The sequence below is a fragment of the Atractosteus spatula genome, chromosome 5 (genome assembly GCF_055471065.1).
Source record: "Atractosteus spatula isolate fAtrSpa1 chromosome 5, fAtrSpa1.hap1, whole genome shotgun sequence".
Classification (NCBI taxonomy): Eukaryota; Metazoa; Chordata; class Actinopteri; order Semionotiformes; family Lepisosteidae; genus Atractosteus; species Atractosteus spatula.
This window is the reverse complement of record NC_142710.1, coordinates 51,283,144-51,524,534: the sequence shown is the minus strand read 5'-3', so window position 1 is coordinate 51,524,534 and position 241,391 is coordinate 51,283,144. Positions and strand designations below refer to the sequence as shown.

Genomic DNA, 241,391 nt, shown 5'->3' with positions numbered 1-241,391 from the left:
GCTGCACCTGCAGGTCTTTACTTATAGGCCTGAAAAAGTGCTCCTCAAATGAAGCTCACTTTCCAATGTCTGTCTAGGGATTAAAGATGATAGATGAATCCAAACTACTCTGACCTTCCTCCTGCCAGCATGTGTAATGTTCACTTAAGAACCAAAACGTAGGGAATATTACGGAATAACATTTGGTCCTCTTCAAACAACAAAAGCTTGCCACACTATTTTATCCCATCTAGCAGGGTTACCTTCATTTTTCAGGATTAAGGTGCATGTTCCATAGGCTCCGAACTGGATGAGAGCTCCTAATATTTTGTCCAAGTAGTGTAGCTCCAAAGATCTAAGTGATGGAAAGAGAATTTCACGGAAAGGTGTCTATGCCATTCTAAAGTGTATATACTAGCTGTAGTGATGTTGAACTAAATAAAAAATAAAAAAATGAATTTTCTATTTGTCATCTAATTTACTATCTTAAGGTATGATGTTTTTGGAGTTTTAGATTTTCATTAGTTTTATTAATTGTTTAGACCTGATTATTAATAAGGAATTATTAAAAGTATGTGTAACTATATTATTATTTAAAGGAATTAAATCTCAACAGTGATTATCTTCAGCAAACCATTATGTGTCTGTTTTAAGAGTATATCAAGTGCAATCTCAGTAGTAACTTTGGGGCTTATTGAATTTGTTGAAAAGTGCTAGGTACAGTAAGTTCATCATACAGATATACGGTAAATACCTACTGTAATGTGTAGTGTATAAACATAGAGAAAAAACTGTGATTTTTTAAACTGTAAACAATATTATTCAGTTAAGTCTAGATACATTAAAAACTATTGGTCAATAAGAATTCTCCAGTGGAATTATGCTCTTTAAGAGCACAGTATACATTCTCCATATAGTTACCATAGCAACCTAACCACTCCGGTAATGCTAATACACATTACTTCCATGACAGTGGCCCCCTCTGCATCCCTGGAAGCAGATGTAATGTTTGCTTAAAGTAACTAAGCAAGAAAAAAAAATCATCTGCCTGTGCTCATCTGAACATTTGCATTAACAAGTCTGGAGACCAAGTAATTGTACACACATTGTGACTGATCAGCCCTCCAGGAACTCAGATGTGAATTTTAAGGTCTGTGTGCACAGCATGAATGTATCTATTGTCCATCAAGCAGATTTCCAAGTGCAGCAGAGACTGAAACTTTAAATCAACTGCCAGCATAGAGTTGTAAAATCCAAACCCAATCCACTCACTCTAAGATTAGTGTTTTGTCCGGACTCAATTCATTTAGTATTTATATTATTTATAAGGATGCATTTAGTCTTATTATAATGCTCGACTGCCTAAGAATGTTAATTTGGAATGGCTGGAACAAAAGAAATGATGCAAAAGCAACATTAACAAAGCCAAGCTAAATATATAGAAAATCAAGAAAGGTCATTGGGTTGGCATTGTTCTTTTGCAGGAACATTTCTAAGGCAAAAATATCATATTGTCCTAGGCAGATATGAACCGTGAAACCATTACAAACATTAAAACTAAACACCTTGACAAGAAATCCCAGAATCACTGTTCATGTTCAGAAGAATCCTGGGTGCCTTTATTTATTGTTGTTTCTGGCAGTGATGCTAGCCATAACATGACCATGTCAACAAGGAACATGTCTGAGCAAATGTAGTTAGAAAAACTAAAGGGGGAAAAAAGGATATCCTTGCTGATAGATACACTTTACAGATTTATGATAGCTACAATTATTTACAGATAGTGTTGGGCAAGATACATACAGTATAAAGCATTACAATTAGAAGTTACTTGAGGGAGGCATTGCTTTATCATGCAAATTAATACATACATTTTAAAACAAATTTCCCTGAACATATCCCTGAATGTCTTATTAATTTAAACCGATCATCATCTATACATGTGACTTGTAATTGTCTACTTTTCCCAATACTGTTTATAGGTAAAAAAACAATTAAAAAAATTGTCAGTGCATATTAAAGATAAGTACCCTCCCCTTCTAAAAGGAACATACCTGTATTGACAAAGGTGGAAAACTCTTGCAGTGAATTGATAATGCTCTTAATGCTATCTCCTCATTCTGTATATAGGGCCCAAATTCAACATTGTAGAGAAAATGCACTCTATGTGTCCAGTGTAGTGTTTGAAGTTATAAAAAGATGTTTTTTTAGATTTTCTTAAATCTGGAGAGTTATCCTCTAAAACCTGTAAATATAAATGTTAGTTTTCAGAAATTCAAATGTTCTCCTGCCTTAAGAAATGAGCAAGCCATCCTTATATCTGTGATATACAGTACACAGTGAGTTATCTACTGAAAAATGTACCACACCCTTCGAGTTATTTTTACTAATGCATTTTCATTTACACATGCTTTTTGTAATAATACTAATGAGTACAATTCTTTAATCATGTTGGTGGTGTGAAACTCAATTGCTCAGTGAAGGCTTGTTCTTGTTTAGGACAGCTCTGTCTAGGAAAATTAACGCCAAACAGAATGATAAATACAATGTGAAATTGTGCAAAGTGGTGTAATGTGAAATTTACTGCAACAGGATGATTGTCTGAGGCCTGTGTTAAATTCACATTAAGGTGGTTCTTAACCCTTTAAGAAGAGTTTTGAAAAAAATCTAAAACAAATAATATTCAAGCTGTAAGTCCAAATCAGATTCATGGATTCTCTTTATGTTGTAGACTATAGTACATGCAAATACCAGGCATTGCAGGAGGAAAAATGAAAGAATGTTTGTTTCAAAAAGAATAAAGGAAGTACTGTAAAAGCAAAATATTCAATTACAATGTTATGGGAGCTATACAGGTACTCCATGTTTCATGTTGGTTTTTCTTTTGTCAGTTGAGGAATAGAAGGAGATGAGTTTAATCACTGAAACATATTGAAGAATTTTTTCAATCTGTGTTTGCTCTCAATTTCTTTCAACTCCACCCTCTACAGAAGGCTAACAGGAATGAAAAGAGGAAGAGTTATCCATCAGTTGGGTTATATCAGTGACCCAATGACATGACTAACGTAATTCTTTTGTGATTTAGGAAAGGTGTGTATTCACTCCCAAAACCACATCATTTACTAGATAAAAGAAAAAGGGTGCGTCACGTGTTATATTTTATCATAGTTTGATTAATAGATGTAAAAACAGATGTAAATTAAGACTAGGAAATCAGTTCAAATAAATGCGCTTCTTTTTTCTGTTTCAGTCTTTGACATACAGTACTGTAATTGCATAGCCTTGAATTCTGTTTTACTGTTATTCTGCATTCATTGCTTTTCATGTGATGAAAATGAACTAATGATGGGTAACTTTAATGCATTAAATTACAATGCCCATAGCCTCTCTGGCTTGGAGCCATTCTTTTGAACAATTACTTCAGACCTTTCTTAAGTAAAACTATGTTTTGAGTATGCATGGTACATAGACTGAAATTAAAGAATGAATCAAATTTTAATGAAAGTGGTGCTATAAGTGATGTACTGTACATTGGATTCTAAACCTTGATTCTTTAATATTTTTTCACATTAATCTGAAGTGCCTTTCTTCATGCTTTCTAGTTTCCCAGAGATACTGAATAACACTGAATATAAAAATAGGCTTAACAGCTCCTTTAGAACACAATGCTGTCTCAAGATATTTTATGGATGATGAACTTCTGCCTGAGGAGAGGAAATGATGGAATTGAGGAAAGGACACCCTCCAGAAATCATACTGACTCTTGGCACTGTCTGAACTACTTAGTTTTGTCATCTTTGCCAATTTACATGTGTCATTGAGTCATTTACACTCATTTCAAAGGTAACACTTTCTATCCTTTTTTGGAGATTGCATTTAAAGCAAAGAGAATGGATTTGTTTAAAGTCATGTAATAAATAAATGTTTAATATGAAAGAGAGGGAATTAAGATTAGGTTTAAATGAGTTATTTTATTAATCATCTTTAATTTAACCTAAAAATGTCTTACACTGAGTCAGAAATTATATCCAAAATACCTTATTGTAAGTTCTCATTCTAATTTACGTCTTCTTTTATCTGTCCCACACTTTCTTATTCTTACCCCTTCACAGCAAAGTTTCTGGATTTAAAAAATCCAACCAATATAGTTTAAGAAACGAAGGAATTGGAGGGTGATTCTCAATATGCTTTACTCATAAACATCAAGTAACATAGTTATGAGACCTTGATTGTTTTCTTTAATGTTTGTTTTCTTTTGTTTTCTTTAATTTTAGATCGAAGAAAGTAAAAGCTTGTTTAGAGTGAGGGACATCTGACTGTGTCAATAATCTTCTCAGAAAAGTTGAAAGGGCACCAGAACACTATTGACAAAGGACAGGCTTTCCTCAAGCAATAACTCTTAAAGCTCACTCATTCAGATCCTGGGTCAGTGAATGAGCTGTAATCCTATTGATTTCATCTACACATCGAATAGGAATGTTGCTGCCTCACATAAAATGAAGGGTAATATTACACAGCATTAACCAGACTCATATTTTGGCAGTCCAGTATACTGTATTACTCAAAATAAACAGGTGCTACTTGCAAACTTTACCAACCAATTATTACCTCCCAACATTTTTTCTAATTAAATTAATATTACTGGATGTGGTTATGTCTGTTCAGGAAAGATGTGCAATTTTAGTCCAGACACTGAAAGAGAATTTGTATAATAAAAGGACAAAACCCCTGGTAACACATTGTAGCTGTCTTGTCTGAAAAAAGATTTTGAGCTTACTGAATTCTGGAAGCATTTGTCTTTCCATGTGCATGTAAAGTAAGTCTGTCTTCAGCATTATGTCATCTGGAACATTCACATAACTCTAAAGTCTTGTGTAACCTTACATTTAGTTTGTGCTTAATAACATGTGGTATTATCACCCTAAATTCACCTGTGACAAAATCTAGCTGTAGTGAACTCTAAAAGCTCAATGGAGGCCTCACGATGCCCTTTGAGACACTCGGAAAGGTTTTTCTCTTTTGTTTGCAACAAAACGTCAGTGAAGTCCACCTCCTTCTCCCTTCATTGCTAGGCGTCTCAGGGAAAAAAGCCTGGGAAACTATGACTTCACTGTTTTTGAGGTACAAAGCCCTATTGTCCAGATTTCTCAGTAATTCATTCTTAAGGCCTCAGTGTGAGGCACTACTAACTTCCACCAAATTGATACTCAGGGAAAACAATGTCAGACCTAGGGCTTCAGCCTGGCAACCAAAACAGAAGAATAATGATATTTTATTCGTGCAAAAAAGGTTTAGTGAAAGGAGATTTATTTTTTCTTAAAAGTTCCTTTAAATAAAATTAAATATGCTGGATTATAATGGTAAAATATTTTAATTGACTCTATTTATCATTTGTATAAGCACACAGATAACTTTGTTCAGAGGTATCTGAACAAAATCTGATACTTTGTATGTCTGTATGTACTAATAAAGTATTCCTGTCGGGTTTTATAACAAAGTATGTCTGTTGAGTTTTGTCAAAATACTTCAGGAAAATATGTTAGCACAAAGTCAACATACTGTAAGTGAGAACAAACAAGCAAAAAATATTTTTTGCATTGTATTATATACTACAGTATTTGCACATGATGAAAATCTTGAACAATTGTTGCAAACAACATCCACACTGTACAACAGTTTAACAAGCAGAAGCGTAAAATCACATTTATATAAATCTTTGTTTTTGCTTAGAGGATAGTTTTATTCTATTTTTAATTCCACTAAGTTGTAATGGCATTATCTTTATCTTTGATCAACAACAGTATTCAGGTTATGAAGTGTGTACTTTACTTTTATAACCCAAGACTCTATAATAAATGCACAGCCCCAAACTTCTTGCAGCTTCATTGTGAAAACAGAAAATGCAAGGGAAACTTTCAACACAGCAGAGCTAGGAGCCACAGGGGCAAGAGAGTTTGAAAACACAGCTTGACCTCTGATCCATACTCTGACCCATGACAAACAATGTGGCTTATATGTGCTTCTAATCCAATCAACAATACCATTGCCATGTAGTTCTTTTTATAGTTTTTTGGGCATAGTTCTAGATTTTTTATATCACACAAGTTACAATGTTAATATCCCTTCATTTTTGAAAGACGTTACCTACAGTATATGTACTAGATAGCTTCAGGCAATTGAATCTAGGGAAATAAATATTTGTGGGTTATTTAGTCATAATATATATAATTTTCCTGTGATTTTTTTCTCTACATTGTCAGTATTAATTAAATTAATGACATGCTGTTACCAACCATATATTCACAAGAGTGTGGATACTGTCTTTCTGAGTAGTACACCTTGATTTCATACCATTGTTTTGTGTTTGACAGTGTCTACTTTAAAATCTTTAAAGACTGAAGATAACACATTAGAAGCCTTTTTGTGACACTTCAAAATGTGTCTTAGCATCACTTATCAACTTTATTACTCATGTTCATCACTTTTATTCTAACATAGCTTTGGCTGTAGTTTGCTCTTCCATTGTGCAGTTGTTTCAATCAGAAGATCATTTGTATGAGATAGCATGCATCAACAATAATGGCAATCCATAATCAATGGTAAGTAATGGCAACAAAAACTTTAATTTCTAAGTATATTAAATAAACATAATAAAGTTTGTGAAATAAATGTTTCACACGTATTTTAAAGACTTTAAGTTTTCCCAGTGCAAAACCTTTCATGCACCCACACTACATTGTCAGCATTAATGTCAGAGTATATTATTGTATATGGCACCAACACAATCTCTCCCATTGCTTTCTGCAGTATACAGTTTATTTGTTACAGCAGGCTTTAGTTTTCTGTGCACTGTAGCCCGACTATGGTATCCCACTTTGTGGAGTTCCAGGTTGAAATTTGCAGTCAATTGATCTGCAGTTTTGCCCTACACTTTGACAAATATACACATAGCATAATCCTGGAGTTTGCGGTTTTACCCACATTTGCCCTGTGCTGATAATGCTGATGATGTCTTTTTGTCCAGTACCTGTATGCTATGTTTGAAAGTATATTTTCAGTATAGACTGGTTTGTAAAAAAAAAAATTTAGGCAAGCAGACTACTATGAAGAAATTATACTGTATTTAAGGGAAGTTGAATACAATAAGATGAATATGAAATCATTACAGAATGAATGGCAACAGTTCAAACATATTTTGCTTGAAACACTACACATATATACTATGAGTAACAAAATCAAAGTAAGAAAATTAGTGATATAGTACCAGGAAATACTCTAGCATTAGAAAGACTATAGATGGTGAAAAACAAATAAAAGTGTCTTAAGAGTTAGAAAATGTAATGGAAAAAGGTTAAGTACTAAAATAAATAATTTAGTTAAATATTTTATTCATACAGTATGTTTACTAAGAAGAATTGATTAAGTTCTAAATTAAATGGTTTGTCGTGGAAAAGACAGAAATATTACAGCTAATACAAGCTTATAGATAAGAATCTATATGGTATTCTCTCAACTTTCATGGAAATGAGTAGTATTAAGTTATGGACCATGACATAAATTCTGGTATAGCCAGTAAAGCAGTCAAGTTCATCGATGATACCAAGATAGGAGGAATAGCAGACACTGTTAATGCTGCAAAGTAAATTAAAAAATATTAATAAAATTGTTTAATAAAAAATCTTAAACAGAATTAAAGACCGGGCAAACACCAGGCAGCATAGCAAAATAGAGAGCAAAAATAGGCTTCAAATATAAAAAGGGAAATACAAAGCTCTTTTTGAGTTTCTGAGGGAAAAGTCTTAGATTTATGCCGACACTTCATTTTTCAATACAAAATGAAAACAATAATAGGATGTCGAGTTAAACGTATGAAATGTATATCAATGGATTTTATGTTAAAATTTTCCAGTGTTCTAAGAAGACCTCATTCAGAATACTGTACAGAATTGTGGTCACCACATTATAAAAAAATGGAATCCAGAGAAGATCTACGTAAACTAAACTGAAGTCATGCCTTGCATAGAGAAAACTGAGGAGCTTAACTGGTTTGGTCTTGAGCAGAGGACATGGTGGGGTTCTGATTGTAGCGTTCAAATTAAATGCACTGATGGAGTTAACCCACTGGAACCTATGAGGAAGTGCATTTATAACTGTGAAGAGGAAGTACCTTTTTTACAAAGGGTTGTAGGAATCTGAAACAAGCTACTCAGCCATGTGGCTGTGCTGAATTAGTTACTTACAAACAAACTAGAAGGATGGAATGGCCTTCTTTCCTTTGTGATCCTGTGTTATATGTGGGATACAAAAACCCCAGGGTTGGGAGATTTATATAATGACTACTTACTAAAAAGGATAGCTTCTTCAGGGAAATAAAGGACCCCAGGACATGTCTTTTGAGTGTTACCTTGCAAACGTCTGCCAGCATAAGAGCACACACATCACAATTACAACACCCAACCCGGGGGGCATAAATAGAAATGCCTTTCACAGCACTGGGGCGTCTATGAGATAACCGTCTGTAGTGCTTGCTGTCTCTGTAACCTGCCTGTTCATGTTCCTGTTCAACCAGTTTCTTTTTTTATCTGTTCAATAAAGAGTGCAACTCTGCATTTAGAGAGTAGCACCTGCTGTATTTGTCTGATATTCTCAGAACCCAAGCCTCAGCATGGTGAGCTATGAAAAAAATTATAAGTACAAAAGAAATATATTCAGTTTGTTTGCACAGATATTACAGTATGTAAATTGCCAGGAGTCTGTTAAATTACTAGAGAGATAACTAATAGAGTCCTATTATTATCTACGAATGACAACCATCAAAAAAGACAACTCATAAATCATAAATGTGCATACTTGACTCCATCATAGAACAAGCATCTTTCACACTGAATCGATGCAGAGTGACCTCAGCAGCCTATAGAAGATCAGGGAAGAAAATGTCTTGAAAGATCAAAATGAAGCGTAAGCACACTAAAAATGTCATGACACGACAACTTGTTTTTTGAAAGTGGAGGCTAGGCATCATGGAGTACACCGTAGATACCAAACAACTGGCTTCCCAAACAGAAAGAAAAGCAAATAGTTTCTCGTGACATGAGTTCACAACATCTGACCTGAAGAAAGCTCTCATGCAATATGCAACCGGGGAAAGTGTTGAATCAGCTTGTCAGCCTTCCACATTTCTGGTTAAAGAAATTAATGTCGCCTCATGAGAAATTAGCCAGAAAAATGCAGAGAATATTTATGATGCCCTCCCAGATGCTTAAATGACTCACAGTTTATACATATTTATATAGTATCACCATAGAATCCTGGTATAAGTTACTGTACATTAGAATTCTGTAACTTACCTTAGAATTGCATCACCTGTCTGCCACCCACCAAAGAAATGCTGACCTCAAATTATAACAGCACACATCCAATGACTCATCTCTGACAACAACATCAAATCTGAAAGGTGGAAAGCTTATCTGAAAAGAATCATATAGCTGCAAGGAACAACTCTTGCAAAATTTCATGATCGTGGATGATTTTAGAAAGAAGAACCTGTCTGGCAGGTCTTAGTCCTAGGCTATGGTTTGGAATTCTGTATATTGTCATCCACACAAGTCCAAGCCATCAATCAAGTGACTGCAAAGCTCCTTAGCATGTGACAAGGACACCACTCAAAAGCCACTGTTGCATTAATCCACCTTCCTACTGTATATGCTGTTCAGATTTAATTTTTTAAACATTATGTTAAATCACCAGGTTCATCATGAAGAAACTGGGACAACTATTTTCTCTCCTTAGAGTGCATGATAACCCCAAAAAGTCACATCACATCCACAAAGATGCAGCCTGCTTCCAAAACGCATTCCGTTTTGGCTGCAATCGAGGCATGTCAGAAATTAAAAGAAACAGATGTAAGATAAAGACAAGCATATTGGAAAGAAAAAAAGCTTTACAGCCAGTAACCAATAGTCTTAAACAATCAAATCCCACGCCATCCACAACAACAGGATGTCAATTATAGAGCTCGTCAATAAATTAATCTTACCAATTCATGAGTTATTATAAAAATAACCTTTCAAGCTACAGTATACTGTATAATTTGAGAAACAACATAGATACCCTAAAAACACTATTTCAAAGCTTAAATGTTTGTGCCATGTGTACAAGTTTTATAAAAGTACATTGCTTAGCTCTGAAAAACAAGTTCCCAATCTGCAATAAATGTCAAGAAAAGTCATTTCTTTTTTTTACATTTTTTAAGTTAGTGCTTAGCTCTGGAAACTCAGCATTTGACAGTTTCCTTAATGCAAGAACAGATGTTTATCCCAGGCTGTGCTGACATTTTAAAAATGCCACCCTGTTAGATGAGTTATGGGGTACATTCCAGCTCCACCTATACGATCTCAAATTTGAGATGATGAGAAACAGATTGTGAAATATCTAAAGTAAAACTCCAGGGATCATTATTTAGTAAAATAGCAAAGAGTGACAAATGATGATGACACAGACCTGCTTGTTATTTTTGGGCAACAGTTTGAGTGGCAAAAGAATTATGTAGTAAAAAGACTTGGTCATATACTGGTATGCATAACATAGAAATAGCACTTTTTGTAAGGGTAGTGATACTAACCTTGGTATATAACCTACGCTTCCAATTCAAGACATTTCAATCATCTCAATTATTCAACTTATATGTTGCACAGTGACCTACTGGTATTTACCACCAGAGTGAACTGCACCCGAGTATGCATGAAAGAAAAATGTCTTTTTACAGACTTGTTAACAAATAATTTTCCTGACTCTAGAAAAGGAAACAAGACAAATGTCTTTTGTGAATAACCTCAGTTCTTTTCATCAAAAACTGAGTTCTTAATTGTGTATGTTTTTAGAGGGAAAATAATTGTCTGTTTATCAAAAGTGTTGTTTTTGGTTTTCATTATTTCATAGCTATTAAAAGATAATTGTCAACAGTTTATATTCACTGCTTGGAACAAACAAAATATGAACTGTAAGCAGCACAAAAGATATGATCAAATCTATGAGTTCATTCACCCGTCTTAAATATTTCCTGTATTGTTATTGTAGCCTTCATATTTTTTTTACAGTACACATCTGGATTTCAGCTGCAGCCTGCAGTGAAAGGAGAATGCCCTGTTGCTGTTCAGTGATTTCAGGTTATGACTCATTGATATAATTTTTCCAACTAGGTCACAGGGACTTTGTGACTCAGGTTACTAATGTTAGGCCACAGCTGAATTCCAACCAGACAGCACAGATACTGTTATTTAACTATTTTACGTGACAGAAATGAACTTCAAAACCAGATACCACCTTTGACTTTAAATACCTATAGGTACAGAACATACAGTAAGTACAAAGTACAACAATGGCCTTATTTTCAAACAGCTCGGATAATGCAAATCAAAATTTGACAATTAATGTCTCAAACCAGAGGTGCATTAAAGGCATTTCAACGAGTCAAATGTAACAAACTAACAAGAGAAAAGCAGGAATTACATTCCTTAACTTAATACATTAAGTATTGCTACATTAAGTATTATTGTAAATTAGTTAAAATTTATTGTAAATGAGTTATTATTGAGGTTTTATTGGAGTCAGGAAATCAGAATTGCAATCAGAGTGCAAAATCCTTAATCCTGATATAAAAGTATAGGTAACATTTTTAAAGAACATATAATCTCCAGGCTATAGGGCTTGTCATGTCCTCCAGGTGGAAACTTCAGTGAAACAATCCAAGGGGAACCCTACCATTATACCACATGGTTGATGGTTGTTTTACATTTAAAGAACATGAGTTCAAAACCTTCAGAGAAGCAGCCAGTCACCTCTTTGAACAACAGCCATGAATCTGCTTTGTATTTCAAACACCAGTAATTTGTCAGTTGCTGCAGTCATGTTAAAACTGAAAATGTCACATTTCCTGACAGGAAAGGCAAAGAAGAACAAAAGCAAAATGTTCTGTGCTGAACTCCTCTCACTCAGATTTTCAGTGGAAGTGGGAAGAATGGAAAACATTTTTTAAACTGGGATTGGACAAATGGGCCTCCTCTTGGATGAATCAGTCAACAGAATAACAGAGTCATAGTCTCTTCTAAAAATGTCCTTTACCTGGTCTTTAACTGAGAGACAATAGTGAGAAATGTCTTTTAAGTTTTACATAGCTACAGTACAGTATTAGGGTTTTGTAAACAGTACTTACAGTATATCTGTACTAATATCTCAGCCCTAAAGGCAAAAGTACAATGTGACATTTATTTCCACATAAACAGACATATCTTTTTTCTGTCAGAAAACACCAGGCAGATTCCAGGAGATTGCTGTTGAAAATGTGCTAATATATAATATATAAACATGTCAATAACCTAAAAAATTAGGCATTAAAGGAAACACATACTGTATAGTATCTCAAAATTTAAGTTCCTTGTCCCATTATAGTTGCTAATTGTTTTGAACATTTGTTCCATCACACCCCATGTGACAGTTAGTATTTTCCCAGTTACAGTTCCTTTTATTAAAAATATTTTAAAAAATAAAATCGAAAGAGTAGTCCAACCAAGAAACAATCTATTGAAGCCTGCCAGGTATCGTTTGCTCTTTTGCCAAAGCTTTTAATATCAAGGGAAAGAATGTCTTTGAGAACCTTATGGAAGCCCAAAGAGCATTAATTTTAACACAGAAAATCTGAAACAGATACCACCTGCAACTCTAGAAAATACTGTCCCTGGCACCAAAACAAATCCATACTTTCTAGGTCTAACAGTCTGAAAGCATTAAAGATCTGATTAATTAATGTTCCTGACAGTTTGCAACTGTTTCACAAATGCACAACTACAATATTACGCTATCTTGGTCTTCATTATTTAGATTACAGCATTGTTTACTTTAACACCATAAATACTGCAATCTGCTATGTTGTGGGGGCATTTGCCAAATGAATTTAGAATTAGTGGTGCCACAGATTCCAAGGACAAGCATTATTTCAGAAAAAGAAATCCTTAATAAGCAGAGTAATGTGTCATAGGATTGCACACCAAATTGATGTGCATACAAGAAGTTAATATATTATTAAGTTATTTGATTGGAGCTTTTATCCAATGTATCTTATACTTGTACCCATTTATACAGCTGAGAATGTTACTGAAGCCGTCTGAGTGACAGGCCTTGCTCAAGGGTACAACAACAGTGACCCACAATGTCCCAGTTATGAGTCCAGGGCTATAACCATTATTCCACACTGCTGCCACACACCACATTTCACTTTGGAAGCTAGGGGGGTATTACTTGAATCACTGTTTTCAGTAAACAGCGCTTTGAAAAAAAATGGTACATTTATGATTTTTCACTTTGGGCGATGGATGTTTAAAAATACTGTAAATTGAACACTATTTGAAATATTTCACCATTTCCCTGAATGCTGCCAAGCTTCACTGCTTTTTCCTTATCAAGTTTTTAACAGAATCAACAATTAATCAAAATGCCACTGCGGTACCACGGCAAACTTTATATTATTGAAAAAATACTTTTTACTCATGTCTTCGTAGTTAAATTCATTTACCACTATTATTCTGATAAATGTGCCTATACTGTAGTATGCTATGTTCCCTGTTTTTGAAAATGACAAGCCTTGTGGGATTAAATAATAAGACTTTGTACTGGTTGAGGAAAATGTATAATGTTTTTTTAGCTTTCCAAATTATTTGGGGCATGTTTGTATGAATATGTTGAAAAACTATACCCTCGTCCTTTAAAACAAAACAGTGGTTACTTCAGCTAAAAGTAAGATCTTGTGGAAATACAGAGCTCACAGTCTTGCCAAGGAGACCTGATTGCCCTAGCAAACCTCAGCTGTTTCCCTTATTATAAACATAAAGTAAGCCATTAAACACAAAAAGCATGTCTGAGAGAATAATGTCAAATAAATACTGTAGGTTTGATAAGTCTTTTGTGGGGGGAGGGGGAGCGTCAAGAGTCTCAGCACGTGTAGGGAGTCTGGCATAAAGCAACGTGAACGGCTGCCAGGATTTAAGAATAAACACAACAGAGTGAAAGTCATGTGTTACAGATCTTACAGGCTGCTCAAGGCCTAGTTCCAGCCAACATTTCCATCTGGACTACAGACAGAAGTCACATGACCAAGAAAAACATTTTTTTCTCCCCTGGGTTTTTTTTTTCAGAGTTCTCTCACAGTCACCTTAACTAACAAAAGTGATTTAAAGTTGGTAAACAATAGTTTTCAGAGCTATTCATCAACCCTTGAAAACCAGACTAGCAGCCACAATTTAAAATGGAAATTACATTTCAGTCTTCACCTCAGCCTTGCCAAAAGCTTTTTGAGTCACTGACCATTTCTTGGTCATTTTCTGTCCTGACTACTTGTTAAGAAAGTCAAGCCTTTTACAGATGTACTGTAAGGGATTTAAACAGAATCCTCTTCATCAATGTACTTACTCTATGAAGCATACTGAAGGTGTTTACTTATTTTGTTTCTATACATCTATCAAACACACTCAAGAGCTGTTTGCCACAGAAATACAGTAATTTAGCAATTTTGGAGTTTGTGACTGTTAAGTAGAGTATCTGTGTCCAAAAAAATGAAGCCCTAAAAAGTTGCATACTGTATCTCCTAAAATCATTAACACATTTGCAACATTCTGCATACCAAAAGCCAACTTGTTTTTTGTTGGTAACTTAGGGTATAATGATTTCAGGTTTGTACAGTAGTAATACTAATGAAGTTATTGCTTGTTAAATGCTAGGGGTTGTACAGTATGTGTTCATGTTGTGGAAGAAGATAGCCATCTGGGACCAATTTCCAGGTGAAGGTGAGCCCTTTCTGTTTTCGGTGTGAATTAATTTAGGTTTAAAGGAGATACAAAAGCAAGTTTTGCCATTCAAGGATTGCTAAACAAACCTAAAGTTACGGTATTAATTACTGAGGACTTATTCAAGTTGTGAAGTTCATGAATCAATGCTTGCAATCTGCAGAGGAAATCTGTATACTTTAACTTGTAATAACCTGTAATGTGTTCTTCAGCTTTGTCTTGAGGTATTTATAGCTCTAGGAGGTAGCTGAACTGAGCACTCACCTGTGTGATAAATCACGCAATGCACATAGAACTATTTCTATTTTTACCAAATCTTAACAGCTATTCTCATAACCTAAATCACAGCCATAAATCAATATTCTTTTAGAATATATATTAATATATATACTAGAAGTAATATGTATATGTCCCTGCTTAAACAACAGAGTTAGTTACATTACAAAAAACAGCATGCATGGAAAATATACACACTTATTTGGAATTAGTTTTATGTTTTTCATTTATTCTAAAACATATGTAAGCATGTCTGTCATATTGTATATGTACTAGAATATTTAAAACAAAAACTGCTTTTAAAACTCTGTTAACATATGTTATCAGTAGTTAAAATTGACTTTTTTTAATCCCAAAGAAAAATATTTTAAGAACCACAGTAGAATGTGTGGAACATCCTGGAAAGTTTCTAATAATTTGCTTCACTGGATCCAAAAAGTGAAACCAATTAATATTTAAAATCCTTCCCTGCTCTTACTCTATCATGAATTCACAAAGCAGTAGTTTCAAATCAGCGATGTGGTAAGGATTTCCTATAAATGTCTAGCATGATCTATCAAGCAGTAATTTTGCCAAACATCCATTTTTAAATTAACTACAGTACTTTAAGGTAAGTAATGCTTCTGTCTTTGAGAGGTTAGAATTGATTTAAAAGCTTAATGGTTTGTCTTATATAAAACCGCTTAGATTTAATATGATAGTGCTGTGCTTAAAAAACAGCCCAACCAACAGAGGTGTAAATATTGTTATGCCAGGAGGCTTCTTGGTTGTTTATTTTAATGGACAGAATAGAGAAAGTATGACTGGACAGGTTGCTGAGACTGGGACTAACATGCCTGAACTTCACTGTTCTGGTGTACTGTTCGAACATGATCAGTCTATCAGGATTGTTCGACACCATCTTGCGACTACAAATGGGGAATGTAGACAGGTCAGGTTGGTGTCTGATGTTTGCCGACATAATTGAACCATCAGACAGGACAGAATGGTCTACTTGGGCTAATGTTCTGATGAGGACAAATGACAGCAAAAGTCAGAGGCAAAAGCTGGAGAGCTTCACAGTGTTAGTGGGCGGCTTCCTCTTTAACGTGTTAGCTGTAGATAGGAATCAAGTCAGACTTCTCTTCTCTTGTCTTTTGAGCACCATGTGAAAAATCTTTTTTCGCTTTAGAAATATTGCCTGCATTAGGCAATTTCTATCCATGTCCGACGCTGAGTGCTTGATTCACACATTTATTTCAGCCTTTGTTGTTTGTTTGTGTTTGTATTTGTGCAGTATTGTTTCTGTTATATTTGGTTTCCTGTTTGGTTATGACCCAGTTATTAGATGAGTACTTTTAATATACTGTACAGTATATGTCTACAAGGCAATAAATGGGATATTACTTCCCCTTGGGGGCATTGTGACTCTCAGCTTCTTTCTGAATAAAAATTCTGCATCATCCCACAGGACCCACAGCTCTTACAAGTGTTACAATATGTTTAAACAGCTGTATAAGTTTCACACAGTTTGAAACTCGTTTTTGCCTTTTCTGTCATGAACTCAAAGAAGTACAGGTTTATTAACATATTACAAACAGGCTAGAGAGTTGTTATCATAAAACCCATGGAAAACTGGATAAATACAAATAAATACAAGGTTGCTAAGGTAATACTTCAAGCTTTTCAGGAAATAGTGTTTTTAATATGTACTGTATAAAAGTGGTTAAAATACTGTATGAACATGAACGGCATTTATTAGTGTAAATTACACACATATACTACATTTTACTGTATATACTGTACCATAATATTAGGGTATTAATAAAACAAGTTAGTACACCTCCAGAAATGATTACAGCTGAAACAAGCTGCAGCATTGATTAAGTGAGACATCCTTGGGGACAGTGGATCAATTAACCAACAGCAATTGGTTACTGTATCAGGGTAACAGCCCTGTATTTTCTGCCTACTTGACTTGCGCTTATTGTTTTTCTTGACAACAACTGGGTATAAATCCTATGGGCTGCCTGAAAAGGCACATTAGCCAGGTCTGCTGTTGCCATGACCAATACATCAAAGGAATGTCCACCAGCAAACCTGGTTACAATTTGAAAATATTTGGTTACAATATATCTTGTCTATTACATCAAAGTCAGCAATTTTCTGCTTCATAATTTGCCCTTCTGGCAGTTTTGTTATTATGAATTAAGTTGTAAATGTCTAAAGCTGAAGAGTTAGAAAACTAACCATAGCGATTTTCATAATCAGGTTGTTGTGGTGTTTCTAATGTTATTGCTGTTTCCTATTTAGATGCTAATAGCATAATGTTTTAAATGCTTTGTCACATTTGCTAAAGATGGGTTTGCCACATTTGCCTGAAAATTGAGTGTTATGCACTGCATTCAATTACTTCAGAGATAATTTAAAAAGAGAATTGAGGCTGAAGAGCATGCTTGCAGGAACTGTTTTATTCTCTCACTGCAATATACTACATTGCATGTAGTACCATTTACATAATCTTTAAACCATCAATTATAGAACACCGCAATAACCCCTGACACCATTCTCCAATTTACTTTTTACCCTGAAGCTACAGTAATATACTACGTTATTACCACAACAACAATCTAGTATTCCTCTAGAAATGAATCTGCTTTTACTTCTTTGAAGATATACACATATTTATTTAATGATGCATGCCAGCCTTTTGTCACCAGTGATGAACTTGTGCAGAGCATTTTTAATTTTATTTATACTATAAATTTGGAAAATGCAATATTTGTTCCCTGAGAACAATATCTGTTAAAAAATTAAGTAGCTGAAGCATGAGTTTATGATTAATGTCATAGCTTAATCAATTTCTGCATGACTTATGCATTTATTTCTGATAACAGATTTAGAGGATTAGTAGTTTTATTCAAGAACTTTTTTAAATATTTCTGACTCTTAACCATAGTATGGCATATACAAGTAGCAAACCACTTTTCCCATGGCACAGATTTTAGAGTGGTATATCGTACATTTTCAAAATCTTTTTTATGCTTCACTGTGCGCCACCGAGTCATGTATTGAGCTTGAGTGTGCTCTGTAAAAGTATGTTTTGCAAATGTGATGTACAGGTAAACTCTGAGATCTAATCTGAAATCTGGAATGTTTACAAGGTGACATCTGCAAATTACAAAACTTAATATGGACATACTAATCAACCTCATATTCAGTCATAGCCCTAAGAAAGTACTAACTGTACTTTCATTCTGCTATTGAGCAAATCAGTCTTTGTCTTTACATATCTACTCAAATACACATTCTACATTTTAAAAAAACATAAAAAGTAATCTTATGAGCTTTCTATTGTGTACATGACTATTGTATGTACAATATTAGTCATGTTTATCTGGATTAATTCACTTTTTTAATTGAGGAGAAGGGTAGGCTGGCAACATACAAAGCCTTTTTAATAAGTCAATTGGTCTGTTTTTTTACATTATCCATTTATATTGATATTTAACAGGACACAAAATATCAGTACCTACAGTACACATAATATAATGAGGTCACAAGCAAGGCATCAGTTATCAATGTTGAATTGAAGAATAAATAAAATATTCAGATGGGAAAAAAAATCCCTTGAACTCCTGTTTTGCTTTTTAGGTAATAGCCATAACTAGAGAAAATGCTGATACTCTCTACTGTTTTTGCTGTTTTGGTGCCATCTTCTGGCTGCCCTGCAAATGAAGTTCCCTGTTGATGCATGTTAATCAACATATTATTCCAGTATTCAGGCACTGTGCAGGCTGAAATGCCTTTTAGAGCTGTGTTAAAAAACATGCAGTAATATATCAAGCCATTCAGGAGTCATTTGTCCCGTATGTTCCTAACCGTTCTCTAAGATCACACATTTGTTTTGGGGTTCCAATATATCAACTTTGTGGCCAAAGTATCTTAAACTGCTGTGCAGTGCAATTGGCTGCAGAGATTCCTTCCAGTCAAAAACACTCATGTTAAAACCCCCAGCTTTTGTTTTAATGTTTTAAAGCACGGTAGTGCAGCTTAATTTGAAGCACATCAACATAAATAAAACAACTTCATTGCATCGTATTAAATTCCTCCCTGTACTGTACGTACAGAATAAATGTTTCAGGTCTGGAATTGTTCATCGAGTCATAACATTATACACAGTTTTCTAAATGAGTATGTTAGTGAAGATAAGTAGAAAAAATAACTGAGGCAAATCAAATGAACCTAAATATTCTCTACAAACAGGAGGCTGTGAAGAAGGCCAAGAGCATTATGGAGTATGTGTCTTACTCCCTCCATTGTGAATTTACACTCCTCCTATCTGGTGATGTCTCTGTTTCCCTTGAAGTAAAAGTAACAGACTCAGAAAATCTTTAATCCCCGCTGCAAACAATGTAAAGTAATTCTCTTATCTCCTGTAACACCATTGTACCATGTTCTCTGTTGGTAACATTTGTTCTGTCCTTGTTGTATTGTTGTACTGGATTGTGCTGTAAAACAAATTTCTCCCCAGTGGATAATAAAGCTTGAACTAAATTGAAATAGGAGTTCAAGCTACCCCGCACTATCAAACTATTAAACTCCCAGCCTCTCTCACTCTCACCTCACCTCTCACCTATGATCTGAACCTCACAGTGCCTTCTTTCTTACCAAAAACTCAAACACATTGAAATCTACTTCTACCTTACATGTCAAAAAGCTCACACCCCATAATTTCTATCCTTTTATTTCATTCTGTTGATGCATATTTTTGCACATTACCTGTTACCTTTTTGTTGTTTTGCACATTGCCTGTTGTTGTTTTAGCACACTGCCTGTTGTCTCTGTCTTTCTTTTATTATACAATTGTATTGTTGTTGTTTTTTTGTACTACTTATCGTCTAATAGCTAGCTAAATAGCATTTCGTTATACCATATACCTGTATATGAGTATAATGACAATAAACTTGAACTTGAACTTGAGCTTGCTAACGTTATGGCTTTGAATGTGGTCAAACAGCATAAAAATGTGCTTTAAAGGTTGTTTCAGAGGCTAACTGGGAACATTATGCATAATGCATTAGCATTTTAGTGAAAAATAATGATCAATACCCCTGTTCTCTTCTCTTGAATGTTTGCCTAACTTAAAGCCCCAATAAATAGCTTTGCTCTTTTTAATTAATTACAAGATTTAAGCTTAACGTTAGAACAAATTAGTCAACAGTGGAGTAGGACTTGTTAGTATGGAATCCATCAATACTTATTGTTTTTAAAAGAGCCTACTGAACTCTTATATGCTAATAGTTCCAAGGAACCCCATGAACTAGAAAGAGAAAGAGATTGTGCTTATGCATATTCAGCCTAAAGAGTTTGAAAAACTTAATACATTGGTTACACCCATTCCCTTTCAGTCCACTTGTCCTAGTGAGGCTATTAGTAACATTAAGTACAGGACTGAAAATGAACAGAATTTCTACAAGATTTTCAATTAGCTAGATTCTGTAGTGTCTGAACTAGCTTTTTTGGAAAGAAAATAATAGAAAAGTCAGTTTACATTTTTGATTGTGTAAGTACAAACTTTTTATTCTTGGGTGTCTTTTAAGATTTCCTCTCAAATGAAAAATGGGAAGTAAGAGTGACAGCCCTGGGTCTGGAGATTCCCAATCCATTTTGATTTATCATTTGACTGTTTTTAAAGATCAGGAACACTTGCAAGTTATTGATCATTTCAGCAAGCAATTTGTTCAATTAAACAACTCTAGTTCTTAGGGGCAGAAGGGTTTTCTTTTTTTTGGTTCCAAATGATCTCTAAGTTACTTCATTAAAAATATCACCTTTTTAACATGGTAAAGATTTAATCGTTAATCAAAGAACCATGTAGTAAACAACCGCAATTGATTTCGATTTGACGAGCAACAGTTCCCTCTACCGGTCTGTTACTGTTACCGCGTCTCATTTGCCAGATGTATTCAGCTCTGTTGAATTGGTCTGTTAGTGGATTTTTAAAAAAAGACAAGACAAACGTGATCACTATGACTGCAAAAATACAACTGGATTTACAGTTTCTATTTTCTGTTGATCATGAGATGCCTGCGCTAATCTTCAGTAGCCATTGGATTCATAATGTTATAAGTTTGACTTTTAGTAAACAGAAACACCCTGCTTGAATAAACATAAAACCAACAACAAAAAAAACGAAACAATTTAGTGATCAATTGACTATATTAAGAAAGCGTGTATGCAAATAAAAAGGTGCGCTTTGGTATGCGTGTTATTTTTGTTCACACCGGAAGTACTTCATTCATTGCGCACATGGACGGAGGAGGAGGAGGAAGGTGAGTCAATGAAATGAAAGCATGTTTTTAAACAAGTTTTAAAAAGCTTCTTTCTTTGAAAACAATATTAATATATCGCCGCAAACATCACTTACTTTATACAGCAATCTTCCTAACTACCTTTTCTTTTGCGTTTTCAAAATACTGTGCATTTTGGAATGCGGATATTTAATTATTTTCTGTCCTCGTTAACGGTAAACAGGCTTAATTGAATTTAATTCATCCGGTTTTACGAATTAACATAGCAGCGTTTTTTTTAAATTGTTGTCACTCGTAAAATGAAAGGTAGGACTCGGCAAGCAACCAGCCAGCAAAGGAAAAACTTGAGTCACCTAAAAGTGTTATTTTTTGCAACATATTATTTTCTGTTAGGTCACCTGTTTACCTTTATTTACAAAACTTGCAGTCCGGGAGTACCTAAATAATACTAGTGCTTTACGTTAGGAATGTACCCAGGTTTCACGTTTGGTGACGTTATCTTGCATGTGTATGAAAATAAATTAAAAGTTTAGTTCATAAAACAACAAAACGAAGCGGGGAAAAGAGCAGCTCCCACAACAAAACGTATGGAATGATGAGCCATCCTTTATTCATGCTGGGTTTTTGATTCTACATCCATTTGGAGTGCAACAGTAGCTGGATCTTCTGTTTACATGTATGCTATATCTCATGTGCACTTTGATTGGCATTTTCTTCCTTTGTTACTCAGCGATCGTAGTCACTGAAGGAGGAAAGTGGTAAATCGGTTACAATGGCTGCAGAAGGGCGAGAATGTGCTGGTGAAGGCCCTGATCCAGAAGATCCAATAACCGTAACGATTGGGGCTACAGTTCCTACTGGATTTGAGCATTCGGCCGCAGAAGAAGTCAAGGAAAAAATAGGCACTGATGTTCGAATAAGTAAGGACCGTGGCAGGATATACTTCAAAACCATTCACGGAAATTTGCCTCAGGTAAGAACTATGACTTGAATACATTACTTCTTCCACCGGTACTTAAATAACGAAGGTAATTGATTTCTCACTTTTCATCTCGTTTTGTTTTTAGATTCATCGCCTGAGATCAGTCGACAATTTGTTCGTTGTGGTGGAGGAGTTTTCAGAATATTGTTTTAAAGACACAAAGGTATGTTTGGTCTGATGTTGTAGTTTCCAAATGCCATCAAAAAATCCCTTTGATGGATTTTAGTATTAGGCATTGCTTAATCTGAAAACTGCAGTCATTTGTTTTATTTACTGCCCTACTCTGCAGTGATTTAGATGGGTAGTACCTACTAAGAACATTCCTTTATGAGTGGAAAAAATGCATGACCCACCCTTCACTATGTTTTGTTACAAAGCATTTGATCTAGTAGATTCTGGTATGCCCAATTCATTTTATTCTTCCTCATGACAGGAGGAAACTCTGGAAGACTTCCAGAAGCTTGCTGCTAAACTCCCTTGGAAATGGCCTTTGGAAGTGTGGAAAATAAATAATTCTTTAAAGAAAAAGCGATCTCGACAGAAAATAAGTCAGACAGCATCTGCTAAAGAAGCCTCGGTTGCTGCAGTTGAAGAAAACGGCAGTGAAGATTCTTGTTCTGAAACCCAGGTCAAGAGGGAGGACTCGCATACAGAAGCAGGAGGCAGCCACACGAAGTCAAAACAATCCAGTGAAATCTCTAGTGATCTTGATGAGAAAAAAGATGATGTTCAAGATATAAAAGATGGGAAGAAAATGATATCTGCAGAAACTGCTTCAGCCACAGGGAATGGTGATGTGGTTGAAGGTGGTAAAGACTGTGAAGGGCCAGAGGCAGAGGGCTCATCTAAGCTGCTTAAATTTCGTGTGACTTGTAACAGGGCTGGTGACAAACACAATTTTACTTCAAATGATGCTGCAAGAGACTTTGGGGGAGCTGTACAAGACCTTTTCCAGTGGAAACCAGATATGACCAGGTTTGACATAGAGGTATCCTCATGCTTTTGTATTGTTATCATCATTCCAGTAAAATGAAGGTACACAAGTTGAAGGCTTATAAATTACAGTGGTCCCTGTTCACTTAACTAGAATATTCCTTAGCTTCTACAATGCCATTTAATTACATACAAATCACCAAAAACGTGCAGTGTTCCTAACCAAAAACTGTCAGTGCTTTTTGAAAATACAAGATTACTAAAACTTACAGGTCATGTTCTTAGCTGAGGAGGATAGCATGTAATTTGTATTTTTCTAGAAGACAAGTCTTTTGTATCGGATTTGTAGTTTAAAAAGCAAAAAAGAAAGCTTTTGTTTCCCCACAAACATTTGTTACAATGCAAGTACCAGTAGATCTTTTTCTAATTAAAAACAATCTCCTTCAGGTTCTGCTAAATATCCATAATAATGAGGTGGTGGTTGGCATTGCCCTAACTGAAGAGAGCCTTCACAGAAGAAACATAACTCATTTTGGGCCGACGACCCTTCGATCCACTCTGGCTTATGGAATGCTGAGGTTATTTACAAGTAAACCATATTTTAAAATACAAAACTGTAGGGTTTGAGTTTTGATTGTGGAAACTGTTTTTGTGGATTTTGTTTGACTAAACTTCTTTTTTACCACAGAGAAATGTGCAGGTTTTGATTGTTATTTCATTTTCTTTAATACAGGCTTTGTAATCCCCAAATATCAGATGTTATAGTTGATCCAATGTGTGGAAGTGGAGCAATACCTTTAGAGGTATGTTTTTTTGTCTAGATGCCTTCAAGGCCATTTGTTATATTTTCATTAATTACAATATTTGCTGTCCTGTGTTTTTGCATTTTGCTTTTGCACAATTTTAATGCTTTAGATGAAGGTGCTTCTTACACTACAATCCAGATTGCCTTCCTTATTTGCTAGAAGTACAGCACAGTTCTGTTTGGTGCATACAATGAAGTACATTGAGCGCATTTCAAACATTAGTTCCCAGAAATAATTCCAAATCCACCAAGAGACATTCAAATGGAAAAAGAGGAGTGTGGGTGCATTATAGAAACTTGCCTTACTGTGTCACTTCTAGCTTCAGCCTGTTCTCATCTTCGTGCGACAATCTGCACTTGACCAATATAGCTTTAAATTTGAATATATCAGTTTAAACATTATTTTATTCTTGGCTTAATGTTTCAGACAACATAAATTCCATTGATGAAAATGATTTCAGGAAGTACTATTGAAAATTACAGCAGTAAAAGTGATGCTAGAGTGACAGCTAATTGAATGACATATGCTGTTTGATCAGGGAGCACTTGAATGGCCACATTCTTTCTATATGGCTGGAGACAACAATGGAATGGCTGTAAACCGGACTGGGAATAATATTAATCATATCCATAAGAAAAGACAAAGCAAGGAAGGGTAAGGGAACACTATTTAAATATTGAATGTTTAAAACTAGTAAATCTGTTTTTAAAATGGATATAAAATCTACCTAATTTCTGAGGTAGATTTTAATTTCTGTGTTTCTGTTTTTTTACTTGGGCAGCACATTTATTGTCAGTGAACGGTCGAAAATGTAATTAGATTTAGCCCACACAAACAATTTGTTGCTCTACCCTTAGAGATTAGCTGGAATGAGCAGAAGCACTTGGGATGTGTTGCTTCTTGAAACCCAAGTTCCTGTTAATGTAAATCTGTGTAGTATTTTGAAACGGAGGCCTAATAATCAGAAGAAAGGAGCATGCAGAGTGCACAACAATACTTGCTTAAGATGTTCGCATCTATACCTGACTCTAGAGCATCTGAAGGAGTTTTGAAAATAAGAAATAAAAGCTGTGTGGCTATGTGATAAATATGGAGGAAAACAATTCAAAATGATGTATGATGTGCCATTACATGGTTATCTCTCTACTTGGCGAGCTATACTACAAATTGTGTTTTGCTGCATTATTTGGTATGAAATGTTATTTGGTACTTTTATATCCAGTACTGCCTGGGGTCTACCTATAGATACTGTACAGTGGGACTTGTGCAATCTTCCTATGAAGACTGGCTCTGTGGATATTATCATAACGGACATGCCTTTTGGGAAAAGGTAAAGTGCTTGACTGCTGCTTCTTTAAAAAAAAAAATGGAACAGCTTTAAACCTCTAGGTTCTTAGTCTAAAGCAGGAGCTTCAAATAAAGGTTTTTCACTTGAATTTGCATTTATTCTCTCTCCTTTTAATAAACCATGATTAACCTGCAGTTGCCCAAAAACAGTAAAAAAATGCATTTTACTTGTTATATTTATGAAAAACATCCACAGCTTTTTAAGATCTACTTTATTTCCCAGGGTAATAGTCATTTCAAGATTATTCAGTATTAGAATTTCCACGTACAGTGTTGCCACACACACACAGTTAAGTTAGAATTATAAATGATTAACTGTTGGTTTAGGAGAGTGCCAGCAGGTGGCAATAGCTCTGTTTCTCAATTAAAGCTTTACAACAACACATGAAATGTACAGCACAATGTCTTAGGTTTCTTTAATGTTTTCTAGTGACATTATCTCAACTTTTCTGATGAACTTATAAATCTCTGTGATAAGAAAATTAAAAGGAAGATTTTGTTTTCTGCTATTTTTGTCCAGTACCCAGCACTTCAAATTGTACTTCGACAGGGGCTGATCAGTATAGTGTAATTATGCCTTATGAACTTTGGTGTTTTGTCCTTCCTTCAGCTGGCATTGAGTGCCAGATTGTAACTGGGCATTAAGCAAGACAATATTTAAGACTTTATGCTCCACCTAAGCACTAGGGCATATACATAAATGATAAATGGGTTCTGAGCTAAAATATAATATAATATTAAAAATTAATTTAACAGACAAGTCTGTCACTAATTTTATTTAATATTTCCTTGTGTTGTTCTGTATCTACAGTATATGGTTATTGTTTTAATTATTTTCCCAAAAATACTTTTAGTGGGTATATTTTGCCCTCCCTAGAATAAAATGTTTTTAAAATCCCCTATTAAAGGAATACTTTTTAAACCCTTTGAAAATACATGTAATATTATGAAATTACAGTGCTATTATCTGACTAATTATTGTATTTGATTACTGAAGAATGGGCTCTAAAAAGAAGAACTGGGATTTATATCCTTCCTGCCTGAAAGAAATGGGACGAGTCTGCAGACCAGGATCAGGGAAGGCTGTGCTGTTAACTCAAGACAAGAAATGCTTTGCTAAGGTGGTGACCTTTTTTATGATTTCAATTTTTTAAAGCCTTTACTATTTAGATTTTTTGTTACTGCGCCTATAAGTAAAAAGGAAATTCTGTTCTGCTTGAGCTAGTACTGTCAGCATTGAAACCATGCTTTGAAAGGATGTTGATCCACCCATCCATCACTTTTTTTTTTTAAAACTAATTTCTAATTCAGGGTCATGGGGGAGCTGGAGCCTATTCCAGCCGGTAATGGGCACAAGGCTTGGTATATCCTGCACAGGACAGCAGTCCATTGCAGGGCAGACACACAGACACAGTGTACATACTGACACCAGGGTTAATTTTTCCCAGAAGCCAAATAACCTACCAGTAGGTCTTTGGTCTGTGGAAGGAAAACCATGTGAACTTGGGGAGAGCATGTAAACTTTGTGCAGATAGGACCCCAGGTCCAGAATTGAACCAAGGACCCCAGCACTGTGAGGCAGCAATGCTAACCACTGTGTCACCATGCCACCCAAGGAAGTTGATGTTATCTTGAAATAGGTTATTCAACAGGACAAATAGAGGTGCTTGTGAATTACTGTAACGCAGCACTAAGACAAAGGAGGTAGATGCTATCTAATTCTTTTTATTGCATGTTTTTTTTTTTTAGGCTGTGTCTAAGATGGGATACCTTTGGCGGAAGTCCCACACTGTGTGGGTGAATGTCGGTGGGCTTCATGCTGCTGTTTATCTCCTGAAACGTACTGGTCTGAGCTATGGAAATGCTGAAGATACAAGTGAGAATAAGGAAGAAGCTGATGAAACCAGAAGTGAAGAAAAATAATTTTGAAACAACTGTTTCTCAAGTGTCAAAATGGATATGATGTGATGTGTTTATGCTTAAAAGGCCTGGTGATATACACTTACAAAAACAGCTGGTAAAGTGAAGTGTAAAGCCTAATGGTGACCCACTTTGCATTTAAACACTTTCACCTTTCATATACCCCTTCTTAATATCTTTATTTTTTAATAAAGAACCTTATAATCTGGCATATTTTTTCATTAAAGTCTGTCATTTTAAAATTAATCTAAAAATGTATATTACTTTTTTTCAGTTCAAAGCATATGTTTCCAAATTGACACCTTAAGGATATAGTGGATTGTGGAATAAATGATTTTTTTACTGTGGTCTGTTTTACTGCATTTTCTTAAATGTTAAATTATTTGACAACTTTATTTTTTTTCTATGTAATAAACACCTAAACCACATACTAACAGATTTTTAATTGAAGGTTAAAAATTGAAGTTTTTAAATGAGTAAAATCTTAGAACTCTGGAACAGATATGGTTAGAATGAGTTTCTCTTAGTTTTGAAGTGGAAGTGGTCATGATTGTACTCTGCTATGATTGAAAAGAATTTGTGTGTTCCGTATTTACGCCTCTATCTCTTCATGCTTAACAAATTTATAAGTTTAAAGAACAGCTTCTTTTATCTTCTCCTGTGCTTCCAGAGTAAAACCTGCACCTATGATAATTCTGATTTTTAACAATGTTTCTTTATGGCTTTCAAATCTTATGGTTTTGCTTGTTTCAGTCTTCCGCTCATAAAAGTGGTGATTCTGTGGTGTAATTTTTTTTTTTAGAGAAAATAGTTTTGGAGGCATTTAAATATATCAGATGTTAACTATTTTTAAAAGAAAAAATATTTATAGTGTTGGGCTTCTTGTTATCTATACTCAAGGGCATGCAGAATTGTTAAATTCAGTATAAGCCGAATATGGTTTTGGTTATTGGTTTGTTACTCGTAGTAACAGTGAGATGTGTATATACTAACATACAGGTTCATGGCTGTACACAAGGACCATGTTACCTGCAGCATTCTTTTAATTGCAGTGTCCTTTTAACATAATATATTAACAACGAATAGGAACTTTAATTTGGAAGAGATAAATCTTGAAAGTTTATCAAATAAACCTGAAGTGTGCTTCATGAATGTACTCAGAAACATCAATAAATAATAAAACATCAGCTAAATAATTTGTTGCATTTAAATTGTACTTGCCTGTTCTTTTAAAGCATAGAATTGAAGACCGCTGCACTAATGATCACATAAATGATTAGATTTCTTGATTAAATGATAAAGGTTCATATTAAACACTGTGTGACGAAATAAAATGTGCTTTGTCCTCACTTGTTGTTTTGATTAACATGAATTGCAGCATTAATTTGTCATTGGTTTTCAAAAGGTAACTGGGCAGTAGTTCTGTTTCTGCTAAGTTATTTAATTGAAATTAACAAGAATGTGCATTGGTTTGAGATAGCGTCGAGCATTGTGACAGTACCTCAAATCACTGGAGCCCTAGGTTGAAATTCTGGGGTGCTATCTGCATAAAATTTGTTTTTCCATGTTTTCTCCAGTTTCCTTCCACAATCCTAAGACATACTGGTAGGTTAATTGGGTTCTGGGAAAATTGGTCCTGTGGTGTGAGTGTCTGCCCATGATGGACTGGCGTCCCATCCAGGGTGTTTCCTGCCTTGTGCTCCTGCTCCCCTGCAGCCCTGTATTGGATAAAGTGGCTAGGAAATGGATGGATGGATAGCTTTAGCTAGATGATAGTTTAATTGATAGATAAGAATCATCTATTAAGATGTAATATGGTACAGGTGTCTGTACCATGTACCTGTCAAAGCATTACCGTTGGGTTATGGTCCAAGCAAATGCAATCACTTCAGTGTTCTGGGGTTTGTAAAGGTACTGTATAAATAAAAGTTTATTATTATTATACACCATTTTTCAAATAATAATGCTTTGGTATTTTCCAGTTTTTAACAGTTTCTCTGTAAGTCACTTTCAAAAAGCAGTATTCTTGGGTTTGAAACCAGGTTCGATGCTGTACATTTTGTGTCAACTTTATCTTTGATTACAAGATGTCGTAAAATTACTAGAAAAGATTGTTATATTTAAAATGCCTCTTAATAAGGGATTATTGAGAATTGGATACATTAATTTTATGCTCATATGCATAATTATGTGTAGATAATTGCAATTCTAAAAGCCAAATGTTGAGGTATTTTTATCTTTAATTAAAAGGGATACTGCTAGGAAGGTGTTAGAAATGAGAAAGATAAAAGGGATTTTTCTGAATCCCAGAAAAAATGTGAGCATATACAGTAGGTTTAATGCCAGCATGAAATCAACCAGCTGATGTTCATGCTGACTTTGAGATGTCACACAAATACAAGGAGCTCCAGGCTCCTCTTGTGTGACAGGTTAAAATCAAACCCCAGGAGACTTGTACTCAAATTTGGCCTTTCGCCATAGAGTATAAACTTATCATACAGAAATTTGAAAGAGCCATCAAATTGTTCCCAGTACTGCAACTATTTGTCTCAGACACAGTTTGGGTGCAAAAGCAGTTCAATGTCACAAGTGGATACAGCTGTGAATTAACAGTAAGTTTTCTTTTGTATGCCTATGTAACCATCTAGTTCAGATTTCTCTTCCTTATAAATAAATAATCTGGTAATATAAGAATGATGATAAGCAATGCAGAGTACAGTGGATTTTAAAGTACTTTTAAATAAAATGTAGGGGATTTCAAACAGACACACACACAGTAAAATTATGTGATTGCCAAAATTTGAAGTGATAGACTGAAACACATACCAAAGACACTCCGATATAGGACTTCCAGTGCTTCAGATGAGTAGGGGTTTTTAACCTCATCATGTACAACACAGCAAATCCAGATTCCCCCCTTAATTCAATTAGTGAAGCATTTTTCTCATTTCTTTACCTGAAGTTTAGTGGGACTGCTGGCACAGTATGGCTGCTGCGTGTCACCAGGTGGGTGTAGCACTTCTGTGATTGATGAAGCAGATTATTATTTTGCATAGAGTACTTTGAGATCCTTTGGGATGAAAAGCCTTACATAACACAAATAAATTTTTAATTATTACCTAAATAAATTTACAGTGGAAAATCTTAAAGGTAATCCACTATGGACATATCTATGAACTCTGTTTGTAACTCTGGAATGTTTTCCACAGTAATTGCATGAATTTATTACATTTAGGGAATTTATAATAAACTTTATGAAGTTTTTTTTATGAATGTTATATATTAAATATTCTGTAAACTGTAAAACACTTGCATTCAGCAACAGCATGCACTCCAGAAATGAATTATCAGTAGAGTTTATAACTACGGTATAATGTAGAATATACAAATTACCATTGGGATTTATTTAATAATACCAGAAACATACTTTAAAATGTATTTTTCAAAGTAAAAATCATCTGAATATAAAGCTTGAACGATCATTTTGATTTATACACTTAATTATTAAAGCCTTTTGCTTAGGACATTACATAAAGCAAACAATGTTAACATACAGTATAAAGTTAAAAGCATTAAATTTGAATCAATCTAGTGATGTTATGCTTAAACTGTACTGCACAAGTAAGACATCATTTAGAATACTGTGTACTATTTTGGTCAACAGATTGGCGCTGTGGCATAATAAAAAAATCTTATCTTGCTCATTTGTGTATTAATAGCCGTCGCCTTTAAAATTTGCAGTTTTCATAATTTAGTAGCACTATCTCTGTGGGTTCTATTGACAAGATTGCTTTCATTTAGCTGCTTTGCCTATTTTATTTGGCATTTAGGTTTGCTTAAATGTAACCAAGTTATGTTCAGTAAATTAAAATGTAACTTTTGAGTTTCTACATTTTATTGTGGTTTCCCTGATCTTAATTATCACTACCCCTGGACTACCATGGCTGAAAAAGGTTTGTGAAACTACTCCTTATGTGGTATTCTGATTTCATGTGGACTTTGTGAAGACAAAGATACAAGCAGGTAGAAGCACAATAAATGGGGATACTGCCCTTGCTAAATAATAACATACTGAGTTTTACTGCTAGGTTTATTAAATAAAAACAAATTTTACTCACTGCAATAAATTAGAAGTATACTGTTGTTCTTATAATACAGCCCTAGGTATTCCCTGTAGTACAGTACATATATACAAAGAAAATCAACTTGTATCTATTTTACATCATACGCAGCATGTACTACTGATTTTTACAATATTAAATATGTGCTTTTTGTTATAGATTTACCTGGCTAACCTAAGATTTGGGTGGATTTCTTTCTACAAAAGGCCATTATCTGAAATGAAAAGCTATGTTTCTGAGCTCACTACTGTACCATTTAGGTCAACAATAAGGCAAATTAACAAACATTTCCTGCATACTATTACATTTGTTTTGTTTTTGCTGTATTTCAATTATATCATTAGTACATGTATTATTTACTGTATACTGCAAAACTTAACAAAGCAACAACTTATCCTTTTCTGCAATATTTCTTAGAGGAGCATATTGTTTCTGATTTGACAGGAATGTGTAATGTAACAGAAGTTATAAAGACTCAAAAACAAATTCAGTAAAATAAGACTTTAATATCTGTATAACCTGGGATGTAAAGAACACATTTGTTCTCCCCTCCAGACCCGCGACAGTAGTTTTGCAATTTTTTCTCATAATTCAGCCATCACCCAAAGCCACCAAACAACCTTAAATGCCAAGCTGTCTGTCTGTGAACCATTAAGTATTTACAACCGCCATTAAAAAGAAAAAAGAAATACTGTGAATCATCAAAACTACAATACTATAAAAAGACTACAATAGTTTCTTACTGCAACTTTAGACAAAAAAGCAGGTACTTACCAAAATCGTAAAGTCTAACTAAAGTGATAAATTGTGATTCAAAAACTAAAACAGTGTTTGAGTCTCACGTACCTTAAAGGAGTTTGGTGCAGGCCTGCCACCTCCAGTTTCTAGTCCAAAGTTTTTAGAAGCCCCAGTCCAAAGACGAAAGGATATCCAATTGAAGAAGGTATAAAAAAATAGGAAGGATTCGTGCTATGTAACACATTGTATGTTAAAAACAGATATCAAAAGAAATTGTTGTAAATGACAGAAATGTTGTATTTTCTAGTATTTAAAAGCTCAGCTTCGTGTGAAAATCTTTTTAGCAGATAAGCCAAAAGGGCATGCACTCCTCTGAACATCCACTGTTCACCAACTTGCTGGAAGTTCCATGGTATGAGAGAGCTCTCACTGGAGCAAAGGCTAGTGTTTTTGGTAGCTTAATCACCTCATCACCAATTAACCAATTAACTTGCTCACTAATGATGTTATATAGTGTTTATGCAACAGTCACTTGAGTGTAGCATAGTCAGTCATGGATAATCATCCATTTTCCAATTCACTTATCTTGTAAAGTGTTGCAAGAGGAGCTGGAGCCTATCCCAGCAAAAAATTGGCGCAAGACAGGATACACCCAGGACTGGACACTATTCTATCACAGGGCTCACAGAGACACAAACACGTACTCCCTGACACCAGGGTCAATTCTGATTGAACCCAGGGCCTCAGCACTAAAAAAAACAGACATCAAAAACATTTAACCAGCCAAAAATCCATATCAATGATCTTGCCTTACCTAATACATAATAAAACTAAACAGAATATTCAGAATTCCAGGTAGAGAGGGCTGCAATCTCTCTCTCTCTTTGGAGCTGAGTGTGGGATCAATATGTTTCTATTAATAAATTGATGTTTTCATATATTATCACTGAGTGAAGTATTTAATCTACTGTGCACATTAAAATGTATAATAGACACACATACTGTATATGCATACATATAGGTTATATATATATGGTACAGATTGTGATAAACTTGTTTTTTAAAAGGCTGGTTTTGTCACTATGTTTAATTTTCTCTTCCAAAAAACATATACTGCACTCATAATGTATCAATGTATTCTGATCCAAAAGTACCAGTTGTAGTTTTATATCTGTAACATCAGATATCTTGAAAATATTGAAAATCTAACCAAGGTACTGTATCTTTAGTTGAACAGGCATAGTGAATGTAGTCCTATTTCTGTTTCTTTTATAATTAACCAAGTGATCTATTTCACAATTTCTTAACTTCACTTCCCATTTCTCATTATTGTCCACCAGTTATTACTGAATCACTTTTTGAAAAATGGAGAATGTTATCAATGCAGGATGAATGTATATAAAGACCATACTTTAAAATTTCCATTTACACTAGGGTACTTATTTATACTTTCTTAAAAATAAATACTACATACTCTGGGTAAATTCTTTAAAAAAGTATAGCTAAGTAAAAGCATGTTACCACACATATATGACTATTTATAGACTAATATATTTGGTGCCTTAGCCCAGTGTTTTTCCAAAATGTGTATTTTCCAGCATAGAAACACAGTTTATGCTGCATGGTTTTAATTTGAAACACAATCTCATATAGGAAACCACTGGTTGAGAACTGTGCATGATTTCCTGCACAATATGCACTTGTCAGACACATTTGCCATTTTTCATGCTGCAAATACCACAGTGCCTATGGGGAGAATTAGGTCAGCTTTGCACTGCTGCTTGGCAAATCCGGGTCACAGTTGTCTAATGATATCTTGTATTCTCACTGGTGAGGACTAGACTGTACAGCTCAGCCTGTGACCTCTTGTGCCAGATGTACCACACAGGAACCCCACTCAGAAACACAGTGAGCAAAACAAATGGAAAACATGTTTAAAAATGATTGATATTTATTCAGTAACTCAATTATTAGAAGATTAAAAAAAATACATTAATTAGACCTTTGATAGTAAAAGTTCCAATACACTACTAGAAGAGAGCAAGGGTACTTTCCAAGATACTTAATAAAGAGTGGAAGGCATTTTTGGCCTTAGCCTGCAGGACAAAAAAGTCAGAATCTAACAGTATTTTCCCAATTCTACCCTGCCACCTGAATTCAAATGTAGAAACCTCAGCTTTCAATTGATCAACAAAATGGAAGAAAGAAAAGCTGATACTTTCATGCGGAATAAGATTTACTTACAGTATGAAACATTTAAAAAAGAAATGCATTTTTACATATAAACACAGGAAATTAGACTATAAGAAAGTTTTCCTTTTAATATAAAGTTCTTTCTATATTCATTATCTGAAGAATACAAAAGGTACATTACACATTTTCCTAGACCTCAACATATATATTATATTTATATATGTTTTCTAACAGTTATTATACCCTAAATTGTGTTGCTTTGGGTCCTAAACACTACCTGTACTTCACCAAAAAACAAGTTACTGTACATACTGTACCAGTCTCATACCTCATCATACAACAAATTGGAAAGAAAGAGAAACCCAGCAGCATTTTATTATCTTTGAATTCTGCAGGTAGAAAACCCATAATGTTATCAGATGTAAAATATATGGTGTTGTTTTATACTTACTGTATACATGACTCACCACTGAACCTCAGCTCTATAAGTATGGTGTAAGTAGTCTACACAATACGTTAATGCTGACCTGTACAGTTCATCTACAGTGTACTGTGCCAATAAATAATGCCAGTCAACGTCGCGACATCCCATGTCCATTAACTTGCTGTAGTTTCAAAAACATAAAAACAAAATAATAATAATGATGCATTTTTCTTTCTGTGCAAGTTAAGGCTCTAAAAGATCCTGAGGATACCAGTTTCAGTATACAAAAAGCAAAGAAAGAACCTAAACACTATGTAGGGCCTGGTTTTAAACAGATACCACCAGCTTCAAGAGAAAAAAAAGCAAAAACAATGGGATCACCACTTCACTTGTATTAAGAAAACATTCAAACAGGCAGCTTGGCTGTGAACATGGCAGTTTGTGATAAATGTATCGCAATGCTTAATGAAATTGAAGAAAATGGAAGTGCAGAGAAGAGTGAAGTATTCTTTCCTTTCACCATTAGGAAAAATGAATGCATTTCATTTGCTTTACAAATGATCAGTAAAAGAGCTATTTTTCTTTTAGGAGCTACCCAAGAACAGGTTAAAGATGTAGAGTCTTGGAACTTGAAATAAATTAAACTGATGAAGTACATTTTTTCCCTTGTGTACAGTAAACACTTTTGACTTGTACAGAAGAAATAGCACACTGAGAAAAAAACATTTTTTCTCCTCTGAAGACATCTTCATACAGTATATAGATAGATGAAATAAAGTGGGGAAATCTTAAATTAGTCAATGTTCATGCTTCTTATAGTAAATGCCATAATTGCAATGTGTTAGCTCCTTTTAATTTTGCAAACATAGTCAAACTTAAATTAAATACTCAACTCACATGCACAGCTACCACACATAATGGTAGCTATCAATATACCATAGTCAACTTTCATCTACCCAGTAGAAAACACTCAGAGTACAATGCAAGACTATTTTTAAAGTCTTTAGAAATTATTAAAGCGTTTTAGGCATCTGAGGACAAGGCATCCTTTCAGCGCAGGCAGAGATTCTCATTGATCTGCACTTGAATATAATACCTACATAGTTTTGCAATGGGGCTTTTTATGGAAGGTAATTTCAACTATATCTAGTCACCTGTTGGTGACACTGGAATAGTTAACGTACTTTTCTTGCACACTGTAAAACACTGTAATAGGTGGATCATGGCATTTCCAAAACAGTGACAGGCAGCTTTGGGTATTCAATGAGTAACAATCAAACTTCTAAGCACTTACTATACAGAGAAAGTTATCCTTACTTACACTGGGCAGCTGTTTGCTGTTTACACAACAGCTGCTCCAAGAGAGTGAAAAAGGAAACCTCCCTCTCAATTTATTTAATTAAATCTATAAAAAGCTAAATAAGTCATACAAAATATGCATATAAGAACATTTTATGAAAGCTGCTTTGGTAAGAACATATTAAAGATGTTTCAGTGCATTTCAGGTTCTGCATGGAAACTCAAGATTAAATTTGAAGGTTTTTCAGTTTTGTGGTACTTTGTTTGAAGTCTAAACATAGGACCTATGTAGATCAGCAAGATTAGTTGGTAGTTTAAGTACATTTATGAGTCTTTATAATGCCACCTCCTCATTAAATGCAAAGTCCACTGTATATTTTTGTCATAATGTTGATCTCGCTGTGAAGGAGAGTGCTATTGTACTTAGTGCTGATAAAGTGGAGACTTTGGAAGCTGAACCAATGGCTTTTGGACCTGTAAGCAGAGAAAAGAGACCATTTTGGTTATACTTGTGAAGATAGGTTGAACAAACAGCCACAATATAAAACCTTATTAACTGAGACTGATGTGCAAATTTTGAGAAGTTAACTTCAACAAGTTAGGAAAGAACGGTGAATAAAAAAAGACATTTTTTCATAAAAAAGTAGTTATATTCATTAGAGAAAATATAACAGGCAAATGTGTTTCTAGTAAAAATAGGAAAAAGCACTACAAAGCAATACTCATATGTTTTACAGTGTTTTAACTTAGTTTAAATAGGAGCATTTGCCGACAATTGACAATTACCAAATTATCTTTTTGGATACTTGTGATGAAGTGATATGCTTAACTATGTGTGTACAGCATTAACTATTAAGCCATTAAGAGTGGTTTGATAAGGTATTGAAATTTATTCTCTGAATCAATATGAGGGAAAACTGGGCAGTGGCAACTTTCTTCATAAAAACAGACATATAGCTGGATACATTGGATGCCAAAATGTGAAGACAAAAGTCTATTCAAGCAAAGAGTTCAAGTGAAGTGGTTAAAGAAGAACTGCAGTCCCAATTTCACAGACCGGTTATTAAATCTCAGTAACAAAATAAATTCATTGACGGTGTCGCAAAATTTTACAAACTCCTGAAATAAGCACAAAAACTCTGTGAACTTTGTGGAACAACTGCATAGTCATCAAATTGTCGCAAACCCCTGGTCTCACCACAGGCAAGAGCAAAATTTTATGAGAACTGCAAGGTGAAGTGGCCCTTCCTGTTCACTAGTCACCGTAATAACTGATGTAATGCCTTGGATGAGTGAATAAGTACACTCCAGAAATGTTTTAACTTGATTTGCATGCAGAGTTAACAAGTGAGTTGTATTTGTTGAACAAAACATCTCAAAGTTGAGAGCGATATTTCTATTGGATTAAAAGGGATGCATTCACAAACTTGCTAGTATACAATGTAATAGGGCCGCTTCACCTTACTGGAAGTGCAGTTGCCTCGTTCTAAATTGCACAGAATTGCTGTGCATACCTGGAAATGTTGTCTATTTTGTGATGTCAATTGTGGTTTGAAATGCACTCATCAATGCTCCTTCTTTCTAACCCTAAAATATAAAAATAGTGTTGCAGTTCCCATTTAATTAGAGTCCGTAATTGAATCCTGAGCATGAATGAAAATGTGGTGTAGAATCAGCAGTACACCAGAACCAGGAACTAAGATCTGATCTACTGGACTGCATTCGCTGGTGCTCAAGAGTAAAGATCTGGACAGTAACTTAATTCTGGTATCAGAACAATTTACCTGATATTCTGGGAATAGTTATCTGCTTGCTGCTCCTCCCTTCACCTCCATCACTAAAAGGCTTGATTTGTATGATATACTCTTCATCACTAGGCAATGAAAGTTCCACGGATGTTGTATTAGTTTCTACAACATTGGTGCTGCTTTGTTTGTTGCATTTGTATAGCACCTAAAAGTTAAGGAGCAAATTTTAACTGTTGAAAAGTTCAAGACAAAATGAAATACTGAGCAATTCAGAGAAGATAAAATTACGCACTGTAACAAGCAAACCTAACATGCAGATGTGTGTTATGAATGATGTGTTAATCTTTGATCTGTAGGATATGCGCCCTCCAATTGTAGCTGAATTATATGAGATGTACAGAGTACAATGTGAAACAACATAAACTATATACCTGGCTTTGAGAGGAATCTATTTTATGAAAAAAGCAAGTAATAAAAGAAAACTATAATAGCACCAGCTTACCTTATATCCTGTGACTTCTGATTCATTCTCTAGAGCTTTAACATGTTCCCAGTTTAATATGACTTTGGAGTTTAACGTAATCCACATAACTTTCAAAGGTGGTTGACTAGGTGCTGAAAAACAGCAAAACCTATTTTACTGAAAATGCATAATAAAATAATAATGGAAAACATATTGAGTTATATTTTGAGAAGTTGTTACTGAATCAATGTCATCACCACAATCATAGTTAAATTGATGACATCCATATGACTATAAGGTTACACTGAATTCAGAACCCCTTTGACAACTACTCTAACAACAAAATTCTGGGGGTAGAGTCATGTTTTCTGGCATCTTCAGCTTGGCTAATAGAGTCCTGGAGCTATACAGACAATTCCTGGCAATACAGATTCTTTTCCCAGTTTCTGCATTTAATAAACATTAAAAAAAACCTGAATGTCTTTTCATATCCCCACTTTAATAGCATATTCTACAAAATGATAATAGAAGCAAGCGAAAAAAATAAACTACGCAAGTTAATCTTGTTTCTGCAACTGGTAGAGACCTGCTGGAGTTTTCATTTAATTATTTAATCAATCTATATTTTAAATGTTTTTTAGTCTTTCAAAACACAACTGGCATTGTGTAGTAATTCTATCTGTAACATTCAGAAATTCTGCAAACCCATACCTGCATTCATGTTACTATGATACATGTCATTGCTTAAGTTAATTCAAATAGTTCTGATTTGGTAAGAAGATTAATTTTTTCGATTTATAAATCATTTAGTGCTATGTTCAAAGCAGGAATCTAAGTTAAGGGCATGAAGAGCAATTCATTAGTTTTGAGATACAACACAGAAAATGGAGAGAGAGGTCCACTGGGACCACTTTATAAAAAAAATGAAAAAGATTTAAGTACGGCTGTGTTTGGTTTGTGGAATTAGATTTGTCACAAAATCTAAATTAAATGGAGTCAATGGCACCATCTTTGTTTCCGTTAAGAAGCAGTGGTTCCCACACTTGGGGAAAAAAGCACATTTTCATTATTGAGATGTGAAAAACAATCGCAAAGCAGACACTCACGTGGTTTTCTGGTGGTCACATTCACAATATTGCTGCTTGGTCCCACTCCTGCTGTGCTGTAAGCTTGCACAGTAATGTAATACAGAGTGTTTCCTTTCAATCCACGGATAACCTCAGATGTTCTGTTTCCCTGCGTCCTCACAACCCTCGCTGTCTCCTCCTTTTCTTTGCTTGCCCAGCATCTCAGCTATAAAGAAAGTTAGCAGAAGTAGTATTTTAACAGATTTGTATTAGAGTAATTCCTATAATTACCAAATGTTTAGACCCATGTCATATACGTTGTTCATATATGTTGCCAGAATTATGAGAGTTCTACAATGCCCATGACAGTCATGATATCCTTGTGTATCACTGTGTGTCATTGTGCATGAAGACGTCAATACAATGAAGAAAAAATATTTACAAGAAAGATTGTAATTTATTGGCTATTTACCTGGATATATCTAATCACTTATGTTTAATAAACCACAGAAAATATATATTTGATTACTGAGCAACATAACTATTATTTTGTACATAACTACCACAGTGCCTCACAGATTGAATCTTTCAATTTAGATGTACTGTACTCTATTAAAAAGCAATTACATTAAAGAAAGCCTCCCCTACTTTTAGCCAACAGTCTTTGGAGACTGAACTCAATATTTTGTCTCTTGATGAAGTGTATCGCTCTCCAATATGCCAATAGAGTCAACCTACTGTACATTTTTACTCAATTAGATGCTACGCTCGAAAATACATAATCAGCTGGTACTTCAAATTCCTGCTGTATAAACAGAAGAAACCACTGAGTCCCATAAATTATGAAACAGAATAAGACATAATGTTTCCTCTGGTACTCAATTATTAGTTTCCATTATTAGCAGAGCCTTATGGCACATCTCTCTCACACAGAGACATGTAGCTACATGGCGACGTTCACTAGATAATGCAGTTAACTGCATGAAGATGGCTGTTATGCACCACTTCGTTCTTACCTCATATCCCAAAACTCTTCTTCTGTTTGTGTTCCAGGGGATAGGTTTCCAGGAAACTTCAATTTCATAAGCAGACAGGCTCTTCGCTCTCACTTTGTTTGGAGCTCTGCCGGGTTCTAGGTTAAAATAACAATAATGAATAAAAAACACTGTCGGGCTCAGTCAACCCTACAAGACAGCTGATCATCTGTTTGATCACGGATCAGTTTTAGTTTGGATGATCCAAAATAAATGATAAGGGAAAGATTCATGAAAGGACAAACGTACAATTTTTTTTTTACAAAAGAAGAAAGCTATCAATTTAAAACAAGATCACTGCTGTTTATAATACATGATTTAATTGAGAAAAAGGATGTAATTTTAAAGATCAAGAAATTAATCTGCAGTTATGCCACTATAGGGTTCTTGTTAAAATGGGAAAAAAAACACAACTACAGCGAGATAATTGGTTTTGAAACATTAATAAATACATTATACATTGACATAATGTGTGTTAATTTTCAAAGAAAACAACAGCATGTGCAAAGTCAGTTAAATCATAAATTTATATAGACATGGAAAATGCTTGTAATGGTTTAGCAATGACTGCACCGTTTCTATGGTTAATTACAATATACAGTAAGTACTAAATGTGAATGATTAATGTATATCAAGGTACTTGTATAGATTTACAGGGTATTAGGTAACATGATACTGATAATTGAATTTCTGAACAAGTTGCCACAAAAGAGGGAAAACTATTAGAAACTCAATTACTACTTTTGCAGATGTTACAGTATGTACATAATAACTTTCTGTAATATGAAAGTAGATCAAGAGTTTACTGCCCATGCTGTAAACTGTGTGCTTTCAGATAGTTTTATTTAAAAGATGTTCAGCTACAGTACCTTCTTCTGCAGAGAATATGGTGGTTGTGGATCCAAAGGGACCTTCTCCTTTGCTATTGTAAACTCCCACTTTAACTTCAAAAGGTGATAATGGTGGCATGCTTTCATCTTTGAAAACATATTTTGAGGCATCAGCAGAAGGCACTACTGCCTTCATCCAGCTTGTAGCTCCTAGTGGTCTGAAGGCAACAACGTAGCCGAACTCTCTCCCATTCTGCAACTCTTCAGGAACAGGCTGTGTGAAAAACAACAGCCATTAACTTCAGGTTTATTCTCCAAAAGGTTCCCACTAATTTGCATATTCCCTTTTAATCCAGAAAATCTGAACTATTCAATACAACTATTTTTGACAGTTTTATCTTTACACAATTTGAGGGAACATCAGGCAGCTTCTCAGAAAGGTCTCTCATTAAATCCTGTGGACACCTAGCTATACTTTTGTTTTTAAATTGACCTACGTATTTTAACATTTCCTTTCTTATTAATTATTTTTGTATTTAATCACCTGCCTAGGACATCCAACAAAGATATTCCTTATGAGCAACAGAAGGTGAAGTGCAGTAACAAGTCCTTTTTATAATAAAATCTAAAATGACTAAATGGTGAAGTGAATTTTGCTCCCAAAACTCCTGCAAAAGGTTGGAGTCTTCCCTACACTTAGTATAACCTCTAATTGCTAAATAGAGGGACTGCCACATGGAAAGGGTACATTATATCCTATTGCATAGATGAAAAACAAGTGTTGACACCAGTTAGCATTTTGCTGCCAATGTGACAAACTCTTAACGAACATGGCCATCCTTCTCAAGGCAGCTAACTGCCCAGACCTGCTAGACTGTCAGAATCCTTGATTTGATGTGACTTAAATGGCCCAACGGAGTTCAAGTGTTGGTAGGTGAGGGGGAAAAAAAGCTTAAAGCATATGCAAACACACACACTAACATCTGCTGACAGAAGAGTTTCTGTTGTTACCTTAGTAGTCACTGTGTGTTAAAACGGTTTAAAATGAATTATGTATAAATAGTGGGCTCAACAAACATGTATTTTGTGTTTCTAAGGAATTACAGTTTAATGGGATACACCAATTACATGATCAAATTCTGCCTATTCAAAATGAGGTATTTTTTCTACCAGCTGTGAATTAATAATTTCGGCAACCCCCTTTTCAGTTGCCATCCATGATAAATGATTGAGGCTGCTGAAAAAAAAGGAAACTGAAAGGAAAAAAAAGGCCTAAAAGGCCTTTGGAAAGTTGCTTGTAACTTTGGAAGAACCATTCAGTCTAATTAGATTATTAAACCTCAGAGGCATTTTCCTCTCCCCTTGGGCGATAATACCATTTATTGCTTCTCCTTCCTTAAAATGAAACTCCATATATTAAGTCTGACTGTAGTTATTAATCCTACAAAAGCCAAGATCTACAGAGAATAATGGGGTCTAGCTTTAATTCAAAGGGTAAAAGTATAATACAGTGGTCTTCTTACCTCCCAAGTGATCACTAATTCAGAGCGACTGCCGCCACCTCCACTTACATTAGACGGGGTGACCTTCGGAACTGGGAGAAGAGAAGCCTATTTTTAATCCTCTGTTAAACTCTGCTGAGTTTTGTTTTATTCATTCTCACTTCAAAAAGATAATCAATTTACAGTAGGTTTAAAGTGCAGTATGAATAACGGCAAATCAGCCTACACTTAAACCAACTGGTGTATGCAGAAGTGGCCCAGGTTTAAATAGAGAATAACCTTCCTGTGTAACAGAAGAAGTCAGGCAGGAAAGTACTGTACAGCTGCAGAAGAGTATTTATCTGGGCACTCATGAACAGTTTTCTTTCCCACAGATTATGCAGCCATGCAAAATAAGTGAACTAGGGAAAATGGTTATGTTGAAAACTACAGGGTTTGGTATTTGCATTGAAAATAGCAAGGCAAAGTATAAAACAAATGTGCACACACTCATTTGTGGTGCTTTGCTTCATGATTAAAACAATCCTGGCTCTGGAACAACATGTTTTGAATACTGTTTAGCCCAAACAAGCTAGCAAAATCAGTTAGTGAATGAAAAAAAAACTCACGGGTCTCTTTACTCCTTGCTTTTCTTGAAGGTTTACTTGGTTCCCCAATCCCAACAGCATTGCTGGCTACCACCCGGAACTCATACTCAACCCATGGGTTTAGGTCTACCACTGTGGCCCTCAATTGTCTGCCTCCTATGACTTCAGGAACTGAGGAAAAACCACAAGAGATGCACTTACTGGCTGGCCCTACTCTGATTGAAATACCGATGTAAGAAAAAGATAAGCAGGAAGGTGCTTCAGCGTTAAAAAAATGCCACGATATGCACTTATATAGACATATAACTGGACAGAATACACAGATGCATTAGTTGCAGAGAAACTACAAGGCAGTTGAAAGTTTGCCTCATGATGACTTAGGCAGGAGCAGTCATTCTAAATGCTTGCTGTTACAGAAAGGGATTCCTGTTATGTGAGGTTAGCCTCCAATTCAAGTACTGTATTATGTAAATTATTGCTGTAATTATGATACAATAAAATAAATAATGGCATATATGATACTTTGTATACTTCTAAACATTTTAGTAGAAGATTTCCATTAAGATGTACTTCTGTGTGCAGTTTGCATATTTTTCTCGGGTTTATGTGGACTTTTGCCAGCTGCCCTGGTTTCCTGCCACCTTCCAAAGACATGCTTGTTAGGTTAACTGGTGTCTCTAAATTGTGTGTTTGCCCTGTAACAGTGTCCATGTGCTTTGTATGCTGGATAGGTTCCCAAAACACTAAACAGGAATATAAAGGTATTTCTGACAACAGGCTGAATATCAACTATAAACTATATGTACATTTTAAAGGGTAACAGAGTACAATCATTTTAATTATTCTATTATATTTAGTTGCGTATAGTTTGGATGAAAAAAAGCATCCTTAAGGAAGAAGGAACCTAATTTCTTTGTCACATCTAGTGAATGCTGGTTTCAGGCCCTTCTAAATTTAGTGCCTACCTGTTGTGACAGCCTGCCAGCCCACAGAGAATGGAGTTCTTGCCTGGATGGTATAAATGGTAATTGGACTGTGATTATCAGGGCCTGGCCTCCAGGAAAGCACAGCTGTCGTATCAGTGATTTCTTCTACTCTTATGCTTTCTGGTGGACCCGGTGGACCTAAAACACAGAGAACAGTGAAGCTAACAATAGTTGTAAAAATACGGAAGAGTGCTCTCATTATTAATTGATGCCTCCAGCCCATGTATACAGCTGGTAAAATATGTTTTATTACATTATTAATCATAACCATTTACAGCTCATATTTCTTTGTAAATGTAAAAGCACTTTTGGCAGGTTTCACAAAGAACTGATGGTAAGTGTTACATGTTTGTCTATAATAATAATTAATAAAAATAATTGTGTACATCTTTATGACTTTACAATTCAAAGTATCGCATCGTGTTTTATAGGTGGGGACCCATTTTAAACAAGTGTAGCCCCCACCGAAGTGAATCATAGCAGGCATTATGCAGCGACAGGCTTACCGCAGAGCACATCAGGTTAAGAAGCGAGAAATTAAGGGGATAAAACCCTTACTCTTATGAATAATGACAAAAGATCTTTGTTGACAAATTGTTGGAATCTTGGTTTAAGCTCTAATCCATAGGACAAAACCTCCTACAGCACCATGTCTTCATCACCATACTGGGGCACTGACTTGGATTTACAGATCAAAGAGAACCACCAACCGGTGAACCAACATACAGTTCTACCACTTACATAGCAATCTTGTTTTCCTTACAAGTTCCCTACGTCAGTATTGATAAGATCCAGCTTTGCTTAATGTATGGATGATAACAGAATTCAAGGTGGTAAGACTGTTATATACTGTATTTGGCATTTATAGTAGTCTATTTCTCATTCATTTAACGAAATTATATGGGAGATATAACTGTCTACCAGTTTTTGACAAATTCCTCAAACTTCTAACAATTAATAACAATTACAATTAATAATGTTCTTTAAGTGATCTATTTATATCACAGAATCAGAATATGTAACTTTGTGGATTAAAAAATGACCATTCAACACGATCAATAATTCTTGCTGACCTTATAAAACAACTTAAAGATGAATGAAAAAGGGCATATGGACAACATATTGAATCTATATATTTAATTAATTTTGGAAATATATTTAATAATTGTTCTTCCACTTCCCAAAACTGAAAGCTAGTATACTGTATGTGGTCCATTTCTAAGCCAGCAAAGGATTTGTATGTGGTCTCAGCAGTACTTCTCTGTAAGTACAAAAAACAATAGCAGGCACAAAAAACACATATAAATAAAATGTATACATTACCTCTGACAATAAGATCAGCCCCAGCAGAAATGCTGTCAACATTTGTCTGCACCACGCAGGTATATTTCCCAGAATCCCTCAGCTGTACATTTCGAATCATAATATCTCCTGCAGAGTGCTGCTAACAACAGAAACGAAGAGAAAATGTAAATGGAATTATTTTGTATTTGTAGTTTATTTCACATAACCCTTTTTTTTTCACCACGGACAAAGAGAACTTTAAAAACTACATACTGTACAAACCAGAAAACCAAAGCTTTTGATATAACATAATGGTAGCTTTCAGAACAATTCAAAATTGCTTATTCTCAGTTGCTGTTTATATATTTGTCCATAAATATTATGTGCTTGTCCTTAATTCTTTGCAGTGTAATGCATTAAGTTTAGAGATATTGAAGTTAACCATAATTAGTTATTTAATAATCATATTTCACATGTGCATTTCTGTACTGCATTGCATCAAGTAATTGAATTGCTACAGTGTATGCATATGGAATGTACTGTATGTGTCTTGGCATTACCTGTAGATTAATTCATTTTAACAGGTTCAGTACACAAATGATCTCAGAAAGATGACTGTTCTTAAGTTATATTATTAAATTGTAAAAGAAAGTTTGAGTCCTGTGGTATCAACACTTATATTTTCAAAGAACATTTATTTGCCCTTTTGTATTTCTAATATTGGTTACCAATCTGTCTCCTCTCTTAATCAGGGCAAAGCATAAGAGTGTCAAATGCAATAATAAACTAAACCTGGCCAAGGCAGTACGATTAACAGGATTCACGAGGTTTCAATTAAGAATTGCATAAAAGGAATTTAATGGGAAAGGGGGATAATTTATTATGGCAATGGAAAACCTAATTATGATTAAAATGCTTGAAATTCTTAAGTTCTCCAATACAAATAAAATGAAAAACCCAACTAAGGGTTTCAGTTGCAAATCCCCAAACCATTGTAATTTCTGCAGTGAATTAATGATGATAACCTTCCACACCACAGTAAAGAAAAAACACAATTTAAATGCTTTGTTTTATTCCAGTACACACACATACATATTATATATATGACCCTTTTCTAATCCCTACAACAATATATATGATTATTACAGAAGGGAAGGTACAGTAGATGTGAAAGAAGTACTTATCTAGTACAAATACATCTGCTTTTTATTTTCTTCTATTTTCCAATTACAATGTGACTGTTTTCCTGATAAGCTTTCCTCTAACTTCAGAGTCATAAATAAAATAGTAGTAATTTACTACATGGCAAAATTCGTTCCACTCTGTATATTCATTATGCATCACACTGTTTCTGTTACCATACAGTATGTGCTGTGCTTTGACAACCACAAGGTAATATCACAGACATTGGATGAAGTCTATTACATTTACCTGGCAAGACTATCAAAACTGTATGAGGAAAATGGCTAACCAGAATAGCAAGCAAAAACAACAGAAGGCTGCATATACTTACACCACCAACTTTTTCAAAGTAACCTTTATGGCTTCCAAAATTAATGGGCTGCCCATTGAAGAACCATGTGAATTTAATATCAAGAGATGGATCATGCAACACCTGGCACTGAAGAACTATGCTTTCTCCAACTGTCACATCCATACTAGAAGGAGGTACAGTAATAACAGTTGGATCTGAAAAACAAAGGAAACAAGTTAGCATGTGTATTTCAATCAAAATCACAGACTAATAACAGCAATCTAAATGCAAATCTTTCACATGGTAGTTTAGGGCGAGAAAAGTCAGAAGTAAAATTTAGTTTATTCTAAAATCCAGTTACAGTATGTGTCGAAGGTTTACTGGTGTTGGTGTCTGCATTATTTACAAAACTAACCCAGGTACACAAAGACATGTTGCCTCCCTGAAATAAAGGAAATAACATATTTAAGGAAAAAATAAATTAAACTTGCTCCACTTACACAAAGGGTTTTACTAGAAAATGTTGGAATGGAGGTAAAAAAATGTATGCACTGTACATCTATTCTATGCACAGAAAGAACATGATAACTGTAGGTGTCACTGTTACCACACATTTAAGCCTTTATTTAATATTAAAATGTATTGTCTCTTTGATTTAGGGAAAACATCTACAACCCTGTTAAAGGATTTTTTAAAGTTTAAAGTAAGAATATTTGGTTGATTTTTCATTGGCGGAATGACAATCTTAATGTTCTTTTGTTTTCAGCCTTACTTTGGGTAACTGTAGTCTGCACCATAAAAGTGTCTCTGCTCTTATAAAGCAGGATGCATTTCTTCCCTTTTGGTGGAGCTGCGGGACACATGCTATAAACATTCTGAAAACAGACAACAATTTAATCACTTTTTAGGCTAAACAACGAATGTTCATAGGTAATATTTATTCTGGTAATTTAACACATAAACACCAACAGAACATAGCTCCGGTGAACTGGGAAACTGAACATTTACAGTTTTTTTTCAAAAAATTAATGGGAAAATGCCTCAAATTAAAATGTTTAGCTGTGTTTTTCCCTCACCCCATGTTCAACATGTTTAGCTGACATGTAATTTTAATTTTATTGTTCCTTTGTTGTAAGTAGAGAAAATTGCTGTCTGTTTAAACATAAGAAAATGGTCACATGGCAAGCTGTAATCTTTGACACACAGATAAAAAAAAACTACCATCCCCAAAGTAGTTCCTGACATGTCCAACTCATAATGATGATCAACACTAAAGGTGGCAACTTCCCAGCCCTCTGAGTGAAAATGAGAAACCCAAGTGAGCTCTAAAAGGTGGGGCAATGACTTTGTTTGCCAATATCAGTTAAATCCTGCAGACTCAGACAGTTCATGCCATGAATAGCTATAATCTGCCTATGTTTTCCTACTGTATTTCCCCTCTGCCATTATGGCAACAATATGTGTTTTCTGTAGACTGGTGACGTTCATCGATTTCTCTTGACGTTTGTCTCCTCAGTTCACCTATTTCAGGGTAACTCCACATGGTATGAGAGCGTACATTTCTACTCTTTATTTAAAAAAAACATTTCTGGCATCCACAAATTCTGCATCTAATTATCAAAACAATATGACAACCTAAAAAAACAAACAAAACAAAAATGGATTGCACAGAGATGTGAGAAGTCACAGCACAGTTCAATGAGTTTATTTAACAGACAAGCCCTTATGGATAGCACTGCAAAACCATGCTTTAAATCATTATCGAGGGCCTTTTGCTATCCAATTACAACCTGGCTAACCTAATGTGTTATCATAAATGCCAAGACAAACACAGAACACATATTTAATCACAGAATGTAAAATTGCATTCATGGTATGGGAATATCTTTAAGCACCTGCCAAATGCATTCTCTAATATCCAGCTGAATATCACAAACCAGTCACAGAGTCAAACATTAGGATGAATGCCCTAAGATCTAGCATTGCAGAATAGACACAAATGGAAACTTCAAATTTGAAATGTCACTAATAGTAAACCTAACAACCTAACCTTAACCTATTCCACTAAATCTGTAATGGTACTAGGACTCAAACCACATCTGTATTGTTCATTAAGGTCTAGTTTCACTGATTCTCTAACCCTAACCCTAGCCTGAAAGATTAGTATATTATGAAAATGGTTGGTGCTTCAGGTTTAGACTATATAATTGAATGTGACTGAGCAAAAAGTAAGTATAAAAAGTCTAATCTATGGAAAAACCGTTATTCAGACATCTTTTGGAAATGCTGAATGAAGACTTTTCGTGACCTGACCCTTTAAATGTCTTTAGGTTCAATCTTTGCAATATACAGTACCAATGAGAGAAGTGTTAGGAAAAGGTCATACCTTTAGAGGTTCTATTAAAGTTTAAATAAATAGAAAAAAATGTTTGCCAATTTGTTTTAATGAAGAGAATTAAGCAATTTAAAATTGCAGGATGCACACAAATGCACACTTTTAATTAAGTGCTTAGAAATGCAGTAGATAGGCTAATGCTGATAATGTCCATCCGTTGACCCATTTTATAACTGCTTTATCCGATACAGGGTCGCAAGGCAAGCAATGGGCACAAGGCAGGATACATCCTGAATGGGATGTCAGTCCATCGCAGACACATAGACACAAACACACCCATACTCACACTACAGCCAATTTTCTCAGGAAACAATTAACCCAGTAGTGTGTATTTGTATTATGGAAAGAAAGCACAATTCGGGGAGAACATAAAAAACTCCATGCAGACAGTAAACTAGGTCCGGAATTGAACACAGGGCCCCAGATCAGCCTAATGTCATGAATACTATATACAGTATATAATAAATACATCAAAAAACTAAAAGATTCCATTAAATCTATATGAATACTTGGACCCACACCTGGACCTAAACCACATCCATATTGTTTATAAAGGTTTTGTTTCTCTGACTCATTGGCTGTCATCTGCCACTGAGGTTACCACCTACTGTATTCCATAAACTTCCCTCAGGAAGATAACATCAGTCCATTAAAAGCAGAATCAGTCTTTTGTCTTGTTTGTGTATGATACTGTATATGTAGAATGTTTTTATTGCACCAAGTACACCAGAGTAAATTCCTTGTACTATACATGAAATGTACTTGGCGAATAAATGTGATTCTGATTCTAATCCTAATTCAGATTATCTAGCTTTAACCTAGCCTGCTACAATGCTACGAAAATTTTTTAAACCATATCAGTGGTTTTTAGGAAGGTATCGCAGATACAATTTTGAAACATTAAAACATCCAGCAATATGACAATTAGTGGTATTTACATGTTCAAAGAGTTCACATGGTGTTATGAGTCATGACTTGGGATCAATAATAGAATTTTCCAGTGCCTGGTGTCTCATGCAGCTAATGAAATATTGTAACTCTTTCTTTCTAGCAATTTCTCATGGAGAGCAACCATCAGATCTTGAAAGATCTTTGGTGGAGAGCAACACTGCTACTGACCCAAGCATTGCTTAATGGGTAATAATTCCAGTACAAGTCTTTAGGACATTAATCTTTATATGCTAATCTTACATCCTACACCTTGTCGTAACAGAACAACAGAACAGCTGTGTTCTTGTACAGAACACAGCTGCTAGGTTCTAAGTAGAAGAGCACATACATTACTGTATAAGGTCTACACTGGCATCACTGCACTAGTATCTGGTTCATTACCAGAATTAAAACTTCTATGGTGCCTGTGACCGCAGTGTTGTGTTGCTGAATATGTTAACTTTAGAATTTACTTAGATTGTATTTGCAGTGGAAAGCACTAATACTAGGGCAAATTTGTCAACACCTGATTATCACGATGAAATTTTGGGCAAAGCATTAGCACTGCAATGTTGATGCTATAAATATGCTTTGTGCAGGGCAGGAACAGTAGCAACTGTGGTCAGTACAAATGAGTCACCAGCTCATTAACCATTCCTTGTGAAATGATTTTGATGATGGTGCAAAGCACATTAGGTTTGTTTTTTTAAAAGAGCCATTTCATGGAACATTCTCTTAGCATAATCATTAGGTCAACAAATTCTATAAACCAAAAATAGCAGCAACTAAATGGTTCCAAATCTAACTAAACATAACAACTGGAGAGTACAGACAAAATGTTATGTGTGGATTGTGTATATAGATTAATATAAATGTACAGTACATGAATATACAATCCTCTTGAACAGTACTTGGAAAGCAATGACAAAAGTGTTATTTGTGCTTTACAGTCAAGCAATTTGTATTTGTATATACAGTTCCTGATCAGAAATAAATGTGCACACAGTTATCATGGTGAATGTCTACTTACTGCTGAACAGGCACTGTACACATTATACATAGTTTAGATATTACAGGCAGTTCAATGGGATCCTTAAAAAAGAAGATGTGGATGCATTGAAAGCTAGTATTGTATTTAAGGTTTCCAAGCTTATTCATATAGGTGAATATATGTCACCTATGACTTAACAAAGTAAGTGTGGACAATATCAGCTAGTTATCGCAGACAGATACAGAAGTAGATCAGGAAGATCATGTAATATTGCATTAAATTGGCAAAGCATGCATTCTGCAAATGTGCCTACTGCTAGAAAAACAATGTTACTTTAAATAAGTAAAAGCCAAACGTAGACAAGACAATAAATTATATTTTTACATCATGATCAATGAATGTTTTGTAATGAAAATAACAAGACTGAGATACTGCTCATAGCAGGACATCCAGATTGAAAAGCACTCAATATACAGCAATATACAGTACATGTCTATTTTTGTTTTTAACATCCCCCACTGGTGCAAGTTCCAAGTGTAGCTTATTCTTCCATGTTTATTTTTCACTGCTCTTGACTTTTATTTTATTAACTATCAAAACAGAAATTATCAGTTTATTATACCACTTGTGGTGTATAATATTTTGAATGCAAAATTTTTATATTTACTAATAATAATTAGCAAAAAAATATTTGAACCCATTTTAACATTTTATACAAATAAATGTTTTATTTTGATTATGTGCACTATGAATGCACAGTAACAATATCACCAGACAGATTAATGCTTCAATAGTTATGAGTTTTATTCTTTGACTGCCCAACAATAACAGCAGTTGGAGCTGTAATGTCAAAACTGGGTTAGGCCATAAGGGGGCAGCATAAAGACATTGCAGATACAGGAAAAAACTGCATTTGAACAAGGATATTAAGGAAATAGTGTCACCTGTGTGAAGCCAGTCTTCTCTATTTAAAGGTTCAGGTAGTAGGTGGTCCTTGTCTACTCAGAGGAGAACGTAGGCCTTCGCTATCATGGACAGTGACAGAGCAGAGTCTCACAGTGAGACCTAATGTATGGATAAGATCCTCACTGACAGGTGTGGCAGTGAGAAGCCAGGTCTTGTGGTAAAATGCTGAAAGATCAAAATGGCAGAAGGGGCTGGTTCAAGCAGCAGTTCCGTAAGGGACTGGGAAATACTATAGACAGTCTAAGGATGAGAGAGAACAGGGCTGGTTTAGCAAAGTGTCAGCTCAGATTTGAGTGTGGGACACGTGGTCGAAGTTTAAGGGGGAAACTCAGTTACATGGTGAGATGTTTAATTAGTAGTGTAAGGCTCGAGGTTAAAGTTCACCAGGGTTTCAGACCCCCAGACTCCTAAACGAAAGTTATTGAGAGCAGGAAAAAATCTCATGGAGTAGACTTTCACATGCATTTTAATGGGACTTTAGTATCACTTTTATGAGTTATCAACTATTAACAGAAATTTTGGAACCAATTGTGCATGTACTGCGAGGGATGAGTGTAATTATTTATAAAAAAAGTATTAAAATAACTATGGATTCACGTACTATAGAATTAATTTTACATACAAATTATATAATATTGTGTATTGTGTAATTATTTTAAACAAAACAAAAAACAACACCACCACATTTAGTGGGTATAAGTATTTCTTTACTATTACTTTAGGATTTTTGTTCCTTCTTTGCTGAACATTCAAGGCTGGCCAACAAATTTCACCTCCCACTCCAGAGCAATTGGTTCAGTCCAAAACTGTTGCACCATGTTTCCTTTGAAATGACCATTACTATGTTCACTTTCTGTTAAACAAACCTTTCCTTTAAACAATAAGGTGATTCCTTTGACTTGCCTTTCCACTCACGTAATTAAAATGAGGCCCTCTGCAGTGAAATGTTAGCATTACAAAGGTTTAGAAAATGGTTTCCCTTGCTTATTCCGTGATAAACATGGTTAATTATTCTAATATTTTTAGACTCATAATCCATCCATTCATTTTTAATGGCTTCTTCCAATTCAGGGTTACCTATCCTGGCAAGTGACGGACACAAGGCAGGATACACCCTGGATGGGATGCCAGTCCATCGCAGGGCACACACAGACACACAACCTCACACCAGGGTCAGTTTTCCCAGAAGCCAATTAACCAACCAGTATGTCTTTGGATTATGGGAGGAAACCGGAGCACCAGGCGAACATCCATGCGAAAATACAAACTCCATGCAGGATTAAACCCCGGACCCCAGTGCTGAGAGCCAGTTACCCAAACTACTGCACCACTGTGCCACCTTAGAATAATTTAACCAATTATTTATGATAATTATTTACTTCAAGGTGGGCAGTAAATAAAATTAGATCAGGGGTGTCCAATCCTCTTTCTGGAGAGTCTCTATGTCTCTTTAAGGCAGGCAGCACCTGAAGAGCTGGGAGAAACTGTTAAATTGGTTTAGTTAAGCTATTAAGCAGGTGGTTTAGCTCACAGGCTCTGTGTTGGAATGAAAACCCACGGACACACCAGCACAGAAAGTACATAAAGGACTCTCTTGCCTTAGATCATGCACAGCAAGTGTTCAAAAAGTATACAAACCAAATTGTGAGTGAATATACTGTATATCAGAGATAGAGTTTAAAATGGAATGCAGAAATGTTTGCCTTTCTTGAAAAATTGAATCTGATATAAAGTTTTACAATGCCTCCATGTATAATAAATAAAAATTGATCTGACTAACCAAAAGCATCTCATGATAACAGATCATAGCATAACTCCTTCCTCAACTCCAGTCGTTATGTGCTTTGCATGTTCTATGTACCAGTTCATACAGTATGAACATGCTGTAAGCATAATCCTGCATTTTCTGATGCTGTTCAAATGTGAAATATCAAACAAAATCTCTGCCCACCTTTCTTTTATCTGTGATTCGATGGCAGTAAACAGATCACTGTTCTTAAAAGAGCACTAGTACATATTTCCTGCAGATGACCCATGCAGTCTAATAATGGGCCAGTGAAAATTATTCTTGTTACTACACTCTATCATCATTTGTGTCACACTATATGGATAACCCTAGTTAGTTCAAGATGCTGCCCGTTCAAAGCTCTTGAGCAAAAGTGACTGATATCCATCTTGTCAAATATCTTGTTACCTACTGTCATTATAAAAAAACTGATGACCCTCTCACTCAGTAGGTCAATTACATACATGAAAGAGACCATGCTCACTCTCAGATAAATTGCAAAGCTCTCCAGGAATGATACTGAATTTATTCAGCAGAAATCAGTCAGTTAAAACAGCAAAGTAATCACATCTTATCAAGACTGTTTAAAGAAGAGACCATTCTTTTGTATACACAATGATGAATGTTTCCACATCCTTTCGTTTTAATTCAGAACATCTTTTCCCGTCTCAGAGAATTTCATTAAATAATAAATAGGTGGCTGAAACTCATTCTGGTTGTTCAAAGAACAAAACCCACCAAGAAAGTAAACTACACCCACTTAATCACTGTTTCAAGTTCATGCAACTCATACACTGCATAATCCATTCTTGTGTATTGTGTATAAGTACATGGACTTGAATAATGCACTAGGTCTTTGAATTCTGTTGTTCAGGGATAATACCCAGCTCTGGTCAGAGCAAAAACAAATTTGGTGTTTCCCATTTAGTCCCTGGTGAATATGTTACTCAAGCACAGTGGAAGTTAGCAGGATCAGCTAAATAGAGATACCTGTATTAAATGATTTTCGAGAGAGCAATAACGAAAGAGTAATCCTAGACTGAGATACACAACAGCATTTAGATATGCTTACCTTCATTTAACAGACCTTTCAACAGAATTAATACACTTTAAGCTATTTTGCGAGTATAGAACATAAAAATGAAGCTCACAATGTTATAAGCAATCACATAGATTCAGCTGCCTGCCTAAGCCCTATGCTTTTCCAGTACTTTTAACTTTATGTGTTATGTTTGCTATACACAGTGCCTTAACATTTATTTTAAAGTTGTCATCACAACGTATATGTTCTCATTCATAATATTTTAAACAATTATCTTCCATCAGAGAGGTGGGCTGTACTATGTATCTTAAAAATAATAAACAAGGATCATGTTGATACCTATAATCCCTCAGTCTGTGCAGTTATTGAAGAAACTGCTGTTTCCACATATTCATGCAAAAGGCCACAGCCCATCAAAATCAGCAGTGCAAAAGACTCCTGAAATCATGAACATGGCATACTGTATGTATTAAAATGTAAAAGATGCATTTATTGACAACCTAGTGTGAACATAATAATAAGAACTATAGCAACCTTTTACTTGCGTAAATTCAATAAAGAATTCGTTAAGGTGAATTCCCATCCATTATTGATTGCTCTGTGGGTTTAGTCCAACAAAGCCCAAGCAATTTTTTTAGAGTAGAGTACTTCATTTGCTCTCCATGTATGAAATACCATTGCTGTAAATAATGTATTTTTTAGCCACCTACTGGTTACTAATGAGTTGACCTGCTGTAAACTTACAGTATCATGTAACAAATTTCACCCACCACATTTTCAGTAAAATCCTTCACATTTTGAAATATACATATTTTTCTTTAGGACACATCAAACAACTATTCTGAGAAATCTATTTCACTTTTGAGCACATCACATTCTTTTTACTTTTGTCTGCTTAAAACTGGAAACAATGCTAAAATGCCTTCTCGTCTGCCCTACAGCAACTAGTTTATTCTGTTATGTTTTGTTGAGTACCTACAGTATGAAGCACAACTTGCGCCAATAAAAAAAGAAATGACTTCCACCGGTAAGAAAACATTTTGGACGTTTGATCACTTTTCTAGAGTATATTACTGGGTATTTGAGTTTTGATTCAAACATGTTGTGTAGTTTATGGGATCATATTTAAGCACCAATCTTGGGAGGTTTTTAAATATGTTGTCAAAATTCCCATACAATCCTAATCAAACTAGACAATATTAAATTGGGCTTAGAACCGCAAGGGACACAAGCCTAAATATATTGTCACTTGTTTCTCAATTGCATTCCGTTATTAATTTAATACATCCCAGACAGTGCAGAGCATTACCAAAACAGATGTTAACACCTAATTGAATGATTGTCCTCACTCAAACATTCCAGTTCCTAACAGTGGTTTTTGTTGTATTGAGATACACTTGAAAATATATATTAATTAGCAATATTCAAAGAAAAATGCAATCTTATTTGAATGCCAGACATTGCGCAGACCCTTTGTAATTTATGGCTTTCTACTAGCAACTACTCCCAAAGAAGGTCCAGAGCAAAGATAATGTTAGGAATATAAACTTTACTAACACCATTTAAAGTTTTATTTTATACAGTATACAGCATAATTTCTTCATTATGTATAATCCACCTCAATATATGGTATATGTACAGGTACATGTCTTATATATGGTCAATATATTGTCTTCGGTACTGATAAGGTTTGAATGCTAATGAGGTGTTGTCATATTGTGTTGTAGTAACAATGGTTGTTGGACTTATTTCCAGAACAGACAAACTAATGCCATTCGATTGTGCTAAATCTACTCAGACTCATGTAGCTGAATATTTGCTTCTGTTCTTGACATTATCCAGCAATTTAACTTCCAGCAGTTCAATGCAGAATCTTATTTATTCCAGGTAATTAAAAACTGGTTCATATCTCAGTTCTACACAATTTCAGAAATGAGTCAAAAACAAATTAAACCTGAGCCAAAACCCCCACCTTTGCGCACAGCATCAGTGCATAAAACTGGATCAAGATTCATTCAAATCACCTCCATGACCTTGACTGCTGACCTAAGTGCATTCATAAAAAATGAAACAAGCTTTCTTTTTATTAATCAGAACAAATGCCACTGCAGACTGATTTCTGGAAGAACATTCTTTGTGCAAAATTCAACTTCAGCAATCAGCACTCGAAAAATAAAACATGTTAGTATTGTGCCTTCCCGATTTTCTGTGAACTACACACTACTTATTTAAAAAAAAGCCTTAAAGAACCCTTTCTTATAAATGGATTGGCTAAATTCATTGCTGAAGGGACAAGCCATTTTTTTTCATTGCTATGATATCTTAAAAAAAACATTAAAAATCCTTCCATTATAGAAGGGTATGCTGAATGCCACCCTGAAAAAGCAAACGAAGAAGAGTTTCTATAGCAACCGATTTGCAATTCCAAAATGAGTGGAAATGCCAAAATGCATTTTAATAGAGTATTGTTGACTTGGCTTTTTAACGTGCTTAAAAAATCACTGACTTGCGGTGAAAGCAGTTTAATTTATTGAACTCTTAAATAAACAAGGCGGCACAGTCCTCTTAAAAAACAGATTACTCTTTTTTTGTGAAACAATGTATTCAGTGGTAGAGATAGACAATACCACTAATACCATGTTGAAACTCTGATGTAAAACCTTAGTTCCTTGGCTTTGTTTTTGATACCACAATGTATTCTGATGTATTTCAATCTCACTTGTCTTCAACAATTTCATAGGCCAAGAGTGATCTATTATTGTTCATTGTCTACTGTATAGATATTTTTCAGAACAAAACGAGCATAATCTTTCAACATGACAAGGTACCTCAATCTTTGCAGTCAAGGTCCAGAAACTACGCTCTTATTTGCCTGTGCATGATCTGTGCATAATTATGTTACCAGCTTGCTTTACATATACTGCAAAGAGTGCTTTCATGAATTTGTGTATGCTGTGGTGATTCGCAGTAATTTTGCTAGAGCCAATACAACAAGGAAAGTGTATCACAGATTTCCTTGTAGGAAGCTACAGCTGTGATAACAAATGCTAAATACAGTACATATGCATTAAATAATGTACACACTGTATTGTTTAAGTTCTGTATTAACAGGTTCTTAGAGTGAGCGACAATGATGCTCAAAGATTCTAGACCTGAAGCAACAGTAATACAGCAGTGGCAGAAACCACAATTAAATCAATGAAAACAGTCAAAAAGCCACTCCATCATTAAGACTGGTGTGGCAGAGATGGATATTCAGTATATACTCTAGTATATTAAGCAAAGCTAAAAACAAACCACACACAGGCTGCAAATAAATTGTAATTATGATGAGATTTACAGATGCTGAATTTCATGTCAATATAGTTAATCTTGGCAACAAATCATTGTGGTACTGCTGAATTAACTAATAGCTTAATAGTGGGTTTATTAAGTTTCTGTTCCATGTTCACAACAGAAATAGATTCACCTAACACCAGTAACTAAATTATAGATGATAAGGTGCCCGTTGACCAAGACTGTGAAATTCCATTAATATTCATTTCAAAGCTGGTGTATATAATGTATAAGGGTTAGTACTCTGATGTAAGGAATTATACAGTGGAGCACAGCTTAAATGAATGCTGCTAGACAGCAAGCGCTGAAACTGAGAGATATGAACATCAGATTCTGAAAGACAACAGCAGGGAAAAATAGTGTAGCACCAAAAAATATTTCTAATTATCTCAAGGGACTTACTGTAACAGCAACAAGTGGGTAACCCACATTTCCATGGTTCGTTTTTACTATTAACCTTATTTTATTTGATTTTCTCAAGCAGGTTGACCTTATTTCTGACACACAGGGGCTCTTTTTTGTAACATTTAGTGAGAGTATATTGGGCTGCTGAGAATGACTTTGCTGAAAAAAAAAGGTTACAATTGACACCTTCTGATCTGTGACCTTCAATTTTTAATCAATGTTATATGCTGAGATCAAAAAGATGAAAAAAAATAACAACCAGTGTGTCTTGCTGCTACGAGGAAACCAGAGAGAGCACCACGTGCAGAACAAAGCAAGCCGAAACAGTGCATCTTATAAAGTCTCCATACATTTTTAATAAAGTATAATAAGTCACGACAAAAGTGACAGGCTAGAAAGGTGATGCAGTGTCTCAGTGGTTGTCACACACAGAGAGTTTGACACTAAAGCTATATTTCAACCAATTTAAAATACATTTTGTTTTTTTAACATAGGACTTTTTCATTTCATATCATCTAATATAAAGACTAAATCCAAAATGCTAGATGTACATGGATTTCAGCCCTGAAGGAAGAAGAAAGATTGTTTTTGTCAGGTCAAACTCTAGCCCCTTCACGTGTACTTGGTATTTAAATATTAATTTTATTTTCCCTGTCGTGTCGTTTTTTCTACTACTTTGATATAAATTGTAGAAAATTTTGAATGTCTAACACCGTTATCCACTTCAGTATTTTGTAATTCTTCAACATTTTATAGTTTCAATGGCAAAATAACACTGGATTAACAATGCTCACAAGATCCAGCCATTATGTGATGCAATATATTAATACATTGTACTTGTAACTACAGGCTGTAGAGTGCCAGTCCATAAAATATACTCTCAATGACAATGCATTAAAACCCTAAATGCCTGCTGCTCTTGGCACTCCTAAAAAATATTTGCACCCCACAGCATCACAGACAGTGCAGTATCAGAAATCACACAAAACACTTACATTTTATAGATGCTTACTGTAGTATTTCTATAGTTAACAATTAACTGTAACTTACACTGGATTCAAAACAGGTACTTTGTTACAGTTACTCCCATTTACAATGGACCAACCCAGTATTGCATGCGCTTAGCTTTTGTTTATTACTATTTAGTAATAACACTTCTATTACATATCTCCGCAGTCACAAACTGTTTTACATATTAAGTCCATCAACAGTGATTAAACAATTCAAAATATTAGAAATGAACAATTACTCCAGAGGATGAAAAACAAGGCCTACAGTATTTCCTTTTTGGAGTTTTTACTGAACTCTTTCTTTGGCTGTAACTACAGGGCTGGATGACTACTCCAACCCCAAGCCATAAAACAAATAAACCCCTTCATCATTTTTAAAACAGTCTTCACAACACAAGACCTTTCAAGTTTTCACTTGTCTTTTAATCTCCCCAGGTTCACTGCCTCAAGGGTTTGCCTTCGCTTCCTCTCACTCAGAGAGAGCTTGGTCTCTTAGATTGCTGATAGACAAAAGGTGCTGTTTACCATCCCCTGTTTATACACACAGGCAAACTGTCAACGGCAAGAGTGTGGTGTTCATTTATAACAGTCAAAGCAGCACTGTGCTGTTCCAGGGGGGCAGAGGAGGGGTGGGCAGCCCTGGTCCCGGAGGTCCAATGTATCTGCAGGTTTTCTAGGTCTCTTCAAGGCACCTGAACAGCTGGAGGAAGTTGTTAACCGACAATGAGCTGATTCAGGTTGTGAAGGGCACAATGTAGAATGAAAACCTGCAGACTCCAGGACCATGTTCACCCAATTCCGGCACAGAGCCTCTCAATCTACCCTCTCTATTAACATTGCCACACGAATTGTCACAGTTTACACAATTTATCAAAGTTTGTATTTGGTCAAATTTGTTATTAGAAGCAAATTTAATCTATTTGAGGTTATACCATTTCCTCATTAATGCAATCAATTTTCCATGTTGTGTTCCCTCTACCTAGTATAGATAATTGAACTTCTAATGCATAAACCAAAGTATGTGCTGCTCCCCAGGGTAATTTGTCCAGAATAAATACTTAAAGTACTCAAGTACTTACCTTTTACGAAAAGGCTTCCAGTACTGCCTGCTTCCCCAAATCTGTTTCTTGCGATACATGTGTAGCTGCCACTGTCTGATTTTGTCACATTTGATATCCAAAGACTTCCATCTTCCAAAACAGAAATTCTGTAAGGCAAACACATAAAGACTATTTTCTGAAAATGTATCTCAGGAAACAAAACCTTTTTCTCATAGAAGTACGTGATGAATTTCAAAAGCCATGACATTGATATTATATTGCATAACTGTTACAACTGACCTTTTCCACTGCATTAAAAATAGTCACAATGGTAAGCTAAATGTAAGAAATTACAATTGAATTACTTTGGCTATGGAATGATTTAAGAAACTGATTCTTGATTAGTTTGTTAACTGGTTTTAGGGTAGGGTAATCACAAAGAGCAAAAAGAAAAGATACAAACTTGTATTATTATCTCAATCATGCAACATCAAATATTGCCAAATTGTGTCTGAGTTTTCTATTCTTGAAAAAAAAGTTTTAAAAAATCCATCAAGTTATGTATCGCCACAGGACAGCCACTTTAACAGTCATTATATTGGATATAGGCTCAGAACAGAAACTAAGAACATAATGTATGAGTTCTTATGGGTGATAGTGGGTTAATGTACAGTCCTTTCCCATCTGGACCACAGAAATGATTGACATTCTTTGTGAAAGTTGTATGAAGTGTTAGAGGAAAGACTCAAATTGCCAACAGCTGTGTTATTGAAGCCACAAGTATTTTTTTCTCACCTCTTGTTAGCACAAGTACAGCAAGTATCAACATTATGATATAAAATCTATTGTAAAGAATATTCACAGGATTATCAGGGTAAAAAATTTTTGAAAGTCAAACTGAAAGACAGCTGAGAAATATGACTTTAAGAAACCTTCCACTTCTTCAGGTTGTTATTTATGAGGTACTGTATATATTAAGGACAAATTGTATATGGCAGCTGCCATGTATACTTCCCTGGAGTTTTCACAATGGTATAGATTTATATTTTTGGATAAACAGCATATTTGATGGTGCTGTTTTAAGGGCTGGATTTTAAATCTCTGTAGAACACATCTCGCACGACACTAAGCATGCAACTTAATGTTCATAACCTAAATGGCAAAACAGCAATCAGATATGCAGCTGTTTAGTGAATTGCCAATGGAACAGCAAAAGGTCAATGACCCTTAACTGAAAAATTCTTCTTTCAGATTAATGAGAAGGACATGAAAACATTGAAAATATGGTGTGGTTTAAAAGGGATTACATATTCTTGTTAAAACAATCGATACTTAGCAATTTAATGAATTTACAAGTCTAATATTATTATGGATTTTATAATTTCAAAATGCAAATATAAAAATAACACTTTTACTCATGGAAGTTAGAGATATGCAATTAGAATACACTCTTTTACAAAGCTCATCTTTGATAGACATGTAATGAAATATTTTACGCTTACAATTACAATATACTTCATTTGGAATGACAATGAATTGCTGTTCATTACTGACACCTAGCATTCAAAATACAACAGCTACAAATTGTGTAGTAAGTACAGTAGCACAGAATTTCTTCTTAAACTAATATGTTAATTTTTCTTCAGTTTGCAGAGAACAAATATGTTAGTTTCTCTTGATGTAAACAGGTCATACAGATTTCAACATTTTTGTCCTACTTCTGATTCTGATTTCAAAAATTGCAAATTTGAAAATGTTACCACAAACTGAGGGTCTATTTTGTATTAATAATTCATAGAAAATGACCGCTCTGACAGACTTCTTCATATAATTAAATGGCATTTCCCAACAAGAAGAGGTAAAAAGGGAGAAAGGTTAACAGACAGGCACAGGAAGAATAAAATCTATGAGAACATCAGAAAATCCCAGGCAAATTACTACTTGTGGCTCCATGAATATCAAGTGTCTTTTTCATTAACAAGGGGAAAAACCTGAAAATATGCAGATGGAAGCTATAACTACTAGCTTCCTGTCAACTGAAAATGTAATGCTGTTGATACTAGTGCGCTGGCAAAGAAGCTAATTTGTTGCATACACCCTTTTTTTTCATGGCATACCATATTTACCCAAATATAAGTCGCAATTATTTTTCTACAAATTTCAGGGTGGTAGAATTGGCCTGCGGCCTATATTTGAATATAGCTAAACAGTGTTGCTTGGATAACATGGAATGGGTTTTTATTGGTGTGGTCCTAGTCACTTTGCTTTATGCTAGGTGACATTACATATCAGTTTGCATTAATCTCATCTATCTGAAAAAACCCTGTATCCGGAGCAGGGTTGCGCGTTTCAAATCAATTCTGTTCATTCTAAATAGAGTGGTTATATAAAGTAATCTAGGATTCTAAATTCATTAAAAGCACTTGATTGAATCTATTACAGTATATACTGTCATACAATTGGTTATTTAATTCTTTCTAAATTCAATTATTCAAACGCAACAAGCTAAAGCATGTCTTGAAAAGTTTAAGGAGATTAAGTTTGAAAACTGGACCATGGTGGTGCAGTACAATGGTTAGCATTGCTGCCTCACAGTGCTGGAGGTCTGTGTTCCAATCTGGACCCGAGGTGTTATCTACATGGAGTCTGTATGTTCTCCCCATGTTAACGGGGCTTTCTTCTGGGTACTCCGGTTTCCTCCCACAGCCCAAAGACATACTGTTAGGTTTATTTGGCTTCTATGGAAAACTGGATGTTGTGTGAGTGTGTGAGTGTGTGTCTGTGTGTGCTTTGCGATGAACTAGTGCCCCTTCCAGGGTGTACCCTGCCTTGTTCCCATTCCATAGGTAATGAAGCAGTTAGAAAATGGATGGATGGAAACTGGACCATTCAGTATGGAAAGCACTGTCCCAATTATAAGTTACTGTATATTACCGATATGCACTCTGCTCCTGGAGTGCTAATGCATCTTCTGGTTTTCATTCCACACCGGACTCTTAAAGACTTGATTTAATATATCTGATATATTCACATGGTATTTCAAGTACTGTACAATGTTTCCAATAACATGTTCATAAACTTGAAAAAGTTTACGGTCAAGTACCATGGTAAAAGCAGAGATAGGTGTTGTAAAGCACAGGAAATACATTAATGAATAGGAAGGAACTGCAAAGCATTATATACAGTAACGTTTATGGAACTTCCAAAGTAATATACAGTAACAATCATGAACTACTGGCTATTATACTGTGGCTATTTACCGTTACATTTGACAACAAAGAAATATATCCTATGTTTTTAATGCAAAATTAACCAAATTTGTCATGTACCATATTGTCATGTACTGTACCAAAATCAGATGTCTAAACAAAAAGACATTAGTAGCTCAGACTTGCTGCACTTAATAAAAATGAAACATATGGTTTATCTATTTTTTCTAATCCGGTCTGACAAGAGTTTTATATTTAAATCCAATTAAACATTACAGTCTTTCCATTGCAGACCAAGACATAAATGAAATACAGAAAAGTGATATAATACTTCAATGGTTAGCAGGACTACCCATTACAGTAATGCAGATAGTAGAATTACAGTATATAGCAAGGTACAACAGAAAAGGCGATGAAGTGTAACAGGGTCACACAAGATTCCGACACAAATTCATTTGATGGGCATGTTCATTCACCCATTTGAAGTTATCCTCCTTGGTCATTCAATCACAGGGCACAGGGGAAGAAGTATAAATAATTTAAAGCAGAGATGAAAGAGAGTGCAGAGAAGAATGGCACTCTTCAATGCTGAGCCACACAAGATAAGGATAAAAAAGCAATAAACCAAAAACAAGGCTTTTATTTTATTTTTAACATATGGGGATTCCAAAACACATCTGTGTGAAACCACAGAAGTGTACAAAAGAGACACAGAAATCAAGCCACAGAAATGAATGGTGTGTAATAGAAAAGGCGTTCTTTTTTTCAGCTAGATCAAAGCCAACCATAACCACAGGACCAATCATCCATCACTTCCACTCTGAAGTGCAAATTGCAAATATTACATGGACTCAGATAGAGTCCTCTTCCTTGTTAGTTTTTCTCACTTTTTAAAAGAAACCAACACTCCTAGTGAAATGTGCTAATAGAGAAAATTTCAATTGCATATCGGATTTGATACTCCATTATAATTTGATGTAGCTCTTCAGACAATATCTTTCTTTTTCGTATTGCTGCCTTGGTGCTCTGTGCGACATGTACTACATTATTAGGCAGATGCTGTGCTCTAATATACTCTGAAACAAGGTGCACTTTCTCTGAAGAGAAGCCAAGGGTTTCTTTCAGAGGCGTGATGCACCTGGTTCATGAGGAAGATGTGGCCTAATTAAGTTCACTATATTGAGACAATAATCTCATGTATTCAGAAAGAACAAACAGAAGGCGACATTCAGATCAAAAATTGTTGTGAGCCTCTCCTTTATCCATAATCCCCCCAAGTCTTCTTCCCTTTTATTGACCACTCCTCTTACTTCACTTTCCATTAAGGAGATCGTGAGACAAGCATCTGTTGCACTCCCTTTCTTTTCTATTGCTTTTGCTACCATATATCCAAAAAATGTGAAAGATGAACACTTAATACAGAACAAGAGGAGACAGAACTAGTTTTGAAAATTTCCACCTTGTTAGCTTGTTTTATTGCATTGATCCAATCAGTGCATTGATTTCACAAGAAGTAAAACTCATGAATATTATTATGCTTTATTCAAAACGCTAAAACAGAAAACATCTATCCTTGTGTGTATACAAAAGAAATTATTTGTTTTTCACTTTCTCAGTTCAAATAAATAATAACTGGCATTATTGGATTTTCAATTGACACAAATACACAGGGGATGAAGCACTTAGAGGCACCGAAAAACACACAAATGGATTTCTAAATAAGTAACAGACTTTTTCTGTACCACGTTAATTGTCATTTGTATAATCAAGCATAATTCATTTTCAGGTTTGAAAACAACTTCTCTCAGTTATCTCAGTTATATGGTCTAGTGGAAAACATGTATACAATGGGCTACAGTAGGTTTAGGGCTAGGGAGAAGGAATAATTCTATTTGTACTGTATTTTAGATATTCCCACACCCACTTGAATTAAGTGAGTTTTAATGAGCATATAGACTCCATTCAAGATGACAATTCACATTTTAAATTGTAATCTGATAAATATTTAATTTAGGAATTAGACCCTTATGATTACATTCAGTGGTTAGTGTCTTCTGAGAATCTAAATGTGAGTGTACCTCAGTTCCTCTGGTAAAGGTGATCACCACTGACCTACCTGTGGGCGGTCTTTTAATCATGATTGTATCTTCATGTCTGAGGATAGTACAAGACCCACAGTGAAAAAATATGAAGAGGCTCAGATACTTTATCTCTAGGAAGTGAGAGAAGGTCGCCTTATCCTCAAAAGTGGAGAGTGGCTGGAACAAACACTGGATGTTGATCTATGCTGTCAAATGGAAGTTTAAAAACCCTGCAGTGAAGGAAGCGAAAATGTCTGGAGTTTCAAGATAAATTGAATCTCTGTTTTTAAGATCGTATCCTGCACATCTTACTGTTTGAAAGGGGTCACCCTGCCAGTCCCATAAATTGAATTGAACAACAGAACTCTGACCTAGGAAGCAAAAGTGTAAAGGTTTTTTAAATTAAGCTTAACAACAGGAACATTTGTCTTCAGGTTACCCATGAAATGCACCAATGCCTTTGCTCACATTGCTTTTACATCTACCAGAAAAAAAAACCCAACACATTAAACAGTGCATACTATTATGTTCTTGGCGATTGACCTACGTTATCTGAGTTCACCATGTGCAGTTTGCAATCAATTAATCACTACACTAAATTTTCTTAGTTAAAAGATACCCATGTTTATTTAACAGATGTGTACAAGTAAAGCACTCGCTATATGATCATCAAATAAACACAGGTATGCCAATGAAAAGTGCAAAATTGATCTAAAAACCATTTTGTCTCACTTCACCACACAGGAGATTGTGGCCATTTTTTTTCCTTAGGAGTAGCTTCTTAGTTTTAACCACTAAGTTAATGTGATAATATAAATCATACATTCATTGACTATAACATTGAGGAGCACTCTGCTACATCCTTTGATCAATTTGGGTTTGACAATGGGACTTTATAATAAAAAACAATTAAAATAAATCATAGATTAACAAGGATTTTCTGTTGAACAAAAATATAGTTTTTGTTTAAATCACATATTTAAGGTAAGGGCACTTGCAGGTTTATAAACTTTTTACATATCATGCACTAGGCAGTCATACTGGGACAGAACATAAGAACATAATAATAACCAAAAAACAAAACTTGTTTTTGGCTCATCCCAGATGAGGCCTGACCTGTTCATTTGAGAAACTTTTCATAGCATCAGCAACATGATTTGCTGCATTGATTGAATTGAAACACGGCAGATTTTATCAACAGTCAGAGTTTTTTAATTCAAATTTGCATCTGAAACATTGCTACTGTCATTTTTACCTTAGCAACAGGCCGTAAACCATTCTGAAAAGCATGGTCCATTATGCAAACTGCTGCTGTTCAAAATCTGTTAGGCCACAATACTCAAAATACTTCAAATACGGTGGTAAACCAAGTTGGCCTGTTTAATAAGTGGCCCATAACACTAACACCTCGTGTTTAAAAACTTTAACTCCAAACATGGTAGATATGGTTCTAATGACAATGCAACTGCAGGATTAAATGAGGCATGTACTGCTTGAGGATTAGCTTGGTCTCCATTGTGTTGTCTTGTTGATATGCATCCCATATGGAAAATTGTTTCTGAGTAAAAACCACTTTGTCATTTAATACCGCACTTGATAAGTGCCAGACTAGTAACAATGCAATTAACAGAAATATGGTTCCTGCTTAAGCCAGGACAGCTGCCATTTTTTCCAGACTGCTTCAGACTGCTTCTGTTGTGGGAACAGTGTTGACTGAACTGAAACTTAGCAGGTTTTTAACACATAAATCTGCTTCAGATTTGCACCTTGCAGGTTGATGTGGTATCTGTTTTTGTGGCCACCTTGGGTCTTGGTTAAATGTATACTGTAGCAACAGCTTCATGTTAACAGCCAGAAAACGTGTCCATCATCTTAACTCCAAACTTGGTATTATTACAGTACTACAGTACTGTGAAATGTGGTTTCTCCATAAACCAAGTTGGCCAACTGACTGCCTTTTTGGCCTGTTGTTGAAACGTGGCCTGTACTTTAAACTGGTAATGTTTAAAACTTGTTATTGCTACATTCCTTTACTATGGTATTTACACTTGGGACTTCCTTAGTAATGTTAATAACGTCTTGCAGTTTTCAACTTTACTTAAATATCTTTTAATGAAAATAGTTAAATCTGTTGAAGCAGTTTTTACTTACTGCAAATTGTGATCAAACTGTTGTCTTATTAGTACCCATGGTTCTGAAATGTGAATTATTTTGATTCCATATTCTTTGCAAAACTTGTCTCTGAAGAAAAATGTCTAATATAAAAGACTATAATAGGAAAAATGAATGACAGAAAAAGAAGTGAAATTAGAACATAGTCAATAATGATCTTTGGCCCACAAGGATGTACTTACATTTTAGCAATATGGTTTTATTGTATATAAACATAACATTGAAAAAGAAAAAAAACATGTTTCTTGCCCTCAAAAAGCAAACAAGAGATTATATATGCTTTTACTTATTTTCAGGCTGTCAATCAGACCATCTGTTATCTGGCTTAATAAAATACTGTATCATGTTTAAGGTACAATGATGCAGAACAGCTGAAAAGATGGATGGAGAAATAATGAGATGTGATAAAGAATGATGGATGATAAATGTCAGTAACATTAGCAGAGAATGTATCCTGTACTGTATATATGGACCTGTGTCCTGCTAGTACTGTGCTGTATTCTGGCATTTTATGATATTTTAGAATAGGAGATAAAAGATTGAGTCATAGGCTATAACTGAAATGACATTTCTTCTCACAACTTTACTGGACTTGTTCTTGTCTCTAGGGAGCATGATAGCTCTAAGGTTGCTATGGCAATCTGTAGGCTCATAAAACCAGTGCCAGTGGTAAAGTATTTACCCCTATAAGATGGTTATTAATCTTTGCATTGTACAATAAATGCAATACAAGCATGTGCCAAATTTCCACAGCAGCTTACTTGTGGTGTAAAGTGGAGAATTAAATTGCCTCTATCCCTTGAAAATGCACATTAAAGACTTTTTGTTGACAACATTTACTTACATGCTGCACCTTCATGATCATATTTTGGAATTTTAAAGATTATACATAACTGTAATTGCATTTTATTTTCTTATTAATTCACTGTTTCTCTTTGTTACATTATTTGGACTGTGGATTAGCATATATTTTTCCCCACAAGAAAGTATTCTGATGTAATGTTAATATGCTTGCCCTTGACATCTCCTAAGGTTGGAAGTTTTTTTTTCCCCAGAAGCTGTCTATATTCTAACGGTAAGTATACTCAACAAGTAAATACTAAATTAGGAAAATCAAGACAGTAACCCAAAAGATATGTCAATAATGAAACAAAAAACATAAAATATAAGCTACTACCACATGGTAGAAGTTGATGTGCATAATCATTTCAATATGAATTGTTACTGAAACTATGGAAAAGGTTTAAAAAAATTAAGTTCATGAATGAAGAGCTTGTTAGTTCCTTTTGAGTAAATACTCCTCAATTGCATGATACTATATAATAACTGCTGATTAAGTACATTTTTTAAGTAAATCCACCACCATTCTGCATTTATCTGTCATAGCAAATTCCCTGCTGCATGTCAGCATAGATTGTGTTCATAATTAAACATGGGACAGAAATGTTTATCAGCACTGAACACAAAAGGCTTATAGATGTATCAGTATGGGCTTTCTTTAATCACAAATTGCACTCTCAGTTTATTCCTTTCAGCTGATATACATCTTAAACTCTTGCTCTGAGGTATCCTTCAAGGAATAAAGAGCAGACACGTGTTCAAGAGACATTGTCTGAAGAACCAAGATGGATTACTCGTGCTGTGTTAGCAGATTCTCACTTTGAAAAATGATATCAGCAGCAGTCTTGAAGATAAAAATAATCCCATGGAGCAGAGCACAGGATGTGAAATGGTAAAAGATTCTGTCCTAATCGCAACAAACATCTTTAAGTTCACTTTTGCTTAGGGTTAAGAATTATTTGTGTTAAGGCTACAGCATGGCTTTCACTAGTAGTTTAATTCACAGTTTTTTCTTTCTTTAGGTTAGAAAAAGGTTAGTATAATGTTTGGTAAAACTGCAACACATTGCTTACACATCTGTCAATTAAGAGATTACATTAAAGTGAGGTATAAAGACTGCCTCCCTTAATATGCAAAGATTTCCGTTTTGCAAACCTGTTTTTAGGTGTTAGAGATGCTTGCCAATCAGGACATAGAAGTGTTTCAGATATTACCCCATTTTCAAATTTTCCAAAAGTTATCAAAAACTAAGTGAATTGCTACTTCACACTTAATTCTGTTCTGTAACTGTGATCTGTATAATAGGGCATTTTTAATTACTGACTAAAAAAAGTAAAAAAGGACTTACGTGATTAAAAAATAATTTGTTAAAGAGGTTTGAAGATGAAAATGAAGAACATTTGTCTATAAAACATTCTGTAATTATTTTTAATCATTTGAAACCTTGTTTAGCAAACAAAAGATTTGTCACTCTCTGTTTCTCTCCAAAAACAGTACTTTTTGTATTGAACATAATGGTGGAAACAGATAAACATGTATCAAAGTCATAAGTTTCTTTTGATGATCAGTATATAATGTCTGATAATATGCTAAATTTTATAAGACATGGAGCTCATTAAATATTTATTTTATTTTTTCTCTCTTCATTCGAGCTTTCCAGGAATTCTGCAGTGACTCCTGGCTAGGATGGCAGCAGAGATAGGATGCTTTCATACCAAGCACCCATCCCTCCACCCAATTTCTAATCTGCATTATCCAATACAGTGTCATGGAGGAGCTTTATCCAGCAGTAACAAGTGCACTGTGGAATACACCCTGAATGGGATGCCAGTTCATCGCAGAGCACACTCATATAAAAACACATACAGACACTGCTCTTTCCTATAGGGAGCCACCAAGGGAACTACCAGGCTTTCTCAATGAAACTAATTATTGTAGGTTTTGTGGGTTGTCTCAGAAAAGTGATCTCTGACCATCAAGCTTGCCTCCAGAGGTTGGAGTTCAACAGGTTCCTTCCAAAGACAAGGGTTGCTCTGTTTTCTGTTGACAAATAAAGTAAGTGGGTCAGTTTTCTTTAGGACGTGCAGCAGCAAAACCAAAAGTGTTTCAAGAAGTCAGACAAAGTGAGAACCCTGTTTTAATGCCATTGGGGTGAATGTGAGGATAGAAGCCAGCTACTGTATCTACAGTAGCTTGGGTATTGCTGGCTTGCTGGAAGGTATTGAAGGAGATGATCCTATACATTTCTGGCAAAACATTCTGCAAAAAGTAAGTCAATGGCTACCACCAGGCCAATTCAATTCATGAGGATACCTAGGATTTATGATGGCTTTGACGAACAGTGAAAGCCATTTTGGATTAATCTCTTAACTTATTTGCTCTATTGATTGGCATCTTATCCTTCAGGTGGCCAAAAAAGCAAACACAACCCTTTCACCTGATGAGGCATCCCTTCTGTCCTCCATGTATTATTCTGCTTTCACAGCATAGTAAAATGTTTTTCTCCAGTGCAAAAATCTCTTTTTTCAGTTGGTGGAGGAGATATTCCTGTTTTACTCAGTTAATAGGACAATCATTTGCACTGGCCAATCCGGTTAGTTCCACATGTGGTGGTGAGATCTATGGATTATCTTGTTTTAAATAAACAAATTACTAAAGGATTAAGGACCAATATTTGGAATTTTAAGTTTCAGGTTTCTCCCTACCTAAGGTATGAAAGAACAACTATTAAAGTTAATGGGATATTAATGGAATGAAGTTATTTGAGCACTGGAGAAGTGTGGTTACACTGATCTCAGCAGCTGACCAAAGACATCACTTAGAGGCCCAAGAGGCCCTGCGTTCATGGGGATGTGCGCAATTAAATCATTGCACAGGTAACTGTATGAGCAATTCAATGACTTTGTATGTATCACATAACAAAGATGGCTTAAGCCAGAATACTTTCATATCAACCCTATTCTGTAAGAGTGGGATGGAATTTTCTTATCTAAATGTCCCTGCTGATTAAGAAATACAGACTAGTCAGTCTAACTAAACTCTTCCCATTTGCTGCAAAAATGTGTCTATTTTTGAAGTTCCCAGTTTAAAATCTGACCCAACAACTTTTAATCTTGACCAAATCAGAGACCAGGAACTTTAGAATATTTTCATGCTCAACCCAGTCCAATCTGAACAGCACCGTGTTTTTAAGCAGATTACTTTCTAGAATATAGAGGACAGGTGCAATTCATTGTGATTGCATGTATGTGCCAGTGCAAGAAGGTTTCCAAGCTTAATTATGTGATCAACTCACCATTTGCTCTGAAGTAAACTGCAGATTACACCTTTCTGCAGCACCTAAAGTTGGATCCCACTAGGTTTCAATTGGGTAGCAAGAATGGATCAAGAGACAGGTTTAAGAAACCTTGCTGTCTGTGAAATAGGAGAACAAATGAAAACCTGTATATAGTTAATTTTATGCGGGATGGACTAGAAAATTAGGCTATAAAAGGGATTCCTACTCTGGAACTACAGACTCACCAGTACTCAAACAGAATTCCCAATACCCAAGAAATAATATCTCTACTACAAACATGCTCAATGTCCTAAAAGGATCCTTGTACTCAGACTAGATCAAAATGAGTGTCTTGATTCTCTTGAGATAATGAAGGACACTAATGTCAATGCCCTCTAACTTCGAGAAGGTTAATGAAGCCCTCCAGGAATTCTTTTCACTTTTTATACTGCTATGGTTGTTACAGACATGACCAATATCCAGAACTTCTTAGAACCAACTGAAACTACTTCAGTTGACTCCTAAAAACCATGAACTTGTAAGATGCTCCTACAGCTTTGAAGGTAGCTGCTTATTAAGTGTATTAAAAAAGCTCTGGGCTTAGACAGCATTTCATCTGAATTATTGCTTGTGGTGTGTAATCATATTGGCCTTTTAATACTAAATTCTAGTGATTTTTCAATGCAAACTATCTCTTTTCATATTGATTATAAATGAGTTCTAATTTTTGAGAAGTCAAAATGACTGGAATGTTTAAGTTAAAAGCCATTACTGTTATTAAACAAGCATAAAACAATTTGTAAAGATCCTTTCTAAGAGGACAGAAACGTGTAATACCAAATACATTGTGATCAAACAGATTTCCTGAATCACATTTGGATCAATTTGGATCACATAATATAATATAGCTCTTCTATATTCTATCTAGATTGAACCCCTTAAAAACTGACCTCTTGTGCAGTGATTTCTTTAGTGAGGATATCTGATCCCTTGTACTGGAATTCCCTATATTTAAAAACACTTTGGGTTTGGTAATTTGGTAATTGCTCAATAATAGTTCAACCTGTTTTGTGCTGACTAGGGCAAGAATCAGTTTGCATTAGGCAGAAATACTGAACAGTCCAGTCCATTATTACCATTACTATTTGCTATTTCATTAGAATTGTTGGCACAGGCTATTAGACAATATTTGAACAATACTCTGAGTACCATAGAGGGGAACAAATGCCTTAACACCCTGTAGCTTGATCTTGTCAGAACACAGCAAGCTAAGCAAAGCTAGACCTGGTCTGTATTTGGATGGGAAGCTTCAAAGGAAAGGAAATCTAGGAAATCTAGTCTGCTGCTGTGGAACGGAACTTATTGTCGGGAAGGCGTTCTTTCCGGACCCTATGCAGACGACAGAATCCGGGGTAGAGTGGGGAAACACAGGGAAAAAGGCATGCAGGAGACGGGAATGAAAACAGGGGGCTGGAGCGTCAGCGTCTGTCTTATAAGGGGGGCTGGAACAAGGAGCAGGTGTGGGAGATGAATAACAAACAAGGAAGGGCTGGAGCGCTCTTAAGAGGAGGGGTTTGCGATCGTGACACCAAGCTATTCCAGCTGCTCAAGGTCTGGAATTCCCCAAAAATCCCAGTATGGTCACTGCAGGAGGTAAATGTCCCTTGCTTAAATCAAGGTCCTAAGAACTGTACTTTGTTATTAAAAACTCCATAGCATTATTCATAAGGTATAAATTCCACTGTGGGCTTGCACGAAATGGCATATTTAAAGTTCCCCTTTCAACTGGTGAAGTATTTTCTCATTTCTTTACCTGATATGCTATCTGGAAGGGATAATGGTACATAACAGCTGCCGTGTCACCCAGGTGGGTTCTGCACTTTAGTATTGGATAAATTGGTCCATTCCTATATGTAAAGCACTTCAAGATGAAAAGTGTTATACAAATCCATTTATTATATTTCACTCTATGCTGATGACATTGTCATAGGTTGTATCTTTCTGACAATGCAAACTTGCAGCATTTGCTACATGTGGCAACTCATGATATAAAATCAACTGCCTCAAAACCAATGCCTTTATATCCCACTGCTACAGCAATTTTTCTTCCATCCTATTTTCCTACTGTACTTAAGTGAAAACGCTCATGTTTAACTTATTTTCGCATTTTGATCTCCTCTAAGATCGTAAAATTCAAGGAAAGAATATAGTCCTGAAACAAATTAAAGCATATGTGTCTAGTTGATGTTCTTTACAGGATGCACTTAATCATAGGACCTCCATTATAAAAGTGAACATAATTCTTCACATCTATGATCCTCACTTCACTTTCACATGAGCACCTAGTGCCAACTGAAGCAGTGAACAGTCAAGGGCTCAGATAACAACCTTACAACATACCAGAGATTTTAATGGCCTGGCTGAACCTAATTTGAGTTTTTTTTTTTCAGGTGAATGAGTTTAAGATGTGGTAGTAGTACAGCTAGGTTATCTTATATTCTTGCTAGTGCTAAAACTGTGTCAATAAGGGCAGAAGCTTTCTCTCATGTCCAAAATCTGTTTGATTATCCCCCCTTGTATCTTTTGTGTGCTCCTGTTGTATCTGTTATATATGTGATCTGTTTCATTGTGCTTTATACACATAATAAAACATATTAAAATAATAAATATTAAATAAGAGGGTCCCATCTGGGCCATCCTGAAATTGTTGAATATAATTTTCACACAAAACGATAAAGATGATAACTCCAAAGTGGTACCATACAAAATTAATCTGATACCTGTGAAAACTTATTTTGTGGATATAATACATGCATCATAAGGGAAATCACATTACAGATTCAAACTATAATGGTACATATGTCATTTAGTTGCAAACAATCAATCACAGTTGATTGAAATCATTACCTATTTATTGCAGCAAAAGAAGTGACTAATCAATCATTTAGATCCTTAGTGTTTTAGTATGAATGTAAACTAACCAAAAGGCATTGCAGCACTGTGGCCAAGACTGGAATAGAAACATAACCTGCAACAAGAAAAAATATTCTGTTATCTGAGAAGAGAATATACAGTATTTTAACACTTGGCAATTTTTGTGCTATATGAATGTTATTTCTGTAGCAAGTGTTTGACCTTTTAGACCTTTTGTCCAGTGCTATGGAGTTCCACATACTGAAGTCTAATTCTCTAATCCTCTACTGGGAAGTCTCTATTATCCCTGCATCCTCAGACAACTCGGCTGTCAGGCCATTTTTCTGGTGCTAACACAAGTCTGACAACTCAAGGACCTAACATGAGGGTATTACATATATTTTACAAGAATTCTGTAAGTACACTACATCATAAATAATAAACATGTTTTGTAATACTTAAATATAGGCAGGAGGAAAGCACTGCAGGATACATTTTAGTAAAATCACTATGGGATTTTTTCCCCGCTTTAAATGCACATTGATTTCACAGAGCATTGAACCTTTGGTAAGTGTGTGTAGAGCTACAATACACAAACGGAATATATGAATATTGGAAACACAGAACAGCTTGTTCTTTATTGTATTTTCTTTGCTTTACTAAGTTCTGTTTATCTGTATATTACATTGATCGTAAGCAACTGTATGTCACTCTGCATAAGGGTGCCCACTAAGCAAATAATAAGGACAGGAATAAGTATAAAAAATTAATAATATGATCATATTTTTTTTGGAAACTCTTTTTACACTGTGCCACTGTATCACTGCTCTATTACTGTTAGGACACTGTACTGCAAATTGTTGAGTGATTCAAATTCTACATTACAAACAGACATTTCAGTTAGACTAAAATGTAGAAAACGGTGAGATTTGGTGTACAAAATTAAAACTGACATGTAAAACACAATAAACTAAGCCTTCCTAATAAAAGCAGCAACGTGCTGTCTTTTTGAATATTTTTCTGACATCAAAACGTATTAGGCTATATATTCAGAATGAAACTTTATCTTAAATCTTTTTATAACACAATTCAAGGTTAACATAATAAAAGTATCATTGTCTATTATTGCCATTAATATACTATAAATTGTAAATACTGTTCATTTTACAACTAACATTTGAAGTGCTATACTGTAGTTCTCTTTCAAACCATGGAAGGTTACCCCTTATGACTATAGCATATACTAAATCTACATTATCAAAACTCCTGTAATTTATTCAACACTACATTTGTATACAGAGTTGGAATTTCATTTTTCCAATTAGCTGTCAGAAACTATTATTTTGATGGGTAATAAAATCAATAAGAGAATTATTCTTCAAGGTCATGGCCTTTGAGAAACACAATTTTAACATAAAACTGTATCTACTTTCTTCACTGTTTACTAGGATGATCTATAGCTGAAGCCTACATAAAAACAATGTGAACATATTTACATTTAAGTCATTTAATTCTGGGATTTCAATTTACTGCCATGAAGAAAGCAAGGTAATGAGCCAGAAACTTGTGATGTTTTACCTTATGAGTAACCAATAGCATCACAGAAAATTCATACTATAGAAACCAAATATCTCAATGTGTTTCTCGATTTCTGGGAGGTGAGTTTTAGAGCAGTAAGACAGATTTTCAGAGAGCCAGCAATTCCCCTTGGCTCTGCATGGCACTGTCACTGGTCTGCTTTAATGTATTTGCCCCTACTGTTAAACTATTTATGGATACTATGCTGAAATTTACATTAGCACCATTGTTTCTAAATTATTGATTGCTTCTGGAATGTAAATCCCTAGTGTTCATCTGGAACTATGCAAAAACTTAGCGGAAAGCAGACAGCATTTGGAAATGAATGTACTGTATAAGAGAAGGAGAACACACCCATGGACCCAAAGCACATTTATCAAATCTCTAGATGCTGTATAAGCAGCCCTTATTCTAACTTCCCATATCTTGGCCATTTCTTTGTTCCCCTACTTCCACAAAGCAGGAATTTTAAACTCAAGTGCCACAGTGCTGCTTGAACGTTTGTGAACCCCTATCGTAGCTTTTTTTTAACTGTTACATTTTTACTATAATATTCTTGTTTAATCAGAACTAGTCTTTACTTTTCCCAAAAGAAACTGTTTATATCCACAAATTCTATACATTGTTTAAAGACACTGATACATTTAATACAAAAAAAGAAATAGGTAAAGTAGAATTAGTGCATGTGCAAAAGTACAATCACAAGATTCATTGGCTCAGTCAACAAGGTAAGTATAACTTAGTGTTAAAATAGTTGGGTATCAAATTATCCAGTCAAAGAGCAAATCACCAGGACAAGGTTTGGGAGGTTCTCTAATATATAAAGAAACCTACAGTAGATAATTTAGTCTTAAACATACAGGTAAGGGCAATATACCATGCCACGATCCAGAGAAACCTCATATGGCTTCAGGAAGATTATTGTAAGTGCTCAACAGTCTAGAGGGGGTTATATAATCCTACTCTCTACAGTTAGACAGTTAGTTAGTCTAACAATGTAAAAAAATTAAGATCTTGGTGCATCTACCTACAGTAGATGTAGATGTTCGTCAAAACTATCCCACAGAGCAACAAAGAAAACTCATATAAGATGTTTAAAAGAATTCCAGGTCCACAACCAAGGATCTCCAGGCCTTTCCTGCTGCAGCTGATGTCTATGTGGATACCTCAACAATACAACTCAAGCTGAATAGCAATGGCATTCTAGGATGGTAGAAAGATGGTAGAGACTCTCTACAAAGAACATAGCTGCTCACTGAACGTTTGCAAAAGACCGTCTACATGATCATGTAGAATTATGAAAGAATAAAGAAAATTCTCTGGACAGATGAGTCTAAAATTGATCTTTTTGGCCATAACAAAAAATGCCATTTGTCAAAAACCTACCTCCAAAACAACCTTATCCCCACAAGCATGGTGGTGGGAGTTTCATGGTTTGGGGCTGCTTACAGTATCTGCCCATGGGCCTGGATGACTTACCATCATTGAAGGAACTATGAATTCAGATTCATACCAAAATATTATGGAGGAGAATATAGGGCACTTTGTCCAAGTTAAGCCAAAAAAGGGTCTTCCAGCATGACAATGACCCAAAATCATTCCAACAAATCTACCAAAGGATGGATTAAGAAGAAGAAATTTCATGTTACTGAATGGCTGAGTCAAAGTCTAGATCTCAACCCAACAGGAATTATACTAATACTAATAATAATAATAATTAACTTTATTTTATATAGTGCCTTTAAAGGTGGCTTCTTAAAGCACTTTACAGGATGACAATAACAATAAATAAGAAGAATACACACGATAAGACACAATTACAATATATAGAGGAGACTGTGGATGGTGGTACTAAGAAGAGCAGAGGGGTGAAGAATGGAACCAGTTAAGTAAAGGCTTCTCTGTAGAAGAGGGTTTTGAGTCTGGATTTGAAGTAGTGTAGAGAAGGTGACTCTCTGATATCCTTGGGCAAAGAGTTCCAGAGCTTGGGGGCATAACAGGAGAAGGCCCTGTCACCCATACAATGTAGACGGGCTTGGGGGTTAGTAAGGAGGGCAGAATTTGAAGAGCGGAGGTTGCGAGGTGGGGAGTAGGGAGATAATAGTTCAGACAGGTACTAAGGTGCCAAGCCATGTAGAGCCTTATAGGTGAGCATGAGGATTTTAAAGTCTACACGGAATTTGACTGGAAGCCAGTGCAAGGACTCCAGGATAGGAGTAATGTGAACACTTGCACTAGACCTGGTCAGGATTCTGAATTTTGCTGAATGCTGAATTTTGGACATACTGCAGTTTGTTCAGAGTAGATTTAGATACCCCAGTGAGTAGAACATTACAGTAGTCAATTCAAGAGAATACAAATGTGTTGATCAGCTTTTCAGCCACAGTTAATGATAGCACAGGGCGTAGTCTTGCGATATTTCTAAGGTGAAAAAAAGATGTTTTGACAGTATGCTGCACGTGTGGGTCGAATGTTAAGTCAGAATCGAATATAACCCCAAGGTTTTTCAATTTTGATTGAAGCTCAAGTACAGAGCCATCTACAGATAGGGTTACAGGACTGGCTTTACGAAGTTGATGGGGGGTACCAATAAGCATGACTTCAGTCTTGTCGCAGTTAAGACGAAGGAAGTTTTGAGTCATCCAAATTTTTATGTCAGAGATGCAATTAGATAGAATAGAGACAGCCACATGTGTGCCATAGTGTCAGGCTTGGTATGGATGTATATTTGAGTATCGTCAGCGTAAAAATGAAAGCTGAGGCCATGTGATCTTAAAAGCTGACCAAGTGGGAACATGTAAATGCTGAAGAGCAAGGGGCCCAGTATTGAGCCCTAAGGGACACCAGACTTGACAAGACCAATTTCAGACCTGTACACATTGAGAGGGACAAAGTGACAGTGATCAGTGAGGTAAGATTTGAACCATTTGAGGGCAGTGTCATTAACTCCAAACACAGTCTCAAGACAAGAAAGTAAGATGTTATGGTCAACAGTGTCAAAAGCAGCACAGAGATCAAGAAGGATGAGTATAGAAAGAGAACCAGAATCAGAAGCTATTAGAAGATGTTGTGAATGTTGTGGCAAGACCTGAAGCGGAATGTTCATGCAAGACAGCCAACAAATCTGGAGCAGTTGAACCAGTTTTGAAAGGAAGAATGGGCAGAAATTCCTCAAAGCAGCTCTGAGAGACTACAGTAGATTAATAACTATAGGAAACTTTGGCTGCTGTTATTACTGCTAAAGAATGTGCTACTTTTCCACACAGGGATCTTTGAGTTTCTGTTAAATAAACTTGTTTTCCTTAATTAATAATGACAGTATATATTTTATTCAGGTTGTCTACATTAAATATTGGAGTTCGGATAAAAGATTTTTAAAAATATTTGTCTGAAATGTGAACGTTTTCAAGCAGCACTGTATCTGACACATAACTAATAACTCACATAACATGCCTCTGCCTACTTTGCATTTTTGCCCTGTGAACATCATTATGCTCCCAACTAGTCTGGGTGGAGCTCGCCTGTTCCAGCGGTCAATGTCTTAAGCTAAAAGTACACAAAAGAAAACAGTCAATGACATGAATGAAAACAGAATGATCTTGTTGACTTCTACAGTACTTGCAATTATCTTCTTTCTAATTAACATCTACGCTAATTCAGCGGTCCAAGCCAGGCAAAGGGAATTTGACTCATAGATCTGAGAAAACCACAACAGGCCTGGTTATTTGGGGACCTCTCTTTGAAGAAAGACAAAAAAAGCTACAGCTGTAGATTTACTTTGTTAATGTTTTTACAATATGTTTGAGAGCAGCATCACCAAAACAGATGTTGTGAACACAGTCATGTCAGATATTAAGTTCTGCCATCATCAATGCAAACACACATTATTTCTCAATAGGGCTGTGTACTAATCTCTTCCGAAATGAATGATTCTTATCTTTCCCTTCAGTTGTAGATTTAGAGCAGAATTTTTAGGCCTTTGATATTCTACTTTGCATTCATTACCTTTAAACTCAGCATTATTTCTGCAGTGAGAAAACACTGATATCATACAAAGGAAAAAAATCTGAACTTCTCTGATGCACTCTTTGAAAGCAGAAGTAACTTACACATTTAGTCATTCTGTAGTACTCAATGGAAACAGAAATACTTACACTAATATGAGCAATTTTAAATTATTCTGCAAATTATTACGCAGATTAATTTTGACAGGAACCTCCTTTTTGACTCATATTTTGAATTAATGTTCTTGTCATGTTTTTTTTTCCCAAAACAAGTCTGTTTCAAAACAAAGGCTTTTAGGTCAAATTCTTCAGAAAAGTAAAATATAGGTAGAGACTAATTTATCATAATAAAACTAAACCTATTTGGCAAGTAGGTCAAGCATTTTAGCAGAATATCTTTAACCAAAAAAAAATCTTGCTGAAATTACTTGAGGGAAAATCCTGCAAAGGTCAGTCCTATAAATTCAGACAAATTATCTATGGTTTTAGCGCTGGTGAGATAGTCATCTGAGTGCCTATGTTGTGTAAGAACGTGCCTTTTATTTGTAACAAGCTTAGCACATTAAGTCAAAACAAACAACCACAAAAAACTCAACGCCTGCATCTCACCACCCAGCACTCAAAGTTGCATGGAATTTATTTTAACAACATATGTAAATGATTATACAGTTTGTAGACTTCATTAATAGGTCACATTTATACACAAAATATAGCAATCTTTTACTCTTTCACTAGAGGATGCATTTTTTCCTTCATGCTGACAATTCTAAGGCATTTATGCATCATAATGACAGTTCATTTTAAAAGAAAATGTTGCTTGCTGAATGATCAATGAGAATATGCATATTCTCTGTATGTGGCACGTGTCCAGAAGCTTTGGTGGCTGTCTTGAGAGTTTATGAAAGATAAAACTTCATCTCTCAGCAATATGCTCCTATGCAACCCTCTTCCGTAACATTTTTGTTGGCCCCCTATTTCTGCTTAGATTCAATTTAACATCCTTACCACATACATTCCTGGGCTTTAAGGCATGTCCTTCTGTGACAGGCTACAATGTGTGAATATTTTTGGTCTTAAATATACAGTAGAACATCTCAGATGCAGCTATTCAAAATGTGCGTAAGGTGTGTTGTACTGCATTGATTCGGCATGTCAACTCATACTGCGAAACGAATCTTCACTGCCCAAGAAGATCGATAGCACTTGTGGTGTGTTAGACGTTAGCGCCATTTAATCTGTTTTAGTACTTCTTTAAATTCACTTAATATAAATTATTAATACGGAGTCACTAATGGGAAATTTGGAAACTGAAAATAAAAGTAACTGAAGTATAGTAACATTTCTGAACATAATTAACAATATTAATTTATGAATATATATTTTCTGAATATAGTTGGTAGTGGCAGCTGAAAATAAAAATAAGGGACACAGCAGTATTCTAATTTCTTCATTAACATTTTCCTCATCAAATTATTTAACTTGGTCACTTGCTGTGGCTATTTTGGGAAAGAGCTGACGTTTGTTTAAACGTAATTTCCTTTGATTACTTGCAAAGTTCAAACTAAAGTTAAAAACTAAAAAAATAATAAACAACATATACTTGAACAAACATAAGTTATATAAGTTAATAATTTTCTGGAAGGTTTCATTCTGCATTTTTTATTCATATTGTTTTATCTTAAAATACTTTGGGTTGATTTGGTTTCACTTGCTCTGCAAGCAATTATAACATCAATAATTTTAATTATTTTCTTTATATTTTTATATATTAATAATGCTTATTTGCAGTATCATTATATATGTATTAATACATACAGTGCCATGAAAAAGTATTGTAAAAGTACTGATTTCCTCTATTATTGCATATTTGTCAATTAGACAAAATCTAGTATTAGATAAAGGGAACCTGAATGAACAAATAACACTTTTTTATTATTATTTCATTTATTTAATAAACAGTTATCCAACACCCATATCCCCTGTGTGAAAAAGTAATTACACTTAATAACTGGTTGCGCTACCTTTAGCTGCAATAACTGCAACCAAACTCTTCCTATAATTCTCTCACATCGTTGAGGAGGAATTTTAGCCCACTCTTATTTGTCAGTGTCAAAACTTTGCAATAATAGAGGAAATCAGGATGGGGGAAAATACTTTTTCACGGCACTGTATATACAATATGTATTTCTATAATACTGTATACTGATGGAAAAAAGAAACACAACACCTCCTCCTCCACACTCTGGTCCTCCTGTCTGCTTGGAACAGGCTGAAGAGTGACTCATCCGTGAAGAGGACCTGATGTCACTGCTCACGAGTCCATCGCAGCCTCTGTCTGGCCCAAGTCAGTCGGGTGTGACGTCTAGGAGGTGTGATCAGAGGGCCTCTAACAGGTCACCTTGCTGTCAGAGGCCAGCAGCATGGAGCCTCACTGTCCTGTCACTGATGAGGGCATTGTGTCTGCTGGCAGTTTCAGCAGCAGTATGGGTGGCAGAATTGAACGATCTCCCAGATGGACCAGCCTGATGTGTCAGTCCTGCTCTGGTGTGGTCACTCTAAGGCGACCAGATTTTGGACAATCATATGTCCTGCCAGTCTACTGAAACTTTCTCTTCAGTCAGGACACAATGGAGCAGCTCACTCCATAGTGTCTGGCAACACAGGCACATGACATGCCTGCCCGCAGCATGCCAATGTCCCTCTCCCTTGCTTCTGGTGACATTCGAAGCATTATGGAATGCACAGAAAACTAAGTGTGGCCTTTTTCTTGCAGTGACCTAAGCTTTGAATTAAGGCCTTTTTAAAGGTGAACAGATCAGGTATTGTTCCACCTGGACCTTGTTGGGTAAAAGTGCACCTAACGAGCTTTCGTGTGATTGGCAAGTTGCAATGCCTCACTGCACAAGCTGTATTGCTGGTCAGAGGGCTTAAAACAAATTGAAAACATTTTGTGAAAGTATATAAGCTATAACTATAGTATTCTTATTCCAGAAATTTTTGCATTTCTTTTTTCCATCAGTATATAGTTTGCTTGTCATAGAAAATGAAACACTTGTAGTTTTTAATTTAGCTCATTCAAACAGAATGTTGTTTTTTTATGTTCTAATTTGGTGACAGAGAACAAAAAAACAGGTGAAACAGTCTGTAGTGGAGAAATAACTGAGAAAAGCTTACAAATGTCCAGATGCTTCATTCTAACATTACTATACTGTATATACACTGATCATTTAAAACAGAACAAATACATTACAATGTGTTCTCACCATAAACATTTATGATGTTCCTTCAGATGGAAATTGGATTTACAGCGTCACCTGGTGGTTTTAAAGAGTAGAGCTGTCCTGTTTCATATTATTTGAAAAAAACAAAAGCAGCGGAGGCGAGTTGTTGTGGTATGCTGTCTGACACCTTACTCATTTTAAATGGCTGCATCTGTACATTGACTTTACTATTGAATTTACTTCTTCAGATTGAATGGTGAAACACAAAACAAGTGGACACTTGAAAATAAAGGGTGAGAGCTTTTAAACTTAAGAATAGGAAGCACTTTCTTACACAAAAAGCTGTGAGAGTATGTAACAAGCTACTAAGCCAGGTTGTAGAAGATGATGCCCTGGCTTCTTTCAAAAAATGGCAGGATGAAATCCTTAGATCATTTAGCCACTAGCAGCTAAACAAGCTAGATACACCCAATGTCCTCATGTTGTTTGTAAACTTTATGATGTTCTACCTGGCTTTTTTTTACTATGCCTTACCTACCACAAGTTCCATATTTCTCCAAATGTACTCTCTTGTCCTCTCTGCTTATCACCTTTTGAACATTTACTGTAGTTGTTCTTACTTTTCACTATTCAGCCTCTTGTGTTGTACAGTCTTTTTATATGCACCCATGTTGTGAATCTAGAGACTATTATTCATCAAAGAACTTAATGACTTAAGAGTGGAGCTTAATTTCATATTTATATACAGTAACATCTTTATCTTAGCGGGGGTCTTAATTTTCATCTTACCATTAAAACGTCTAGGGAGGAGACTTAAGTCTTCCTCAACAGAGATTCTTCGATGATTGGGGTGAGGTTTTGCATTCACAAATACATTACATGACAATGTACTCTAATTCTTCTCCAACTGTTATTTGTATTTTATTTTTAAATTAGTAGCTTGTTTCAGTTTTATGTTCTCTGATGCTGGATTGCTTTTATCTCAAATATGATTTTAAATTATGACTGTCTCATTTAATTTTTATTTTACATCAAAAGACGGCATTCTCATTTTTAACTTCTTTTACTGTAACGGTTTCTTTGACTAATCTGCTTATTCAAGAGATCCAAATATAACAAAATGTAACTGTGATAAGGAAGACCATTAGTTGATATGTTTAACTTTATGCTGCTTGGCTTTAAGAACCACCTGCTGACCATGCTGATGAGAATGTTGGAACCCCCATGACAAATCTAAAGGTTTCTGCATTAGTTGTGCATGATGAAGGGTGTTAACTGATGAATGTTGGTCTATAGACCTCTGTTAATATCCTAGAGAGCTGGTTATTGGTGGGAATTGGTGTTTGTCCTCCTGATATTCACTTCATTAAGCACCTAACACAAAACAATCCAAAAACGTAGCATTTCTAAGTGAACATGTTTACAACTAATGAAGCTTTGTTATTCAAAAATCAGTAAAATAAAGTGGTTGCCTGTCTATTGCATTCCTGTAAGTCATTTGACAAATTTGTATATGATCAAGTAGTGTATGTTACTGACATTACATTTTCTATTTAAAACAAGCTTTAGAGTAATATATATTAGTTACAGCAAACAAGTTAATTAGATGATTAAACATGCAACTGCTTCATTTCTCAAATATAATGAATGCAAACAACGGTTAAACTTTATAAAATACACCTTGTTACACACTTCCAGCTCAGGAAGAGGTACACAGAAACTATTTGTGTTTCTGATTCAAAAATAATACTGGAATGTCCATGTTACTGGGACATTTGGTAACCTAAATGCTGATTTCAGCTCCTTTTTATTTTATTTAATGAACAAAAGACTGTCCTCTACAACATAAAACTCAAAATTACTGTACATGCATATACAATTTGCTCTGAGAAAATATTGGTATCTTTTCAGACTCCACTTTCAAACATAATGAAATAGTTCCTAGGGGTGGTGTTTGCTTCTGCAGTATCCTAGCAACATATCAAATTATAGTAAATCTATGTTGTGAAACTCAGCAACAGACTAAAGAGCTTTGATGTTCTCCAAGTTAAGCAAAGCACTTAGAAAAGCTTAACTAAGTAGTAGTAAGCCTTAAAAACAGAATTCCAATAATCAGATAAAGACCCAGACACCTCGACCATGTTCTGATGCCTAATAAGGTCCACTTGGGATCAGACTCTACCTTTAAATTGTATGAAACATCCATGTACTGTACTTTCTCATGTCTTTAATTAAAATGCATTTGTTACATTGACTGTTGCCATTATATTGTGTGGCATTCTTTACATTGTCTATGCTTGCACTATTAATGTTTAAAGGTGCTTTGGATAAAAGCATAAGCATACTGTACTAATAATAACAACATAAAAATACATTTTCTCACAGCAGTGACTATGGGACAAGTGACGTGTTTTTTCACTTTTGAGACTACAGTTCCGACAGTCGTCAACAGAGAATATATGGGTTCCTATTTGTGTTCCATTGATCATGACATTGATCTGTCTAAAAAGGTATAATGCATCTCTCTCTTAGATCAGATCAGAAGTCATTAGCAAGATCATTTTTGATCCTTTATTAGAGCATTTCTGATATTATGTATGTTACCAAATAAGCATGACCCTAAGGAGAATAAGGTTTTACAGTGGATCTTTGGAAAAAATAACACAAAAGAGTTCATACTAGTTCCTACTATACCTAGTTTCATTATAGGGTTATAAGCAATTTTATATTTGACAAAAAGGAGGTCAAAGGTCTTATATGGCTCCCAGAACATGTGACCAATCATCTTTATTCACTTGTGGATTATGAAGGACATGCTCAATACGTCTACATCTTCTGAACGAGATAACATTGTGCACTGACTTTGAGAGAGCACTGTGAAAAATATGATAGTGGCCAATGAAATCAAAATGTAATTACTTTTACCACTGATAACAGCAGCCAAATGTTTAACATGTTTTATAGCGTTTTTCCTGAGCTCCTATCATTGGCTTCATGTGCACAAAAACAGAAGGCTGATGTGTAATGAAAAATACAAAAATGGTTTGTAGTAGCTTTAACTTTTGAATTTTTTTAGTGTCCTTCATAAAGCTCCACAGTTAAGTTTCGAACTTACTTCTGTGACCTTGCTCCAACCCAATCGTCTGTGACAAGCGTACTAATTGCATATCATTTAATACTGTCTGAAACAGAGTTAGAATGACCATACCTATAGTTAATGTTGTTTCTCATTTATTCTCAATGAGGCCCATTAACATTCAAGAAGGCTACTCTTAAATTTGGTTTAATTATTCATGAACAACAGTGTCACATGTAAACAGATACCGGGCACTGCCCTGGCTTGTGTTTGCTTACACCTATTGCTCTTACTTTATTCATTCATGGGGTGCATTCAAGTTGCCTTTGTATCTAAAGTACTTAATATTCCTAAGGCAATTTTTCATCCCACTGAAAGCATGCTTTTGTTTGATAGCACGGTACACATTTTGAAAATACCATTACTACTACATATTATCTTCTGGGTTTATTTTATTTTACCTCCAGCATCAGTATGCAAAAAGAAAAAATGATCACAGTAAAACTGGAAATAGATGTTTTATAGATACAAAAGATACCTTTAGGGGCATATAGCTCCATATAGGTGATTCAATTCTGAAGAAGAAGTATCGCAGTAATGAATTAATAGTTCAGAAAACAAAAGCATGTCAGACAGATAGAATTTCAGGCTTAATAATCCAAGATTATTACTAAATTCAGGAGGCAGGCATAAGGATAAGGATAAAAATGAAAAAAAAAACAGAACAAAGCACCAGAGAGTTTTACCAAGGTTTAGTGCTACCAATCAGAAATAAACATTTTACTTTTGGAGACACATTAAAATACAATGTTTCATACATTGATCAGCTGCTGACACAAAGCACTTACAGAGTCATCAGTGAGATTTGTTCTGAAATACTAAATTGCATTCTCAGCTTATTTGTTCCAGCTGATGTCATCTAAACAGGAGCCCCAAGGCATTGTCTCTGTAAGATAAGACATCCCCTTCACTGGGCTCTCGATGGAAAATGTCCCTGCTATGAAGATGAATTACACAGCGGGTGACATGAGCTCTGTTCTCTCAAAAGCAACCAGGAATGTGGTAATGTGCTATTAATTGTGAACATGGTGACTTTTTACAGAACCTCTCGATTATATATATGAGCTTTGTGATTAATGTTTATCCTTAAAGTGATTGTTTTGAATAGACATATGTTTTTTCCTGCTCTGCATAACAAAGCACTGACGTTTTAGAAGTCACAGAGTTCAAGACAAATTTAATATTCCTCTAAAGTCTTGACTACATTAAGCAACTGGAATGGAAATCTCACTCTCAGTGTCCAAGGCTTTTAATTTTGATTAAAAACTCAATAATCTGTGTCACATCCTCACAATACAAGACACATGAAAGTATGTAAGAGACTTTTATCCTTTTGCAAGGCATGTCACCTGAACAGCTCCAGTAAAATAGATTAAATATATAAAATAGATAGCAAATTTAAGTTGCTATGGATAAAAACATCAGCCTAATTAGAAGTTACAGAAGTCTAAATTCAGAATATATCATTACTACAGTATGTTAGCATATCATATGTATTGGCTTAATGCCAATTAATCTTCTTGAGTTCTGTTTGTATAACCACACCTTTTAATAGCTATGAATTTGCAAGGTCAGTTTGAATTAAAAACTGTTAACAGTCCACACAGCAATATCAATATCTGTTTTATTTTGGGGTAACTGAAGCAATAGTGCAGTGGGATAAATTGGTGTGAGTTTGAGCATAATTGCTTAAAGGAGTGAGGGTTTCAGACACAAACCAGATGGCACATGTGAAAAGCACATTGAAGTGCATTTCAGACTAAGAACAGCAAGTGCATCTTTACACAAAGGGTGGTGTTAGTATGGCTGTCATGTTCAAGCCAGTACTCTTTCAAGAAACATCTGGATTTTTCCTTAGGTCAATTAACTATTGACTATCAAAGGAGATACAGTAGATGTGCTGAATGGTTTTCCCTTTATTTATAGCATTATATTAGAATATATGAGAATAAAAACACACTTTGTGCTTAACCCATTGGTTTCAACTGACCGTGAGTAATTGGACACATGCACGCAATCCTGACCACACATGTCCAAGCCAAGCCATGCTCTTCAGAGACGAGGTTATGTTCTTTAGAGCATGTGCAGTTCCTTTCTTTCTCCACATCTTTTCAAGAGTTTGGTAAAGTTTTATCTTAGTCTTGTCTAAGATACAACCTTCTTGTCCATTAGACAAGTCAACCAATCTTCTTGATCCATAAAATCTTCTTCCTTAACGCGTCGGACTCATCCTTGTAATTCTGTGTAAATTTTGAAAGATAATGTATTGCTTGGCCACCTTTGGAACTGGCAGCAGCACAATTAATACTGAAGTTCACAGAAACATTTTGTGTGATTATCTAAAAGAAAATGCTTCCATCGAGTGGCATTTCAATATTCAGCAAGGCCATGACCCAAACCATATGACCAATACATCTCAAGATTTAAACTATATTAATCATGCACAAAAAACAAAACAGAAAACCCCAACAACAGGCAAGAACATGCTGCAGCAAAGCACCTCAAAGTTTTACAGAAAGAATATGGTGAGCTCAATGAGTCACAGATGTCATGAAGCTATTGTCACAACAGGAATTTCAACTAAACACTGACACATGAACACTCTAAAAGTACTTAAATTGAATGTGACCCAATGGTTATGGTCACATGAAATCAATGGTTTTAATTCAAAGTATATTTTTATTCTATGAAATGTATGATCACAAATATCTGTGAAACTGCCCAAAATTAAAATATACAGTACAGTATGTTCTACTATACGTATCATTCATATTATTCTCAAGATCCAAATACAAATTGCTTTACTGTAAAGCAACATAAAGATTTTGATTTTGCTGCCCCATTACTTTTGAAGGGCATTATATGTACTACTGTATTTACTTGAATGTTGAAAACAGGACAACTTGGATATCGATTGGGGATGTCAGCAAAACTGATCTGTCTTCTTTGTCAATGTCCAGTCTTCTAAAAGCTTCAATATAATGATTTTCATTTCAACATTTTTGCTTTCAGTTAAGTGGTCTATAATGGAAGAATGATAAAATCATACAAACAAAATCTATACTTCTTGAAACTCACTGTATCACCAATAAAATAAATCCCTGCTCCCAGTGAAGTACAGTACATTCAGAATTTCAAAAAGAACAAATAGGCAGACGCGCATAACAGCATTGACATCCAATTTGAAGATGTATTCAGATTTCAAATACAGTCAGTAATCCCTCATTACATGATCTTAATTCATTCCTTTAAATATTGCTTATAACATGAAAAATCAATATAACTGAAAAAAAATTCCTGTTATTTTCAGCGTTATAATCTCTGAATGCTTCCAGAACTCAGAAACTGTTCAACTCAGGTTCCAGAGAACTCAAACCTTAACAAAATTGTGTGCAAGTATGAAAACAATAAAATTCTGGTGAATAAACTGAGTAACATGCAGTCCTTGGCCAATGTATAAATAATAGGCAGTTCAATAATTACACTCCAACTCATTTAAGGTACAGTAGTCAGTTTGTTACAGCCATGAGCAAATGCATAAACATCGGGTACTATCACGTACTACTGTATGTGCATTTAACACACAGAAACCTTTATTATAAGGAAAGTTACAAATCTGAGAAGATATGAGAAAAGAATCTTGGCAATGCTTTACGAGAGCCCGACTTGTAAGAGTGAAAATCTGCTCATTAAAGGAAAATAAGAGTTAGGAATTACTTTAAAATACCTTTATAGGTAAACTTGCATAGTGCTGGCTCACACAGCTAAATATTTACTATATATATATATTGTATTACAATACAAACTAGTAAAGGTGTGCTACAAGTGTTTGTCTGTGTAATTTGGTTTCTAATGTTACAGTGTCATAAACAAGATGTCTGCACATTTTCCTTTGTTGCTGCTCCTGTATAAGTTAATCACCTATATAAGAAAACACCTCAGAGTAAAACATACATATTTTCAGTGCACTTTTTGTTAGCTTACAGAAACAGAGATGTAACTACAAGTTATTAGTTTATAGAAATATTTGAATTATTTCTTAAACAACTGTTATTTTCTCCTTAAATCAAATAGAAAAATGACAGCAAATGGGAGCTCACCGAAAAAAATGGGAATCCTCATTTTGCTCAAAAAAATTGTATTGTATTTCAGTCCAGAGGGGAAACAGAAGGGCAAAGAGACCAAAATGTTCAAAACAACTTTTTCCACTGTTGTTTCATCTCAAAAAAATAATATATAAAACTGGTCTTAACTCCTTAAATTTACATATCTTGGTTTAAATTACTAATGAGTGGTGGAAATTCTAAAATTGTTTTATAAACTACTTTTATCACTCTGTGATAAACATTTTATTTTTACTAATTTTCCTCCAAATGTGCTCTCTAATTTGAGTCAGTTAATATTGCTTGCTGTTGTAAAATCAATTAATAACATATAGAATATATGGAGCACATCAAGAGATATTAATACAAAACTGGAACTGAGTAAACACTAGATGAATTCAGCATGTTAAAATTAGATGGTGACAGACACTATATTGGCTTCTGTCTGTTTGGGTGAGAACTAATCAGGTTTCAAACAAGAAACCTGCAGGATTTGAACATGTATAATAAAAAGATAATACAAAGAATAAGGAAATCAAACAATCCTGAAAAACACAGTACTGTATAAGCTTGATCCAATACTCAATAAGGAAGAGAGGTATATTCAATTCAAGAAAAACCTCTGTAAAAAAATGACACTGGATTGATTTGCTACTGGTGTCATGAAGTGATTGGTAGTGACAGTAGTAGGAGGCATTTCATCAAAGCAAAGATAAAAACAATACTACTAATTTATATAACCCTGCCTTTCACTAATTATTTTCATTTACAGATTTGTCAGCATCAAACCTAGAATGCAACCGAAGCATGATTACTATCTCAATATTAGAGACAAAAGACCACTCTTTTATAAAAAAGTCCCAATCCTTCAAATCCCTTGACTTAAGTTGCATATTTAGCCAAATGGCAGAGCAACATTGGATATATACTATAATATCATTCTCGGGGCTATGCATTGAACTTTGCAAGCCCTACCCTTTCAGGCTGCTACAGTAGGCTACCCATCTGTCATGCTTTCTTAGGAAGAAAGACAGGTTTGGCATTTTCTCCCTTGGTGCACATTTTCATTTTGCATCCGTGCACCTATTAGGAAAACTGTGAACATATGTCCATGCACAGCAGTTTAGATACCCTGCAAGACTAACAATTACTGTTGCCAGAAGACCCCCATTGGAAGGTAAAAGTGCTTGATGAATGCTCCAGCTGTGTACTGGGACAAAAATTCCAAGCTTTTGATCAGCTGATGTTAAAGTGTCTTGCAGCATCAGATTCCTGGATGGAATACCAGTACCCCTAACATATATTTTAATTATGCAGGGGATCAAAAACAAGATAAATAATGTAGGACAATGGCATGCATGTTTAAAACCCTAGAAATAGAGCTTTGTAACAATGAAATAAAATGTCGTTAAAAAAGGCAGCTGAATAATTGTAAGGCAATGATCATCTAGTGCAGTAAATGAAAATAAGTAATATCAGTTACAAACCCATAATTAAAAATAATAATAACTGGAAATAACAATAATCTAAACTGAAAAATGAAATTCTGAAGATAAATAATGATAATGTAAATCATTTCAAAATGAAACAAATAGTAAGATGGGTATAATTTGAAAGTATTGAGCCATAATTAAATTGCACCCCCAGGTGTGTGCTGCATTTTATTTGTGGATGAAGATGATTCCCTCTTTTTCCCAGTCTTTTGAGATGAAAAGTATATAAATGCAAGGAATTACAAATGATAAAATCAATCCCCATAAAGGGGGGGGGGGTGGGTATGTTTGTGCTAAATACTGTACCTATGAGTCTGTCTCTTCTGCTCAAGGTTAGGGTACAAGATTTATATTTGGCTGGTATGATCTACTTGTTAATAGAAGAACACCTGTGTTTTCAGATGTTTTCATCTAGAATGTCCAATTCTTGCACTGCTTTGAACAGTTTAATATGGCAGAGTTTTGCATGAAACACTGTTTTACTGATCATTTCCTGCCTCTTCCTGGTGATGAAATCACTCAAATCTTAAGTGTAAAAAGTAAAGACCAGCATTCAGCAGGAATTGGACAACAGTTGCAAAAACCTAAATGTGATACAGTGTACCTGCAGCTAAATCTTTTTCCACGTTCTTACTCTAGAAGGACTTTTTGGGAAGAGCTATGACAAACAGCTTTACAACATATCCGCTGATGGAATTAATGTAATGTAATGTAATGATGGTAATGATAGTGAACAGAAAATCACCCATTCAAAAATCCTTCAGGCCTTGTGCCTGGTACCGTATAATAATTAGATGCATTAAAAATAAATAAATTACCGCTCATTTTCTTGAAGTGCTTCGTTCCCTTTCCTCCATGTGATCATTCCTCTGGGAGACATTGTGGGTTTGCACTCAATGACAACTTCTCCTCCCTCTCTAACCAGGGTTTGTTTTTTCAAGAGATTCTGTGAAAAATCTGGTGCTTTTGCTGTGGAAGGAGAAAAGAAGGTTATACAATCTGGTCCAGCCTTCAGTGCTGTTTTTATTGAACTGAAAAATCACAATTTGTATTATTCCTGTGGAAAATCTAGAATTTTGCAATTACAACAAAATAAAATCACCAAATTGTACTCACAAATATGGGGTGTGTTCCACCTGGGGAACATGTTTCAGGGTATTACAACTTAAAACAACTTTAATCAGTGTTAAAGCATTTAAAAAATCAGGGCAAAACAAGTGAATATGGAGTGTAAAAGATTATGCACACTAAGGTATGCAAAGAATTATTCATATTTTAACCCATTTATAATACCAATACTTTTTAAAAAAATCCAAAATAAAACACAAATCTAAAGTGAGAGGAACTTCAGCAAAGATCTGTTAATGATACAATTACTAATATCCTCACATATATTAGGCTTCTTGTTTTATGCATTGTATTTAGAAAAACTGGCTTTCAAAGTGAGTCTTACAAATTACCAGCACTAAGCTGAAATGGCAAGATTGAAATACTGCAAGCTCTGCAGTCCTTAATTACCACTGTCTTATTTCTTCTATGTGAAACATTGAATGAAAATGTCACATTCTTTTATTTTCACTGCCCAAATGAATTTTATCATTATAACTACCAGTAGTTCTACCTCTCTTCCCCTTTTAACAAGATCCTCAATTAGAACATAAGTCAATATACAGTAGTGTGACTGTAATTTCCTGCAGTACAGTGCATTTTCAGATTAACTGGGGGGGGGTGTTGTACAGTACATAATCATGCTTTTTACACAGAGAACTGTTCATTAAGAAGTCAAAAAAACACAAAGAAATGGCAAATTTTGTGTTTAAATTCTTTTGCTCCGGTGAATCCACGCATGGGATGTATGAGAAGCTTTTAAACTTGCAAAAATAAAACTACTAGTGGTATTGCATGCTTTTTTATCCCCACTTTCATTTAAAATCCAGCTGTGTTGAAGAACCTCGACTGGTTACATCAACAAGCCATTATCTTGTGAGAGGACGAGCATGGAACAGGCTTGCCTGCGACACAAAGAGATTGATTTCATCGTTCTTTAATTTTGCTGTGCAATCTAGCAACTTCTCAATAACACTGACAGGTTGCACAGTAAGAATGACAAAGCACATCCTGCATAGACAGGCTACAATAGAACTGGTAAAATAAAGAAAAAAAATCCATAGTCTTTGCAGACAAGAAACAAAGTCAAAATCGTAAATACTAGCAAATATGTCCCATTCTTCTTACCCATCACTCTGAGTTCAGCACTGGTATGTTTCTCTCCATGCTTATTTTCAGCTATGCACTGGTACATCCCAGAATCAGACAAAGCCAGGCCAGTGATGGCTAGGACGCCATTCACCACTTGTATTCTTTCCTTGGAAAAAGACAGAAAAGTGTACCTTTACAAATGTATGAATTTATATATAGTTTCAAATCATGACAATGAAGATTTGGGCTACAGCACTCATGGCTAATGACAGGATGAGGCAGCAGAGCAGAAAATGATCTTAATCAATTTAATCATGTACAGTATAAGTTGCAGATAAAGTCCATTCTATTTATTTTTCTTGTTGTTTAGACTCTCTTTTGATTCAGAAAGTGCAAGTACATGTAGAATGCAGACTAGCACAAAGCTAGGCAGGAGAGCTGGGTCTATTGCCAGATTCCTTAGACTGCCAATTTGCTGATGTATCTTCCACCTGTCCTAAGGGAACAAGTTCAGCTTGGGGAAGAGAGACTATTGCAGTTACCATGCATTTTCCAGTCACATCTATAATGAAAATTGTAATTTGTGCCAAACTGTGTGCTACTTTTGTATATGGTCTGTGGACCACTTGCTTGGGAACGTCAATTCATTATTTCATTTTTTTTTAAATAGGAGAGATTTGGCCCATGTCCCTGAGGAAAAAAAGGAAAAAAATTGGATAAAATGAAAACCACCATCTGGAAAGGCCTTACTAAACAATACTGCGGCAAAAGCAGATGCTGAAGAGGAATAAAAAAAAACAGTCCAGACTAAATGAAATATGTACTTTCAGGATAATTTTAATTAAGTTAATTTTTAAATTAAGTTTAATGTTAAAACCTATAAGCAACTTAATTAGAATAAATTAATCTGTATAAGTGACAAAAATATTTGGCTGACCATGAGTCCTATCATCTGTGAAAGCTATTTTTGTTTTTGCGTAAAACCAGATTTCATCAATGTTCTATTTTGGTCAAAGTTCACTTTCACCTTTGATTCCACTTGCCCTTGATCTGTTTTTTTTTGTTCTCTGAAGCTCACCATAATATCATTAGAAAGCGGATCCTGAGGGGCATTTGAATGACTCTGTTTCTAGTCTTAAAGGATTAAGGTACTGCGACATAAAAAGAAGAGCAGCGCTCATTGAAACATCACATCGTGATCCAGCAGGATTTTTAACTCCTTTATTTGACCAGAAAAGTCAATAGGGAACAAATTCTCATGTACTATGACGACCCACAGACCCATTTGTACAGCAGGGCAACTTGTATAAATGAACAGGTTATGTCCAGAGTTCTTGTTGCTTTAATTTCAGGTGAGAAAGCCTAACACTACTCTGGAAATTCTACAAAGGCCTTCTAGAATGTGAAACAAATGGCAGCACATGTTATTACCTACGTGAAGCCAATTCCTTTTACGGTTGCCATTAATTAACAATGACATTCCACTAAAATCAGCAGTTTTCGTGAATCTGAGGAAACCATCTGTGCACCTCTGCTAAAGTAAGCCAATGGATAGTGCCATTACTGAGTTAGGTATGACTAGGATTTCTTAATTTGGTTTACAAAGTTTAACCAAAAGCAGCTATGCTGAACAGCTTGCTGTCAAAATGCCTTCCATTTATTATGTATTTGAAGGGTCTATCATTCAAACCAAAAAAAGCATGTTAAAATAGTATCTTGTTTCTAGAACAAATTAATTGCTTATAATATAACCAAAGAAAATATAACTTAATTTAACCACCCTACTGTGTGGGTTATCTTGTTTAGGCACCTGCAAAGCTTTTTTATTTCAGTTATATTTTAAAATGACAGCTTTGCAAATATGCTGTTCCTTGTAGCTGCCGAACGAAATGGCAGCAAAAAAAAAAGAAGTCATATTGATTTATTGTAATGAATAATTACAAATGACTTCCTTTTCCCAAGTTTTAGTTTCCTGGCAACAATGACCTTTTGTTACCCAATTGATTAAAGGCTGTAGCAGTTGATGGTGACATTTTAGGAATTGTAATAGCTCTTTTGATTAATTTTTCTAAGTGTCTGAAAAGTTCATTAATATTTGCACTTTTAGAGATGTTTCATGTCTTCTCACTTTAATGTGGACAAAATTACAGTTCAGTGACTTAACCCTTGTATTTGGTTTTGGCTAACACTAATAATGCTATTCTATTACTAGAAGTTAACAATAAAAGTCACTTCTGTCATTTTCTTGCGTATAGTAAGAGAATTATCTCTGACAGGCAGGCAGGTTTGTTTTTTACTGGCATGTTGTGAAGAGTAATTAATTTTTGGTCCAGGACTGTACATCCTTTAAGATGTTTATATAAACAAAACAAAGCAAGCAGACTTAAAATTTAACTCTAGTGTAAGCAGATTGAATTATGCAAATGATCTATACCCTTCTTTTATTTGGTCTGCAATTATTTTGTGTAATGGTAAAACATAATATATTCTATTCTTTTTCATTGCTTTCAGATAGTGTCAGAAGAATGTGATCTTTCTCCAACAAATGTCATTTTAACAAAACTTTTGCTGAAAGCGAAAAGCTTTGCCATTTAATTTTTTAGCTGCATAGAAGGGGATATAAGCAAAAAATTCAGTGGGATTGGACACACAAATAGATAAAAAAATTAAGTATCTCCCATCAGACAATTTCAGAAAATAAAAATCTGTTTGATTAACGTATAATCCATAGACCATACGTACAAGATGGCACAGACTGTTCCCACAGTAGTTCTACAAATGTGTTGATTTTAAGAGATTCAAAAGGTCAAAAATATATTAAAGACAGCAAAATATATCATCTCCATATGCAAAGGAGTCTTATGATGTTTCTAATGCTATCAGATTATATATTTCATTTTCTATGACATATTTAATATTAACTCATCATCAGAAAGCCACCTCATCATGAAAAGTGTAGCAGATATACTGGAAGCATAGGGCACAAGGTGCAACTACACCTTGAACAGAGTGCCAGTCCACTCCAGGGCACACAGGGACAGTTTATTGACACCAATTAACTTAGCAAGCATAGTGTATGTTGGTGGAAAAAAACTGAGACATCTGGAAAAAACACACACGAATACAAGGAAACCATGAAAACTGCACACTAGCAGTTCAGAATCAAACCCAGGAAGAAAAAGAGCTGTGATACAGTAGTGCTAGCTGTCACACCACAGCCCTGCCTCATAGTTAATTAAAACAGAATTATTTAAAGATGCTCCTCCATGCAATGTCAAAGTGTAGTCCCTTTCAAAATGTCTAGAAAGTGTAATGTGCTTATACACACAAAGGTTATTGAACCCTAAACTGAAAATAAGAAAAAAGAGAGAGACACTAACTCATGTAACACTCAGATGTATGAGCGAGTCTGCTTTAAAATATCGGGGAAAAGCAAATGTACCTCTTTGGAAAATAAGTGATTTATACTCATCTCAGAGCACATATGATTTAAAGGAAAATTACTGTGAAAGGTTTATACTGTAGCACCTTAATACTAGAACAATATTGCCATCACATTTTGCAGTTTAAATTCTTCTTCAACATACTGTACATAGACAGGTATATCTAGACATGTAACTAGATACAGCAACCTACCATATTAACACCTTACAGGAAATTTTACATTGTGAAACTGAATAATTGGAACCTTGTGAATATCAACTGTTTGTAACTCAGGAATGTGTTGTTGGATTTATTAGGTATATATTGTAAAATCTTTAAGAGTTTGAATACTTGCTAACACAGAAAATAGCTTCAAACCACTAGAGTGCTTCTGCATGGAAATCACTGCCTCAACAGCTTTTTCAGATACAATACTATAAGTGTACCTAAATTTTAATCCAATATTAACAGTATGGTCTCCTCAAAGCAAATATATTTACAATATATAGTGGCTGAGAAATCTGGGAAATATTAGCCACAGCTGCTGTCTAACCTCTAATGATTCCAAAGACTCTCCATTCTTCAGCCATCTGTAGGAAGGCTTTGGTTTTCCACTTGCTTTGCATTCCCAGACCAAGTTATCATCGATAGGCTTGTGCACATCATGAAGTTTTTCAATCAGCTGAGGGGGGGCTGTAAAAAAGGACACACTGAAATGATAAAAGGCACTGACAGATTCATCACCATCTTGTTTCTTGTCTCACACTCCTCTATTTATGGGCCTCACAGGTCATTCTAGCCATTGTGGGACCACAAGTTATGATATTGTGTCAGTGATGAAATCCGATAATTGCCGAGTACATGTTGAATTGTGATGAGAGTTATCACACATTTGTGAACAATCTGGAGACATTTAAACTTTTGTGGTGTGAAAACATGGTTATCTGCTCCATACGATAGAATATACTTATACTATGGTTTTAGACTTGTTTTTATAATATTTAAAACATTTATACTTTTGAAAATAAAGTCACGTTAAATGGTATTAGACATTTAGTGTTAAGCCTTACAATCTAATGAAAAATACCTTCCAAGGCCATTATAACTAAACTTCTTTCTCAGACTCTGAATATATCAAAAGTAGGTGCTTGTCACCATCATTTCAGACTTGTTTTCTAACCGAGAAAGAAAAATACTGACCACGCTACACCCTGTAGTAAATTTGTGGTTGAGCCAGGGAGGCTCAGCTCAAATGCACAGGCAATAAACCATTTTTAATAAAAAGTGACAATGCTGCACAAAAGAAATGAAGTTTTGAGCTCAAGCTGAATGCTATTTCTGTGAAGACTTGCTCAGTTCTTTTGTTTTATGATTTGCTTTTCATTTATTGGCGGTTCAATGTGAGTCACCAAAATTCATGGCTGAAAATGCTCTACTGTTCTCTGAAATGGAAAATGCTGTCTTACGTTTTGTTGGATTGATCTTTGTATCATGATATACCTATATAAACTAAGCCAGAAACTAGGGAATTGGTTCGTAATATAATATTAAAAGATGACTTGATATAGTTCTCAATAAAATAAAGTTTTCCATTGACTCCCTTTACAGGACAGTATCATAAATTTACTTGGATTCATTGTTTTGTAGTAAATGGAGTGTAAACTAAGTTTGTAATAAAATGGGCCTCTGTCACTACATACTAACATTTTCATAGCAAAACAGTCAGAAAACTAATTTACCAAATCTATTTTTTCTTTAAAAAGAATATTGCATTTTTCTGCTGTAATCCTAAAATCATCACTCCATGTTACATTCCTAATTTATTTGCATAACTTCAATAACATGAGAACCTTTTGAGATAGCCTTGTTGCCAGCCATTACAGAAGCCATTAATATGGTAGTTATATGTTAAAAGACTCCGAGCTTGACTGTGCCAGAGAAACTCAATTAGCATTTTTCTCAGAAAGTGAGTCAAAAAACAAAGATTTTCATTGTTGGGCAAAGAGGGAACCAGAGCTTTTTCAGAGAGGTTAGGCTGAACACGCACACCAGCATGGAAAATGATAGGTACAAACTGGATTATTCATTCAGATGGTGATATGCTGTAATTTACACAAAGCACAATGAATAATTGCAGGAGGTTAGATGGTTAGATGTGTGGAACTACAAATCAATGTACAGAAGAATAAGGAACAATTTTGCATAGGTATGGTATAGAAGGGTTTTTAATTTAATGTTTATGAAGCTCTTCATGTGTCTTTGCATTTTTTTACTCTACATTGAATTGATTAGTGCTGACAGAATTGCAAAAGTCCTAAAAGTCAACCACACAATCTGAGATTTTTTATTTATTAATTTATATCATAGAATGAAAGCCCAGAAACATCCTAAGAAACATACTAACAGATCTGTTTATCGATAATGATTTCAGTTTCTAAATTGTACCTAGTACCTGTACATACTGTATAGACATTCTGTAAAGTAGGTAAGAGAAGATACAACTATATATTACTGCTGTTTCACAAAATTAAAATTAGGTGGTATTTTCTGAGATGACTGGTACATGCAGAATTTTTTTTCACTGTTGTTGTATTTCACCTAAACAGGAAAAAAACAGTTGTTTCAACTGCCATCAACACCAAACATATAACTGTGAATGTTCAACATTTGACTTCATGTCTCTCCAATGCAGCAGCACAAAGTAATGGTGATAGGAATGTCATGAAGTCAAATCCCAGGTGAGACACTACTGTGGTACTCTTGAGTAAGGTACCTCACTCAAATTACTCCAGTAAATAATCTGCTGTCCAAATGTATCCTCCAAAGTCTTTGTTGTAAGTTTGAATTCACCCCTACTTTGGTAATCTGACTAGAAAGGATTAAAATCAGTGTACAATTTTGTACAATTCAAAACCTAACAATCAGAAAATAACAGCATGCATGAAAAAGAAGTTAAATACAGTGAAATTCCAACAACAAGTCACACTGGGGTAAAACAAATTGAATTAGTCATATAGTAGAAGTTCAGTTCTAATTTTTTGTAATAACTTAATGTTATCTTATGTCACTTTGTGTTATAACTTTCTTATCAAATCAAAAAATCAAGCTAAAAATCTGGCTTTTTAATGAAATACAAAGGAGGACCCAAATTTATCTCAGCATGACAGCATGTATCTTGCCTGTTAAGATTTATGGTGGGGGAGTTTCAAATCTCATTAGCTGCCTTCTTTGGTCTTGCAAATAAAAAGCAAAGTAAAACACCAACAATAGGAATAAACAGTTCATTTTGAAGAACTGCTCTTCTTTCTTCAAAAGGTCATAGCTTATTCAAAGTGTCAAACTGTTCATGTGTTGAAGCCAAAACAACTTATAGATCACTGTCATCTGTGCTTCGGTTCAGGTCTCGGAGGCAGGCAGACAAGTTTGGTTTGACCTCTCTTGTGAAGGAAACACTGTCAATACTGCAATGGATTTAAATTATTAAAAAGTAATATTGCTATCCTATCATGCAGATGCAATCCAGCTGTTATGTTGAAGATGATTTTCATGATACTCTAGAATGAAACACCTGACAGACATACCGTAATACAAGGTCAAGTTGGCCTTGCAAAATATCAATCATTTTACCATCTGGAAGACAACTAAGCAATGCATAAGTACAAGCTAATTTCTCAGAGTGTGAAACTCACCATTTATGTTAGATAAAAACATCAGGAGAGCAAGAGTTGTCAAACTTCATGCTATATTTACCTTTTTTTGCTACAAAACATAATTTTAGTGCAGAGGCAAATTATTGACAGCTATGGATAATGCCAGAATGAGGATAATGTGACTTATTATCACAAAGTAAATTAATGTCTCTGTTATTCTTTGGTCATTATCTCTGATGTGAAATGGGAAAAAAATAAATCGTTCACAAATTGTCTTACATCTGTCATTCCTGTTTTGACAGATGTATCGCCTGCAACAGATTATACTCAACATAACATTTCTAAGACAAGAGTCTTGCTTGTTTTAGCATGAGGAAAATGCTTTCAAATTTAATTGCCAACATATCATTGTTAAACACATACCACAGTGAAGACAAAAAGAGACCTCACCATAGAATGTCAGCTTCCCTTTGGCAACATTCTTTCCTCTGGAGTTCTCTGCAACACACTCATATAAACCCGCATCCTCCTGCTGAAAATATGGGATTTCCAGGACTCCGCTTGATTTGTTTAATTCCACCCTTCTGGAAAGAGGGATTCCATCAGCTCTTCTCCAGCTAATGGTTGGAACTGGGCTAAGGGAGAGAAATGAAAGAAAACACATCAGTAAAATGGAACATGCTGCAATTATTATTGCACCACTGTCTATATACTGTATTGCATTCATTTTTCTATTCTCAGGTAAAGTTTATCTTGGGGGAGGGTGCAGATTTCTTCCAAATTTCTCATTGTGTATTTATATTGAAGGAGCTTGAATGATCAATTGGTTCAAGGTGTCTTAGCCAAATAAATATATACTATAACAATAACAAGGGATAGCATATTGCACTTACTTTCCCAACGCAAAACATTCCAATTTCACAGTTGATCCTCTGGCAGCAGGAACAATCTCTGGAAACTGAACCTCTATCTTCGGTTCATATTCGCCCATCACTCCTGTTGCATTCAGCATGAAAAAAAAACAAAACAAAACAAACATCAGGATTTTAATTACTGTATCTTTTAAAACAGTCTGTATTGTCAAATGCTAATCTTCCGGCTCAGGTGAACTCATATGCTTTAGTAAATTACTTAATTTGCTAAAGCAATTTTGAGGTATTCCCTATTTATATACCTATAATATGTACACACATATCAAAGACAAAAGCGAAAATATTAGACAAGAGAAATGTAAATATATGCCACTGTGGTGGACTGGTATTACATCTCCCATATGTATTTTACTACAAAGCTCATTTTCAATTCTAGACCAGCATGTTCTTTTCTTGCCTTGTGTCTTAAGCATCCCCTCATGTAAACTACTCCTGTCCATATTTAACAGTGCTGCCTATAATTTCATGTTGCTGAATACAATTTAGTTTGAAGATCAGATTACATACATTAGTATAAATGGGCTTACTGGACTGTAAAATTTCACTTGTTCTGCTTTGTGTTCCTTCTGAAAGACTGGAATCCTGTAACATGAGTCAAACAACGCACATTTTTATCCCAATACTAATGCTTGGATGTTCGAAAGACAATAGCAGGATCCAAAAAAGAATTTATTGACTTCATCAATATTCCTCTGTTAGCAGCTCTTTAATAAAACTCTATCAGCTCATAGCATAAACAGCTCCCCTGGATTACAGGTTCACACACTTCACTCTGTTAGTGAAGAAACACTGTAGGCAAACAGATGGCAGAGAGAGGCAACGAGAAGATCATTAACTTATTGTCCATTAGCACAAACCCTTATTCCTCTATATGATCAAGACCAAATTAATTTCATTTTAATCCCAAAGCATTTTTCAAGTCTTTTAAAATGGTACAGTATCTTTATGGCTTTCAGGGTTTCACTGCCCAGATTTAGTTTTTGAAAATAAACTAAAACATCTCTCCTCCCTCACCTGGTATTGTAAGACACCTTTTTTACCTTGGTAGTTGGGTGATTGTGGAGAACTAATTCAGATCATTATCTCAATTTTCTGATTCATATCAGCGGCTGTGAATAAGATTGGGGAGAATGGGCACATTAGCATCCCCTGACATATCTAGCAAGGAGAGTTCTATCTTATTGTGCCTTCCAGGTATCTCTCATTATGAGACACTTGCTTCTCAGTGTAACAGAAGGTACAGTATATAAACTGGTAAATGTATGTAGTGTTTAAATTAACTGCAAATTGTTGTAAGATCACACCTATTTTAAAGAACTATTTTGTCCATATTTAACACTTTCATCAGTTACTAAGAGCATGTAACTAATTAAAAATTAAGCTTAATACTGAAATTGTTTAATTAATTACAGAGTGGACCAAATAAATTGGAACATTGTAAGTAGTCCTGTATAAGGGCATTTTGTTTTGTAAAAAATAAATAACAACGGCTGTAGTAGATACAGATTCAGACTTGGTAGAGATTCAGATACTACTCTAATGTTTGCAAGTTAATAAAACAATGTAAATAAATGGTGGCAGTGTTATAACCTTGTAGCCTGATCTTTTCAGTTCTCAGACACTAAGAAAGCTTGGGTTTTGGTTACTGCCATAAGAACATCCAAACCCCAATGCCTCTGTATGTGGTACCAGAGAACTGTGCAGTGAACTACTGTACACTAGGAGGTGCCATACTTCAGAAGCAACATTAAAGAATCCAGTGGTATTGTTCCTAAGAATAAGGTTTTTACGCAGGTGTCCTGGCTAAATTCCACTAGGCATACATAATCTGGCTTCCATACATGTATATTGTCCCCTTAATTCAACCACTGACTATGTGGTGGAGCGCTGATAAATAATGAATGAAGTGCAACACACAAGTACAGTACAGTAGGTGCTCTATTATGGGATATAATAGAATTAAAAAGCACTATGTAAATGCAATGCAGCCAATGAGTATAGGAACCAATGTCATTTGTTGTGTTTTTAATGTTTTTCAGTATATTAAGGAATTATTATCTACATTTCATGTGTCATGATAAATCAAACTACTTATCACCAATTGCAGTACTGCTTCTCCGGCAGATCTAAAATGCATGTAGGTTATGTATCAGAAATAGGAATAATGGGCTTGCTTGTTCCTTGACATCAACAGCATCCATAGCTTTACTTTAGCACACTTTGTTCAATGATACAGTGTCACTGTAAACATTAATTAATATCCATTAAATGAGATGGAGGAGCAACTAATAATTAGATTATTCTTGGACAGGTAACCTTTATATTTAAAGGTATTGATTAGGCCAGCACAGAAGCACCACAACACATGTAACTAAGTTATCTCAATATCTTAGAGCACTGAAACAACAGCAATTAACCTTTTACGCTATTTGTATTCATCAACAATAGTCTTGGTGGTGTACTTTAGTGAAGAACAATTCCCTTTTTTGTCTAACTTTCTTAAATAAAACTTAATTTCACCATAGGCAGCTTCTGTAAATTTCACAGATGTTGCTCCTTTGTCCACAGAGACAAAGCCATGCAGATACAGTATATAGAGGCAGATTGTATATATTAGCTCTTTGCTTTGCATGAAATATTGTCTGTATTGTTAATAAAACAGAGTTCTCTAAATTCAGCCTGTTCTAATTATACTTCACCTTTTATTACAAGATTCGTATCTTCTCATTTTTTATTTCAATCTCTTTGGGTGAAAAAAAGCATTTCTAAAGCATTTTGGGTGCTTGGTATAGCATCTTTCACACTATTGTCTCAAGGCACTTAGCACTAAAACAAGACTAAGGTAAAAACAACAGAGAAAGGTATACACAAATTAATATAGCAAATTAAGCATAATTAAACTAATGAATAATTAGATTTACTTTGATTAACCTTTCTGCAATCTTTTACCAATAATACAGATAACAATGAGAGTTTTACAGTTGCAATTACTAAAACTAATTAATACCTCTAAAAATACTAATTAATTTTAAAATGCTATATAATACTTATTAATACTACTAATAATATTAATATTAATTAGCAATAATACTACTAATACTAATAATAATACTGTGAATTATAATAGAACTTTAGTAATACTACTAAAAATATTGATAAAAACGTACTCTTGTCACATCCAGGCTGGGAGTGGCTTGCTGCATTCCCTCAAGTGCTCACCTTCCAATCCAACCTGTGAGGACCATTTTGGGCCACCTGTCTGTGTGTCCCTCTCCCTTTCAATCTGTTCTCCATTTAATCACTACATTTGAGACCCAAAACCCACTAATTCAGTGCTCTGACACTGAGATACCCAGAGTAGTACAATTCCCAGCCTGCTTCAGGAACCTGTCGTGGTGAGTTCCAGATTCTTCTAATCATTGCTTTCCTTCCAACCTCCTGATACTCCTTACTAGAAGCACTGAATTTAGCTGCTATCAGCCACACCACAGCTGGCTCTCCTCTCAACCTTGTGATCCCAAGCTACCAGTCATACTTGCTGCCCATGGTTTCCCAGTCAGTCTGCCTGCATCAACCCAAGTCTTGCGTTTAAGTTGGTCCGACCGTGGCAGTTTACTCCAGCCTGTTGTGGTGTAAACATTCTTTTTGTAAACCATTTAGGACTCACCATCGGTTCGAAGCACCAGAGGGGTGGGTGGGCCTTGCACTTTGCTGTTTGTGACGGAGTTTGTCACCACACAGGTATAATTGCCCACATCTGAGGGCTCCACTTTAGCAATGTACAAGTTTCCAGTCTTCTGTGAAACAAAGCGGCGAGTATCCTGCTGCACAAATGATGGGTATTCATTGAAAATCCAGGAGTATGTCAGTTCTGCCAAAAAGAATATAAATTATTAAAGGTTAAAACACACATTCACTTTAAAAATTGCTGTGTAAAAGAAGAAAAAAATAAATTTGGTCTCACTTAATCTGAAGTATAATTAAGAATGTTCAACTGTTATTTATATAACATATACTTTATAGATGGTAAAAACTGCAATAAAAGCCATTGCAGATTAACTGTTGATTAAACATATGTTAAGCTGCATACTGCATTTTTTTTTCTAGACTGCTTCAACTAATCCAAGTTGTCAAATTCATCACAGATGCCAAAGATATGGCCACACACTGAGGTGAAAATTGCCTATTTTTTAAGCAATTAACATACAGAAGCCAATTTATGCTCAGGTACTCATTGCATAAACGTAAAATTGGGAATGAGAGGAGTCAACACATACTGCAGAACTTTGTCTTCCTATTTTTTTAGTTGAATCAAACTGTGCTGAAAATTATTAGTTTCTTAGTGTCATCACTGAACTCATTGTGCATCTTTGTTGCTTTGTAGTGTGTATCTTTGTCTTCAGAGCAGGTTTCACATACTGTATAGTAGCAGACTGTGTATAACAGTGCATGGATTTCTGTGGCTCTTACGTTTGCCATTTTAAGACACATCTGTAACACCTTAACCTTCCACTTGTTTTTGGGTCCTATGTGCCAGACAAAATTAATACAAAAATGATCCTGACATCAATGAGATTTGGATTAGAAACCAAATCCAGTAAGTGCTAACATAGTAATCGGTGTTATCTTTATTGAGCATTCAGATGTTTTTAATTGTGTTTTGTTAAAACAGATTCTCAAAGTGTAATTTAAACAAATCTCAGATGATTTGTAAACTTCAATGGATGACAATAACAGATTAACACAGGGCGCAATTTATAACTCAGAGCTACATGATAACACACAAGCATAGCTCAGTGATTTTTAATGATGTGCCAGTCCCATTACAGCAAGAAAATACATCAAGAAGCAACAAGATTATGCAACAAATGCCAGCTGCTGTTGCACACATGAATGAAGAGCACAATAAAGAAATCTCTGACTCTCTTTAAAAACGATGTGGCTTTTCCAAGCATATTAACTGCAGCGTTAGGATTTTGAGATGCCCTAGGTAACAAATGGGATAATAAATTTCTGCAATAGTACAAAGCTTCAGAGGAACCCATCTGTCAACTGTGTACAAAAAATACTTTGCAACATATTAAGAACAAAGTCTCACAGACCAGTGGATGTTATTAAGCTGCCACCTGGTCTTTATCCCAAACATAAATGTCAACAATACCTGACTGACATATTTCCATGTCAAAATCCTTCTGTCCAAACAACAGACTTTTAAATACTGACCTTTAAGATGGGTAATTTGTTTTGGTTGTTGTTATTTCAGACATTTCTCCAACTTAAATACCTTTCACTTTGCAGTTTCACAGGCCAATAAACAAACTGAGAAACAAAGAAATGTTCCCCCACAACTCAGGCATTTCAGATCTCAAATGAAATAATAATACGGTATATTTTTAACAAATGTAAGAAATAATTCTCACAATACACTATCCCAAACAATTTCACTAAAACAATGAGATACACACTGAGAAAGAAATCCTTGCATGCTAAAAGCAGAGGGAAATAAAATGTTTTATGATGATTTACAGTAGGCCGTTGTGAAAAAGCACTGTTTACTCCACATTTATTAAATACGTAGTTCAGGTGGGTAGGTGCATCAGCATGCGTAGGATGCAAAGGGACAAGTAATAGGTTTATTCCATGCTGAAAAAAAGAAGAAAGAAAACAACGTTTCGGCCGTGGAGCCTTCTTCAGGTGTGAGGAGGTATTTCCCTGGTATTTCCCTCACACCTGAAGAAGGCTCCACGGCCGAAACACTGTGTTTTCTTTCTTCTTTTTTTCAGCAGCTCACACCCGAAGAAGGCTCCACGGCCGAAACGTTGTGTTTTCTTTCTTCTTTTTTTCAGCTGCTCACACTTGAAGAAGGCTCCACGGCCGAAACGTTCTGTTTTCTTTCTTCTTTTTTTCAGCATGGAATAAACCTATTACTTGTTTATTAAATACTACTGGATTCAGTTATATGCAAGTAGTCTGGGGTGGTGTAAGTGATCAATTTATATGACTTGATAAGGTTAGATATTTAACACATATTATATATTTACATTAAACATTGGAGATTTCTTATCATACCAAAAAATCAGCATTACATAGAGAAAAATAAAACCTCTATTCTTTAGAGTTTGCAGAACCAAGGCAAGCCAAAGTACTTGGTTCTATCTTATTCTGTGCCCTACCATTACTGTGAGATCAACACTGGATGAGACAGCAGAACTACATGTCTCAGGAAACCAAAAGCAACTTAGGAAACCCAGAACATCTAGTTTTGTCATAGATGGCTGCAGATGTCCACTTTAACATGATGTGTTACAATGCAGTTGGAAGTTTCTGTCAGCATTATATTGATTAACTGACATTTTCAAACTGCTTTTTAAACAGGCATGAAAAATTCTTAAACTGAACCTCTACTGACCTTCTTTTTCATTAGAAGGTTTTAATTAAACAAAATGTGTTAAAATTCGAATTAAACAATTTGATTCAAATGAAATATTTTTTTTGGTTCCCATTCCTGCTCTGCCTCTCTGGCCTCAATGTCATTTTAAGGTTCAGACCCTTGAATGTCTTTTAGTTTGTCTGAACAGATGGAAATTTGATAGTGCAAGATTTGGTAAATAAAGTGGATAATTCTGCAACAGTGAGTACCCACACACATTGAGGCCCTCAGTGCAGTGCACTGAGGAGTTGGTTTTGAAACCTTACTGCCCCCCCCCCCTCTTCTATAATTTATTATATTATTATCCATTCCATGACATGGCTATTTTTAGCATTTTAACACTCTCATCTAATGACATGGTGAAGTATAAAAAGCAAAGTGGGCTGAGTGGTGCTTTCTTTTCTTGCAGATAATGGCTGTATCTTACTCTCTCTGAACTGTCAGCTTTAGTGCTTCTGAATTGTTCCCTGCTTTGGATTGACAGGTAGAGTATGTGTGCAGAAGAGAGATAGCATACCAACTCCTATAACACAGGATATGGGCACTATATATTTCTATTCATTTATAGTTTTCTTTGTAGTTTTACATTTTATACAGTATATACTTTAAAATGGAATTATATAAGGTTATATGTAAAATATTTTTAATTTAAAATACATTAAATTTATAGCATAAAAAATGAGCACATTACAACTTCAACTGCAATACCTTTTTTCTTCGTACTTTATACTTTATACTTGGTGTTTTGCCACAGATGTATTGTTTCTGAGCTAAGATTGCAAATGTGAATATGACGGCATGGTGCACAGATGTGTCAATTTTTTTTCTTTTCCATAACAATTTCAGTTCTTGTGCAGTTTTCACCAAGGAATCTGCCTAGACAACAGCAAAATGAGAATGGAATGCAGATCACTGCATGCTCCAAGCCTTCCAAAAAGACATCTATAACTACCAGAAGCTCTGAACAACACCCATAGTAAACAAACAAGAAGAGAACAAGAAGTTAACTTGATTGCGTAGTGGTAAACAGCACAATCTTACGTCTTGGAAGAACAACTCAGACTGATAACTCCAAGCACCATGTTTTTCTGGTCTTCTACTGAGGGCTAGTGTCAGTGGCAAAAAATAAAAACTCTCATGGATTGATGGACTATATATACCTGTAGAGGGTTTGTGACACTATTGGAAAACAGAAATGGCAGTGGAAAGGACATGCAGGAAAACAACCGATCCACATTGGATAAAGGAAATTCTATCCCACATTCCAAGAGGAAAAATAAGAACAACAAGGTGGTTTAAAAAAAAAAAACATAAGTCAAACTTAAGAACTCTACAGGAGCATTGTGAATCAAAGAGCCAGGAATCTGTGGAGGGAGTTTAGGGATGTTTTACCTCACAAAGGATTGAAAATATGTGATAACAATGTAATATATTAATAAACTGTCTCAGCATCTCTTCCGCAATGAATGCACCTGTATAAGAGCTGGAAAAATAGTTTTGATGACTTCAGCCCTATGTAAAGTTTGTATGTACAGTATTGTTAAGTACTGTATTATTTAACTAGAGAAGAACTGTTTGCTTGTCAGAAGCCTTCTTTTTTTAAATGATGAAGAGAAAATGATATTTGGTTCCAGTGTGAGTGTAAGTCTTGGTATGGCAGCACAAAGCAATCTTTTTTTTCTCACTAGTAAGACTACTTCAAGGCAGCTCCTGGAAGCTTATATAAAAGGCGACCCAGTCTTCATCTAAAATTGCCTGCTGTTAGCTTGCAAATATTTTCCACACCAAACATAAAGAAATGGCAACTTTGAGATACTGACAAAACATAATGCATGTAAAACTTAAACTGCAAGGGTTGCAGAACAGTTTTGAGAAGACAAAAAAGTAATATTAAGAAACCAACAAGCACACTGCAAGTGATTTGTGAAAATGTAAAAATGGTGAAGAAAGTACAGGCAACTAATTCTTCAGAATAAGTGTAAAACCTGCAGCTCTGTCATACTGCCATAGTCTTTAATGAAATAGGTACCTTATCACTATCTAAGGCTGTGTTAAAATAAAAAAAAATGATGGATTTTTGTCGTATCTGATACTAGAATAGATTGCACTGGAGCTTGCTATATCCCTGTCCCATAAGCAATTTGTACCCATTTGTAAAAACATGTATAAAGGATGATAGTCCAGTTTTGGGAATAACTTTGCTGACTTGGGTTTCAAAGACCTTTTGTATTAAAAGCTATTTCAAACCAATCTGAAGACAGTTACCATGAATTTATTTTAAGCTCTACTGGGAAAGGGACATGTTCCATGGAAAAAAAAAACAAGCAGTACATATTGCAGAACAAATGTTTTCTTCAGGCCAAATAGATTTCTAAATCTCCATTCCTTTTACTTGTTACTAAATGAAAAGATGACAAAGTAAAATCTCCGTTATGAGTTTCGTAAATTGCCTTTGCAAATGTTCAGTGAGCTTCTGCACAAAGCCCCTTCAAGGCTCTTGTAATTATTTTGGGAATATTTAGTACAGTATAATTGCATAAGCAGAGGCTTCACGACTAATAAGTTAAAAATGCTACACCTTCTAAATATGCCAATTAGTTTTCAGTTTTAGAACCAACAATTAAAATCTGCCTTTAGGTTAGTTAATAGTTCAGAATGTGATACATTCAACAGTGCCTCCAGAAACTGCATCCAACTGCATCACCAAATAATACCGAAACACAGGAAGAAGTAGTTTGAACAATGAACCATATTCTCATGAATTACATTTTGAATTTAATTATAATTTAAATTTTCAGCAAGAACAAGGCATTTCTTTCACAACTTTGCAGTCTTTAGATATTTCTAATATTTGAAAAAAGGATCCACCCTAAAAATGCCTACAGTATTTTAAGGGTCATTCATATTATAATACCATCAGATTAATTTTAAATTACTTTAAATTGTTTGTTAAACAATTGTATGTATGTGCATCTTCAATCGCAGACATACTGCAGCATAAATCTGAACAAGAAGAAAACAGAATTATAGCTTATAGCCACTTTTCTTCTATGCAAAAGACACTTTTTTGTTAATAAACCAAATGACTGGTTTACTGAAAAAACAGTTATGGTGGTGGCAATTACCAACAACACACTTAACACTGGTACGGTATTCTTCAAAGAATATGAAGAATGTCAAGAATATGGTCATCTGAAATTAATAATAAAAACATTAATATTTTTTGTTTTGTTTTGATACAGTTTGAACAGAATAATTAGCACCAGGAACAAAAAGGTTGCATACTGACTTCAAATTTTAATAACTTTAGATAGAGGAAGCATGTACCACCACATGCTGAGTACCTTTGGGGAGATCAATGATGTACCCAGACTAGATGAAGGTAAGTGATGAAGTATGATGGATAGCTAGTGGCAGGGCTTAACACGAAGCTCTCTTAAGAAAAAAAAATCAGCCTTTCAGTTCCTTGCAGGTGGTGTAAAAAATTTATAAGAAGCAAAAAAAAATTCTAGCATTAATTCCAGTTTTAGATTCTATTTTAAAGCCCAAAGGGGCATGGGAAACAGACAATGAACAGCATATTAAAAAATCAAGCCTTTATCATATCATTCAGTGGAGGCAAGATAATTTATCCCATAATAGGTTTCATCAATTTCTGCCTTGTGTGACTCTCACAATAAAATATAACACCACCAATAATTTTTTCTCTGATGCTAATAAACACAATTTATAATCCTTAATAATGGGTATTTGCGGCAACATACTTTGATGCATATTGAACACTTTAAATGTATCAGCAAATGGGTTATCAATGCAATACTGGAACTGTGATGAACCCTTGTACTTCTGTTCAAATAATACACATCTAAAAATATTCATATGAATTTACAGTACACAGTACATACAGTATTTACCACTCTGTTTTTTATGTCTTCCATATCATTTTAAAAGGGTCTGGAACATGCACTTCCATTCAAGTGAGAAAATGAAACAATGCTTCATCACTAAACACTTAAAGAGAACCATAGTCTGTAAATGCAAAGAATGGATGACATTTCTATATTTATTTCAGAAAGTTTGTTCATGATGCCAAAAACTGTTTTTGTGTCTTTTAAATGATGGCTGCACAGAGCACACGTCCTATATTTCCAAACCCAAATGTGTTCATAAGATACTTTCTTAAAGATTTGTTAAAAACACGCAATTTAAATTATTAGGAAATCCACATGACTCATTTTCATTAGGATATTCTACTTGTGAAGTGCTGCCACATCAGAGCTTCAGAACTGAACAACTGAATAACACAAAGTCCAGTGACAGGAAGCAGAATCCTGACATTAATGTACTGTAACATTCTTTGAAAAAAGTCAAAGTGACAGCATTTCAAATCTGAATATTTATTAAATTCAGCACAACTGTAGGAGAATAATAGAATGCCAGATGATTATCGACGTTCCATTGTACAAAATAGTTAATATATTTTTTAAAATATATATCATTCCTAGTTTTGTTATTGACTAACATCTGTTTCTCCTTAATTAAGCTCCTTACAACCTTGGCACACTCTGCACGTGCTTGGCTAGAAGTACAGTATATTGTAAATAGCACACATGGAGACTGTTACATATCATTAACCATATTAAACTGAATCTAGTGACCATGAGACCTTTAGCCTTAAATAGAGTCTGCCAACTCTCTGATGATAAGGATTTTAAGATAAACATATGATCTTGTGGAATTAGCAAATTATACCATCAGATACTATATAATTACTTGAACACTTATGAGAACCCTTGCTTAAACCATCTTTCTGACAAGAAAACTCCTAGTACGAAACCAGGAACTAGGTCAAAATGAAAAAAAACTAACCTTAGTACTGAACTCCATGAGCAATAGCACTCTATTTACATAGCATATTACTTCATTTTCCACCATGAATTCAACATTTTCCCTCTAATTAAAAGCTAAAGCTAAACAGAGTGTAATTAATAAAGCTAGTGCTTCCAGAGTCAGAAGAACCTGCCTGAGATATTTTACACCACAAGAAATAACGCTAAAAGCTTATTGACAACTGTGTATCACATTATAATGAAGACTTCCTAATTAGCCTACCCCCAGATATCTTCTCAATTTCTCATGGCAACCAAGTTATATCATTTAAAATGCATAAAGAGAGCACAAGATAATTACTAGGGTCATTTATCTAGTTTCATACATTTAGTTTTGTTAAGGTTCAGCACACAACCTTCATTTGAAAATGTTTAGGGAGCAAGTCTACTGCCAAAGGCCACGAACCTGCTATTTTTTACCATCACAGATACAATTCCTTGACGCAATATTTGGAAGTGTGTCAGAGTCTCATGTTTTTTGAAAGATGCTATTAAGTCCAACACATGACAGGCTCCTGGGGAATTTATGAGAGGAGCATGAACATTTGTATATCACATACAGTAACCTTCACATATTCCTTTCTCTCCTTTCATTCCTTGACCAAGGACTTTGGTTTACTTTCTTACCTCTATCACAAAGATCCCTGGCCTTAATACAATATTTTCATAAGTTAATTTCTCATGCAGCACAGTACATCTCAATAATATGAAAACAGTGCATATTAGACAAACTGACAGCAGCTGTCAATGGAGGGCATAGTGTGTATTCCCCGCCAGGTACTTTGAAATGTAATACTTCAGTAGATGAGTTACTGTACCAAATAGTGCACAGAAACAGAACCTCTGTAGAATTTTGAGACAAGGAATACAACTTTACTAATAAACATTAACTAATGAGGCACTTTCAAAACAACAAAGAATGTTTACACAATCATGATCACTGAATGATTTTAAAGAAGTTGTGTATGATATCATAGGAGTCAGATGGCTATAAGCATCTCAAATCATGTTTTAGAATTTTATTACCCTGCATGTATGTACACATAACTATATATAATACTAATTAAAATTTAATTAGCAATTAGTAGACTTCTGTTTCACGATAAATTGCAGATTAACTTTTATTATACTGTTTTCCATGGAAGGTGCAGTTTCTCATTTTAAAGGCTGCATGTCAAACTCGGCATGAAGTGCCATGTTAATATGCAAAGGGAGTCTACAATGTTTGTGGCTTACTGTTGTTTCAAACTATATATATTTTTAATAAGGTTACAGTTAAACATAAAATATAAGCAACCTCAGTTTAAATGGCTGGAGGAGAAATGAGGCAGAATTAGTTATCTCAATGTTATATTAAAATGTGCATAAAATATATGTTGTATTACATGTAAAAATTGATTATATGCAAAAGATTTAAAAAAATTAAACTAAACCAAATTGCTTCAAATATGTAATAGATAAATCTTTATCTAATTTTTAGTTTGTTTCTTTTTACAATTCAAGAAAAATGTATTTAGACCAAATGTATTTTGACCAATTAGGCAGAACACATTACTTTGATACAAATGCTGCAATGAGCATGAGAAAAAATATTAAGTATACAGAAATGCTTTAAAGGTAATCTGTCTTCAAGGGAAGAATATTAATTTTGAAAGTACATAGAGTATTACACTAACTTTTTTCAGTTTTCTGTTACATTGTTGAATACTCTATTCTGAGTTTTCTCTTAGCTCATCTGTTGCTATCTTTCATCACAGTGGTAAAAATAATTGTGTAATTTCTTAACAGAATTAACTGGCTTCATTCTAACTTTGATTACATCCTTCTAAACCTCCTTTGTTATATTTAGTTTTCATAATTAAAAATGATGTATATTTCACTCAGAATGGGCTTAAAATGTACATTGCAGAAATTTTACAAATAGGAGATGTTATAAGAAAAAATCCAATTCCATTATACAAATTGCATTATACAAGTAATGAAAAAATTTCAACAAACTACATTGGTTTGCGTTCTTTAGACACAATTCAGCAGCCATGTATAAACCTAGACAATAAATGAAATGAAAGATTCAGTCATGCATCTTATTGTATGCCCTTAATTCACTTCAGACATACTGTACACAATGTGAAAAGTTGTATTTTTTTATTGCTGAAGTTACATGATGGAATGTCAGAAGTTCTGTTCTATTCAGACAGTGAAATAAACATTCAATGTGCTCATTCTTCCCCCAGCAATATATGAGTGAATATATACAGTACCACCAAGAGTACAGTACTGTATATTGGCAAACAGAAATAACAGGCATATCTAAATGTATTTCTGGTGCTGTATACCCTGTGTGTTCAGTCTACTGTGCAGTAAATGCATCTACACAAGTAAATATGTTGAAAATGCAAGTACAAAAACAAAAAGAACAAGAAGGGGTTATACTGATGTTTTCTTCTCATGTACAGTGTGTTTTAAGAACACAGGAAAGGGAAGAAAATGCACAAGATACTGTCTTAGAATAAGAAGCCAATGAAACATAAATACTGTATATTATTTTGTCTTGGTTGAGTACAAAAGTCACTTATATAATGTATGACTTCACCAATGGATTTCTGTGACTAAATTAACTCATGTAAGATTTTAATGTGCCAAGGCATTCTGTTTCTCTATCAAAATTGGAACAAATATACAAGGAATACATTATGTTATTAATCAAGACTACTATGGGTGGCATTATTTATAGCTCATGGTGAATATTAACAACACTCACGTTTTAAAATATGCATTATAATAAGATATAGGTTTATTCCATGCTGAAAAAAAGAAGAAAGAGAACACAACGTTTCGGCCGTGGAGCCTTCTTCAGGTGTGAGGAGTGAGGAAATCCAATACAGTATTTATGCATCATTGGTTTCTTATTCTAAGACAGTATCTTTTGCATTTTCTTCCCTTTCCTGTGTTCTTAAAACACACCGTACATGAGAAGAAAACATCAGTATAACCCCTTATTATAATCTTATTTTATAATAAGATTAATAATAATCCACAAGTACTACTAAACTACTATACCCGATCCATAAAGGTCACTTAATTGATGCCTAAATAATCGTAACAACTGTTTTATTTCCACATTTATTAGCAAACTGCCGAAAAATAAAAATAAATCTTAGCAAATCACTAAGTGATTTGCTCTGAAATCACTTAGTACTACTTCAATCCCATTTCCATTTGACTCCTCAATGTGTATCTCAATGTGACCTGTGTAATCCTTTAATCCTAACTTTGTATATATTTAAAGGTACTGATCAATCGCTTGTCTGCAAGAGACGAGATTGCTTGATGCGTGTGCTGACTACTGCATCATCAAGGTGGTCCGCAGACTATTGATCAATTAATTCAACCTTGCAACTTACTAATTTTTCTTCTTGCCTGGTAACATTTTTTCACACATAATGTGCAATTCAAGCTCTACTGTATATTGCTAAATTGTTAGTTATGAGCTTACTAGAATTTATATATGAAGAGATAATTATGAGCTATAAATGCTTAGCAGATCACATTATGACAATTATGATATCTCGGCTATCCCATTTACACAGTAAAAAATAGACTTGAGTGCAGGTTACTAATTTACACTTGGAAAAAGAAAACATTTTAAATAAGCATGCAATCACTGGTATGATGTTCTCCACCATTGTTACTGTTAGCCTTATTTTTTACCACCACTAAAAAGAATAAAATAAAACAGAATTCACTATAATGCTTTCTCCATTGAGGGTTGTCAGACTTTATCATCAACACGTTTTGTAAGTTTAGCTGCATTATTTCATTATTTCTCAAATGAATGCTTAGTGTGCATAAAAAAACAGAAGAGTACAAGTACATTAAACATTGGACTGCTAGGAAAGTATTCAAAAAACATCCTTGTATTGCTTCTTTGAAATTAGCTAAAAATAAATGTTGTATACTACTTAACTCCGCAGCTGTGTCCATGAAAAATTAAGCTTATTAAATATAGCCATTCATTAGAATAAGCAATTAAAATGGCACATTAGCATTGGCAAAGTAACTCCAGGCACTTGTTCACTTGTTTTCTATCCCTGGCCTCAGAAGACTCTTCATTGTTCTCCTAGCAACCCATATTAAGGATAACAGGAAACCAGTTAGTAATAATAATTCAGTGAATATTTTATGAAAGAACTGTATACAAAGGTAATTCACACAGCACAAAATATACATATTGACTTCAGCCAAATGTACTGTATTTAAAAATATTAACTCCTTGAAATGACATCAGCAAATTTATTATCTCTAGGTCTGTTGGTATTCTTGGTGAGGAAAAGTAACATGACTGCATTATGCATTATCCAACACCATTGTGGTCCCTCTCATCAACTCAACTAAACAAAGTCCTCCAGACAGTCCGATGGATGAAGTAATGCAGGCTTTTTCTCAGACTATCAAAGATTGTTTTTGCCAAGACCTGGTCTTACAGTGCTTTGAGTTCTCACCCCTTTACCTTGCATACAACTGCCTTGGGCTTGGGACTGTGCTGTTTCAGGAGTTTGGGGGCTGGAAGCACGTGGTGCACTTTTTTAGCTATAAACTCTTATGCCGGGAGATTAAGAAGGAATGCTGGTACTCCAAATTAAGGTGCAGTACAGGCCTGGGTTTCAAAATGTTAACACTGACTTCCTGACCAGTGTTTGCTCAGAACAAAGACAAATGGATGTGGCGGTAACTGTTCTGTCTCTATCAATTTAAACCTCTTTCTTTCCTTGATAGTCAGAAGAGTCCACAACCTGAAAAAAGATTGCATTGTGAGGCAAGGCTGAAGATGAGTCATTTCTTTCTTTTTTATTAAACAGGACAACTTTGGAGTGCTGCAGTGGTAGCCGCTTGTGGTGACACCATCTTTGAAAAGTAATTGTCTCGATGAGTAACCATTCACAGTGCCATGCCATGGTAATTAACCACTGAACACAAACGCATTCTAAAAAAAACTGTTGTACTGAAGGCGTAATTCGTGGAACTATGGTGCAGAAAAGTACAACACGTCAATGATTTACAATTCAGCTCAAAATTGGAGGCAAACTGTCTTTCCTGCTACTATGCCTGTAAATCAGTAATTTTGTAACCTGTTTTTGCTGACATAGTGAATAACTGTGAAACAATAATAAAACACACATTATACAGAAGAGTAAAATACCTGAGAGCCATTCAAAATGTTCCCCAATTATTGTTAAGAAATCTATGCTTATCTATGCATCTGAAAAATGATCACTGAATAACGTGTTGTGATCATGGAGCGTAAAATCCTGGTAAGCTGGAAAACAGTAAATTTATACAAATGCACCTGTAAGAAAAACAATGCAATACCCACCTGAATTGCAGAATTACAAACAACCTGTGGATGTTGCACCTCAAGCAACTTTTTTTTTTAATTTAGCAGATGATGCAATACTCACACAGCAAAATTACTATCTTAACTCATACTTTCATCATAGAGCGCCAAGATGAGGAGGTTTGATTATTCACTGAATACAGAGGTCTCTCTTTCCTTGACAAGTGCTTTCTGATTCCACACAACTGCCAAAGCAAAAATGATGGATGTTCTCTCTCCCTCACTTTACAGCTTCTACATTATATACAGCTCAATCTGCCTATTTCAGTGTGCTCCGTGTGAGTGTGTCAGCAAGGGAGGCTTTTTGCCAGATGTCTTCTATGCATTATCTGTCCCAAGGCAGACACTTTGGCAGTCACAATCTAAAACAGAAGCTTAAGGGTATGCAAAGAGTAAGGGTCTTCAAAGTAGCAGTCCATCAGTAATGGCTGGAACCATAAGGTAATGAATACACATATGCTGCAACTTCATTTAATAATGCACTTCCCGTGTGCATGCAGAGCACCAGTTTAAGAAGTGAAATCACCCACTAAGCTTGAAATTTCAAATCACTCATAGACAGCTACTCACCATAGGTCATAATTCTATGTTCTTGAGGATGCTAATGAGAAAGATCTCAAAATAAACCATCAAAAATCATGTCATTTCTTTAAATTGGAGCTCATTGGGCTGATTCTTTTTAGTTCCAGATGAATTTTGTTTTATACCTTGTGATTATGAGATCAGCCGTAGTTCGTCTGCTATTGACTATTTTTTTTACATTTTAAATGTTTACAAAATTAAAAAAACATCTTATATATATTAACCAATAGTTCTAACAGAAGCCTTAAAGGTTCAGAAAAAATGAATTTATTAAAAAAATACATTTTATTCATTTTACTCCAGTATGAGAAAAAATGTGGCAATATCAAAATGATCAACAAAATGAGCAACAAAATGCATATATGTGTTTTGAGACATCTGACGGGTTAGAAAATAGTTAAATCAGAAAACCTGTGGTGTAACCTATATAAACAAAGAGTAAAACAACAATTTAAAAAAATCACTTCCCGCGGAGCATGAAAATCTTATTGTTCAGTGAAAGAAAACCTATATTTTAAATGTGCTATATTTTACTGTTAAATTTAATTACTTGATTACCTGATTTCTGCATTTTCTGAGTCAAATACAGTCACATTTTTAAAATCCACTTCTTATACATCTAAAGATATCATGGAGTACAGACAAACTCTCTCTGCTAGAATAACTGGTACTTTGTTGTTGTTGTGATCCTTTATATTTGTAGTTTCATTACAATCTACAGATACAGTACATGATCAGACATTTCAACCAAAAAACTCCTTTCTCAGATGACTTGCTGGAGGAATTGCCTTGCCATTTAGTACATGGAATGCATACTGTGTATCTTGGGATGGCTGAGTTTTTTCTGGGGAATTTTTGTGCAAACTAATGCCTCTGTCAGATCATACGTTTCAGTGTCATGGCACTGCCAGATTTCTTTTCCCTTGCATTTTTCATAGGCCACTCTCTCCCATCAATAAACTCCTATTTTGTTTTTAATTGTATAATATATCACAGTTTTATCCAAATTGACTACTGCTGGGTTTAGAGTGCCGACAGTATGTCTCAAAGTTGATGAGTAAACTACAGGATTGGAGCCCAGAAAGTTACGTGGTCAAGAAAAACTCCAGGCTCTACTTATTGGACATAAACTGTCCCTTGTCCCAGTAAACTGCCCCTTCAAAAAGTCTTGTCTAATCATGATGTTTTAGGTGACACTAATATTTGTCTTCATTCATTTAGAAAGTGCCTTTGTAAGTGCCCTCTATATGTTTGAGTTTTATAGGGATTACTAGAGCTATCTGTGGACCTTTGGCTTTTTAACAGCAAGCTAAGTATTACTTTAACCAGGCCTTTAACCCCATCAAAGCAAGAGCATGTTCAGGAATTAAATCAGATATTTAAGACTACCTTATTCTGGGCCAGACCTATCCCAGTTTCACAAATGTAGAGATGACAAAATTGTAGATTATCGAACGTAAGGAGTCCTCTTTAGTTTAGTTTAATAATTATTATTATAGTTCTTGTCCATCTCAATATTGTTTTGTTTTAACCTTAATGCAAGTAACCCAACGACAGTATTCAACATCTTGTCCCATCTATTAGAAATTCTGCTCTAATGCAGGTGAGCATTTTAAATTAACTTTTTAGTGTGGCCACATGTCTAGTCCTAATTTTCAGTAAGTTATATTTTTTGTGTAATTTCCATTGCAAATTTGTAATTTCTAGCAGAGAAATCTGCTTCTTGCATTTTTGTTTTAATCAGAATTAAAAACAGTACAATTACTCCTAATTAAGAATTTAGTAACCTCTCATAAGGAATGAGAGTTGATTTCAGAACTGTTAATCTCTAACAATGTTTTAAAACCCTCAAAGGCAGTATTTAGGCAGGCCACATTCTGAAGAAAGAAATGCTTAATTCCAGCATTTAAAGTAAATTTTTCCTGGAACTACTTTAATTGAGTACATGATTGGGGCATTCAGAATTAAGCAATATAAAAATATATGTGGAAATACTGCTTGAGGGATGGAGAAACAAAAATAGTCAATCTGAGCACCCACTGTGTCCATGTGAAAAAAGCCAAAAACCAAATACATTTCTTGTATCTTGTGTAAGGGCTTGAAAATATTTAAAACATGGAGAAGGGAGAGAGACATTTATGGTGAAGAGGTGTCCATTGCTGATATGAAAATCAAATAAAGGTCTCCATCTGTAGCATCTGCAGAGTTAGGGATTTCTGTGTTACAGAGTCCAGAGACTGGATTAAAAAACATTAAGTACATAAACCAATGATAAACACGACCTAATACTGTTACGCAATATTATCACTTGGCAGAAATGATCTTCAGCATCACTGCTTAAACCCCTGATAGTAATATTTGTTTATTAATTGCTGCAAGAAACTCAGTTGTTTTATTTAGGATGTAAGCATGAGAAAAGGCTTTATAGTGTTTATTCTGAAATCTATGAAGATCAGAAAACTTGAGATGGCTTTCCTGAAATAAAGCTATTTTAATATTCTTATGTTGTAAATTTTTTAAACAATTAGCTCTTTTGATGAGTGAATTCAAACTGTATGCAGATATAATATTACAAGTAAACATTTAACTAATTCACTGCCTACAAGATGGAGTGTCACTTAAAGTCTGAGAGGATCAATATTGCCTTTGGTGACTTTTTTTTATTAAAAAAAGCCAAAGATTTGATCCTATCAAAAAAATATTCAAATTTCTGCTTATACATTGGATTATAATATTGGAATTAATTACTTAATGCTTAAATTGGCCATTGAATGCTGTGTGTTGTCTTATGAAGGGATATACTGTATAATGATGTTATGCATCCGAAAATGAGAGATGTAGTCATTCAGTGAGAAATCATTAGAGAAAGGAAATTCAGCAGTGAGCAAAGATAAGTGTCATGTTAAAACAATACAGCAGTAGTGATGAGGATTTTGAGGGATTTCTTCTTTTATTGCAAAGCTTTCTATGTTTACTTTAAAAAGGAACTCAGACGGGTTATTAAAGTAACAAAATAAATTACTGTCAGTATCACCAAATTTTACAAATTTGAAATTAAGCACAAAATCATGAACTTTGTGAAAGTACTGTAAGTCACCAAGTTGCTGCAAACCCCTGGTCTCATGACAGTTCAGGGAATTTGCAATGTGAAGTGAGTCTTCCTGCTCACTAGTCACTGTAATAATAATAATAATAATAATAATATGTAATGCGATGTGTGAGCAAATAAGCATAGGTTGTGCAAGCAACAGTTAACCAGAGAAATGTTCCAACTTGATCTGCATGCAGAGTTAACAAGTAAGTTGTATTTGTTGGCAAAACTGTCTTGGAGTCTAGAACAATATTTCTATTGGATTAAAAGAGATGTATTCACAAACCTGCTAGTTTACAATGTAATAGGGCCATTGGAAATTGTATCTATTTTGTGATTACGGTTTTACAGGTTACTGTGTACATTTTACTTTCACTGTGATGTGTAATGGACTCAACAATGCTGATTCTTTCTAACCCCGAAATATAAAAATAGCATTGCAGTTCCCCTTTAAGAAGTAATAGCAATGACTTTAAAGTGTGCATGCAACTGAACACGGCATTTATTAGAAATTAAGAGAAAATCTAATAAATATATTTAAATATGCGAGTATTGCGCTACTTATGTATTATGTAAAGAGTTAGCGTAAAGAATAGTAACACTGTGAATTGTTTTGACAGAAGTCAGGAAAGGACAAGAGCAGCTTTTTTAATGTCAGACACATTTTAGAATGTTAGCAGCCATTTTGCTTGGACAGGCTTGAAGCACAGTGTTCCAAACCAGTGGTGAACTGAAAGCTAAAGAGACATCAAAATCTCAGCAGTGAAGAACAACCCTTTTCCTGTGAGTTGCAGATATGATATACTGTATATTAATATAACATATAATATACAGTATAACACAAAACATAAGCAGAAGAATTGCAAAATTGGGAAATTAACACAGAAGAGTCTACTTACAATATAAGAAAATCTTCAGTGTTCATGTTGACACATTATTTAAATTCTTCTAACCACTTCTTCCTCTTCAGGGTCACAGGGAAGCTGAAGCCTATCCCAGCAAGCAACAGGCGCAAGAAAGGGTACACTCTAGACAGGACACCAGTCCATCCCCAGGCACAGACATGCACACACTCACACCAAGGACAATTTTCCCAGAAGCTCATTAACCTACCAGTATGTTTTTGGACTGTGGTAGGAAACTGGAGCACCCAGAGGAAACGCACATGAACAGGTGGGGAACATACAAAATCCACACAGATACAGTAGCACCCTAGGCCTGGTATTGAACCCAGGGCCTCAGTGCTACAAGATAGCAATGCAAACCACTGCGCCAAAGCATTAAAAAGGCAAAAAGTGATTGGACATACTGTACAGTTAAGTCTAGAATCTAAATCAAGGGAAGTTATGTTTAATATACAGTAACACACTAGTAAGGCTTCATTGTGTACAATTTTGGTCACTACATTTTAAAAAAGATACAGCTACTCTGGAATCAGTCCAAGCAAAAGCAACTATATAAATTAAATATTAAATAAAATAAATAAAAGGCTTAAGGGAATGTCCTACATTGATAGGCTCTAGGAACTGAAGCTTTTTAGTCTTGAACAGAGAAGATTATGAGGAGACCTAATACAAGTGTTTAAAATCCCCAAAGGCACTGGCAAACCCAACCCAGCAGAATTCTTCAAAATGAAAAGGGAAACACAAACCAGAGGTTACACATCCAAACTAGTAGAACATGCATTTGAAACGGAGAACTGGTGGCACTCTCTTACCCAAAGGATTGCAATAGTATGGAACATGTTAAAAAGCCATGTTGTTGAAGCCAGTACCATGGCTTCTTTCAAGTCATGGTTGGATGAGGTTCTTGGATAAATTGGTCAAATGGCCTCCTCTTGTTTGTAAAGGTTTTAAGAGAAAGGAGTAAGCAGGACTGCACGTCCATCATACTGAGGGGCCTGCAGTTAATTTTCTGGTTGCCTGTAAGATGCACTGAAGGTTGTGCACCAATGGACCAGCCCCCACTCTGTACCAGAAAAGCCACAAATCCTATGTACCCTCATGACATGAACTGACCAGGAGGTAACCAGGGAGGATAACAATTTTGCTGGAACTTTTTTGTAAAAATGTAATCAGATCATCTACTTCAATAACCTCCAGCAGGCCTTGTAAGGTAGCTTCTATCCTCCAGTTGCTCCAATGGCCAGATTTTAGTTGTAGTAGTGGAGCAGTTAGTTCTGGGACTGTCATCTTCATTTTAAGCCACAAGAGGGTGGCTTAGAGACATTCCAGTGCAGTTGTCTTTCATCAGGTTCTTCTATTAATAGGTTTAGCACACAAGAGAGGTTGGCTATTCATTTGGTGAGAATAGACCAGTTAAATCCCATGGTGACACACTCTTGAGCACTTTTAGTCTAGGTTTTTGGTGAGACCAAGTTGGTTTAGGACAGTTTTAAAGTTGGCAGATAAATCGGTAACAGATTAGGCTGCCACAAGTAATCTTACTCTCCAAAGGGCCAGCTGAACATTCTACACAGTTGTCTGTGAAAGGAAAGGACTAAGGAAGAAACTGGAAAGCGGAATAGGTTATAGACCATAGAAGTGTTGGGAATGTCATAACACCAGGATTGGTATGGCCTCATCACATTTCCCTCTGAAAAAAAAAGTTTGTGTAGATCTTCTGATACCACACTACCAGTTGAGGGGAACCTGTCAGACTTCGGTTACCTACTTCTCTGACACTACAATACTGTTTCAATGCTGGTGTTGCTTACTTTCTTTGTCAACAGATGGTTGAGCAACAGGAGTCTGTCCTCCAACAACTAAAGGTGAGGCTAGAAGGTGCCCTGAGTGGCATGGACAGTTTTAATGTCAGCAAAGATTTCAGTTTTCAGAGGCGATCCACAATAAAATACTGCTGCAGTGAAGATGTGCATCAGAGACCCATGGTAGTAACCCCACTGATAAATCAAAGGGAATAACCATGTCTGTGATTTCTATCTGTGTGGTAGGAAGCAGATTCCTGTCTGACAGGGCACTTTCAAACTAGTTGCTCTTCTCAGGGGCAATGCTGGATTAATGCTACAAAAACTACCCTAAACCAAAAGTAAACTATTTGGAAAAACAAAGTGTAAGCTGAGTGTAAAAGTATCCTATTTCTATCATATGCCGCCATGTTGGTCAAGAGCCATTGGAGGCCCCACATGTACACTGTAGATCATTTGCATTCTTATGCATATAAGAAACTTTAAAAAGGATGTGTGCTTTTTAATTGTCTATTGTTATCTTTGTGTGTATTTATATAACACTCCCACCACATACTGTAGTGAACAAATAACGTCTAAGCCACTGTATTTCCTAGCAACTGCCTGGAAGTCTAAAAAGAAAATGTATTTTTTTCTTTCCTCTGTGAAAATGAAAATGTAGTTCTTTCTTCTTACCTCATTACTCTGCATCTAGAATCTGATGTGACAAAACTAACAGGATATACAAAGGCTCCATGCTGTTACAAACATCTGACACGTTAAGGAGTCACTGCGGTGAAGGGTAAAAGCCCCATGAAAAGCAACTTTTACTAAATTGCTGCATGAGAATAGTAAATTGTCACCGAACAAGTTCTGCTACAAAATAACTGCAATAATTCATTCCACAACTGGTGTACTGTAAAAGTGCAGTAGGACAGTTACTGCTGTGGAAAAATTCAGGCATTAATCATCAGCAAAGGGATATAATTACTTCACATATGTTTCAAGGTTCCTTGACATGCAAACTAGAGTTTGTTTTCCAGGTTGTCTTCTTCATCTTTTCGCCATACAAATGTAATCTAGAACCACACCTATAAACATGTTACTTAACCTTTGGGAGAAGGAAGGATAAATTAGATGAGGGTTGTGAATTTGGTGTATTCATCTTAGGTACTCCCTGGCATTTTTTTTTAAATGACAGGACAAAAGCGAGTAAATGTCTAATTTCATATTGATATAAGCCACCAAAATCATAAACAGTGGCTCCAAGCTTGTCCTTGTAATGTTTACTTTCACAATAGCAGCCACATTTAGAAAATCCGTTTCTACACAGTTACATCCATGACCGATTTAAAACAAACAAACTTGGTTCAAAATACTACAAAACAAAAACAATAAGAAACAATATGATTCCCCCTTTCCCAAATACCCTACTTTCAGTCTGGCTGTACTGAAGAATGTAACTTAAAGACTTCACTTTGTCTCTTTGATCCTGTGCTTTTATCAGTCTTAAAGGGACCACAAGATCCATACACAACTGGCAATTATAAGGGCTTGCTAGGGGTGGTGTGGGATTATGACACACAAAACTCAACAAAATGATCTGGATTTTTTTAGCTAATTAATCCTTAAAAGCCACATAGATCCATATGGTATTACTTGGTGTACTGATCAAAAAACCATTTAAATGACTTGTGTAAGATTTGAATTAAAATTTCAACTATTCACGATTTACCAAAGTAAAGAAAATGACAAGGGAGCTTTTTGAATGTATGAAATGTGCTTCTGGTGACAAATGAAAAATCTGCATTGGACATGTACCCCACTAAGCTTGTGGGTAAAAAAAAAAATACACAAGGGTAAGAGACACAGATTGTGTTACAGCCCATTTTGATTGCTAATTTCCCCTTGCAACTGTAAGCCTACTTTATTTTCCACCACAGGGAAATTAAATGAATATATTACATCTGTGAAAAGGTTATAGAGTGACATGCGGTAACATGGGTGTTTAACAGCTTCCTAAAATAAATGTAGTCATCACTCGTGATTATGTGCCAAGAGAAAACATCATCAGCTAAGTGACAAGACAGGACTGAAATTGTTTCAGCTGACATTTGGTACTGTGTTACTATTATCCCTATAGGACCATGTGGCTATAACAAAAAGACAATCTTTTTTGTCTTTGGAGAAGGTTTTTTAAGACCTGGTAGATGAAGGCAGTGAGTTCACCTGTTTTCAAACATCGCTTCAGGTGTTATCTTCAAGACTAAAAGTTGAACAAGATTTAGCCCAAGTTAGTTAAAAACATCCTGGCACAATCTATAAAATTTGCATTTCAGGGAGAAACAAATACCACATTGTCTTTGTGTAAAAAGAAACAATACGTTTAGAACTAGCCTATTAAACTGCATATTTAGATAGAAGGTTAAATCATACTTTAAAAAAGCAAGAGAGAAATGTCTTCTACATTTTGCGAGATTACAATGGTGAGACTATGGAACATTTCAGCCATCACTAATTTTGTTTTTTTACAACATATTATTACTACTTTAAATTTTTTCCCTCTTTTTCCCCAGATACACCTCTTCTCATTTTTAAAACCAGATATTCGTGAAATTTAAGAAGAGACTAAGAAAATAATCAAGGTGTATGAAATGTAGTCTGGTTCACCTGAATCATTTTTAGAACATGAAGTATGAACTTCACTAACACAAAATTATGTTACTTTGTAATTCTGTAAAAAGTATAGAAAGCATGTAAAGATGTGTATGAATTATGGAAATTCTGTTAATTTTACAATATTTCATTCCAGTAGAGCAAGCAGCCACAGCAAAATAGGACTTTTTCACCTCTCCATAACATTGCAAACGCCAGAGGTAGATATATGAATATTATTTTCTCCTCTCTATACTCCATAAAATAAAGTTCCAGAGCACTCTTTAGAAGCAGGTGGGGAGGAGTAAGTTTAGGAGGAAGCAAGGAGCTTAGTCTCCTTAAGTGGAGCTTTTCTTGTGCAGGGAGATAAGCTTTTCCATCGAAAGCTGCTCATAAGTAAGTAAAAGCACTGTGCGTGACAAATTTTCTCACTGTGTGTTCTTTCTTTTTTCCTGGCACTTCCATAAACTGTATATTATATAAATTCTAAAATTCATGGAAATAGCTGTCTGAAAACCATTGCACTACTTTATCCAGGCCCTGCGCTAAAATTTACACATTAAAAACTGCATTGAGGGAAAACAAACACAAAAAATGATACTTCTTGTGCACTGTGTACACACACACAGAACAAAAAGTGAAGTGTACAGTATGTGGGGGTAAAAGCCACAGAAATTCTATAATTAAGTAGAGGATATAGAATCTTATTTTAAACCATCATACAAACATACAATACTGTATGTCTGTGCCTAATGTATTTAATTTATTAAACAAAACACACCGACAAGAGTTAGGTATAAGAGAAATGAATGAACAGCCCCAGAATGGAATTATTGTTTAAGGGGACACCATGTATTAGAACAATGACTACATGTCTGTGAGTGTGCATAATGTGAAACAAAATTGTTGTTTGTAATATCCCAAAAACAACCTAACAGAGCCCGTGAGTAACAAGGAGGCAGGTTATAAGGACCCACAAAGACATCCTCAAGGGGCAGATTAGGACAATTCATGCATGGTGACAGGCGGAGAACTTTGCAGCCAAGCAACCTCCACACTAGTACAGAAAGATAAATTACACTTACAAGACGATTGGGACAAAAAAAAGTGCATAAAACCCCATGAGTGAGAAACTGTAAGAGGAGGAAAAACATGCTGAAACCCCCCAGCATTACCCTCCTTTCAACTGCAGAAAGGTTTTTCAAAATCAAAAACGCAGGATAAAAATGTAGTTCCTCCTAAAGCTGTGTAAAATACTTCGTAAAACTACATGTCTGGAGAAGCAGCAGGCTCGGATTACCACATATCAGCAGAGGGCAGGAAGGTAAAGCTCTCCTGCTTTTCGTCTCTGTGTGGGATCATGGGTTTCTGCACTCATCATGCTTACACACATTGAAACGCATGGAAAAGAATTTTAATTCTCATTGTCAGGGAAAAGACGCAAGATGGAATTCTAATCCTTTGCCGATTCATCTGGCCTATGGCATATACAGTGTACTGCACTCTTACAGCTGACAGTCAAGATCAATTTGGGGGCTGAAAAATCTCCTACCTCCAGAATGGGCTGGTGGTCCACACAGCAGCACTACACCTTGACCTTCACGAACTGAAACAGTACTTCTGGTCTGCAGCTTGAAGGGTTCCAAGTCTATATGGAAAAACAACACCATGGTTTAAAAAGAAACAATTCTTTATGTACTCCTCAGTCACATGACAGGTAAGAGTAATTACACGTCTTGGATTTTATTTTATGAACTGCATCATGCGAAAAGCCCTAAAGGGATGCTGAGTTTTAAGAAGCAAAATTCATGTTCATATCTGTTTGAAAATTCATACAAGATTTAACAAAGCAATGTTTTTAAGAACATAAAGGTAACAAATGAGAGAAGGCCATTCAGCTTTTCTAGCTTTTGATTGCTAGCTTCTTAAAAAAAATCTACAGGAGGTACCTGTATCACCTTCAATATGGAACAGTTTTTCCAGACGCACTAGCTGTTTCATGAAAGCAAAGTCTTTTTCGCATTTACAAATGTATTTCTACTTCCTTTCCATTTGTGTCCCATGGGTTCATGTTTTAGAAACCTATTGTGTTGACTTGTGGAGTTGGTGCTTTTGAGGATTTGCAATGAATTCACAGAATCAACACTCCTCATACTCTTCTCTGTTCAAGACTCTATTAGGTCAGTTTAAAAAACTTATGGAAGCTCAAGAATGTATCAGATTGCTCTTCTCTGGACTGATTCCACAGCAGTATTTTAAATCAGAATTTATAAGTGCATGGAGCAATTTTAATATAACAACACCTTGATTTAAATAGTACAGTGTTTATGCAACATTACCCTATTTGTGTGCATATGTGTGCCCATAAAAATTAAGTATACCACTTTTTGGACACTGATTAAATGTTTTCGTGTCATTTTCATAAATTGAGCATTTACGACTATCTGTGATACAATGAAATGAATGTTGCATAGGCAGTAACTCATCTCCTTAGTAAGACAGTAGATTAAAAAATTATGATGGGGTAAACAATATGCTGATATGCAATAAATGTCTTTGTGAAATTGTGATGGTCTAGGCAGGAATGTTCAGATGCTACAAAAGATGACACAACACAGCACTACTGTACAGAACATTGATCAAGTCCTGGAATCGCACCTTTCCCTCCTGTGGGCTTATCCTGACATGACAACATTCCAGCAGGACAACTAATGTTCTCATACTGCAAGTGTAACAATGGTTACCCTCCTAGACGAGAATCTGAGGTATGCCATGAATGCTGTACTGTACTTGCTAGACTAAAGTCCCACAGAACTTCTGTAGGATGTGTTGGCATGAGATGTAGCATCTAGAACTCAGAGACTAGGAAGAGGCACAAGTTTGTGCAAGCTCTAGAGGGGATGAGAGAATCCCACAAGACAGCACGTGCATTCTAGTGAAATAGGTTGCAAATGTACAGTTTACGTTGATCATCACACAGACTACTAGGCTGTGACTGCAGGTCCCCATTAATGGACATGGTTGATGGCAAATGTTAATCATTATAATGAGTTATGCCATGTCATATTAGTTAAAAAAATGTCAGTGCAATTGCTACAAAAACATTGTTTTACGGTTACCATTGTGTAAGTTTTGAGGTCATAAATGATGGATTTATTTGGATGCTCAGTATACAGTATATCTGAACATTGTTTGCTTTTTTCAATGCTACTCCACATTTTCTAGAAGATGTACTGTAAATGGTGTGTCAACATAGACACCTAACTCTTATTCATAAGTAACTTCATAAGGGGTGTTTCCTATCTAAAATATATAATTTGCCTTTTACAATGTGCATGTAACATTATAACATTTGCCTTCATTAAATGTTATCTGCAAGGTATTTGCCCAATCTTGAATTATTTGTTATCTTGTTGAATTGCCTTTGCTTTTGTTTTACAGTGTTCATTAATATTCATATTATTAGCAAGCTTGATTATTTTCCTAAACATAGCAGAATGAAGATCACTGATATATTCAAGAGCAACAGTGGTCCTAATGTAGATCTATCTTTTTTATTTTCAAAATACGGATTTCTGGACTAATTACATCACACCACTTTGAGCATTCAGCATATGGTCATTTTGTACATACTGTATTAACCAGTTCATACATTGAAATTTTATCTTTAATGAGAAACTTTATGAAAAACTTTCTGAACATCTAAATACATGTACACTATATGTTAAACTGTTTGTATCCATTACTACTGTTCAAACAAATCTAACAAATTAGTTAAGCAAGACCTTCATTTTCTTAATTCATGTTGACTACTCCATATCATTCTTCAATTTACTGTGAAATATCATCTCAATAACTTTAACCACTGTGAGCTGCCTCAGTGACAACAGACCAGTAGCCTTGACATCAGTTATTATGAAGGTTGTTTGAGTGACTCATCATCAATTTCCTAACATGCACTTGGACCCATGGCAGCTTGCCTACAGAGCAAACAGGTCAGTGGACAATGCAGTCTTCCTGAGACTCCATGATTTATTTCAACATCTAGAATCACCCAGCATGTATGTCTGCATCCTCTTTATTGATCATAGTTCTGCTTTTAACACTATCGTCCCTCTCAAACTTTTTGATAAGCTTGCAGAGATGGTATTAATTAGAGTCTGTGTTATTGGCTACTGGATTTCCTTTCTGATAGGAAGGAGGGGGTGAAGCTGAAGGATACCATCTCTAAGCCTCTCACCCTGAGCACAGGCAACCCTCAGGATTGTCTTCTCACCTATCCTTTACTCACTGTGCACAAATGACTATTTCATATTCAGATTCTGTCAAAATGTTCAAGCTCGCTGATGATACTACTTTTATAGGGCTCATCACAAACAATGATGAGTCGGTACACAGGAATAAAGTATTTGAATTATTTGATCAGTGTAATAATTGATCAGTGTGACATAACTAAATGTCAATAAAACAAAATAACTTGTGATGGACTTTAGGTTAGGCAAGGGAGCACTCTCACCACTATACTGTACAGTACATCGATGGTTAGGTTGTAGAAGTGATGGAGAATTTCCTTTGCACCACCATCTCCAACACTCTAAAATGAGTGGTCAACAGATCCATTATGGTCACCAGAGGCTGCTCTTTCTGAGACAGTTTAAGACATTTGGAGTGTCACAGTTCCCCCTCTTGTGAAAGCTAAGGTTGCTGCTGGAAGAGGTGTCAGTCAGGCCAGCAGGGGGCGCTCACCCTGCGATCAGTGTGGTTCCTAATAACCCGGTATAGTGACAGAGACAGTATACTGTAAAAAGTTGCCGTCCTTCAAAATGAGATGTAAAACCGAGGTCCTGACTCTTTGTGGTCATTAAAAATCCCAGGGCATTTCTCGAAAAAAGCAGTATTACTTCAGAGTCCTGGCCAAATGTCCATTGGCCTTTACCAGCCATCCTAATAATCCACATCTATGAATTGGTTTCATCACTCTCTTCTCTTCCCCACTGAGAGCTGATGTGTGGAGAGTATACTGGTGCACTATGGCTGCGGTCATATCATCCAGGTGGGTGCTGCACATTGAGGGCGGTGGAGGGGAGTCCTGATTACCTGTAAAGTGTTTTGAGTGGAGAGTCGAGAAAATGTGCTACACTTACTGTATACACTGTACTTCTCAGGATCTCTTGACGTTCCTTTCTCCTGGAAAGCATCTTAAGACTATTAAGGTAAGGACTAATAGGTTCAGTACCTATACAATAACAGTACCTACCCAAAGGCTATGAGATTGCATGACTCAATATTTTGATTTTGAAATATTTGCTAAACTCATTATTATTTTATCTGGTCTCACTGTTATTAATCTAATTACTGGTGCACTGTAAGTGTACACTAGATGAGTTGGTTGGGTGCTGTTATTGGCTCTATGTATTTGTATTGTTATTGTTAATGTAATAGAAGTAAGACTTATTATTTGCTTTGGATTTTGTCACCTTTTAATGCACAGGAGCCACAATTTGCAATTCCTTCCACTTATTTTCTTTCAGTTATACCAACATATATTTTATTTAAGTGTATGGATCTCACTTTCTCAGCTTTCTAAGAGAGATCTCATACTCTTTCCCTGTGCTTGCAATTCATTACATTTAGCTTTCACATTTTATAAAGTGTTTTCTTTCTCTTTGAATTTTACTTCATTTATAACATTTGGGCTATTGCATTCTTGACTGATTTACAGTAGTATCTTGCAGTATGAATCCATTTTGAGCTTCAAATACAATCTTTAAACTGTTGCCTATTACAGTGAAATATATCCTATCCCATTGTACTTTGCATACTCAATCTTATTTCTTCACAGTCAGCTTTACTGAGTTCTTAACTTTAATTTGGAACTTCACCAGGACACTTGCAAAGCATGCTGTATTGGCTACATTCAGCATAGACCCTCCTCCTATAATCTTAAACATGATTAATGAAAATGCTGATCAGTCCCTATAATAGCTTTAAGTTTGCATATTTATCAAAACAAATGCTGCAGTAACTTCTTTTGGCAGATGTTTACACCAAATTCATATCTCTGGCTCCACATAAAATATACAATATCATGTTTATAGTTTACTCTTGTGTGAGTTTTATTTTGAACCCCACCACCACCAAGCCATTTTTGCATTTGCAGCACTACCCTGGGTCATCATTAAGAATCGTGTCACATGGGGGGGGTAAGTCCCAATAGCCTCTTCTTCATGAACAGGTTGTTGGTCTCTCAGCCAGGTGAGTTAAGCCAATAAAACTAATTCAGCTGAAGTAAGATCAAGAGTAATTCTAAGAAAAATGTTATTTCAAGTACCACCCTTAGTGACAGATCTTATCCTTCTCTAGGGCAACCCCAGAAACATGCACACAAAACTCACATCGGATGCTGAAGTAAAGTACAGGTGGCTTTATTGTCGTTCTTCTGTTTTTTTCAGCAACCAAAACCTCTCTACATGTTTTCTTTGTACACTACTTATCCATGCAAGAATGTGTACACAACCCCTTCACCAATAAACTAATCAATTAACAAATTACCACCTGGTGTGTCCATTTACAAATGACAGTTATGACTTTTATCGTGATTACTCAAAACTCAAACTGTTTGCAATAGATAATGCTGGCCAGGACTATCAGTAGGAAATTTAACAAGGCCTTCTGTACTGGGAAAATTAGCACAACAATTATGTGGTTAAGAAAAGGTTGCTATTGTATTTTCTCCTGAATATTTTCAATTTAACACTTAAGTCAATATGTAGCAGAAAATAAAATTCTGTCACACTAGAATTTACATCTTTAGTAAACAAACATTAACTGAATTCCTGTGACTTTCTCAGATTTGTTTTGTTGCTCACAGAGAACCTACAAGCATTTCCCTGAGGAAGAACATAACATAGTGAATAAATTCAGATAGAAACACAAAAAAGTGAAATGACAACTAAAGATGGGCCTCATAAAAAAGACAGATGCATTAATGCAACAAGTCAAAGATAATATTTGATACTTTGCATATCTAAAGATACAGTAAGATTAACCTAAAATCTTACAATACAGTACTCATTAGATAGAATATACTTCAGAGTCTCAGACTGACACACAATCAGTGTGATATTATAGTAAAATATTACTAAAGATATACCACAGTAGCCTTGTCACGATGACTGATCATGAGCCTGGGTGATGACATACTGTATCATTGTTTTGATCAGAATTGCTGTCACTGGGTAAGCATTTTATTTCACAAAATGGAGACATTCAATTTTACAGAAATGATTAAATGAGTGGTTGGGTGTTAATTTAATTCTCTTGGATGCACTGTTGAAAGACTGGCAGTTTTATAAGATAAGCTGAATTTTTCAAATAATGAAGACTTCATAATGGGCCCTTTGAAGTTAAAAGAAAACACACTGGAGAATGTTACTTCATTTACAGCCTTCAAATCATTTTATGTTCTAAGAAAAAGTTAAAAATTTAAGTGCATTGAAATTGTTAGTATGTTATAGTGGGAAAGACTTCAGACTCCTGACAGACCAGTTTTGGGTTCAAGGCTCTGTACATTGAGCAGGGTACTTTATGCCAGATGCTCTAGTCCACCCAGGGTACAGGTTCACTACTACAAAAACATTTAATGTAATGGACATGCATAAGATATATCAAATACCATCAGTTATCAAATATTTTCCAACCTTTTTCATTTAAATTGCTGTAGGTGTCTAACACCAAAGTATCTAACACAAACATCTTATCATAGATTTATACTTTTCATTACATGGTTTTAAAAATCTTATTTTTAATGTATTTTTTCCCCACCTGAAATCTCTATTGAAAATAATTTAGAAGTGACAACAAGGAAGAATTGCAGGCTTCCAGAAATTAAGGAATAACTTTAAAACCTTTATAATTGCATGTTATTAAATGGTACTGTAAGCATTCAACTATTAATACATTTTAATGTACACAGTTATAACCTCATTTAAACTATGCAGACAATTTTAAATTTATGATGAAGGCCAACACCTGCACTATCATTAAATTACCAGTGGAAAACACAGAAACATGAATTTAAAATCACTGTAATTATTCTTTTTATCAAATTGAAAAAAATACAGTATTTGATTGAAAATGATCTGAAAACACTGAAAATATACCACCTTTTACAGGAGTTCTTTTTTGTGAACTAAAGCTTCTCTAGTATGCAACATGCATTCCTTAACCACAAAGTCACACATGAACAGTTTTAATGGATCCCTTCTGTACATCCATACTTATAAAAATCCTTTATGGATTTTATTCATTACTTCCCACGCAAATCTGGGAAAAAAATGGTTTAGAGATAAAAAAATACAATTTTACTTAAACTAATTTATGTTTGACAATTGATGGAAAACAATAACGGGAACCAACAGCCTCACATATTCCCCTTGTTATTGTTGCCAAGAAATATAATAAAAAATACAGGTGATTCATGGATTGGATGGCTATTCAAAGCTGTATCACATGGGAGGTGAACAAATGCATTTCAAATGCATTTAGTAAAGATGGGACAAATATACTCTGCCTCAGTTCTGACAGAGAAAGGAGCCACTGGAAATAAAGAAGTGGTCATGCTCTGGACCTTTTATTGACAGGAAGCACTACTTGAATGAAAAGGTGCGATTTTGCACTAAACCTGCACTGATAGAGCAAGGAGTCGGAGGTATGAGGAGAGGAATGGGCAGATGCAGAGAGAGAGGTCATCCCTGAAGCACTTGCCTTACATGACCCTGACTCCCAAATAGATAAGTGGTGGTTTAAAGGAAGAGCCCCTCCACCACCCAAATTGGGGTTTACCAGAGCAAAAAAACTTAGAGAAGGGATATGTTAAAGAAAAGGAACAGATGAAAGCATGAAACACTATATATTGTTCTTTTTTCTAGAAATGTTTCATATATAAGATTTCTGTGACTCACTCCAATTCTCAGCCAATACAGAAAATGTGGCAAAAAAGGCTCATAAACACAACGGTGTGCCTTCCAAGGTCAGAAAGAGCAACAGCCAAGTGTATGCTCTGACCGCGAACAACCTACCCATGTGATTTTTTCCAAGATTGTGCTTTAATCCTCACTGGGTAAAAAAAAAATATTTTCAAAGTCCTTTCGGAGACTACAGCCCTGCCACACAGAAATTTCATATGCACTTATAGCAAACAAAAGTGCTAACTGTGTACCACTTTGCAAAAAAAAAGACTGCACAACATTTTAAACTTACATCTTGTACTAATTAGTGTGAAGCTAAATCCCGGGCTAATTAATTACTCTTGCTCTGCAATATTCTACATATTGTTATGTCACCTCCACCAGTGATAAAGCAATGAAAACTTTCACTTTAGAGGAAATCAATGTTGAATCTGCAGCTCTGCAGACACTCCTATTTGAAACAAGATTGCTGATTAGTTCTGCTTCAAGAACAGATTTAAATGGAAAATTACTAGGCTCACTGATTTATGAAGGAGCACTATAAGGTCAGCTAATAAATGTCATATTGGCAATGGGACAAGTCTATTAAGGGGCTGGCTTTAATTATTTTTTAAAACATAAATCTCCTTTTAACCCTGCACCTCACTTGCTGATAGTGCTTTTAGAGTCTTTAGCCTTATTAAGAAAACTGATTCCTTGCATTTTCCAGCGATTAATATATGATCCAGCAATTCAAACTCAGTAATGTGTATCCACCTCAATAATAAAATTTCATTTCAAGTGTAAAATAAGAGACAAAAATCACTGAAACATTTGAGCTTTTTATTACTGCTATCATTAGATTTTTAAGACCCTTGTACTATATTATTTTAGCAAAAACCTCCCTAAAGAAGAAATACAACTAAGCAAGATAAAGGACAGACAGAATCTGAAGAATTCTTAGGTTAATTATTGTTTTTCTAATAACTGCATTTTAATAATTGTTTTTCTATAGGGTTAGTGATATACCTCTAAATTAGGAACAAGTATTAGGTTTATTCCAAGCTGAAAAGAGAAGAAAGAAAACACATCGTTTCGGCTGTGGAGCCTTCTTTGGGTGTGGCACCCAGCCTTTGCAGCCTAAGCATGCTGACGCAACTACCCACCTGAACTACCCCTAAATTAGCAGCTTACACTGCTATATCCATATCTATATCACCTTTAATCTATTAATTTAATTTATATGAAGGACATGAATAGAGATGTTTTTTTCAACACATACCTAATCCTTTCATGTGTTATTCTCCCCATTTCTGGAACACTGTTCCAATCCATATTTGAAGTGATAAAACATTAGATTATTAAAATTAAAACTGAAAACATATCTTTTCAGTTTGACTTTCATGCAAAGCAACGTGATTTGTATTTTCATTTCTACAACTTATCGGAGATGCCTAAGTGTGAATGTTGTTATATAAAAAGGATATTTTCTCTATGTGGTGATAACTCTCAATGAATGCAAAAGATGGATTAAAATAATTTATTGATGTTTTACATAGTGGATAATTTTTTAATATCCAATATGTTTTGGACTCTATATGACTAGTTCACATTGATGTCAGCAACATACAGTACAATATGCCTGAACAACGGTAGCTCTTATAGGACAAAGCAAAATATCTATATTACAATGTTAGAAACCCACTGAATTCAGTCCTCATTATGGAAAAAAAATAAACATGAAATCAAAATAAACATGAAAAAAAAACAAAAGAAAGGCTACCTAAAGCACTTAGACTACTTCTCTTGCCAATGCATTTAAAACCCCTACATGCAACAGTATGATTTGTCTTACAGTTTATTGATGCCACTTGTTCTGTGGAGTGGCCTTATTGAAAGGAGCCACGAAAATCACACAGCTGAAAGAGTATCAATGGATTGCAAATTTTTCCTGAACAAGTGAGCTCTCCAGCAAGTAGGTGAATATAAAGTACTGGATGATAGAGGGTCCAGTAGAACACCAATCGAATGGAAACAAAGTGCTGAGTGGCACTACATCGCCACTTTCATCTGAATCAAGAATATCATTTTTGTGACAGATAAAAGCACATGTTCAGGAAATTCTACGCCTGAAGAACAAAGTGGACAAAAGCACTGGACATCTAAGGTGCTGAATTAATTAAAAAAAAAGTATTTTAGAACCATTTTGGATCACTGCACTAGATGAGAGATGAAAGCTGTATGGATGAGAAGTAAAGACTGAGACACAGGGTGTATTTAACAAAAAGGACAAGGACATACAACCTATATTTTTCAGTAGCATTAACAAAGAAACCATACATTTTGGAGAGAACTACCCTCAAAAAGAGATATAAATAGACTACACTTGAGCCCCACAAAATATACTCAGGATAGATTTGTACCATGACAGTGGTTGAACTAATTATCTTTCCAAATCCCTTACAAAGAAACTAGAGCAATGAATGCGGACTTAATTGTTTATTTGAAAGTTATAAAAAGAAACTAAGAGTAAACACCCATTAAAGAACAAGTGATCTGGATTCCTGAAACACCACCATTTTACTTCTCACTGTGCTGCTACAGATGTTTTTAATTTTTCTTCACATTGCCAACATGCCCCTGACAACTATCAGTTGCTTTTCTTACAGTAAAAAAAGTCTAGTCCAGTAGATGTCCATCACATTCAGGTTTTAACACTTCAGGATCTTCCCTTTCTTTCACTTCTGTATAAACAGCAAAATAGCAGGTGCCAATTATTACTAATCAAGCCAAATTACTCAATAGGAGTTCACCACTCTCCCATAATAAAAATGGCACATTAGGGAACAAAATGTTACATGTTGTTAGGTGTTATATATGTGTTTTTCTTTTTTTTGGTTTGCATTTTATTTAAATGTCCCTCAGGGGACAATAAAATCTTATCTATCTTAAAAACTCTTGAAACTGAGTTATATGGACTTTATTTAAACAAGATCATGATGTTAGCAATGAAAAAAATACAGGATGCAGTATTTACAGAGCTCCTGAAATATATGGGAAAATGTTACTTTTTCACAACAATGATTTGCTGCTAAAATATTTATTTAGCATTTAAACTGATAATTCATGGGACCTTCCTAGGTTCAACAGACAAGAGAGCAAATACTGTATGTGCCTTTACAGTTCTGAAAAAGGACACAAACTTTCTTGAATGAAAAGTAAGCTGTTGAAAACTTGACGGAGACGGAAACATTCATTTTTCAAGGATGGCAAGCGTCACTGGTTTTTGAAAGGTTCACATAATTTCAAAACAGGATTTTCTTTTGTGCAAGTGCTATAAAGGTTCATGACCTTATCATCCAAAAGGAGACTCTTCAAAGTTAATTTCCATTGCTGTTTCTTTCCTTGTTGAAGAGCTCCCAGAAAGAAGTTTAAAGGTATTTGTGCTATTATCACTTTGCAGAAACAGCCTTAAGGGTGCATCACACACAGGATGGAAGGTCACATTTCTATTCACATCAAACATTATAAAGGAAAACTAATCCCATATAGGGAAATATTTCGCAGGAAATTTAATAAGTCGAAAAATGTGTGTACATGGCAATTTTTTACTTGAATTTTTTATAAACAGCATATAGTGAGCTTACAAAAAATGAACGCATACAGTAACTGCAACAAATTTACAAATTTACTCACCAAAGTAATATATTTTTCAATTGCACTGAAATTTTGTCTATCATACAGGACATTGGTAAATTAATTATACTGATTTACATTTGATTTTCATCAAAAGCGTTGATCAACATGGTGTCTTCTATGAAACTCCCAGGCTAGCAGTGTTTTTGACTCTAAATACATGCTGTACATCTGTGTGCTTTACACTGGGGAGCCAGAGCCTATCCCAGCAAGCTACAGGTTCAAGGCAGGATATACAGTACAATAGACGGGACACCAGTCCATCACAGTACATACAAACTGCACGCAGAAAGCACCTCAGGCCCTGAACTAAACCCGAGGACCAAGTGCTGTGAGGCAGCAATGTTAACCACTACACCACTCTTCTGCCCCCATGAATGATCAATTAATCAGAAAGACACCAAAAATATTTCAACGTTAAATCCATATAGGAAATCTTTACATTTTTTTCTGAATATGCAAATGCATAAAAAGAGTGATAAGCTTCTTTTGATTCTCTGTATATAATATTGCAAGTTGTGATTTTTGGCCTTCTCATCCTTCATTAATGTCCCCTGACCCAACAACAAGAATTTTCTGAATTAAAACAGCTGTAAGGAAAGCAGAGATAAGAACATGCACTTGCACATGCACACTGGATAACAACGTTCATTATTTGATATGATGGACCAGATATTTTGACTTCCACTGTAGCGTGAAACTCCAAGTGACTTCCCCACAGCGCATGCATTGTTAAAGAAGAGAGTAGCCAAGCATTACATTAAAAAGGAGGAAATACGAATATTTGGAAAATCTGTAGCCTACAGATAAAAACAGCCGAAAAGCTCTTCACTTGAATTCACAACAGGAGGCATCTAAAGGCAACTCATTATTTAAATGTTCTTTGTTTACTACATTTCAGTACTATACAATGGGTCAATGAATGTCGAGTTGTACAATACTGTACATGGGGTTTTATTGAAAATGGAGGAACAGCAACACCTTTCTATGAATGAAAATGTACTAAAATTGCTAGCCAAACATAAGAGCTTAATACCACATTCATTTTTAATGCTAGTAAAACTGGTACTGACATGCTCCATAGAAGACCATTATGTGTCTTTTCATTTTTCTTACCAAAGGTAAAGGCTACTTGGGAGAAAAAAAAAACCTGTGGAAACATAAACAGTTTTTTTTGTCTGCTTCCCTGTGAAATACAGCTTTGCCAACAGGTTTATGACCCCAGTACTAAGAACAACCAGTCATGCAGCAGAAGACCTTGAAAAACTGAACTTGGTCATAAAAAACTAAGTCAGAAGTAAAAGTGTCAGTTTTGTTTTTTGTGTCTGATTCACACAACATCAAAAATGTTGTCTACCAGCTATTAGACATTTTTAAGTCAACTGTGGCTTGGAAAAAAATACTTAAGACCCAAATTAAATTGTGAAGATGCCATAAATGTAATAAACTTAAATACCTTTATACCACCTACCCTATACTGTAATTTTAAAGCACAGTCATAGCCTTTTAACATAAATACCCTTTTACATTAATCTCTCTCCTCAAAAGTTCATCTGTGCTAAGTGCCATTCTAGAGTTTGAGTTAAAGCGTCTTGCAAATTGATTTAATTCATTACATTTTTCTGAACAATTGAATTAAATGAAATTTCAAAGGACAACTGGAATTCAATCATAAGTGAGGAAACTGTATTAGTATGTAAATCTGACAAATGAGAAAAGCTGTCAAAATAAAGCACTGTACAAAAATATAAATCAATGAACAGACTACAAGACATGATATAGTCCCTATTAATAATCATTATCTTAAAAACGAAATTACTCGGAATGACCCTGGTTCATATAGTGACCAAACCATCATCTAAACAAAATGAGACCTTTAATGTCACTGCAGCTCTTCATAACATCAAGACAGTAACTTAGAGACACAATAATTAATTAGATCCTCCCACAGATTTTAATCACTGTTACTACTGATGCATTTAAATGATATTCTCACCATGAAAAAGTGAATGAGAATTGGTTCAAATACATATTTTATTTTTTAACAACAAATGCAAGAAGAGACACTTTTGTCATGTTGATTATTTTAGAGTGCCATTCAATTGTTATCTTACTTCCATGGCCTGATTAGGACAATTAATTATTGTCTGTATTGGTTAAACAGTATGCTACCTTACCAAATCAACCAGAGAATACCTCTAACAACTGGTCCGTTTTCAATGGTTATTGCAGCTGCATAATTTCAAAACATTGGGACAAGATTCCACAAGATGTTTAAAGAGGCCCATCAGATAACTAAGCCAACTGTAACTGACAAAGCTCTGCATATGATTAGGCAATGTTTTAGCACCTTTGTGTAGCCAGAATTGTGCCTCCTGTTTGTGTTTTTTATTCATTAACCATGCTGGAGGTCATCTGGCCAGTTCTGTTGTTACCCTCAGGGATGCACCAGAGCCATGTGCCCCAACAGTCATGCCACTTTGTCAAATCACAGACATAAGCCTAATTTCCATAGCACAGAATACAGAGAAAAATGCACAGTCTGCCAAAGTCTTTGACATGGGACATGGTGTCCAACACATTAGGTCATTCACACTTCTTTGGATAGGATGGATCACTCCTATGGAAAATGGTACTCTCTAGTATTTTGGAAAGGCAGTGCATTTCTTTTTCATCAAAAGACAGTGGCAGCATCACCAGTACTCATAAGAGGTACTTATTTGAACAATAATGTACACCCTGTCAAGACAGACATCTGATGTTCCCTTTTGACAGTCATGATTTCAGTCTTTTCAAGAATGTTTGACATGTTGGTACTATTATATTCCCAACCACCACCCACATAGAGAAATGAGGTCAACACACGCATGTCTGCTATAAGACCTTTTCTTACAAAAAAACCTTGAAAAATGAAGATATTACTTCTATTAGCTTCCAATTATACAATTGCAATGCACTGTCTGCTGACTTCCCTAGTGCAAAATTAAAGTCTTCATCTTGGCCAGTATGTTGCTGCAAGAATATTAACCCACCCATCTCTTCTAATATACCGCCCCTTTGTTAAAATATAACTGCTAATTAACTTTGGAATTTATATTCACCCTTCAAATGTTACAGTTCTTTTCTGAGTATTCTTTCATTATCTAAAATAATCAATATTTTATTATACAGTTTTCAGTGACTGTAGAAAATGTATTTCTCTTTCTTTTAGGGCCGCACCACAACCACAGGAAAAAAAAAATATCAAAAAGCAAGAGATACTTTCTAGCAGTTGAAAATAATGAAATGCAGCGCCACAAGAATAGCAATGTATTATAACAGCATGTCCGTTCCATAAGAAAAGTTATTTTTGAGATACAGTAAAATAGGCACTTTCAGACTTCAACTTTATAATGTAGAATCAGAGTGCCATGAATAAGGAAAGAGACCAGATCAAAATACTCAAGAGCTCAACAGCTCAAGACAAAAACACTGTACAATATTGTAGAATATCAGTTCTCTGGTTATTCAGTAAAAGGGTCAAGATTATTTAAAAATCCCTTTGCCGCTCTTAAGAACTTTATGTGCCTCCGCATATACTGTACTACAGTATACAATAAACACATAAATAGTGCTTCTCTGGTGACTTATTTTTTAAATGAAAACTGACATTCTGACAACATTTTAACTGACAATCTTCAGTCTTACTGTCACTGCTGCTGAGAATGGGAACGGTGCTGGTAAACTGCTTGTGCTGAATAATTGTTTTTTGATCGTGCTGCTGTAAGGACTGGCAAAATGCACTGAGCAATATCAAGCATGCTTTACCAACACTTTTCTTTTTTAATTAACTAATTGATATTTTCTATAACCTACTATTTCAATTACCCTTATTTATTCAATGTTATATAGTGTTGGGAACATAATGTATTCTGCAACGCCATATTTATGCATTGAGTTAAACAAAAACAAGTCACCTAAATAATCTCAGCAGTAAATGTACTTCTGTTTTAAGTTGGGCTTTATTCCCTTCTATAAAGATGAAAAGCCTGAAGCTAAAGAGAAAGTGGTGTGGTCTTAAATCCTCTCACTAGACATCACAATGTGACAGTAATTCTGGTTTAACTACACACCCACCCCCCCCAAAAAATTAAAAACCAAGAGAAGTCACATGTAATTCTTGTATGCTATGCCATGTACTGTATGAATTCCCTGTCCTTCATTGTCAATGGTCAGCACAAAGAATAACATGTGAGCCGCTGCCTGAAGACAATGCAGTCTTCGTCACAGTCAGGATATCTTTGACATCAGCTCTCCTTCCCCTTTAACGTCTCCATCTGCCCTTACTGTTCACTGCTCTGACATGGGGTCTAAAAGCTGCAATTCTGTACACCACTTGTCGTATCTTTATAGCCATCCATAAATATAGACCAAGAGCTACTGTAGGATTTGTTTTCTTTTTGGTCTAAAACCACAGTGTTTTGTTTGACCATTTTTGCCAACAATTTAAAAAAGAGTTTTATATGGTTTTCCTTTTCTGTGATTTTAAAGTAATCAAAAACTGCATTTCAGTCACATCTGTAAGCCTGGTACCACTAGAACACCCCAACACATGCATATGAAGGACAGTTGTAGACAAAAATGGATGTGAATATACTTTTTATAAGAAAGGTAAAGGCATGTCAATGTAGTCATAATTGTAATATTTGACACAATTCAACAAGCTTTCTTCCAATGTCTGTTCAAAAAAACCTTCAAAATGCACAAATCATTATTTTTCTAGAACTTTGTATAGTCTCTGTAACAGTGAAAGAAAACCTTAACAAAACACATCTTATTTTTTTAATGACTTGTGCACATCTAACAAAGGGAGTAAGTAAAGTGGATAACTATTATTATGCATTCAGAAATATGTGAAGATGTACTACACCTACTCTATCATGGAAGTGTAAAACATCTCACATTGAAGATGAAACTGTGATGGTGGCATCTGTGACTGTCAATATCCTTCAAGTCCCCCCACAGCAAAGAATTCCTCTTTGCAAATAGCAGGTTAGGCACTTGTCATGACTGTGTAGAATGGAAGCGTTTTGCAGTTGTGTGATTTTTATTCAGGTCTGCTCAAAACACGTATTTTGGTGCTATGACTAGGATTAGTAAGACTGTTCCTTGTCAGAAAGGCATTAACAGTATGAAAGAGTAATTGGGTTCATAGTAAAAAAAAAAAAAGAATTGTTATGTTGACATCACTATTCAGGACTATGAAAGGCATGCAAAATTATTGATGCAATAAGACTGGTCTTTTGACATTCCTGCTTTGACACCTATCTGGGATCAGGAGTTCATGAGTGCCTTTTGCACCCAGGTCTGGGTTCATTAGAAAATCAATTGTGTTTAAATGTTTTAAAACACATTTTAAAAGGTAATTTCATTCCTGTTTGTAGCAAGACAACAACAAATTTGCAAGGAGCACCTGAATGTATAAATACTGTAGGTTGATGGTGCAGTGCAAGGTGACCTCTGTGGATTTCAGACAAATTTCATGTAAAGTGCTAAACAATCAAAATAATTAATCAGACATACAATTTCAAACAACTCTCTTATATTTCAGCTAAAAAACAATATAGTTATGATTAAAGGTGAAAAAGTAGATTTTTCACATGTATTCATACAGATAAAACTAGATAAAGTTAAGTACTGTACATAAGATAAAAGTAGATACTCATTTTTCAGTAGAAAGTATGTTTGCAATGGAAGTGGAAAGAAGTGATGTTAAAAAGATCCTTATTTGATGCATTTATAAAACAAATACTCATAAAAAGCAATGTATAAGTAGAAATAATATCTCAGCAGAGCTTAACTAATAAAGTTATCAGTTATTTCCACTTCATTAACTACAGATATTTAAACATGTGGCTTTAAACATTTACAACAGCTGGATAAGGAAACACAAGCTGTATTTACATAAAAATACATAGAGATTCCTACTGTTGTCTTTAGGGAAATACCTTCTGTCCTATTTTAGGAAAACTTTGTGGTTTAAATGGCCCAAGAGATTAAGGACCTCCATCTGTCCATAGAACAGCTGGGAAGAATATTTTGTGTTTTGCAGTTAAAAAGAAGAAACAGTGCTGCATGCTGTATGTAGAAAAATATTTCATATACACACATTTCTAAACCTTCTGCAATTCAAAGTGAATTTTGAGGAGAACCTATCCACCACTGAAATGCAATTAGGCTACATTTTTTATTGTAGGTGCAATCACAAAACGTACAAATTGTCATTTTGAAATACATTCAAGTAGGTCAGTGCAGGGCTCTATTTAAATAAATTAGCCAAGCTGAATAGCATCACTCCAATGTATTTCACACTTATAATACATTCACATTTATTCTCTTTTGATGAAATAGTCTTTTCTAATGAATGCTTAAAAAACCGCAGGGTGTGCTTTGAAAAAACAACTAAATATGGACAGCAATAAAATGAAAAAAAAAATCCTACAAAGTCTATTCGCTTAATTTATTTCTTAAACATAACTGCTTATTTTAGAGGCATATTTTAGACCTGTGTGATTTAAACATAACTAGAAAGAACAGTACAAGCCTCCAAAATTTTATTAATTCAGAATTTTTAAAAACGAAGGTGGGAAAACTAGTGAATACACAAAGTAGATTTGTGTTTGAAACAAAACACTGCATCATTTCATATGAATATTTTTCACTAAGCTTAACTAAACTGTTTTTGTATATATAGTATTTCGTAATATAAAGAACAAAACAAGTCTTCTTAGCAAATACGTTCTTGTGAGTTTGACTAAACTGCAGGATGCCAATAGTTATATCCGGAACTGCATAATATGCAGGCACACCGATGACATTAAGAAAGAAAAGATAATATAGATTAACCTTCTTTAAGTCTTCTATTAATCTGTCCTCAATTTGACAGTAAGGTGGAAGTCAACAAACAACTGAAAAATAACTAAAAAGTTATACCATAAGCTGAGATAATTTTCTTCCAGGAAAGCACCTTGCACACAGTCTAGAGATCTTTCCATGGTCATTCAGAGACTGGACATGTTTGTAAGCAGTAATTATCATGACTTTGCCATAGCCTGAGTAACTGTAATGATATACTCCTAAAGAAGCGTGTGACCTCCATTCGTCTAACCTTCAACCGTTGATGCCAAGGCAGACGGAAATGACTCTCCATTCAAAAGCGCATCATTCATCAAAAACATTAAGTTCACCATAAGAAAACCATTAAGAATGGATTTGGAGAAGTGCCATATACAGTATACTAATAACCTTGACTGCTAGGCTTCACATGAAAATCCTCCAAAGTTCTTTGCAAATATGAAAACTTTGTGGTTATATTTTTAGCTTACTCTGTACTTACAGTACAGTATATTGAAGCACAACTATGAAACATTGCACTTCTATACAACATTGGAACAGAAGTTCCAAGGACAAAGAGGTTTTGAAATAAATGTATAAAAACATTTAAAAATTAAAAAAGGCAGTAAAGCAGGGAGAACCCAATGTACCGGACAAATACTTGCTTTCTCTGTTTCAGATAAAACCAAGCTGTCTTTGACTTACAGTAACTACAGAAATATTTGGTAACATTGGTAAATTAGCCTGTAACCATTATAAATTTGATTGTATCCTCATTAAATGTCAACTTTAAAAGCTATAATTTCATCTAATTTTAAATATTAAAACTTGCCACCCCTTTTCCTTATTCCTGCTCCTGTTTATATCCTCTTCCATTTGTTCTGTTGCATTCTGAAGCTAATTATTTAATGACTAAGAAATAAAAAAAAGTCTGATGCCAGAGAGAGCATTTAACTTGCTCAAGGGAGTGTCTGCTGTCTCCTTGAATGATGTCAGCCTCAGAATTCTGTGCACTGCACTTAACATACTGTACTATTCCAAAACAGCCCTCTCTCTTACCATGCTCATTAAAAAAAAGTAGATTATCTACTCTTGGGGTGAAAAAAAGATAACAGTAGTAATAAAATTATGTAATGGTAGTTTTTTTTTGACACCAGAAATGGTTTACACACTTCTTATATACAATGTCCTTGGAATGATGGCACTCAAGCGTTAGGTGGAGGTCATAATGAGAAACTTATGAGCGCCTTCTCTGGCACAAGATGTTAAAAAATAAGGTCCAGAACATGATAAAGCTAAGAAGTGTCACACATTAATCTTGATATGGAAATGGACACATTGTTGCTATTATTTAAAGGAGTAGTAGTATGTACTACAATAAATACGTCAATAACCCTTCAGGCTTTCTTTTATTCCTGAAAAGCTAATATTAGCACCATCAAGAAATCCTAGTTAACTTTAACTTTAGTGGATTGTTGAGACATTGTTACTGTTCAGCATTACTTGTAATGGTCTAAATTAAAAGCCAGATTCATTCTCTGTTTAAAATATATAAGTAACAAAAGCTTGAGACTCATTTTAAAACAGTGCTTGAAGATGTAAATTATTTCACTAACAATGTAAATTATTGTATTTTGTATAATTTATTCACTATTAATGTTAAAATCTTTCATATTCAGGTTTTAATTGTTGAATAGAGGTCTTCTGAATGCTCATAATGGAAAAAATAGTTCACAACAATATACTGCTTGCAGCAATTCCGCTTAGTTCCTTAGCAACTAATGACTAAGTTCTAGGTTTTCAATAGCCAGGAAATTATCACATTTATTACAGCTAGGGGAATAAAATAATATACCTCACTGCTGGACAGTGGGAGCAATTTCATTTTTTATGATTAAAGTTAATTATTTTGGGATTGCTAGGTCAGAACCCCATAGAATAACCGTTAAAAGCATTTTATTACCGATAGTTCAGCCTTAATATGCATTGCATGGAAAAGCTGGGTATAGATCAATATCTAATAAGATACATTGCCTGTGAAAAAGCAAGATAGTGAGAAAGTGTTATTGATTTTGCTAAGAAAAAATATTTTCCCCCCCAAAAAACTGCAAAGGAACATGATGGGACATGATATATATTTCACTTGGCAGCACGTATGGGAACAAACATTTCACAGGGAAATAAATGCAAATAAACGATGCATTCCGGTAGCCTGTGTAATACACATTCCATGCAAAACCACAGTTTATTTTATTCCCACCAGTCAGTTCCATAGTTTTGACAGCAAATTCCCAGTGGTTATTAGTTCATGAGAAGAACAACAAAATGTACACATTTTTTGTGTGCAGGATTCTGAAATGATTTTAATACTTCTTTCCTTCGAAAAGTCTTTTACAGGCTTTTCATTAAATGGTAAAATGATACCAGTATTTTACACTGGCTTTGTAAAGTACTCTGTCATAATAGAGATATATACATCTATAAATGTATAATACTGAATTTTGTTTTGCAGCCAAATAAAGGCCTTTCAGCCAAAAAACACAAAAGAAAAAACTTTGGCCACAGGAAGCACTGTTTTTCTCAGCTTGGTTCCATGAGCCCTAATACATTAAGCGGGAAAATAAGCAATACTCCACACAAAAAAGGCAGTGACAGACAAAGTCAACAAACTGATTCAGAAGAAAATCTCAGCTGCAGGAAAGCTGCTTTGCCAATGAATTACTAATAAGTAGAGCTGTAACAAAGGATAGACAAAAATAAAATGAGTGTAAGAGTGATGCTTACACATACTGTAATACACTTGATTCTTTACACGGCCATTTATACCTACCGAAAAATAGACCTTATAACTGAGCAGCTCTCCAGTATAATATCCCCATGTATTATATTAGCAAAACTAAAGAGAGGCCTTACAAACAGCACTGACCATTGCCCATGCATTCCACTTTCTCATTAAAAACAAAATACAGTACCACCATCAAGGTGACATGGTTTTGTAGTGGTTAGTATTGCTGCCTCTTAGTTCTGGGGCCCTGGGGTGCTATCTGCATTGATTTTGTTCAGTTCTTCCCATATTTGCATGGGAATGTCTCTGGAATTTCCAGTTTCCTCCCACAGTTCAAAGAGACACAGTACTGGTAGGTTAACTGGCTTCTTGGGAATTTGGCTCCGGTGTGAGTGCCTTGCGCCCTTTGATTGTGTCCCCATGACACTAAATTGGATGGATGAAGTGGTCAGAAAATGGATGCTATGATACAAAACTGTGAACCAAGTTTTGTACCATACCTGAAACATCTTCATATTTGTCTCGATGCCTGAAAAGTGCTGACGCCCAACAGCATGAAAATATACAGCTTCATTACAAGCAAGAACCAAATTTTAAAAGGAGCAGCAGTTTGACCTTTAACCATGTATCTTTAGTTTCTGAAGATCACATCTCAAAAATGGCTAAATGTTAATATAAGAGCTTGTTGTTAAGCAACAATATAAAACAACTATAAAAAAACTATAAAACAAAATGGTTTGTACTTGTACTTGCCATTTTAAAGCAATGCTTAAACAATTTTATAAGTGGCATTTCCTTAACAGATTATAATTACATGATAGCTTGTATATCAATTGACGTTTAATGATTCTTATGAACCCAAGCAAATTTGTCATGTAATCACTTTGCTAAGCTAATTAAGAAATACCCCTGGTACTGGTAATAAAACAATGGATGCCATGGTGTGCACTTTGTAGATGAAAACTGAAAGCTGGTAAGATTGGGCACCACAGCAAATGATTAGATCAATCAATCTGATATACTGTATGGGATTTTGGAATGATTAGATTTTCCCCATGTGTGACAGGGTGGCCTGTATGTTTCTTTATTCTTGAAATTTTCTATTTCACTAATCTCTCCTGTTCCCATTATGTTTAACTGTGTGTACAAATTAACTTGTACTCAGGTATTCCCTGTCATAAAAGTATTGCATGAGTACATGAGTTTCGAATATGGCCACCAGGAACATATCAGAGTTTAAAGATGGATGATACTACCACATCTGCAGAAATTAGATGAATGCTAATCTTGGGGGTAAAGGTTACATTGGCCTTAACTAAAATGCACATGATATGTTATACCTTACTCCATCAACCATCCACCTATTTTCTAACTGCTTTATCTAATTCAGGGTTGCAGGGGAGCCAGAGCCCATCTCACCAAACAACATGTGCAAGGCAGGACTTATCCTATCGTATTTAATTCTGTCATTTTTGTGTAAGTTTATATTACCTGTGATCAAATGTGGGTAAATGATTATTAATGTTGTGTTTACACTCATGACAATTTTATAGTATCCTTTTCATTTTGTTATACTGTACATGAGAAATGTTTCTTTAAACGAACATGACCAAAAGGGACATTGTTTTGTACACAAAACTATGGAAGAGTTCATAAGGTGGTTGTCAAAGGAGCTCCTAAGAGATGCTAGCAAATGATGTTTGTTTTGAGGATTTTTTTTTAAATTAGTAATTAGTCTTGGTTTTTGCAGCTCAAAATTCTGGAGTACATAGTATCCTTCTGGGAAGCTGAAACCAGTCACATGTCCAGTGACACCAAAGCAAAAAAACTGATAGTTGCTACCAAGGGTCAGTGTTCCTGAGGCTGATAGAAAACAGGCTGCTAATGAGAAATGTGATAGCCTATCACCACAGCAAGAGCTGATATTAGAGTTTAACTTTAAGGAGTCATTTGTCATAAACTGTCAATATTGCAATTTATAAGGCACCACAGCCAAAGGAAGAGCACCAAGCTCATCGTCTGCTCAGAGTCACACAAGTATTAATCTCATAAAAAGGCTAAATGAAACCTATAAAATGTCAGATATACTGCAGATATTAAGGCCCTGAAAATCACACCACCTGCCTCTATCATCTTCAGTGAATACCTTAGCAAATAAATTGCAGAACATGAAGGTGTCAATCCAAGGTGTTGTACTGAGAGCAATGTGAAAGATGTGTATACGAACACATTTTGACAGACAGAAGGCCTTAACACAAATACTTTGCTAGTGCTATCATTTGATACCTTATTCAACAAGCCAAACACAAAACTCAACAAAAGCACCATGATCAAAATAGTCTTTATTTCTTATTTTTGGCATGAAATTAACCATGTATTTCTTATTACTGTATGTACACATACAGTACATACACATAAACATGGGGCACTCATACATACAGCTCCACACATATCTATGTGTATATAATTCCCTTTTCTTATATGTTAGAATCTAATATTTTGACTTATTTGATTTGATTTATCTCCCCTAATTCTGACTAATGTATTTAATACTATCGCCACCTATTTACAGTATAAACTGCAGGATTGCTTGCCCAAAGTATTGCTTTTAGAAAAAGAATCCATGAGATGGATCCTTTACAAAACAAACCTAACATTAGCACCCTCATCAAAATTAGATGGCAACCTAATGTCAATATATGACTACTATAACTACCATTATTTGTTCTAGTGCTGAAATCTGCACATACTGTAACAAGGTTACACTATCACAGTACAGTGATTTGCAATTACTTTGAGCTGCATATTTGGGTGCTTACATATTTCCTTTGTAATTGGTATTTTTCTCTTTGTTCAAAATCAAGCAAATGTCTGTTGCTTTAAATAAAGATACAAATTTAACTTTCAGGTGGATTTGGAATACAAATCCTAATTTTGGGAATTTTCTTGATTTGCTTATCCATAAATGGGCATTTTATTTGAATACATAAAACACTACTGCTGTCGATGCTATGGCTATCAGACAAGTAGAAATGGTTTTTCCAATTATAAAATCTCAGATTTAAAGAAAAAATGCAAAAATGTGTTTTTACCAATAGCCCTGTTCAGGAAGAAATGCAACAATAGACTAGCAAAAGCACTCAAAAGCATAAAGTTTACTCATAAATAAAAGTATATACTGTACTGTACATCCCACATTTCTTGCAAGAATACTTTACTAAGCTAGTCAGAATGCTTGCTGCTCAATCTTTCTGACTGTCCAGACATTTGATTACATTTTAATTCATGGACAATGTCTTCAGAAATTAGAAATAAAACGCATCATGTTGTATAGTTTTTTAGTAATATACTTTTAGGTTGCATTAAAATAAGATGCTCAAAATATCTACACAAAACATAGCTGTGTAGTCCTTAGTATTATCAAGGAATTATTGTGAGAGGTGTTGCACATACTGTAATTATCTACAGGAATTATGTGCTTTGTGGAAAGGAAAAAAAAAACTTACATGCAAATTGCAGAGTGGCTTCTCTGCTGATTATAGTTCCAAATGCATTGGATGCTGTGCACTGGTATGTTCCCGCATCTTTAACTTTATTCAGGTGAGTAATTCGCAGGTTTCCTCCAAAGAAACTATAGCGGGAATCCAATTTGGGGTCAATGGAGGTGCCATTTAACTTCCACCTAGAAACCACACAAAAAGAAACACAAGTAAATAGAAGTAACAATACAGAGAAAATATATGTACAGTACATATTAGTGCTTAAAACATACTTTTCAAATTAGAAGCAGTTGAGCTTATGATGAAAATCTTCAGCATTAGCGCTGAGGAAGAAAGATGTAAGTGGTAAAATATTCATGAAGACAATTTTGTTACTAAGTTATTTTTAAATGCTCTGCTATCTACACAGAAGCAGGACAAAAGGTTAACTTTACTTTTAAGGCTGATTATAGTATGCAATTCTAACAGTTCTTATTTCTGTAATGTCAGAGGCTAAAATCAAACATTATGCTACTTTTATGGGAACTGTTTCACAGACTTTCAGAGCAGCTTCAAAAATGGTTTGTGTTCTTTGCAAGTGAGATGCTACAACAATTTCCTGTTGTGATAATCAGGATCATTATGAAACATTTCAGTTATCTGAAATATACAGGACAATGCTGGAATCATGCAGTTGCATGAAAAGTTTGCAAAGAATAAAATACCCTGGTCAATTGAAAAGTGTAATTTTGAATTTTTACTGGGGTTTTACCATTCTTCTTCTGTAGCTCCTTGCAATTTTAAAATATACTCATTCTGCTTTACTACACTAGGCCAAGAAAATACTCTGGTAAACTATAACACACATTCCTTGGAAACATTAATCACAGAATATTATGGTATTCTCTTCATTCAGCATAGTGAAACAGTGAATGTATTCACTACAAACAATATACAATCACATTACAAATATGGTAAAATCATTGTTATAGTGTTAAAAATTTCTATTTCTAAGATTTCAATATCTTGAAAAACATCTGTGTGATGTCATACACATATTTTTATCCCTATATATACTTCCACTTGTCTTTTTTTCTTTTAGCCCCTGCAGAAATCAGAGGATGTGGAGAAAAAAATACATCTGGTGCACATACAGTATGTTTGCAGCTAACATTCTGAAAAGGATTGCAGAGCTTGCTTATCACAGTATTTTCTGCAATGTTTCCATCTACTGTAAGATTTTCTTCATGTATTTAATATTTTCCTCCAGCAAAATCAAATTCCGTGTGAATGTGACAAGCTGTTTACCCCCAATAATTACTTCATGTCTGAATGCCTCTGGGTCTAGTTCTGATGTCATCGCAAACTGCTCATCAAATATCAATGGAAAATATGATTTTCTTTTGCTTACTATAGGCAACAATGGACTGGTGGCAAAAACGTATCTAACTGATCCTTACAGTATTTAACACTTTGAGGACAAAGCCAACATCATCCTTTTAGTTCTTCCAGGATTTGTGCATACTGCAAATTAGACCACCTAAAGCTTTAACCTCTACATGCCTTACCTGGCAGAGAAAAAAAACCATCTCCATGCTAGTGCAATTATGATAGTAAATAATTAATCAAGAGAAGATGTAGCCTCCAAGCATAGCCCTTGTAACTGTCCTTTGAAGCTGTATCCCTATATTTATAATAGTAGTGATTAAAATTGATGCCCAGCATGCCACTCTGTACACTCCTTTCAACTTCCTAGGAAGGATGCCAAGTTTAGTGCCATCATTCTTGCAATCCATCTAGTCATACTGCATAACAATTTGGTTTAATCATTATAAAGCAGTAATTAAAACAAATCGTTCTTCCTCCTGTTACACAGCTCTGTATTCTACACCAGACGACAATTATTATTGATGTTAGATGTAATCAGTGCTAGGTATTATTCATTCATGATGGCAGCCGATTTTTTTTAGCTCTCTGTATTTACAGGCCTCATTTTAAGGAGTGAGAAAATCAATGATGCTAAATACTGGAATGGCTTTCTAAAGTTGTGAGCCTGTAATTATTGCAATTTACATCATGCACACGCTCCATACATTTACATTTTTCATCAATAAAGCTCAAAGCTGATAAAAGGAAAGCTTTAAACAGGTGACTAAGCAAGATCTTGGTTTTTAATCATTTTTTAGAGATGGGCACTACAAATCATTATGAGGGACACGCTTATTAGTTGCTTATTATTTCTTCAGGGCGAGTGAAATAATTGATAGCCTCCCTTACTGTACTGCAGACTGTAATTCATATAAGTCATGCATGAAAAGTAACTTCAAAACTATCTTCCCCAGACCTCTTTCGAACAAATTTCATTGATTGGAGACTGGTATCCAGACATAAACAAACAAAAAACAGCAACAAAACAAAGAAACCAATAAACATGCTATTTAACTATTTAAATAGTCATATTTAAATAGTTAAAAAACTATTTAACATGGATTTCAACATTTACTGTAGGTTCATTAACCTTATTAATTATTGTTTTTAACTTATTAAGCCATTCTAAACCACATTAATACTAAATTTAAATAGGTGTTGAAAAAACACTTAAATTACATTCACAATAATGCAATTATTAATGTTCTGTTGTAAGTGTAATTGTAGCTGTTCAAATTTTAGAAGGTTAGATTGATGTTAATAATTTCAATTAGGAGATGTAAGTGGTTTTCAATGTGACAGTGAGTGTCACAAGGCTTTCATACAATACTTCTAAGTCCTAGAGATCTAATAAATATTCTGGTAAATTGAAGAGTTGTTGTGTTTTACAGTGCTTAATATATTAAATGGAAGTAATATAAAAGTCTATGACAATGATAACTATATAAATGAATGATAATGATAAATATTAGGACTACAGTAATCATTTGAATGTTTTTTAAAGCGAGGCTTAGAGTACCCCTGACAGAGGTGACTAACACTTGAAACTGAAGAGCTGAAAAGAATTGGTATTGATTAATAAGTATTCAGTGGGAAGAAGTGGAAGAAAATGAATCATCATTTTCATCAGGTAAAAGAAAAAAGGACGTTTTCACTTTCAGGTTCTGTTTGTTATTCTTAATCATGAGCAGATTTGTTATGAGTTTTCACTGCATTACACTGGAATAACCTGGCAACAAAACAATAAAACAATTGCATGGATTCCACCCAATCAATGATTTTTGTTTTCCCCAGTACAATGAATCCAAATAACCAAACTGTTTTTATCTCTATCACACATTTAACTAAATAAAAAGGGTTACACATCTATCTTTTTAAAACTATATACTGTAAGCAAATCTGTTTATTGTATGTGCATGTGATTCAGCATATGATCTAGCAAAACAACTGTAACATTTGTAAATACTACCTACAGTACATCTAATCTCCCCACAATATTTGGCTCAGAGCTCAGCTACCCAAATGTAATGCATACAGAACAAGGATATCCCACTGCACTTAAAGTAGACCACCTCTAAATGATTCACTACCTAGTCCTGATAAATTCTATAGATTTACGAACTACATACATATTCCTTAATAGATTATTCTCCACACATAATTGCTGCACATGTTTGTGCATTTAAGCCTGACCAAAGCAAAGACCAAAGCCTGACCATCAAGCATCAGCATTTGGTTTTTGGTTAGAATTGTATTTAAAGGCATCAGATTTCTCCATAAACTTGTCCTCACAGAGTGAAATTACATCATAACTATTAAGATATTACCATTCTTCACTTGCTGCTTGTCCTCATTCCCGTCTTGACATCTCTGGAGACCACTTTGCAAACCATCTCCATGTACCAAGTTCTTTTAACTTTTCATTAAAACTGAATATGAGAAGAGATCAAGACCTGCACAGTTGGTTTAATGCACTGTAAGCAACTGAAATGTTTCTATTTATTTTCAAAGGAAAGAAAATACATTAAATATTTATCTGGACAATGAACAATATTGCATAGAGTATCGTGAAAGGTATTATTGATAGGATGTAAAGTGCTTTCAAATGATACCCATCATTGAGAAGTGGTGCTCAAAAGATCTCTCAATTGAAACAAAACAGCATGCTTTTATTAGGTTAACACGTTTAGGTGAGTGCTATTGATCCTATCGAGTAGAGAAAAGGTGCTAACCACTCTTAAAAGAAAATACTCTGAACTCTTCTTGCATTAATCGACTACATTTTAACAGTCCACTCTTGCCTGAAAGGTAAGATTCATAAATCTTTTCAAAAACTGTTTATCCACAAATGAAATAACATTCTTCAAATTTAACACAGAACCAGAAACAATCATAATTATCAATAAAGATTTTGATAACATCTGTAATATTTGTCCTGCTTGGCTGTATGCTCTGAGTCATAAGAAGAACAAATTTTGACTTCATATGAACAGAAATTAATTAGAAGTTGTGAGTTCATTTAATTAATGAATATACAGTATACAAAACCAGAACCAGAAACTAGACTTTAAATCTTTGTTTTTAAACAGAGAGACTCAGAAGTTACATCCTAACCGGCTTTATATCCACATTATGAAACAAAGGTAAAACCTATGAAGTTGAAAAAAAAAATGTATGGCCCAGATATTTTTATTTACCTTGTTGCAACATTATATTGTGGGACATTTAATTCTACAATTAACACTAAACATGTTTAATTAACATTAAAAAAGACCTGATTACATACTAAATACTACTGTATGTTACTGGAGACAGGAGTTGTCCCAAGGGGAGAAATACAGTTGGTTTGAAGGTCACACATCCAAAGAGAATGAGCACATGACAAATGTGTGTAATTGTTTCTTGTGTGTATGCCTTGGGTGTTAGTAGCTGTCTGAGAAAGAGTAAGAGTTGCCTATCTTAAGATCACAGTTTTAAGATGTAATGAAAAGGAGTGTAGTGTTTGGTATGAGTGCTATAGATGTGCAGCATCCAGGAAACTTCAGGACATGAAGATCAAACAGTTTAGAGACCGCTGAGAGAAGAAAGTATACTTCTCTGGGTACCATATTTCAGCATCCCATTTACCTTTTTAAATTGGCTTTGGAGCTACAATAATGCTTCATTTTAGGCAAAAATTACAAGGTAGTTTATGAATAACCCATCATAAATAGGAAATGTAAAAACAATTGGCATTATTGATGATAAGGAATAAATTATTTACAGTATATGTGCTTTGTAAATACCACATATGAACTGTTTTTCCATAACAAGAACCTAACAAATGCCTTAGCATGTATACTCTATCTACAATTAGTGTTGGGTAAAGTGACATTTAAATCCATTACAGTTACAAATTACTTATTTAAGGGGTTAATTTCTTAAAATGAAATCAAATAGATTTTTATATTACTGTATTGATGTATTATCTTAAAAAGTAACTATTTAAGATAGTTATTATACATCTATATTCTGTAGAGTAAATTATTTTCCCCTTAATCAAGTAACTTGGAACTGTAACAGATCACGTTTTTAAAAGGAACTGTCTCCAATACTACCTATGATAAAGTGCTTCATAGGGAAGATGATGGTATGTAATAATGCAAACACCAGAGCTATCCATTTGTGCAGGTTTCACAGAAACATGCATATCTTTCTTATTAGAGCACTGTTGTAAAGAGAAGATCAGCAATATTATGAGCTGATTTTTGTTTTTCCATAAGAGACATCAGTGTGTTGTTGTGGTTACAAGAGATAGTCGGTGTGGGATAATACAGTAAATGTGTGAGAGAAATAATGTTAACATTTAGTTATGCACAATCAAGAATAATGTTTAAACTGGATGACCTAAAGAGAAGTAGAGTGCATGAAGGTACTGAGGTCCAATTGGAATCAATTTTAGGTGAACTTGTTGAGACTTGTAGTTTCTATCAATCATGAGAATAGAAAGTCTGGAGCATTATTTTTTCTTACTTTCAGTAAAGATGCAGCCTAACAGATCAGGTAAGAAAGCAAATCACTAAAGCAGGGGTGATTGCCTGATTAGATTGATCTAGTGATTTTATGTTTTAGCTGAGATGGACTGAAGAGTTTGAAATTACACTTTGAAATTAAGTTGGTAACTCTGTACTATTTTATCAAAGAAAAGTGGAAATAGTAGAGAGCTGCAGAAAAAAAGGGTGTTTATAAAACTGTACACATTGCTGAGATTTAAAACCTAAGCCTGTTTTTTTTTTCCAGTTCAAAGGAGACTACTGATCTACTATTGTATACCTGTAGCTAAGTATGCCTCTCAGCAGTGATTCCAGGAAACACCTAGAAAGTTGGGACTGAGTTGCCAGGAAAGAAAAATACCATATGCAGTGGCCTTCTGCATGAAAAACATCTGTTAACTCAAGCAGAATTTATCCACACAATAATTATTTATTTTTAAAATGGTGATGATATTCTGATCACAAAATCTTGGTCATTTGTTGTGAACACTGATTTCTAAAACCATTTGAATACAAAGTTATTTTATTTGAAGAAGATTTAAGTACATCCTCAGCAAATCCTCCTGATAGCCTTGAATCTTTTCTTTCTTTTTGGTTTACATGATTTATCACTATTGTTGTCCATTTTCCAGTTACAGAAACTATAGCTTTATTTTTACAGACATCCTTGGAATTTATGTGATCAATTTCAGATGAATCAAGATGAATCAAGTAATTTCAGAGGAGTAAAAGTTTAAAATCCTTCTGCGTGCCGTTGCAAGTGAACACATTTTAAAATATCAAAACATTTCTATATTCTAAATGAATGTCTGTTGAGGGCAGATAAAACACATATTTAGCATATTTTTATTATAGAAAAAACACAACCATCAGTTTCACTCCATCTTTTTGGAATGCCCATTTGTACTGTAAGGTTAATGGTCCAAACATTAGCGGTTTCAATAACTAACCATCTCCACAAACTTTGGAAAAAAAATATGAAGAATGATGTTTCATTTATCAAAACTTAATAACAAACTTTACCTTTTAATTCAATCCCTTGCTCATCAATCACGCTAATTATAGTACTATCTTCCAATATGTAGCATGGTGCCATCTGGTACATAAGTAGACAGAGTTTACTGAGAGGTTTGTTAATTTTCCATTGCTTCCTGTGCAGTGAACTGTTTCCTGAAGTCAGAAAGTATTAGTAGTATGCTGAAACGGAGCACAGAGTAATATTTTTTGTGACAATGGAAGCATCCAACTAGCATGCTAATTTTCTGGGGGTGCAGTACTGGTCTTGTAAAATAATCCCTGTGCATTTAGTTTTTCTTGACAAGAATAGAATATGTACTGTTTTGAAGGACTTGGGGATAAACATTTTAGACCTTTCTGGTCACTAAAGTGCCTATTTATGCCATCATGAAATGTTTTAAATGAACTTTGAATGCAGTTTACCCCCCAGCCACATGAAAACAGTTCTTAACCTTTCACATGACATTAAAGGCTTCAGTGGAGCAGCACAATATCCTTGACAGACCACTAGGACTAGGTGATCTGGTTGGCTTTTCATCTGGCAGAGTTCCAACTGCTAAATGCACCAATCCTCCCACATCTTGATTCAGCAGTTTCCTGATGGCTGGTAGATACAAACATGATTGATTTAGACCTTGCTGCTGCTTCAAAATAAGGTACAATAACTTGCTAATGGTCTATTTGGCATCGCAAGTGAGAATTAAAACAAAGTGAATCAGATTTGTTTTTGCAATCATTTATTTCTCACTTATATCTGACACCTCTCCACTCAACAAATAAGTTAAACAATGCAATCTTCCTTGACATAGCACACCCATCAATTGGGCTGACACAATTGAAGTGCAACAATGATTTGAAGTATGCAGTAGAGATTATATTATGTATTACTGTATGTTATTATGATTTTCACTATAGGCATACACATGATCACAACTAGGAAAATAGATGGTAATTCTTGTTTTATTTGATTGCCAGCAGAATTAAATGTTATATATTTTAGCTTTATTGCAGCAGCATGGCAAAAGATATTACCATTTAACTATGAATTAAACCTAGCAGTAAATGCAGGAGAAAACAAAAAAGCTAGTCAGATTTTATTAGTATTTTTTACCTTACAGTCATGTTTATGCTTCACAAGCTAGTGCCATTAAATGTCTTAAAATAAGTGATACCTGAAAGAGTCCTTTACTCTACTCCTACAGCATCTGTTATTCTAAAGCCAAAGGTAAAAAACAGAACACAACATTAGCTTCTCAGAAGAATCGAGTCTGCTATACTGCCGTAGTGCCCGAGTTATTTTGCTCATCATTAATTTCACATCTACTAAGGGAAATCAAGTCTTTAACAATATAAATACTTGGACACTAATCTTTTTCACTCTTTTCAGTTTTTCTCTATGCAATTTAATGATAAATGTTTCTTACTATACTCCTCCTTAATTTAACTCTTGAGCATGTTTCCTCTGTACAGTAAAATATCCCACAGGGATAGCTGATGGCATGCACAAAACAAAAAAACCATAAAAGCATGACTTTCAATACACATTCAGTCTAGCCATTCTTAATTCTTGAATTATGATGACTGTGTTAAACACTGCACTTGTTCATTTTTAAGCAAATTACCATTTTCTGTTGGCATTATACTTATATTACTGTGTATACGGTATGTCATCAGTTACCTGTTTTTTTAGAAATTCTGAATTGTTATTTAGATTCATGTTATATATATAATATGGAATCACAAATTGTCTTTCATGTCTTGATTCAAGGCTGTAAATCCTTCAACTACACATAGGGAAGAAGGAAGATTTATGGGGCAGACAACACAGCCTCGTGCCGAAGTTTGACTGGTCGAGAAGCATGTCCCTCACTCACAGCACTCGGAGCCTGGGATATCACAGAGGTCCCTGCGATACTGGGTTACAGCAGCAACAGTGCCACCTGGGGCATCACAGTTGGCCGTTGACATGGCCCAGGATCGAACCTATGATACCTCGATGATAGAAGCACTCAGCAGACACTAAAAAGCTCTATTATGTTAGTGTTCAGGGACTTTCACTGGCAGCATAGAAAGAAAAACAAGTTAAACAATCAGTAAGGAAAAATTGAGCTCTAATGTAGCTCTTTTTACCTGTATAAAGGTGGTGGGTTGCCTTCAGCTTCACAATTGAAAACTGCCTCCCTGTTCCCCAAGGAATCTACTGAGAAAACAATGCTGCTTGGCTGCTGTGTAAATGCTGGTCCATTCAGGGCACCACTATCTGTGGGAAGCAGAAAATAAACTCAGTTAGACAGAGGGCGAAAACTGATTTCAAAATAGACAATTAGTCAAAGAAGGCAACAGACGAGCAGTGGCAAGCCATTAGAGACACAAACCACAGGCAGACAAAACATATCAATTAATTCTTCTGTCAAAGTTCCACAGCAATAATGAGAATTACTTACACATGCAACTTTGCGATTCAAGCCATATCAGGATTAAATCTGATTTATTGCTATGGCCAACCAAAAACATTTTAATTTGTCCTGTCTTAACATGCCCATTTCTCAAACACATAATGTTTGCACTCAAATTGATATGCAATTAGACGTCTTTTAGAGCATTTAGCACCTCTTGACTACAGTTTAGCTTTCTTTCAAAATGCCACAAGAAAATTGACAAATCTGTATTAATTCAAAGCGTGCCTTGTGTTCAGAGGCCTCCTGATGTGCTTAGAAAGACTCTCTCTGCTTGACTTACCAAAGGCCTCACAGCAAACAGGCAATGAGTATAATGGCAGTTAAGTGACAGTTTTAGTAATCATTGTACCTTTTGCCTTAGATCTGATCAAATCTGATTTAAGTTTTATACACCACATTGCCCAGCCAATTGGTACCCATATATCAACCTCATACTAAAACCGTGTCTTCCATGACTGCATGCTGTGGTAATTTGCACATACACTGTTTTATACTGCTGGTATTTCAGTGTATAATTTGATACCCATACCCAAATGCCAAAAAAATACATCACTCAACACATCTTATGATCATTTCAACCTATGCGTGAATCTGGAGTCTCACCTTTGAATGACAAGTAATTTTACAGAAACCTGTGATGTCTATGAGCAGGCACTGAGCTGAAAAATGCATGTAAAAGCCAGGTATGATGATCTTGTGAAATGAACTGTTGTTGATAATACTAAGGGACAAAGAAATGAAAGGGAAGGAAAAATACAGTAAATGATAAATAATGTCAGCTAATAATTATATACTGTATATGAAGTTAGGATAATTATCTTACAGTGTTATTAGTATGTTTAATATGTCTATTGCTTTGCATTATTAATGGTTGGGCCTTTCTTCTCATTGATGCACAACTGGAATGGTTTAATTAAATTCCTTTGTGATTAAAATTATTTAATAACTAATAACTTGTGATTATTAGGAAACAAATATACATTCATTTTCCAAATCTGGACTTAGATGATCTTCAACAGTTGCCATGTAATTCCTATTAACCACAGAGATCATTTGGTTTGTACTAAACTATTTTCTTCACAAGTGTTAAGTTCAGAGGAGATGTTTATAAAAATGTACTTTAAAACAAGGGTAAGAACATCTTCCGGGTGTCTACATTTATGTAGTTCTGAAATGTGCAGGACCTAACAAAGGAATTCTAGACACCCAGTACTTGCGTTTCAGTTTTGCTCACTCCATTAAAAATAGATTATTTTGCTTGAAAAGGTACAAGGAAGGCAGCCAAACTAATCTCAAGATGAACAAGAACAAAGTTCATTATGAGGACAAGTGAAAAGAATGACAGTGCATCTTCCCACACAGATATTCTTAGTGTTTTCACAGCTCTTAAGATGCTCAGATAACAGAGTTCAAAACCAATGCTGTATTTCAAACACGGCACAAAAAGAAAGTCAAAGAAAGTGCAATAACTACCATAACATAAGAACACAGAATGTTTTCATGAGGAAGATGGTATGTCAATCGTGCACAAAAAGCAAAAAACATCAACATACTGAACTGTCAACATATCATGATTATTCTAATATTTGCAGAAAAAGTTGAAATTTTAAGGAAAAAAAAAATCCCTTAGAAAGTTTAAATAAAACACCTGAAATTCTTTATATTAACAATGTTGTACATTTTATAAAATACTGACGACTTTGTAAATGGAAAAAAAAATATGTTAACTCTACTAAACAGCAAAAGTCAGTGACCATGGGCATAGAGATCTGAATGCAGCTATATTCCAAGGCACGTATTTTAACAATAGCAGCAGGAGGAATCAACTGCTACTCGTATAGTACAGTATCTGTTTATAACGCAACTGATTTAAACATTTAAAAATTTACTGTCATCAACTTTATGTGGACCTGAGCAGCAGTTAACTTCTTATTCTACAGTACATATACAGTCATTTCATATTACAAATAAAGAAAGGCATATTGCTGATGATGTGAGTTTCAAATGTATTGTCACAAATGAACATGCAACATATGAATCAGTACTCTACGTTCACTTTTTATGAACAAGCCACTTTGCCAAGTCAAAAACAGAGCAGAAAAGGAATACCCACATAAGAACAAAGTAGCTGTTTGAGCCAAGGATCCTGTCCAGCTACTTCTTGAAAGAAGCAATAGTATCATCTTCCACAATGTGGCTTTGTAGCTTGTTCCAAATTCCAATCACTCTTTGTGTGACAAAAGTGACTCTTGTTCTCAATTTAAACAATAACCCTCTGATTACTGTACTACTAATTCAATAAAATTATTGCAAGATCCCTGTTATACCTGTACCTCATGATTTCCTACAAATTCCTTAATTTGTGTGCATAAAAAAGTAAATTCAGTGCCTTCCAGATTTATTTATAAACCCCCTTAAAATAGAACAAAAACAACCTAAAAATTCTAAAACAATTCTACCATAACCATAATACAGTTACTGTGCAAATAGCAATGTCATATTTGTTGTAACTTGTTTACTGTATGTCTACAAAACATGAAGGTCACATTCATTCACACTCCTGTATTTAGTATTGTGTACCTATGGCATGGATTATACTGTCAAGATGCGCTTTTAGCATGCAAGGAGTTGCTGACAATTATGAAGGGTCGTTTTTGCCAAGGACAGAATTGTTTTAGGCCCTTCAGACCTGTTGGTGTCCGTTTGTAAACTGCCTACTTGAGTTTGAAACACAGATGTTCAATTGGATTGAGGTCAGGAGATTTTAATGGCCAGTCAAGGAAATGTATTTTGTGTGCAGTTAGGCGTTTCTTTGTTGATTTTGATGTACAGTATGCTTTTGAACGCCGTCATGCTGAAATATCAATTTTTGCCAGATCTGGGCTTCTTGGCAAAGGGAACCAGCTGCATGGTATATGACCTGGTATGTGCTGGAATTTATGATTTCACTTATCTCAACAGGTTCCAGGACCTCATAGTGACTGCGCAATGAGCAGAAGCTAAGCATGTCCAAACAAGGTGTAATTATTCTCATCATAACACACGACTCCAACTGTCATTTAGATGTGGTTTGGCTAATCTGGGTCACTTTTTTCATGGTTCACCTTCATATTAAGCCTTTTCCTTGCAACCAGGCCATGCATACCACAGTAAAGCAGGCAATGTTGAATGGCAGTTTTTATTACTTCATATCTTGAAGGTTTCAGTGTGTAATGGAGATATACAACTGTTGCCTTTGGATTCAAGCTGTCTCCTGAGCCACTTGTCTCACAGCCCAGGGTGTCCTCTTCCTGGTAGGGTTCCAACTATGCTACTATCCTTAAATTTCTTATTTAATGGACACTAAAGCGAGAAATGTCAGAATTTTCTATCATAGCCATCTCACAACTTATGTAGGTCAATGACCTTTTGCCTACAGTCTTCAGAAGAGCCTTAAGATCTTAACCAGGATGATGTATCCTACTGCTGAATGCCTTCTGCTGAGCTACCTCCTTATTAAACTCCAGAGAAATAAACAACCTTCAGAGGTCTCAATATACAGTAGTTGCAAAAGCTTCCACTGCGTGGCTACTGAGAAAGTCCCCCTTCACTAGGGCTCAGACTTATTATACACTTTCTCCAGGCAGTATGAACTTTTTTCAGTTTTTTTTACTTTAGGTTAATTGTTTTTGCATTTTCCTTTTGTAGAAAAAAATAATCAATTTGTAAAGAATTTACTCTTTACCCTCCTCCCACAGTCCAAAGCCATACTGGTTGGTTAATTAGCTCCTAGGAAACTAACTCTGATGTGAATACATGTACTGTACATGTGCCCTTGCAATGGATTGGTGTCCTGTCCAGGGTGTATCCTGCCTTATGCCCGTTGCTTCCCCATGACCCTGCACTGGATGAAGCAGTTCGAAAATGGATGGATAGATTTTGTTTAGTGTCTTATGCCAGAGACAGTTACAAAATATGTAGTTCTGCAATATCCAATGGGTAGTCCTATAACATCTTACTTCATTTGACAGATTACTTGCTTTACTATCTGTGTGTACTTCAGTCTTAGTGAACTCAGGAGGAACATGATGGGGAATCAAGTTAAAAAGATTCATGTCTCAAAGCAGTTGCAGTATTTATCAGACCCACTTTCTCATTTTTATTTCCACAAGAGAACCTTCTGTCAGAGCCACAATCATTAATATGAGAAAAATAAATTTGACAAGGAAGAACTCCAATACCACAACAGATAAATCTACACAATCTTTCAAGCATAAGCATGACAGAAATAAGTTTAATATACAGGAGTGCCCCTAGTGAAATATCAGTACATTGGCAAAAGATCAGACTGTTAAAATTAAGTTTTGAATCAACTATTTTTGTTACTTTTTATATCCCTATATTTTGAAATTGCCAGTTGCTTATCAACCTGGCACACAGTTTACAGTCCTGATGCCAGAAGGACACCAGACAGAGCTGTCTGTTCCTAAATGCATATTGTTAGGCCACTGGCCTCTTCTGCTGCAAACTCAGCACAAACAGCAGATGGAGGACATGATTAGCTCTCACTAATAACATTGCCAGGGGTTGCTGTTGCACAACAAGTCAAGGAAAAAAGACAGCACCCTACCAGTTGTACACCATTCCTTTGGAGCTTTCAGTCACAGTGACTAAATAGCACAGATCTAAACCAGTGATCTCTGGATTATAGGGTCGAGCCTGCATTCAGTTCAGAGCCTTTATAGGCAAGACCCTTAGAGAATCTATCATTTCTAAAGCCACCATAAATTAAGAAAATGACCATTTTGTAAACACGATTTATAAAGACAAGGTTCCATTTCTCTAATAAGAAAAAAGTATAATATACAAATACTTTGTCAATTCAACAAGTTCCCTAACCTGCAGTAAGTATTAAACATTACAGTTTGTTTTAAAATACCACAATCACACTTTGCTACTACAAAACCAAAAGTCAAATCCAAATATGCAGACAGGAAAACATGAAAGCAGACAAAATAATTAAATAAAGAAAATGCAGACCCCTTTGCACATGCCACATTCACTGCTTTTTTTCAATCTGTTAAATTCAGCAAACAAATATTAATTGTACATTAAAATGTGCAGAAAAATGTCATGTTTAAGTTTGTACCCTGCAGAGTTGTGTTATCTTCTTTTCCCTTAGAGATTCGGTGTGTAGCGGCAATGCTTATTAATAAGACAGAATTAAGTGTTGCTGTACTTTCCCAAATGAGGCCCCATCTCTCTCTTCATCTCTGTGGTGCAGCCACAGAGAAACTATTCATGCAGGCTGATTTAAAGATGTTTTCTTTTGATAAGGGACAGCTCCCAAATGGGGATGCACTTATCTAAGCCTGGCTATCATGATCAATGGTCATCCATTGGTGCCTATCTGTCTAGGGAGTGCCAGATGGACATCTGGACTGCATTCCTAAGTGTCAGGAGTAAGTGACTCATATCTCACCTTGATCAACCAATCAGGGACTGGTAGGGCCAAGTAACCCACGTGGGACTCTGATGCCCATGGAACTTTCAGCCAATGAATGAGCTGAAGTTCCTCCAGGTAAAAACAGGCAACACAGAGCTCCAAGACTATTCTAAAGACTTTTCTAAGGAGAATTCCAGGGGTGCGAGACTGTTCCAGGGCAGGACAGCCCAGGAGCAGAAAGGCTCCCAAGGGCAGGACATTCTCGCAGCTTGCCTCCTGACCATCCTGAGACTCAGCCCGGACAACCACGGAACGGCCAGTGTGTCCGAGTGCCAGAACTTTCCTCTGTTCTAAGAGTCTAGAGCGGAGGTTGCCAGAGAGTAACCAGAGGATCCACCTGAGGTTAGCATCAGCAGCAAGCCTCGTGAACAGGTCGGAACTGTGGACAGCTGAATCACTATTCAGAACTAGCGCTTCATCAGGAACGAACCGGTCCTCTTCCTGACTTGCTGGGACCCACAGTCATCTTTTCTCCTGTGCACAAACTTTGCTAGTTAAAGCCAACACTAACTAGTCGGTCAGTGAGCATCAGCAGCGCACCATCGCAAGCCGCACAGCACAGCCTGGCACGGAGCCAGAGAGCCCGCAAGAGATCTGAATCCCCAGAGATTGGATGAGTATTCAACTTCACTGCATTACAGCTCGAGAATTCAATTGTTATCCCAACCAGTTGATATCAATTTAATTCCTAAGAGTTAGGTACTTGTTTTGAGTATCCAATGTAGAAGTTATAACCAAGTTCATTTATGAAACGGTCTAAATGAATGATATACTGAACGTATGTCCTCTTGATATATGTAACTCTTTGTAACTGACTGAATATATACCTTTTGTATTCTGATAACCCTCACAATAAGATCTGTTAGGTTTATATGCACATTTTATGTATTAATAAATGTATCCTCGTGTATTAGTACCTGTGTGTGTGCGTTGTTTGAGTTATATCGCATGGTTGGATTCTAAAGCCATCAAAAGAATCAATTTTGTGATTTACTGCTACAATTAATAATTGTCCCAGTAAATGCCCAAACCCCTACAGAACTGGTGCCTCATGAGAGCACACTACAGGTGAAACATGCAATTTGACCAGAAGTGCTCAAACTTTTGCATACAACTGTATGTGTACATGTTACGACCCCAAGTGTCTAGGGGTAAAGGGGTGTAACATTTAGGATAACTCTTTTGGAAGCAGGGGGGTTTTGGTGAGGGACTAGGAAGCGTGATAAGAAGGGTAAGGAACTAGAGTGGTGCCAAAGGAAAGAAAATAACAAACAAAATGGAGCTGGCTAGGACAGTGAGGGAAAGCTAATCTGACTACAAAAGAAAACCCGAAACACATGGTCTTCGGTGTCTTCAACACCCTAGCTAACCTGCACTGACTACCCAAAACCATACAAGACAAATGGCACTCACCCGTACTAAACTAGTGTACTAATACAAAATCAACTAAGTGTGTAAGTGTACCCAACAACCTAAACTAACCTTATATACAAAAGTTCACACAAAAACACAAGTGAACCAGGAAGACAAATAAGGGAAAACAAGAGTAATCAACAGGAGCAGGGTACAAAAGAACACAAAAGTTGAACATGTAACACTGGGGCAAGGTAATGACAAAACAAGGATGAACACATAAACAAACAAAAGTACAAAGAAACTAACAAAAAACCAACAAAACAACAAAGCCGAAGCTATACGAAAATACACACACACAAAGCAAAACAAACCAACAAACGAAGCCGAAGCAATAACCAGAAGCGAAGCGAAGCGAAGCGAAGCAATAACCAAATGGGACCGAAGTCAAACGAAAGGCCTCTCCTTGCTGAAAACCTCCAGGTTATATACTGAATAAGATGCACTCTGATTGGCTGAGAGGCTGATTGATGATGATGTCATACTGAGAGTGTGGTGTAATGGTGGGCCAATGGGGAAGGGAGAACAATCAAGGGTCCGCAGTGTGGACATAACAGAAAAACACACACAGAACACACACTTGGACGTAACAGTACAAAAATCAGTTGTGGTAAGTGGTGTCTTGATATGAGAGAAGAATGGATAAATATAGAGGTAAATTACAAACCTGTTTAGAGGGAAACCATTTCACCGAAATCATTGAGTAACAGAAAGTTTACAAGCAGTACAGAATACCATTAGACACTTGTAAAAATGTACTGCATACATAAGTGCATTGTTCCATTGTTGCCTTGAGCTATGGTACTGTATAAAATGATGATTTTATAATGCATTTAAAATAATTATGAAAAGATTTTTATGGCAATTCTATACACAAAACATGACTGTTAAGTCATGACTGAAATCTGCACCTTTCTCTGTGAAGGACATTTCTCACTTTCAGACAGTGCGTCATAGTAGTCTCATCGATTATATTAAATCCCCTAATGATATCTTAGACACTTGTTTTAGGCTGTAAAGGAAGCTCTTTCTCCTAGAAAAGTATATACAGTACCTTTGGAACAACAAACTCAAATGTTGATGGAACGCAACCTTGCTCTACAGCACAGGGATCCAAAGACAAACATGCACTATTTTTACAAGCAAAAATTTTACATTGCCTATAAAATTCAGGAGTGTAGGCTTTGAACGATTTTCATGATAATGATAAGATTTCAGTCATAAAACTTTCAGATTTCTAATTCACTAAAAAATGCTTATTTAATTAATTAGATAATAATTATGAATTATAAGAAACTTACAACTATTTTTGTCTTAGGCGATGTTAATAAAAAAATGTAAAAAACGAGAAACTTTAAAAATATTCAGTGGTCCACAATAGTTTGTACTATAGATGTGCATACAGTATATCCATGCAATAAACACATCCTGACAATCCAAAGCAGCAATTCACAATTTTAATTCAGCTGTGCTCCTATACAGACATGATAAAGAATGTAGCTGACTTGTTTGTAAAACAAGTGCAAGGCCCGTTGGGATTCAAAGAGTACCACTTCAATATAAGAATCATATAAGATGCCCCATGTGAGATATTCTACATTAGAGAACAAAAGTTCACCTAAAGTACTGAACAACTCATTTACCACAACACGCTCTAATTAAAAGCTGAATGAAGTCAAAATGTTCTATAAATGAAATATCTGTCTTTACATTGGTTGTTTTTTACCAAATGACAAATGCATAATTTATTTAACTTTTGCACTGCATTGTGCACTTGCAACAGCCTCTTAAACTACACTTGAAATACATGTGCAAAACATGAATCCAAAAGTTCCAAACAACGATATGCCTGCCGCAGAGTTTATGTCACATATTCCAGATTACATAAATAAAACATTCATTTGATATAAACATCTGAAGAAAGCGACTCAAAAACAAAACAAAGCAAAACAAAACATATCAAGCCGAGCTGTCTTAGTCTGAATTGCTGACATCATCAAGTAACAAAGGCATGCCTATCACAATGTCATGGGACTTGCGATTCCGTCATTCAGGCAAACACTCAAAGATGTTCACAAACTAATTGCTTCTCCAGAGGAATAAGGTAGGTACATGCCACCTGGAGAACTCGGCTACTAGTTATTGTAATACAATATAGGCTTTCACTAACACAGTAATGCAAAAGCTCTAGTTTTTAATGAAAGCTTAATCATACTGCTAGAAAAATTTAAAAAATCCCTTGAAATATAAAACATATAAAAGAACTGAAGAGCTTAGACTAAAGCACAACCACAAATGTGTGACATCACTGTGAGATTGGCAAAAAGGCCAAGACCAACAGAATAGTACAGGACCACAGGAATATTGAACTGGAACCCATAAAGCACAAACATACAAAGAGAACCCTTGGAACATATAATGAACAAGAAGTTTTCAGAAGCAAACTGTGTGGGAACAGCAGAAAACAGACGCTAGTGATCAACTGCATGACTGGGCAGTATTTATCTGGTGTACAATCTGCTACATGCTCCAGTGTGAAACAGTTAACTGGGTATGAGTGCTAATTTTCTGGTTAGCTGATATCAACAATCTACATCAAAAGCACAAGAAGATTTCTCTGCAAATGCCAAAAGGGTTTTGATTTACTGTATAATATAAGCGAAAAACAGTTTGTGGATTTGCACCTTATTCATGAAATTCTTTCAATTGTTTTAGAAAGACTGCCTTTGTCTTTTTCACTTGCTTCTAAATGTGTGTCTCTGGGAGACCTCTTTCTATATCTTTTATATTATTTCTTTCCAACATTGAGGAAGCACTTAATTTTAGTTTCCATTCAAGGCTTTACACTGAATGAGTATACAGACAACACAGACAGCAGATAATACAGTGAACATGTACAATACTGTAAACAACTATCTAGGCTGTTTCTCGTCTTGAGGATTGTGTGAATTTGTTACGTGTGTCCTATTAACAAGAGATCAATTAATACATCTGATATCCTGCTCAACAGGTACCAACAGATTAACTTAGATGAGCTAAGCTCAATGCATGAGCTCCTCTTATTAATGAGGAAAAATCATGTTTTAAGAGGACACTAATGAATTAATGTTTATTTCTCAAGGGTCTACCTAGAAGGTCAATTTAATGTGTTGTAAACCCTACAAAGTCTCTGTTGCTTTCTCCAGAGCTTTCATGCACTTAGGTGCAATATCTATAATTTAGTGCATTCAACTGTCTGAAAAACACTCCATTTTCCTCAATATTCTTTATTGCCTCTTGAACAAACTGCAAATAATATAAGTGTACCTAACACACAAGAGAAGAAATAAACAGAAATTCTTTTGAAGTAATACCACGATACAAATTACAGTATAGTACGTTTGCAAACTTACTGTGATAACACATACAAGTTCCCAATTATAATCACATTGATTTCTAATATAAATCAAGCTCACAGTGAGCAAGGCAAATGCGATATCTTGATACAAAATTAAATGTGTTACAGAAATCAACAACGTCTCATATCACTGAATTACCAAAATATAAGAAACGAACACAAGAAACGAGTATTTCTGCATGTGTGTTTAAGCAAAACATTGATTTATGTTATGGGTATCATCATTTTTGGTGTTAAAATAGTTCAAGATCAAGAACTGTTTTGCAGAATTAAAATGTATTTTTACAGTATATCCATTAACATTATGTAACTTGAAATAATATTATGTACATAGCACAGCTTGTACTTTAAGATGGTCTGAATGTACATTACTCCACAAATACTGTATATACAGAGACCTTCTTAATATAAGGCATTTTCATATTTTATTTTTTTTTTGGTTTTGACATTTTTAAAAATGTTAATGGTTATTTTAGTTTCACACTAATAAATTATGAGCAAAAAACATTTTCAAAAAAATCTATAAGCTACTCGATAGCTGGAAAATTTGCGGTAACCACCTCAGAGGTTTGAAACTAGATAAATACATGTTTGTCATTATCAAATGTGTTGGCAGGTTCAAACACATTCCTTTTCCTTTCTAAACATTAAATCTATGACTCTGTATTATACTTCAGCTTGGTGAGAAATCAATTGGCTATCCACCTATCAATTCTGCCAACAAACATCGAAATTGGAAGAGATTATATTTACAGTACAAAAGAGACAGAAATACAAAGTAAAAAAAAAGAGACAAAATCTGTGACTTTAATCTAAAGTTTTTCTCACACTGAATTGCAATGTTCTGGTCTAGCATTTGGTCTGGTCTCATCCATTTATCTTGACATACTGTATTTGAATATTATATATTTTGGAACTACAGAAAGACTCTGCTTTAATATTTTTAATTCTTCTTAAATGTTTCATACTCTAGCAGTTTCAGACTATTAAAAGGGAGTATTCAGATATTTTATCAAGAAGGCCTGCCTAGTAAATTAAAGTGAAAGAGAGAAAGACGTTTTATTCATTTACTGAATGACTCAAACATTTTGTGCTGTGATTGGTTTGAACTCTGTGGCAGAGACCATTTTTTTAGCTTTTACCCTGGAAAGCACAGTTGATTACATCTTACGGATCTGAAGAAGGAACTAGGCCATCTCTTGCCCAATGTATGAAATACTGGTCAAGATACGACAAAATGAGGCCTGACATGAGGCGAGATACTGATTTATAAGTTGGCCACAGACTAGTTTCATTCCAAATGATGTACTGTATCGATTAGTTTCACAATTACTACACCATTTGTTGAGAAGATAGCTAGAACAATTATCCTAGTTTTTCACCTGTGTTAACATCAACTCTAAAATATATTTTTTAATTTAAAAAACAGAGGAAGAGTAACATATTTTCTATTCATGTGCGTTGTATTCACAAATGAACAATAGCTGATTTACTATAAACTTAGTTGAGTTGAAAACAGAGAAAATGCTGTGCTGTTACAATGAAGATCTGGTGCTTTCCAGCAGACCATAGTGCACAGTACAAGAAACTGCATCTTGAAGTCTGCAATATAATCCACTACTTGTTTAGAATTTTGTTTTACCATCATCAGTCGCACTTCCCATTTAAAATGATATACACTGTATGCACAGTAGGTTACTCTGCTCATCAAAGATGTTTCTGTGTAAACACTATTTCCTGAGACACAAGCTTCTCAACAAGTGCTCAGTACATTTTAAAAGTTTGCACTACATGATTTATTCGATTTCTTCTGCAATCTGAAGGTAGGTTCTGTTTACGTTGCATGAGTGCTAAATCCCACAGGCCTCAAGGGTACATTTTCACATAGAATGAACACTGTCAAGCTTCAGCAGTTCACAAAGTAAAACTGCACACTGTACCTGCAGGACGTAACATAATCTAAACCAGTTAGAATTTTACCAGCATTTTCATTTCTGCCATTTTCCACCCCATAGCTTCAGTTTCTGTATACTGGGATACTACTAACTTCCTGTCAGTGGAATCCAAATCCTGCTTGAATTAATTTTTTTCTGCTACAGTACCTTCCATGTTTGTCTCAAATCTATTGCTTAAGAAAGCTACAGTTCAACACTATTTTAAACTTTATAGGTAGATGCAAAAATCATTATTCTTTCATGATCAAACATGATAATTATGAGAATGTTTTCTGATAATATTCTACATAATTAAAAACTTTTCTTTTTTTAAACAATAGTTATGTACACTTTTGTTGAAATACAAATGAACTGAAGATAAAAATATTTTTTAATCTTGTTTGATTCAGAACAGTACCAGTTTTAATAAAAAAACAAAAGGCACTGTATATAAAGAAGGTAATCCCAAATACAGTTACCTTGTGTTGATTTTGTTTGTTCTGTAACATCATTTAAATATTATATGAATTCAAACTTAGTTTAAACTGCCATTTGAAAGTAGCTCTCTCTAACTATCCCAGGGGGGTTACTCCCTGGTGCATCACCTGTTGGTAAAGTGGATTAAATTAAATTCAATGTTTACACTTGAATCTTGAAAAAACAACTCATTTCACTCATAATAAGCAATGGGAGATTGTCTTGAAGCAGTGCATAATTAGATTTAGTACTATTTCTCATCAATCAGAGATTTCCTGATGACAACTCTGTTTGTGAATTACCACTTACAGTATATGGTGAAAAAAGACTGATTACTTCAACTGTAAAGGTACAGATGGATGACTGTCAGACACACTTATATATTAAAGGTCTGAAGATCATTCAGATCTGGGATAGGCAAAGCAGGGGTGAGGTTCGGGGGTTTCTGAATTTCATTACAGTACAGAATTTTATGTACAGTATATTCTGTCCCTGATATTTTATACATTTGTAAGTGGTAATAAATACTGTACCACCGCGATTGGCAATCAACAGATTGTATAAGATAACCTTATCAAACAATTTTGACTTATGATTGTCTATGCTGGACTGTGATTTTAAAACCTGGACCTAAAGCTGTTAAACCACAGAAAATTTCATGATAAAAAGCAGGCTGAAGGAAGGCTAATAATTAAAATGATTAAAGTTTTAGGAGTAAGCTTATTCCTGCCTCACCTGCATTCCCTGAAGTCCTATGTGATTGTGTTCCCCGAGCCAAGACGTTAAGGAGAAAAGAGCAAAAGCTCTTTAAAGCCAAAATAAATACTAATCTTAAATTCAATACAAGCTGACAGCAAATGAATTTGCTGAGCTTACCTCAGCATGAATAAAAAGCCCCAGAAGGAGTCTACTGCATAAGAGTATCTATTTTGCTGGTTCCAATATCCATTGAAGAGATTCATATTGTAAGCCTCCAATAATAATGCTCACTGCTTCTTTTATATTTCTTATCTAACATCCTGCATTTCCTTCAAAACAGAAGTGGGGAAGAGGAAAGAAAAAAAGAGCAGTAGCCCGTGTGTTTCAGGTTCTTTGTCATGAGTCTCCAAAGGTTTACTGTCAGGCAACACTAGAGGATTTACTTAGAAATATGGCTGCTGGCACATAATGGCAGCTGTGTGTCACCCAGGTGGGTGCTACCCTTCAGAGGTGGATGAAGTGAGCCTAGTTCGATATGTGGAGCACTTTGGGATCCTTTGGGATGAAAAGCTCCCTACAACTGAAAGCAATTACTATAGTTATTATTGTCCAGAAGGCATAAGGTACAGTGGTGAAAACTGTGAGTAGGCATGCCTACATCAATCTTAAAAGAGAGCACTTCCTCCCCAGCTGTCAAAAATCAACGGGTATCTAAGCATGCTCCTCTTTAAAGCAGAAGCCTACAAAATGTAAAATACTATATGAAATGGTTCAAGGTCACAGAATTCATAAAAATTGTTAATGTATTTCATGCTTCATCTAAACTATATTAGAATGAAGAGCACTCATACTGTACATAAAATAGCTCAGTGGGAAAGAGACATATTAATCTTGTAATGATAACACACACGCATTACCTATTACATATAACTTTCCGATTCGCAGTTTACATTTAAATGTAAAAAGAGAATACACCCAAGAACAGTCCTGCAACTGTATGATACATTTGATCTTATCAGCCTTGTTGTTCAATTCTCTGACACTTGATTTCATTTTTAAAACTTCAAAATGTTTTCTCTGAAGGTTTGATTTGAAATCATCAGAAGACATGGCTACATTTTTGATAATTTCATGTTTTCCTTCCCATGTCACAGATCTGTAGAGCAGAAACAGCAGTTGCCCATCAATGCTGAAGAGATGGAGACTGAAAGGCAACAGTGCTGGAGACTTCAAGGACACTGGCACACACAATCTCACTTTCGAGTTGGTGTAGCAATTGGTACAGAAAAAGCTCAGCAGTGAAGGGCAGAAAAGAAAACTGTTTTACTCTTTAAAAATGTAATTTTATTTTAAATATAGTGCCTTATTATACTTCCTGTTTGTAGCAATAAAACATTTTGTAAAAATTCTGAAATTTGCCTTCCAACAACATAAGACATAATGTATACACACATATACATAAAATATGTAAACATTTAAAAATATACAAAAAAAGTATTTGATTATTTGCAGAACATACATGAAATGTATTATTGGAGTGCCAACCGTATACTGTATAAAAGTAGCTCATGTTAGATACAGTGAGATAAATAATTTATGTATCTCACATGATTATGTGGTTTCTAATATCTAAAGTAAATGAATGCAAAATGGTTAAACCATGCCAGAAATTTTCAGTCAGCAAAATATTGTGAATTCTGGACAAAAGTCAAAGCAGGAGTGGAGTTTTTGTACTAACATAATGAACAAGAAGGGGCTCTTTAAATTTTCGCTTAACCTGTTATTAAAGTTAAAGACACACCTTTTCTTAAGAATGAGAACTTTCTTATTTTTTAAATTGTTCTCTATCCATGCTAGATACATTTTTAAACTTCCACAGCTGATATTTTCACTGCATTGTGTAAAGCAAACAGGCTCACATCTTACCTGAGGGTATGGTCTAATCCCACAACTGCACACCCTGTTGTGTGCTATAGCTTTAATAACGAAATCAATCACTTGCTGATCTCAATGGAAAGACAGGGCTGCTGTTTTCAGGCTTCAGGAAGAGGCTGTTTCAGTGCAATTTGACAAGGGTGTCGCAGTTCAAATTACTTTCATGCTTAATGGACAAGAAGCTAGCATTTTTTATACATAGAATTCAGTTTTTTTTCATAGGGGTTTTATTTTCAGTGCTCACAATACTTTAGAAAACACAGAACTGCTAACTAATTGGCCTTTAGGTTTTATTTGGGCATTCACATGCTCTGCTTTCAATAAAGTCTCTTTCTGTTGTGTGTGACAAGAGCACACTAAATGTCCACACACACACAATGAAAAGATTGAAAGAAAAATAAGACAAAATGAGTTGCTGAATTAACTACAATAAAATACAACAAAAAAGGCCAACATTAAAAGGATGCAGAATGACTGATATCAAATAAATCTGATAAAGCTTGTGCTTTTAGTTCTACTTAACTCAAAACATCAATGGAGCCTAATAAAAAAAATCTGTTTAACATCTGTTGAAAAGTGTGGAAAATAAATAGAACTAACAGACAAAACATTCATGATAACTCAGGCATAAGCTGCTATTTGTTATGGCTTTCTTTAAATTAAAAAAATATATTTTTGTTATATTATGTTTAAAAGGTTAATCATCATCTTGGATATGCTGTGAAATGCTATGATGGCAACATCTCTCAAGGTTCAACTACTTGTGTATGAATGTGGAGGAGATGTGTGATATTTAGGTAAGTTAGCATAAGGATATGCTCCAAATGTTTCATATGTCAATCCCAGGTGTCAACAATGTTATGAACTTCTATCCCTTTTAATTTCTTCAGATGTTAAAAGCTAAAATCTCCAGTAGGTGGCACTCTTCCCCCTGGACCAAAATTTCCAAATTCATGCCCCGATATGGTAACAGGGGACACAGTACTGTAGGAAGTGCCACCCTTTAGATGAGACTATTGAAGTCCTGACTACTTGGCTATTAAAGATCCCATGGCACTATTCGTATGAACAGTGCAATTTACTTCAGTGCCCTGACTAAATTCCACTTTGGCCTTGCTCAATCTGGGCTACCTAAATGTTTAAGCTATTTTTTTTAGTTCTCTTTATTATCTACTGTATAATGGTGGCCATGTCTCACCTTGATGGGTGCTGCCTTTCTGTGGTAGATTAAGTCAGTTATATACAGTATGTACTGTGAAGCACTTTAGAATTATCAGGGATAAAAAGTAACATTAAAATGCAAGGACATGTTATAAAATAACTACAGTACTAAGAAAATACTAACCGTATCAACTACACAATCCTGACATGTACATCATCATCTGATGATGGTGATCTAATGCAGATTGATCACAATTACAACAGCAATAACGATAGTCTTTCAAGCTAAACACAATGAAACTTTCATCTGAGATTCTGTGAAAACATTCATTAAATGCAAAAGATTCCTAACATTGTTGTAACCCTCAGCAGGAAAACGGAAATGAAAATGGAATGGGTGGATTACTACCATTGGATAAAGTAAAAAAAAAAGGATTAAAAGTTCCATATGAAAGCGAGGCTCAGCTTCAACTTACTCAAAAGAAAACAAAACACTGCTTTGCATACAAACCCTACAAATCGTCCAATTATGTTTTGAATAATGCTGTGAGCCTTTCACAACAAATCCAGTAGAGCACACAGAATTAAGCACATCTATTAGGTGAGGGATGTTTTATTTGGTTTTGATCTCTTCAGTAAACAAAGACACGCACATTTACAGCTATATTAGCATTTTACGAAACCTAAAAATGAATACAGTAGTGGAAATGGTAGAAGGGTCCTTAATGCTGAAAGCTCTAGAATAAAATATGACAGGCACAGAGAAATATCATGAAAAACAACAGTGGCTTTGTGAAGATGTGCTTTTTCTAAAAGGGGGGAAAACAGTTTTGTTTCATGAACTATAAATATCACTCTCGCAGAATAAAATGTGCATTACGGAAACCTGCTGCTTTCCTTTACATTTCACATGTCTGAATATGAAACACGCACGACAGCAGTGCAGTTGAGAAAGACACCTTCTTACGGTTGCATCGACCACATTAGAAATTATCTCCAATAAATTATAGGGTTTAAGTGCTCCACATTATTCAGTGTGCATTTACACCCCTTTGTAAAGAATGAGCATATGTGAGCTGTGCATCACCAGGAGAAGATACTGTATCTTAGCAGTCCAGATGCATCTAAAAACCACACAAACAGATTATGCTATTTCTTTAGACTACTGTACTGTACATGCATGCACACATGCTTTATAATTAACTGTTGGGGTGGAGTCCTTTTCCCAATCTCTTCACATTGGCTCCTAACTATAGCTGTTTTAACTTTATATTTTGGAAAACCATAAATTCTCAAGATACTAACCATGCCGTTACTAGCTGTATATAAGCTTTATAGATACAATTCTAGCAGTTACCGCCCTGAGGGGTACCAATATAGTGGTATTCTAGTGGCCTTGGGAAGATATTAGAACACATGTAATTACTGGCTAGTGGTCATTTTTCTTGGTGGGAGTCAATGACATACACTGATATTTTTGCTGGCTGTCACAAATACTGTTGTGACTTATGAACAGTGAATCAGGAGTACTGTAGTGTGCAGAGTACAATGCCCATCTGCAGTAAATAAGTATCAGAAGAGGTGGAATTATATTAACATATCAGAAACTAACAACAGGATAGCTGATCTCCAAACTGCATAACATGTGAAAGAAACCCACACTTCCAAGAAAAGCTCAAATACTGCGAAGGCCATTTTAGCACTTTGGCTGAAGCTGCATTGAGGTTTCTCCAAAACCCCTGAAGAAATGTTAGCAGTGAGCTATTCAGTGCTGCTTCACATGTACTGTACTGTACGTGAAAGGAGGGGCAGGCTATGTGTGAGATGTGACAAAACAGAAATGTTGCATTTTGTGAATAATCACCATTCATTCACAGACTTGCTACAACAAATCCAGCAAGGAAGCCATGAATACAATTCAGATTTGTTATCAATTTAACATGTAAATGAATAATTATGGATATAAATACTATTACAAACCATTCTTCAACCAAGAGTCTTTGTATGGTTTATACTGACCAGTTTTTGGCAATGATACACATACAGTATGTATACAGTTTCTAACATAAACCAATTAATTTATAAGTTACTATGTATGTTTTAATTTAATTATTTATAGAAACTAATTATCTTAAATAATAAAAGTAGTAAATATAAGTAGTTTCATATAGATATAACAAAAAATCATCCATACTGTATGTTAAATTTCAATTAATTCTATAGTATCAGAAGTAGTAAAGTATCTAGTTTTAAGTAACAATGCAACTTAGGCATCAACAATACAACATACTAACTTAACTTCATCCAAACTCCTACCACTCCTTGGGTAAAAAAGTCCCCTTCTGTTTAAAATATACTTCCCCATGGTTTCTACTTGTGTCCTCTGGTTTGTATCTTAGTTAATCCTCTATAAAAAGATTGGATTGACTTACCAGTGTCTTTGAAGACTCTGAATACATGAACCAAGTCCCTTCAGTCTGCTACATTCAAGAATCGAACAATATGGTGAGGTAATCGTTGGCTATTGGTATCAGCCAAGAAAATCTTAAATCAATACCCCCTTAGCTCTTATTGATGTTTATGAGGAAAAGCTCAAGGAGAGAAACATTTATCTTTCTTATGCCTTGGGCTACAAACATAAATGACAAACACTAGGGTCAATCCTGCATTTTGCTCAACGTGGTTCTGTAACATGAATTTTAATTTTTACTTGCTAGGAATCCCTGGAGTCACTCCAGTTAAATTAATCAAAGAAGCAATAAGGTAATAGACATAAATTGTTGCTTATTCTTTTTCAAATTAGTCATTATGATGAGTACACCCATCCATTCAATAAATTGATGCTTTTAACAACAACAAATGAAAACATGAAAATCACTGCACTGAACACATGCAAGAATATCCACCTGGTGCGCTGTACGATGGGTACAACTTAGTGTGCACAACCTCCACTTTGTCTTTGGACCAGGCTCACAAGGCTGCAAGAGACTGACATTGTACATCACAAAACAAAAGGAGATTACCACAGGTAAGAAAGCGCTCCGGAAAAACAAATGTCAGGGTAAAAAAAAAGTCTGGAACCACAACCCCTGTTATTTGTGACTTAAGAGAGGCATTTGTACATGCTGGCAAAAATGTAATGATTGAGGGAAGGGAAATTCATTCCTACAGCAGGTCAAAAAGGGAATATTAACATACTAAACTACGAATTTGCACGAGATGAAAATGAAACTACAAATGCAAAACAACAAAATATCAGAATGTTTTAAACATTTAATCTTGCACGGAATACCGTGTATCTGTGAGCTGAAAGCTTTTATCCAAATGGACTTATATTTATTATTTATTACTATAATAACTTATTACTAAAACAAGCCATGTGAAGTTCCTTGCTCAATGAAACACCAGCACTGCTCCACCTGGGATTTGATCCCACAACCTTTTGGGTATAAGTTCAAATCACTATTCCACACTACTGCCTCAGAGATTCTATCTGCGCTCTGTGATTACTCATCAATGACACAGCGCATTGGTAATTGTTTAAATGCATCTGAAGTGGATTTTAATGGTGTGACTGGATCTGTCTCTGACAAAGTTACACAATTAAAGCATAGAACTGGCTGAAGCTCAGTGGCTTGCTGACAGATTCATTACATTTGACATGCAATGCAAGGACAAATATTTTCCTGAAAGAAGACACATTGATCTCAGCTGTAAAAACAACTTTTTTTAAGTGTTGCCCAAGCAGAAAAAAAACACATTTTTAAACCTTCTCACGGAAGTAATCAAACGGAAAGGCTGAACTTTACCAGTGCCAGTTTGTATAAAACTGACACCTGATCTATGTACTGTACTGTACAATAATGGGGCATATAAATTATTTTACAATAAAGTTGTAGAATTAATTTATACTGACAGGGGTAAATCAGGAAAACATTTGTCTGGAGCCAAAAAAAGAGTGCACATTTCCTGTGAGACAACTGAAAACTTCATTATTTCACATTTTTCAATATTTTACACAAACAGACATTGCTACTAATAAGACATACAGTACAGTGCTTGGTGTCAATGGTCCATTGAAACCTTTACTTTAATAGTTAATAGATTTCTCCATTGTTTGACACTGACAGGCACAACACTGAAGACAAACACAAATGTATTGAAACATGTTAATTGCCTGAAGAGATCTGATGCCTTTTCAATTAGGCTTTTTTTCCAATTCAAAGGTTTACAACTGACACCAGCAAGAAACCGTCTTTTGATGGTTTGAATTAGGTCATATTTCTGCCCATTTTACACGTTTTTTTCAGCAAACATCTGCATGAATTCACATTGATCGCACTGTCAAAGAATTATACTAAGGGCTCTTGTATATATTTCTATCTGAGGTAGCTGTGTTGATACAAATTAATTGCATTAACATGTGCAAATACTTTTTACCTTAAGTTGTGGAAACTACTGACACCCCTTCCTGGGCTTTTACTTTAATAACACAAGACTTGACCAAGTGACTCTGGAAGGTAAAATTCTGATTTTACTTTCAAATTTGTTTTGACAAATGTAGCCTCATTACCTTGGCTGAGGACAGAAGCTCACCCGTTTTAGAAACAATGATCAAATAAATTTGACAAACAGTGATGGATGCAGCCTGCTTACAACACCTTACTATTGAAGAAGAAATATGAGCTGAAACTAGTTGAATCAACAGTAGATCTAGTAATTAATGTTTGAATAAGATCACCCATTTTAACGGTTTGATACTGTTGATATTTCAAATGACAAATTTGAAAAAACAAAACAATTGACAGACCTGTATAAAGGCAACAAGTGGTAATCATGCACAAGATTTGAAAGCCCACATAGAATATTCTGCATTAAAATTGCAAATACAAATTATTGCTAATAACATTCATAATTGCTTTAACAATTAAGCCAACAATCATATTTTTATTCTATTACTTAATTGGATGATTCTTGTTCTAACATGGGATCGAAGCAGTTCTGTGCAATTGGAGGCTCAATCATGATGAAATATTTGAGGCAGTTATCCACCCTTAAGATTGTAACCTTACCACGACCTCCTGAGATCATGTGTCAGATGACTAGAATATTCCAAATGACAGGACAGGGTACAGGTGGTCTGGTATTAAATACTTGTCTATAACTTATACTGCTATTCTGACAGAGATAAAATCAGTTATTTATTCTCAGTCTATGTCTCAGGGGGTGTTCAGAAAATCAAAATGGCTCCAAGGACAGAAGCTGATCATCAGTGACCAAACATAGAAGGTTCACAGCACAGCCATCAGAGAAAACAAATCATGTTAAATATTTCCATGAATTTTCTGGAACACCAAATAATTACTACACCTGGCACCAATGCAAAAATAAATTCTTTTATTCAACCAGCTCACAACTTTCTGAAGGCAGCACAGCTGTTCACCCTGCGACAATTATGCAGTTCAGATTGGAATGACTTTTACTCCAGGATTTGACTCTAAGTGGAAATCAGAGATGGAGAAGTAGCTGGCACATGTAAAAGAAAACAGCAGTGGAATGTCTCTGAAAGAATTCTGGAGCACAGCAGGAGATTTGCTTCTCAGTTTCACAAGGAAGGCAGAAATATTTTTGACAGTTGTTTTCATTATGTTTTCACAGAACAACATTAAATTAATAATAATAATAATAATAATAATAATAATAATAATAATAATAATAATAATAATTGCTTACACTTATGTAGCGCTTTTCTGGACACTACACTCCAAGCGCTTTACAGGTAATGGGGACTCCCCTCCACCACCACCAATGTGCAGCCCCACCTGGATGATGCGACAGCAGCCAAAGTGCGCCAGAACGGTCACCACACATCAGCTATTAATGGGGAGGAGAGCAGAGTAATGAAACCAATTCATAGATGGGGATTATTAGGAGGCCATGATTGGTAAGGGCCAATGGGAAATGTGGCCAGGATGCCGGGGTTACACCCCTACTCTTTTCGAGAAACGCCCTGGGATTTTTCATGACCACAGAGAGTCAGGACCTCGGTTTAATGTCTCATCCGAAGGACGGCACCTGTTTACAGTATAGTGTTCCCGTCACTATACTGGGGCATTAGGACCCACATGGACCGCAGGGTGAGCGCCCCCTGCTGGCCCCACTAACACCTCTTCCAGCAGCAACCTTAGTTTTTCCCAGGAGGTCTGCCATCCAGGTACTGACCAGGCTCACACCTGCTTAGCTGCAACTCACTTATGAGTTGCAGAGTGATATGGCTGCTGGCTAAAATTAAAGAAAGGGTTAACCAACTGCCAAAGCATACATTTTAATAGCAAATTAAAAATTAAAGCATTGTAATGCCACAAAGCTTTACTTTCACACAACAGCAAGTGACACATACAGTAGAGAACACCTCTATTATTGTAATATCTTTACATTGCACAAATTTTAGATACTACACAGTGTAAATTTTACAGTAATTTCAGACTTGAGTATACAGTATATACAGTAGATTGTTTAGAGAAAATGGCCTCACCATGGTGTGGTGGTTAGGGTTACTGCCTTAAAAGGCTTGGATCCTGGTTTTAATTTTAGCCTAAGGAGCCTTCTGTATGCAGTTTCTAGGGTGTACTCATGGCCATATGATGTGATGAACCGGCATATTATTGAGGTATATCCTGCCTTGTGCCCATGGTCATCTGGGTTAGACTCTGACTCATCATGACTTTGGACTGAACAAAGCAGTTATTGAAAATCGATGGAGTTTCAGAGATCGGTGCTAATAATGGGAAAGTGCATAAAATAATTATTTTTCAAAATCTCCTGTTCATAAATTATATATGTGTTACTGGTAAATGAAAGTATTTCAATATTTTAGTTGTATATTGAATCAAAGATATTACTAACCCAAGGATGCATTATCAAATAATAACAGTAGCACCCATGTACACAGCTCTGCTAATCAACATGCTAATGCACGTACTTTTCAGTAATAGCATAACTAATTGAGTAATGTAATGTTAAAGTAACTTAATGGGATGATTGCGAATGACTGTTCAATCGATGGCTTGATAAGAAGGCTACATCGTCATCTTGGGGCTGGAGGACTGAACTACAAGTTATAAAACCATGGTAAATGCAATGCACTAACAACAAAGCACACAGGCAGGGCTGCAATCAGTTCAGAGACTGTTCTAATTTATGCATTAGACAGGCCAACAACAAGAAAAAAATAATAATACAATGCAGGCTGACAGTCCTAATTATTACAGCTATCCTTGCATGTGGCTGCCATCACTCTGCCTCTATGGACCCAAAGGCTGTCAGTCCTTTTATTCACTCCAAAAGCCATCCTGATGGGACAGGTTGGAAATCTCCCACATGCTTAGTCTGCCTCAACTCCATATTCCACTATCAGGGACCCATCTGAGACAATATAACTCATCCACTTAAACATGCTCAAACACACTGCAAGTAAGCTCCAAAAATCAAACGCAGATACTGAAAATTATGCTCCACTTGAATAATAAGTCCTGCATACCCCCTGTTATCCTCTGAAACACTACAATAACTGTTTCTGTGGAAGAACAGATGCCATAAAAATCAACCACTACATAGAGTAAGAAGGAAAATGTATACTTTTTGATGGCATCTCTCCACTTTTAAAATTAATCTGTTTTACTAACCATAATGTAGATAAAGCTGTGTCAACGGTTATGTACTAGCCTACATACTGGTGTTGTCATTGAGACAGACATTACATGAAAACTCATTGCTTAATATCATCTGTTTAAATCCACTTAATATGGAATACTAATATGGAATCATGTAACGAAAGGGAAATCTTTACAGTTGAAAATAAAAAGTTTCTGAATGTCATTCATGATATTACTGTACTTTATTAATATAAATCTAATAAAATTATATAGCTGGTTGTGGTAGCTGAAAAAAACTAAGATATGCAACAGTATTCCACTTTCTTCATAAACATTTTCTGCATCAAATTCTTTAACTTGGTCACTTGCAATGGTTATTTTGGGAAGGAATTGATGTGTTTGTTTTAACATTTCCTACAAAGAATACGAAGTTCAAATTAAAGATAAACAACAAACTATTAAGCTATACATGTACAGTATCTACAGTGTAATGTACTGTATGCTGTATTTCTATTTATAATATACTAATTTTAGTGTACTGTATGTCTGAGTAATTTGTGCAAGTTTCTGTTCAATGTTCTTTATTCATGTTGTTTCATTTCAAACCACTTCAGAATTAAAAGGAATTAATGTGGTTTTTGTTTCACTTCCTCTGCAAGCAATGAAAACATCAGTTTTAATTAAAAAATCAAAACATTGAAAACTGTTACTTGGCAAAAAAAAAACCACGTGTTTCAATAGCAAATACAGCAACCCACACTCACAGCACAAGATACGCAAGGTTTCTGATTGTCTATGTAGGAAATATATATTTTTGTCTTGTTTTGGAAAGTAACCACTTGGCACACCTCTGTCTCAACTGATTCCTCCCATCTTCTGTAAATTGTACAGACTGATTGCAGAATTTAGAATGGACTTTAAAGTCCTGTTCATGTACAGTATAACAAACTGAACAAACTTCTGTTCTAAATGAGAATTTGTTCTCAACTCAATTAGTCAAATAAAGGATTTTGTTTTGTAATTTAACTTTTAAAGTTTTAAATTTATAATTAAGTGTAGGCTTCACTAGGTCAATTTACTTTGCTCCTACTTTCCAACTTTTTGTTTCTGCTGTGTGCTACGCACAACTCTTTGAGTCTGCTGAAAAGTTAACAGAAATAAAATTTTAAGATTATTAACAGTGGAGCCCTGTATGTTTTTTGGTTTGTTTAAAACAGAGATTTGTAACCATGGTTCCTGGGCACTACTGTGTGTTTTTTTCTGCAATCAAATTAATGTGTTCAAGAACTTATTCCATTTTCTATTAACATTTGCTCTGACATCTTAAAAAAACCTATAAATAGCATTTGTAAGTGGTAGCAACCTTATACTAATTAGTTAGTTTCAGAGGTCTCCTCATTTACATATTTGAGCTAAAATGTGACCAATTGGACTTAAGCAAAATGAAAAATACACTGTAGGAGTATCTGATATGTTGTAATTCCTACCTGTCAGCTCGTCATAAACAGATCGCTTATTCATGGCTTTAAAGTAAGAAAAAAGGATTCAGAGTCTCAATTTACAAGTTGAGGAGAGATTTGTAAAGTTCTGCACACTGGAGTTGTAGGAAATTATGTACTTTAGGGTATTTTTTAAACCAAGGAAGGTGTGCAGAACAAAATCTAAACAAGCAAGGAGATCAGTTACTGACGCCAATTAGCACTGATGATTAAGGGCCCCATTGGAAAGAAAACCAGCAAACACAGGGTTCCCTCAGGACCAGGATTGAGAGCTGCTAGTTTAAAATTTGTGATGCTTTGGTGATTAACTATCTTCAAATACCATGCTCGCACGCCATCTTTAATTTTAAAGTTTTAGGAACATTGTCTTGTTCTGCTGATTCAGGTCTAATCATTGTTACATAAACTGTTTTTTGTGTGATTTACCTAATTTTGAAATTAGGTGAATTATTTGAAACATCTTATATTTAACTTGGTGATTTTGTCTGTTCGTTTTGTTTAAACATTGCTCAGTTTGTTTTAAACTTGATTAGTCTTTCCTAACCTTACTAGCACAGCTTCCTGGCTAGCTTTTGAAAAGTTTTTAGTTCAACTTAAATACTTAAGTACAATGTGTCTTCAACACCATGGACATTGAAATGAAATAAAACCATAAATGTAACATAATCTGTTATAAACAAAGCAATCCCAATAAAATGTAAAAACAATTTCAGAGCACAGCACACTATGTATGTTATAGCCTCTAAAAACTCAGTTTATCTACTCTTCAGGTTATACATATTTTCTTGGTAGAGGTTATTTGTGAAACCACTCCACTTAGACTGATAAGACAATTTGTCTGGAAGAAGTCAGCTAAGGATTATTCTCTGTATTTTTTCTGTGATACAAATTTCAGAACACAATCTTTAAAAATGACAAAAGCAGAAATGCTGTTACTTATTACTGACCTATGCTAACACATCAAAGAAGATCTTAAAAGCAATCTGAATTATGCAACGAGAATTTCAGTTTGCATTTCATACTGCCTTGCGTCAAATATTAATCTCTGCAGCCGCAACACTAAATCTCGACAGGTGTGCCCTGCTTCAATTTCAAGTACAGCTAAAATCCCAGGAGCTGCCAAGGTCAAAACACAAAGTCCCCTTATGTTCGGCTGCAAAATACTTCACAGTTTAACTACCAAGACATTTATTCACTCATCTTGTGCTAGCCTGTAATCTGCCTACCATCACATTGAGCAGCATTTGATTTTTCCATCATTATGCCTACAGTAATTACTGCTGTACAGAACTGCACTCTACAGGAGACCCTCCAGAGACGGACTCATTTTTCTTTACTTTAAAGCCACAGCAGATCCCCAGGGCAACATGTCTTAGGTGCACACCATATATATTAAAAAAACCCCACAGCACTCAACCATAAAGCCCTAATGGAAGGCTAACTGTATCTGTGAGAAAAAAGGAGCTGTGTTCAGTGTTTCTTTGGTGAGAGTGCATAAAAGATAAATAAAAGGGAACTTGCTACGAAAGCAAAGTGAACAAGAGCAACACAAGGGAAATCAGAATTCTCTCAGTGCCCGGCAATGAAAATCCTGAAAAACCCTGTGCAGCTCTGAGGTAATCAGATGGTAACAGGTAGGGTGCAAATGAAGTGTGAGAAATGGAAGAGCCAGCCTCCCAGAGCTTGTAGAGGCTCTGTCTGACAACAGCTGAGAACAAAGGAAGAAGAAACCGAGTGGGGAACAGAGATCACTGCTGTCGCCTTTCGACATTCAGTAAGGCATTAGAGTGAATCAACAGATTATTTTTTGTTGAGAACTTGACCTCCACTGTCATATTTATCTTCTGTGTAAAACTCACTGTGACCCACAAACAAAAGCTTCACACAGTTTCTGTTTTCTTAGATATGTAAAAGTTAATAAAAATATATTAAAAAATCATAATACTGAGAAAAGACTACAAGATCCCTAATACAACCTTTCTGGTATAAGCATTTTTCAGCATTAACAATGCGTAAATTAAAAATTTATACTGTAAATATACAATTTTTAAAAAGGTCTTCTGAAAAGGTAAAAGACAGCTCCATTTCCTTGGAAATACCAGTATTCCAAAAAGGCAAAAATGATCTCTAAAATGTTTTAACAGAATATTTGAAGCTTGACATTAGACACAGTTCTGCTTTTATTCTGCTCATGAGAACCTGAAATACAGTGATATTTTTCATGACAATTTATATATTTTATATATTGTAACGCCTACGGTCGGCCCCGCACTGTCGGGGACGCGAACCCGGGCCTCCGGCATCACTCAACAGGGACCCAGCCTGGTGAGCTAAAGAGAGATCTCCCCCCAGCCCAGCAGCTGTGGTCCTGCTATTACAGGGAAGGGCAGTGACGTCACCGCTCTGGTAAGCCGGCTCTTACACAGTGCCTGTCGGCCGTATGCGTTACACTCTCTCCTGCTTAACTCGCCGTCCTCGGCGAAGGGCTATCCCATCCCGCTTCTGACATCAATATAACGCTTCAGGGTTCTGGCGGGCGCCCTTGCCGTTGCCGTTTATGGTCGGACCCACACCGTCGGAGACGCGAACCCGGGCCTCCGGCGTCACTCAACAGGGACCCAGCCTGGTGAGCTAAAGAGAGATCTCCCCCCAGCCCAGCGGCTGTGGTCCTGCTATTACAGGGAAGGGCAGTGACGTCACCGCTCTGGTAAGCCGGCTCTTACACAGTACCTGTCGGCCGTATGCGTAACAATATTTAATTTCGTGAATTAGGGATACTAACAGTAGCTATGGCATTTTAAAAGCTGAACTGCTCACATGTATTAATCAACCTTTTAATGTGTTTAAGCCAGCAGTTCAGTGACACTATAAGCTAACATGCTGCCACTGTCTTTAAATGACTGTATACAGTCATGATATCACAAAAAAGCTAAATCATTTCTAACCAATTAAAACCAATTATTTTCAGTAGATAGGAACTGGTTTAATTACTACGGTTCCATCCTCATTAGTGTGATGTTTTTTTATTAACTAAATTTCACCTGTCTTTCACCAAGGGCTGACTATATAATACATTAGCCAGATTTGCTTTATCAAATAAATTACATACAAAGAAAATGGGGTTGGCACAATGGTTTGTAATGCTGTCTTGCAGCGCTGGGCTCAATATTGGACCTGGGATGAGATCTTCATAAACTTTGTATGTTCTCCCTGTGTTTGCATGAGTTTTTGCAAGGTACTCCAGTTTCCTCCTATAGTCCAAAGACATGTTAGTATATTAATTGGCATCTGGGAAAAATAATAATAATAATTCCTTACACTTATATAACTTTTTTCCACTCCACTCTACACTCTCCACTTTACAGGTAATGGGGACTCCCCTCCACCACCACCAATGTGTAGTCCCACCTGGATGATGCAACGGCAGCCATAGCTGCAATGAGTGGGGAGGAGAAAAGAGTTATGAAGCCAATTTATAGATGGGGATTATTAGGTGTCCATGATTGGTAAAGCCCAATGGGACATTTAAGCCAAATTGCCAGCGTAACACTCTAATCTTTTCGAGAAAAGCCATGGGATTTTTAATGACTACAGAGTGTCAGGACCTAAGCTTCACATCTCATCCGAAAGACGGCGCCTTTTTACAGTATATTGTCCCCGTCACTATACTGGGGCATGAGGACCCACACAGATTGCAGGATGAGCATCCCCTGCTGGGCGCTCCAGCAACCTTCCAGGAGCAACCTTAGTTCTTCCAAGGAGGTCTCCCATCCAGGTAATGACCAGTCTCTCACCTGCTGAGCTTCAGTGGGTTGCCACTTGTGAGCTGCAGCACGATATGGCTGCTGGCAATAATATTGTCCCTGGTGTGAGTGTGTGCGTGTCTGTGTTTCTCTGTGCCCAGGGGTTGCACCCACTGCCTTGCACCCACTGCTTGCTTGGATAAGATGCGGCACACCTGTATCCCTGTACTGGATAAAGTGATTAGAAAATGGATAAATGCATGTATGAAGAAAATGGGTCTTAAGAACAAATTCAAAAATCAAAATAAGTACATGTTACAGGCATCATAGTGTCTACTACTTAAGCTAATTAAGTCTTAAATATATATTTAAAAAAACAAAAATATATTCTCTTCCCTTGAGTCCTAATTTACTTCTTTTAGATTCAGGATGACTCTCCATATACATGTAGCACCGGAACGTTGCTCATTTTGAGAGGTCAGTGGATTTTCTATTTTAAAACAGTTCACGGTGCTAAAATATTGGCATAAGGATCCTTTTTGGCAACATTGGCCCCCAGTTATTTTCAGTACAGGGTTAGAGGGTAATACTTCTGAAATATTAAAACCATATGGGACTTTGTAACATGAAATTATCATTTCAAAGATTAATGTCGACTTGATAAGTGAACAACCTTCAGTCATTAGATCAATGTAAGTTTCCTTTTCAAATATTAAACATGAGTGATTTTTTTTTAAAAGGACCTGATTTCTGTATTTCAGTAATGTATTAAAATATGGTTATTTTAGCATGAATTTCTGTATATCCTAATATATTAAAGTACATTTTCATAATCAATAAGAAACATCATGTGGAGTCTACCATTTATCTCTCTGCTTTATAACCTAGAAACAGTTTTTCAGTTGTGGCTCTCAGATCATTTGACTGCTTCATTTAATAATATAATAAGTAACCAAATAATCAGGAAGGGCTAAGTGACTGCCTCTTAATTATCTCTTGAGTTTTTACAAAACAAAAAATGGTTCCTCTATTCCACAGCAAGCACAGCAGTGCTGTTAAAAACAAAATAAGAGCTTAAACTAGAAATAAAAAACTAAACTTTTTTTTCTTAAGCAATCTTCTCCAGGCTCTCATGAGAGAGGATGAAGAGGAGGATGACATCCCTGTCTTTAAGTAAGGGACAAGGATGCTTTCATTACCCTGGACAGGAATGGCTGACTTTTGCTTGGAGAAGGCAAATTATGCATTATAGTCCACCTTGATAGACAAGTTTAAGTATACCAATACCAGCAATAAGGCAGTAAAATTTTACAATAAAGTTATATAGCAATATACTTACAGTATTATGGTACCACAACAGGAGAACAGTAGAAATATTTCATTATTTAAAACAAACAATAAGCGACAACAGAGGCTTGAGAGCATTTAATTAAAACATTCTGTGCTATATCAAATGTCTGGATCAAAACATTAAAGAATTCAAATTGCTTTAATGTAAGAAACATAGTTCTGTATTAACAAAATCAAATTCCAAATGCAGCAAGTTTCCCCAATTATGTAACCCTTAAAAAGGGAGCATGGACAATAAGAAAACTAAGGTAATTTGCAATGTAAACTTCCTATTTCAGCAAACAGTCTTGTTGGAAAACTCAAGGCAAAATATTTAGATACAAACTCTTCCATATGAAACAAAAACGAAAAAAATAGTGTGTCATGTTATTCTTTTTTTTCTCCAAAAGGAATAGACATTTTATGTGCTTTGAGTGCATCCTTGCTTTGTATTTGGGTTACTTCTGTTCTGCATACTATTGCATTCAACCTGTCCTCAATACATATGAATAAGGATACAAACCTCACAAAGAAAGCTTTGGCATACTTGCATCAAAAGTTGTTAATAAGACACTTTACCTGCAAGGCACCCTGTGAATGATTGCAGTAGCAGCAGTTTCCATAGCAACATCATTTTCGGTTTCTGGGGTCAAAATAGGCTCACATCCAATCACAAGTGCATGGAATCCTTTTTCGTACCTTTTTCGGCCTTTAATCTGTACAAAAAGAGATATGGAGGAGAGGGAAAGAGAAAAAATGACTGGTAAGACAAAATACCTTTAAGTACAGTAGTACAGAGAATTTTAGAACTTAAATACATCTCCAAGTACCCAGTAAGTAAAACTACTGTAAGTTTCTACTAAGTGAGTAGGTGAACATATTCATTTCCATTACATAAATGAAATTTCCATGAGGTTTGTCACTATGGAAAATCGGTGCCAGGACACAGACAAAGTCACGTTTTTCTATCTTGTCAAATCTTCCTACTGTCCAAAACTCTGTTCCATATTCACATTTTGGTACATTGTAATACAGTGCCACTACAGTAGATACTGTATACTTTGAGTGAGGAAGACAACGCACATGGATCACACGAGAGATGGCCTTGCTCAGATGGCCAAAGTCCACACTTTCCCATGTTGAGGAAAAAGGGCAGGCAGAGGGCTGACTCATATCATCACTGATAAGCATGCAAACGCAGAGACACTCAAACTGAGTCACAGCTGTACAGTATGTAAACCCATAGCTTCTTGCCTGTCCAGCCTCAGTGACCCAGTATTAATGTAAGATAAATTTGAATGATGGTATGAACATGAGCATTTTGCATTAAAATATCCAAGACAGATATAAAACTAAAATATAAGACAGAATTAAGTTTTTCTTCAGTTATTCAGTTTTAGAATAGGACCAAGTTATAAGTCATTTTGCTTTTGTTAAAATATATCATGGAAAGAATGGTTCAGTACTTTCTAAATACTAGCAGCAAAAACAAATATGTTTTACCATGTCTTAAAAAATAAAGTGTTTTAGTCCTAAAGTCACATGTCTTTTGTTCATTTTTAAGGTACTAAGAATATTTTCATTAAATCAGAGCACAAACATAAAAGACTACAGTGTGCTTATACAGTACTTCTTGTAGCCTCAGGCCACAGAAAAAAAATCAATTTCATCTTAAAATTTTGAGTCCCAAGGCTATGTATGCATTTAAGCCACTAGCTTAATATCTTCCCTTATATGATATGCTTATTCATATCAATAAACTGAACCTTTGAGGTCTTTGAAAAAAATGAATGGCAAAGCTGTTTGTTAGTTTCTAGAGTCAGAACTTTGAAGCAATTGACTGTTTAGTTAAACCCTTCCAGCAAAAAAAAAGGTGTCATCCTTTAAACATGCAATCTGTATTTGTGCAGTTATTGCTTTTATTGCACTGGTTTTCATTTTGGCTCAATACCCTTCAATTTTAGTACCAATCCAGAAAATCGTGGTGTGTTATTTGGTAAATTCTGTGTGAATGGTTTCATGTAGCAATACATCACTCTGCTGAATGTGTTAACAATAAGACTTAGCCTGGGATTTGTACTGGGACATTAAAAACGCATGGTTAAGAGGTAAGCTTATGAAGTAATTTTAATGAAGTGAGGCATGGTCAATCCAAAAGACTGCAACTAATCTCAGAAAAACTCTCCACACTCCATGATCAAAGGTAAAGATTTAGGACACACAGTGTATATTGGCTTTTATAAAAGCAAGGACATGTATATGTACTGTATAAGCACTTAGACACTTATAGCTTCTTAGGCAATTGTGCATGTCTGCAAGTGCAGATAAAGCCCTTAATGCTATCTCACAAAGCTCTGAATTATGTAACACCATGCATCAAAATGGACTGTATTTACCGTTTATATTTCAAATGCTGAATTTAACTGTTATTGTTTGAGATTAGAATATGACTCAAGCATAAATTTAACAGTCTACAACACTACAGTATGTAGTACCCTCAACAGTGTTATTAAATATTTGTTGAATCCCTGGAAAGTGTTAAATTGATGATACTAGGTTATTTACTTAACTGTTTCACTAGGGTATGTACTGTAAGTCCTGCAGTTATACACACTTTGCACATTTGTTGGGCTTGACCAGCACATAGAAATAAAAAACTGAACAGTATGTAGAGAAAGTACTTAACTTTACATCAATACTTTACATAAGAGAACATCTCTGAGATGTGCTTAGAATGCTGCAAGGTAATTTTCCATTTATGTATTAAAAACACAATAATAAGGTATTTACTCTCCTTGAAAAAGTGAATAGACAAATACTTTCAAAGTTACCTAACACACAGTACTTAACAGAAAACTGCAAATAGTGTACCTGTGGCTTTGAAGAAAGTTACAGTCATGATGTCTGCTTGTAATTTGGAAACTTTTCAGACACTACAGACTACAAACCTCCCAAGTCCTGACCCCTTTTTTTATTCAGTGAAGATTCTTTTATTTTAAAAATAAATCTGTTCATCTATATAGTCTAGACAAATTCACTCCCAAAGATATTATTAGGCCCTGTAACTTTGAAAGTGTCTTGTAACTGTAATGACAGTAAATGGTTTCAGCAATCTTGTTTTGATAAAGAAAATGTTTAGATTCTGAGATTTCAAATCAACAAGCATCAATGTATAATTAAATAATTCCAAAATGCTGATTAAACAATAGGGAGTAAAATAAACCATCTAAGAGACGAACAACATACAGCGTGGATTTCAGTACATTATTTGTAAAAAGTATAGTATACAGTATATTGTTTGGATTTATATCCTTTATGCATCTATATACAGGTAACATCACATACTGTACATAATACATAATGTAATACTGAAATGCTCATGCTTTGGATGCTATTGAACTGCCAAGATAAAAAGCAAATCAATGGAGAAGAGATGGAAAAAAGAGTCTGAGATGAAGAACAGATAGGTTCTTAGAAAATTAAAAGGCCCAACAGGGGCAACTGTTGTCATTCAGAGAGGAACTAAGACCCAGAAAACAAATTATGGTTGCCTGGTTAGCGTCAGTAGTGTAGACTATAGGGAATTCAAATATTCTGTCATGACTCAGAGCCTCCTAATTACAAGGCCTTTGTATTTTATTTAATAAAATACCCCTGCCTTCTCTACCACACCTTTTTTTTTCGAGGCCAAGTAAATTAACACAGAATGCATTCCAGTCATCTACACAAAGAAGCAAATGGGTGTATGACTGAAGGAGGATTCTGCCACTGAAACTCTGTTAAAAGACACTGCAAGAACTGATCACAGCCTTTGTCTGGGAGTGATGACCTGTACAAACAATGGGATAATTCAGTGATACAGTATGTGGAGTGCCAATGGTAACATAATAAGATGTTAAAATATAGTGTCTTGCAAAACTATATAGATCATTCCTATGGTGTTCTATTTTGTGAAATTACAAAATGGTGCATTTGGCTGAATGCATCCAAACATATGCATCTTGCATATGTTTTCACATATTTCTTCAGATTCACAATAAGTTTCAGGTCAGGACTTCAACTGGGCTATCCAAGGACACCCTTTCTTATTCTTAAGCCACAGTAATTTGACCTTATGCTTTGGATCACTGTACTGTTGTAAGAAGATTGTTTCCCCAGTTTTAAGTCTGTAGCAGCTTTTCCTCTATGGATACTGTATGTTCTTCCATTTCGGCCACCTAAACGTGGTCTACTTAACCAGTTCCCTCCTTGCTTGGCTGCTTAGTTTGGAGTGACAGCCTGATGTAAGCAGTGTGTATAATAGGTGGCTTCCGCTTCTTAATGGTTGACTTCATCATGATCCAAGAGATACTACAGTAGGTGTCTTTGAAATGTTTTTATACCCTTCCACTGATCTGTGCCTTTATACAACTTTATCTGTGAGTCCTTGGACTTCATGGACGTTTTTCTTTCCTTGAAATTCACTATATATTAATTTATTCTGAAATCATGTGAACTATAACTGCATATGGACAGAAGTCACTCAGTCTCTCAACTGACTGTGTTGGCTTGTTATTGTTATTTTTGCACATCTAAATTAGGCTTTGCCACAGCAAAGGGCTTGAATATTTCTTCAGTAGAGTTCAGTCCATTTTAATTATTTCTTTCTGTTTTTTGATTGAATGTACTGAAGTAAGTGTGAATATAACAAATAATAAAGCCTGCTTTAAAGAATGACTGCAAGCTTTACAAGTAAAAAAAGTAAAATCTGTGCAAGGCTCTGAATACTTTAGAATGACACTGTACAAACATGCCTGCACCCCCATGCTAACAGTTTCAATATACTGTAATACTAAAGTGGCTGCATTTCCGGTTGGTGCATTAATATAAGTCATCTACAAGCATCACAGACCAAAAAGAATCACAAAATGAACTCTGGACCACATGCAAGCATATTACCCCATCGCAAAAAATTTCAGATCTAATTACAGAGAGGGTATTCATGGTTTTCATCCTATTGTATTACCAACATGTACCTCACCTCACCTGCTGCCACTGCATACTGTACCACTGGGAAATACAGAGCTGCCACACCCCCACGATTCTCCTCTCTATCCAATATCTCCATTCTACTACAGTGACTCCCAGGGATCTTAGAATCCCTTGCATCAGAGTGACAGCGATAAGAGAGCATGTTACTGTACCAATTCACAGAAAGGTCAGGCCCACTTGAAATGCAAGTATTCAAGCTATTTTTCAGACCATCCATCCTCCCTTTGTCCCATCAGAAAGTACTAAGACCACACTGTCTCTCTACCATATTTATCATGCACTGATTATATTGCATGCTATTATATTTATTTTATATCATATATATTATGTATTATATTTATTGAAAAGTGCAAGGACCTTGTATCATGTTGAAACACCTTAATCTGTTATATCAAAGATATCCCTTGTGAAAAAACAGTCAGACTATTGGGGTGTCTAAAAACTTGTTACCACTGACATTCTGGATGACATTCCTCACCAAGACTCATTTCCTATAGGTTTTTGGTCAATTAAATGCATTTTTTCCAACCACAAGATATGTGAGCTGTAAAGGCCATTTTTATCCACTATAATTTGATGCATCTTAAAGCATAAGATAAATATTGACATATAACTTGAAAATACTACAAGATCATTATTATCACCTGCTGATTATATTATTAAAATATATACTGTAGTGAGCAAATGATTTGGAAAGATAGCACTAAGGAGTCTAATGGCATGAACAACAGTCTTTACTAAATAATAAGTAATAGGTTTATTCCATGCTGCAAAGAGAAGAAAGAAAACACAACGTTTCGGCCGTGGAGCCTTCTTCGGAGGTCTCATTTAACTTTACTAAATAATGTCAACCATAAGGTATGCTTTAAATTACATGTCTGTTGCTCACAAAAGCAGGTAGTAAAACATAATCGGTTAAGAAAAAAGCTGCCTTTCAGCATGAGTGTTTTTTTGTCTATCATCAAGCCACTACTTGCTAACAGTGAAAGGCGGGAGAAGGCTTCAGATCCTGAAGGACAGTAATATCCAGAAATTTCAGGAAAAAGCAAATGTAACTAGATTTGTCAGAAGAAATTCTCACTTGATACAGAATGAGCATAAATTAAATACTGTCTCTGCAGTCTGCAACTTTGATTTTTCAGACCTCCCTGCCTTGTAAAGCTTGTAAAGACTCACAACACTCTGACATGAGAGCAGTATAAAACATGACTTTACACAGAGTAAAGCACTTAAAGATTGTTTGAGATGAAGCAGGACTAAATGAAACTGGCCAGAAAGTATTATGATTATCGATACTCTGTTTAGGCACAAAAAGAAATAAGAGGAATGTGTGAGAACATGAAAAAGAACAAAACAGAGGCTCTGTTTCAATGATCATTAGAAAAGGAGACAGGAGTACAGTGAGGCTACTTAGGAAATCGGATTGACTTGAATCTGTCAAAGGAATTTCTGGTGTATTCTCTCATCAGCATAAACTTTATATTAAGATTTAAATATTTTATTTATTTCAGCTTCAGCAAACAGTAGATTATGATTGCCAACATTTGTCAGTTGTACTCCAAGAAATGTTATTTTACTACGAGATGCACATAATGAGGGAACCTTACTGTAACTGGGTAAAAACACACATAAGTGCACAATAGTTTTTGTTCAATCTGACATGCCCATAAACCTCTCATCATTAACTGTTACAAAGGCAATTTAATCGCCTGCCTTTTTTTTCAAGGAGCAATGCGAGAAAGCATCTAAAGGTCATCCAGTCTGTGCCATTCTGTGAAGTCAATAGGAATGATTGTATTCATTATTTTTAAAGTATGCAAATAAACCCTGTTGTTTGTGCTGCAAAATGCTCAAATATACTGTACATTGCAAAACACTACACTATAAGCTTATTTTTCATGATTCATTTTCATTTTCAAAATTCTTATGTGATTTCTATATTCACAAATAAAATAGCATAAAATATAAGGATATCTATAAATAAGAATACTGCATTTACAAATAAGATGAGACCTTCAAGGCACTAATTTGGTTAAAAAAAATTGTAGACTTATTGTTTCCACACTTTGAAAGTAGTAGTCAGTAGTAGTCACGTCCTTCTGTATAAGTATTACAGTATATACTTTATAAAAGGCTTTGATGTTGTTTTTTTAAATTTAATTCAAACCATCCCAGAGATGTTTTGTTCTCCTCTGCATTTATAGACGTCCAAAAATATAGGCCACCTTCTGCGTAGGTGTAGCTAACCTTTGTCATAGTTGTGTAGGCTATCCAAAACCAAAAATACTTGGAACTTTGCCTTCCCTCACTTCATGTACTTTGGGGATATACAACTTTAACAAATTATTTAAATGCCCATTAGGTGAAGCCCTATAATGAAATTAATAAAAACAAAGCAAATACAAATGAATTTACTCCAGGCTTAAAATAGCTATACTGAAGCTGAAATGTTCAATTTCCTACAAGGGTCACTAGCATGTACAGTCAGATTGGAAAGATAGTTGCACAGTTTATTTCATTGCCACTAGGCAGCTTCATCAAAAAAAAATCAAGAGATTTGGCAAAGATTTCCGTTTTGTATCAAAACTTGTTATAAGAGAAGAATGAAAATAATGTAGCATAAAATTATAACGATCAACTATCATCAATGATTAACTTTGAGATAATCTGGCTCCTATGTGCTGTATGCCTTATTTCTGAACTAACCTTTGCTCTAGATAACCTAGTGAACAGTAAGATGCTATAACTCATACAATTTTCTCAGTGTCTAAAGTTAATAACGTAATTGGCCATAAATGCAAATTCCAATCTGGTACTTCATCACTTAGTGCAGGTTATTTTGCAGCTTGACTGAGTCTATTTATGTTAATAAGACTGTGCTTGTAACTAATAGAAAATTCGACCTTTCAAATATAATAGGACAAAACACCCAATTGTATTGCTCCACATGCATACAAATAATACTATCTTCAAGAACAAAATACCTTAAGCAACTAAGGCACTGGAAACAATTTGAAGACAATTTTAATTATTGATGGACCAAATTGAGTTGTAACAGTCTAATTACCAACATGAAACCTAGAAAATACATAATTCTTTAGATAAAATTCCATGAAACAGTGTGGAAATTGTTTTCTTTTTAAAAAATGCACTAACAATTACCTTTTCATTATATACAGTAATTCTAGATTGTTATCTGCTGAGTGTTTTTCATCTTGCCACTGTGATTCACACTGTTGCAGTGTCAGCTTCCTCCTTTGTTTGCACTGCTCTTCGGTCTCCTACAGTTACACCTATTATCACAATACAAAGTTGACTAATAATACATTATTTTTAAAGTGTGCAACATGTAGTGCCAAAGGGGCACAGAGCGAATTTCCAGGTCCACTATTTCTATCAGTCTTCAACATGATCTTAAGGCCTCTGCAGACCACACCACAGAGAAGTGACAGGACTGAGGACTCAGAACTGCTCAAAGCTCAGATTAGCAGACAGCAAAATATGAGCAAGTAAGCTGCTCAAGAGTGTCACAAAAGAATTCACAGTCACACAGAACTTCTGAAAACATGAAAAGTAAAAAGCACATACAAAACAAAAATATGTATTTTGTGTTGCTATTCCTTCACTAGACAATAATCTTAAAAAGTAACCTTTTTGTCAACCTTTCCTTTTAGAACATTTCCCCCATGAAGCATGTGTTTTACATTTACTGAATAGTATGTGAATTGCATTTCAATGGCTTGGCAGGATGTTGTCTTAGCTTGTGTTTTCTGTCGCTACTGCATAATATAATGTCAAAGCTGTTTTAGAGTCAGTTCAGAGATTTAAAAATTAAACAAATACATTTCTCCACCTATTTAATAAGATGGTATTTATGCCTAATCTATGAAGAAAAATCATGATGCCTGCACCATATCAATTAAAAAGAACAATATTCATGACATTTCCAAGAAAGCCCTAGAGATCAGCTCTAAAAAAGCTCTTTTGCTTTCTGTCCTCGTGGTGAAGGTGATAAGGCAATAAAAAACGAAATGGAGGAAAGTATGAGGGAACTGTGCATTCTGACAACAAGAGTGGGTTTAAGAAAAGTATCTTAGAAGGATGCATGTTACAGTTGCATATATGCATTATAAACTAATTCTTATAATGTACCTGAATGTATGATTACTGGACACAGCACAATTTGAATTTTCTTACTAAATTCACATTCGTTTGTACAAAAAGGTGGAATGAGAAGTCATAAGACATTTCCATCCCCCAGTGCCGTGACTGGACAAAGTTTAATTAGCATTCGTACACACAAACTTTCCTTATATAATAAGGGTACATTTACAGTATGATCAATGTATTTACTGTACAAGGTGGGTGTCTAATAAGTATCAAAGGCAGCAGAACACAATGCTTGTTAAACATGACAAATGGAGGATAAAACAAGCGTACATATCGCTTCACTTTTCAGCACATTGCCTGTGACCTGCAATATTTTTCCTTTATTGCAAAGTAACCACCTAATACCATAGCCTTTTGTATTTATTTATAAGGGTTCCTTTTGTATAATTTACAGATTCTGACCTTTAATATTATCTGCCTGTCCAATACTTTTGCAGTCTTGGATTGACGCACTATAAGTGAATAGGGAAAACATCATAAATAAAATCAACGCCAATTGTCCACAATCTTTTCATTAGAATATAAAAAAAAACTTCTGTACTAAAAACACTTGCCAGAATATGACGGCAATAGTTGAATTTCAATACAAATTAATTATTTAAACAATGGAGACCATTACTTTGCAAATTATCCCTGCCAATATATTTTATTCATATATACTGTACAATGACAGTGAGCTATTGGAAGCCCCAGCCTACAAGTGGATTTCCTGAATGCAACTATTCAATTAATCTTTTACTTTTAAATAAGATTTTATTTTATTTACCTACATAATGGTGCCACACCAACTGTGTGAAAGGATTTGATACCTCATAATGTGTTAGCAGCATTTACTCAAATACCGAATTACCCTTTCAATAAGGTCATATTACAGCATCAACATCAATATAAGGTTAAAAGAGGTTTTGAATCAATTGATATTTAAAACTAGATCATTTGTTAACGTCTCAGTGGAAATGCCAAAAGCCTTGTTAACAGTTTTGAAAGGATATTCAGTCTGTAATAGTTTAATCTAACCTAATACACTTCAGCTTTGCCTTACAGTGTTTGCAGTCCCATCAGAATAAGAGAGATGCAATTAATATCTACACCACTTCTCTCAGTGGACAAGTGTGTGCAATGAAAAGCATCAGTGGAGTGTCTTTTTGAGACAAAATCATAAAACAGGCAGAGAGAAGAAATGGAATGTATGATTACATAGCACAATTTTAATTTTCTTACTAAATTCACATTCTTGTGTTTTCTTGAATAAAGAGTTCAAAGATTTGGGTTAACATTACTGCTGACAGCACTGCAATCAGTTTCAATTTCTTGTCCTTAAATAGTCTGTGTCAGATTATATAATGCTATGCACATTGCCACTGACTGGCACACTACTTGTGATGTACTGTAATCCATTTCTGAAAAGAGGAAAATTAATTATTGGCACTACTGTTTGCAAAGTTAATCAGAGCTTAACACCATTAAGAATAACTTGGAATCAACTTTTTGTACACTTCTCATGTTCAACTTGGACTCACATATTGACATTCAAGTCAACTTACTACTGAACACTGTACACGTGGAAGACATGGTGACATGCATAGCCTACACTACTCTAAAGAAGGTTTTCAAGCAGACTGTCTTATTTATAATGTTACTGTTTTATAATTGCCAAAAAACACAACAATGAAACATTAGTGTTAGCCAGAAAACGTGCCCTGCACCAGTCCTACTGTATGTACACATGTTCAGCCTCCACTGCTGGACAGAGAACACTGATTCTCTGAAGTAGTCCTACTACATCGAATCATGGCATTGTCTGGGCACTTCAGGGTGATCATGAAATATGACCGGATTCCGATTTTAAACTCCTCAAGATAATTTTAAGAACCATGAGACCAGTCTATCCATATGCTTTCCTCATATATAAACATTCTTCTGAGGATTTAAATAATTGTTTAAATATCTCTTGTTTATCATGTAATTCCCTTTAAAAGTTTTCACATTCTTATAACATTTATAACAATTACTTTTGAATGTCAACTAGTTACTAAAATATATAGAGGACACTGTTCCTAAAGATCAGATTTGGGAATTCATATTTCCTAAGGATATGTTCTTTGATTTTTTTTCTTTAAAAATCATAAGCATTAGGCCATAGAAAATAGAGGTGCTTAAGAGCAACTTGATAAAAGTATTTTTTGATATCATGTGAGATGGCATTCTCATCTGAATAATTGACATGACCTCGTTTCCAAATGCTGTCAATCATCTCGTCCATAAGACAGGTCTTTAAAGGTCTTGATAGGAAGCCATCAATCTGTTTTCACTAATGGTAAAACCATTAAGATACATCAAGTTGGACTGCCCGACCCCATCAGAACAGCTAACAAATCCTATTCATCATTTGATTTTAATTATTTGTATCAGAATTAGCACAACCTGATTTTTTCCTTCTTTCGTGTACTGTCAAAATGTGTTACACTTTTTGTCAGCAAATTCATTTATCAAAGACACATTAAATTTCTTCCCAGATGTTATTATCCAGAAACGTCAAAAATTGTCCTTATTGTATGTCATGGTGACAATATTATTAACAGCTTAAACACATCCTTCCTTTTACAGATTTAATCTTAAATGTGATACAGTTGTTACTGATGCAATACATCACTTCATACTGTAGATGCACATTATTATAGAGTAAATGCCTGCACTCGAGTGACACCCCCCTACTTCCAATTATGAGCTGAAAGGTACTGTAAATTTTCAGTTTTCCCTAGTTGTTAATAACATGCACAATACACTGCCTGAGGTAAAAAATACTGCAGAGGCAATAGATAAATACTGTATAATTATTGTGTACAATGTCAGATTTCTGTCCCGTGTCTTTTAAAAGCATTATATACATTACCTGAACTAGGAATACCATAATTATCAGTGTTGATACAATGCCTAATTTAAGTACTAATGTATTATTTGGTATTATTTTGCCACTTCAGCTCTAACCTAAACAGATCTGTTTTTTTTTCTACATTACTGTACAGTAGCATGTTTCCAAACATGGTCTCATGTTATCATTACAATATCCTAAGAGTAAACATGTGACATGTGCACATAGGTCAGACTTGTAAATGTAATTGATCTACCGTACCTATTGTAACTCAAGTGCAACTGGAATGTCAACTATGCTTCTGTCTTGTAGCCAGCTAAAACATACAAAAATCAACTTGTAAACAAGAGGCTAGTAAATTTGGTTACACATAAAGACTCACATTTAAGCATGACTATGATTCAGCTTTCCAGTTAGCTGCTACTCATCAATCTTGCCATTTACAAAGGGTATTGCAAATTAATAAAAAAAATTACAGATTGATCACTAGTGATGAATCTTTCAGTTTGTTGGGTGCATGTTTATGATATTTAGTTTCAGCTTTGTAGTGTACTAGTTTTAGATTGTAGCATCAAGACCATATTACAGAAAAATAAAGTCTCACGTCAGAGTGATTTCTAAAATAAGTGGCACTTGGACTTGGAAACAAAAAGAATGCACCTGGATGCCTGTAATGCACACGTTGTATGTTTACTATCTTGCTATATTGCAAATTAACATACTGTAATACCTAACAAAACGCACCCAACCACCAATGTTCCCTCTAAATTTTAATGGCCTATGGGCGCAAAAATTTCAAGTTGTGCAATTTTTTTCCCATTGACAAAAACATGTGCGCACTAAATCGAGTGTGTGTAAAATTGTAAACCTGAAATAATTTTTTGTCAATATAGTCATTCTCATAGAAGCATAGAGATCCAAAAGACTGGGACAGCGATTCAACGAGCTCAGTCATAGAGACTGAGTGTCGAGCGAGCATGAGCAGTGAAGTATGAGACGACGAGAGCAAAGATATCGATTGTCGAGTAGCAATAATAATGCACACAGCCAAGTTGGGCCTCTCGCAGTCAGTCTATTGTGGCATTTTTCAATTGATGACCGTGTTTGTTTTATTATTGTCATATTTTTTTGGGATTAAATTTTTTTGTGCGCAGTTCAATTTCCTACCGTATGTGCGCTGATTTCACGGCTTAGAGGGAACATTGCCAACCACCCACCTGAGTTTAATGGAACTGGATGCAGATGACCACAAATGGTCATCTGGAGGAGCTGGCACAAATAAAATACTTACAGTAAGTGATCAAAGTCAAAGCAGATGAATGCCCAGACCCTGGCATCTCCAGCACTTAGAAATTGTTTGTCTGATCTGTGTGGTAGACATATGGTAAGGGATTACAGAGTCTACAGTGTTGAAAACTGTTTTTCAGAACATGCTTAAAAACTTGCATTTTGTGAGTCTCAAAAGTAAAGTATTAAAATTGCTGCTTATACATCATATCCAATTTCTTATACACAGATCCAGTCAGAATTGTTATTTTTATGATAGTCCAGCAGATGGTTTTGGGATAAGATTTCACTATTAAGGTTAAAATTTTATACTCTAACCATTCAGCAATGGAGTTAACAGGAAACAAGTGTTCTTTGTTTGCTTTTTTAGGGGCACTCATGAGTGACGCCCACTTTCTCCCCTGTTGTGTGTCTTGTCTTTGGAACCACTAGTTTAGGCTGTCCATCAAACTACTATTTCTATCCCTCTTAATTCTGACAAAACCCTGCATATCACTTTCTGAGGACATATTGTTATACAGTACGTATGCAACTGTATTAAAACCCCTGCCTCATCTGCTATTTTTCAGGATTTTGGAGTCCTATCAGGGGATAAAATAAATTGGCCTAGGTATGCATTAGTGCTTTTACATTTTAAGTGTAGAAAGCTGGCTTATTTCCAACTTTGCATCAAAAGTCATACATCTCAAGACACCTCGGCAACTTGATTTACTTGGCTTTATTCAGAATGCCATCACAATAAATAAAGAGAGAGATAAGATAAGATAAGATAGATAAGACATTTTCCTCAATATTCTTAAATCTTTTAGCTTCATGATAAAATTAACCTGAATCATCATTTGTTTTAGCTCTGCTTCTTCTTTCTCCTGTTTTAGGGTGATTGACATTGCATACTGCTTTTTTTTCTGTTAGAGACTTCATATAAACATTTAACAGCTGTTCATATTTTAAATAATAGGAAATCGGCCTGTTGAAACGTCATAGATGAAGAAAATTCCTGATACTATTTTAGGGATAATGTAAATTGGTCTTCCAAAATTCATAATCATTATAGACAATTTGAGTGAATCTGTCATAGAAAATACCCGACTCCTTGGAGACTTTAGTAATGAAACTTGTTTTTAATCCCCGGTGTACAGTACATGTTTTAGGAGTGTTTCAAATGTCGTTAAGTTAAGAAAACACGTTTCCTCTTTATGTCCACTATCCTACACAAGGATATTCCTTGCTCTTACCACCTCTCACTTTCTTCACTGCAATTAAGGGATGCAGAGGGACACGTGTTTCATCGAAGAGATGCAGGACCATATGTTCTGGCCCTGCCCCTTTACCAAAGTGGTGTGGGGGAGAATATACAACACCATGCAACTCCTGGGAGCAGAACTGGTGCTAAGCTACCCTACTGCAGGGGCTGGCACTGAGCAGAGTGGACAAAACAAAGCAAGGACTGTGGAACACTCAGTACACTCATCTAGTACAACACATAGTGGAGGGCGAGAGAGCTGGAGGAGAGGACACTTGCGAACCTCAGTGGAAGAATAAAGCGCTATGTAGCCAGGTGGGGCTTCTCCACAGCCATGGAGCACTGGAAAAGACTGTGGGCCCTGACCAGGGGCTGAAGAGAAAAAAAAACGTGCTCCTTTGTGCTCCTGTGAAGAGCTGAACAATCGTAGTTTCAGATCCAGGACGGTTATAGTGACAGCAAGTGGTAACACCCGGGGGGTCTGGAGGGACTTTTGTTGTCCATTTGACCATTTGCTACATTGACTGGTTGATAATGGACAATCATCCCTTTGACACCTTTTTTAATTTTTGAATTGTGACAATTGTATTGCTTAAAATTGTACTGTTATAATTATATTATTTGTATACATTGCTGTAATACAGTTTATTTTATTTTAAAATTCAGTATGTTTTTTTAGACTGCAAGAGGAAACTGGAGCACCTGGGAGAAATCCTCAGACAAGGAAAAAACATACAAACTCTAGCTAGCTAAGCTAAGTCCAGAATTGAACCCAGGTCCCCAGCACTGTGAGACAGCAATGCTAACCAGTACACCACCATGCCACCCTGCTGGGGCACTTATCAAAAATAAATTTGTTTACTGTATGTCAAACATAGACCATGTACCAGATGCTATAAATAAACAACACTGCTCTATTTTAAGAACATGTATAGATGAATACATTAAGATGAAATATTTTGCCCTTTGTACTGTATGTCTTATTCACACACTATACAATTTCTTCTTCTTCAGATTTGTAAAAGTATTTTGAAAAAAAACAATACAGTTTTGGTTTTTAACAAATTAAAACAGTGCATTTGTATCCCTAACATATCAAACAGCTCTTATTCTATTCTTCACACACATTTCAGTATATCTCCTGGGAGACACAACTAACTCTAATGCTCACCCTGAATATTCAGATATTAATATCAACAGTCAAAATGAAGAACAAAAGCGTTCTTATCAGACAGAAAAAAGGCAAAGACACAACCATTTTTGTAAGCAAAGAAAAAACACATAAATTGAGTCTGTCAGGCAAAGAAAAAGGCATTTTCCTTATCATTATTTTCCTTATTATTATGACAAAACACAGTTATAAAATCCTATAATGATTGGTAAATCATTTCTGAGTATCTTTTACATAGAAAATTGTCTTTAGTCTCAGCCTGTTCCTAATGTCTTTGTCTCATAAATCGCAAGGGCAAGCTGATATAAATTGTTTTCTCTTGCAGGTATCAAACTACACTTTTCTCCCCATTTTGACAAACAATACTAAAACCTGATCTACAGCTACATGGGAAAATAAATACTGTACATTTTAAAATAAATTCACATTTTGGTTAATTACATGTTTAACTCAGTAGGTTAGCATAACCCTTTAAATTAAAAGGCCATCATTTTACCAAGACATTTTGCAACTAAAACTTTAGTTTATTATTTAATCTCTGTTAAAACATAAAAACATTAGAATAATATAAATATATACAGTAAAGTAGATAAATGGATTGAATAACTGTTAGGAACATGGTTGTTTGAGAAACCAGCAGTAATACTTTAAAGAAATGTTCTACAAGCAATTTTGTAGCAGCAACATCTGCAGATTTTATTGTCCAATATATAAAAACCCACCTAATGACATTCCTCTTCTGAAAGTGTCACAGCCATTCCTCTTGCTTTTCAAACCAGTTTGATCTCCTAAGTAGTTGTTTAAATTCATCCGCCTGTGCTTGCATTATTGACTGGTGTTCTCTGCTGATCTTCCTGCAGAAATCAAGTGAACAAAACAGTCCAGTTCACCGTTTTAAAGGCAGTACTCCTTTGGAGGCAACTGAAGTAATCTCTTACTGTATGTTCCTTTATCTTTCAGCCATGTACACAACATAGATTCAACAATGTGCACCCTTTGAAACTGCTGCTCAACTCTCACTCACTATTTCTCTTTCCATATTAAGAACATTGTTTCTGTCTGAGGCTTCATGCTGTATATATGGAACAATGCATTTTGAGGGAGATAGGAGCCACAACCTTAACACATTAGAACTTGATTCCACACTATAACGGGTAACTTCATAGTGTGGTAGCACTGTATTACTTGTGTACTAAAATGATAAAATTAATAAACAATGGCTTTCAGAAATAAACAACATCTAAGAGGCCTTTCACATTTCACCATCAAGAATTTATACTACACCATTTATCTTCTTTTAAAATAAATTGCTTGTAAAATCCACTGGCCCTTCATGACAACCTGCTTTCCCCATAATCGTTCCAACAAAATACAAATACGCATTTTAAGATTTTGAGGTTATTTAATATTGAACAATACTGTATTTAAAATTACAGCATGTTAAAAACAAAAAAAATCAAACTACTGTAACATCAAACTTCCATCATAAGAGTAAATCAAAATCAGTTGTTGTTTTACCGATCTTTTTACTTTTTTTGTGCTGAACCCGAAGATTAAAGGGCTGACACATGGCTACCCAGTTTCTTCAACAATGTCAACAAATTAAAAATAAAGCAATTTACACCTTGAAGGCCATGCAGTTGCATTAATGTAAATATGACAAGTTTCAAGACAAGTAGAAAGAGAGACTGTGTTTTTGTAATTGAATTCAAACCAAAGTCAGTAACAAGGAAAGTTTTTATTTAGTTGTGGTTCAGGTTTTTCTTTTTTCACATACAACGTCATTGTACTTTTCCGTTTCAATGAATGTTGGATATTTCTTAAATTTTCTGCATCTTTTGTTTTGATTTGTTTCTGCTCCAGTTTTACTTATGCATTTTAAGAGGTTGCATCTATCCATCCATTGCTTTATTCAATTAATGGTTGCAGAGGAGATGAAGCCTATCCCTGGCAGCAATAGGCATAAGGTCTCACCTGGACAGAACACCAGTACATATACTGCAGGGCAGACACAGACACAAACATACAGTACACAGATTCACAGTAGGGCCAGTTTTCCCAGGAGCCTATTAACCAACCAGTATGTCTCTGGGCAGTGAGAGGAAACCCATGTGTATATGGGGGAAACAAATTCATTGCAGATTGCAACCCAAGTCTAGAATTAAATACAAAGTGCCAGTGCTGTGAGGCAGCAATACTAACCCCTCTAAAGTGTTTTTTTAAATCTATATATAATTGTATGTTAGAACCTGCCCTATTCCATATTTGTTTATATAATACAGTATACACTTTCCATGTATTCAGAAGGTATATTTTCTGATTTTGTGTCTTACTTCATATAATGTATATACAGTCTCACTGATCTAGTTATATAAAGTCTGATATGTTTGCAAGTTGCATTAAAAAGAGATAATTGTATGACTGGGAAATATTCAGTCATATAAGGAATTCAGTATACCTTTTTCTCCTGGACAAAGGAATAAGGCCATCACGAAATATGAATTTGTCACTACTGTAAAATTATGACATTCCTGAAAAAAGATTTAATCACTGAAAACACTCCCAGGTTAAATTAGGTCTGTTGTACGTCTATATGATTAAGAGCCTTTATATTGACCCTGAATAATATTGCATTGGTTGAAATACCTGTTTTTCAATCCTCACATAAAACATAGTTAATAATTCAACAGTCCCCTTGCTCAGAGGGTTCTTACAAACTAGTTGCTTGTTTTTCAGCACTCTTACTAAGCCCCCAATTAAAAGAAATCCCCAAGGTGGTATCACACTGTGAGCATTGATGTGAAGCAGTGGAAAGGTGAAGACACACCAAGACAAATAAAGATCATCTCTTTCCATCCCTTTTTAATTTTAGAGATCTTAACAGCTGTGCAATTATTGTCCAAACAGTTTATTACTTTCCTACTGCACCTCTGTCTACTGTCCTTGACAAATTCATCTGAGAATATCAGAGGAAACCACCTCCTGACAAAGCAGATCATGCACATCATTCAGCTAGGGTATTAGTAGGTTTTACCCTGTCACAAACTGTATACAAGAATACTTAAGTAATTAACCGCCCTACAATATCCAACTTACATTGTCACCATTCTTTTTTCCTCCTCCAGCTTGAAACTGTTGACATTAAACATCCATTAATGTTCATACATTAATGATGCCACATTGATTTCTGCATATTTTCAATAAAATGATCCGTATACTTCCTAACCACAAGTGCATTCTCATGACAGGTTTGTCCTCAGAATTTCCACAGCTCAAAAGTGGCTGCTTCTTCCTATATGTCTTCTATAGCAGGTCAAGCTCATTTGACAGCAAGGCAAACACATTTATCAAAGATATTCATGAGTAAGAGCTACAGCCGATTTGTCCCTTTACCTAAAAATTAATAGCCTGAAATGTAGAGGCACATGAGCTATAATCATTCATTTACTAAAGCCACACTAGGATACTAACATATGCACTGCGTAGCTAAATGCCAGATAAAACAAATTTTTAGGGTTAGGGGTATCGTTGCTATGCTATGGTCAAGATAAGGGTTTTGTAACTAACATGCAATTACTCTACAGAAGAGGCTGGTTATTATTAGATGTCATAGAGTTAAAGCTTAATTAATATTTATAAATACATTTATATATTGCATTTGCAAGCCAACAAACTAATACTGTAAAATACTATATAGTACTATAATCCAAAACTTACTTGTATCCAATTTGTTAATTAACAGTCTAGTTTGGTGTTGCCATAAATTAGTTTATTTGAATTCTTACCATTGTTAGTTAAATGATGCAGCTGGTGTATGGCTACAGGACTTCTAGATAACCCCTCATCCATTTGAAATATTAAAGGACACTGTATCAATAATAAAGTAATTTCACTCCTTACCACAGAGCAGGTTATGTGAGGATATTTAAATTAGGTAAAACCAGTTGGAACTGTAAATAAGACTGTTGCTCCCCTTAGAAAAAAAGGAATACATTTAAAGTGAGTAATGTGAAACAGCGGTGGCATCTTCTGCTTATTGCTTAGTCCCGGAGATTTTGGCAGTCTAATGTTTTTAAAACTGCAGCTCAGGCTGAAACATCACCGGTCATTTACATATTGTATTGTAAACATGACTACATAAAAATACCACTACAACTGTTTAATATGTGTAGACTTCAGGTGTGAAAATGCACAACAGCATTTCTAATGATATGACAAGGCTCACTCAAAGGGAAAAAAAAAACGTGTTTAAAGTCACCCAAAGCAACTGAATGTTTTAATAACACATTAAGTAACACTGGGCTTTTCTTAGTGTTGAGCTGATTGATTTTACAATGAACTTCAATCTCTAACACAGGACCAGTCCAACCTTAATTTCCAATGACACTGCAAATGCACTTTTAAGTAAATTATTAATAATAATAATGCAAATATTCAGCACGGAATGCTCAACAGAGTTCTGAGTTGATTAAGAAACCTATCCCACCGGCATGGGGCAAATCATTTCAAACTATTCAAATCTATTCTTACCTCAAAGTTCCCATGGTAAAATAACATATATTATACATTTCTTCAGAGGCAAAAACATCTGAAGTGATAAGACAGCTCAAAGATGTGCAAGACCACTACTTTCTCAAGAGGAGTTGTCTTCTAGTTGATTTATCATTTTACTTGTGCTGTACATCAATGCATCTTTTTTTAATTAATGCAGTAAAATGTAATTACCTGTATAGTCAAGGGTCTGGAGAATACTTTAGAATCCAAACAATAAACCTTAACAATAAGACTAATGGTGCTTAGATCACAGAATACATCCTGCAGGCACAACATAACATATGTCAGCTCTAACATGCTGTCAGGCCCCACTAAGGGATTCTGAAATAAACTCTATAAGTTCTCAGCAGAGAAAAATGATCTTAATATGTCACAGTAGGCTTAGATGCTCTTGTCTGTGTGAAGGCAAAAGTCTGTCTCAGGCTCACACAGTTTCTTCACCCATAATGATGTTTTGAAAAATCACATTGCATTCCTTACTTTTAAAAACCAGCAGAGTGCAGCAAAAAGCAGACACTATTTTACTAGTGCTGAAAAAAATGACACATAGCATTTGTCTTTATTTGCAGCTTCTTACACCATTTTCTTTGCATCTTTCACAGGGCAAGAACAGTAGCAGTGAACGCTAGGCTTGTTTGTAGCTACAATGAAATACTTATCCTCCACAAATGCTATTTCTACAAACATATTTTTTCTTTAATGATATGCATCAGGTTAATTAACATTCTTCCCAGGATATTTCTCTCTGTTCCTTTCCATTTGGTAGTGCTACCCACACACTTTCAATTGAAAAGAACTTGCAGGCAGCACAGAGCGATGTTCACAGTGTACAACCATGGGGAGTCTATACAAGGCCAATGGAAAGAGGTTACTCTGACGGAGACTGTCAGATGAAAATCCTGATATCAGAAAACCCACACAATAATAGAAATGTTGCAAAAAATAATACATATCCTAAACGTCAAAGCTGGTAAAACTAGTAAAAAAATGTAAAGTTTGAGTTTTAAGATCCTGTACTTGTTTTGTCTACCAATAAACCTGTCTCCTATTTCCCTGTTACACAGAAAACCGTAATCATCTAGAAGCCTGGAAAGCATGCTCTCATGTTAAAATTACATAATGGATCAATTTCATTCTTTTATGTTGCATTTAACACATTTAGGAAAGCTAATTTAAGACTTTGAAATTCAGAACTAACAATTACATATTTCCATATTACTTTTCAGCCTTCAGCCATATGGCTTTTCAGCTGAAAACGAGTAAAAGTATGCTCTGCAGCACAAAACAGAACAGTATGAGCGGTATGTAATTTTGTCAAAAATAAAACAGGCCACTCATCTTAACAGCAGCAAGGTTCCAACAATAAAAGGTAATGCGAATAAGATAATACACTGAACATACTGCATATAGGAGAATTACGTCAGACTTCACAGGAAGGGTTCTGTAACTAAAATTGGATCAGTCCTTGTTCTTGAAGATAAAAATAAAAGTAAGCTAATTTGGGAGATCCTTCCATCTACTTAGTTCACAGTTTTCACTGGTGACACCCACAGAGGCTTACCACAGAGGTGCTTTCTGGTGATGTGCCACAATACAAGTGTTAGCCAAGGAATACTGGTAGCTTTTTTTTATTAGCAAAAACATGTTGAGAAAAGGAGACATAAAGGTGACACGATTCTATTATTATGAGAGAGATTTGGTAATTTCCTGAATTTCATTTCAGTATTTGTAGTCAACAATAATCTATGATTTATTAACTTAATCCTGCTGAAGTGGCCTGAAGAGGCCATAACTCATTACACGGAACACACTAATGTGGATAGAGCAGCAGGGACTGAACTCCAGACTTTTTTGTAACTAGCAAAACACTGTATCAAGTGTGCTGGCTGACTCTTACTTTGTGCTCAAAGACATCATACTACTGTTTTCATATAGTATTCACTAACTACTAAAGTTTTAATGTTGTGATAAATATAGATAGTTGTATATAGCGAATTATTACCAAGAGATGCATTTATTTCCTAACTGACCAAAATGTGGTCAGTAACATTTAATACATTGCTCAAATTTACCTTTGAAAATTTCACCTCTGAGGCCACATACAGTACTGACTTTTCTGAAAAAATATCAGTGGTGACATATTATTTTCACTAGTTTTAATAGAAGCTATCCAATGAAATTTTTATGCCATGTCTCAAAAACTTACTGGCCTGGATTCTTTTAAATGTCACTTTTACACTACATCACTTCTGACAGGGTGTAGGACCACAGCATTGTAGTGTTTTCTATGTTCCTATGAAATGGATTACTCTGACTTCTACTATCAGGATAAAAACAGCAAGAGTAAAGAGGCCATGCAGACCACTATGTGTTAAACACAGAAAACATTGCATGGATTTAACTCTGCTTTATGTGCAATGCAATGGTCATCTTATTTTGAGAAGTCCAAATCAAACTCAAGACTGAAATTAATGTTATGTTGACTTCTTGACCTCCATAACTACTTAACTGCAAACTAAAGGCTCCTTGATGGCTAACTCAATGAAAGCAGCAATGACACAGAGTTATTCAAAACCATCTCAGACTACCGGAAGATCTACCTGCTGACACTGAGTTCTCCCCTGACACCAGCTTGTACTGCCCAGGCTTTGCTGAGTTTGTTTTGCGACGGTGACCAGACTGCCATCTCTAGTAACTGTTGAGCATACTACTCCTGCTGAAGTTTCATTCTGATGCCTTCTCCTTCTAGGGAGACCAACAGTACAATTTAACAAGAGAAAGAGTTGAGGGTAATGAAAGTTCTTCCATGTGACAAGATAAGAGGGGTGGTATACACAAGTCATCCTTGATAGTGCCTAACACGGCACCACTGTACACACAACAACTTCCCAAACATTTTTGTATTTGCTTAATGGGAGTGATCATTTCCACTGATATACCAATATTTACCATAGACCATTAAACCATGTTAAAAGTAATCCAGGGGTTATAGGTTTACAATATTTAATCAATGAATGACATCTTTCAATTCACAGATGACTCTTTGCTTTTGTGAAATAAAGTAGTACAGGTACAATTAACTATGAACACCTGCAAAAGTTACACAAGAAAACGGCAAGGACTGATATTGTTCTTCCATTATAACAAAAGGAAAACAGGTGGGTTAATTAAGAAACTCATTTTGCAATAATTGCACTGCCACGTTCAATGAGGCTAAAATAAATTAACATCACAGATGCATGGCGTGGCTCTAATAAGGCCACTTATGCATATTTCTTTTACACTGACTTTTAATAATTCTAATTGTATGAAATATTCATAGCTGCATGAAATTATATAAATATAGACATTATGGAAAAAGCAGGAAATTCATTATTAAATATACTGTCTCTCAAAATGTATCCCTCCTGAACACACAAGATGAGCTACTAAATGTAACGTGCTTTGTTGTGTTTCATCTGTTTTTATGTCCATGGGACACATTCAGATTACTATATTATGGGATCAGGAGGTTTTTAACATTCATAGGGTATTTGAGATCCTGGCTTGTTGATTAAGGTCTAATGAGAAAGCTTCATTTGAACCGAAAAGGGATAGTTAATAAAAGCAAAAATAAAACATCTGAATAATGACGTAATCTATCTGACCCTTATAACACAAACTTCAAATTAAATAATAATAATAGTAATAATAATGTAACCACACAACAGAGTACAGTGGGGTTAACATCGTTCTTACGAACAGCTAGCACAACTGTACGGTGCACATCTGCCATTCGAACCCTCTGGATCAAATAACATGGCAAGTCAGGGTGGAAAACCATAGGACAGATGCTAGGCTTTTGATAATTCCTACCCTCTGTTGTTTACTGTTGGATAAAGACTGGCAGCCCTACTGGGCCAGATTTGCAGGCTTTTATTAACATTACAACATTTTAAAACCAAATCTTGTTGTTTTTTTTCCTCTTGCAAACTGTAAATTTAGAGGAAAATGACAGTCGAAAAATTGTTGTGAAATCTAATGTGATATTTACGTTTCGGAGAAGAGAAAACCAATTTATAGGGTGAATCATGTATTTCAATTTTTCACTCAGCACCTAACAAAACCAGCATCAATAGGGGTAGAAGTGACAGGACTTGGACTCGTAACAGGTCTTGTGGTCAACTATATTTAAATATAATCCACAAAGATTATCTGATAGAGCCAGTCAAAGCATGGATTAACAAACATCTGCACGGATGTAGTTCAGCACAGCTGTTATAGTTTACTGGTTGCAGAAAGGTCTTTTTTTAAAAAAAACTGCGAAGATCTTACGTACATGAAAACTGCTACTGTATCCCCCTCCTTCTGAACGCATTTACAAAATAAATCACTCACACTTACACTGGGGAATCCCGAGAGCATCAGTAAAGCTGATCACATGGCACGTTCTTTATAAAACATGGTTGCTCAATAATATACATTAATTAAGATGTTAAAGTACAAGAATCCTAAGAGTCGGTGTCGATCTTTAATCGAGTGTTTCTCACCTGGCAATTAAAATGAAAGGCGATTAAGTTTCTCCGTTTTTCTCAGCAAAATACCAGGAAAGCCAGGGTTACCCATGTCTATGCTTCAGAAAAGTTTGCGTTCTTTTGAGCTGAGCATTCACAGCTCAGATCAAGTTAGCGAAATTGCATATAATAAACATCAGTTAACAGCACGGCACGCTTAAACTATAGTATAAACAAGTTTTTAGACACTACCTTGAAAACAGCGTTATAAAATTAAGCTTGGTTAATAATCATATCCGAAAACAGCTCACCACTGCTTTCTGTAATCATAAAAATCCTTACTATTTTTTAACTACAACTGTTTCCAGTTTGGAAGGTTTGACCACAACGTTGATTGACCTCCTTTGTCATCTGAATAAAGTGTAATTTAAATTGTGTCATGTTCAAAAAGTCGGCGCAGCACAACCTGCTGCAAAAATAACGCGACTCGCGACTCGTATTCCTACTTAAAACCAATTACATCTGTAGGCAAGTCAGTAAACAACATCGGCAATCATAAACATACAGTAGCTTACTCACAAGATCTACACGAGCCTCTTTTCCTCCACACAATAAAAAAGGATAATCACACAGTTTGCAAAGCTGGGTTCACATGGTACAAACCACCACTAGGAAGTACAGAAGACGTACTTACAAAAATACATCAGTTTTCTCCTCCAATTCAGAGCAAAACAAGCAGACGATCACTCTCTCAGCGAGTCACTGCTTTCACCGCACCGATCAACCAAGCAGAACAGGCCCTTATGGGTTGTCTATGCAGCTGGGAGATAATGGAACTATTTTCTCAGCTGGGATTTGATGCTTAACTGCTATCCACTGAGCACCACTGAGTCTCCTCGCTGACATTAATCAGGAAGTACAGTGCCTCTCCGCTATATTCCCAAAAGCATCCTTACAATTAGCACATGAATCACGGGCACACTCACAAGAGCGTTCTGTGGTATTAAGTGGGCATATTCAACAGCATCGGATTAAATATCCATTTTTGAATCACAAGATTGTATTTTTACTGCTGAAACATACTGTACAAAAAGATTTGTATAGTTTCTTAAAAAGTGTAAGCTACATTTCTCCTCATTGTTTCTGTTTAGAAATAAGGTGTTTCAAACAATATACAGTACTGCTAAGAATTCGCTGAAAACTGAAGTTCATTTACTTTGACCCTTATTGATATTATGAATTTTTTGTGCTAACAGTAGCAGTTGTATATACAGTAGATCAATAATATTTAAGCATATTGGTGTTCACTTAGGCATAATAATGTAGTATAACAAACAATAATAGTTGATATATACAATCTGATATTACTTCACTGTAACTTTATTGATCTTAGTTTGCAGGGCTGCTGAAATGAAAATTTACTAAATCAACAATACAGTACATCATCAGTACCATCAACATATGTAGATGTGCAACTGCAAGAGAAGCTGACTACACCTGACTAGAAAGAGATTATTATTGTTTTTGTTGTAGGAAGTTAGAAGATGTAACCTTTTGTTATTACAGTTTCTTAGTACTGGCATCATAGAGCATATGAATAACAATCATTCCCATATGGCATTAAATCAGCATGCTGTTTTCTGCCTCTGTATTAATCCTTCTGTTAGTATTACACCACTGCTTGTGTTTACATTAGCCTTGACAAGGATGAAGAATCCTTTTCACCAGGCATAGTTACAGATATGTTCTGTGAAGGACAATCTGAAGACAGATCTCTGTCTCTTGAGACTTTCTCCCCATGCCAGAACCTTTTTTTATCTGAACAAAACTAAAATTATTAGACAAAGATGGTGCAAACAGATACTGAATGCTACAATTTTATTCACTTAAACCAAGCTTAAAAGTCACATTAATCTGTGACTCGCATTTCAATAATTAAATATTTGTAATATTCCACACTGGTTCTAACTGTAAACAAAGATACACATCTTCCAATTTAATCTAAAGAGCCATCTTAGAGTTAGTACCAGTAGTCAGCTTAATCAGTAGAGCCATATACTGAATATAGGCACTTGATACCAGTAGTCTAGCTGGATATAGAGGTAGCTGATACATTGCACCTTATAAATTCATTGAAATTCTAATTGTTCCAAAGACAGTTGAATTGTTTAACCCAATTGTTAAACCCAAAGTGTAGTCCCATAGCCACACTGGTGTATTTGCATCTGGCACACTGTATTTGCATCAGATGCAGCCGGCTTGAAACCCCAGCTTGTGCTTTGTTTTAAAACTGATATATTCAGGAATGCTGGTGGTAAAGTCGACACAAATTGTATTAGTATTCTATGAGAATGAGTATAATAGCTATGTAGGATTCTGGATTTACTCCTGCTATATTTTAAAACAAGATTTAGCCTGAAGAAATGCAACAGAATTTCAGGAAAAGTGCAAAAAACAAAGGTCATCTCCATTATCCAACTGACTTCCACTAGAGGGCATCAACTTACAAGCAAGTTGTCAAGATCATGCCATTTTGCCCCATTGAATCATCATCACTCACCCTACTGGTCATTGCCTGTGTGAAAAAAAACATAGTAGGGAAGATGTGGGTGTACTGCCTATAACAAGTCAAAATAAAAAGGTAAGAAATATCAATGCAATATATATATATTGAGTAAAAGTGTCAGACAATTTATCCTTCCTTAACCCCTAATTAAGTAGTTCTACTAAGTGGAGCTTAAGAAAATCTATTAATCATTGGAAATCCAACAAAGAATTGGATTGAATTTGAGTGAATTGACTTGGTAGTGGACGAAGATTGCCAAGGAATTTCAGACACACAATAAGAAGAATGAGGAGAAAATGCTTTCAAAGATTTGTTAAACTGAATGAATTTATAATACATCCAGGTTTGCATGTAAATAATAATAGTTTTTTTCCACATGAAAAGAGGGAAAAACAGAAAAAGTACACAGTGCGTAATTTGAATATTTCATGAAATGTTTAATATTTTAAACACCAAGCAAACTTCAAAAGAAAGCAAACCATCATGTGCAGCTGTTTACAAGGAAAAATATGCAATTATACAAGGCATACATTTTAATTTCCTAAGGGTGATTATTTTGCATAATTAAAGAGCTACAGTATTTACATGCCTAGTATTCTTTGTTGTTATCCTTGTACAATTACTTTGGGTCTACAGAATGATGGGTATAGTATTATATGCTGATCTACAGTACATCATATCAGACTTAAGGTCAAAGGTTAGAAATTAACACTAACAACCACAGCTTATTATGGCTGTGACAAGTGGTGTCTGGAGCCAAATAAGTGTTCATAATATCAGAAAAGGCCTTTTCCCTTTCCTCAAGCTAAAAAATAGCTATGCCAACTCTTACTCTCAACAGGCTAATGACTGTCTTGCCAACAAATTTAACCTCCAGACAATCTGTCTTTTCACTAAGGATAACAAACCCTTTGAACCATGTAATGGAGCAGTAATGTTCTATGAAGGGTGGGATTATTTTCTAAAAAGGCCAAGATAAATCAATTAAAGTCATTTAGTACTTCAAATAAACATATTGAATGCGATAATATAATTATGTTTTGATAATACAGTTCAAGGAAAAAATAAATGTTTTTATTTTTGTACACATGGTTTAAATTATTCAAATTAATTTGTTTCAGGATGTTTTGGACAGCGGTCTTCAGCTGTTTGGAAAGAACTACTGTATAAGCACATGCAGTAAACCTGTTAACTTCACTACACTGTGGTTTTCTTTTTTAACAAGCAAACTATATCCTCCTTAAAGTCCTTTTTCAACTGTTTAGGTTTGCTGAACTGTGATTACATTTCTTTCTAAAAAAGCTGAAAGTTAGCTTTTGACCGAGGCATCCTAAATAAAAGGCGGTTTAATCATTTAAAATTAAATCCTAACTTTTTTTTTCACTTCCAAAAATCAAGCACATACTGTAAAAGATTTTACTAGCAATCCATGTAAGCATATCTAAAAATTGGTTACTGGGACTTGCAATTCAAATTGAAATACATACACATTTTCATGGAAGGAATTTTATCTAAAGATGGTTATTTTGGCATTTATATCATAATCTATAGCTTTAACATTTTTTCTCATGTATTTAATTTGCTTTTCTCTTATGAATCATGGCTTGTGACATGCATTATCACACTGCTCTATTGCTTGTTAGACTGCTACCACAATATCGCTGAGTGTTTTACTGTGCTGTCTGAGACAGAGGTCACATTAAACCTCTATTCTAAAAAAGCCATTACTGTACAGATTGGGGATACTGCAAGGGTGGCAAATATGGCATTCCTTATTTAGCCACTGTCATTGTGATAACTCAAGCTGTCTGCTTTGTGAGAGCAAAGCTAAACTGCAAGAGACAGGAACGTGAGTAAAAGTGCACCCATTTAGGTTTGTAAGTAATGGATTACAGCATTTTATGTAGTACATAACAGTCTATCAAGACAAGACAATGGTCATTGTTATTAAGAGTATCACTATTGTATTGTACAGTATTTATACATCCCTTTTTGTTGTTTTGTTTTTATCAGGCCTTTTTATCAAGTTGAAATGGAGAAAGTTTATTTTATAGTCATTGGTAATACGGAAAACTACATTCATACAGCAAATTCATTGTTGTTGTGACATAGCCTGAAATACTGAGCCTTAAAATTTACTTTCTCAAAAAAACATTTTGGTTTTAGTTTAATGCTCAATTTAAAGGAAAAATTATATCAGAGAATTCAGTGAGCTTTATTATGAAATCTGAAGTCTATAAGAAAACGGGATATGTATAATTTCAGTAACCTCTCACAAATATACTGAATGCACATACTGTTTCTTCTTTTGCCATCACAAGCTCCCATAAACCAAACAAATGTAACATTTCACAGAATAAATTTTATTCTTTCTGTCTACCTTTGGTTTAGTCAATAAACTATGCTGTACAAGGAAAAATGGAGAAACCTGATTCTGTCTGAAAGGTGCTGAAAATCTATGCATATACAGCATTTTTACAGGTGCATTGGCTCTGAATATCCACCAGTAAAGAGACAGAGTCCAGTTTTGAAACAGACAGTGGATGCAGCCTTTCTTGAAAAAGTCTGAAATAAAGCTCTTCACATTCAACTCCATTTTTAAGAGCACCTTAGTAAGCAATTTCATTTGCTATGATGCACCTGTTCAAAGAGTTTTGAAAGAACATTTGCTGGCATACAGAAAAAGTGTGCAGAAATTATAATATTTGTCATTTGATTGTTTACAGCATGTCTGTGAATGGTAAAATTTAGTGAATCAACTAATTACTGTACAGTATGCTGTATTATAGCAGAGTGAATTATATCACTGCTTAGAGTGAATAGAGCATATCACCACTGTATTTTCTACTGACCCCCAGTACAAACTATCATGCTCAAAAGTGAGATTAATACATATCTTCACAGAAATGGGTTCATATTTTTCTTAAGGTCATTGCCTGCACATGTGGTATGCATTGCTCTTCCTTGAAGTAATTATGTCCTCATAATCCAGATGGGAGTCTATTCTCCTAATGTACAATTTATCTGTGATGCCAGCTATAAAATCATGTGTGCCCATTACAAATAAAACAAGATCGCACTAGGACTTTTTAATTCTGAGGAAAGCAGGGTTTTTTAAAGGAGCAATGACAACTGAGGAGGTCTTGAAGCATACAACCAGATTCCCATTTTCTCTGCTCCATTTTTCTTAAGTAAAATGGAGAACAAACCATAACGCATTTTAGGGTTTTATGAAAAGAAACTGCTTGTGTTTATGTAATGTTAAACCGAGTTGACTGAAGCTTGAAAATTGAGCTCATGCAAAAGAACAGAATCCTTGGAACACATTTTGGCCTTTATCAAGTCTTTATGATTTATATTATGTGTTTATTTGCAGAAGAGTATACATTTATTTTTTAGAGCGGGAAAGTTTATGTTGAATAATATGAATAAACATGTACTGTTATTTTGTTTATTGGACTAGTGATTAAGGCTCTACTCCGGATACATTTACAAACATATCAAGGGTTCAAATGTCGATGCAGGTACTGCAATGTGGTATACAGTACGAGAATCAAACCTTTGGTGCAATCCTATTACCAAAGGTGTTCTAAATACTACAGTAAAGTGTTCCTAGTTTTATGTTTCCAAATGGACCTGGACACATTAGGACTGTAGAAAAACACCCCTTCATGTGCACTATAGATTAACATAAAAAGTTTTGACAAGTCTTCAAAAGGAGACTTAAAGAGTAAACAGCTTTAGAACAGAATATCTGAAAATAATCTGAAGTAAGGAATAGAGGATTTAACATTATTATTCTTGTTAATTATTTAGTTTTAATTTATGTATGAACTAAAGTTAGAGTAAATGAATATCATGCACCTAATTTTCTAATTTATTTTATGAAAAATGTTTTAGAGATACTTTACTCGTCAATAATTGTTTCTTATAATTGCTTGGTTGTTTGTTATGACTGAAGTTATTACAACGGTGTTTGCATGATGCATACTAATTGAACAAACCTTTGTTTTCCCACATATAGTACAGAATGATTACTGATGATTAAAGTTAATATTTTTAAGGAGACAAAGGCAGAGATATTAATGTGTCCAGGAGCACTAAATAAAAGTCACGATATTGTAATAAACTGATTAAATATTTGTGGACCATAAAATCTCATATACAGTACTTTAAGAATTGCATTCCATATTTTCTTAAAACTTTCTAGTGTTCACATCAGCTAATAGCAAGTGTCAACAGTGAAAAGCTTGTCTACTGCTACACATATTCTAGTATTCTACATTTATAGTGGTGGTTTTGGCAAAAGGCATAATCAATCTTTTCCACATATCAGCTTTTGAAAGGATTGTGATCATATGCTTGTCATGAAATTATGTAAGAGCGATTTTATAGAAAAGTTTTATCAATGAAATGGTCTTTAGCTAAATACAGTATGTCATTTTTCTTTTACTGCACATACTGTACAGTGTTGAGCAAAATTCTATAGGTAAACTTTGCTTTTAAGTTTATAGTAAGTGATTGATGTTAATGATGAGGAACACCTGACAATGAATCAATTAGATTGGATCTAATTTGGTACATGTGATGAATTAACTACTACAACAAGTCATATTGACTACTCTTGTAAAGCTTACCTTATACTGCTGTGAGCATGTTTTTGAAGATTATGATTGATTTTAAGTAAAGATTGCTGAATGACAATCTTGGCTTCTTATCAGTCAAACTACCTGATTATGTCCATCATGTGTAACATTTATGAATAACTGTGTATATCTCAGTTTAATCACTGAGATTAATGAATATATATATATACAGTAATGAATATATACTGTATAAACCTGTAAATTTTTAAGTCTTGTCTTTTTTGTAAAAAACAAACAAAAATAGACTTTTCAGAGACCCTTTTTCAATTTGACAGTTCTGGTTAGCATTATTATCGTAACACTCATCATATAAAAATGTCCCAGCCAGATGGTTTAGTTGGAATACTAATGTTGCAGAAGATGCTTAGACTGATTTTCCCACTAAATTTCCAGTCAAAACTGTCTAAAACAGAAGGTGTTAAGTGGCAAGTGTGATAGACAATTTAATGATTGACCAGAAATTTGAATGTGAGACACATTTTATAAGACACCACTGTAGCAGTCTGCCCTCATTATATCACTAAGATGGAAAGCAAGGAATGCTATAATGAACTGTGCATTAGAAGGAATGCAGTCTTTAGATGATTTCATGTATTTAGCAGCTAGTATATCACGGTTGTTACAGTACATCAGAGTTAGGAGAAAAAATACTTTTATTGAGGATGTCATTATATTTCTTTGAAATATACAGTTTGTGCATGAAAAGTTCAGGAACCTATTTTTTGGTCATTTTTAGCATCAGTCCTGTGTTCTTATGTGTCCTGCACTGGCTCTTGATAAGTGCTTATGAATGACACATTAAGTCCCTCCTTTTGGCAACTTTTACAGTACAATTAAATAAATTTGCCAACCACAAAAAGTGTCATAAAGGATTTTAATTAAAAACAGTCTGTAGAGACTCGGCATGCGTGCTTTATGCACCTTCAAATGACTACCTTGTAAAGGTTGCTGTGGGAAGCAATAAACTAAAAAAGGCAGTTAAAACTCTATTTATCCCTGGGTGAGAGAGATTACCTCATTATATGGGCACTGTCTCACCAAAGGAAATTAGTTCTTGAAAATGTCATTAGCAAGTTGTTTAGTTTACAGTGTGACACATCCTCAAGTGACCAATAGTACAGACTTTGGTGAAAACAAGGTCTTGCTTGCAGATTTCTGAATAAGAAACAACAAAAGGCATTAACAGAGATCACTTATCTACTAGTTCATGAACACTATAATAATATAATGTTTATATATTGATGGTTATAAATAATTAATAAATTACATTTGCTACCCCTAATCTAAATTGTTACCAGATATGATACATTTATTTGCTCTATAAACATCTATAGATTTGCAGATAAATGTACAGTATGCATAATTCAATCAATAGATCATTTTAACTGTAATATTGACCAATTAAAATATAACTGTACCAGTGACAATTATGACTATTTGAGCAATATTTCAGAATGTACAGTATCTGTATTGTTATATACTGTATATTAAAATGCAGGTCCTGTTGTGTAGCCCCTTTTTTAGATTGTGTTCCATTGCTTTCACATTCATTATGAAATGTGTCATGAGTAAATAAGATTTGTTAAATATATCACACAAAGGATGATCTTACTGATCACTTCCTTAGCCTCTGGAAAAGTTTGGATTGGTAAAGAAGAGATCATATTCAAATTCTAATGTCTCTTGTAACACTGGTTATTTTAATTTTCCACCTTAAATTAGTTAAAAATATAATCTGCTGCAGAGTAACATGTCGTACTCACAAATGGCTGGAAACAAAAGACAGAAATGACCTCCAGTATTTTCTCCAGGGTGGGTATATTACCAGAACAGTATGCCAGCATTCACAGTACAGAACCCCATGCTGAAACTGTTTTTTTGAAACCCTCAAATGACAACACTTAATTGAAAAAATCAGCACTGCATGCATCATATAGGAGATCTGCTTGCATGACAAAAAGAAGATGCAAAAATGCATTGTGATATTCATGTATGTTACAAAAACATACACTTCAAACCTGAGAGAAAATCAAAGCACAAATGCTCAGAACTCCAAAGTATTTTTTTCACCAAGCAGATCTGCCAGTGCGGTCTGTTTGACATCACTGACTAACACTTAAGAAACACTTAGGAATCTTGAAATGTTAAATTACCATTTAAAAATACATGCAATGCAGTGCAGCTAAAAATGCAAGAAAAAAATTCTGCAGATATCATTGAAACAACACTTTTCCTACATATCATTTCTGCCCTAAAACGCAGCCATGCCAGTTAGGGTTAGGGTTCAGAATTTCCTCAAAGAATTAATGCAACCCTTTGCACTCAATTGAGTGCAAAATATACTTCACTGAAACAAAATATTGGTCACAAATGGTTAAGCAAGCCCACCAAACTAATGAGAACATACCAACAAGAGTAAAATTCGATATTTGGACAAGTATTCTACTATTGGAAATGTTGTTTTGGAAGGTGATCTCAATGAGCGTGGTTTCAGGCTTAACTGGTGTAAGAGTCAGCAAAACCCCAAGAATCTGGGCTTTATTTGATAAAATGCATGTGCATTCAATGCCAGAGGTAAGATTTTGAAAGGTATTTTCAGTTTTTTTCAAACCTTTGCCTTAGTGCACTTAAGTTAGAATTCCAATTTTAAGCAATGCAGTGCAGCTAAAAATGGAAGAATTGCAATTGAGTACAAAATATACTTCACTGAAACAAAATATTTGCTAGAAATGGTAAAGTAAATACATTCAGCTAAAGAGAACAATCCAACAAGGGTACAATTCTATTTTTGTATACGTATTCTACTCTTGAAAATGTTGTGTTGGATGGTGATCTCAATGAACATGGATTCAGGATTAAGTGGGGGAAGAGTGAGGAAAACCCCCAAAATATGGGCTTTCTTTGTTAATATGCATGTGCATTCAATGGGAAAGGTATGATTTGAAATGTACTATCAGTTTTGTTCAAACATTTGACTTTAGGGCAACTTAGGCAAAACTCCCTTTTTGAGCAATGTTGAGTTGCTTGAAAGGGAAGAAAAAAATTCTGAAGATATAACACCATTTCTGTCCTAAAACACAGCCATAACATCAAAAAGTGTCTACGTCTTGTAGGAATCCTAACCCTAAGCCTAGCTATGGGTTTGCATTAGGTTAGGGTTAGGGTTCAGAATTTATTCAAAGAATGAATGCAACCTTCTAATCACTTGAGTGCAAAATATACTTTACTGAAACAAAATATTTGTCAGAAATAGTAAAGCACATACACACAACTAAAGAGAACAATTCAACAAGGGTGAAATTTTATGTTCAGACAAGAATTCTACTCTTGAAAATGTTGTGGTTAATGGTGATCTCAATGAGCATGGTTTCAGGATAATGTGGGGGAAGAGTCAGGAAAACTCCAGAATTTTGGGCTTTCTTTGTTAATATCCATATGCATTCAAAGCCAAAGGTAAGATTTTGAAAGATATTATCAGTTTTGTTCAAATGTTTGCCTTTAAGGCAACTTTGGCAACACTCCATTTTTGACCAATGTAGAGTAGCTTGATACGGAAGAAAAATATTCTGAAGATATAATTGAAATAACACCTTTCCTCAATACAATTTCTGTCCTAAAACACAGCCATAACATCAAAAAGTGTCTACATCTTGTAGGAATCCTAACCCTAACCCTAGCTAAGGGTTTACACTAAGTTAGCGTTAGGGTTCAGAATTTATTCAAAGAATTAATGCAACCTTCCACTTATTTGAGTGCAAAATATATTTCAATGAAACAAAATATTTGGCAGAAATAGTAAAGTAAATACATTCAACTAAAGAGAACAATCCAAAAAGGGTAAAATTCTATATTTGGACAAGCAGTCAACTCCTGAAAAATGTTGTGGTGGATGGTGATCTCAATGAGCATGGTTTCAGGATAAAGAGTGGGATGAGTCAGGAAAACTCCAGAATTCTGGGCTTTCTTTGTTCATATCCATGCGCATTCAATACCAGAGGTAAGATTTTGAAATCTATTATCAGTTGTTAAAAGTTTGCCTTTAGGGCAAGTTAGGCAACACCCCCTTTCTGAGCAATGTAGTGTAGCTTTATATGGAAGAAAAAAATTCTGAAGAAATCATTGATATAACACTTTTCCTAAACATCATTTCTGTTCTAAAACACAGCTACAGTACACTATCAAAAAATGTCTATGTTTTGCAGGAATCCTAACCCTAACCAAAGCTATAGGTTTGCACTAGGTTTGGGTTAGGGTTCAGAACTTCTAGGTTAGGGTCTAGGTTATCAGTTTTGTTCAATCGTTTGCCTTTAAGGCAACTTAGGGAACACTCCCTTTATGAGCAATGTAGAGTAGCTTGATACGGAAGAAATTTTTTTTAAAGCTATCATTGAAATAATACTTTTCCTAAACATCATTTCTGCCCTATAACACAGCCATGCCATCATAAAGTGTCTACGTCTTGTTGGAATCCTAACCCTAACCCTAGCTATGGGTTTGCACTAGCACATCAAACTCATTGCTGTGTGTGGCAGTATTTCGGTATGCTGTATCTGTGGATCTGACTTTATGAGATTTGCGTGTGTGGAGCAGCGGGAGGTGAGACCCGGCGGCTGGGGGGTTATTTTGATTATATTATGAATGAGTCATTGTGGCATATCATCCAAGTTTCAGAATTATGAAAAATAAGCCTTTGATGAGTTTGCACGAGATAAAAGTGTACCTTTTCAGCAGTTGTGTACTGCTCAAAGTACTGTAGGTGAATTTGACATATAGCTAATGTTGCTTACAGAATTTAAAATCTATCTGACTGTACTGTCGGTCTCATATAATTGATCAGAATGTAACCTTGCTCTCACAAGCGGCTCTGTTAGAGTTTATGTTAACACACTGCACCCTTTTGAATGTGTTTTTATCACCTTTGTCTGTCTAGGGTGTGGGGGTGTATCTGATACATCCCCAGTAAACCGAGAGACTAAAACCCGCTATCGATAAAACATCTGCCTTGCAACATTTGTCAAACTGCTCCAAAGTCAGGCGCAGAGTAAAATGCTCTAAACAGAATGCCATGATGGACACCACAATTACCCGTAATACAAACAATGTTTAACAATTATAATAAGTAATATTATTAACAACCCCAAGTGTAGTATGCGTGAACCAAGAAAAAAATAGTGGCCCCACAAAACAAATCAAATACCCTGAACAAGCCCCCAAATATGCTACATTCCCACTATAGTTACGGTAAGGTAAAAGTGGGAAACTGATTTTTAAAACATTTTTTAAGGAAAATCAAAAATCAGAAGCAATGACATGTCCCTGCCTAACTTAGACATTGCATGATTTTAAAAACTTAACCCCACTATGAGAACATGAATGTGAATTGAAGATTTAAATACTGTGATATATAAAATGAATACCCTGATACAACCAGCTAAATACATATATCTATATCAATAAATTAATATTGTTAACAGCACTCAGAATCTTATTGGTAGCAAATTCTTCAAAAATAAAAAGCTTCATATTTCGGAAATGTCATGATTGTTGCACAAGGAAGTGAAACATGACAAACTGTTAGTCATGATCAGGAGAAAAAAGTTTATTTTTTATTTATTTGTGGCTGCTGCAGTTGCACCCTTTGCAATGGCTAGTTAATTTCTTTAGATAATTCTCTGCAAGATAGTTGAAGAATGTGGCGACCCAAAGATTGAAGCTCAGTGGGTGCAGCAGCAGCATTGTCTATTTTGCAATAAACAAATAAATGCTCATAGTTTGTAATGTAGGGTGCTGTGACCGAGGTACACTTTGAAACAGTACAAATAAATACATTTCCCACAACCTGTACTGTAGTGGCTCTAAAACCATACAGCATCATGCTGTATGCATGTGGCACATCATTGTTCAAGTTTTAAAACTACAGTACAGAAAAGAGTGTTTAAATAAAACAGGACATTTGATTGCTGATTGCCTTATGTTAAAGCGCTACAAACAATGACAAGAGAGGGCATGCTACTGAAAATCTCATCCCCATCCCCCAAGCATTTTATTTTCTAATCTTTTTATCCAGGACAGGGAGCAGTCTCACCTCACTATTTGGTTAAATTTGTTACGATTTTGACAGACTTCAAAATGCTTTGACTGATGCTTAGAAATGTAACATAATGCGTACTATGGTGAAAGAGCTATTGAGCACAGAACATCTTTTGCCTGTGAAAAGATTTGCATATGTACTTTATTCTTTTCTGTGTGAAAACAGGAAATACAGAGGGAGTTTCACAAATTAAAGAGCGGTCTGGAACACCCTGTCTCAAAAATAGTGAAGGTTGTGAAAAAAGTGACAAATCACCCCAAACAAAATACAATTTAAAAATACAAGAAGTTTGAAATGATTAGTTATTAATAAGTTCAAAGAATTCAAAATTGGTAATAATTATCAGACATGTTATTATAGTTCAGTTTCAGCTGTCTTTTCAAAACCATTTTGTTATTCTCGAATATAATATATACGATTTCATTTAAAGCTTGTTGTAAAGGCTTGTCTTTAATTGGCCCCGCTTGAATGAATAAGGTATTTTGAATTGGTTTGAATTAAACCAGTTGAACTGGTTTTTACTTCCACTGTTGAAAGTTTTGAGGTTTGCCCATTCATGTTGTTAATATAACTCTGAACACATTGTGATATTTGGAAATACCAAAAAAAATCAATATAGTGTATTCATAATATTTACTATTTTAGTTTTTTTTAAAAAAAGAATGTTTATGTGGTAAAGGAAAACCCATGCCTTGAGCAGGAATCGAACACAGGCTTCCAGAATGCGAGACAGGCACTGAAGCCATTATACTGTACCAACGTGCCACTCAGAATCTTATGCAATAGCTAAAAAGGACTGGCAAAATGTTTCCAAAGTAATCATGAGTGAATGAGTCAAACTGTGGTAGATTTCATTACAAAGAAAGTGGACTATGGTAATACTTTGAGCCATATACAGTAAATATATTATATTTAAATCCTTAAATTAATATAATTATTAATTTCTTTAGATACACGATTCCATAATATATTCCCTAAGCGGATTCTAAAAAGTATATGTTTTTTACTGCGATAACGAATGCAAGTATTCATAAAAAAGGTTAAAACATTATAGCTTTTTATAAAGTATATAAACTTAATATTGTCAGAATGAGCACGCCAAAATGTTTCCAAAATAACAACAGTACGTGATCAAAGACTTTGATGCATAAAATGTTTATGAAGAAAGTGGGATACTGTTGTATATTCTTTAGTTAAACTACCACTACCAGCCATATACAGTTTGTATAATATATTTATATTTCCAAATTGATATCATGTATTCGGAGACGTTATGCTCCTGTTGTTTTTATGCTCAGCTACCAAAATTTCCTTTTACCTGAAAAATTCCATATTAAGCAGATTTAAACATGCACAGTACAGAGATTAAATAAAGCAATCCTTTCACTAACAACAAATGCACCACAAGTGCCACCTGTTGATCATTTTGGCGAAGCGAATCATGTACCGCGGTAGCCTGTAGCTTAATTCCCGCGGTACGGGGTTTTACCGCGCATTTTGAATGGCCACATCTGTACATTTGTTACCCTAATACAGAAACAAGTAAGTGATAATATAAACATGAAATGTATCCTTAGTACTGGGAAAAACTCCTACTGAACTTTTGTACTGAAAGAAAACTTCAGTTTAATGCAAAATGTATGGAAAGCAGGTTAGATGAGTTCAGAAATGGATGTAAACTTTCATGCTTAATTTTCAATGAAATGTTTTAGGCGAATGAGTCAGAATTATTAAGGTTATAATGCTTGCTGAACAATAATTAATGTTAGATTTTAACATTTCACCTTGCAAACTATTAAAAAGAGAAAAAAAACTTTAAATTAAATCTCTGATCTTTGTTTCACTTTGTAATTTTCTTCTTGAAAGTTTTCCTTATCAAAATAATTTTAACAAAAAAGATCCAGTGTTATCTTTTTTCTCTTAAGAGCATTTCCTCCAACAATTTTTTAATAAACATTTTTCAAAAGGATATAGCTGACAATAAAGATCTTCCTTTAGTTATCTGATCAATTCTAAATAAAACCTAATGGACTACTGAGTACTCTGTGGTGAATTAATCCAAGGCAAGACATTAATGACAGTCTAGTAAAATCTAATTAAATCTGAGGGCTGCAGTATTACATCTGAAAAGCCCATGTAAGCTATTACTGACATTAATAAAAATTAAAGTCAAAGTTTGTATGTCTTCCTTTCTGTAATAATAAAGCAAATCTGAAGGTAATTTTCAATTCCAGCTCTTAATTCAGTAATTCTTGCAATTTAGCATACAGTACATTCTCTAGAAAAAGAAGGGAAACTGTACACCAACATTTAATTTATGAAGTCCATCTTTCATATATTATACCTATTGAAGCAGACAATTAATTTAAAGTAGGATTAAATAAGTCTTATGAATTCTAATTCTAAATACGTTGTAGAGTAAAGGGTTCAACATCCATTCATTTTCAATAGCTGTTTGGTCTAAAGGTCATGGTGAACCACAGTCTAACCAGTGGGTGCAAAGATAGGTATACCCTGCATGAGATGCCAGTCCATCAACCATTCACACATAATCACATGGAGGACAAGTTAAAGATGTCAATTAACCTAGACAGTTTATGGACTGTGGGAAGAATCTCCCTGCAGGCCTCCCAGTGATTGTTTAATGAAACAGAATTTTCACCTTCATCTTCAAGATTGACTTAGTCAATAAACAAAAAACTTTTACTTTTCCTGTGCAAGTTAAACCCTGTCTGGATAATAGCTTTTAATAATTAATGAAAAAAAAATACATTTCTAAACTAATGTGCATCAAATAATAAACCGATTAAAGCCTTACAATTCAGATTGTTGTGTTGTGTAATACTTGTAAGGGTGGAAGCAGTGTTTCCATTTTCTAGCCCAGGGGTCTCTGAGTCACAGCCCAGGGACCACCTGTGGCCATAACAGTTCTACAATCTGGGTCTTGCATAATTCTACAAAAGTAATTTAATCAGGCCCAACCATGGCAGGTTAATTGCAGTAAGAGCTATTATAGTGTTTCAACATAATGTATAATAGTTATATGCAGTGACAATATCTGTCTACTAGATGACAGTTTAAGAGATGTTGGCCTTTACTGATATATCAATATAAATATGCTGCACAATGCAGTGGTGTGCGTTTGGAAATGTCGTATGGTCTCAAAGGCAAAGGTAGTAACCATGACCCAATGACAGGCATTTGATTTCAACTGGAAAAAGAATCAGCAGAAATGAATGATTCTGGCATGAAGTTGTCTCAGACTGAAAAAAGGAATGTTGACAGTGACAGTGAACACCACCATTCTCTAAGGGAAACTTTGATAATGCAAGATGAAAGTTGCTGAGATCATGTGTTCCCATAAGAAAGATATTTTCAACAATATCAGCCAAGCACAGTTGCTGACTGTATTTTTGACCTCTCTAAATGAGCTGCTCATTGAGAGGTACAGTACAGCTTTTTTCATATTCAATCACTGTTTATAAGACTAGAGATTCAGAAGATGGTAAGTAGCTTGCTATTTTGATGAGAGCCATTAATGAAAGCTTTGTCATACTGTATCTGAATAACTGCTCAGCTTATCTACAATGCATGGCAGAGCAGCAAAGAATGACATTTTTAATGCCATTCAGAGGCACAGAAACAGCATTGTTTACTGCAGAAAATGTTAGCAGGCTTAATGACTGATGGGGCCCTGACAATGATTGGTAAAAAGAACAACTTGGTGGCACTTGAACAACAAAACATCAGTGAACAAAATGCAGACCAACCAGTCATGTCACACTGCATTATACATCAACATGCATTGTGCAGCGAATCTTTGAAAACTGACAGCGATGTCAGTCATGTCAGTTGTCAGAACAGAGGTGAAACATTTCATAAAGGAAAATAAAAAGCCTGTACCAGAATTCAAAGATCTGACTACTTGGTCAATAAAGATTTCCAAGGTATTGTTTCAATTAGTAGTGTTTATAACTTGTGTCCATGCTAAATTCCATTTTGGAGTTTCATAATATGGCCATCATGAAGTTCGCATAATATTTTAGTTGGTTAAGCAATTGCTCACTTTTTTGCCTGTTCTGGACTGACTGCCACTTATCACCTAGATAGGTGATGCACTTCAGTAACAAACAAATTTGTCCCCCCAATAAGTGAAGCACTTTGGGATAAACAGTACTCTATAAATACAATTGAGGATGACAATGATCATAATACTGAGTTAATGTGAAAAAAGATAAACCTATTGAATCAGGTTTTGTCTTGAAGAATCCCAAAGGTACCACTTATTTTTGGCAGTTACTCTCATTTCATTCAGCAAAATCTTGATTTGACTGCCCCAGGATTTGAAAATATGACAGGAAATATGTTTTTTTCTTTAGCAGTTTTCACAATGGTGAATGTAGTTTCATCCAGTGCTTCAAATTAGAACCTGGGTGAGTCAAGCTGTCTTATTTGGAATTTAATGCTATAACAACAGTCAAAAGGAAAAACTTATTCAGATGATCTTGGGTAGCCACTGCACGTACAGTATAGGATTTTTTCAGATTCCACAGGATCATAAGGGCTAGTGTTGAGGAAGGCGTACTAACATGTCTGACTGTAACAGCCCATCTGTCACGAGTGAAACCTTATTTTAATTTAATTACACTAAAACACCTTAATACAACATATGAGCTCAGGTTCTCTATTTATCTATATAGCCTCAACATATTTTCCTGAGTCATATGTCCCCACAAATTTAGGAAGGAAATAAAAAAATTAAGCTATGTTAAAATATATACAGTATATACCTGTAGCAGCCCTGGGAGAAAGGAAAATGATGTTCAATCCTGACAAGACTTTAGAGAAATTGCTGGCTTTATTATTTCTTGCTTTGGTTTGATCAAGCAATCCATTAAGTGCTTTAGTTAATCCATTAACTGCTTTAGTTTTACCAACTAGTATTTTATCTAAAAACTTTTAATAACATTCCTTTTTATGTGAAGAAAAACAAAGACTACAAACGTTTTTATATTGTCACAATTTACAGTACAAGTGCAAAATTAATCTTTCATCCTTTGAGATGTCCCTGCCCTCTAACTCAAATAGTACAAGTGGTGCTTGATGCTTTTCATATCATTCATTTTATATCCATCCATCCATTTTCTAACCTCTGGTAAACAATCGGCGCAAGGTGGGGTACACCCTGTATTGGACACCATGGGCGGAATGTAGAAACCCCACACAAATAGCATCCCAGGTCTGGAATTGCCCAGGATCTCAGTGCTGCGAAGCAGCAATGCTAATGACTGCAGTACCATGCTGCCCTCATTTCATATCCTTGAAAGTTGTAGTCACTTCCTATGTAGCTGTGATGCAAAAGAATTATATTCCACAACTAATGCTTGGCTTGATTGACTTCTAATATAATATATAAATTCACAGTCATTACCTAAACACTTTTAATTGTTCTACTTTAAAAAAGACGAATATGTACAGTACAGTTCGGCTATATATATGGTATTTATGTATGAATATAGCACTGATCATATCAATGTTCAATTTAATCCTCCTAGCCTAATATACTGTACAAATAATGGTTTGAATGTTTTTGGAACATGCCGATCAAATACAGTAGATTTGTCTTCTGTGATTGAGGTTACAGTGCTGAAACATGCCACATCTCTGTTGCAGCATCACTACAGATGTTCAAATTCATATTTACAGTATTTTCATCTCTACCCTTTTCCAAACATGGAAAATGTCTGTCAACACATTTGTAAGAGGAAAGTAGAAAATTGATATTTCTTTTCCAGTTCATTAGAGAGTTATTTATTACAACATCAGCTATGTTTTTGATCAATGGTGCAGAAATGTATGAATAGAATATAGTCTGTTTATAAATACAATAATGACAACATTTATATGTTTGTAACTGTTGAATTTCTAAATAAAAGCTGTATACAGTATGTAAATACAACTTTTTTACATTCACAATATTGTTTCTTTGTATGACTATTTTTTGATTGTCTTGATTTTAAACACCAGATGAGTTGGCAGTGATGGGAGAAAATGTCTTATTAATGTGCTACAGACCTAACATTTTTATAGTTAAACTACTTCAGACAAAAGGAGAATTTTTTTTTTATGGGAGAGAGTTCTGTTTTATTCATTTTGGATTTTTGTAAAGCTCTTGTTAGAATCAGTTAGCAAATGCTGAACATGTTCCAAGTTAGCAATTTCTCAAAATGTTTCCACTGACTCTTCAAATACTAAGGAAAGGGAAAAGTAAAAAAAAGCATAGATATGCATGGGATACCTTGTCACAATTTCTGATTAAATAAAATCATTTAATTTGTAACTCGTTCCCCAAATGAGCCACCCATACACTTCTGAACAGACAGACGGTAACAAAACAAGAAAGCATTATGCTAGCTGTTTACTAAGAAGCTTCATTAAAAAGTCATCAAGAACACATAGAACAACCTTGTGAACCTCAGTAATTGGTCTTGGGGGAAATATCACACCAAGGACGTCAGAGCTGAAATTTCCTATCCCAATTCTAAAGCCATTAAAATGTATGGGACCATTGAACATTGCACTTGTCTGTACTGTTAGCAGTGAAAATGCATGAATTCCATGCTTCGTTTCTTATTTTTGTATATTTTTATAATTTTAGTAAAACAATTAACTACAACTGAATAAACTTTCAAATTATAGAGGCATTCTACGGGAATCAAGCACAGATTAATACAATGTAACATTCGTAGGAATTTGTACTTTGTTTAAATGCACATAATATTTACATTTATAATGTCATGAAAAAAAAAGTAACAATGAATTGCAGTTCTAGTCTAAAATAATAACAAAAATTCATGCTTTGGCCGTTTTGTCCTGGAGACTAAATATACAGTATACTGTAGCAACTAGAATATGGATATGCTTTTGTTCTTCATTGCAATTTGGCTTAATCAACCAAATCTTTTACACAACTCTAAAATTAAGATTTCAGATTGACTTTTTTCTTTTATTTGTTTTATTATGTAGCTTAAGTATATAAGGGCAGAAGTGGATTATTCATTGCAGAATAGTCCAGTGTTGTGTACTGTAGTATATTTCCAGTAAAAAAAAGTCCAATGGGAAAAGGCAGACACAAAATATAATTGTTTCATACTGATGACTACTAATCTATCTGCAAATAAAACTGACTTTCTTTCTATAGACTCTGAAGTGATTCTATTATCATTCCCTTAGTTTTGGGGTAAACCTGGATGAACTGAAATCAGACAAGGAATTACTTGGTAAGTAATCTAAGAAGTGAGAGTACAAATTAACAGGATATTTATTACAGCTCCTGTGGAAACTAAAGGGTGGTTCCCTAAAAGACTTTCCCTCTGTTTTCAACCTTTGAAGTGTAATTCTACTGCATATGCAGTATAACACACAGCTCTAGTATCTTTTTATTTAGTCCATCCATTCTGTTGAATTTCAAGAAATAATTTCAATATTTAAATATTTTCCCTTGCACCTAGAGTCCAATGCTTTTATGTTAAATATAAAATATTTATTAACACTAATTAGTGTTTAGTTATAATGATTTAAGAAATGCTTTACTTAAGCTGTGTGCAATACTTTACACATTGCACAATTAACTTTAATAAGAAAATTAAACTCTTTTTTTTGCATTCACTATATCCTTCCACTGAAAATGCTGCTTCTCCCCTTACACACTTAATGTCTGCAGTTTGAAATGTTGCATTTTTATTTCTGAGATGCTTTCAGTAGTTCATGTTCTTGACTTAACTGACTTAAGTTAAGTGTTAAATGTTATTAGTCTGGATGACAAAAAAAGTTCTGATTTTGTCATCTTTTAACTTCTTCAGCTTGCCTTGTATGGCAAGTATGTACAAATAAAAGGAGTTCTGTTGATGGGGTGGGTTGCAATGACCAATAAAAGACTTTGTAATAATAGCCATCGAATCCATCGATGACTTGAATTGCCTGATATTGTGATTCATGAATGAACATCTGTAGTATTTTAAATTCCTGACATCATGTACATATACTGTGTATTTAAGACCTAATGTTAACATTATGTCTGTCTAACAAGATTTAAATGAATCCTTGGTCTTAAATGAAGTCATTCAATTCCCCAAAGACATCCTGTTAGATCGTGTATTCTTGGATTGGTTCGATTTATGAAGACTGTATGATTTCTGAGGTTAGAACTTCAAAGTGACCCCTTCTACAGTTTAAAATTTGCTTAATGATCCGCGGAAACTGCTGGCTAGATCAGCTGGCGTCTGTACTAATAGTAAATGAAAGTGAAGACTGCAGACCTGCAAGATCATTCATCTGATTATT

General features: G+C 35.0%; 2 protein-coding genes across 3 annotated transcripts; one reads left to right on the top strand and one right to left on the bottom strand.

Moving 5' to 3' along the window:
• Window positions 1-21,371: 21,371 nt before the first annotated feature.
• thumpd3 (THUMP domain containing 3) lies at window positions 21,372-28,704 on the top strand. Of its 2 annotated transcripts, none has more exons than XM_088917116.1 (10): window positions 21,372-21,403; window positions 22,113-22,355; window positions 22,450-22,527; window positions 22,798-23,352; window positions 23,745-23,875; window positions 24,031-24,100; window positions 24,642-24,757; window positions 25,326-25,433; window positions 26,448-26,571; window positions 27,200-28,704. In XM_088917116.1, the coding sequence occupies exons 2-10, from the start codon at window positions 22,155-22,157 to the stop codon at window positions 27,371-27,373; spliced, it is 1,557 nt and encodes a 518-aa protein (XP_088773242.1). In that variant the 5' UTR covers window positions 21,372-21,403; window positions 22,113-22,154; the 3' UTR covers window positions 27,374-28,704. The 2 variants fall into 2 exon arrangements, with proteins under 2 accessions (XP_088773242.1, XP_088773243.1); XM_088917117.1 differs by having other exon boundaries at window positions 21,396-21,597.
• A 5,456-nt stretch (window positions 28,705-34,160) lies between these two features.
• On the bottom strand, window positions 34,161-166,383 carry cntn4 (contactin 4). The gene is made up of 22 exons (XM_088916437.1): window positions 166,335-166,383; window positions 163,869-164,001; window positions 154,789-154,964; window positions 130,533-130,628; window positions 106,920-107,123; window positions 103,214-103,316; window positions 102,771-102,955; window positions 99,224-99,363; window positions 95,284-95,413; window positions 93,867-94,017; window positions 61,061-61,188; window positions 47,160-47,335; window positions 45,686-45,806; window positions 44,342-44,500; window positions 43,398-43,547; window positions 42,811-42,881; window positions 41,327-41,561; window positions 40,440-40,555; window positions 39,463-39,649; window positions 38,396-38,508; window positions 37,930-38,098; window positions 34,161-36,619 (listed from the first exon to the last, which is right to left on the bottom strand). Exons 1-22 carry the CDS (start codon window positions 166,378-166,380, stop codon window positions 36,528-36,530), a joined length of 3,081 nt encoding a protein of 1,026 aa, XP_088772563.1. The 5' UTR covers window positions 166,381-166,383; the 3' UTR covers window positions 34,161-36,527.
• Between the last annotated feature and the right edge of the window lie 75,008 nt (window positions 166,384-241,391).

Excerpts from the sequence above, each read along its gene's own strand:
- thumpd3 (XM_088917116.1), top strand. The coding sequence starts at position 22,155 with ATGGCTGCAGAAGGGCGAGAATGTGCTGGTGAAGGCCCTGATCCAGAA. Across the intron at positions 22,528-22,797 it reads ATTGTTTTAAAGACACAAAG|GAGGAAACTCTGGAAGACTT; the intron begins GTATGTTTGGTC and ends TCCTCATGACAG. Across the intron at positions 26,572-27,199 it reads ACAAGAAATGCTTTGCTAAG|GCTGTGTCTAAGATGGGATA; the intron begins GTGGTGACCTTT and ends TTTTTTTTTTAG.
- cntn4 (XM_088916437.1), bottom strand. The coding sequence starts at position 166,380 with ATGATACTATTGCTTCTTTCAAGAAGTAGCTGGACAGGATCCTTGG. Across the intron at positions 154,965-163,868 it reads AACCCACCACCTTTATACAG|GTGGAAGTTAAATGGCACCT; the intron begins GTAAAAAGAGCT and ends TGTGGTTTCTAG. Across the intron at positions 103,317-106,919 it reads TCTGGTGCTTCGAACCGATG|GAGTGATGGGCGAATATGAA; the intron begins GTGAGTCCTAAA and ends TGAATGCAACAG.